The sequence below is a fragment of the Echiichthys vipera genome (assembly GCF_963691815.1).
Source record: "Echiichthys vipera genome assembly, chromosome: 4".
Taxonomy (NCBI): domain Eukaryota; kingdom Metazoa; phylum Chordata; class Actinopteri; order Perciformes; family Trachinidae; genus Echiichthys; species Echiichthys vipera.
The window spans coordinates 8,750,361-9,038,718 of NC_139829.1; the positions used below are offsets into that span (position 1 = coordinate 8,750,361).

General features: G+C 40.1%; 9 protein-coding genes across 16 annotated transcripts in view; 5 read left to right on the plus strand and 4 right to left on the minus strand.

Annotated features, from left to right (window-relative positions):
* Nucleotides 1–27,791, minus strand: part of kank1a (KN motif and ankyrin repeat domains 1a) — a 64,891-nt gene extending 37,100 nt beyond the window's left edge. Inside the window, exon 1 of one of the 4 annotated variants that reach the window (XM_083912579.1) lies at nucleotides 27,596–27,791. The gene's annotated coding sequence lies outside the window, so the exon portion shown is untranslated. Of the gene's footprint in view, nucleotides 1–19,200; nucleotides 19,300–27,595 lie in introns of those variants that run through there. The other 3 variants (XM_083912582.1, XM_083912585.1, XM_083912580.1) reach the window with 3 other exon arrangements.
* A 3,302-nt stretch (nucleotides 27,792–31,093) lies between these two features.
* fbp1a (fructose-1,6-bisphosphatase 1a) lies at nucleotides 31,094–38,945 on the plus strand. 2 transcript variants are annotated; one of them, XM_083912286.1, is made up of 7 exons: nucleotides 31,094–31,377; nucleotides 32,868–33,030; nucleotides 34,121–34,213; nucleotides 34,325–34,465; nucleotides 34,554–34,691; nucleotides 34,821–34,940; nucleotides 38,311–38,945. In XM_083912286.1, exons 1-7 carry the CDS (start codon nucleotides 31,205–31,207, stop codon nucleotides 38,503–38,505), a joined length of 1,023 nt encoding a protein of 340 aa, XP_083768412.1. In that variant the 5' UTR covers nucleotides 31,094–31,204; the 3' UTR covers nucleotides 38,506–38,945. The 2 variants fall into 2 exon arrangements, with proteins under 2 accessions (XP_083768412.1, XP_083768413.1); XM_083912287.1 differs by lacking the exon at nucleotides 31,094–31,377 and adding an exon at nucleotides 32,586–32,691.
* Nucleotides 38,946–41,245: 2,300 nt separating this feature from the next.
* fbp2 (fructose-1,6-bisphosphatase 2) lies at nucleotides 41,246–53,410 on the plus strand. Its single transcript, XM_083912288.1, has 7 exons — nucleotides 41,246–41,524; nucleotides 43,002–43,164; nucleotides 43,529–43,621; nucleotides 44,882–45,022; nucleotides 46,312–46,449; nucleotides 50,227–50,346; nucleotides 52,626–53,410. Exons 1-7 carry the CDS (start codon nucleotides 41,352–41,354, stop codon nucleotides 52,809–52,811), a joined length of 1,014 nt encoding a protein of 337 aa, XP_083768414.1. The 5' UTR covers nucleotides 41,246–41,351; the 3' UTR covers nucleotides 52,812–53,410.
* A 2,398-nt stretch (nucleotides 53,411–55,808) lies between these two features.
* On the minus strand, nucleotides 55,809–61,311 carry ctsla (cathepsin La). The gene is made up of 8 exons (XM_083912289.1): nucleotides 61,194–61,311; nucleotides 60,140–60,274; nucleotides 59,909–60,031; nucleotides 59,260–59,412; nucleotides 57,822–58,046; nucleotides 57,162–57,330; nucleotides 56,946–57,063; nucleotides 55,809–56,249 (listed from the first exon to the last, which is right to left on the minus strand). Exons 2-8 carry the CDS (start codon nucleotides 60,260–60,262, stop codon nucleotides 56,150–56,152), a joined length of 1,011 nt encoding a protein of 336 aa, XP_083768415.1. The 5' UTR covers nucleotides 60,263–60,274; nucleotides 61,194–61,311; the 3' UTR covers nucleotides 55,809–56,149.
* Nucleotides 61,312–67,070: 5,759 nt separating this feature from the next.
* dapk1 (death-associated protein kinase 1) lies at nucleotides 67,071–154,144 on the minus strand. Of its 2 annotated transcripts, none has more exons than XM_083912294.1 (26): nucleotides 154,036–154,144; nucleotides 153,373–153,549; nucleotides 121,989–122,210; nucleotides 115,499–115,637; nucleotides 111,718–111,847; nucleotides 109,774–109,822; nucleotides 109,596–109,622; nucleotides 105,137–105,289; nucleotides 100,502–100,547; nucleotides 100,271–100,360; nucleotides 98,182–98,274; nucleotides 94,837–94,956; nucleotides 93,872–93,970; nucleotides 92,649–92,747; nucleotides 91,602–91,700; nucleotides 91,306–91,503; nucleotides 90,758–90,955; nucleotides 88,242–88,340; nucleotides 83,104–83,181; nucleotides 79,414–79,630; nucleotides 74,776–74,961; nucleotides 74,463–74,660; nucleotides 73,563–73,701; nucleotides 73,038–73,158; nucleotides 72,434–72,622; nucleotides 67,071–71,441 (listed from the first exon to the last, which is right to left on the minus strand). In XM_083912294.1, exons 2-26 carry the CDS (start codon nucleotides 153,477–153,479, stop codon nucleotides 70,146–70,148), a joined length of 4,392 nt encoding a protein of 1,463 aa, XP_083768420.1. In that variant the 5' UTR covers nucleotides 153,480–153,549; nucleotides 154,036–154,144; the 3' UTR covers nucleotides 67,071–70,145. The 2 variants fall into 2 exon arrangements, with proteins under 2 accessions (XP_083768420.1, XP_083768419.1); XM_083912293.1 differs by having other exon boundaries at nucleotides 153,373–153,590; nucleotides 154,036–154,103.
* Nucleotides 154,145–158,507: 4,363 nt separating this feature from the next.
* On the minus strand, nucleotides 158,508–201,374 carry LOC310946242 (phospholipid-transporting ATPase ID-like). 3 transcript variants are annotated; one of them, XM_083912668.1, is made up of 28 exons: nucleotides 201,256–201,374; nucleotides 187,927–188,010; nucleotides 187,662–187,720; nucleotides 185,949–186,062; nucleotides 184,840–184,938; nucleotides 179,908–179,969; nucleotides 176,946–177,018; nucleotides 175,480–175,550; nucleotides 175,289–175,371; nucleotides 173,354–173,512; nucleotides 173,076–173,164; nucleotides 172,426–172,619; nucleotides 172,145–172,353; nucleotides 171,031–171,074; nucleotides 170,471–170,636; nucleotides 170,127–170,315; nucleotides 169,916–170,031; nucleotides 168,944–169,108; nucleotides 168,492–168,603; nucleotides 168,131–168,236; nucleotides 167,901–168,036; nucleotides 166,583–166,766; nucleotides 165,700–165,923; nucleotides 165,473–165,556; nucleotides 165,110–165,355; nucleotides 164,879–165,017; nucleotides 163,631–163,761; nucleotides 158,508–163,336 (listed from the first exon to the last, which is right to left on the minus strand). In XM_083912668.1, exons 2-28 carry the CDS (start codon nucleotides 187,967–187,969, stop codon nucleotides 163,007–163,009), a joined length of 3,627 nt encoding a protein of 1,208 aa, XP_083768794.1. In that variant the 5' UTR covers nucleotides 187,970–188,010; nucleotides 201,256–201,374; the 3' UTR covers nucleotides 158,508–163,006. The 3 variants fall into 3 exon arrangements, with proteins under 3 accessions (XP_083768794.1, XP_083768793.1, XP_083768795.1); XM_083912667.1 differs by having other exon boundaries at nucleotides 176,946–177,036; XM_083912669.1 differs by lacking the exons at nucleotides 158,508–163,336; nucleotides 163,631–163,761; nucleotides 164,879–165,017 and having other exon boundaries at nucleotides 165,276–165,355; nucleotides 165,460–165,556; nucleotides 176,946–177,036.
* Nucleotides 201,375–214,195: 12,821 nt separating this feature from the next.
* LOC310945972 (nuclear factor 7, brain-like) lies at nucleotides 214,196–215,614 on the plus strand (the record flags this gene model as incomplete). The annotated part of the gene is made up of 1 exon (XM_083912238.1): nucleotides 214,196–215,614. The coding sequence occupies one exon, from the start codon at nucleotides 214,196–214,198 to the stop codon at nucleotides 215,612–215,614; it is 1,419 nt and encodes a 472-aa protein (XP_083768364.1).
* A 6,472-nt stretch (nucleotides 215,615–222,086) lies between these two features.
* LOC310946493 (metal transporter CNNM4) lies at nucleotides 222,087–270,504 on the plus strand (the record flags this gene model as incomplete). The annotated part of the gene is made up of 7 exons (XM_083912969.1): nucleotides 222,087–223,503; nucleotides 242,225–242,368; nucleotides 242,575–242,709; nucleotides 247,446–247,615; nucleotides 260,809–260,905; nucleotides 269,684–269,862; nucleotides 270,205–270,504. The coding sequence occupies 7 exons, from the start codon at nucleotides 222,087–222,089 to the stop codon at nucleotides 270,460–270,462; spliced, it is 2,400 nt and encodes a 799-aa protein (XP_083769095.1). The 3' UTR covers nucleotides 270,463–270,504.
* Nucleotides 270,505–285,599: 15,095 nt separating this feature from the next.
* On the plus strand, nucleotides 285,600–287,524 carry LOC310945904 (interleukin-1 beta-like; the record flags this gene model as incomplete). The annotated part of the gene is made up of 4 exons (XM_083912165.1): nucleotides 285,600–285,819; nucleotides 286,335–286,502; nucleotides 287,014–287,147; nucleotides 287,258–287,524. 4 exons carry the CDS (start codon nucleotides 285,600–285,602, stop codon nucleotides 287,522–287,524), a joined length of 789 nt encoding a protein of 262 aa, XP_083768291.1.
* Between the last annotated feature and the right edge of the window lie 834 nt (nucleotides 287,525–288,358).

The window sequence follows — 288,358 nt, forward strand, 5'->3', positions numbered from 1 at the left end:
TGTTGTACTGAAGCAGGGCTTGATAGTAACAGTTGCAAGGTTGCCATTGGCAACCAACCACCGGAGGGACAATAAAATGCGAATTAATATTTAATATTTGTTGTATCAGGGATATTTAAATATTGCTGTTACAGTCAGAACACTGTGCATGATAATGGTGCAGGTGTGTTTGTGCGTTTACTCACTGGTATGTGTTTCAGAGACAAAGTTTTAAGATTTGAGATACGTTGTTTCTAGCGACCGACCTCTTTGGTGGTAAGATGTAACTGCAGGCGAGCCCCTGGGACTTCATCTCCCAGAGTTCCTTTGGAAACCGAACAGTGTCGACTGTATGATGTCAGTAGCTCGGCAGCTCTCACCTGCAGCAATGCGGCGTTGATGCCTTCACACGCTCAACATTGATAGGAGGCCCGAAGACAGAACGGGAACGTCATAAAACACGTCTGGAACTTTGCTGCGTATTTGATTTTAGCGCAGGAAAGTCTCCAGAGATACTCAGATTGTATTTCTCTGCAAAGAGGAAGGTACAAGCTCTTTCGTCAGTGGGTCATATGATCAATCACCATTGTCTTAACTCACTCTTTGATAGACATTAACATCCATGCAAATGAATTCAACTGACAAAGTACAAAATGAACCTGAACGAAAAACCAAAAGGAAATTTGTTTTCTTTTAGGTCACATTTTTATTATTTTGGCTCACATAACTGCAAAGTATCTAAGTTACTCAAAATATAAAAAGGTGACTAAAAAATGACAAACCGTTTCTGTTGGCAACCAAAAACTGATGCCAACCTGGCAACAACTTGTAAAAGTTAGTGTTGTTTTAGGGCGCGCTCACACTATCCTCCCGGACCGAGACCCGGACTTTAGGGTACTTGTCCCCCCTCCCTCTCCCCCCCCGCGCCCCAGCCCCGTTTGTACTCACACTACCTGGGCCTCGGCCAATGCTTCTTGCTGTCCATACGCCTTCAAGCCGTAACACGTCACACGCATTGATCGCGTGTGTGTGGCTTTGTTTACAAATCTTTCCATAGACCTCTGAGTTTTTGTGCGTCTTGTCGACTGTTTTTGAATATTTTCATCCAACCAAATCTGCAGTAAACACAACGTGAACCTTTCACCACCATTGTTGTTGTTGTTAAATGTCAGCGCATGGTCCGTCCTTCTATTTACATGTCCGAACAGGCGGACATAACGCTACTGCCGCAGGGCTCGTGCTCGTACACGTGCGCACGCTCGTGCTCGTACATGTGCAAACGGCTCCGCTAAAGCCCACCTTTTTCAAGCGGGCCGTGGCGGCCCAGCTGGCCCCAGTTGAGCGCGGAGCGGGTGCGCTCACACTACTTAAAGGTACTAGACTTTAGCTGAAAAACCGGTTTTGGCCGCGGCCAAAAGGATAGTGTGATCACGCCCTTAGACAACCTAAATCTGCAGCAACTGAAAGAGATGCACATCAAAAGTTCAAATCTTGTAATCAAAATGTTTAAAACAAGCACTGTACCTTTACAAAAACAGCTTCAGCAAGCCAGTGTGTTCAAAAACGTAAAAAAAAAAACATACTAACTAATAAATGAACAGTGAATATTGGCCCAAATGTGTTTCATCACGAGTACCAACCACTGACAGAGCAGTCGTCCGTAGAGTGAGAGGATGAGTCAACCTTCAGTCAGTCCTGTTGCTGTATAATCACACATCAAGCTATTTCTGATGCCATCACTTTCAACTGCAGCCTATTCTTCCTCTGGTGCAGCCGCAGCCGTTGTACACGAGGATAAACACAGCATTCAACAACCATCATGAAAATCAAACACACGCTCTCACCCTGTCATTATTTTCATTCCTCTGTCTGACCATTTCTAACCTCATTAACGGACTTTCAGAAAACTCGTCAAGTGTGTAAATATGCTTGAAAACGGATCTTTGTTGTTTTAAGATACGAACAAACTTCAGAAACAGAACATCAAGAGTGTAAAATGACTTCTGGAACGAGGATTTAAAATTACAGAGCAACAGTTTGGACCATCTGTAAGACACATGCAGAGACATTCAAATCCAGCTGAGTCTACAACCTCCTGCATGTTTTACTCGTACTGTAAATTTCTGAAATGTGGGATATAAAAGTATTAACATCAAAGTCTGAGAAAAGGCAAAAATCAAACGTTTCTTCCAGAGGAGAGCAGGTGTACTTAACAAAACAGCATAAAAGACAACAACTCTGGCGTCTTTAAAGTGCTGTGATGACCAGAAAACGCTGGGGGGAAAAAAAGAAATATCCAGATCCTCCTACTCTCAAGACAACTCTATCATTGGTGTATGTTATAGGTTGTGACAGACTGTATAATAAAGATGGACGTAGCTTCCAGGTCTGAAAAGTGAAGCCAATGGTGAAGTTTCTTTCCGGCAGGGGGCAAAAATAAGTCAGTTTGTACAGAAGTCAATGAGAAAATGAGTCTACTTCTCACTTGATTCATTACCTCGGTAAACGTTTTCCTAATGAGCTTATGGTCACAATCATTAGTTTTAAGTCTTCTTCCATATAGAATGATGTTCATTTAGTAGATGATGGTCCCATTTAGAGAAAAATAGACGATAAAGTCGCCATGCTAACAACCAGATAGAGCTCTAGTAATGCACATACACTTCACTGTGTACATTAAACAGCCGTGACTTTGTTTCTGGGTGTTGTCTGTAGTCTCAGGACTTTGACCATCTCACCATATTAAGTACAAACACCATCATGTGCAGCAGTTCTATTATTAGGAGAATATTCCACACTTGTGTATCCAAACCTCCAAAATCAAACGAACAATGAACTCTGCCATCAGCAAACCACATTTTTTTACAGGAACACAGCATTGTAGAATAGACTGGACCGTCTTGGACCCCAAAAGACTACTTTAAAGGCCGTTACATCATGACTTGCGGTTCAGGTGTCTGAAATTGCTGCTGCTCTATTTTAGGAATGTGCTTAATCTGGCTTAACCGTTTATCTCGACAGCTGCTCTCCAGAGGTTGCAGTGTCGCCCTCATGAGGGTTTGGTGCACGACCATCAACGCAAAAACAAACATCTGCAGGTTTACGCGTGAACAACTGAAACTTGGCACATATTTTTTGAAGATGTGGTTATGATTACTCTGACAGGATTTATTACTGCCTTTGTGGAGTAAACTGCACCTGAGATTTATCACTCTGAGATTTCACTATTAACTGCCTTCAGCTAAAAAAGACAATCGGCCACGTCTGGGTACTTTATTTCTGCCAAGTTCCAAACAGTTTGTGGCTTTTATTGGTTTGATTATGATTTTAGCCTTCAGCTTGTTTGAGGTAATGACACTTAATTTGTTTGCAAAGAAAAGGACGTTGCAATTTATCTGCCCAAGTAATCATTTGTGGAAAATATGTATCAAAATCAGCCTGTTGCAGGATTTTACTGAGGAAGGATTTCATACTGATCTTTCATTGAGGTAATGATCTTCAACTTTCACTGCTCCTTAAATACCTGACTATAAAAAGGAAAAGGACAGGTTTACCCTTTACTCCAGAGACTGTGTGGTGTATCATTAATCAGCCTATTCAGCTCTCTGCAGCATGACGTTGCCCTGAGCAGCGATTCAGGACTTCATTCTCTCTGTTCAGGACATGCAACCTTTCCTCTTAAAGAAAAACAGTAATGCCTTCTTTCACATCACTGCCCCCTGGAGGAAACAGAAATTAAAAACTTCAAACTGCATTCCTCCACGGTGGCAACAGTAGAAAAGTGGGAAAATAAGATAATAGTTATAAAATTATCCAATTCAACTTTAAGTCTGGGTCTATTTGAGGACTGTGCAGAGCAAATTGCTTAATATTTTACAATGTATTTTATGTGCATTTAAAAATATTTACATTTTTCTCTCTTTAGAGCTGCAACAATTACAAACCATTTTGATAATCGTTTAGTGTCATTTTTTAAGAAAACAAAAAGTCAAAACATTCTGATTCAAGCTTCATTGTGAATATTTTCTGGTTTCTTTCCTTCTTTAGGACCGTAAACTGAATATCTTTGAGTTGTGGACAAAACAAGACATTTAAGAACGTCCTCTTTGGACTTTGGGAAACACTGATTGACATTTTTGACCATTTTCTTGACATTTTATAGACAGAGCGATTATCGTGAAAATAATCAACAGACATTGATAATAAAAATAATCATTACTTGCAGCCCTATAATTGATTAATCCGTTTCCATTTCTCCATGAAGATCCCAAGGTTACAACTTCAAATTTCTTCTTTGTTCCCACCAACAGGTCTAAAATCCACAGAAAATCCATTTATGATTATAGAAAATACTGAATAAAGCAACACAACTCACATTTGAGACATGACTTATGCAAAAAAACTTTTGTCTGAATGCTATGTAAGGCTTTTGAGCTTCTGCTCTCTGCGTAAAGCTTTGTGTTTTGTGCACCTTCACAGAACTTAAAACCCTTAAAAAAGGTCCCAACAAAAGGCACGCTGTAATTTGGGCATCCTCATCAAGACAGTTGAGTTTATGTCCCTCCCTCACTGACTAAGACTCTTGTTCACTGGCATCAGATCAGACAGTGGTCGTACTGAGCAGCTTTCATCCTCCTCCCCCTCAGTTACAGTTCAGTCTAGTTTGGACTCTGTGCTGTTACACCCCCCCATCCCCAATCTCTCTTTATCGTCCCACTCCGTGGTTCAGTTCTGTCACCCTCCCCCCAAAACATGACCTCTGCCCGGCCTGCACTTGACCAAAGGACAGGCAGGAGCCTCTTATTTGTTTAGCTCTTGAGAGGAGTCACTAAGGCGGAGGAGGGTGGAGCCGTGAGACGTGAACAACATCCGCAACTCACCACCCCCCATGCAGGGGACCCTCCCCAGTGGGGCATCATGACACTCAAGCTGTCTGTGCAGGTACACCATTTGTCCTCCTGCACATTTGTCTGTCCATCTCTTTTAGTCCAGACTACATTTGAAACGTTTTAAAAGACTAAACTGGATCAAACATCATTGTGCACACTCAGAGGCCACATTATTAGGTACAATCTCACACCTGTCCTGCCGTTAAATCTACTTTTAAGAGGTGTTAATGTTTTAGCATTGAGGTCACATTTAGTGATGGTGTTTGACTGAATTATATATTCAGAGATGCTTTTAATATTCTGCTTCCCTCATTATAGTGACTATTTGGCCCTATGCTGATGCTCTTGTTGAGGTGTTAGTAATTGTGAAAATAACTAAAACTATCTTTTGTTTTTATTCATTGTGTCATTCATACTCTTTGAGTTACGTGCGTGCATGTGGTAAGAACTGTTTATCTCTCTGACGTTAAACAAACACGCTCAAACTACATAACTTTGTCTTTTAACACTTAATTTCCTGACGTGACCCATCACCATCAAGTCACTGCCCCCTTGTGACATAATTTGCCAATAGACAAAGTGTCCAGATTAAGCTTTCAAAAAAAGAAACCAAAAAACACCCAATTGGCTCCAACATTCGTGTTTGTAAACAGGGATGATAGAAATATAATGTAAAGCAACTTAAAGTGCATCGAACCATGAAGATGATACCCAAAAAGCATAAATAGTACATGGAAATCATCAAATGGGCATTATTATTAGTATTATATGAATATTATTGTTTTATGGACAAAAGGTGCCATCTTTATTACTGTCAAGAAAAACTGAACATTATAGATTTGGTAAATGGAGGTGTAATGGATTTTGCTGCTACAAAAGCTTGTACTAGTGTACCTAATAATAATATATAAAGTAGCTACTGAGTGTGTTATTTTGTGTGAGCCTCATTAAAATTCAATATTCCGATTTGTGTAGAATTACTTGAATGTTCAGCATGAAAAAAAGCAGTATTTAAGTAAAGAGATATTTATATCAAAATATAAAGTACCAAAAGTAAAAGTACTGATTATGCAGAATAACCCCTGACAGAACAGTATACTGCATATATTGTATATATTGAATGAGTATTAAAAAAAGAAGTAATCTAATTCTGAGGGCATGACAAGAAAACGCTTCCACTTTATCTTCGTCTCAAAAACACGACAGCTTTGCTTCAAACTAAGTCTCCAGACTGAACTCCAGATGAAGTCTCCAAAAGCTTTCACTTCTGTTTGTCAGCCTCCTTTAAAAAAAAGGGGGGGGGGCATTTTAAGTGCTCCAATGTTTGCTTTTGTGCAAAGTGAGCCCACAACGGCTGACCTTTTGGGAGATGGACAAACGGGACGCACCGCTGCCCTTCTCCTCTGACAGCAGCCAGACAATCGGCAACAAGCTAATTAAACTGATGACAGCATGAAGGAGGGAAACAGAGGCTCTTTCATTATACTTTAACAACCAAACTAAAGCTGAAGCCATAAAAAAAACAAAAAAAACAACTCTTGACACTATTTATTAAAAGTACTGGTTGATAGAGCAAAAGAGGCTGCTCCATCCTTAAATGTGGTGTTTGATGACAGCTGCGTGTGTGTGTGTGTGTGTGTGTAACACCAGCAGCCTGTTGCTCGAACACATAACTATGTCAGGAATGTTTTTAGAGCCGGATAAACCTCGTCTGTGTTGATTTGATTGGACTTTTTTTTTTGTTCAGCCCACCATAAACACTTGAGCCGGTGGACCAATTATAGTGTTAATGAGTCGCGGGCCACGCTGCGCAGAATTACTGCCGGAGGGGAGGCTGCGTGGTGGTGGTGGGAGGGTTACACTGATGTATAGAGAAGCTGCTCAGGGTCCCGTAATGATCAAAAGCTGCATAGACGTGATGGAAGGAGGAGGGGGAACCATTTAAATGGGGGACACGTTCTTTTGCAGCAGGTTGTCACGCAAGCATGCGACCTGAAATCCTGCCACTAATTATGTGTCAGTGTGAAATCAGGTGGGGGCTTACTCCAAACTTTAGGTGATTGAAAATTCTCCTACTTCTGAAGCTAAATAAAGCCTTTAATGAGGCCCTATTATGCTAGTTTTCAGGGTCATATTTGTATTTTTCCGGTCAGCTACAATAGGTTTACATGCTTCAATCTTTAAAAAATACATAATTTCTCATATTATCCATTGCTGCAGCACCCATGCAGAACCTCTGGGTGGCAGGCTCTGTGAGCTTCAGCCCCTCCCTCCCGAAAAGCCCAGTGGGCTCCGATTGGTCGGCTGGTCTGCTCTGCTGTGATTGGTCGACTAACGGGAAATGTTATGCCCCTTATGATATACGCAATCAGTTACCTAAGCAGCTGAAAACACCGTCTATATGGAAGCTAGCCACGTCCATGCTAATGTTAGTTTTAACAGGTTAGCTTCCAAAACAAAAAAAAGCATAAAAGTGGCTGAACTCACAGCTAACAGTTTGAGCATGTGTGTAGCAGCATGACCAATAGGGAAGTCGGGATTCTTCTACGCAGACAAATCACCGAAATTCGAAGAAATCTCTAATAGCAACCAACAACCTAGCGTTCAGAGCTGAGCACAGCCAACCCAGACGGTCGACAGGGCTCACGCCTAAATGCAAGTACTCCTTATATTGGACGCTTTGGTATTATTTAACATGACTATAAAACATTATAACATTTATAGGTCCGAAAAAACGGAAAAGCATAATAGGGCCACTTTAAAAATCCCTTTGGATCAGCTGGAAAATGCATCGTTGCAAAGGGTTGTTTTTCTGACACCAAGAGACTCTTTAGAGATATGTGGTTCTCCCAGGACGGGCTGTAACCCACCAGTAAACAGAGCAGAAGTACAGGTTGCTAACCCGAAACAAACAACTCCCCTGTCATCCAACTGCATTTACGAGAGAAGAATGCACAGAGGTCTTCAGGAATTAATAGGCCAAGTTATGGTCGTTTCATAAGACTGTGAGGTTGGGGTCCGCCTCCGCCAGGGGTGTGTTGTTTTGCTTGTGATTTTCATGGACAGGATATCGAGGCGTAGTCGTGACGGGGAGGGGCTGCAGTTCGGTGGGCTGAGGATCTCGTCTCTGCTTTTTGCAGATGATGTGGTCCTGATGGCATCGTCGGTCAGTGACCTTCAGCACTCACTGGATCGGTTCGCAGCCGAGTGTGAAACGGCGGGGATGAGGATCAGCACCTCTAAATCTGAGGCCATGGCTCTCAGCAGGAAACCGGTGGACTGCTTACTCCAGGTAGGGAATGAGTACTTACCCCAAGTGAAGAAGTTCAAGTACCTCGGGATCTTGTTCACGAGTGAGGGGACGATGGAGTGTGAGTTTGGCCGGAGAATCGGAGCAGCAGGGGCGGTATTGCAGTCGCTTTATAAAAGAGAGATGAGCCGGTCAATCTTCGTTCCTACCCTCACCTTTGGTCATGAAAGCTGGTTCATGACCAAAAGAACGAGGTCGTGGGTGCAAGCGGCCAAAATGGGTTTTCTCAGGAGGGGGCCTGGAGTCTCCCTTAGAGATAGGGTGAGAAGTTCAGCCATCCGTGAGGACCTCGGAGTAGAGCCGCTGCTCCTTTGCATTGAAAGGAGCCAGTTGAGGTGGTTCGGGCATCTAGTAAGGATGGCCCCCTGGGCGCCTTCCTCAGGAGGTGTTCCAGGCATGTCTAGCTGGGAGGAGGCCTCGGGGAAGACCCAGGACCAGGTGGAGAGATTATATCTCCACACAGGCCTGGGAAAGCCTCTGGATCCCCCAGTTAGAGATGGTTAATGTGGTCCGGGAAAGGGATGTTTGGGGTCCCCTGCTAGAGCTGCTGCCCCCGCGACCCGACCCCGGATAAGCGGTTGAAGATGAGATGAGACTGAGTAAAATTAGCTGATCATAATAATCATTTTACTAAAGTAAGCTTGAATGTAGGCCTTGTGGTGGAGTATTTTCCCAGTGAATGAATATGATGAACGAACACTTGATAGTGTTTCTCTTTGGAAAAGAGAAGAAAGAAATTACACAGGCTACAGAGATAAAGACTCATCAGGGTCAACAGGGCTCCACCCCCAAACACACACACACTTAACTTTTCTGGATGTTGTGGTTTTCACACCCTTTTCACCAGCTCACACATATCTATAAGAAACATGACGACTATTGTCTCTTATCATGGTTGATACATTTAGCTATGGAGCAACAGTATATCAAGAACTCTGTGATGCTCACAAAGGGATTTTCGCTTTTTACATCATGATGAAAGGTTACATAAAATTATATAATTGATGATTTTAAACACAGAACCATGTTTTACTGAGCTCTCTTAAAATCAATGAATGGAGGGCTCCCTCAGCTTTAAAACTTCTCTATTATTAATATTCTCCTCCTCCTTATTTATGTTCTCTCTTGACCCCTAAAGTAAAAACCAAAAGATGAAGTGTCAGGCTCCATAGTTTGAGATTGTATGCTATCTTTGGTTAAAGTGCCTTTAATGCATTCGCACCCTCGTCCTGGTATAGATCACATTAAACTGGATCACCTCCAAGTATGGAAGATTTTAAAACTATGATCAAGGACTGTTTGACTATTGAACGCACACGTCCCCGCAGCTGGTGATTATAATGTAATGATGTGATTGTAATGCAATGTTTGTTTTTTTTTGTTTTCAAGTGTGTACTTTCTTTGTACTTGCTGTGCTGCTCTCTTGATCCCCTTGCAGAAGAATTTCTGAATCTCAATGGGTTTTATTCCTGGTTAAATAAATACATAAATAAATAAATATATATTAGAGTTCAAACTGGTCAACACCACCAAGACTGTACCACATTCTGGTGTTGCTGGTCCCTTTATCATTAAAACATTATGACTTTATTTGCTACTGTAACTTTTATCTTAAAAGCTCAGGAGAAAAAACATCAACATTTAAATGTGATGTAAAGTATATTCACGTCCGTCTGTTAAGCACCTCGTCCCCAGCTGGCCCCGACGCTGCTTGGCTTTTGTGATCCTCTGCGTGTGCTTTCAGCTGGCTCATTGTTTATCGACGGTAAGGTCAGCGCCGCACTGGTTAATGTGGCAGTGACATCAGTGGTTAGGCCTGATTAACTGGCCTCAATGTCGTTTATCATCAGGGACATCATGCATACTAATCTGGGGGACTCGCTGTTATCCCCGCTGGGACGTCTTGTGATGCTAAAGCAACCAAACTGTAGCAGTAAAGGGTTTATTTGGCCTTGAGTGCAAAAAGCATCTATAAGATGACACCAACAGATATTTTAGCAACAAATTCTGCAAGTAAATGAGGTGACTGAAGCTCTTAAATCCTACTCTTCATTCACTCTCAACTTCCCCTCTCTAAAAAGCTTTTCACTGAGATGGATCTCATCCAGAGGTAGCACCCCCAAAAGAGACGAGCTTAAGGACCGACTTGAGCATGTGAAAAGAAAGGAAAGAAGACCAGGGAGGGAGAGAGGGAGGGAGTTATAGAGTGAGGACTAATCCCATTAGGATGGCAGCTAAATGATTTGATCCACTGAGAGAAGGGGACATAAAAAAGTGGTGTGTGCATGTGTGTGTGTAAGATGACAGTAGCGATGAGGGACAAACCTCCAAAAGGAAACCCCTTTCTCTCTCCATCCTCATTGAAGGCGCCCCACACACACCACTTCATTCCCAAATTTGAAAGTCTAATTTATTCCCACGGGGGGAAGCTACAAGGAAATATTAGAACAAAGAGAGGGAAGAGTGGGATACTAGCTGGTGGCACGCACAAATTCAGCCACTAAACCAGGACAACACGGATAACTACAACTTTCTTTCCACAAGAAAGTCTCATTATCGGCCTTTGGAGCCAACATTTCAGATTAAAAACCCAATTTTGAAGAGGACTGTTGGCATGTCTGGTGCTGCAACCTGTTAAATCTGTCGGCATGTACATGTACAAGAGAATACATTTGCAGACACGAATGCTAATAAGACTATAAAAAAGGTTTTTGACCCCTTACTTTGAGAAATAAACATTTTGAAACCCGTTTATAAATCAACATAATTGCTTAAAGTCCAATGCCGTATCAGCACACAAACAGCCTAAATTAAACAGTCTAAAACTGGCAAAAAAAAAAAAAAAAGAATCTGGAGATGAATCTGAACAGACATCTTCCAGCTTCTGGTACTTGATAGTTTTTGATATTTCATGCTGCTTCAGTCCATACAAGGAAAAAGTATATACCCAGCCCTTTACATACAGCGTATATGGAAAAACACTGCATCCCGTCACGAGCAAAACAAACAATCTTCGAGGAGGTTTGAAAACCCTGACAGACGTCATTCTCCAAGAAAGACAACAAAAGAAACTCCCCCCGTGTGCTTAGGGTAAAACTTCAACGGCTTCAGGAAGTCGTTTAAGACAACATATGGGTGCTTGGCTCAGAGAGAGCAGCGGTGCAGGTGAAGACTGACGACAGAAACACTGGGGAAAAGAGTTCCACATGCGTTTCTAGGTTTCCGTACAAAAGTTCCCTGCAATATTTTATAGTCGACGTCATGCAGATATGAACATATGGAATAAAACATTAGGGAAAACGGGACTCGAAGGCACGTCACCCATTTCAACAGCCAGTTAGCTTGTAGCAAAGTCTGTCAGTCAGTTACAAACTGTCAGAAATGGCAGAGTTTTGGACGGAGGCTCAAAGAGCGCCAGTGAGAAAAAGACAAGACGAGCTAAAGAATATATAAGGAGAGGGCAGTGAATCGGAGAAAAAAAATATTTTTGCCGTTCCATCACGACTAGAAATGCAGCTGTAGCAAGTTTCTCACGAGCACTCAATGTGTTTTCGGCTTAAATGCTTAAATCAATTCTTACCTTTCTGGCATTTTTACACTTTTTTTAAATCTTTAATGTTTAATCTTAAAATGCTCCTTATAAGCAAATGGCACACTAAAATGTAAAAGGAAATCCACCAGGTGTTGAAACTCATCAATATTAAATTCCCTTATATTTCTGATAAAAGTCTGACCAATCGTTTTATTCAGTCCGAATAAAATTATTTGCAGAGTTTCCTGTCCGTCTGTGAGAGAGAGCACGGAACGGTGAAGAACTGATGCGTCAAGAGGCGAGACGCTTGTCAACATGGGCTCTGCTTTCCAGCAATGGTGGAGGCTAACGCAGCAGCATCAGGAGCTAAAAAGAGACGAGATGGTGGCAGTTTCTGCTGGACAGGTACTTTTAGTTTGACTGATCCTAGAACGCAGCATTTCATGTGATAACGCAGCATCAAAATAAGATCAGTTACTACAGTTCCGTAATACTCTGTTATTTGAGCAAGGAAGATTAGCGGGTGTGCGTCATGCCAGAAAGGGTAAGAATAGATTTAATTGAGAAAAATAATCAGCAGATTCATTGACAAACAAAAGAATTCATTGCATTTGCTTTTGTATATTTTTTACTTCAGTTACACCAGCAACGATGCAGATTTGTTCACAAAACTTTTACACAACATGAGAGGCACTGCTCCAGTATCTTGGGTGAGAGTCGTGCGTTTGAAAAAATAAAAACAGTGAGGATTCCCAGCCGTCGTCGAGCAGAGGAAGCTGTATTAACTGTGGGACTAACTAATGACTTCCGTGTCATCCTTTTCATTATCGTGGTCTCAGCTCGCGGTCATGGGGTCAGAGGCTACGAAAACAGTAGCATGCCTTCATACGTATAATGCACCACATTGTATTGTGTTGGCAGTGAAGGGGTGAGGCGGGTGAGGAGGGGAGGGTGTCTTCCCAGTGGGAGTCATCCTGCCTGACAATAGCAGGAACATTCCTGTGGAAACAGTGTGGCATTATGGCTGCTGGGAGGATCCCCACTTCCACCAAAACTAAGGGATTAACTCCCAGGGTATTCTGGGAATTTTCACTGTCACCTTTGGGAATGATTCAGAGGAGGGGGCAACATTTTCTTTCAGTGCTGTCAAAACATGTCAGCATCACTTTAATTGCTCATAAAAACGTTTTTTCCAAGATTTTATCAACAGCTCTAAACAGGGACCAAATATTCCCAAACTTTAAAGTACAGTGTTTCAACCTCAGGGCGTTTTTTACACCTATAATTTGTTTGCATTGTTTTCCAATTCAGAGGCTAAAATAATCCAACTGTTGCATTTGTCCTTTGGTTTGTTTCTGCGTCAAACTTAAACCCGCCTCAAAACCAACGCTGATTCGATGTTCAATTGGCAAACGGCTTCAAATTTCCTCCGTAGCACGTTACCAGACTGTTCTGCGAGTAAAATACACTCGCGAGATCAGGATGGTCTCACGAGGTTAACATTCAACAGCCGTCCAAAGTTGTAAACAAATGCAAGAGAAAATCTTTTTTTGGTTAGACATCTTTCGCCCATGTCCCCTTTTCTTTTCTTGCCAAAAAAAGCAAACAAAACACTATTTTACAGCATTACTGCTTCAAGTCAACGACTCATTCAGTCTGTAACTTCGCTAGCGTTAGGCTGTCAGTCAACCGCTGTCTGCTGTAAACATGTGAAAGTTTGTCATGCATCAACACAAGTTTTCTTCTTTACATTTTACGATGGGTGGAGGCCACCGTGTGAGTGTGAGTCATATTTACGAGTTGGCTGCATTTACACTGCTAAAAACAAGCGGCTCCAGGGATCGATTGGAAGCCAAACCACCCCTCTTTGGAAATCTCAGCGAACTTGTTTTTTTCCCGCATCCGAGTGCGATTGCTGTGTTCATACATGCCCAAACAAAAATGTCTGAGAACTCCCAAAGAAACCGTGTATTACTTCTCTACAACACCTCTCTACGAGTTGAGCATTTATTTTGTGAAATGAAAACATAATAAAAATTGAAAATGACTGTGTAAACAAAGCAAGACCGGTGACTGATGCACCCGGATGAGTGCCAAAGAGGTTCATCACAACGCTGTTCTTTTGTCACATTACTTAAACTAATGGTAGTAAAGGTTTATCGGACTTAAGCCACTGCCATGAGGATTTAAGCAAGTGTAGTTTTAAGTGACTTAGGTGTTTGGCTGCAATACAAAACATCTATCAATTAGATCTAGAAATGTGTCACAATCCTTGGAGACTCTTTGCTGGGAACTAAAAAAAACAGACAAATACAACAGGTAGTAGTGAGCAGTATATTATGGTTCATACAGGTAGGGGTCTGGTGGTAAAAGATGCATAAAAAGCAACAAGAACATTCCCTGTTTGAGTCTGAAATTTGTTTAAATTGGTGTTTACGTATTATCTTTATGTAATTACAATCTTTTTTTTAATGTCCAATATTCTGCAAACTAAGCTGCTGGTTTCTGAACATGCTGCACATCCTTCAATTTAACGTCATTTATCCGTGAAGGACATTCTAATTTATTTGTAAGATTTGAGGGTTGAAGGTATTTTAGCAATATATAGTAAAACTCAGTAATGTTCTGACTGTGGGTACTATAACCTTGCTTTTCATGTGAGGACTCATATCAAACAATTTATAAAAATGTATTTGAGATCATCCTGATGACTCTTGCTACAAAAATTATGGATGTATTCTAACATCACTAACCGTCTCTAATAAACAGACGGACAAACTGGCCAGAAGGCGCCATCCAGGAATAAATATTGACTCGAGTGGTGACCCGTGCTCTGCTATTATTTCAGTGACGCTGGAGGGCAGGAACAATCAGCATTTGCCGGTGGAGAGCTTTGGTGGCAGATGTCACTGAATATGCAAAACAGGTAGACGAGAGAGGAAGGGAGGGTAGCTGCATCAACAATGAACAACAGATAAAAATGATCAAACATCATTAATCTGTGGTCAAAACCCGGCATGGGGAACATTATGTCACCACATTATGCCTGTTTTTGTTGAAAGTGTTCTAATAAAATGAGATCATTGGGGAAAAAAGTGAGCCTCAACACTCAGCAAGTCCAAAAATATTGAATTAATTCATTAATTATGCAGGGTTTTCATTTTCAGACCAGTCCGGCGGAGACACCACCACATCAGATACACTCCACTTGATATGGTTTCAAATATCAAACCATCTTTGGCTGAACACACACAGTGTAGTATAAAGTCCTGTTTACAGAGAGCACATTTTAAAAAAAAGACAACTGTGTCTTAGTTTACTGTTGGAATAAATATTAATAAGTCAGTATTTTTTCCACCCCTGCTATCCAGCTAGCTCTTGTTAGCTTAGCAACCCGAGAGAAAGGACACAACTTAGCGTGTTAGCTAGGTAACATCTTTCTAGCTTAATAACTAAAAAAACAAAATAAAGAGGCTACTTATTTTATTCACGCAATCATCTGTTTGTATTTAATCTAACAGCAGCTAGTTGGCTAATTCATAATAAGGTGCTTTGCCATTGTTGTTGCTGTTGCACAAGCTAACAGGAGCTAGCTGGCTGAGTTTGGTAGCAGTTACCAAGACTTAGTGAGCACTTGTTAATTGTTTAGAGGATTGTTTATAAACAATTGTCATTAAAAACACTCAATAATTTTGCTGTTTATGTCAACGTTACTAAATATTATTAATTAATTAATAATTAAAATGGACTAGAGACAGGGTCCATATACCCGCTATATAAATAAGTTGCTGGGTAGATGATCTGTTCATATACCTGTACATTTCTGCATTTATTATCATTTATTTTATTATGTCTTTGTTTTAAATTATGGCATAAATTTTCTTTTTTGGGCTGCATATGTTCCACCTGTTGCAGCATGAAAACAAAATCATACTGCTGCCTTGTGTCCTGACGAATCAAATGTTGAACCCATCTGAGCTGTTAAAAAAGTGACAACCTCAAATTTGAATAAACAAAACAGGCTGACTTTACACAGCCTTTTCAACCCGTGCAATGGGATAATACATTGCTTTCTGGTGTCACATTATTTAGCAGAATTAATTAAGACTTTCCAGGAAATAAAGCATAGTTCTCTCTCTCTCTCAATAAAAAGTGATAATCAAACATGACGTTTTAAAAACAAGATAAGAGGTATATGCACCCATAAATATAAAACAAAACACATGTTTTATCAAAGCAGTGATACCACTGCTTTGATAAAACATTTACAACACTGTTGTGTCAACAAAGCGGTATCCTGATCAGTGATTTCCTCACAAAAAGACAAGAGTGTTACATCTAATTATAAAACCTCATAAAAACACACAAGATCAAAACTATCCATCTATTAAAGGCATCTCTCAATAAACCCTGCCCTATTGGTTTTGTAGCATGCAGGATTTATATTTGACAATGATTAGGCATCTAGTTGGACTTTTGTTAGGCATGAGTCCTTCTTTAGTCAGCAAGTGGAGATTGTAGTATGGAACAGAAGAGACTTGACCTAATTTTCCAGTTTTCTGTTAAACACACAAGACTGATGACTGGGAAAAGCATCTCACGTCCGGCTGCGTTCTGAACGAGCGAATGAACGCAGCCCGTGGCCTTCGATCACAGACGCCTGGCAGAGAAGGAGACCTTGTCCTCAACACTCCTCCGAGGGGGGAACATGGGAGGGATAGGTCGAGGAACCTGTGGACGGCGTCGCCATGGTGATCTGACCCTCATTTTGTGGAAACTGAAACCTGAGAGGTTTTGCAGGGCGAACATTGTCAAGCAAGACTAAAAAGTCACACAGCCAAAACACTGTGGGACATCTTTCACTTCACTAACGGCACATTTTCTGTAGTTGTGCAAGTGAAGTGAACACATAAAAAAGTATAAAAAAAAACAAAAACAAAGTAGCAGATCATCACACATTCTCTCTATCATCTATGTGTTGATTACAGAGCACACACAAGTATTTTCTCACCATAATTAACGTGAGATGTTGAAACGCGGCCTCCCGCAAACGCAGCCTCATATTAAAAATGCTCCCCCATGTGGTGTGTGCTGACAGCAGGCCTTCATGTGCACAGAAGCTTTAACCACAGCAGATAAAGATCAATGGTGTCACCCGGGAGGCAATCTCCACTGTAAACAAAGCCCCACTGACCGCAAGAGGAAATAATTTACTGCTGGAGTTTAACAGTTTACTGAGAAAACGCCCGACTTCTTCTCTCAGGAAGATGTTTAAAAATACCTTTAACTGGAAAACAGCTGACTGGAGTATTTGTTACATAACCAGTGGAAATGAGACATTTACTCTAATTATAGGAAAGATTATCCAACCGCCTCACGCCTTCATTTCAAATTTAAAGAATGCGAAAACTTCAAAAAGGAAGCTCAACAGCTGTGTATTTGTGTATTTTACAGTGAACTACAATCCTCCTCATGAAACTACATGCAGTTTAAAAACCAGATTATATTTGAGTTAAGGGCATACTTCTTAAACACCATGTAAACACCGTACCCCGGAGTTCTCATACCCCGGTTAACAGACATAGATAACTCATCCAGTACCCCGCATGTAAACAGCCTCCCTGGAGTAAAAGGTGTTTCGTGTCTGCGCATACTCCGTCGGTCAAGTTAATCCCATCATTTTCCCATTAAACCCCGCTCATGTAAACAGGGGGAACTTCAATAATCTGATTATTCCCTTAATCGGGGTAAGACCATTTTTGGGTTAATGCTGAAACGCACTAATTGATGTCTTGACTGCCACCTGTGTCGAAACCGCTTAAAAGAATTTTAGCTAATTACGTCTTAGACTTTCTTCCCCCATTTGGCAGATTGCAATCACAGTAAATCTGTACGAACGTGGCCACTGCATAATCCAGCCCACAAAGAGAGGGACATCAGCCACTGCTTGTTGGCATAGTCGCTGTGAGAATTTTAGCAGGCTGACGTTAGCATTTAGCCCAAAGCAGAACCCCTAGCATTGCTGTTGACTCAGTCATGTCTTCCTACGCATGTGCAGAAAACATGGTCTTAATAAATGGAGGCTGAGACACATCTCGGTTTGACATGTGCAATATAATTGGAGCTGCAATGTCGGAGGGTAACAGAAGATGGAACTAGAAATAAAAAGGGATGGTTTCCACTGAGGTGCTCTTTGGGTTCGCTAGAATGGATAGCAGGCAATATACAAGTCTATACAAGTATAGTATACAAGTTTACCGCAATATAAAATATTCGCTGACGCTACATCTCTTTTTACCCGCCTTGCTTCGTGGTCAACTGGTCATTTGAGGTGCGTCACAGTGCTACTTTAAACAAGAGGATGAGAAGCGAGGCATTTACCGGTTCGAGCTATTGAAAGTCAGCTTGGTGCATCAGGACTCCTTGGTTCACTACATCTGTGATAAACAGGTCACTAGCCTTTAGGTCATTTCACCTTTAGTTTGGTTAATTTGGTTCCGGGCCAAGTGAAAATAAAATGTTTTGTGTTCACACGGACCATAAACCTAGAGGAGTAAACATCAAGTCATATGGAATGGTGTCAGTAGCTTTTTCAGTCCAAACTGCAATTTTCAACCAGTCGTTATGTATACTAATCAACAGTGGGAAAGAGAAAAAGGAATCTTGGGGTTTGTGATAATTGAAGTTTAGCTTGATCAGGATTTGATGATGCCATCATAAACTCCTGTAGTTGGTCCACTTTGCTTTCATGCCACAAACCAACAGCGGCCCAAGGTGAGTCATGGTACGACTGTTTTGTCAATATCAGAACTCAACTGACAGCTTTCACATCAGTCTAAACACACCAGAGATAGCAGAACCACAACAAACAGGTGTCAGGTATGACAGCACTGCCAAAACAATTAATATAAGTCAGTGTCTTGTTAAAAAAGGCCACAAAATATTCATTTTTGCACAGTCACAGAGGTGGAGCCTCAGACAGCCATAAAGTCAAAGTGACAGGATCTTCACTGGGAATGTGTTGAGCAGCAGCTGTAGACACAACAGACACCCCTCAACCCCCCCAAACTCTACCTAGACCCTCAAACTAGTTCACCACCATCACACAACTATCAACCATGCAGCTCATCAGTAAACCCCCCCCCCCAACATACTGGACAATGAGATCAATACTAATGGCTACTTTGATGAAAAGGCTATTATGAGTAAAATTCTACAACTGCAGAAATAAAAACCTTGAATACATGCAAGTTCATAGTGGTTAATCTTATGAAAGAAGTAATTTAGACGCAATAAATGTGTTTTTTTCCTGCATGGAGATAAGAATTCAAAGCTACATTCAGTGGCAGCACAGAGCACGCACATTATGATTAAGTCAAAAGGGAAAAATATTCAGACAACCTGCTCAAGTTGGCAATATGCAGCTCTAAATATAAAGAAATCTACAGAAAAAAACAGATGTATAACCAACAATAGGCTTTTTCACTCACCCCCTTCACGTCTTAAAAGTCTCAAAGTTATTGAGTGAGTGCATTTCCTCTCAGCTGCCACTCACACAGACAGCAGCTCCCAGTACAACCAGAGATGAAACATCCCAGAGTGAAATGAGGGATTAACATGGAGACGTCACCCGACGCTGTCTCACATGGCAGAGCACCAGCCAATCACAACACGGCCGCTCGGACACCAAACACACACATTCACGCACATGCATTGTAACCTGACAATACCAGCCAGTGAGGGAGACTGTAACACGAGCAGCCTGCTGACCAGTGGGCCGAGACTCTGGGGTTCTCTCAGCCGTAAACAGTGGCATCCCTGGCAGGAGACAAATTCAACGGCTCTCTCTGTGGTGTGTAGATAATGGAAGTACGGGGGAAATGAGGGGGCGTTTCCAATAGCCCCTGGGTAAAAAGAGTGCTCAAGGCAAGCTTTTTCTTTTACGCCTTACAATACCTCTCATTAAAGTGATACTCCACCCAATAATGTATCTTTTGAGAATGAAACATGACACCTTCAAGGCTCACCTGTAGTTTCAGGCGGGCCAGAATTGACTACCCAAGCATGTGTGACGAGTGAGAGTATGAAGTTAGCAGTAACGTTACAGTTTATCTGTCGATGAATAACTCCTCAACATTCAAGCAAAGTTTTCTTGTCTTGAATGCTACAGTGCTGATTAAAGTGAAGGGGGTTTGCCCCGGAGGCTCCTCAAGGTGGAGCAGCTATTTTTATGTACTTTGGCCTCCTTTTTTAATTTTACGAAGAAATGGCAGTCTAGAGGTTTTCACTAAATGTGTGATGCATTATCTCATGAATAAAATAGGGAAGTTTTGGTAAACAACCCAGGGTAATAAGCGTTCTTGATAAGGGTAATATGTACAGCCTCAAATGTGCATGGACACTTTGAAATATCATCTCAAGATATCTGAATGAAAACGGTTTCATGGGTACCCACAAGTCTCCCCTTTACAGAATTACCCATTTATGCTTATCCCACATAGTTTGGGGCAAAACCATGCAGTCTTTACTCATACAGTACGAATGTGTTGTTCTGGCCTAATCTACAAGGGTGTATTTGAACAGTCCTGCATTGATGCATAACAGTATAGCTGCAAAAACCTACGTGACATAATAGAGCATGAGAATGGCCATCATATACTTCCGTTATAACCTCATAAGCCCTTAAACGTTAGATATTTGAATAAGTTCCTTTCAAGACTAGAACAACTTGACAGTGCTGAGCTGCATCTGTCCCCCTAAAAAGATAAAATGGGTCTATGTCTCTAAGAGCCAATATATTTGCTACCCTTAAAAGTCGTATGTGGCCACAGCATTTGAAACGGACTAGAACCGCCCCTGCCTTCTGAACTGAATCAGATTTCCTTCTTGTGGAATGCGTCAACTTGACAGACAGAGTCTGTGCATGTCTGCATAGCTGAGGGATTATCACAGTATCAAAACTAGCTCTGGATTCCCTTTGCACCTGCCTTGTCCTGCTTAACGTACAAGAAACAGTCAGGATTGTTCACTCCTCCCTTTTTTCAGATGACTTGCCTTTCATTCACAGGTAGTTCAGAAGATGTAATGACAAGCCAAGGGTGAGCTGCTTCTACTCAACTGACACTTCCTTCTGACAGGAAGTTTTCTAAATAGAAATTGCTGATCTCTATCATTTCTGCATCACTTCAGATCCACTGAGGAACAAAGACTGTTGGTTTAATCTCTGCCCAATGATTGATGATACCTTCAGCAAAGCAGTAACTCCCATCACCTGCTGCAGCTGATCCCCCATTTCTGCAATTTCTCAATTCACGTAAACGCATCAAAGACTATTAAAAACTGATGAAAAAGTGCCATACGGTGTGGCTGCATGTTAAATCTCCAACACAGTGGGGACAATTATCTACACTTGCTGCATTCATCGTAATGAGATGCAATGGTATGGATTTTATGTTGAAAACAAAATTTAAAAAAAGGTTGTACGACAGCTTTCAATGGGGTCTGTTTATGCACAAATCACTGAGTAAAACCACAAAACGAGCAGAAATCTTAACAGCAACATACTGCAAGTTCCTGGTAGTAAGAAAACAAATGTGGGTTATTGGCTCATCTCTTATGTATTAATATCTGCATCTATGCTTGCTGATATTAGTTTAATCATGGCTTTTACGGGCAGCAATTTCTGTATGTTTTATACCTTTTCTTTTCTGATTCAAGTCTATCCAGTGAAGCCATACGACGCAATTTCTCCCGACAATAAAACTGCTTTAAAAGTTAGTTTTTTTCCCCCCCGTTATGACTGTCAAACTAATCATAAAAGAAAGTTCTATGGCATTCATTCTCTGCATGTATAACCTGAGCTAGGACATAAAACCATTATAGAAATCATATCACATTCATACTGTTAGTATTATACAGCTGGTATCAGATCGGTCCCCCGTATCAGCTGATACTTGAATTAAGGAATTGCTATTGGGAAGGACAGAACTGTCCTTAACAGTTCTTTAACTTTTGGTTTATTGTACAAACTGAAAAACATCCCGCCTCGGCTCCAAACTTGTTTTGTTACAACTCGTAAATCACTAAATTTGAGGGGTAACTTCCAAAAATATTAATCAAAACAGAGTTTCTGAGCTGATTATGATCTTAGAACTTATATTGTTTGGACTTTAAGCCCGTTTTCTCTTCTCCATGCCCCTTGTAAGCAGGTGAAGTTGCACCAGAAACCACCCAATAATTTACACTATATAGCCTCCCAAGTGAAAATCATGTGCATCTTTTCTTGAAGCATGGGTGAGGCAGTGAAAGATAATTGAGAGGTTTGGGGTTCCTGGCCTCACCGCATTCAGGTTTTTTTTTCCCACTGTCACTCCTACCATTGTGGTTGAATATCAAAACAATAATTTACAGCATGCCTCGTCAAGCACTGCTTCTTTTTCTCTGCGGGGCATTTCTCAGTGTGTAATTAATTTAATTCACATGATCATCAACCCATTAGCTTTAGTAGAGAGATCATGAAAGAGCACTATGTTGGGTCCATTACAGGCAAGGCTGTCCACCCTCCTTCATATAGGAAATCTGCACGACAAACATATTAAACTCAGTAGGTATTAATAAAGGTATCAGGTATGCAAAAGTCAGGAAAATGCCTCAAGAGCATAGAAATCCAGGGGGGGGGGGGGCGGTCCTCATTTAAACTAAATTAATTTGCAAATGGCAATTATCCAAGCGATCATCTTTGACACAAAGAGCACATGATGCCTGAGAGGAGGCATGAATGAAAGCAAAGGGATTAACATACCAGGAAACAAAACATCTTTGTGAAACACACTTCAAGGTTTAGCCTGGGTTAATCCCAGCCACACAGAGAAATACCTTCACTCATTCATGTTTACCGCGACTATTTTCCTCCCGACAGAACTCTCACACAAACAAGTTGAAGCGTGCAGGACTGAAACCATCTAACAATTCTCCAAATGGTTAAAAGAACGGCTGGATCCTCTCATACATGAAAGCTTATCCAGGTCACAGGGAGGGTACATTTGCAGAATATCGTGATATTTAATGCAACAGTTTGTGAGCTTCCACACGCGGCCGTTTCTTCTCCTGTAACGCCTCAGTGACGGTAAGTGGTGCACCAGCCGAAATGAAAGTGTGCAAGACTTTCAATTAACTCGGTCCAAAACCTCAGCAGATGCCACAGAGCAGGACTTCAGCTCCAAAAAGGCCTTAAAAAAGGGACAAGAGGTTATCAAGTCTACCATGAGCAACAGGGCTGGGTACTGCTCATGATTTACTGAATCCATTCAATTCAAATAAATATTAATTCAACTGAGGATAATTCAGTTATTAAGCCAATTTTGCTCGATTATGAAAGAGATTGCCACAGATGTGATGCTGTTAAATTGCATAAAGAACCCTTTAACCTGGTGCATTGGTAAAAAAAAAAAATAACACACACACACACACACACACACACACACACACACACACACTCTTTTGAACAACTGAACAACAAGCCTTGATCGGCAAATCTGTTAGAAAAGCCCTGTAGCTTAGCAGAAACAGCTAGCCAACAGCTAGCCTGGCTTTGTCAAATGGTAACAAAATCCACCTAACAGCAACTTTCAAGCTCACCATTTAACATTTGCACCATTTGTTTGAAACGGGGGGAAAAAACATGTATTGTAAAAATGCTAAATCGACATTTGACGGGGTTATGTGCCAGATGATTTCTTCACCAGGACCTTCAAGTTGTGGAAGTCTCTGCTTGTTGTCCTGATGGAGATGTATTACTCAAGAAATAAATGACCAAACAATGCTGGTCGTGAACCACCAGGTTCAGACTTCTTTGTGTGAGCGTCACTTAAATGTTTCTATATTCTCCTCCTATAGAATATTTGTGATCAGTGCGTATGAAAAAGCTAAACCCAGCCAACACAAAAGTCTCCCAATCTCTCCCTGACTCTATTAAGCCTCTCAACACCAGCAACCAGCGATTTAAAGCGATTTTCAAGCAGCTCTGCCAGAGCTTTGATCACTCCGATAATGACTTCCTCGCAAATTTGCAAACAATGCGGGGTTGTGGCCTGGCAGATGCCCCAGACCCCTGCAAATCTTTTAGGAGGATTCCCTAAAGTTCGGCTTTTCTTTTTAGTTTTGTATCAGTCCTCCGTGAAAAATCTGCTGTGCCAACCTTGTTGTTTTAGATTTTACAGGTTCATGCCTACTTACATGTTATCTAATCTTATCTCACTAAAAAGATATAGCTTTCTTCAAACATGTATTTTTTTTGCAAGTTCTCAGTGAGGTTTAGTTTTCGCAGGGGCACTCTAATTGTTTCGTTTCAGTGGATCTACTATTCAAAGTAGGTTTGATCTTGTAATAACAGGGCATTCCCTGAGGCTCATGTAGGTCTTCATCCCACACTTAAGACCTGAACAGCTGTAAAAACTCCCTTCACCTCCAGTAAAACACTGACACCAGTAAGAGTGGAGTACAGAAAATATATATTTTTTAAATCATCTTTTCAAGTTAAAGCAGACAAAAAAAACTATGCATTTGAAGCGCCGACTCATGCAAGAGAAGCACAAATGGGTCAGAAGCATGCACAGATGTTCAACCAAAAACTAAAATTACAAGTCAGCAGCAGCACCCGCTCTGCATAAAATTACAGAGAAAACAGCACCACAGGCAGCAATTCCACGAAAACTGTCCAGCTGCAAGAAAAGCAGGGCCCAGATTTGACGTGCAACCGGCTCAGACGGCGCAGTGGAGTGGAAGTCATTTTCTCTAAACAAACACAGGAGGGACGGAGGGGGGTCATGATCACAGGGAGGTGGAGGCTCGGGATGGGGGGGGGTGACACATCTGAGCGGAGGAGACCCAGCTTTGATCATGTGGACAGAACGGTCGTCTCACTGAGGTGCTAATTGAGAGACCTCTGCCATATGTCCACAATAGCTGACTCACCGACCCCGATGATGATGTGGACCCAGAGTGCCGCTAAGCCCGCTGTACCATCCGACGCCAGGCTGTGCTTCCACCCGATCTGCTTATGTGTTAGCGGCAGACCAGTGAGAGGCTGCGGAATGCTCCGGGTGTTGCTGGAGGACGTGCACAATGTAAAGATTTAACACTAAGCTTGTTACAGTGCAAACAAGCTCAGAAATGTCAGTGAAATAAGCAAGAGGCACGTGAGACGCCTATACAATGCAATCTATGTGTTGCATTTATGCTGACAAATAGTGAGCAGTTCATCTAAACACAGCCTTTATAAAAAATATTATACAGTTAAAGTAACAGAATGTCTGCGTGTCAAACAAACATTACTTTAAAAAGTAAAAAGGCTTATTTAAAATCATATCGTGTGCAGATTAGGGTTAAACAAAGATATTTTCCATGTGTTGTTTTAAAGTTCTTGAGTCTGCAGAATGTGCAGACAGATATCCAGACAGACAACATCGCCCTGCAGACATACTGTCGTGTATACGGTGTAGCATGGTGGCAGCACAAAACAACACCGAGCTGCTGGTTGCAAACTTTTTGGCTCTACTTCTGCTGAAAAGAAACAAAAAGTTCCAGCCCAGATTTAAGTTCACCACAGTAGAAGGTTAATGAACATCCAGTGTAAGCTTAAAATAAGGCAGTATTTTGTCCTCGGAAGAGATGATGTTCGCTTCTTATAAAAAAAACTGTGATATTTATGGTCCTTCCTACAATGAAATGTACTGTGTTACACCAAGAGGGATTTCTGATATTTTGATCACCTGTGAAAATGTGTCTCTCCACATGTGTCCAGTGCCATTTTGTGAAAATCTGTTTACCTACACGACATACCAAGGTCAAGAGAAAGGGTGTTTAGATCTTACTAGTGATAGAAATACCCTTTAAATCTTGTGGTTGATTAATGCTATTTTCAGAAAACCTGCATTGACTCATGCCTGCGTTGACGAGGCTGATAAAGAAAAGCATGTGCAGACACAAGCCGTGAAGCTGCTAAACTAGCTTCCCCAGACCCCACTACTGCTCGGGACCAGTGAAACATGTCAGATTTGTCATTTGGGACATTTGTGGGACAGTGAGCAAGTGTGAAGCCTTTGACAAAAGTGTTTTTGAAAACAGCGACGACTGCGTTTTCAAATAAGGCTGCAGCTAACGATCATTTTCATTATCAATCATTTTCTGGATTAACAGATTAGTCCGAAAACTGTGAAAAAATGTCTTGTTTTGTCCACAGCTCGAAGGCATTCAGTGTCACTGTCATAGACTGTCAAAGAAACCAGAACATATTCACATTTATGAAGCTGGAATCAGGAAATGTATATTTTCTTTTAATAGTTGACAACTAATTAATCTTTTTTCAAAACTATGCGTCAATTTCAGTCATGTTGTGTCTTGTTTGTTATTATAATTGTTCTAGTTTATCTGATGCAAAAAAACAGAAATTATATCAGCATATATCACCTGCTCTCTAAATATCGGCCACTGAAAAATCCGTCAGTCGACCACTAGGCTACATCTTTAATCATTATTTTGTAATCAGTGTTGGTTTGACGAGGGTGGCAGCACTTTAAGTTCAACGTTTTCATGACTAAATGAATCAAACTTTAATCTATGGGCATAAATAAACTGTTTTAAAAGAAAATTTAAAAGTTTAGCATCTGTACAACATCATTTAAAGGATTTCTTATTAAAATAAAAAGTATATTTTCCCTAATCGACTGTGCAAAAGATCGCAGAGTTCCCCAAAAGCCCACAGCAGGATGGTACTTCTACGTCTGAAGGAATGCTTTGTTTGGTCGATGAAAGCGCTGTTCGTTATCTGATTTTTTTTTTTATTATACCCAAGTGTAGAAAAATGGATTCAGCAATATATGCCAAAAGTGCCACACTGGAAGCCGAAGAATTTCATTAAACCGATGTCACAAGTTCATATTCTTCCCCTTGAAATATCAATTCAGTGCTTTATCTCTAAGAAAAAAAGAAAAGCGGGGACGCAGAAGATGAAGAGCCCTCTGTTTGACCCCGGCTCTTGACAAGCACAATAGGGACCACCACTGCCCAGGTCTATCTCTCTGCTATTCTTTTCTTTCTATAAAATGCTTCAGCAGAGCTCTCATCAAACTCTCTCTCTGTAGGAAAATAGGTAGTGGCGTGCCAAATCAGAAAAAGACAGGAGGAGCTCTACTGTGAGGTCGGGAGACTGGATGAAGCCCGACCCCACAGTTGGACAGTGGCTTTGGACAGCTCGTGAAGGAGGCACAATAGAAGAAATTATTCTTTTTGGAGGCTTAAAGGTGAGGGTGTTTGGGGCCTGCAACTGTGTGGTGCAACCTGATTTAAGCTGCTAAATGCAAGGCAAAGATGAGTCAGTATGGGTCATATAATGGTGAGGGATTACTAAAAACCATGGGTCAGTGTGTGAAAAGCATAATCCTTCCCAACAGGTGCTAACATGTTACATCTTTAAGGAGGAAAAACACGCACATGTCCCTGCACTTGGAGCTCAAAGTCCAACCCCAGATACATGCAGCATATGGGAGGAACTCCCAACACTTCCATGACACCTGTCTGGCGGGAATAACCTTTGTTTGGCCGTGGGAAGGAAAACACACACACACCAGATTACCACAACGAGCAGGTCCAACAAACACCATATGACTTTAACCATAATCTGCTTAACGAGCAGCACTTCATGGGATTGTCTGGTCTGGTCGCTGCAGGAGGACCACCTGACCCAGAACACGCACACGCTGAACAAAGTTATCAAAGAAAACCCGTGCGTACGCTTTTACGCGCACACAAATATCACCAAACGCTTCAGTACTTTAAAGGTAAGGGAGCTATCAGGAGCTCCATGCGACTGCAAAGCGTTTGACTCACCCGACGCTCCGGAGTAAGCTGTTTCTGGACTTGAACGCACCTTCTCCTCTCGTGTTCGCTGGACTTCTCGGAGGGTAAATGGTCCGGTTGGAGGTAAGTACCTAAATGCCCCACTTCTACAAGGTTCTATGCTTCAGTTCAACCCCGTGGCACGCCGCACCGCACGTCCCGTCCGCACCACCTCCAGCAGCCTCTTTGTACTTGTCCGCCTCTGCAGCAAGTTGTTCAGCCCGCGGTCATGCGCAGTCGGTGCCCGGATGAACCCGTCCGCCCAGCGCTGCTATGACGGTGAGTGTGAGTGTAACAGGTGTGGCTTACCTGCTGACAGGGCCGCCTGGTGTCACCAAAAGGCGTTGGACAGGGCCCCCTACTTTTTCACTGTCCCGGCTACAGAGGGTTGAGTGTTCACTGTCGCCTCCCTGGTGAAGAGCAGACTGAGGAACTATGCAGGAGCATGACTGAAGTCTCAATAAATAACTACAAACAGGAAGAAAAAAAAAATGAATGCATGAATAAATTAATAAATAAATGCATGAATGAATGTAAAGATTAATCAATGAAAGAATAAATAAATACAGGAATAAATAAATTTATACATAAAAAAATAATAAATGCATGAATTAATGTAAAATTAACCAGAAAAAGAATAAATAAATACAGGAATAAATATATATATACATAAAAATAATAAATAAATGCATGAATTAATGTAAAATTAACCAGAAAAATAATAAATAAATAAATACAGGAATATATATATATATATATATATATATATATATATATATATATATATATATATATATATATATATATATATATATATATATACATAAAAATAATAAATAAATGCACGAATTCATGTCAAATTATTCAGTAAAGGAATAAATAAATAAATACAGGACAAAAAAAATAAATAAATGCATGAATCATTGTAAAGATTTACAGATAAAAGAATAAATCAATAAAGGATTAGATACATAAATGCATAATAAATTAATAAATAAATGCATGGATGAATGTAAGGAATAATGAATAAAAGAAAAAATAAATACAGGGATAGATAAATAAATGCATAAGTAAATTAATGAATAAATGCATGAATTCATGTAAAAAATGCAGAAATGTATGAATGAATGTATGAATTATAAATACAATAATAAATAATTGCATTAATGCATTTGTAAATACATAAATAAAAGCATAAATCCATGAATCCATGTTTAAATAAATACAATAATAATGAACACATGAATAAATTAATAAATAAATGCACAGATTAATAAATGCTTTACATTTATTTATATATTTTTTTTCCACCTACATTTATTTATTTCTTTATTTCTGTGTCCATATGTTAATGAGATAGGAGGTCCCATTTATTCATCCATTCATTTCAGAATATATTTATTCATGTATTGTTTATTTCTGTATTTATTTATTCATTCACATATGTATTTATTTATACATTTATCTATTGAGACTTAAGTCACAATAACTTTAGCATTTATTGAAATGTACAGGTGTTTAGGTAGTAAGTCTTTCTTTGTGTTAAGTGACAGTTAACACACCTACGTATCTTCCTCATCTTAATTGGGGCAGATCTTGTGCATTTTTTGATTTTGTCGCTTATTTTAATAGCTAATGTCTGAAATATTTATACAGCATGAATGTAATGCTATAAAGTGATTATTTAGAAGATTAATGATAATATCTTTACAGTGTTTGGGACAGAGCAGAGTCGGTGGCCTGACCTGGAGCGCCCTCCTGTGTGTTAAATTCAACCAGCCTGTGTGTGTGTTCGCTCATGTGTTTGTAGAGTATCAAAGGTTTATAGCCTATTTGTGGTTTCACTTCACTTCAAGCTGAAGTGAACAGTAAGAAAGTACATTTACACAAGAACTGCTCTTAAGTTTTGAAGTTTACCTGAATAGACCTATTTCCATGTTATGGTACTTAACATCACTAATTATAGTCTATAATATAATATGATTCTAAAATTGGAGCACTCTGCATAAAGAGCACGTTTACTTTTGGTACTTTAAGTATATTTTGATGATTATACTTTTGCTTAAAAGTTTTTGAATGCATGGCTTTTACTTGTAACAGTGAGCCTATTTCTACTTCCACCACTGACTACAAGCTAAGATTTAATGCTAAAATATGGACTGAGTTTTCATTTACACTTTCTTTGGAATCAAATAACATTAATTACGCAAATATTGGTTGAGACTGCCCTATGCATCCTCATGCTCTCCTCTTTACTTTTGAGCTTTTAAGCTGATTTAATTCAGATTAAATTCTGTAAGGTTTGATTGATGGATGTGTATTTAAGAGGATGGATTCAAAGGTATATGGAGACCCATTATAATAAAACCTTACCTAACCTTCCCAAACTGACACAAAATTGGAAACTTTTGGCCAAAACATCATTGTATTCTGCAGCATGAAGTTTTCACCTTTCACTGCAACCATGGAAACCAGCCCCACACCAATAAAGTACACAAAAGTATATGGACATATCATATACCATATCAATATTATGATATTAGATAGACAATGGAGCTTTATTGATACAGCACATTTCAAACACAGAGGCAAGTGCTTTACATAGGCAAAGAAAAGCATCAGAATGACATTTATAAACAATAAGCAATGAAATCACTTAAGACAGAATAAAATAAGATTTCATATGAATGTGTAAATAAGTAGCCTATAAATAAATGGCCTGTACCAGAAATACAGTTAGAGTGCAATAAGTTGTAAGTAAGTTAACCAAAATGTGCAGGAGAGAAACAAATCTAGATAAATGGATAAATAGATAGATAGATCGATAGATAGATAGATAGAAAGATAGATAGAGAGATAAATATATATATATATTTTAGTTAATAGATTAATAGATAGATGGATGATAGATGAATAGATGATGGATTAATATATAGATAGATAGATAGATAGATAGAAAGATAGATAGAGAGATAAATATATATATATATTTTAGTTAATAGATTAATAGATAGATGGATGATAGATGAATAGATGATGGATTAATATATAGATAGATAGATGGATGGATGGATGCTAGATTAATAGATAAATGGATGGATGGATGGATGATAGATAGATAGATGGAAATCCAAAGGCAAGAAGAATGTGAATGCACACAAAAGTAAAAGTTATGAAACACAGACACACACACACACACACACACACACACACACACACACACACACACACACACACACACACACACACACACACACACACACACACACACACACACACACACACACACACACACACACACAACCTGCTGAAGAGTGCACTACTCTTCTTGCGCAACAGCAGTTTGAACCCAGTCATGCAGCACAGCGTCCATTATCCTGGTCCCAAGCCTCTGTGGGTGACATTATCCTTTCATCGGTCGGTTTGTACAGAGCGGGTAGTGTTTGCAGCGGGGCCACACCTCTCCTGCTGCTCCGGATTGGCCCTCGGTGTATTCACTCCCTCCTCCACTGCAGTTCCGCGTTGTGCAGAGCCTTTAAGTCCTGCAGCATTTCCTCCCAACCTCTACTCTCAGGCTGCAGGAGACCATCTGCCACCACCATGTCCGACCAAGGAGGCTTCGACACCAACGTGGTCACCGTGACCCGGTTCGTTATGGAGCAGGGAAGGAAGGTGAAAGGCAGCACCGGGGAGCTGACAACGCTGCTGAACTCGCTGTGCACGGCGGTGAAGGCCATCTCCAGCGCTGTGCGTAAAGCTGGGATCGCCCACCTGTGAGTGAACAACATAGTTTGGTTCTAATAAAGTAACACGGGTCGCACAGTTCTTTCAGGTCCATGCATCCACGTTGGCACGTAGAGCAGGAGATCCAGGTCCTGTGCGCCAATCAGGAAGCGCACATCTGAACGCACCACGCCCACTTTCATAATGTTGTCTACAACTCTAGGTTGGTAGTTTGGCATTCAGATAGTGTCTTCGGTCATGACTAAGCTCTTCACTATGTTCTACTTTGACCAAGGATAGATTGGCTGTCAGACAGTACACCTAGTCATAGTTAAAACCTGCACTATGTTCAAATGTTCAAAAATGGTGTGAAATTGTTTGTTGATATATTGATGCCTTTTTTGAGTGAGTAGCTCCTGTGTGAGTATCACTGAGTGTGTGTGTGAGTGGGTAACTACGTGAGTGAGAGCTTTTGTGTGTTTGTAACCGTGTGTATGTGTAACTGTGTGTGAGTGAGTACCAGAGAGAGAGCATTTTTACCATTTTTGTAAAAGTGATGTCATTATTGAAAAAATGTTGCCAAATTGTGTTTTACATCTTGCACATTGTTAATAAACTGCAAATTATATTTTTCTATTATTATTTATTATATATATATATATATATATATATATATATATATATATATATATATATATATATATATATATATATATATATATATATATTATTCTGCTCGACACTCGTCTGATTTCCTTCTCTTGTCTTTTTGTTTGTGTTCTAAATGTGTTTTAACATTTTGTATTTGTGCATAATAAATCATAACTAGAGCTGCAATGATAAGTTGACTAAATGATTAGTTTGATTAACTAACAAGAAAAATAATCTATTAAACTATTCTGATAATTGATTCGTCGTTAAAAGTATTTTTTTAAAGGCAAAAGTGGCAAAAAAATGAGTTTTCAGCATCTAAAATATGGAGATTTCCTGCTTTACGCGGTTTTCTATAATTACACTGAATATATTTTGATTTTATACCATTTTTTTAATCATCACCTTGGATTTTGAGAAACTGTGAACTACATTTATCACTATTTTTGACGTTTTATAGACCAAACGGTTAATCAAGAGAATAAATGGCAGGTTAATTGATAATAAAATAATCGTTAGGTGCAGCACTATTCATTACTGTGTCCTGTGTTGGTCCACTGAGACCCTAAATATTTACATGAATATACATTTTACAATGGTTTTTTTTTGTATTGTTTACATGAGCTGATCCTGGTTCAGGCTTCACTTCAGTGGTTCATGCAGAGCTTTACTCAATCACCTCTGCCGTTTAGAAACGCAGTGTCATGCAACAGGTGCAGGTTTTTATTTATTTTACTTCCTTCCTCTTAATGGGAAACCGTCGCTATTGTGATATTATTCCAGTCAAACGTATCTCAGAACAAAGCAGTAGAGCCGTTTTTAAATAACCTTTTGTCAGTTAACGAAGAGAGGAATAAAAAAAACATTTCTATCTTTTATGTCTCCTCAGTTACGGCATAGCTGGCAGCACCAATGTGACAGGAGACCAGGTGAAGAAGCTGGACATTCTGTCCAATGATCTGGTCATCAACATGATAAAGTCGTCTTTTACCTCCTGTGTGCTGGTGTCTGAGGAGAACGAGAACGCCATCATAATAGAGCCAGAGATGAGGGTAAGGGGGTCTGTACGAGGCAAAGACAGAATTGATATTGAAACAAAACTCTGCTGCGCCTGAAGCTGTGTGAGTGAGGAAAATCAAATATTACAACATTTGACCTCCTATCAATATTACAATGATATTCTAGGGTTGATTAATGGCTTTAACAAAATATTTACTCAATGACATTCTTGATAGATAATCACCAGATATAGTGACTAAGTGAGAAAAGACAAATAATAAACCAGCTACTACAGTCTGGTTAGTTCAGAAAATGACATCACTTTACTGTAACGCAGCCTCTAAAACCAGGAAAAGACAACACGTATGTCATATTATGGTTTCCAATACCGAACATGATGTCTAGTCTTGTGAGGCGAACGTTTGTCTTTCCTTTGGAAAAGCTGCTCTCGTTCATTTTGGATCTCATCTCTGGAAGGATCCGTCGTCAGACTAAAACAGGATCATCCAGTTTTTTCTGGGGTTTTTCAGATATTTTCTTTGTGGGATCTTAACTCATATAACTGGTTCAGTAGAAAAAAAAGGCTTGGGTGTCAGTTCCTGTCAAAATAAGTGTCTAGTGAAAGTACTGACATAAGTAATAGTTAAACCCCTTATTTAATTTTCACAGGGTTAAAGTTTCCTGTGTGGTTTCTAGATGGTAACCCAAGATTAGCAGAAGTCTCTTGGTTACAGATAGTAAATGGGGTCGGGAAGCGAGTTTTGGGACAGTTTTTGCAAATGCAGAGTTCCAGTCTACATCGACCAAAGGGCTATGGAGCTGGTTATCCATGAGTGGGTAACTGCTCTGTTTAGATCATGCACAAGCTGAAGGACACATGCACACACTATGTCAAATTGGCTTCAACACACTCAAACAATGGACTCACACTATTCCATTAATCTAATGCACCGACAAAAAGCAGGGAAGAAGGCCCCTAGCTAGTAAATATGGATGTAAACATGCATCATTTAAAAATATGAACAATTTATTCACTGAGCAGGTTTGTTTGTTTGGCCTCGGGGATGCACACACAACACTGAATGTAAACATTCTGTAACTTGTGTTTGTTGACAAGAGAAATCCTCCTTCCTTCTCTTCCAGGGCAAATACATTGTGTGCTTTGATCCTTTGGATGGCTCTTCCAACATCGACTGTCTCGTCTCCATTGGAACCATCTTTGCCATCTACAAAAAGGTACTACTCGTCTAATTTTAAGTTTTTTTTTGTTATAGATAATAAAGTCACCTACACATTGCTGGAATGCTGGAAAGGAACGATGACAATAGTTTATACCGTTTCCCTTAGACCACAGATGATGAGCCCTGTGAGAAGGACGCCCTGCATCCCGGCAGGACCCTTGTGGCGGCGGGCTACGCCCTCTACGGCAGTGCCACCATGATGGTGATCTCCACCGGCAACGGAGTCAACGGTTTCATGCTCGACCCGGTTAGTAATCTCTTGAAATAAATCTTGAGAATTCTTTTATTTTTTGCCTAGGTTGTTGAGATCATTTTCTCTCCTTTTTGCTCATCAGGCAATCGGTGAATTTATCCTGGTTGATCGGGACGTGAAGATAAAGAAGCGAGGAAAGATTTACAGCGTGAATGAAGGCTACGCAAAGTACTTTGACCCTGCTGTCACAGAGTATCTGCAGAGGAAGAAGTTCCCTGAGGTAACACTGATGTTGGGATATGTGCAGACTGACTGATTTCTATCTGCAGTCTTTGTATTTTTCAAATGTTGATCTTGCCCAGTGCAGGTTTAAGTAGCGTACAAATGCAACATGTTTTAATCCCTGTAGGATGGCAGTGAGCCCTACGGTGCCCGTTACATTGGCTCCATGGTGGCAGACGTCCACAGAACGCTGATGTATGGAGGCATCTTTTTATACCCAGGGAATGTGAAGAGCCCCCAAGGAAAGGTAAGGTCTCATTGCTGCTTTCTGCTGCTCCATCAAATATCAAACACATTTAAAAACATTTTAAAGACCTAATACAAGATCTCAAATCTGTCAAAACAAAGTGAATGGTACTTATCAACTAAATGCAATAATATAAGTATTTATGGATATTGTAAAGGCCATTGGTTCCTACTGAAGACGAACATTTGTAATAAAAGGTGATAGATATGCAGTTGTGTTTCTTTAAAAAGAGTAAATAACTTCTCATAACTCCTGGGGACTGTAGTTTTTAGCAAATTTTACACAATCTGGAATATATAGGGTGTGTGTTGTAATAATAAACTGGATTATTTGATTACTTTTCAATCAAAATAAACCAAATGTTCATCATGATGAAGAAACATGTCACTCTGTGCAACAGTGTGGTTCACTGATGGCAGAGAGGAACAAGATACAGCAGGCTTTGGATGCAGAAATTATACTTTTTGGATCATTTTAGGGCTGTCCTCGATTTAAAAGAAATCCTTCATCGACTAACACTCGACAATCAATTAGTTGATTTCATTATCAGATCTGTAAAACTGATCATCACAAAAATCATGCAAAGAGCACCATTTTAAATCTTGTTTAGCAGAAATGTGCTCCTTAGTTTCTTGAAAATAGTAGTAATAGTAGTTGTTTAGTCCCCAAGAACCAGTAATATTGTCTTTCTTCACCAGGAATTTTCAGGGGAGATTTCCATCCAAAAAGTGTTCAGTATCACTTGTAACATGAGACCAAACTGGAGAAAGTGTCACAATGACATTTCTTCACCCTCCACATCCTTCCAGTAGTTGCGAGACTGAGCCGAACATGATGTTGTCACAATTAAAAAGGGTTGAAAGCAAATGACTTTTAAACGCACACGAGAAGAGATGGAGAAAGAATATAATGAAACTTTTCAAAATGCAGAGAAATCAAGAATGAAACCCCCAACCGTAATGGCTACTAAAGTGATTTTGTGTTACCAGTTTTCAACGCTTGGTGGCCTAATTTAGTCATCCAATGCATTACCATAAGTGATTTTCAAACAGGGAAGTGCTTTCCCAGTCAACAAACCAAGGTAAAGATCCAGGCACTCAAGTTTTAAGATACATAAATTAGGTACATTTTTGAAAAGTCATGCAATATTATAGGCTACTTATTTTACTCAGGACTAACATTCAGTTACAGGTAAAAAGTTGCATTATAAACGCAAATGAAAGTATTTTAAGAAAATCAAGGTAGAAAATCAGAAGTCTTAAAGCTAAAGCTGCAGCAAAAAAGGGAACTTGAAGCAGGGTGGGAGGTCTCCATCGACCCCCTCTCTGTCTTGAGCCAATAGGAACGCTCTCTCTCTCAGCAGTGACCTGTGATTGGCCAAAGTCTCCTGTCACAGGCGAGATTTTCTTAAGTCTGAAAACAGAGCCAAGAGGAGCTGGAGAAGTTTAGTTTTCTCTCAGAACACTTGAATAACAATATGATAAAAGATTATTATGGATTTTTTGCCTAACATCTAACATTTATGTGAAGGTTGTTTCACAGTAATCAACAGTATAATGGTTTTCTCTCTCGTTCTCTCTTTGACCTAAGGATAGGTTAGCTTTTTTTCAAGTCTGTCTTAAAGCAGTGATTGGTGTCCATTTGAACGTTGAAACAGGTTCTTGTTGATGTAATCATTCCTCATTAGGGAGAGCTCTCTCGATGGTGAAATCATTACAACAAGAAACACCTGTTTCATTGGTCTTGTCTTGGAAAACTGGGATTCCATTCCTTTGTGTTGTTGGGCAAATAATCTATAATAATCTTTCACCATATAGTAATTTAAGGCAAGGCGTCTTTATTTATATAGCACATTTCATACCTAGGCAACTCAATGTGCTTTACATAAAGACAAAACTTTTTTTTTAAAAACAGCATAAAAAAAAACACAGTTAAAAGCAGGAGCAAAGAAGAATGAAAAAGTAACAGAAAAGAAATAATAATGATGAAAAAAGGTTTAAAGGGATTAAAAAGAGCTCAGCTATAAGCACATGAAAAGAGAAATGTTTTTAACATGGATTTCAAAGTGCTCACAGTTGGGGCTGATTTCAGATCTGCTGGTGGTTTGTTCCAGTTGTGTGCAGCATCACAGCTAAACGCTGCTTCACCAAGTCTAGTTTAAACCCTGTGCTCCACTATCTGACCTGAGTCTGTAGATCTCAGAGCTCCACTGGGCTTATACGCTACTTACATGTCATTCATGTATTCTGGACCAAAACCATTTAGTGATTTGTAAACCAGTAGCAGAACTTTCAAATCTATTCTGTAGCTGACTGGGAGCCAGTATAAGGTCTTAAGAACTGGGGTGATGTGATCTGGTCTCTATGTTCTGGTTAAAACTCGAGGAGCAGCTGTTTGATACTTTTTTGGGGAAGTCCATTCAGAAGACCGTTACAGTAGTTCAGTCTATTGGAGATGAAATCATGAATCAGCTTCTCTGATCAGTTTGGGACATAAAACCCGTAACTCTGGAGATGTTCTTAAGTTGATAAAAGGCTGATTGGTTTGATTTGGCTGTTGAAGGTCAGATCTGAGTTTATCAGCATGCCAAGGTTTCAGACTTGGTCTTTAGTTTCTAAAGACAGTGACTCAAGGTGTTAACTGACAGCAACCCTCTTCTCTTTATTACCAATAACAATGATCTCAGTTTTTTCTTGATTTAACTGAAGGAAATATTGGTTCATCCAATTTTTGACTTACTATAAACAGTGACATAATGACTCTATTGGACTGCAGTCATCTGAATACAGTGTGAGATATATCATCATCTGCATAACTATGATAGTTGACATTAGAATTATGCAGAATTTGACCCAAAGGCAGGAAGCATATATACTGTAAGTGGAACTGAAGGGGTCCAAGAACTGACCCCTGAGGAACTCCACATGTCATAGCCACTCTATTGCTTAGGCGGCAAGGTTGAATGAAAGTCATCTGGTGAGAGTCAGGTTAGACTTCTGCAGCTCCTCTTGGCTGTTTTGCTTTGGAAAATCAATCTGTGACGGAAGACTTTGGCCAATAACAGGTCATTTCAAAGAGAAAGAGTGAAGAAGGGAGAAGGAGAGCGGCAGGAACTCACTCTGCTTCAACCTTTTGCATTTTACATACTGCAGCTTTAACTTTTAGTAAATTTAATACTGTCGTGTTTGGCTATGAGTTATTAGATAGAACTATAATAGTATACTAGTACAGGAGAGAGAGAAAGTTGACAAAGTAGGGAAATGTTAAACCCTCCAGAACCTTGTAAAGTAATAATAAAAATGAAATTATAATATCCCTTTGAGAGTTTGACATTAGGACCAGACACTAAACTCACCATCTTCCTTTAAAGCTGCGGCTGCTGTACGAAGGCAACCCCATGGCCTTCATCATGGAGCAGGCGGGCGGCATGGCCTCCACCGGCTTTGAGCCCCTTCTAGACATCCAGCCTCAGAGCATCCATCAGCGGGTTCCAGTGGCTATGGGCTCCACCGAGGACGTCCTGGAGTACATCGCCATCTGCCAGAAACATGCCAAGAAGAAGTGAGACTGCACAGACTCTCACAACCATCATTGTTTGGGGGAAAAACCTTGTTTCTCTTAACTGGGAGCCTGCCTCTTTTTGAGCTTGTCAGGGGATTTTCTCAGGTAAATAATCAGATTTGGAGTTACAAGGTTTTTAAATGCCATACCAGCAATGTTCATGTTCTGCTGACGGATAATAGAAAGAAGGCGGTTTGGTGGACACATGAAAACTGAATTACGCACACGCTCCACAAAAACTACCAAAGACCAAACGTGCCAAAGGAAACACAAATGCACTTGACTTTTCCTCCTGTTTACCTCCAGTTGTGCCTTTTTTTATTAGAATGATCATGCCTCACTGTAGTCGTGTGAAGGACCAAATGCAAACCTCTATGCAATAAAACATGAGGCCTCTTTATTATGTGAACAATAACCGTTTTGTTTGAAGTTTCAATAAATCCAAATGAGTCAAAGAAGAGAATCTTTTTCACTAATGTGTAGTTTGTCTATTCATTGAGACTTGTATTTTATTCAACCATGGATGTATTAAGAGGACTGGATAAAGTGTTCGAGGTGGAGCTTCGTTCATTCTTAAGAAAGCTGCTCAGTGGCGCATGACGCCAAAACAAGTTCAACTGCATCTAAAAATACCCGGATGATCGGCACTACTTTCTCACTGTGTTGCTCATAGAGCAGGTGCACTATAGACTTCTGCCAACAGAGATGGCCACTTCCGGTTTATTACTTACTTTAATGGGGATTCAATTATGTAATGGTCAACTCTTCTAGACTTAAATGTTATGGAACCAATTGGATCAAATTCTGATATTTAACTGATTATTGTACAAGTCATTTTTGCGGGGGTTGTGATGATCGAAAACATTCTTTTGCCATGTAAGTCAATGAGAAAAAATATTTGTGGGGTCCGTTTGGCACAATGTCAAATTGGCTTCAAATCCGGTGCACTTCCTGGGGACCTGGATTCAAACAAGACTATGGAAGGAGGCATGGACACCAATCAAAGATGGTGGCGCTTTGGGGGTATGACACGTCCAGTAAAATCTGGTCTGCAATTGCCATGACGCTCAATAGGTGGCGCGCTATCACAGAAATGGAAGAAGAAACAGCCCAGGCGCACCCAAGGCTATGGGAGGAGGTATGGACACCAATCAAAGATGGCGGTGCTTTGGCGGTATGCAGCTTGCGCAGTGGAACTGGAGCTGCGCTGTTGGAGGGTTCCAGCAGATGGCCCTACTATTAGACTGATGGTTTCCGCTCAGGTGTTGTTTGGTTGCGCTTTGGCCATTTCTTCTTCTCTTTCTATAGTTTGCCACTTATAGAGCTCCATGGCAATTGCAGGCCAGATTTTACTGCGTATGTGTCATACCCCAAAAGCACCGCCATCTTTGATTGGTGACTTAGCCTCTTTGTACTAGTCTTGGGCGCACCCAAACAACACCTGAGCAGAAACCATCACTTTAATTGTTGCGCCGTCTGCTGGAACCCTCCAACAGCACAGCTCCAGCTTCACTGCACATGCGTCATACCCTCAAAGCACCGCCATCTTTGATTGGTGTCCATGCCTCCTTCCATAGCCCTGGATTCAACAAGCCATTCAGAGTTGTCTCCCCTTCCTACGTCACATGCAGGCTCATTAGAATATACCAATCAGAGCAGACTGGGCTATTTGGGGAGGGGGAACTCAATGAGACAGGCGCTAAAACAGAGTGTTTCAGACAGAGGATGAATACAGGTACATTCAGACAGACAGGATGAGGAAAATAATTTGTTTTTGAACATTAAAGCATGAAATCATGTTCTATTAGAAACCTCAAATATAAGTATGAACCTCCTTTTAATTCCTTTTATTTTGGGGCCAAAATCAATTAAATATTTGGTGTCTGCATTATACTGTTTTATCCTAGTTAAAATAGCCATTATTGAAGGAAAACATCAATATAACAAGCTCACTCATTCAAAACGTTTGTACTGTCGTGCTTAAATGAACAGCTTTAACACATTGCGTTTTTGCGAAACTGAAAAGTTGGAATATAAACTGTCTACTTAAAAAGTTAAGGGATACTTTATCCAGAGGAGACGACCTTTAACATAAAGGTCAGTGGAAGCTCACAGAGCCCGAATGACATTTAAAGCTCACTTGAGCTGTTGTGCTAAAACCAAGCAACTGTTTCTGCTCTCTTGATATTAAAGTCACATCTCTTTCTGCCTCTGTCTTTAACCAGTGTCTTGTAGCTCCGACAACAAAAAATACTGACTCTATACTACCTTTAAGCTTAGAGGTAGGAGGTGAAATAAATCATGTTGAATAAATAGATTACAGGGTCATTTGTTCATGCTCAGTGGTGAGGGTGCAGCTCATTTAAAGCAACATTTAGTTGTTTAGGATGTCTTAAACGAAATAACCAAATGTTTTATTTTGAAAAGCTTCATTGTTCACCACATGAACTTGAATATAGAGAGTTGTTCCTCCTGTCACAGCACCAGATCCCAGGTTCATGTGCAAACAGAAAAATACTGACAGTTTACCCAAAAGACTCAAATTATTTTTAAGTTACTGTTGTCTAATATGTTTTTTATTTGTACTAAACGAATAACAGGGCTTGTCTTGAGCAGGATTTAACTGTGCCAGTCTCTAGAGCTGACACCTGACACCCCCCTCACCCTTCTGCAAATACACATACACACACACACACAAGCTTCCACTCCGCTGCCCTCACAAATAGCTCCTCGTTGGCTTGCCGTCATGGCCCTGGGTATGAAAAGGACGTGGCTGGTAACGACGTGGCTCACTCGCCGCCTGTCCTCCGCCCGATCTGCTGCTGCCCACCGGAAGGACCAGAGGCCAACATGTCGGACCAGTCAGGGTTTGACACAGACGTATGGACGCTGACCCGATTCGTCATCGAGACCGGCCGCCAGGCGAAGGGGGCGACTGGGGAGCTGACCCAGCTCATTAACGCCACACTGACCGCCATCAAAGCCATTTCTTCTGCTGTGCGAAAAGCAGGCCTGGTCCACCTGTAAGTACTGAGGTACCATTACATATGTGATATATAGGCCTATCTATGATTAATGTGCAGATCTGATCTTCTTATAAAATATAACAATGTGATGAGACCTTACTGACCTTTGTAAGACTTGTCACTTGCATCTTTCCACGGAGAGGTCAGAGGTCACACTCAGCTGCAGAACAGCTGGAAGGAGTTCAGTGTCTCGCTGAAGGCAGCTGTTTGACATTTTGCTTCACTGCTGCAGTAGATTTAGGAGCCAAGAGCAATTCACAAGGGCTGAGGCTGTCCTGGAAAGCCTGCAAACAGTTGAACACAATGGAGAATAAGAAGAAAGTCAAATGTCCTGTAAAAGTATTTCAGCATTTTTCTTTTCCAAACAGACTTCATCTCAAAGTGCTGAGTGATGTTCAGGATCATATTAACTTTCAAATGTTAACGTTTAATATAAGTTAAAGTGTTTTGAACAGGGTGTTGTGTTGTGGAAACTTGCTGTGTAAACTACTGTTTTAGACCTGCAAAGGAGGATTGATTTTCAGGAAAACTGCCACTTTATCAGAGTTAAACTACTTTAAAGTATTTTTTTCCAAGGCTAAATTATGTGATATTGGACTGGTGCATAGACTTGTGTACTCACAGATACGGATCCAGCATTTAGGCAATATCGAAGGCATTTCCAATAGTGGTATCATTATCGAACTCTAGCCAAAATACATTGCTGCAGATGCTGTGCACCAAAGTAAGGAAGGTGCAATATACTTTTGCTGGCTCTTTTTTTTTTTTTTTTAAACAGAACCTAAAATAAATTAAAAGTACAGAGAGAAGATAGCTGAGCTGAGATTTGCCAAAAAAAAATGTCCATTAATAAAGTACATAAGAGTTGATTTAATAGATAAGTTATACACACAGACTGCACGTCTTTTAAAGAAGACTACAGCAGAGAGGAGGAACATATGATGGTGTGGTGCAATCCCCGTCTGTCACAGCAGCTAGATCATCACTGTCCTGTCCTGGGAAATGATGAAGAGGGAACTCTGGGCTGTGGCCCGATTTCAACACTCAAAAATCCTGTATTTAAAATCTTACATATCTTAAGTAAAAGTAGGAATCAGCGAAATGTACCGGTGTAGGAAAAGTATTCATTGTACAGTAGACTGCACCCTGTCAGTGGGATGTTTCTAGATGAATATTCCTGCAGCATTAGTGTGTATGTTGCATTTCCTGCTGTAGATGTTTAAGGCTGTGCTCGTTTCTGTGACGATGCATTTTCAAGCTGATCTACAGCTGAAGAAGTAGGAGAATCCTTTCAACACATAAAGCAACACCTCACCCTTCAGTTTATCAGAAAAAAAAAATCACCAGATTTGAAATGTTTTCACTGGACAGAAGGCTATGACAAACTGACAAAGTAGAGGAGTAAAGTACTGCTTAGTTGCTTTCCACAACTGTGTGAGACAAATGTTATCTGCTGATTGGTTGGTCCACACAGGCAGGGCTTGGCGGGCTCCGTGAACGTGACGGGGGACGATGTGAAGAAGCTGGACGTGCTGTCTAACGAAATGGTCATCAACATGCTGCAGGCCTCCTACAGCACCTGCTGCATGGTGTCTGAGGAGAATAAGGAGCTCATCATCACCCCCAAAGATAAGAGGGTTAGTGGTGGACGCCATAGTGAGCGTGTATAAATGAAATGTAAACACCAATACCAGCGAGACATTAGTCGTCTGCATGGTGATGGACAGACTAGGTTTAGTTTAGTTCACAAGTTGAATTCAGAATTACATTTTCTTAAACTTTTGTGAGATTCCCAATTTTCCATCCACTACTGCGCACTGCACATCACATCATCTCTATGTAATATCTGATTATTATTTTTAATTTAAATAAAAGGCATGAGATAAAAGTTTGGACAGTCTCACAAAAAACTTTTTTTTAAAAATCACTTTTATTATTATTTTTTTGAGAGTATGTATTTGACCATTTTGGATGAAATCTTAATATGTTGTCGTGTCACAGGGAAAGTATGTGGTCTGTTTTGACCCTCTGGACGGCTCCAGTAACATCGACTGCCTGGCTTCTATCGGCACCATATTTGCCATCTACAAACGGGTGAGTCTGAAGGGTGAATATAAAATATATTATCATTATATATATATATAGAGAATATATTATATTTTACTGTATTTGACCTTATTTGTTTTTTTATCTTGTTTATTTTTCATCACTCTTTGCTTTCTCTAACTGGAGCTGCTTTAACATGTGAATTTCCTCACTGTGGGATTGATAGGTGTTCATATTTACCCTTTTCAGTAACAATGTTTAAAAAGAAAAGATTTTCAGGGTTGGCTGTATTCCTCACTGCGTCCCATTTCTTAAATGATGCAACCAGGGATTAAAGTTCATGAGGCTCGTTCCAGACACATTAAATATCAGATATATTTTTATGTATAAGTATACAAGATCCCTGCAGCAAAACTCTTTTAAATATAACTTTCAAATGTTGTCTGTAAACTGATTATGGTTGATTGTAAATATTTGCCCATCTGACTGTATGTATTATTTCATGAGATTTCTTTGCATTTTATTTTACTACAATTTAGCAGTTTATTGAGTAAAAGGGGAATAAATGCCTTAAAAAGCAGAATATATTAAGAACATTAAACAAATAAAGACAAGCTTATGTTTTTCAAATAATTACAGCACATCAATCATATTTTAAGAAATGTGAGCCCATAAGTGTCAGAATTGTTTATACTGTATGATATAGATGGATATATAGAGATTAGAAAGTGGAAATGTGCTGTTAAAAGGTGCAGTAACACTCTGCAGACATAAGGGAGCGCCACTGTCCAGCTAATCCAGTTTCTGCTTGATGAACTCAATGCTGAGGGAGTTTACAGTCTGAGATGACCTGGCAACCAGAGAAACCAAGATCAAATAAATGTCTAAAATGCAATTATGATAATGAAAATCTTGTTTGATTACTGCACCTTGAAAAACTCACTGTAAATACTGTCCAGCTTTACAAAAATATAACACATATATAAAATATAACTCAAGAGTTCACGCAGATATAATCTGGATTATTTTAAAAATCAATCCTGTTAATCATATATCTTTTTGTGTGACCTGTTTATACATCAAGATTTGAATGGAGCGTTTATTATGCTATTTAATTTAGAATAGTAACATCAGTGATATCAGATAGTTCTTGTTTGTATGACATGTGGCCTCATTGTCTCCCTCACTGTTGTTGTAAATACTAGTAGACACTCCTTAAATCAGACACTCTTTGTACCAACTAATGTCTGCAGGATACCACAGTTCCTTTTTTCTACTTTGTTGATTGTTTGTTGTCGGGTTGTTCAGGTATCAGAAGGGGAGCCCACAGAGAAAGACGCCCTGCAGCCGGGACGCAACATCGTGTGTGCAGGTTACACCCTGTACGGCAGCGCCACCCTGGTGGCCCTCAGCACCGGAGCCGGCCTCAACTTCTTCATGTTGGACCCTGTGAGTACTTCACACTCACTTCTACTAAATGACAGTCCACCGCTATCTCCTGTCCATAATCTGCTTTGAGTCTATTGCCATCACTGTTTACGTTTATATGCCGTTATTGCCTCATTTATGCTTTTATTTGAGAAAACACACAATATCTTGTCAATCATTCCAGTTTTCTGCTCGTCTCCACGATGCAATCATGGCTGGAGGGGGACTGTAAACACATGAATCCTTTTTTATTTGGCACAAAGGGTTTGCCGGCTAGACTAGCCTCCGAAATCCAGCATAGGTATAAATCATGTCATGAAGTACAAAAAAAAAAAGGAACGAGTATGCAGGATTTTTTTCTATTTTTGTGTGTATTCAGGGGTGTTTCCTTTTTACAACATCTGACTTGAGTTCATAGCTCATTTTTCCTCCTTTTGTATATACTTATCACCTTTTTATCATTATTTTGAGTCAGGAAAACCTGTTTAACGCCATACACATACACATACACATACACAGAAGGACTTACCCAGGTCATATTGTGCATCTTATTCCAGATTCAGATTTACCAATCAGGTCCAAACAGTACTCAGCAGACCGATCAGGTATTTGCATTTGGAAAGCAGCTTTAGTTATTATAGGATGAACAGGTTCAATGCATATTTGTAAGTAAATCTTGTTGTTATACATCCAGAAAGCTAAGAAAACAAGGGTGTTGTGCTCTTTTCAAGCATGCAATTTACCAACTACAAGAGATCTTCAAACCTAAAGAGAATACTGTTGCACTCTCCAGCTTCAAGTTTCACTTCACAATTAAATTAGTTTATTTGCTTTATAAAAAAACTTAACAGCCCAGTAATTTGTTGAGTGTGGCAGGGGATTCTTCTGTCTGCTGTATCACACACACAAACACGCACACACACACACACACACACACACACACACACACTCACACTTAGGGAGGGAAAGAGACATGTTAGACAAACAAAACACACAGCCATAACATCTTACATATTACATTGTTCTTTTATAATACAGAATATGTATTTTGCAGACTTCTCTCTAGTATTTGAATTTACTTTATTTTCTTTAAGTATTTTTAGGTTGTTTTGAAATATTTTCTTTCCCTGCAAACACAGAAAAACAACACACAAAGACACAATATACTATATATAATGTGTTTTTAAACCTCTCTTTGCCTCAAAGGTAAAATGTAATACCAGTCCAACTATAGGGAATTAAATTTAAATGTAACGTCTTATGAAATAAACTGACTTGTTTCAATAAATCCTGTGGGTTACGTTCCACAGGCTATCAGCGAGTTCATCCTGACTGAGAGGAACGTGACAATGAAGAAGAAGGGGAAGATCTACAGTCTTAACGAAGGCTACGCCAAGTACTTCCACCCCTCCATTAACGAGTACATCAAGCACAAGAAGTACCCAGAGGTGAGAGCCAAAACAAACAGCACCGTGCAGAGAAACACAACACAGACATTTGAGCATTGATCAGTTCTACTTTGTGCTTGTGGTTTTGAATCTTGAATCTTAAACTGAAGCTGCACAATAGAGACAAGCATCTATTCTGCAGACACACACAGCTGCACCTATGCTCCATCCTGAGGAAGGATTTCAAACACCGGCAGCCTCTCACACTCATCATGTGAATCCTGACGAAGCATTTTTTTCAGCTAGAACAACTTTACATGAGGACTTCTGGTTGGCAGCAAACAAAAAAGCTGTTTTTCAAAAGGCTATCAGCAGACTGGTACACTTCAATAGGAAAAAATACTTTTTCAGTCTTCATTTTTTGCTTAAAATAACAAATTTACCTTTAAACTCAACTCAAACAGCTTCTTTTATTGTGAAAAAATATATAGATGTTAAATATTTAGCATTCTAAGTTAAAGTCAAGTTAGAAACAGGTTGTCAGATGGTAGGGCAGCTCAAATATACATTTTTAGTCAATTTAAGGAAATAAAAGGGGGGAATTTAAGGTTAAAATCTTGAGTTCAACAGGTTAAAGTAAAGAGGCGTCATGCAGCCAGGTACCACAGGCAGAGAGGGTGAAGAGTAACTATGCTGACCCCACAACCACGTGATCGACCAGTGGAGCGTGACAGTTTGGTTCAGACAGGAGGACCAAGCTCGGTCAGCTGAGCTGCAGGATGGCGACACAGTTTACTGCAGGAAACGTGTGTTCCTCAGGAAACTTCTCATCTGGAAACTACGTGCACACTCAGCACTTCTGCAACAGCACGGTCACGAACACCATCGCAGAGATCGTTTGGTCATCGGTGATGAGTTTGCGGATATGTTGCACTTTTATGGATGAAAAATCCGCTTGGAGGTCCGCATATTTGCAAAATATTACATTTTTACCATTGACACAGACCCAACCAACATGGCAGCACATTCCCCTCAATATCTAGAGTAGAGCATGTGCATCTGTCCACGCCGTTGAAACTGGAAAGTAGCAGACTCTTATTTTAAAGAGCCGCTAGAACACGACTCAGACACACAAGAATGTAAAGTAGGTAAAGTAAAAGGTAATCTCAAACGCAACAGTTTAAATCTGCCATAAAAAAGAAAGAAGAAGGCAATGTTGAAAAAGATTTAAATAAAGCTGCAAATTATAATGAGATTAATAACTAAAAGGCCGAATAAAGGCCATTCTAGTTATGGGGGCAACATCTTTTAATAACATGACATGATTTTAAGAATTATGTCATAATAGAATAGGTTGCTTTGAGTCACATTATCAGATATTTACATTTTAAATTGTCACCTGTGTGGTCCTTTACATAAATAAAAACATTTCTGCCAAATTTCTCTCTCTCTCTCTCTCTCTCTCTCTCTCTCTCTCTCTCTCTCTCTCTTCCATTTCCTGTCACCCTTCAGCTGTTTTTGTATTGTAGTATTTTAAGCATGAAAACAGAAAATGTCAGTTATGATACAGTGTATCTTCTACTAATATCTTCTACCAGTCGTCATCACAACCATCGTGAGGCAGCACAATGCTGCACGATGCAGCAGTAAGCCTGTGTTACTGTGTGTGTGCGTGCGTGCGTGTGTGTGCATGTGTGTGCGTGTGTGTGCGTGTGTGTGTTTGTGTGTGTGTGTGTGTGTGTGTGTGCGTGTGTGCGTGCGTGCGTGCGTGTGTGTGTGTGTATGTGTGTGTGTGTGTGTGCGTGTGTGTGTGTGTACGAAGTGTGAAGTTTAAATGTGGTTTAAAGATGATTTTCCCTTTATTTAAAAAACATCTCAGCTTGAGTATTACTCCTCTAAACCAGGTGTGCTTTAAGATGAGAACTTGGCACTTTTTGATACTAAACTTTCGAAATCACAGGTTACAAATGCAGAATGGTGTCTGGAACATCAGGGACATATATTAACTACTACCTTTATTGGAATTTCCCTTTTTTTCCATAACTTCCTAAACCATCAGATTATATTGTCAGTCTGGGTTGGATTTTCATTTTTAAAAAGTCAAATGATGTGTTCAATTTGGAGCCAAAAGCAGAAGATTTTAACACTGATGTTCGTCTCAAGACTGACTGAAATATCTGGGTGTCTTCTCTGTCAACTCTGATAAACTTTTAGGACATGTGTAGTATATGTTTAAAGATGATTTTTACACACAGCTTCCCACACTCTCTTGCTACTCCATCTAATCTCTTTTACAGTTTCTTTTCCTTTATTCGAGGAAGTTTCATGCTGACTGAACTGTTGCCAGCTGGATGTGTTTGAGTGTTGCGTAGCGTGGGAGGGTCTGTTTTTGGTAAAATACTATGCACACACACACACACACACACACACACCCTCATGATGACTGGGATGTGAGTCAGCGAGCACATGACTCTGCATCACACTGTGCCGGTCTGAACACGAGGCTCTTTCCACTCTGATTTCAGACGAGTTGCTGTTTCTAAGAGTGTTGCGTTGAGCATTGAAGTGTGGGATGAAACATAGTGAAATGAACTAAAGAAGCTCTTTAAATGATTAAATATCTGCACTTAAAAACTTGTTTCTGTAGGTTTGTGTAACACAGGGAGTCCCTTCCTCTGGCCGGATTAATGTTGCAGCTGCAGCAGACGAACTTTGACCCGTCGGTTGTTTAGTTTTTCTTCAACGCCTCGTGATCTCTGACCAAAGCAAATCTGCAACTTTCACATGACCTGTTTATTCATCACCCTTTTATAGTTATACTGTATTATAATTATACAGGAAAACAAACGATGTGTTAAAACTACTATATTAATCACTCTGAACACCAGAAACACCAGTTTTCTTTCATAAACAAAACTCAATTTCCTCTCATAGAAAGTAATACATGAGGCTTTCAAACATTTAGAAAATAAGATTTTAAAAAAATAATTGTACGTTTGATCTTAAATAGTGCAAATAATTGAGTTCTTCTTTATCGACAGAGAAAGAAAAGCTTTTGCATTTCTTAAAAAGTGAAAAGTAATGCGCTTAAGAATATATGATTGTAAAATAAAATAATTCAAAAGAGATCAACACATCCAGGGATGCTTTGTGGATGTCTGTTTCAGTGTGTGCAGGCTCACAAATAAATGAAGAACGTCTGCTTTTATGGAAATTACAAAAGCAAATAGAGAGCAAGTTATCTAAGTGGTTACAACACAAGACAGTGTTATGTAACCTCTATGTTTAGAGGTGACTGTCTGCTGACCCTGATTGAAGCCGTTTATGTAAATGTTTTTGATTTAGGCATACAATCCATTATTTTGCCACATTCTGTGCATGTTTTGATATTTTTTCCACCGTGAACACTTGTCAGCACAGGAAATCCAATGTAACTGACATGAAAACAAGCGGCTCTTCTCTGGGAAAGACAAATTGTTCAGGCCTAGGGCATGGAAAAGTAGGGCTGGACCCAAATATTCGACTGTAGATATTCTGTTTTAAAATTTCTTGTTGTTTCTTGTTTTTACAAAAAAGGATTGTTTTCAATTAAACCAAAAGACACGTGTTGCAGCACAGTGTTTGCATTTCTTTAGTGTGTTTTGTCACATACGCTCCTCTCCTCACACCGGGGGTGGCTGAACCAGGCAGGGCAGTTGCTAACTTCTTACTCTGCTACCAATATTCTGTTTCAACAATGCTAGGCTGAAATTCACCATGGAGACTCCTTTATTAATTCCAACTGTTGGTAAAAATTCTTCACTCCATGCACTGATATTGTACTTTTCCTTCCTGCAGGATGGCAGCGCTCCCTACGGCGCTCGTTACGTGGGCTCTATGGTCTCAGATATTCACCGTACCATCGCCTACGGAGGGATCTTCATGTACCCCGCCAACGAGAAGAGTCCCAAGGGAAAGGTAACCACTGACCTCCACGGTGTGTATTTTGCTGTTTGTGCCAAGCCCCTACCCCGTAGAGCCCTTAAGTATCTCTGGATGACAGTATTTCTACTTTTCAATATAAAGCCTGTGCTGTAACGTTAATATAGTGGAGGTATTAAAATACTTATTTCCAAATTACACGGCACAAGTCCATGTTGGACCCTTGGGTTTCCAGCAAGACACCTGCCCAGTGTGAAGTAGATGGGATGACAGACAGACAAACTGCTCTCCAATTACAGTATTGTGAGGTGCAGGGAAGTGAGAATGACATAGAGCTTTGAAGTTTCTCTCCCACACATGTAGCAGAGCGCAGGAGGTTGTTCCTGTCCGACGTATTCCCGACTACTGAAATACTTTTACAAGACGCTGATATACTTTGGTTTAGGCGAGGGGTGGCGTCTGGGTAGAACAGCAGGGGTGAATCTCTTACCGAGCACAGCAGCCGAATTTGCATGCGTTCACAAGTCACGAGAAGTGTTGCGTTTGTGTTCCGGCCTCGTCCTCCGGCCAATCAGTGTCCTGTGAGGAGCTACCAGCAGTCGAAGGGGTTGGGCAGGAGTGAAGGGTGATGACAACAAGAGAAAAGGTCGCTCGTAAAAAACAACAATGGCGGTTAGCTTGGATGCTGCTGATCAGTTTTATCAGAACTGGAGAGTTTTTCTTTACTGAGAGAAGAGAACGGCACTGAAGGCTTTTCTCGATGGAAAAGTGTTTTTTCCCTCTTCTCCTCATTGATGTCGACAAGAGTTTGATAGAGAGACAGCCTTTTCCATCCGACAAGTCAGGTTAAAGTCAAAAGTCAAAGTCAAAGTCAGTTTTATAGAGAGGAATCGAAAATATGTTTCTCTCATACCCACGGTGCAATACAGTGTGTATATATATATACTGTATATATATATATACAATAAATAAATAATGACTAAATTCTAAAGTTTGAGTCTTTAAAGTTGCAGGAGTCTAAGTGGAACGGTTGACGTTTACCCACATGTGGCATGTTATGGGTGGGCTTTAGAGAAATACTGCGGGGCACTTCACAGAGCCAATCACAGTATCACGACTCAGATTTTGAGTCTTTTTTTGTTTCACCATCAGCCCAATAATGGATCTGCTATTAATTTAAAAAGTACCAACTTCGAGTCCAGATTGCCACTGATAGTAAACCTCCAGGCGCTGGTTCCTGGCACCTCACTGACAGTGTCTCCCTCAAGTAAAGTGGATGTTGCAGTTCTGTAATCTGAGGCTGGTGTTTTTCTCGTCCTGTGATAAATAAAGCTCAGAGGCTGGTCGTAAAGATAAACAACAACCTCCTGCCCTTTTTTATTTCAGGCAGCTTGTCACCGTGGCCCATTTATCCTGAACATACTGTATTTATTTTCTAACAATATCTTATTATTCATGTGCTCAAATTACAAAACATTCAAATCACAAAACATTCAAATAAGACTCTGACTTTAATAACAGCACACGGTTACTCTTTGACCTCAAAGCACTTGAAAACATTACAGCACACAGAATGCTCATGATGACCCAGATCTGGAAATGACTGACTTTTAACTTTGTGTTACATTCTGGATATACAGGTAAGGTAAGACCATTTATCTATATAGCACATTTGAAACATGCAGTTTAAAGGGCTTTAGGCTTCTGTTTCCTCTGGAGTCAGATAAAATCTAATGACTGCAACACAAATTAAAAAAAAAATACTCTTTGTGCTGTTGCAAAGTCATTAAAGAGGAAAGCTTATTCCCTCCACATTGATCCCGTTTAATTTGTGAATTTTGTCTCGCTGTGTTTTCTGTTTTAATACCTATGTTGTTGATTTATTTCTTTTTTTTGTAAACCATTTTATGTTTAGTTTATTTAGTTGATAAAAATGACAGTGTGCAGACATGAGTTATTTGTTTAAAAATAAAAAGATGCTTGCACCAGCACCACCTATATACAGAAATATAGTTATTGTACACCACACCTATTATCCATATTATCCATATTTCACCCCCCCACCTATATATACAAATATTCACAGGCCATACCACCTTTCTACAGTTGGTGCTGACAGAATAAGCCATGTTTTTTTAGTTCACGGGAAGAACTATGACACTTTGTTTTTCCATGTTGTCAGGGCGTCTTTTCCGTTATCTAATGGATACATATGAAAAGGCTGACTGGGCGAAACTCCTAGAGACAGACTTTGAGGTTCTGTTATTAAAGGTGCTATATAAATACAGTTTATAATTATTTTTTTCTGACCATAGCTGCGGTTGTTGTATGAGTGCAACCCCATCGCTTTCCTCATCGAGCAGGCGGGAGGCCTCGCCACCACCGGCACTCAGAGGCTGCTGGACGTTCAGCCCGAAGCGCTCCACCAGCGGGTGCCGTTCGTGGCCGGCTCCACTGATGACGTCAATGAGTACCTGGCCTTTGTCAAGAAGTACCAGTGAAGCTGTGAGACCAGTGTTTCCCCCACTGTGCCCCCCCCCCCCCCCAACGGCACCCCTGCCCCCCTTGAAAAACAAATTAATTTTAATCTAATTGTATTTTCAGAACAGTGTCAGATCACAACAGGAGTCATTTCAGTTCCTATAGAACAGCTCTGTCCTTTCAGTAAAGAAATTAAACAGCCTTATGTTATTTATCTTATTTACACAACAGCATGTTTATTCTGTCTCTACATGGTCGTGTGTTAACAATTCTCAGAACTCTGTCAGCGTTGAAGATTCAATTGTTTAAAGATCGCTTGTTAAATAGTTTGGGAAGAGGCGCCACTCCTAACGCGGGGGAAAAACGAAACTGAAACTTATCAGATATCCTTTATTATTTAGTTTGAGAAGATGATTCACTACTACAAAAAAACAACTAAAACAGAATTAAACAAAATTAAATTGTTTCTTTATTTTGTTGTGTTTGAAACCGAAAAGTGATTTTTGATTTAACTTTGGACTGTTTCTGTTGGGGAACATTATTTGGACCTTTTTGACAATTATTTAAAAGACATTTTCTGTGAGTGTAGCTCATTGTGTAATACACTGATTTAAACTGAGTTTGCATTGTGGCTCTGATTATTGTTGTATAATTGTGATCCTTCTGTCTGGTGATTTAAACGCCTTTTAGCACTGATTCATTTATCCATGTGGGAATTGACCTTCAATACAAACCTGACCATTAAATTGTCTGATTAAACACTGAGTGGCACGATAAGAAAAACACATGAAAACTATGATTCCTTTAAGGTTTTTGTCACTCTCTGCAACAAGTGTTACAGAGATCAGAAGCTAAATATCATAAATGTATGCGTTGTCAAATCTCTTGATCACAGATCGTAGAACACCACTTAAATATTATGACATCTGTGATCGGTAAATTATTGTGCCACACAGAAAAGAAAGGGAAAATCTTAGTCAACAATATCACGACAGATGTTTTGTGATGATCAGCGTGTCCTCTGCAGCTTCTCATACTGCAGCTTGTCCTCGCATCTCAACATTTAAAAGCAATTAAACAGACATTTAAAAAAAAAATGATGATTTGGTATCATTATTAACAATACTAAAACACACCAAGTTCAAGTGTATTTGCCGTTTCCACATGCAAAGTTTTCTGCCGTTTTCTGTTGTGCTAACACAAAAATACACATAAACAGTATACACAACAACAAATAACACAAAAAAACTGTGGACATGACCTCAGTGTGTCTAATGTAAGCTACATGACTGGACTTTAACATGGATATTGTTTCTGTAAATGTCCTCTTTCACAACTTAATGACCTTTCATTCACCTCCGTAGTTTTGGAGCAGTGGTAGAAAACTTTAAACTTTGAAACATAAAACCAAAACTATCTGCACGGCTGGACAAGTGAGACAATATGTTACTGTAATGAGATGAACTGACCCTTTAATCACTCTGAAATCTCTCTCCTGTCCCTTTATTTTAGGTTGCGCAACACATTCCTCCAACTGCTGCTGGTGCTGTTTGTTCTGCATATCAGCCTGGACTGAACACAGTTGGGGTAAATAAGTTACTTTGATAAAGGCCAGTCAGCAGTTCCCCTTGATCTGAAATAATGTGTTAAAAGAGACCATGTGAAAGACCCGCATTCAGAATTACCTACTATGCAGAATGGCCCATTTCAAAATGATATCACTGGTTTATAATTATTGATGCATTAATGTGAAACAGTGGAGCTAATTTGGATGACTTTATATACTGCTGGCTAGTAAAACATTTGATAATATATTGTAATTAAAAGTGATTCTTGTTTTATTCACCGTAATCTGTAAAATACTGGAAGTAATTAAGTATATGTAGACCAAAATGACAACATTTCCCTCTGAAACAAGTAAGATATCTATCTATCTGATAGATTACATCTACATTTTATAGATTATCATTTGTTTATAAAACCCTTCCAATCATTTAGTTTATTTTAGTTATTTAAGTAAAAGGAACCACCAGTTGCGGATGTTTTTAACACTTCATTCCTTTAGATCTCATGTAAAGTGACCACTTCCCTCTGGAGAAAACGGTTTCTTTATGAATCCGTCCCGTTGTTAAAGAGTCAATAATCCTATAAATTCCCAGTGCCAGACGTCAGGGAGCTCAGCTGCTTTTACGTGAAATCACGAGACTCAAGTCTTTGCTTTGTCGGATTAACAGCTAGAGCATCATTTAGTGCTCTGTATAACAGAATGAAACATAAAGATAATTGTGATCAACTATTAATCTTTAACAGCTGAACATATTGAGAAGTAACACCGATCCCTAAATTTGTCAGTGAGGTTTGAGAAATAAGCTGAATCTAAATCAAATATTTAATCAATGCCCCGCTATCTGTGTCTTTAAAAGAAACAAGATCAATACATTACTTAATGTATGTTAAGCCCTTGTCACAACCATAAACACTTACAAACGCTTTGTATATATAGTAAGTTTATTCAGGGCTCCTACACCTTTTCCAAAGACAAATTCAAGCATTTCAAGGTGCATTTTCAAACTTTTCCAGCACCTTACAGTGGTAGTAAAATGCATATTTTTACAGTTTATACAATATACTGATTATTGCACTTCAAATTATTATCAACCAAAATAATGTACTATCATACCTGTACTTTTTTCTACAGAAAGGTATGAAATTAAAACATTGTGTCACCTGTTTGCAAGTAGACTTTGAGTCCTATAATATATATTTTTAAAGAAGTGAATTGAAATCCAAGCACTTTTTAAACCTTGAAACATTAAAATTTAAACATTCAAACCCTGTTATTGCATTTTTTTTTTACTTAAAAAGTTTTTGGCCTTTTAATGTGTTTTTACTTCCAAGAAAGAAAATATATAAACTGAAACGTTTATGTACTCAGAAACCCCCTCTGCTTCTTCTGTTAGAAACACATTAAACAGATGAACCTTGACCAATCTTTAAAAAGAGTCCAAACACCAAACTAGTGTTTCACAACTTTAATTGATCACAGTAAAAGTAGAAAACGGAAAAATCATTTACAATGACCGCGGCAAGTGTTAATGTATCACTTACTAAAAGTAGCATACACATATGTACAAAGAATAAAACACTACACTAAAAATCTTTTCAGACAGAATAAAGTGGCATAAAACCAGCCAAAGACAAAAATGGCACCATTTCCCTAAAAACAGTGTTTCTCCCCTTCATAACATCACAGAATCTCCTGCAGATGTCGTCGCCCTGACTGAAGCCCCGCCGGCCGCCTCCAGCCAAACTATTGCAATAAAAAAACACGATGGAGCTGCTGGAGCTGTGCAAAACGTTAGACGAGAGGATAACTGGCTGCTGTCGCAATCCCACAGTGGTTCTTTCTGTCTCTGGCCATGTAGATGTAGCCTTTTTCTCCCCACTTTTCACTCCAGCTGCAAGAAGAGGGACAAAAAAAAGTCAGGAAATGAGTTTCATAGGCTTGATTTGCTTCTTTTGTTACTTAATTCTAATCTGCAGGGTGAAGAGACTTTAAATGAAAAGCCTAGAGAAGCCCCGTTTCACATTACATTTGTGGAATTACTTCTTCTGTAACAATTTATCTGTACTGAACCCGTTTGGAGCTTTTAACAGTGTAAAATTCAAGCACTTTTCAAGCTTGAGTCTTTCATCATCACATCTGGGAAATATTCAAGTTTTTTTTTACATGAGTGATAGTGAAGATGAAACACCAGAATATGTTATGAAAATATGAAAAACAAGCATTCCTAACTGCACTTTATTCAAAATCTGAGCACTTTTAAAACCTTGAAAACGTATTGAAAGTGTTTTCCAGCACCCGTAAGAACCCGGTATAATCTTTTCTATAAATAGCAAAGTTCTCAAACCAAGTAGGATGTCAAAGTCATGTTACGATGCATTTTGCACGCAAGACTTTTATTGGGTGAATTTAATACATTTAAATGTAAAAAAACATTTATTTTAAGCAGCTTCAGGACTTGACACCTTAAACAACAACAAGAGCTGAGATATCTGCTCCTCGTTCACTTTCTTTTTCAGGCCGTACTTTACTTCAACACTCAGCAGACTGTGATATTCTGTACTGTGAAGATAAAATATTTTCCACTGACCTGTTCTTCACAGTCCAGTATTTCTTGCCATCCTCATCTGCTCCGTCGATGCCATAACCCACCACCAGCACGCCGTGGTCCAGCTCCTCGCTGCTGCATTCCTTCTCATAGTAGATTCCTGTAATACGACCCCACCAGAAAAAAAAGCAGTCAGATACAAATAAACTCTTACAAACGCATGAGAGATACCTGAAATAAAAGGTGTCTTTGACTGACCTGACTGGTAAAACTGGAAAGACTCGTGACCGGCGTCAATGGCGACTGAAATGGGTCCCACGGCGGCCAGAGCCTTCTTGAGACGGCGCTCGTCACCGCTGGGGAGGTCGACGAATCCGGTGTCGTTGGCAGCGTTTTGCGAGGCGTCGTAGTGACAGGGCTGATCGTCCTGGGGGGAGACAAGAAGAAGAAAAAGAAGAGGGTAAGCAGGACGTTATACTGCCGACACAGAACTCCTGAATCTGAAATATTCTGATTAAGACACAATGAGATCAATAAAAAGGTGATAGATTTGGGTCAGCTGTTAAAGATTCTTTCACAGCAATTAAAACAGGTGTTTTCAACTGCTCTTTTCTACATTTTAACACAGCTTGAAAGATGAGCTGCTACGATGAATCACTCAAGTTGATTCATAAAGAGTTAATTTACTATTAATCGTTTTTTAAATTATCAACTTAAAGTTACTTTTAAGCACAAATGCAAAACATCTGATGACGAAGACGAACTTTTGACATAACAAACCCTGGATTTAAGATGATAAAAGCACCTTCTTTAACTGGATTCAAGACCATTTACAGCCTTTAAAATGTGATTTTCTAGACATTTTAAAGGATGTGTCCACTTGACTTCCCCCTCTCCTTCTTCCCATGAGAAACGTACCGTCCCCAGGTAAGGATAAGAGTCCTCAGAGTCCAGGCCCTGGTTGTCCTTGATGTACTGGAAGGCCTGGTCCATCAGACCACCGTTGCAGCCCTCATTGCCCTCGGGTCTGGAGCAGTCCACCAGGTTCTGCTCACTCAGGGACACCAGTTTGCCGGTCTTCCTGAAGTGCTGACCCTCCAGAGCTCCTGTGGTGCTGAATGCCCAGCAAGAACCACACTGACCCTGAGAGAGAGAGAGAGGGTGGAGGTTCGTGTTCAGATAGTTAGTTCTTTATTTCTAACCTCTCCATATAAGTGCATTGTTGTTTTAATGTTTATTTCTTACTGTCATCTTTTTTATCCTTATACAGTGTGCTTTTCTATCTTTTTAATCCCTTTATCAGTAAGTTTATGTCTGTATGTCTGTTGTTTAAGTGTTGTTTTTCAGTCATTTAAATCGTGTTGTTATGGCATTCTGCATCTTTTATTGCACTTTATCAACCCCGCCTCTGGAAAGCACTTTTTCTTCTATAAATAATAATAATAATATTAATACTATAAATAAATTACATTGGAAGGTGCACTCCAGCCCTGTGACCTAATGTATGTGATAGTGATTGCTCCACCGTGACCTAAAAGTGAGCCGGTTAGACTGGTTTCGGCTTACAGTGTGTTAATGTATACCAACGAGGGGGGTGGAGAGAACAGACTGTACACTGAGGGAGGAGTGTGTGCGTGTGAGGAGAGATAACAAAAACAACAACCTGCAAGTGGCCATTTTATCTTTCTGTTCAAGCAAACCATTTACTTCCATGGACACAGACTGTCCTTGTTGGTTCAAATAAGCTGCAAAATATCAACTGTTTAAAGTCGTACATGATCATATGTCTCCAACAGCTGATCTTAGGTCACGCCTTTGTTTCAACACGTAGCTATTAAAAAGGAGCTTGTGGTAATATGCACAGCATTTACAACACCAGAGTGCCCTTGACTGCAATTACAACTGACCATGCTTGTGTTTTACTTTAATTAAAGTCCATTTTTGTGATGATACACACTCCAAAACTATGACATTTCCCACTAATGGGTTGTTTTTCTAGTTTAGTTATTTACAAGTGCTCATACAAAATACCATAAGTGCATGAATTTGAGTTTATTGGACATTTATGAATACTTATGATGAATGTTCCTGGTGAACAGTGTGCTATCATCAACTAACAAGACTTAACTTGAGTTATTTTTGTCCAAAACAATAATAAATTAAAAATATCCAATTGTCTTCACCTGGATAGAACAGCTGCTTCGACAACACCCTACACTGTGACAGCAAAATATCTTCTACATTTTTCCTTATGGCTCCTGCCAAGAATTAAAGAAAAATTCAACCACACCGTGATAAGGATCCAGGTGTGGTCCTCTGAGAGCCCCAGAGGCTACACAAGACAAATGGTTGTTACCTGGTCCTTAACAGGTGTGACGTAGCCGTTATCCCTCCAGTCCACAGCACGAGGGGCCTCCAGGAAGTTGGGCTCCAGGAACAGGGACCCCTTAAACTTCCTCTGTGCTTTGCGCTGGTAGCCATTCATGACCTGCCTGAACTCCTCGTGAGTCTGCGGAGAGACAAAAGTTAAGAGTAAATGACACAATTAAGAAGAATTAAGATGAAGACGAAAGGCAGCTTTGGTTTATGATTGTAAATAGGTTACGTGTGAGTTTTAAGCTGCAGACTTTAATGGGTTCTGAGTTAATCTAACTTGTATACAATTCAGTGTGACGGTATCTTACATTTTTAGCACTTATTTACACCTTTATCTTAACTTTAAGTGTTTTTATCCTGTCATCCTCCAGTTGTATGTGTAGCACTCTGTTATGTGCTATTTATATCATTGCCCCATGTTATGTTTATCGTGGTATGACCATGTATCACACCAGATTTAATTTGTTTTTACTTGCGTTATTCCTCTTTTCCTTGATTTGTGTATATCTAAGTGTTTTACATGTACATGTTTTATGAAGGAATAAACATGAATTTAGTGCTTCATCCATCCTCAAACTGAGGGCACGTGTAAAAACAATTCTGTTTGTGTGTTGAAACTGTGGTCTTACCATGTCTCCAAAGTGGTTCATGCCCAGGCGGTAGGAATGTGTGCCCATGGAGTGCTCCAGGTTGTGCAGCTCGATCTTCTTCAGGTTCTTCTCCCACACCATTCTCCGCCAGCCCTCCTCCTTCTGAAAAAAGAAGCAAACCAACCAAAAAAACATTCAGACTTTTCTTTCTCATCATCATTTGCAGACTGGAGCTTGCTGTGTGAAGAAAAAAATATATATACATCTCACCTCGTGATATGTTTTACTGTGCCAGTCCTTCCAGTGGTTCCAGTGCTCATCCAGCTGTGGGTCCAGGCTGGGGGCTGAGAGGCTTGCGGTAAGACACACTGCCAGCACGGCTAGAGGCAGCATGGTTGCTTCCTACTGGAAAACAAACAAGTTAGGACTGGATATCCCCAGAAACAGGTCAATCATTAAAGGAGGAGTGAAGCCCTAACCCCCAGGCAAACCCCATTACAAAAGACATGATTTCTTAGGCAAAGCGTGGAGTCATCCGTTCAGTAGAACAGTCTGTTCGCTCCCATGATCCGTGCAGAAATAGGATCCGCATTAAAGCTGCAATACACATTCCCGACGGTACAGTCAGTTACCGACGGCTTGCAATGCAAAACATCGACACCAATAACGTCAAATAAGAAATATAAGACAGAATAATCGCGTTAACTGTTCACTGTTGATCGTATGCAATAAAAAATGTTTGTTCGAGGTCTGTTTTCCTGCAAGTTGGAGAGCGGAAACTTCGCCAGACCCCAACAATAAACGGAGCCTGTTGTTGTTTTTGCTCAGTCACGGGACCTGCTGCACAGAGAGCCGAAAACCGGCCCGGACATCGGAACTACAACCAGGAAAACGAAAAGAAAACCAAAACTTTAACCGCAGCTGTCAGATAACGGCCCTTTACCAACTGATACCAATCCTAATGAATGGGTGTTGATTTAAGCCGCATGAAAGAGAGCAGCAATGGCTGCTTTAAGGCTATAGCAGGAGAGGCAGGCTAAGACAAAGGCAGCCGAATGAAACACGATAGCAAATGCGAGCGGTTACCGATGAAAATGTACATATTTCGTACTCAAAGATACATTAACGTGACGTATTAGCTAAAATAGACATATCTTTAAATGGGCACTGGGATTGTTTTTTTTTCTTCTGTGCTCATCACGAAACAAACCCGAAGAAACACCCGTGTTTATCAATAACGTTGCTTTATAACGTACATTTAAACGTCAGGTTTGAATATTGTTTACCTAAAAAGCTTGTAAAAACGTTTTAATGTAAAACTTACTGTATATTCTTCACAGTTCAAGACGACAATGAAGGAGAAAAATAAGGTTTGGATGAGGGACACAAAGTTTATAAAGGCCTGACTGGCAGCTGCATAACATCCCACCGAGCTCTCTGATTGGTCCGCTCCTTGTTTATGACCACCGGCGCCCCGCCCCCATGTGACGTCACCGCGGGCGCACGTGATTCCCTTCCTCTGGAATGGTGGCGAAAAGGAGGCCAGTGCTTTTTTTGGTTTCTTTGCAGGGTTGTTGCAGCTAAAATTTATTAAAAAAAACTTTTAATGAACCCAGGGTAGTTTTTTATAAGTCATTCACCTTAAAGACCCTCTAATCGATGTTCACAGTGACCCATAATGCTCAGGATTAAAAGATAGGTCAAGTGAAGACCTGTTACTTGATCAAATCAGCCTTCAGATGACAAGGCAAAAAAAGCAAGCTTTAAATACCCTCCTAAAATCCCTCATGAGAGTGTCACTGGATGGTATTTGTCGAAGTCTGACTTAATATTTTAAACATTATTTGACGGGTTTGTTTCCATTGTACCAGCCATTAAGCGGCCAACATTTCGGGGTTGCCAGGGTTGTCTGTTGTTGGGTATAGCCACTGGGTGAAATGGAGTTTTCCAATCCTGCAGCTGCTTTTTTGTCCCAGCAGCTGAGTGACTGGAGACGGGCAAAAACCAGAGTCAATAAAGGCCAAGCATTCACTTCATGGAATGAGAGAAAGGAGTTCAACAGAATTAAAACACACACCCACATTCTCCATATTCCACCTTTAAGTAATCAGGATAGTATCGGCTCTCTGCAGTACTTTGGTTTCTATAATCAGAGTATAGCTGAGAGTGGAAACCTGGTTTTCACAGCTAGATCCCTCCTGCACAAAGTAAGCTTCTTGGCCATGAAGATGCATTAGCGATCGACAGATATGGATTCTTTTAGGGCCGATGTTTTTTTTTTCATCGACCTTAGCCGATGACCGATACAGACTGCCGATTTCTTTGAGCCGACGTTTGGAGCTGATACTACTTTTGCTTCCTCAATTTACACCATAAAAATGACACAATGATGATAACAAATGTTACGAGTCTCAATTAAAAAAAAAGGAACATTTATCGAACTGCAAAAAAGGCGTCTCCAGCAACACAGAGCTGCCTGTGGACACCTGTCTGTCAATAATGGCGGGAAAAAACTATCCGCAAATGCAGCAGCCAGCATCGGCCGATACCAATACACCTAAAAAACGCAAATATCAAGTTCCAGAGTGTCCGCAAACTGTATGGTTCCATTCCATTTAATTTTAACCCGGTTTTACCTGGGGCATTGAGAGATGGCATTACTAGAGACTGGTATAGCAGAGGTATATGCACTTTCGGACACCTATATGAGCGCAATAATCTGAGATCCTTTGAGCAACTGAGGGTTTCATTCGGGCTCCCCTCTGCACATTTCTTCAAATACTTGCAAGTCCAGAATTTTATTAGAGTACAGCAAGGTGGGAAACTTCAGCCCTTAGAGGATCCTGAGATAGACAGTATGATGCGAGACAAGCATAACTCTAAAGGCTTTTTATCCTATGCTCACAGCAGACTAATGAGCCTGTCAGAAAATACAGCTATTAATGCAAAACTTAAGTGGGAAACAGACACCGATTCTGCCTTCGAGGACACTGAATGGAAGAGGATCTGTAGTAGCTCTCAATCATTCTCTTATAACAGTCAACACAAACTATTACAGTTTAATATGGTTTGTTTGACTCCTCATCGTCTCCATATGATAAGCAGTAACTACTCTGGGATTTAATGCCCTGGAATACTGTAATTAGTTTGGAAAGCTTCCAAAAACAAAGTGTTCAGATATATATATACAATATATATTGTAGATGTATCGGTCTATCACTAAGATGCATGCAGCATTTCTCATATGTATGTACAGTATGTTCATGACAAAGACTTCAGACAGTGAAAATATTATAAACCCCTTAGTGAATCTCTGGAAAATGCTTGGCGACATAGTAATGGCCACTAGCCATTACAGTTGCTGAACTGTGTTAGAGTCTGAGAAGAATGGACCAAGATTAAACCAGAGCGGTGTGAGAAACTAGAGACGTCCTGTGACTTAGAATATTAACTTCCCCGGCTGCTAAACTCCATACAAAAAGACATGAAATGCTAAAGAGTGATATATTGTGCCATAATGTGACTCAGTGTGATTCATCCACTTAATGTTTGTATAAATGCATCACGTGTTTTTGTTACACACAGAATGCATGATGTTCCAAAAATGTTTCCGTGCCATCATCATACTTTACAATAAGCTGACTATATTTCCCTGCATTTGCAGAAATCAGAAATCACAGCGCGTCCTCAGCTCATGTGTGACTGACTGCATCATGTTGCTCAAGCAGAGCAACACATGACTGAGCACTTCCTGTGGGAGTATGCAAGGTCAGTTGCATGTTTTTTGTTTTTTTAACTGCAGGTGGACTTCCCAGATGTAGAAGTAGGCTATTCATATAATGAAGACAACAATGCATTGAGTCATTTTCAAATGGTGTCATATAACTATTTTTTATTTATTTATTTAAGAATTAAGCTGTTGACTGTTATTGGACATGATGTTCATTTAGCTTTTTATTTATTATTCATTTTCTTAGTGTTCATTTCAAATTAGTTGACCATATAATATAATGTGAAATATATTTTTTGTTTACGAAAGCAGCCTTCATATTGTCATATTGGGGCAAAATCTACGTGAAAAAAAGGTCTCTTTTTATATTTATTTCATTTGTTTCTCTGTAAAGCACTTTGGGCCGCATTGTTATAAAAGGTGCTGTATAAAAATAATAATTATTATTATCTTATTATCTAACTCTGAGCAAGAGAACACATATGTCCCATAATGTTCAACCATTCCTTTAAATGTCTTTACACACACACACACACACACACACACACACACACACACACACACACACACACACACACACACACACACACACACACACACACACACACACACACACACACACACACACACACACACACACACACACACACACACACACACACACACACACACACACACACACACACACACACACACAGATACAGTAACACTATCTAAATGCCTGTGATAACATGTGTGTGTGGTCAAACGGCGTGCTGTTGTCTGTAATCTGTAACTTGATGAGTATTAAGCTGGTCTTTGTTGTAACAGGCCGCCGGTGAACTCTGTGATCCGTTAACGTTTCATTTAAACATTCCTCAGATTAAGGAGGGTTATCAGCCGCTGGCCTGGTCTTCACATCCAGACACAGACTGATGAACACGTCTGCAGACCGGGGTCACTATCACTCTGACATGTTGTTGTTGTTCACATACCAACCTCGTCTGAGCGGTTAGTCAACATTATTGATCTAGAAGGAGTTTGCTTTGGCAATGCAACAGAGCTAAAGGTCTATCAATAAGGAAGTGTATGGTTACCTGGGAATACCTCGCTGTGTTTACAATAAACTTCAACCCTATACTGACAAGAATGAAACTCAACCTGTTGGTCTAAAGACTAAAAATAGTAGCATCAGCTGCTGCATCGTGATGTGACAGAAGTTTAATCACAGGTACAAAAGTACTTATGGTGTGTAATCTGCATTTACTTTACATGTGCTTATTGTTATTAGCTTACATGTACCAATGTGGCTACACAACATATATATATATATATATATATATATTATTTTTTATCATGATCAGAATCAGGTTTTTGCCAAGTGGGTTTAAAATAAATTAATAACTACTGCAACAGTCAAGAACAGAAATAGAGAATAGAAAGAATACAGTAAAAATATGTACAATATAACTGTTTTCAAATGGGATTGAATAGAATTCAGTGTTTTATTCCTATATTTTAACTTCTGCACTGTTTTATGTCTTAGATTCTAATTTTTCCCAGTTCACATTTTGTTTATTTTCCCCCAGTTTACTTGTTTATTTATTTTCAATTACTGGGCACCTGTTAGCACAAATATATATTAATTTATCAGAATCAGAAACAAGAATTTGCCTTGGTGTTTGGTGCATACAATAAAAAGGAAATAAGATCATTTTTATTCCAACTGGTTAGAAACCACATTAAATGTCAAATTAACTACGGATCACTCTGAAGGAGTTTGTAGTTTTTTCAGATCATATTTGAATGGTGATTAAAAAAAAAACAGTCAATCAGTTTAAAATTTTGCAAAGCAAGCATGACAAATCCAGGGGCACATGCTTTGAAACGTCACACCGTCTGCTCATTTATCTCTCTGTACAAATATTTTTGAATGGCAGTCAGCAGTGAAGTCGAGGCGAGTTGAGACAAACCCTGAGTCATGTGAGTGTGAGTGCATGGGTGGAGGTCCCTGCAGCTCCACAATGAACCCAGAGATGTGTGAGTAACAGGCAGGAATCTGGTGGAGGAACAAACAAAGCAAACACCCAAAAGACACCAGTCGGCCCCCGATTCAGAAGAAAACAGAAGAAATAATGTGATTTCAATCTATTATTGAGCCCCAGAATGACATTTACTTAAATAAGAAATATACACATGTTCCTGTTCATGCCCCCCCCCCAAAAAACAACAACAAACAAAACAAAAACAAACTGCACTGAGTACAAGAGGAATTATCTGACCTCATCGGCTCTTGTTTACAGAAGTAATGAAGTAACGAAAAGGACACCAATTGATTTGTACAACGTCATCTGGTTTTTGACTGAGCAACATTATTGATCCAGGAGGTGTGTGATTGGGTAATAACACTAAAACTCTCTAGCAGTGAGTATTCACAGAAGGTGCAAAATTACATCGCATTTATTTATTTTACCTATTCACTCAGAAGCTGTGTTGTCTTGAGGTCGTTAGTTTTCTTGTGTCTTTTTATTGCACTGATCAGGAGCGGAGCTGAATGATGTGGGATTTTAGAGGGAAAACGTCACCGATTATCAATATGGTTGGCAGTAGTGTTTTGTTTTTTATAGCTGGAATGAAAATAGACCTTTTCTATGGGGGCTGTCCACTGATTCTGCACCAATATGACCCTGCAAAAGTACTCAGAAGGCTGCTTTCTTAAACTTATAGCGTTATTTAAGAGGTACTGCACACTTAAACCTGTTTTTGAGCTGTAAACTAAATTGTACAATTTGACTGTGATGAAACATCAATGCTGGTGTTAATATTGATATTTCTTACCAAATTTATTTAAAAAAAAATCAGCATTTTATTATTCATTTTATGCTCAGACCTGGAGGGGAAGTTACACTCAAAATAATAGTATAAATGATTATAAATTATACATACAATGAAATCTGAGAAAATAAAAATAGCTGAATAAACATCGTGTTCAGCATTTATGGAGGGCTGAACCTAACAAAATAACAAATAAATAAATAAATGTCATTACATGTACCTAAAAAATATATTTAAAACAAATGTGGGGGACTAATTATTTGATAAAATGTGACAGAACTTGATATTCAAGTTGCTTGATTATTAATTTACCTTTGTATTTATTTCCATATTTATTTACTTTCCTATTTCAGTTCCAACTTTATTTTTTTTGGATTCCTTTTTAGATATATCTTTTTATTCATTCTGAATATATTTTTACATTTTTTTAATTGATTTACTCATTTATTTATGCATGTATTCTTTTCTTTAAATGTCTTTATGCATTTCTTGTTTATTATGCAAATAAGGGGGCCTGTGGCGTGGGGTCAACCTTTATATGCCTAATATAAAAGGCTTTCAACTGCTGTAGAGTCAACAAATGTTTTAACCTTCACTTGTTCTGCAAAGCTCTGATCGTATGTCTTGATTTAGGACAGAGACGAGGATGTTAGGTAAAGAATTTATTATAAAATGTATTACACTATAAAGTGTCAGAAGTACTAAGAACATGGCATTCCAAGACATGCTGAAAGAACGCAACATAAATATCAACATAAAGACAATGTGTGCAATGTGTTGGTTAGAGCGAAGTCTCCGAGTGGGAAATATATCGAATTCATCTTCCCCCATCAAACAGAAACGTACAGAAAAATGTGTTTTTGAGGACACTTTTAAATCCACTTGTTTCAGTCAAAAAAAAAAGAAAGACACCAAACGTAGACAAAAGTTGATAATATAGTAATTCCCAGGTTTTACAAAAACATAATATTCACTTCCCTTTCTGAAACATCACTGCTCAGCTTGTATACTGTACAAGGCAATAATAAGAGGAATGAGCGGGTGTGTTTTAGGCACACCACATTGGCAACAAGAGCTTCAATAAAACAGGAAATTAAATTCATGTTTCTGAACAGTTTGGGAAATTTAAATTCCATGTCATCTTTGATTTGTTGTTTTTTTAATATTCTTAGGAGATGTGTAGTACATTCATCTTGCCTCGTTGAAACTGGAATCAACCGTATTTGGGACAAAAAAGAAAGGTGGGCAGAAAAGGGAGGATGGAGTCGAAGAAACAGGTCTCGAGTATTTACATCACAGCTGGAAGTTCAGACCGAGAACAAGAGCTGTGTGAGAAGTACAGTCTTTTAAATAGTATTGAAAGTTTTATCTCTGCGAACAGATGGTAACACTGGGGAAGTAAAGCAGACAGGAAATACTCTAATCTGGCACATCTCTCTTTTTTTCTCTATCAAACTGTGACACTGTGTCCTGAAAAAGGCTAACAAAGTTTCTTAGGAATGAAAGACTCTTTTTCCAAACATCAACAAGCATTTTTCTGGTTGCAAAGATTAGCAAACACCAGGACATTTATGTCTTCAGCAGCCTTTTGGCCCTCTTTCACGCCCTCTTTTCCTGCTGAGCGAGCCGGGCCGCAGCTTCATGATACAAAAGGATAAAGTGAAAGTTAGACGTGAAGCCGCGCGCGGCCGACCAACACTGACAGCGATACCGAGAGAAGCTCAAATTTAGCCCAACAGAAGCGGCGTTTAATGCCGTGTACAAATCTGACACTGTGGACGGCTCGTCACTAATGCACAAAACCTGCTGAGGAAGCATTAAAAAAGGGGCAGTGTCAGGTGTGTTTACTTGATATAATAAATTACATTTCAGCTTAATAGAAAATGTCCAAAATGAACTTTTCTTTACGTTTGCTTTTTATAATTTCGGTGGCACTTTCTATTCAAAGTAAAGGAAGCTCAGCCCATCTCTACCCTGTTTGCCTTGATGATTCTGAACATCTCTAGGTTTGCGTGACCCTTTTTGTGCTGGACGAATCAACATCCTTCATTAAGACACTGTCTCTCTTCTTTTTCTGCTGGAAATGGCTAAAGGTCCCTTTGTGTGAATTCAAAATAGACTTTGAAGTGAAAACAATTATAGTAACACTTTATTTTACAGGTCCTGATACGTAACTGTACACTCTACGGGAAGTTCCTGGAGAGTATAATCTTGTAATTTAGTACTGTAATAATTATGGGAAAATGCAGACTCAAGCTAGCATCATCTAGTATCACATTACCATACTACATACAAATCCAAAACACGTTTTCCAATGTAAAAGTGGAAAAAAAGTAACAAAAAGTCAGTATGCAGACCGAAAATAAAACTTGATTTCTGACCTTCATACAGGTTCGTGTGATATCTTACAAAAAGTCTGCAAAAGTTTTTGTGTAATCCTGCAAATGTCCAACAACACCAGTAATCAGTGCACCTGTGCAAACCCTAACACATCTACTTGGATGCTTTGGATTAAAATAAGTCTGATTGTTACATAACTTATGTACGTGGAGTTAGCTAAGTATGTAAACAAACACTGACTAATGCAGCCTTAATTTCAAACATCACAAATCTGTTGATATTTACTCTGGTTTAAATTGATGTCGTCTGGTTTTTCAAGTCAATAACAACAACAACAAACAAATCTTGTAACATTGTCTCACTAAACCGCATGACACAGTTCTGTCCAGGACACTTCTTAGGGAATTATGGGGCCTGTAAAATAAAGTGCCACCAAAGATTTATCAACAATGAGCCACAAATGCATCAGTTAACAATTGACTGTTTCCCCTATAGAGCGTCATGACTCTAATAAGATGTTTCATCTCCTGAAGCGACTCCCAAACACTCAACAGAAAACAGCTGATTTTAACTTTCTCTTTGTTTTTGCCAGTAAAATTGAATTTCCAGAGAAAAGCTTGCAACATGAGCTGAGCTTTTGTTTTTCTTTCTTAACTAACGTGAAACCTACAAATGCCTTTTCCATTTGAAGACCTGATTGATCTATTTTTCTTATTAGTGTCAACAAGGCACCAGTTCTTCAAATGTTTGCAAAGAACGACTGTTTTTTTCTTCATAATAACAAGACTATTTGTGCTTTAGGGAGGTAGAAGGCCACAAAGGCACTCTGAAAAATGCTGTTAATTTATTCAAGACTAAGCTCAATGGCACGAATGTCACATCAAGTAAAACAGAAGCAAGAAGGGAGATAATATGTGTAACCGTGATGGATGGAGTAGGTGAAGATGGCAGGTCCTCAGTTTTCACTATGATATGAAAAAGGTCCAAACATGAGGCTGCCATCTGTTTAATCACTACTTCATGTAGAAATAGCTTTTAAAAACGCAGCTTTTCTGTTGTTTTAGCTGTAAGATAAGTGAGACTGAAGTGTGCAGTGGAGGAGGAGAGATTTTAAAAAGCAGCACAACAAGATCAAGAACAGAATCAAAGCACAGGATTCCTCTTTGGAGCTCAGGACAATCAGCTCTTTCACAACATTCATCGTGGAGGGAAAGATCAGCTGTACAGGTGTGGAGAGCGCAAACAACATGTGCTTCGTACGCCAACTTAATGGAGTGATTAAGGAGCGAGCAGCTCAGCGATTGCACTTCATGTTCATTCACACACACACACAAGTCCTGTTTTGGGTGGATATGTCAGACTATCTGACGTTTGGCGAGGACAGAAAGTCGTTCAGCGGGAGATGACAGAGCTGATGGAGTTGTACGATGTGCCGCCGTTGCAGGTTGGGGGGTAGCCGTTGGCGGCCCCCACCAGTGCTTCCATGTTGACCCTGAAAACAGGAGAGGCTTTGAGCAGGAAGTCGGCGGCGTCTCTGCGTCCGAGCTCCCGCAGTTTGGCCATCAGCACGCCGACTGTGCTTTCAGCTCGCCCGCTCCACTCCCGCAGCAGCGCCGCTGTTGGGCTGGGTTGCAGCGCGGCCTGCTGGGAGTCTGGGTCCGAGTCCAGCTCTGGGGTGCCGTTTGAAGTCCCGTTGCTGTGTTTAGCAACCAAGTCTGTGAGGCCGAGGTTCATGGCCAACAGGCACCAGTCTTTCCCCAGGGCGTCAGGAGGGTCCAACATGCGGCAGAGCTTCCTACGAGCCAATAATGGGACTTCTGAAATGTGGATGTCTGTTCCCAGGGTCCCCTGCTGGTAAACCTCAGCGCAGCCGAATGACAGGATGCTGCTGAAGCTCTCTCGGTAGCCCCCCATGGTGTTCGTGAGCGAGTTTTCCCGCTGGACTTGGGCCCGGTAGAAATCTTTGGGTTGGTAGATCATGATGGGGGCGTGGTGTTCCCGCAGCTGCTGAGGGCTCAGGTAGTATTTGGCTGTGAGCAGTCCGGGGAGCGTGGAGGTCAGCAGGTTCTCTGTTATACCACAGACGGTGTCCAACAGGGTGTAGCACTTGGCCCGCTCTGAGTCGTGCCCCCGCACCTGAATCTCCACCCCCTGGCCGTGGTTGACCAGCAGGATCATGGCCTCCACTCCTCCCTGGCTCACCTTGGCCCCGTTGGTCCACAGGTGGATATCTCCATCAAAATCCTCCCCGCCCTCCTCCTCGGGCTTCTGCTGGTGGCTCCAGCGACACAGGTTCACCTGCAGTTTGTGAAACAGGCCACAGGGGAAGGGGGTCAGATGCTCCGCGGGGACTAGTCGTACCCCACCGTAGAGCATCGTCTCCTCTTCCTCTTCTTCGGTCCAGGATCGGTGGAGGCCGTTTGTCTTGATGAGGGCAGGAACATCCACCATGGCGGGGTTGGTGGCGTCGCGGGCACACACGTCCATGGCGTCCAGGATCTGCAGCAGCTCGTCCACGTCGCTCTCGGGAGCCAGTGCCTGAACCTCCTCCAGCCTGTAGCGCCCCCTGTAGTGGTGGATGGCCTTGGGCGTCTCCACAGAGAGCAGCTTGCCGAGGACGTTGCTGCAGAGCCAACGAGGCTCCAGCAGGACGACATCCTGTACTGTCTCACTCTGCATGATGTTGATCTGTGGATGGACAGAGGAGATGGTGGAAAAAGATAAAGATGGAGAGAGAAATCAGAAAAGGAAAATATAAATCAGAGGGAAAAGAGTTAAATGTGAAACAAATTGATATAAAAGAAAATAGTAAGATAGGACATCCAGTGTGCTTAAAAACACAAATACATAAAGAAAGACTTTTAAGACTCAGGATGGGTCCTCTTTGAGCTGAATCTTTCTGGTAAATAAACTGAGAAACAACATGTTCCTGCTGCAGAGTACTTCTGAGAAATTGTTTACAGATGAAAACAAAGGGTTGGTTTAATTTATTCATGAAAAAACAGAGCACCCTGGTGGTCGTCCGGAAAACTGACAGTTGGTTGCTGAAGACCAGATTTAATGAGCAGCGTGCATTCACACGGACTCCGGCAAAACACTGCAGGGTTGTGCAGTGGTGAGGGAGTCACATTCTTTAACTAACTAACATTTTCTGTCAGATCGTTGTGATGATCTTGATATTTCCGACCGCTCTTGAAGGCAGCTTCATTTCAAGGAGAGAGAAAGACAATAGACGGATCGACTGAGCTTTGTTGTGGAGCTTGTTGCAGAAAGCAATCAGCTGGTACACAAACTCAATGGCTGCTTGTGGTTGTTTTTTTTAAACCCTCTAAGTTTTTAAAAAAATGCTCTTGTCTCAGTGATAAAGGCAGGGTGTTTACTGCTTCCTGAATGGGAGTCTTACATAACCTCAAATTGCACCAACAAGTGTAATCGCTTAATATAAAAAGTTGAGTCGCAACTTTTTCAGGATGGACCGCCTTATCTAGCTTGGATACCTGTTAAGATAGTCATAATAAAAACCTTTGTTTAATCTCTCTCTCTCATGTGTGAGCTCCAAAAAGTTTGGAACGGTGTTCACCTTGTACGTGTTGTTCCTGCCCTTCCTAAAATCACAATCTCATTCTCCTGCAGCTACACTCGGTCTGGTTTGAGGCGGATAAAAAAAACAAGACACGCACCTCCCCCATACTGTGGAGCTGCAGGGCGAGTGTGCGGAGGTGATCCTGGCTGACCAGAGGGTTGATGTGCTCCTGGACGTCGCTCACGAACTGCTGCCATGACGTCAGCTGGTTGGGTCCGCTAAGCTTCCTCCAGGACGGCAGCGTGGTCAGCAAACGCTCCGACAGCAGTGTCATGGGACTGCACCTCTGCAGCCATGGAGGAGGGGGAGAGGGCAGTTAATGCGTAAATTCAATCATTATCATTTCTTAAGATGGAAGGATCATACTCCAGATTCAGTCGCTTGAATTCAGTATCTTTCATAAAAGAATACTCAGATGTAGAAATCGTGAAACAAATACTTTTATATGATTATTTCAGAAACAAGTAAGCAAAAAACAGGGTGGGAAAGTGTGAGGCTTCTTCAGGCTGACTATGTATTTGAAAAAAACAAGATTATTAAGGAAACTGAGTTACGTTCAACCACATAAATATAGTATATTCATAGAAATACTGTCTGCTCTTTGAGGACGATTAGGTCAAGAAGGGTAAAGACTTAGGAAAAGAGGTAGGTGTGTGTGTGTGTGTGTGTGTGTGTGTGTGTGTGTGTGTGTGTTTGCTCACAGAGATGATGTTGGCACGAAGTTCCTGCAGGTGACTCCTGAGCAGCTTCACGTCTTTGGAGTTTGAGGCTCCAGCGTCCATCACAAACAATTTGTCACTGATCAGCAGGTCGACCCCAAACCTGAAAACAAATCATAAAAAAACAACAGTTTAAAAAAATTTCATTTTCAATCTCTCTCAGTGGTTAGGCCACTTGCCCCATGTAAGGAGGCTGAAGGTCCTCGAGGCAGCGGCTGCGGATTACTCTGACTTGTGGCCCTTTGCTGCATGTCTCCCCCTCTCTCTCTCTCACCCTATTTCCTGTCTGTCCTATTTAATAAAGGCTTGGAAAACTGCCAAGAATAAAAAAAACCCAGTAACTTTGATTTCTTTAAAGGAGCACTGAGGTACACGAAGGAGCATCCCTTTACAAAAACACTTTATCTGTTTTAAGCCTGTTTGTTACAGAACTGCTTGCCTGCTTTGCCGAAATAAAACAAACAACAACAATAATTTCCCTCCCCCTCCTGTGGTTTGAGTCCTTACCTGTTCCGGACTTCCTTGAGCAGCGCCTTCTCCTTGTCGTAGGTGAACTCTCCAGAGAAAGCTCTGGGGACGTCAGCGAGGTCGGCGTGCGTCGCCACGAGGACGACCACGAGAGGCTGCTGGATCCGACCTCCGAAAGCTGGAGGAAGACAGACAGAAAAACACAAAGTTCAGTCTGTTTTTACTCTGAATGTATTTACACAACAACGTGACAACCGTCAGCAGAATCAGCAGCCATCAAAACAAAACGTTTGAACCAATCTCAGAGGAAAATACTGTAGTTTTTACTTTGCAGATTAAAAATACAAAATACAATCAATAATATGGTATCTTGCCTAATACTACATATACTATACAAAGCAATACTTCAACATACAGACCGGTGGAGCCGAGGATCGAACCGCCGATCTTCCGATTAGTGGATTTGCTAATTAAGTAAAAGACCTGAATACATCTTTTCACACTAATAATAACAATGAGCAAGTCTCAATGACTTTTTAGATATTGTTTGGTGGACGATTGCAAAGTGCATGATTAAATTGAGAATGACAAAGGCCATGATCTTTACTCACGGTCTTTGATAACGTCAAAAATTGTAGCCTGAAGATTGCTGTCACGTGAAAACCTCCAAATTATTCAAAATGTATATTTCACAAACCCCAAAAAACAACTTTTTTCAAGCTTAACGTTCATTTCTGACTTGAATACAAAAGGTATTTTGTTTCTATTTAATTTAAGACCTGTTCTACCCCGAATGCATTACATAACTTTATGTCTGTACGTAAATCGGGTAATAACATAGGATGAATGTGATATATTATATAACTTGATCGTCAATTGATCCACTAACACAGTCATGGTTAAAAATATGACTTGTCGCCCCCCCCTCACTGTCCTCACCGATGTTGTCCTGTGGCAGGTGGAGGGCTTTCAGCAGGTTCAGCCAGTAGGTGATGTGTCCCAGCTGGGTCTCGTACGGTTCCTCCAGGCTGAACAGGACCAGGTGGATCGCTGTGGCGTCGTTGGCTGCAAAGTAGTCGTAGGAGCAGTAATAAACCGGGTTCCCCGAGAACTCCCACACGCTGAAATCCCCCACGCCTGCAGAGAGGGAATAAAACGACAAAAGCAGCATGTTAATATTAAGTAGTTGTTAATAAGTATTTACAGTACGATGTTCATGTTTTGGAAAGATATAAGCGTCTTTGGTCGTCACCGTGGATGTTGCCGTGCTGGATGTCAATGGCCTTCGTGGCCTGTTCGTCGGCTGTGGACAGAGCGTTGCTGACGGGGGAGAAGACCTCCAGGACGCCTTTGGTCAGGCTGGGCTCAAACATCATGCTGCGACTCCGCACGCTCACATTCTCACAGCCCGGGTACAGGTTGGAAATACTCACCGACACTAAACACAGAAGACACACTGTTAGTCTGCCGCAGGCTCAGAGTTAGAGAATGTGATTGAATATATTTAGAGGATTTCGGCCTTTTAGAAAAACAGATTTTGCGTCAGTAGCAGGGGATTTGATGCATCACACATTTCAACATAGATTCAATGCATCTTTTTTTTTTTTTTAACCAAATCCTACAAACATGTGACTAAATGTTACTTAAAGTTGTCATTATTTTACAGGTTTTAGCATGTGTAATCAATTTAGTTTCTAAATGCTCTTTTGGAGGTATTTAATAAGGTCAAAAATACAAATTCTATTTAAACTCTGTAAAAAAACAACAACTGCTAAACAAAAAGTGAGAAGAATGTTGTTTGTGTCCTACAGAAGAAACTTCACAGATGATTAGACCACTAGTTTATAACACAGAATGGTTCTAATTACAACGTGAGAAGAATGTTGATTCGATATGTAAGCAAATAACACGGAAGAGAAAATGTCTTCACAAACCTCAATTGTACTTGTGTGTGCACAGAACAAACTCAGACTCTCCCAGTGAGCATTTCAGCATCCAGTCCCATTTTCCATCCAAAGGTTGCACTCTTGCAAACACAAGGTGGTGCCAATTCATCATAAATAAAATCCCCTTTTGCAGACATGACATTTGGATTCCCTTCACACTCTGAAGGACCACACCTACACTTTGTTTTCCACGGTCTTGAGTCAAAAAAAGCGTATTTTTTCACTGCAGTTTTGGGTTCGTTTAGTTCCACGCTGCCTCACTTTGACGTGAGTGTGCCGTTTTTGGAACCTGACGCTACACGGAGTCGGTAATTTTGTCAGAGAAAAGCTCTGAAGAACTGCTGCAGATGGATTTCGACATCAGGCTGTTTTTCTTTTTGCAGCCAGTTGTTGTTCTCAGTCCTAAAGAATCAGCCAAACAAAAAGCTAAATGAGAACACATGCTTGATGTGAATGCACCCTGTGACGATATATGTGACGATATTCAGATGATTGTTGTTTCAACAGTGAGCACAACAATACTGCACTGCATAACGGGGGCCGGTTCTATGAAGGACACTAAGAAAAGAGGGGCTTAAAGTCCAAAACCTGCCTTGGATGAGCCAAACAAATCAGTTCAATAAAGGTTGATTTGAGCTGAAGCGAATAGAATAGTTTGAGGTCAAATCCTCAAGAAAAGAGGTTGAACATGGATTAAATCAGGGCACCGTAGATATCGTAGCTTGTACAGTTCTTACAATTGCGAAACCTTGATGTTATGCAACCTCAGTCATAGCAAAATTGGCTAATCAGAAGCCAATGACGGTATAAAACAGAGCAGGGAATAAAATGTGAAGAGTGAGAGTCGACACGCAAGCACGCACGCACGCACGCAAGCCCACGATTTTCAGGCAGCTTTCTTTTTAAACAGCTGCTGTAGGTTTGGACTGTCTGTCTGTCTGTCTCTCTTTATGACTTACACTACTGTATGTGTCAAACAAGAAATGGGCGATTCATTTATTAGAACCTCAAGCTGCATTTACAACCTCTCAATACTATCAGGCGCTGAGTTTTGTGGAAGACAACAGCATCATAAAGTTACAGATATTGACACCAGATATAATACGCATTCAACGTGCCACACTTCGACTTTAAAAGAGAATAAAACCGAAGCTTTTTCCAAAAAGGAATCTAAAAACCAGACAAATGGACATCATGACTGCCACTCGTTCCTTCTCAGCTCTGCTTCTTTGTGTTTCACTGTTGACTGACTGGACCCTAGTCACATATCGTGCAGACACAATACAGAGTCAATAAAGGCTGTTACTGAATTCAGCTAAAACTGAAAGAAGAAGAAAAAGCTCTTTCAAACCCTCCGCAGCTCTGACAGAGGCTGCAGATTTCTAGACAGTATAGAGGATGGGATCGGTTACACTACACGGCTCCCGTAACTGACCATTATCTGAGCGAGCATCACGTCTGTCTGGGAGGTAATGGCTCTGAGTGCCGCAAAATAGAGCGGTTAAAGGAAACACAATGGCGTGTGTGCATGTGTATGTATGTATGTGTGTGTGTGTGTGTGTGTGTGTGTGTGTGTGTGTGTGTGTGTGTGTGTGTATGTGTGTGTGTGTGTGTGAGATGGAGTGCAAAACACAGAGATTGGAGACAAACTGTGTATTTTGTACACTACGCTGAACGTGTCAGGGAGTCTCAGCACAGACCTGTCTCTGTGTGCACGACCGACCCTTTACACAAGCGTCCTTCTGAATACCAATAAAGAAAGATCAAGTGTTTCTACTTAATAAGTTTGCCATTATTGGAGAAATGGGGTTGATAAATGGGTCGTCTGCCGAGAGGTGAGGAGCCGGTTAGTGTTTGAGTTGGTTGCTTTTCATTTTTTAAAATCTCCTGTAAACCAGTCTTTTTGTTTCTATACAGAAAACTAGAATTACTGCCTTGCGGTTGTATCCATCAACCAGTCGAGTCGTAGTTTACATCCAAACTGTCCAGACTTACAGAGTATATGCAGTGAAGAATTTCATGGAATTTAATAAAAATGTATTAAGTGTATTTTTTGGTTAAGTGTGAAAGCCCCACAGACATCTTGAACCCGGTTCATCAGCACAGTTTCGAGATCAGTGTCACCAATTCAGTACCCGACCAAATGTCATCCCTTCATAATTTGATCCTGTTAGATTGTGTGAAATACTATCATAATTACCAAAGGAGTTCTTGACTTATAGACAAAAATGCATTTTGTGAGATCACAATGACCTTGACCTTTGACCTACTAAGTCAAATCAGTTCATTTGAAGACATTCACTCGGCTCCCTGAGATATGACGTTCACAAGAATGGGACGGACGGACGGTCAACCCGAAAACATAAAGCTCAGACTTTTCTGACGTGCTGGATCTAAAGACTATAAAACTCGATGAAAAAAAAAGCATCTGCAAACTCGAATCTGTACAAAAACCTTTAGGTCAAATCTCTACTTCTTTTTGTTTGTATAGAAATAAAACATCCTGGTTGAAGTGGATATTTTCTATGTTTCACTTTCAGCCCTTTCATCTCCATGTCTCAGGGTCAGAACCGTGGAAGTGGGGAGGTGTGTTATTGTATTCATGTCATCCACGCTTCTATCTTTACTCTCACAATAAGCAGAAACTCTCAGGAAAAATACTACACATGTCGACATCAATCTTATACTAAACTGGAGGGTAAACAGCACATTAAAAATACACATTTTGCATTTCTGCAGATTCTCTGAAATGAACATCATCATCGCCACCTGCAGCAGCAGCAGCATGTCAACATTTTTCCAGGTGAATTCTGCTGAAAATTGTCTTTGGTGGATAAATTCGCAAGACCAGTCAAAAAGAATAAAGTCCTTTCATTCATTTGACTTCTTTCTTACTTAAAGGTTCTCTGTCAGCAAAACCCTTGTTATTAACATACATCAATAAAAACGCGTAAAACGTTACACACGGGACCTTTAGAGGATGATTCCAGTTACTTTCATCTTATTTTTGTAGCTTTGGTCGTCGTTTCTATCGAAACTTTTTACATTTTAGCACTGAACTTTGTGAGTTAAATGCACGGACTGTATAAAAAAATGGACGTAACCTCTACTTGATCCAATCGCCCTCGCCTATGGGAGTCGTGGGGGGAGGGATATACGGCCGTCTGGCTGACGTTTACCTCCGTCACTCAAGAGGCTACGCCCCTTATTATTCATAGACTTTAACCTCCAATAAAATAAAAACTCACCTGGTACAAAAAAGATTAACCCCCCTCAGTGTTGTCATGGAGATATGACCTAAACATACAGACTAGAATGTTTTTTTGTCCCAGGCCTTAAACAGGTTTAATTATCTGGTGAAAAACGGCCTGTTTAACATGGGGGTCAATGAGAAACTGCTCTATTATGAAACCTGCCCCTAGTGGACACTCGGAGAACTGAACTAGGACAAGTCCCAGCCTGGTCAGATGCGTACATGAACTGATGAAGCCTCTTGGATGAGAGGTGAAACGTCTTCCTAGACAAATAACCAAGTCCAGTTGCTTTTGACTGAAATTGCTTTGGGGATAACGATGACCTGGACAAATGAGAACATTCACAGGCTCGGAGAACTGACATTTTTGGCACTTCCTTATTGGATCAACCAGGAAGTCACTGTGGTGGGGGGTTTGATTAAATGTTAAAAATATCCAACAGACCCAATGGACAAACTTAATAAAAAACAAATTGTTGTTTGACTGGAATTATTCTTTTCCTGCTTCAAAATCTCTTTAAAAACCTCTTGCATGTCATGATGAATGATGAATGTTTCTATGCACAGAATAGAAAGGCTAATAAATTATTCTGGCCTGTGCTGGAGGAATAAATCATTCCGGTCCTCGGCAGGGGAAAGCTTAATCTTGTGAGGGATTATCTCAGCTTCAGCGGAGCCGTCTGTTTCCTACCGGCAGGTTTGGTGTTGACGGGTGAGTTGGGGTGGCGGTTTGTGTTGGTCATCCGTGTCCTCTTCCTCCTGAAGAAGCTGCGCAGGATGCCACATTTCAGGGACTCCAGCAGCGTGCTCTTTCCGGCGCCGGAGTGGCCGAAAAGCTTCAGCTTGATCCTGGGCTGGACTGTCTGAGTGGGCCGCAGCTGCTGGATGTAGCTCAGCTTGTGGTTGTCCTGAAGAAACAACAAAACTACTGTATGACAAGGACTACCATGCGTTTTCATTTCAAGGAGCCCTAAAAACCAGACGACAGACTTCAATTTGTCAGATATTGTTCCACATACTGTATATTATTTTTTTATTTTAGAAAGGTTCAAACATCACCAGATATAACATGCATGTCCCCCCCCCCCCCTCTTTCTTTCTTGGGTGGGTCTGTTCTCCTAAAAATGTGTTTTGGTGTAGAGCTGAGCGATACAACAATATATAGATATATGTTATCAAAATGATATAAAAAAACTCTGATTTATATTTTTCTTTATCGTTTCTATTGCAGTGTCGCAAAATCAGCGGCTGAACTGCGTTACAGTTTGTACGAAGCTTTACATTCGGATCCTTTCTCATCAAGTATTAAATTCACACAGGGGTCCACAACACAGGCTTTACTGTGAGGTTTTTTCATATAGCTTTTTTATTGAATTACCAGAAAAATGTATATATCATGATATATAGTTGTTTTATTTATTTATTTATTTATTTATTACAAAACCTCACAGATAAATATATGGAACAATGCAATTCTCACATGTACCCCCAATTGTATAACTGTATGTGTGTGTGTGCTTTCTGAAATGTGTATGCGTTCTATATATTTCTATGTGACTGTGAAAAAGAATTTCCCTTAGGGTACAACTAATAAACTAACTAACAAACTTAATTTTGGTGTATCTTTACTGTCTTTGTACATTATCATCTGTTAATTTCATTGTTATTATCCATCTGTCTTTTTTACTTTAAAAGCATCCTTACCTTTATCTTACCTTGTAGATGTGTATGTGCTTTGTCTGTCAGAGCACTTTGGAAACTTTTTTTTAATACTGTTTTTAAAAGGTGCTATATAAATAAAGTTATTATTATTTGTAAACTGCATACTTTACTACGGCGGTTCTGACGTCATTTTATGTGCGCCTGTTTGGACATAGAAAAAAAGAAGGACCATGCGCGGACATCTAACAACAACAACGGCGGCGAAAGGTTCACGTTGGTGTGATGCGGAGGTGGAGTGTTTACTGCAGATTGGTCGGATAAAAATTTTCAAAAACACTTGGACAAGACGCGGCGAAAACTCTGGGGTCTATGGAAAGATTTTGTGATGTGTTACGGCGTGATGATGTATGGACAGCAAGAAGCATTCGCCGAGGCCCAGGTAGTGTGAGTACAAACTGGCCTGGAGGAGGGGACAAGTACCCTAAAGCACGGGGCACGCGACGGATGCACAGTGTTAGTTAGCCCTCAGATCCACCCATTGATATAACCAAGTGTATCTATGTAAAGCCATAAAGAACGCTGTACACTCAGATACATAAACAACCAAAGGCATTCTCTGTTATTCTGCCAACAGATAACGTTTGTTAACATGAAAGAAACTTTTTTAACCACTAACAGATGAGTCATGAATCACAAGTGGCTTCAAATACTGAGAGGTTTTTTTGCGTGGAATATGAAAGGGGCTCCCTACTCCCACCTGGGTCATGTAAACACATTCAATGAATAAAAGTTTCTAATTTCAATAAGTGTGATTCACATCTGAGCGGAACACAACTTTGTATTTAAAGTTTTTTTCCTCTCCGGGTTCTCGGGAAGTCAAAAACTGGCATCGGGGTGCTAAAGAGTCTTAAATTAGCCCAGCATATGCAGAGGATGAGTGTTTTCACAGTTGCTGCTGTCATGTTTTCACGCTCTGCACAGAATCTCAGCAGGTTTTCTGGAAGAAATAGATTTAGAGGAGAAGTTGGTAACATTTAGCTTTGGGTGTTTTGGTGGATGTGACTCGAGTCAAGACTGGGAGCTGAAGTCGCCGAACAAACAGCTTAGACATGCTCAATGTCACATAACAAGAAGGTTTGAGTCCTCTAAGAAGACATTTTCAGGTTCATACTCGTGTTTCTGCTAGAATATGCTTTAATGTTAAAAAAAAACATTTTTTTTCTCATATTGTCTGTCTGAATATACCTGTCAGGGCTCAACACTAACTTGGCAACCGAGCAGCAGCTTTAGGTTGCAGAAAATGAACGTATGTTTGCCATTTTTTGTCTCCTTATATTTTGAGTAATTAAAGAAATTTTTACTTTTCTGGCATGTTTCACAATCCCACCCTCTTCCCCCTGCATGAGCTCTGACGCTCCCTCCTCCACCGACACGTGCGGTGAGAGAGAAATGCTGCGTTCCAGTGCCATGAGAAGCTTTGGATCTCCAACCTGGCAAAGTGCACTGTAATGCATGTCAAAGTGGAACCTCCCACTAACTAATTTGAGGGAAATCGACTTACCCCGAATTCGCTAGGAGGAGGTTCCACTTTGACAAGAATTCCTTTGCCTAGTTGGAGGTTCGAAACTTCGGACTTCCCATGACACTTGAATGAAGCATGAGCAGCGCAAGTGAAACGGAGCGACGGATGACCGGCAGAAAGGGGAGTCTTAAGTGTCAGTCCGTGGGTCCACCCTTAGTTCGTCCAGCCTTAAGGATGCCTTCACAAATGTCCTTTTTGTTTTTCTGTTCAAGTTCATCTGGTTCTTTTTCAGTTGAATAAATTTGCACAATTAATATGTGATGTTGACGGGTAAGCCAAACATTCCCTACCACAGTCAAATACTTAATTTGCTTTGCCTTCTTTAAAACATATGCATGTGTGAATAAATGCGCCGACACAGCTGCAGCGTTGTCTGGTTCCAGTTCTAATTGTAACAAATATTCAAAACATATTTCTTTTGGGGTGCGTGTTTTGCTGTCACAATATGTTTTAAGCAGCTGTCTCTTTAAGGCCTCCTCCTGAAAAAGCGCATTGACTGAAACGGCACTGTAGCTCCACTTTCTACCTGTATATAGTGTAGTTGTGACATCACAACCGAACAGGAAGTCCCTTCAGCTTGTATTCAGCACAGTTTCTGAATAGAGACTGTGTGCATTTCTCTGTCGATTGAGAGTTTTATACATTATATTTTTTTTATATATTAAGTATTTATACAGCAGCTCGCCCTGCTTTATAATAAAAAAGCCAAGGAAATCTCACTTTTTTTTTTTTACTAAAGTAGAAAAGTTTTAGTAAAGCTTTAAAGCGCATTTCTAAAATGGTCTGTAAGGAATTCAAAGTTTTGTCAAAAACTGTACCTTCAAACTAAAAAACAGATAAGCAGTATTGAATTATTTTATTTTTTTATTAAAGATAAAAACCTTTTAGAGACTGAATAACTGTATAATCTAATCTACCTCTAATCTCTATGTGTTGAGCAAAGCGCTGCTACAAAATGTCTAAAGATGCTCACATCTAACACCTTCCCTTGCTGTTGCAGACGTCTCTCTCCACACCTCTGCACTGAAATAAACTCAAAGTGCGATGAGCAGTTCTGCTTCAAGTCTTGCCTTTCCCCTTTAATGACATTTAAAAAATAAAACCTTCATTGATAGGCTTAGGTGTGTCAGCTTTTACCTTTTTAAGCTTTCCCAACAAAGAAACGATGAGTTCATGTTGATCGGCATGGGCCAAATCCTCTGCTGTCTTTCCATCCTGAGAGAGAAAAAAAGAAAGGGATAAATAAATATATGCATGAGAAATCTCTAATCCATTACATGTTGTTTGTTGTGCATGTACGTTCACGATTTCTAATACACATTTCTGTTGACACTTCATTTAGGACGCCCAATATCTCTCGCTCAGTGGAAACAGGGAAACACACTGCTACTGGAATATTCTGTCAATAACAATAGAGACATCTTACTGTCCTGTACTGTATGTTTTCTCTTCATTCAAACTTCTGAGTTTTCTGAGGCCAAAAGTTCTTGGTTCATGGTTCAGGCAGCATGTGAGATTCACAAAAGATACCGATCAATTATTCTGCCAGAGATTTAAAAGACAAACAAAAGATCCGGCTGACTCTTTAGTCTTGTTAGAGTCGTTGTTGCAGAAGAGGAGCATTTATTTCCCGTGCTACCTGGATATTTTCTACGGAATAATCCACTACAGTAACATTACTGAACTGACTGTTAATCAGGGTTTGAAATAAATTATAGAGGAGCTACAAGGAGACATGAGCTTCTCAGAAAGCCTTTGAGAAACTTAGGGAGAGATCTAAAATATTGTTAAAGCTGCAGTCGGCCAGTCAGCAGATTGAGGGCACACCTCAGTCTCCTTCTCGTGCTAGTCAGTGCATGTGCACCACATATCTGTGAACGCGCCCGCATCATCAGTGTTGATGAAGTGGATGTGGTATATGCTACACGGAGGTAGGCTGGCTAACTTACGCATAGACAGCAATTGCTAACGTCATTTCGTATATGTCGAGCTTGATGCCTGGGATATTATAACATGAGAGTGTGTGTGTGTGTGTGTGTGTGTGGGGGGGGATCTGTGGCGTGTGCATGACCTGTGACTGACAGTTAGCTCTCACACAGACAACAGGCTCTATGTGCACGTAGAGGTGCAGTTTTTTTTTCTTAAACCGGATGATTTATGTAGTTCTATCGGAGCACAGTGACGGTTTCAGTGAATATGATCAAAAACATCTTGCCGAAATCAGCTTTGATTTTGGTTCCACTGTTTGTTTTCTCTGTAAAAATGTTTGTCTTCCTGTGTACTTTAAGTTGTAGTCCGTAAGATTTTCATCTTTTTATTTGTCTGTCAAGTTCCTATCTATCAAAGAGTGAGTTAAACGATGATGATTGATCATATGACCCACCAATGAAAGCACTTGTATTTGCTGCTTGCCGCGCTAAATTCAAATACGCCACACACTGAGTGACACTTTTTACGTCATTCCCATTCTCTCTTCGGACCTCCTATCAGTGTGGAGCATGTGAAGGCATCACACCAGATTGCGCAGGTGAGAGCTGATTACAACTTATATATGCTTGATACTGTGTACCACAGAGCACTGAGACTTATCCCAAATCTCAAAGACCTTACTCACTACTGTTATTATGATCTGGTTGGATGGTCTGCCTTGTTGTCTGTAGACTCAACTATTGGCATATTCTTATTTATAAGGCTGTTCTAGGACTGCTTCTTTGTTAGGGAACCTATTTTCTTCCAACTGTCCCTAAAATCCGTACTGAACTTGGAAAAAAAGGGCGTTGAAATATGCTCCTCTGATTGGAACTAGTTAGAAAAATGTGCACCCTCTTTTTATTCCCTCCGCCCGGCTCTATAGCTGCCCTACTTTGTTCCCTCTCACTCCATTTTCCTTTCAAACACACTGAAAGAGAAACACCACAGTCCCGATGAATTTCATGTCTCTTTGAATAACGCAGCCATCTGTCACTGTCCGGCTGTCTGCGGTTCCACAGGGAAAGACTGCATCGACAGCCTGAAACGCCCACAGCGCGCTTCCTACTTCTGCAGAGCGTTAATGACTTTTAACTGGGTTTGTTATGAAAGACACTGATTACTCTTTTATCTAGAAAATCAATAAAGTGTCCTCACTAAAGGCCTTTTCTAGCTTCATTCTCTTCTTTATTTTAGCAGTTCTCTGATAAAATTCACATCATATTTAGAGCTGCAACGATGACAACTATTAAATTAATGGATTTATTTGAGCTATTTAGTTTTTATTGTTTTTTTTAACTTTAACAAACTTCACCATCAACAGGAAAAATAATAATAAAAGAAAAGAAAAGAAAAACCCAGCCCAAACCAAAATAAGCTGCAGCATATGTCAAGTACATTGAAAGCAAAAAGCAAAAAAAATATATATATATACTACACTGGTTCTCAAACTGTGGTGCTTGTAACACTGGTGGTACTCAGGCTCTCTTTGGTGATACTCGAAAGAATCTCCAAAATAAAAAAAAAACTATTAAAATACTACAACATTTCGAAAGAAAATACTTAAATTTTTAGCATTTCCTGTAATATTTTAGTTTTTAATATCAGCCCTGCTACGTAGTCATGTTCATGAGTCACAAGCTAATCTGTGATGGCAAGAGAGTGATTAGTTTAAAAACACTGCAATCGTGGCTCCAACGGGGCAGGATTAGGAAGAATCAGGAGGAGAATATTTAGAGCAGATCTTCTGAAACTGAAGTTATGGCTGAAGACAATAAATCATCTTCTGATTAGGAAAAAACCTTCCTGCCCGTAGCTGAATAGTGTCGGGCTGCGCGGCTGTATTTTAACACTGGTCTTAGTGGTGGTACTTGAGAGAGCCTGATATTTTCTGAGGTGGTGCGTCACGTACAAAGTTGGAGAAGCACTGATCTACTATATATACCCTTGTACAGGAATATGGCAGGGAATATATCAATAAATAGTACATAAATACAAAACAATCAGCCATTGCCTTTCCAGGTAAGCAGGTCAGAGTGTCTCTAGATATGAATGCAAAGGTTTCCAGAGTCTCTGAAATGTGTCCGATTCATCAATTATCAACAGAGATTTGGAAGAAGACAACGTAAACTGTTTACCTGTAACCTAAAATGTCTGGATGCACATCACATCCAAACCAGTCATGGTAAACAATAACATTATTCTTAAGAGAATTTATCTGATCTATATTGATTTGTAGGAGTCATTTTCTTAACATCAAAATTCTCTGATTCAAGCTTTTTGAATGTGGATATTTTCTGGTTTCTTTGCTCCTCTGTGACAGTAAACTGAATCTCTTTGAGTTGTGGACAAAAACAAGACATTTTAGGACGTCATCTTGGGCTTTGGGAAACATTGATCAACATTTTCTGACATTTCTTAGACCAAACAACCAATCAATTAACCAAGAAAATAACCAAAAATGAAAATAATTGTTAGTTGTAGACGTAATGATATTGATGTAGAGCGCAACAACAAAAGAACCTTTACGTTTTCTGGATCGGTTTAATGTCAGAAATGTTAGTGAAGTGCAGCTCAAACTAAAAGTTGACCACTTGTTTGTGTGATTAACATGTGAGTAATTTACTCACAGGACTCGCTCTTACAGATGGCCGAGTGTTACCACTATTACTATGGCTGCTTGGCAACTGTCAGATGATGTCAACGGCTGGTGTTATATTGGCTACAAAATGACTATTATGATGGGAGAGGAATTTTATCTCTGCTTTAGATTAAATACCTATCTTCTAGCTGACAATACTGGGCCACAAATTACACTTTCTGTATCCAATGACATCTTAAAACAAATGATAGAAATCGAAAGGCTCCGAGCCATGAGCTTATCTCTATCCTCCATCCTCCGCTGACCGCAGGCCACTGGACGATGAATTATACATCTCAACATGCGCTTTTGCCAGATTAAACATGCATAGCACATCAGCTGTCATACAATATTAACAGCTAGAGAATGCAGAGAGAGAAAAAGAAACCTCAGTGTGGGACATCTGGCAGTGCAGCCTTATTTTTTAAATGTTTGTTACATCTAATATTTGATTGTCTGAAGCAGATAAAAACACATTTACTCACCAGATAAGAGTAAAAGAACCACGATGAAGTGACAAAGAAATCTAATGCACTTTGGTATTTTCCTATCACATGAATCTCAAAGCTTGATTGGTAAAACTGGGAGAAATTTATGACCAAAAAATACTTAAGATTACACCTATTTCAGATCATAACTAGTAACTTTGGTTTCTTTTTTCCTAGAAAAAGTTATAGGGGGATACAAATGATCTCACACTGTATTTTCTGCAGTTTTCGGTCTGCCACAAAATGTATCCCCACACTAAAACAGAAAGATGATGTCTGCCCATCAAGTGTTTAAGTTTACTAATATTTCAGATCATAACTAGTAATATTGGGAAATATTGAGAAGTTTCTTATTCCATAGCATAAATGAACTGGTCAACTGTTTTCCAGGTTTCCCAGGATGCGCGGCACAGTCACGTCACTCTCTGAGTACTTCACTATAGCTAACTCAGCTTTGAGATCCCAAAGTTTCCAAAGATAGTGAATATTCTTGGCTGATTTACAAATTGAACAGAATGAAGAACAAAACTTTAGTGAAGCTCTAAAACAATGGACACCTTGGGTTTGAATATTTCAAATACATGGGCCACTGCTGCACTGTGACGAATAAACATTTTCTAAAGATTCTTAAAGAGGAAATTGAAGCCGAGTATCAGGGTTCAAAAGGTTAAATCAATTTAGACGATAAAGGGGCTTCAAAGCCACAGGGACAGATATTGTGGAAGAGAACGGTTGTGCATCTCAGTATCAGGAGGCCACTGCTAATAATGAAATCCTGCTGATTAAAGCCAGTTTGAGTTAAAAGGCTGCCATCAGCTTCTCTACGTTTATTAAGTGGGAGCAGTGATAAGTGAGTAGTGACGTGTTCTGCAGCTCAAGTAGGAATTGGACAACTAGGGAACAAATACAGACAGAGGTGTTTTCTGTTTGTATACTGCATGAGCTGTGTCATGCCTGTCATGTACTATACAATCTATCATGGTGGCAAGCCCTCTCTCTGTGCTGAGTAGCAGTGTTCATGTGTTGATATACACCACTCTGTACAGTATAATTCATCAAAATGCCAAAACGCTTTGTTTTCACAGTCACCTGCAGTCCCGGGGGTAAATTCTCCTCCTAATGCATTGTGACTTATGTTTAGCTGCTGTTGCTGTGAAGGGAAGGGAAGGGTGACTCACATTGGTGACGGCGTCAGTGTTGGCTCCAGCCAGGCAGAGGTGACGGACGACCTCAAGGCTCCCGTTGTTCGCAGCCAGGTGGAGGGGAGTCCTGCCATACTGGAGAAAGAGAGAAAAGTGTTTATGGTCTTGAATCTACAGCCTAACAGCCAAACTTGGAACTGACAGAGGTGACATTGCAGAAATAACAGGAAACAGATCCTGCAGCATCAGACACGGCTGGGAGAAAAATGTCTGGTTTTATAATCCAATATGGATGAAAAAGCCCAAGTTAAGGGCCATCTACAAGAACTATAACCATAACGATAACAATATGAGCATCCACACTGGTGAATGATAACACTTCTGCATTGTGGCTTAGTCAAAGTTAAATAAAGTTGAACGGCTGCTTTAATTTGTTGTTCATGTGGACTTTAATAGAAGTCCTGTGCTGAGGTTTGTTTTCATTAAAACGCATAATTTCTTTCTCTTGCAACTCTGCACCCACAAGGCCGTGCTGCAGTTGGTTGTCTGGTTACAAGGAGTCTCCCTGCTGCTCCTGCTGTGGCTACCCTGCCTCTGTTTGACTCGTACAAAGGTGCTCCGCTGGGGTTAAGAACAATAAACGTATAAACCCCAAATACACAATCCTATAAAAGTTTCCTGTACCAGAAGACAAAAGAAAAACTTTGGAAAATATCAATACCCACAACAGAATAAGCTTGTTTGTAATCAGAGTTTTAATCAATTCCCTTCTGTCACTACTTGAAAAAACAAGGATGCATTCATCCCAATTTATTCTGTTGTAAACAAAAACAGGAGACATTTTTTAACTCCACCCTGCTCATTTTTCTCCACAGTGCCTCTCTCCTGCTGAGAGTGAAGACAAATCCAGGCACAGACTCGGCAAAGTGCGATATGCCGCTTTAGATGAGCTTAAAAAAAACAAGCAGAAACGGAAAATAATGAATAAATCAAAGCAGTGCTGTCTGCTCCCGATGCACATCACTTCCCTCAACTATTCTGGGAAATAAATGTTTCCGTATGCGAGGAAAAAGCTGAGGGGGCTACCAGTGTCGGTGAAAAGCAAGCCCATCGCAGAATACATTAAAATGGATGGCGCCAAAATAGAACGTGAAAAGGCAGAAAACATGTGTGGGAAGTCGTGCCTGGCACAGAGGCGAAGCAGATCTTCCCCAAATATAAACCACATCCATGAAATCCCTTAGAGGACCAGTTAACCCCAATAAGGAAAAAGCTGCTTAGTTAGCAGCTTTGAGTTCTGAATTTCAGCTACAACCACAACAAACAGACCTACATTAAATATTTTTTACAGGAAATATAACCAGCTAAATGCCAGATCATTACCCCAGTGAAGATTAGATTGGATCACACAGAAAAAAAATCCTCCTGCTGCATTTATTTACACTTACAGAAATCCCTTTAATCCTTATAATATGTTTGCTTTCTATGTTTATTTATCCCTCTGTTTGGCCTGGGATCAGTTCTAGTTTAGCCTGCGTCTGCGACAGCAGCCTCCACTCTTTTGGGAAAGCTTTCAATCAGATGTTGGAACTTGGATGCAGGGAGAGCCTCAGGGACGTCCAACACTGATGTTGAGCGATACGGTTTTGCTAACGGTCGGCGATCCAGTTTATCCCAAAGGTTCTAGGTGGGGTTGAGATCAGGGCCAAACCATATTCTTGTTCTGGGCAGGGGCCGAGTTGAAACAGGAAAGGGCACACTGTTGTCTCAAATCTCAGCCATAACATCTTCCTTATTTGTGTCCCGCCGAGTAACATCAGATGCTCTCTGTCCACGCTGAAAGAGTTTAAAATGCGCTGAATGTTTGGAACAAGCTGTGAAATATGCTCCTGCAAAACTGCTTAATTTCCCTTGCACCAGCAGATAAGGAGTTGGCGCCATCACTTATGCCACATACCGTCTCCCAAACACTTTGCATTACCTCAGAGACGTCTCTGGTGTTATCTTATCTGGCCCTGTTTGGCTTCAAGATCATATTTATTATTATTATTTTTTGGAGGTATCCTATCAATAACTCCTCCTTTCAGCTTCACAAATCAGCAGTTCCTCGTCCACTGTGGCTATTTCAACGCGAGCGAAATAAATAAATGGAAAGTCGGCGTCCAAGAGCTCAAAATGCACGGTGCATCACGCTGCTGCTCGGTCACGTCACGTGCAGTTGGGACACGATGTAACCATGAAAATAGTGCAGAATGGACATCCAACACAGCGGACATGTAGTGTAGTCTGGTCTGGTTTCCTATAAGGCCTTTTTAAATGGTTCTTAATGCTCTTGTATTTTATGGTAAAATCAAGTGCCCAAGTGTCCTTGAGCAAGACTCTAACCCCAAATGCTTTTTTATAAGATCTCACTTATCTTCAGTGATAGGAAGTCATACAGATTGATCATACAGATGGATCTCAAAACCTGTCTACACATCACTAGAGTTCAGGCGACCTGACCCTGAAACCCTGATATTAGTCCAGTATCTAGGGCGTGGTTTTGGTCTCACCTTGTTTGGGATGTCGAGGCTGGCCTTGGCGCTGCAGATCGCCATGACGACGGGCAGGTTTCCGTCCTTGCAGGCGATGTGCAGCGGCGTGTTGCCATGGCGATCCTGCTGGTCCAGGTGGCAGTGGTGTCTGAGAAGGCAGTGGACTACTTCGACCTGACACCTCCTAACGGCCAGGTGGAGGGCCGTGTGACCGTCCTAAAGACAGACAGACAGACAGACACCTGTCATAAGGTGACCACACTGGGTTATGTAATGTGGAATTATTTTTATTATCCATCAATCTATGTTGGGATGTTAATATGTTGGACTAGAGGCGTCCAAGAATCTGAAAAACAACAGGAATAGGGCAAAAATGTTTAATACATGTGTGTTTAGATTTGGTCAACTCATCTCTCTTTCTAATACAAAAACAGCACTAATAAAAGTGCAAATGTCTTTGCGTTGTCATTATAAAACTGTGTGTTGCACTGAAAAGTTAAGTACGAGAGTAAGACATAAAAATGAATCTCGGTGGCACTGAGATGAAGTGTTCAGGTTGTGATCACCTTGTCAGTCGCCTTGAGATCTGCCCCGTGCTCCACCAGGCACTCCACGATGTCAGCGAAGCCCCGAGCAGATGCAGTCAGCAGCGGACTCTCGCCCTCCCGGTTCTTTGCGTCCACGTGGCAGCCTGCGTGGCAGAGTGCTCGAGCAACTGGCGAGTATCCGTGCCAAGCGGCGCAATGCAGCGGGGTCTCCTGCTCCTGGAGATGGAAACGTAGAATGCAAAAGAATAAAAAGTGTTTAAAAGAAAAAAACGACACAAGGTAATTTTGCCAAGTGACTGGGTGCCTGGTCTTACCCTGTCAGCCAGGTCGGGGTTGGCCCGGATGCTGCACAGGTAGCTCACCACGTCCACGTTTCCGTAGCGAGCCGCCACGTGAAGCGCAGTCTCCCCAGACTGGAGGAACGCAACAAAGGATTAACATGGACAAATCATCCACAGTTCAAATATACGCATAAACATATAAGTGGATGTTTTCCAGCCGAGGATTTGATGATTTTCCTGTTAGTGATGCCTTTTCCTCTGAGTCAGCCACTCAAAAAAAAAAAACACATCCACATATTTTAACGTCCTGTGTACGCGGACATCAGACTCGTAAGAAATCGATCCGTCGGCTTTAACTTCAGGGGTGCCAGTGAGAGGAGAAGCTGCTTTTGTGAAACGACACCTTAGACGCTGTGTTCACTTTAAACAGGATCTAACTGAAAAAACTTTACAGGTTGATTTAATTAGAGGAATTACATAACAGCACAGAAGACAGAAGAGATTCACCTTGTTAAAAGAAGGCGTTGAGAGGTCTTGCCCTTTCTCATAACACAATTACTTGGACGCCTCAGCTTGTGATTACAGAGTTATGGTGTAATAAAGTAAGATGAAACTTTAATACGTCAGTGTCTTTCGGGATTTTTGTCTGCCCGAGCCGAGCTCTGTGATCCAGGCTACACCCGCATCAAAAGCAAACACACACAACCCATCTTTCTCAGCAAGACCTGTTTCTATAGCAACAGCAAATAAGCTGATAAAATGCCAGAGTAACTGGTTTTCTCCCCAGGTGCTTACTGTGGTGAGTGTGAGCGTATGAATTGTGTGTGTGTGTGTGTGTGTGTGTGTGTGTGTGTGTGTGTGTGTGTGTCGGTGTGCGTGTGTGTCGGTGCTTTTTGGAAAATCAACGTAATGCTTCTCAAGAGGTTTGATGGGTAGGAGTGTGTGAGTAATTGCTGAGAGATAATAAGAGTGTGTTGAGTAGTAGTAGGCGTGTGTGTGTTTGTGTTTGTGTGTGTGTGTGTGTGTGTGTGTGTATTTGTGTGTGTGTGTGTGTGTGTGTGTGTGTGTGTCTTGATTCACCTTATCTTGGACATCCAGAGGGCATTTCTTTTCATGGAGGAATTTCAGGGTCTCGACGTGGCCGTGTCTCGCTGCGTAGTAGATAGCGTTGGCTCCGCTCTGAAGGTTTCAGGAGAGAAGAAGATTCCAGGATTTATCCCTGACCTTTTACTGCATAAGTCAAGCTTACCGGGAATGTGTCTGCAGCCCGATGATACGAGCATGTCCTCCTGAAATACTGCACAGCGTGTTTTTCTGACAGAGCTGGAACTCTTTTAGGATGTGCGAGCATCCTGCCGTCCCACTTAAACTACCGTATTTCCTCAGATAGTAACCGGGGCCTTTATTTGAAGCAGGCTTGTATTAGAGGCAGGCCTTTATTTCTAATTCCCTCTGTTTGATATGAAGTATAATGGGTCATATTTTAGTTCAGAGCCTCTATTTGATCTGCTCTCTGTTAACGTCACTGCATTACACTGTTAACACAAATTCCTATATCCTTTTCAAATGAAAAACTATTTAGAAGACTTCACAATTATGTTGTTTAATTTATTATATAAACAATAATAAAACAAAAGTGTTGTTTGTTCTATTATTATTTTTTTAATATAATTTATTTACATCATTATTTATTTAAATCATTATTTATTATTGAATTGTCTTTTTAAATCTAATCGAGCTGGTTTTTTAATCTGGTTTTTATTTCAATCTGTTTTACTGCTATTACCGTTATTATAGCTTTTAAATCTCACTCACTCACTCATCTTCGACCGCTTAATTTCTATTGTCTCGTGCACTGGTCTCAAATTGTTTTTTTCTGTTGTTTTTAGGGTCTACACAGTTTTGATATCAGCCCTTTGAACCGCACTTACCTGTGAGAGAGTTACTAACAATGTTTGATTGATAAGCTCATAAAAACCTAAGATTTCTTAAGCCAAAACAGTGACAGTAATTTGAAAAGTTCAATTCATGCAAATAGTTTTCCACATTTGTTTTGCAAAACAGTTTGTATTTTACATCATGTGAAGCTGTTCTGTATTTAAAACAAATAGATGCAGCATACGCTCCCCTCCACAGGCCTACAGTGCAGTGAGTTCATGTATTTATAGAGAAGATGGCCCCCGGCATAATCCAAATAATCGTCTGACACAATCTTCTGCTCTGACACCTTAATGCATGTCACTTAAACACCACAGCTGGTTGTCGGAGCCGCACTGACTTGACCAAACATGATGAGTGTTTACCTTGTCATGGGCCTGGATGTCTGCACCTTTCCTCATCAGCACCTCGATGATCTGAATGTTGCCACAGCCGGCTGCAATAAGGAGGGGTGGAGTCCCGTGCTGCAATGAGCAAACGCACACATTGTATTTTTTTGTAGTTTTCAGTGACCATATCTAAATCTGACAGCCTGTAATTACATAAAGAGTTTAAGAAAATAGGCTGATTTTCTCCCACAGGTTCTTAAAACATCTTTTGTGTGTGCACGGTAGAAGAAAATGGAGAGATGACCTTTTCTAAATCAGTTCCCTAAGTTAAACGTAGAGCAATGTTAAGGTCTCTGTCACTACCTGGACACTCCTCCTCCTCCTCTTCTCCACATTGCTGTTTTTTCATTCTCCCTCACTCCTCGTCCTTCCCATTTCTCTCTTCTCCGCTACACTTCACTGAGTTTAATAACATTACCCCCCCCCATCACCCATTAGCTGTCAACAAACAGTGTGATGAACAACGAAGATGAAGAAGTTATAAAGTCTTGATATGAGACCGTTCCATCATTAAATGTACGCAGCTGGGGGTCTTTTTTTTAACTCAGCATCATGTGATGTATCTTGATCCGTGCCTGTGGCACACTCAGTCCCCCAGTTGACGTTTTGATGATACAAATTAACTCGTTGCTGCAGGTTATATAACATTTGGCAGCATATATGGAGTTCTATGTTGTTGTTGGGTTGTAAACATTTCAAGATTATTGTGTTACTGAAGGGAGACAGGTGAAAGAGCCAGGTGGCGGGTTAAGCACTCATTACAAGTGTTCATCATTAAAATTCTTACTCTTTAAGATGACTAGTTTTTTGTGGCCTATTTCAGCCCTGTCCGACTTGCTCTTGGTACAACACATGGACACCCAGACAAGTGCTTCGAAGACCAATGAGCTATAAATAAAAGACAAGTTTAAAGAGTAGAACAGTAGGGCTGTGTCGATCACCTTGTTGGGCTGGTTGACGTCGTAACTGTTCAAGGAGCCGAGCAGGTGCTGCAGACCGGGCACGTTGTCGTCATTAATGGCGTGGATGATGGCCTTCATCACGAAAGAGTCTTCTTCATCCTAGACAGGTGGGAAAGATAGTTACTCTCCTACTGTTTCACAGGAAGATGATCTAATCTTGCGAACGTTAATCCTGTGAATTCTTTCTATCCCATGCTCAACCCCTTAAGTCTCTCTTTCATCTTTTTCTCTCTGCATGAATACACACAGAAACAAACAGCCTTTCCTTTGCAATCTGCAGTTCAGGTTCAAAATAGATGAAGACTTTTTTTCTGCACGACATGTGACCCAATAACCTTCGGTCGCACAGCACTAGGAATCAGCTTTGACGCTCGGCTGCACAAAGAGACGAGGAGGAGAAAGGCAGGGAGGTGAGGGGGACGGAGGAGAGGCTGATGTGGCGTTTGCTCTGCCAAGCTCGATACTCCGGCTACATTCCTCAAGATAACCTCCTTGCTGGGGGAGCCATGACCGAACCACCTCAGAGGAGCTGCAAACACAACGCAAACACGTACGAGCAGCAAAGCGCCTGCTGGGGATTCTCCGTCAACACAGTTGTTTGGGATTTTTACCTCCTGAAAACTGTAATTCATCACACAGGATGGAGAGTTTTTAATTATCTACATTATTTCTTTTTTGCAAGAGTAGGCCTCCACCTATGAGAATAGAAAGATCAGGTCTTATGAAAGTTCAGCCAGTGACTGGCAATGGGAATGAGTAATGCTCTTCTGTCTCTCAAAAAGTTATTTCTGAGATGTTCTTGTAAAGGTGACTAAACCTTGTTATACGCTTGTTACCTTGGCAAGCTTCTTAACCCAGTCATCCATTTCTCTGTGAGTTTCTCTCCCTTTGAATTTGTGTTGCAAAAATTAGCTCATTAATTGATTAGTCGCTTGACAGTAAAGTGTGATAAGTGATACATCGTATACGTCATTAATCAAGCACAAATTGTTTCAATTCTCCTAAATTTACCTTAATTTCAGCCTGAATTCGTTGAGCCACATTTGAGGTACTGATGAGAATTATGTCTCTTTGATTAAAGCCAGATCTCACGGCTCTGTTCCTTTCTGGGAGCCGTTAAAAACAGCGGCTCATCGTTCTGTTTAAAGGGGCGGGGGTTACTATTCTATCTGCAAAAAATGGAATCATGCATGCATGCCTGTCACACATGTCAAATAAAAGTGTCACTAAGAGCGTGTTCGGTGTGTTTTCAACAGTTTCGTAACATTAGGCCGTGCATCCTGCAGCCCACAACCGCGGAAGGAGAAGGAAGTGCCACAAACCGTTTGTGCAAGCATGAACCTGGCACTGCGGTTTTAGAGCAGGCAGTGAAGTATGGGCACAACGATACAAAGAACGGCTCTCAAGTACGACCCGTTTCCCTTCGTTCACACCAAAGAGCCGTTCAAAAGAAGCGTTTCGTTCAAAAAAAGCGTTTCGTTCAAAAGAAGCCCTACACCACTACTTTGAATCTGAATTAGATTCATGTTATATTTTCTTCAGCTCTGTGGCCGATTCACCAGAATGACGACATGAAAAATGCAATTGGTGCAGCAGTAGCTCAGTCTGTAGGGATGTAGTTTGGGGACCGGAGGGTTCAAATCAAGCTGGAGCGGTGCCTTTGAGCAGAATCTCAAAATCCCAATTTCTCAGAGTGGTTGAGTATGGTATCGACATCTCTCCACAACACTAATGAATATATGTGTGTATTTTTCCCTCTTCAATATGAAACATGAGATTGACTCCGTTCACCGACATTTAGACTCATTTCCTCCACAAACACCATACCTGTGTCCCATACGTAAACATGCAGGGGCCCTGTAGGACATGAAAATGAATCTGCTATTGGTGAGCAACTATCTTTTGTGAAATGCTTCACTACTCACTGTTTCTCCACGGCAACAGTGAAAAGGCTCACTCAACATTCAGAGCATTCATTTAGAAGCAAAAAACTATTTTCCAATGTAAAGATAAAGTGGAGTAATGTTTTCCTGAGCAGAGAAAGTTGTTTCATACATTTCTACTTCACATATTGTGGTGAGAGCCATGTGGAGGCAATCCCAGCTCACTTCTGTTCCAGGATTTTGAGCAGACCTCCTTTAAGATCCTCCAAACCAAAACAACTTTCATTTACAGTTTGGATGAAAACACATGGCTTCTCAGAAACAAAGTTTAAACGGACAGCCACAACACAAAACTACAGCGTCATTAAATGATCCTGATGAGTCCAGTGTTTCCATGGTGAGGAACATTGAGGTTCAAACTTGATAATTACTTCTTACTCTGCACCAGCACACTTTACAGACTAAACTATGAATCAATAAAAGTGTCTCAGCCCTCACACCAACTCCTTCCCTGAAGTGTGCACTTATTCCCACTCTCTAAGAGCACAAACAACTTCTTAGTTGAACATTTACAGAGGGGCCACCGCACTAAGACCCGCCTCTGAGTCCAGTCTTTAAGAATAGCACTTAACCGTGCGTGTAGTGTTGCTGCAGTTCTGTTTGTGGACTATAGGGGGCGCTAAGTTCTACCTGTCAGCTCACCTGCGACACGGGGAAGTTGCTGCGTAATCCTCTGATGAGAAAACAAGCCTGGCCTGGGCCTGCTGGTAATGCTTTGTAAATGATTAAGCCTCTCGCTGAGGCTGCAGTGTTTACATCTCACAGGCTTGTCAGTATCAATGCTAGGACACACACTTATCACAAAACCCTTTCTTATGTGTCTAACACATTTGTTTAAGTAAACTCAAACAAACTGACTTGTACATTTACAGGAGTTTCATTCTCACATTCCTCTCAGCTCAACCCGTAGGTTTTAAGGTCACACACTGTGAAATTCCAACAATCCCACAAACACCTGACCTGTGGGGGGAAACGAGGAACAGATCAATTACATGTGGGAGCTCGAGATTCTCACAGAGATTGTTGAGTTAGAAAATACCAGAGCTGTAACTGAGAGCTCTGCGTTCCAATAAGATGCACTTCAATAAAAGCAATCTGAAACTAATTAAGCTGCCAGTCTCCTGTCAATTAGGTTTATTTGGTGTGCATTAAAGAGGGCAGCAGTTAAAAGGAATGATTCTCTTGTTGTAGATGTTTAACTCAAGTGCAATGTAAAGCCTTGCTGGTGTTAATAGCTGCAAATCCAATACCTTAATGGATTTGGATCAAGATCTTTGCTGCCTGGCTTGTGTCTTTTAATGTCTTTCTTGTACTCATTCAGACATTTATGGCTGCCAGTCAAAAGCAAAACGCAAGAATCTCCAGGTCTCCAAAGACTTACCAACGTGTCGTCACTGCGCGCCACACTTATGTTACTTCTGGACAGGAAGGAGCGGGAGAGGCGGTTGCATAAGGAGATAAGTCGGACGGATTGCTGGGGACAAAAAGGAGAAGAATGTGTGATTTCATGAGCAGAAGAAGTTAATGCTAAGACGTGTTCAGGGGACCATGAACTGGCAGACAGGTGTAGACAAGAAGCATATTTCTGCTTCAGTTACTTCACTCAGTAATTCACTATTTCATAACCCATTAACTTTCATACTTAGGTGACTTGAGTGCAGACTTTTTCCTGCTGTGCATTGGTCAGTTAGATGTTGAGATGTACAGTACAGTTACAACCAGGGCTCTGGTACTCGAGTCCACTCTTTTTAAAGTCTTGCACTTGGGTCAGATATTGAGAACTGGTTAGGGATGGGAGCTAGTGATCGATTCCTTGTTTCAAATTAATTGAATGGTGAACAACTGCACTCAAGTTTTTTTGTGTGCACGCGTGTGTGACCCGAGACACAAACATCTTCGATTTTTGGAACTGGCTCCTCGCCTCACCATCTGAGAGAAGTTGTGTGACCTACATGACGAGGTTACTGTGCAAGGCCCAGATGATATGGAGGGGGAAGCAGTGACATTTGGGGCTGCAGCGACATTAGCGCAGAGGCACTTGTTTCATTGAGCCATGCATTGGTCCTCAGAAAAATCCTCTGGAGTGGTGGAAGTCCAACAGGCACCGGTACAAGAAACTGAGCGTTGTGTCAAAGCAGCAGCTGCTGATCCCTGCCACCTCTGTGCCAGCGGAGCGCCTGTTCTCCACAGTGGGACTGATCATTAACAGAATGGGAACTCAAATTTAATTACGTTTTTGTAAGATGTGGTTGTGAAAAATAAATCCTTAAAGGCTAACTGTGACTGTTTTGATTGATAATAATCATTACGTGTTGTGTAGGCTGTATTGTTGTGCAGATGCGCTGCATTCTAAAAATAGATTTGGAAAGACGAGTACTCAATGCAATTGATGCGATCCCTTGATCTTGGAATTTAAGTGTAATTTCGGCACAAAATCATCCCATAGTCTTTTTCAGCACTTACATACATCAAATAAGCCATCGAGACAGTTTTTTTCCTGTATGAACTATTAACGGAGAAATCCTGGGAGAGTCACTTACAGCCTGACGTGGCTAACACTGATTAGCTCGGGGCAGAACGGTGTCAAAGCACTTTGTAAATGTTTGTTTTTAAAGGTGTTTATAAATAGTTATTATTATTATTATTATTATGTAAGAAAGGGGTACATAACAGAGGCCAATCTGTAAACGGCAAACAATATCCAACACCATGAAGGTACATTACTGTATGTTAAAAAGTTCAAAATCTATACATGAGGTAAAGTGTCTTCCTTCTTTTTCTTCTATTTGTTTTACATAAAGACGATCTATGATGCATTTCCTGATGGCATTACCTTAAAGCAGTCACAGAGGACATGTCTTCTATGGCTGTTTGAAGACTTGTTTTGTGATAAGAATGAGAAATATCTGCACTTTCTTAATCATTTTTTAAAAGCTTCTTCTCCTTTTGATCAATGGGTGGATACATTAGCTTTTATTCTTGATTTGGATTTAAAAAGAACAGAATTTGGTCTTAATTACAGCTGGATTTTATTTGCAATCTTGACTACATTTTGTACTAAAAAACGGTGAGATATTCTATAAACCTGACACTTCTCATGTGGAAATAAACTCAAAAGTCAAATCAAGGTCACTGAAAAGCCAGAAAGCCTCCGGTTTCTGTGCCAGACTCGAGCCGCGAAGACAGAGACGCAGCGTGACAGCACCGCCAAACCGTCACAGATAAAACAACCCCTGCATTTCTCGCAGGCTAGACGCGACGCTGGGTCAGCCGTGACATACCGAAACAGACAAGGAGACGACCGCAGAAGCAGCACTGGCATTAAATCGGATGGTTATGGTGAGTCTGCAGCAAGTGTGGCAACTTTTTGGCAAGAATAATGAGTAACTGAGAACATTTCGATGTCTCTCCTGAAGCCCGAGAGCGTGTGATTAAAAAATTAGAGACAGCGTGACAGAAAAAGCACTTACTTTCCATTTTCTTCGAGCTGCAAACTTCTTGAACTTCTCCATGTTGACGGCCGACTCCTTTCTGCTCAGTGCTTGTTGAGTGTCTTTGGGCTAAATTCATCAACACAGAAAATATGTGGGTGACAATATTCTTGGCCAGATAGATTTAGCTCAGTCAACATCCATCTCATAGACCCGAGCCATTTGAAATATCAGAACACATGATTACAAATGTTTTAAATCAGTATCAACCTTGATCCACGGGTGCTGCAGGCTGTCCTGAATCGTCATTCTCTTTCTGTGGAAAGATAAATAGAAACGTATAAAACATGACTGTGTCTTTAGATGTTTTGCTGTTGCTGAGCTGATAGTTAATGATCTCATTCAGTGTTTTTAGTGTGACATGGCGTTTAACACTGACAGAGGTTCAGCTTCTCCCCCACGTGTGGGACAAAAAGACACAAAAACAGTTTTATCCCTGCAGCCTTCACACTGAGGAATAAGTCAGAGCTAGATTTTGCACAGGTGATTATTTATTGCGGATTTTATTTATATACTCAGTGCTGTATTCATTTCTTTTACGTTTTAACTGTATTTTTCAGTTTTATCTATTTAGTTATTTTATTGTACCCATTATGTTTGAACAACCTAAATGATTTTTACCGATTTATTTGGTTTCATTTTTATTCTATTTTTACTTTTAGTTCTTTCACATTTTAACATAATATGGTTTAAGATACTCCTGGACCTGTAAAAACGTTTTAATTTGCCACTTAATTTCCATTGTTTTAAGTTGGATGACGTGTGATGTGTGTATGTGACTCTACTGCAAACAAAATCTACCTCTGGGTACTAATGAAGTAACTTGAACTTGAACATAAAGACTATGTAACAGCAGCATACAATAAACTATGCCTGAAAAGGAAAAGGAAGAAGTTCACACTTCAATCCTACCATCATTTTTATCAGTTTACTTATTTACTTACTTATATATATATATATAGAATCTATATAATTTATCTACTATATGTACAATTTGTCAATCCAACTGTACAAGTATATTTCATATACATATGTATTAATAACATATAAGGTATAAAAATACAACATATACAATAATATCATTCATATAACATCATTTATAGGCCTAAATATGGGTTAGTAGAGTAGAGTAGAGTATGAGTCAAAATGAACTGGAATTGGATTTGTTTTATCTCACACATGGAGGATGACATATTCATCTCTTTAAAGTTATTATTTTAAGAGCACCAGTAGTTGTAGCACTCCTGTTTATACTCATATATATATATATATATAAATGTTTTATTTTAGTCCTTATCCTGACTTGGACTTTTTTATGTTTATGTTTCTGTTTTTTTTAAATTTATATTTGTGTGATCTTCCTTTTCTTCTTATTCAGATTTCATTGCCGTTGTTGGAGGGAGCATGAGACTAAAGATTTTCATTGCCAACGACTGCTTCCCTCTAATTAGTTGTGCACATGATGAATGAAAACCTTAAAAATCCTCATAATCCTTCCTTCAAGAATGATCAATGTCAACCATTTTCTTTTCTTTTCTTTTAGTACTGCGAGTTAAACCCCAACAGGAACGAACTGTGGTGAATCTCAGGCTGCGGTCTGACCGACATGAGCACTGCGTGAAAAAACGCAGCCCCCTCATTCACTGTAAAGAGGCCAAAGGGTCGACAACGCAGGGGAAAAAGGAGAGCATTGCACCATGCATCATCTGGCAAATCTGGTGTTTCAGTGACTGCATATCCTGGATTGTGTAAACAACGATCCCCCATTAACACAGCCAGGTTTTAAAACTGAATATGGTCACATCACTACTGGGAAAATCTGTAGAATAGAGCTCAAATGATTGGTTACTATTTTGACAATAGATGAATCATTTAGGTCATTTTGTTTCAGTCTCTAAAATGAGTTGATTTGCTGCTTTTCTCTGTTTTTTTTAAATCATTATTAACCGAACATCTTTGGGTTTCAGACAGTTGGTCTTGACTGCAATATACACTAGATTCTGTACTACATCTCACAATTGTTTATTAAACACTAAATATGACATAATAATGAACGATGATAGATAGCACGATAGCCGGTTGCTCAGCCTCGCCCTGGCAGGTGTCTGTGTGACGTAGTGGGACAGGTGTGTTCTGGGTAGTGTAAATAAAACTGTTGTGCGGCAATCAGTCTGAGACTACAGTGTGAACGTGATGGTGACACAGTCCATACTCCAGCCGAGCGCTAGCAAAACAAAATGCCTTTTATGCCTGTGAATCTGTCCCACTGTGAAGTAATAAAGCCTTAGTTCACCGCTGTTTAGTGCTTCGGCTCTGTTAACCCGGACCACCAGGCGCAAGTTACCACGAGCCAAGTAATTAAGATGAGACCAGCTCGCTCCCAACAACAGTTTGGAGCGTGGAAGCTGTAAAGGAAACATGCCCCATGTTCAGGTGCATCACACGATACAGGAGGCATACTAGATTTTAAAAACGTTAGTTTTTTTTTTTTTTTTTTTAAATGCGTTCTGCAGAGAAGGGAGACTGGTGTTGGTCACGGTTTGGAATGAAAGGGAGAAAACAGGACAGAGTAACACAGCGAATATCGCTCATCATTGATTTGAATATATAAATATATATATTTTATACATATATAAATATATATTTTTGGGAAGACGTTAGTTAAGGCGGCAGGTGTGCGTTGCATCCGCGGCCGCCTAAGCTGTAAAGTGCTGCAGGAAACCCTGAGCTGCAGCCCTAATGAAGCCTCACTACTTTAGAATAAATGTGACAATGTCAAATAAAGGAAAACTATTGGATGCTATATGGTTATTTAATTACTGGATAATAATGAAATTTGTTATCATTGGAGCCCATCCACCATTTCCATATTGACCTTTGTTGATCTAAAAACATCTCATATCCTTTTTGAAACTCCTCATACTTCTCTTAAACATTACGTCAAACAAGGTACTGAGACATCTGAGTACACAGGGAACAATTTACAAGACCATCAATTCACACTTCCTGAAGGATATGTGCATCCTGACAGAGAGGATATTTTAGTTGGAGAAGATGTTTTTTATGACATAAAGTCAGCACTCCATCCACACACAGATTACGACCAGTTAACATTACTAATAGACTGATCTCTACATCCGTTATCACTCTAATATAGGGGGGAAACAAACGCTCTGGCTTGTTTTTATTTCTTTAAACCAATCACAATCAATTCTGGCATCAGAATGAAGTTGCGCAACCTCTGCAAAATACCATCAGGTGTTGTTTTGTTAAAAACATTTGCCAAGGGGAGGTGAGCCCTGGCATTAAAATGGCTAAATCCCCATATAAGATATATTTCATACATATTCTTTGTATATTTTTAACACAATTGACCGAAAGAACTAAGCACGCCTGTCTTATTGCACAATGCGAATCTTTGTCAAAAGGTGCCATTTTCAGCGTGTAAGTTGCAGCTAAGAGGTTAATGTTTTGTTTTCCCGTGACGAAGGGGATTTTGAAAACGGTTACACACAGATAGCGACTGAATGGTGAGAATGGCGTGTGAAATTTGCGACCAAAGGCACGCTTATACCCATAGTCTACATCCTGGTGAGTCACAGCGCTAACAGACTAACGCTCTGAATGTCAATAATCTATTATCATCTGACTTTCAATAAAAAGGATGAGAGAGTCTTTTAGGGAAATGGTGTGGTTGAAAATGCAGACACTTTAGTCCCTCACTGCCACATCCCTTATACCTGCTGTAGACAACAAGACATTGTTTTGCAAAAGCACATAAAAGTTATATAACTGGTGCGGTCCAGTAAACACACACACACCACTTCCTCCTGTTGACGTCTGCTCGAGACCACATCCCTGTTTCTAACTGGATTCTTTCCACATTTTCAGAGAGAAAATCACTGTTTATTGAGTGTTTTTTTCTGCTGCTGTCCAGCATCATGGTGAACATTATTAATGCGTGTCTTCTTCAAGGGAATCTCTTCATCAATCTTCCTGCCAGCTGAGCCGATCCATGTCTGCTCTCGATGTAGATCAATTAAAAGCTTTTCCATTTTGATGCACTCTGGTCGGGAGATTTCTAAAAGCAGTTTCTCCTCTTTTTCACCACGGTCTGTTTAAAAGCAGCCTGTGCCTCTTTTTTTCCCACTTTATCTTGTCTAAATTAAATTATCTCCACCCCCCCATTGTTCTGAAGACACAGGGGAGAGAATAAGAGATCTGGAGGCGTTCACTTGTTGCTAGAGCAACACAGAGAGACGTTTGCAGTTTAAGGAGACAACTTCATTTTTATTGGTAATATCTGCAGTGGGATAATATTGAGTTTACCTTCTAGACTTTAAAACAATTAGACCATAATTTAGAATGATGTATTTTGAAGTAAATTATCAGTCCATATACAGAGTATGGGTGTCGAACATGAGGCCCAGGTGCCAGAACCAGCCCGCCAAAATGTTCGATGCAGCCCTCTTGGATGTAAAACTGAAAAATATGTTTTCTTTGTATATTTGCCGAAAGTGTCACTATATGTGACTCCCAGAGCCAAGGAGCGCTGTGACCAAGTCGAGCTAAAACCAAGTCCTGCACAAACTTTCTCATTTTATAGCTACACAGAAACTAAAATGTGTTTCAGCAAATATGAAGAAGCAGAAAGTTTCTTTGACGTAGGCTACTGTTCATGCAGGGGAATGGGGATAAGTGTGACATTGTTGACACTGAACTTGTTTAGGGAAATTGGAAACTGTTAATATATCCCCCTCTAACAGCACCTTAGAGAGAGCACATACATGGCAGCATCAAAATGCACGTCTTAAATATCAGGCCTAGGGATCATACAGTACGTACTTGGGGTCTTTGACGAGGAGCCTTGCTATGAAGTCTTTGGCCAGGATGCTGGTGTTGCTGAAGAACTCCTCGTCGAACGTGTAGTCGACGGCCGACACGTTGGCCAGAGTCTCCTGCTTGTTGTCACCCAGGAAGGGAGACGCACCGCTCAGGCTGCACAGATGAGATGGTGAGAGAGAGAGAGAGAGAGAGAGAGAGAGAGAGAGAGAGAGAGAGAGAGAGAGAGAGAGAGAGAGAGAGAGAGAGAGAGAGAGAGAGAGAGAGAGAGAGAGAGAGAGAGAGAGAGAGAGAGAGAGAGAGAGAGAGAGAGAGAGAGAGAGAGAGAGAGAGAGAGAGATACGCAGACGGTCAAACACCTGTTTTTGTGACTGCAGGTTTGAATCATCTCAACAACTTCCGGGCCTCCTATCTGATCTACTTTAACAACAGCAGCTCTCGGTCATCATCTAACTTGTCTCAGTGAGTCTCTGTAATCAAAAGGAATACTAACTGACCCCCCGCTGATGAGCTCCGGCCCTCGAAACCGAAACCTTACTGCTCGTCGATGTGGGGAAAGTGATTACGAAGCAGCGTAGCAACTAATGGTGACTCAGTCAAGCCTCGCCATCAAACTCAAGTATTTGGCGTGTGCAAACAACCCCTGGGAAAGCCAGCTTTAACGGCTCTCAGTTACAGTAAATATATGGGGATTTAAAAATAAGCAGATGTAGATAGAGAACAGGACAAAAGCATGTTTAACAGACAAACCAAGACACAGTACAGCACACACACACACACACACACACACATACGGCTGAGCAGCCATGCATGTAGTTAGAGCTCAGGCAGTAAAACCAAACACCGGCCTTCCCTTTTTTCCACTGAAACCTCTCCAGCTCGTCAGCACCAGCCGCTAATTAACACACCATCTGGGAGAGACATGGAGGTGGTGCGGGGTCAAGCTCAAGTTGAGTGGAAATGTATGAATTTATCGACGGTATAAAGGTGCAGCTGCTCAGAACAAACATGTAAGTAAGGCAATTCTTCGCCGAGCCAGGCAGCAAAATCAGCAGGAAAGTGTAAAGTCAGGATTCTGTGGCTACGTTTAGTGCACCAAAGTGTTTCCCAAATGAGACTCAAAATTGCACTGTGAACAGTTTTTATGCTGAAATAAAGAGAGACGGTCTTAACCACCCAAATTAGGCCTCCAGAAGAGCCAAAAAAAAGCTTTCAGGTTACATTATCTCAGACAAATTAAGTCTTTCAAACTCTTAAAAAAGGAAACCGTAGTATCTTTTGCCACTTTGGAGTTCTCTAATGGAGCTTTTTGTGCAGCTTTTATTACAGTGCGACAGCCAGTCCATCGCTCATGTAGAATACTCCCATTAAGAGTTGGAGATGCTCCCAAAAATGGTTTATTGAATCCTTCCCAGCCCCCCCCCCCCCTCTCCACGCTGTTTATAACAATAGAAGACAAGCAGTGAGTGCATCTCACTGTTGCTCAGCTGCGATAATAGGCAGGGAACGATGTATTTTCTACCTTGCCAGGCAGCGCTGTGACAGCTGTGTGGGTGGACAGCATGAACAAAGATCCTGTGTGTGCAGCATGTATGTGTGCACTGATGCATATGTGATCATGTAATGTAGAGTCAAAATGACGCACCACTTTAAAAGTACATATTATTCTTTTAAAATGAAGCATGTGATGTTTGCAGCTGCTTATTATGTAATAATGAGATAACACTGGTGTTGGCATTTACCTTGACTTTATTTACTTCGCAGTATTTTGGGGAGGGCTCTCGACATGTTTGTGTGGGCAAATGCACCTAACGTGCCGTTCTGTGCACACTAAGTGTTTGTGCTTCTTGTAGGTGCCTCTCTGAAGGATAAAAGGTGTGTGGGAGCTCAGGAAACATCGTAGCTGGCTATAAAGGTAGGAGGACAGCATCATGGAGAGCCAACAGCAGTTGATCTACGGGTCGCTGAGAGCATGAACTTCCCTCTCCCCGTTGAATTAAACTGTGCCGACACGTCTGCATGTCGCTGCTTCAAGAACACTCACAAGTTCAATGAAAGCCCTCGGCTGTAGAGGATGAAGTTCTCGTACATGTAAGTGTTGGTTGTTTTAAAGATCAATTGCTTAACTGAATCAAAAGCAAATCTGCCATACAGGTGCAATATTTTACAAGCGGCCGAAATGGTTTTTTTCAGGAGGGTGGCTGGAGTCTCCCTTAGAGATAGGGTGAGAAGTTCAGCCATCCGTGAGGAACTCGGAGTAGAGCCGCTGCTCCTTTGCATTGAAAGGAGCCAGTTGAGGTGGTTCGGGCATCTAGTAAGGATGCCCCCTGGGCGCCTCCCTAGGGAGGTGTTCCAGGCACATCCAGCTGGGAGGAGGCCTCGTTAAGACCCAGGACTAGGTGGAGAGATTATATCTCCACACTGGCCTGGGAACGCCTCGGGATCCCCCAGTTAGAGCTGGTTAATGTGGCCCGGGAAAGGGAAGTTTGGGGTCCCCTGCTAGAGCTGCTGCCCCCGCGACCCAACCCCAGATAAGCGGAGGAAGATGAGATGAGATGAGATGAGATGAGGTGCAATGTTTTAAAAAGACTTATTATGACTATATATAATATGTAATCAGGACTCATGCCCTATCTCGCAAAAACAGACAGAGCACAATTACAGCCCACCCAAACCAGACCAGAGGGGAAAACAATCCATTGCTCTACATGTATAGGCCAGCAAACAACAGAAAAATGCCTAAAAGCAGCTGTGTGGTGGGATGCACAACAAGGTAAAAAACCCAGGACTAGGTTTTTATAAAAACTTTAAGAAGGCAAAAGTAGACGCAGGCAATAAGACGTGAGGTAGAATGGGGAAACATGTGTAACAGGGCTGGGCTAAATTCTTCTCTCCCGATAGAGATCATTTCATATCTTGAACACGATATATCACAGTATGGCATGTTTTCTGGTAATTCAATAAATAAATATATGAAATAAACACACAAAGGGTAACGCATATTTCTGTATACTCCTGTGTAGGGCTGCCCCAAAATAATTGACCAAAAAAACATTAGCAGAACAAAATTTCATTGGTCAATTGGTCACAGGAGAAAAACAAACATTTGAAGCTGTTTCTTGTCAAAACTAAGTGAAAATCTTTGACTGAAGGCTGGAGAGCTTTTAATTTGAAGGGCCAGGCACTCACTGTGGGTGTTTTTTTGTTTTTTTTTAACACGGAAGGTCCCTTGGCTGTACATTGCAGTTAGACAGTTAATAATTAATATCCAATCATGTTGGGAAAGATGTCTTAAATATGGGATTTATTTGAAAAGAATGCAAACTTTACAAGAAAAACTTTGCCTCACTCGCCAACAACGACCATGACCTACCACCTTAAACATGTAAGTAACGTTAGCCTAGCTACCTGCAGGTGGTCCGACAGTCTCCTTGCTGGCTCTTTCTGACACATTCAGAATTAGAATCTATATATACAGTATATATATTGTATACATGCGTCAATTAGTCGACTTGTCGCTCCAAATGACGACCCCTGGTCGACCAAGAAAATCCTTGGTCGGGGGCAGCCCTACTCCTTGAAATAAATTTGTAAATGAATTACAAATGAAAAGTATTTTCTCACTTTATTAAGAACTTTATTGAAGTCAAGCGAAATGATATCCACCTGCAAACTGACTATGTTCACATGCATGCTAAACTGTGTAGCACTTGCATGATTGTTGCAATGTTTTGGTGGTACCTTCATGGTTGAATGCACTTATTGTAAGTGGCTTTGGATAAAACTGTCATCTTAATGAATCAAAACGTAAGATATAAAACCAAAACTGGCTAACATGACCTCTCTGGCAGACAAAGGGTGCTAAAATAACCCTCATAAATTTCATGTTTTTATCCAGCTACAGGCGCTTTGTAAGGATTTCAGCCCTTGGTTGCATATTTTGACGGTGACTGACTTCCCCTCCATTGTTGCGTTTGCGTTGCGCTCCGTCTCTGACAAATGATTTGTTTATCCATAATGTTAACGGGTTCTTTCTTGTCCCACTAAAGTTTCACGGAAATCGTGCAGGTAGTTTGTCCGTAATCCCGCTTACGGACATACAAACCAAGACAGAAACTGAATCTAAAACATGACCTACTTGGTCGAATGAAATGTATGCAGTTTTAATATGTTCGACAGTCCTTGCTGCAGGCCATTACATTATTCACGACAAACAGCGCTTTGACCGCGAGTTGCCTGGCGACCTCCACGACAGAGAGGTCAAAGAGCAGCCAGTGACCTCTTTACGTCTCCACGAACATTCTGACTGTCATGTTTGGGGAGTGACGGCGCCCCGCGCTCTGCAAGGACATGCAGACAGAAAAGGAGAAGGTGGCCCCTTTTGTGTTTTTACGATTCATATGTACACGTTTTACATTTCACACAATTATCCATCATCACTGCTGACATCTCAGATACTTACAGGATGTAGGTTATCACACCAACACTCCTGAGGACAGGCAGGGAGAAAGAAAGAAAGAAAGAAAGAGAAAAAAATCATGCAAAACATACGTTTACTTAACAGCAGATGTTCTTGTAAAATCACAATTTCAAACAGCATATGTACAGAATGCTAATTTTAGATGTTTTTGTTTACTCACCACATGTCCGCCTCCAGGCCCAGAGGTTCATAGTTGACTACTTCTGGAGCTGTGAGGTGAATACACAAAAGAGAACGTTATTATTATTATTATTATTCAGGTCAACACGCAGCAAACATTCAGCTTTCATGCTTTCATTTTCTGATTATTTCCCACAGTGATTCGTTTACTTATTTTCTTCTCTCAGTGCCTTCTTGATCGGTTTTGTTTGAGCGAGTTATAACCTTCTGTCTGTTTCTTTAGGAGGTGCTATTTTGTGAGCCACTGTATTTACTTTTTATTTTTTTTAAATCACACCTGCTAGAACTTTGATTCTCTCCTGTCGCAGATCTGTGAACACTGAAAATAAACATGAATCAGCGCATTCATTTCTAACCAAATTAAAGCAAAACAGGTTTGATTTGAAACAGGAACCACGAAGGACGCAGCCCCTGTAACTGCTCCTCTCTATACTTTAAGTTAATATTAATTTTGTCATTCTAATTATTATTCTCTTTCTTCTTTTATGAGCTGATTTTTTGGCTTTTTATGACTTTATCTGAAAGTAAAGCTGAAGGTTAATCGGAAATAAGTGTGAGAGAGAAAGAGAGGGGACAAGCAGCAAAGAGTGGCGAGTCACAGTCGAACCTGGGGTTTTCTCGGGGACTTAACTTCTGTATATGGGGCGCCCACTGTTCCAGGTGAGCTACTGAGCACACCCCCTCCAGGTGATATTCATGCATCAGTGTTTATAAGTGTTGAACTTCATAATGCATTGGCTTTATTTGTTCACATTTTAGCACATTAGCACCATTAAAGTTTTTGACTAAAAGTTTTTAACTAATTTATGAAAAGCTCCAAACAACGCAGAACAAAACAACATTGGAAATTCAAATGCAAACCTGCCCATTTGCAATATTGGAAATTGAATTTAAATGTGTTTTAACGGTACACACACTGGCATCACTCTACTTTACATTTTGGTAAGAAACTATTATTTTGAATGCATTACAGACAAGACACACATCCCTTTTAGTGACTTTTTTTTATCCGGATCTTTTTGTGGTCTTAATTTGAAATGCAACGACATTTTCACTTTCTACTCATTCTTTTAATGAGCTACATCAAATGAGAAGCTGTAAAATAAAATGAATCATAATTGATTTGAACTGTAGCTAAGGGACTGCGGCCAAATGAATGTTACAGTTAAAGGAAAAACTGCACTCAGTTCACCGGTCGAGTCATGTACTCACAATATTCATGATTGTCATGATAATGGAAATTCAACATTTATTGTCCAAAATCTCCACTTGGGAGAAGCCAAAGACAAATATCCACTGAGGAGGACAATAAAGTCTCATCTAATCTAAGACTCATATTTCATATTTTTCATGAATTCATAATGCATCAATTTCTGTACCTCATGAATTAGAGAGCAGCAAGGCCTGTTTTACAGCATCAGCTATCCAACTCATAATCTTGGCTTCCTGCCCCCTGATCTTTATTTAGACCATCTGACTGCTGCCACGCTGCTGAACTGCTCGGGTTTTTGGCCTGAATGTTGCTGGTAGAGGACACCGGCAACGGGGCAGAGGGAGACTGGGAGTGTTGGCGGCCGCCCTGAGCAAAAAAGGGGGAAGTTGAGGGGTGATGGGACGGAGCCACTGATGAGTCTATTAGTGTGCATTTGTGTTGGCAAGAAGGAGCCGTTCTGATAATCTCCAGTCTATTATCAGGTCTCTCTCACTGTCACTATGGCACAGTTGGCACCTACTCTCACAACATGCAACCCCTTGGGACAAAGCCAGGAAAACAGGGCAGTGTATGTGTGTGTGTCTGTGTGTGTTTGAGTGTGTGGGTGTGTGTATAGTAAAGAAAGGAAGGAGGGTGTATTTGTGCCAACTCATCAGAGCTGAAACCATAAAAAAAGAAAGGATCACGATGATTCTTCACCGGGACACTGACCTACAAATTCTGGAGTGCCAAAAATGTTTTTAAAATCGTTGCCAAAATCCATCTTGTGGGCCAGGCCAAAGTCGATGAGCTTGATGCGCGGGTGAGGCACTGAGCGGCTCAGCAGCATGATGTTCTCCGGCTAGAAGAAAAGAAAAAGAGAGACAGTTTAAAAAAAGCGGGGGAGACGGGGAGAACAAACAAGAGGCATGGAGAGGTGTAGTCTGGACAAAACACTTTCTTTTTAAGCTCTTATTAGCATGTGCACAGTGAGCTCAATGAGAAACAGTTATGATGAAAATGAAAGGACACAAACTAAGTGTAAACGAGGGCGCGAGCAGCAGAGTCAGACACAAAAAAAACAGGAACAAGCTGTCAGGAAGGAGGCTCATCAGCCATGGAAATCCCATGCAAAGCACGAGTAAAAAACCTCTCGAGGAAGTGGGAGAAGGGAAAGGACGGCAGAGAGAGAGAAGCCAAACAACATAAGCCGGACATTCCTGAGAGGCATAATGCTTCTTTTTAGACGGAGCCATCTTCTCTCCAAACGTCGACTTTATGAGCCGAACATGAGGATTTGGTCCGGGGAGGAGCGAGAACAGATTGGCTGTGGGCAGCAGGAGGAGGAAATGCATTCTCCAGCCCAGCTCTTTGGTTTTCTGCTCTGTAAACCATGATGTTAATAATCAAGGAGAATAATATCAAACTGTTTAAGTTCTCCGTCTGCATTGTGTGAATCTGAACACCTTAAATCTAATTCAATATTTAAGTTGCCAGTATTGTCGGGATATTGAGATTTTTGCACACAAAACATAAGAGTAGTTTATAAAACTATGATGCTTTGCTACCAATTGAATTACTAAACAGTTTGTACAAGTACAGCTCAAATGATTTGCAAATAATCACAACTGACAGAAAATCAATTGGCAACTATATTGATAAATGTTTGATTTTATTAAGGTTTTATTGCTAAATTAATGACTCTTTCTTTTGATTCAAAATTTTAAAAGTAATAGTTAAAACAATGAATTCAAACAATGAATAAAATAATGAAAAAAATAAAAATAGTGAATTCAAATTAAATTCAAATTAACAATCGTTTGTTATTTTTAATGCAAAAAAAAACATTTCATGGTTCCAGTTTCATTAAAATGAAGATTTGCTGCATTTCTCTTTATATTTGAATTAATCCAGAAAAATCCCAAATTATGATTTTACATTCATGCATGATGCTTAATAGTAATCTGATGAGGTTTCTGCATTGACTACTTTTAAAATGGTCCTGATTATAATTACATACTTGTAACAAAGTACTTCTACAGTGTCTTTTCTACTTCACCTAGAGCAAAGTGGGATTTCCAGTGAAGCCAAAACACGTTTCCCAACACAATGCAAATCACAAGGATTAGAGTGTTAATCTGAGCATTAGTGAACAATGATACAGTAGAAGAATCAAAGCTTGGTGGTTGTTTTTTTTCACAAGCTGGGTCTTTTCAAGTATTTTCCATTAAAACAACAGCTGGACTTAAATCATTTTCAGTTCAAATTGAATATAAAAGATGACTCAGACGTCAAGTACATCGATTGGCAACATCACCATCTCTGCAGGATCGATTTGATTCAGAAAAGAAGATCTGTGTAATTGCAGTTTAAAGGGAGACCCTGAATGTGTACTACTGCTGCCATGGTACAGTAAGGCTGCACAATACCCACATAAAAAAGACACATATGTGAATAAAACTGACAAAATGTCTTTTGAATGGTGTCAAACACAAGACAATGGGTTATTAAGATACACAGAACCTCCATTCTTTAAAGTGGAATACCGAGGAAAGTCATTAAACAAAACAAATGAAATCTTAATCAGAGCCACAGCTTCAGACGCTGAGTAACAGATGATGATGATGATGATGATGATGATGATGATGATGATATCTGGAGCGGAGGCTGCAGCGGTTGGTAAAAGCTCTGGCATTGATCATAAGTGGCACCAAGGTCATTATTTTCTGCAGACCTGGAGGCCGGATGACCTGAACTAAGTGATGTATGATTTATGAAGATTGTTCTGTAAGCAGAGGAGAGGAGTCGGCCTGAACTGTTATTTCTGAAGACGCCATATGTGCAGCCGTAGGTGGGCAAACGATCAATGATATTGATTAAGCACAAGGAACTTCCACAACAACACGTGCTTGTACGGCGCGTCATGCCATGAGCACACCATGACCTTTTTCCCTTCGGGAGTTTAAAACTACGCACACCACATTATCAACAGCAGCTAATTCAGAAATGAGACAAAACAGATGAGTCATAATTAGCCTCAGATGCACTGGCTCGAAAAACCTGGAAACAAAGAGAAACTGATAGAAAAGGAGAGGTTTAAAAGAGCTGATGCAAATACAGAATCTCCTGTGAGATGGCGTTTTTTTGGAAAAAGGATGTGAACAACTCTTCACTGTGACCTCTGATAAGATGAAAACATTATGTTTTTGTTCTTCTTCTAAAAGGAAATCTCCAACTGTGTTAAACTAAACAGAACATGACCTTCAACGGGTCGCCGTCATCATCTTCTGCGTCCAAAGTGTTTTCATGGGAATCTCACAATCATCAAGAAGAGTGGATCTCTTCTGCTCTAAAACAAATCTGAACAATTCTGTTTTTTCCTTTTGAGGACTTTACCGAGAACACTAATCACTCGAAAAAGTCTCATTTGCATTTGTTGAACTGCCGGAAACAAAAGATCTCCTGAGTACAAACGCTTGGGTTTAGTGTGTGTTGCTGTGTCCCAACTATAAGGAACATAATACATACTCATTGTCCCAATATATAGTTTTTGCAGTTAGTATGCAAGAAGTCAAAGTACTTTTTCAGTTTTGTACTAACAGAAAGCGAAGCAACAGATTAAGCTGTAGCCCCGACGTCGGGAATGAAACTTTACAAAGAGAAAGCAGAACAATTTTCAAAAGATTTGGTTTTCTGAGAACGTTATACGGCTTTTTTTTTTTTTATTCATAGTGGGGTTCAGGGTAAAAGCACAAGTGTATATATTAAAAATGGCTGTTTCAGTTTCAGGGTACTGGTATTGTGCATGCTGCCATCACTGCCACACCTGAAAGGAACAGAGGCGGTGTAATGTACTTAGTTACAACTGTGGTTTTAATAATATGTCCAAATTTCTGCTGTAAAAAAGGCAGATTGTGCACTGCATTTCAGGACAAAAGTGTCTCTAACACGGCTTTAGCTAACTTAATCTGCTGACTATTTCTTGATAAATCATTCCGAAATCTGCAGATATAGGAAAATGTCCCTTATAATTTCACAGTGTTCAAGGTGGTATCTTCAAATTCCTTGTTTACCATCAATCAAAACCAAAATAGTGCGCTTACCATCAAATCCTCACATTTGAGAAGCTGCAACTACAGAAAGTTTGGAGCTTCTACTTCAAAAAAGAGCCTTGCATTGCCAGACCTATCTACACAGCGCTGTAACACAGTATATAGATATTTGAGATATAAATAGATATAAATATCACAGACTGAGTTGTTGTGTTGAATTGACATAGTTTCATATCGACCACAGGCCTCTGAATCAAACTCAGAAGGTTAACACATCTCCACCCTAAATTTTTGCAGTTTTTCATTCATTTCACTGCTGTAAACTGTAAACCGTTCTGTTTGAGTCTGTGTAGTTATGATTTACAACCCTAGAACCTGCTTTGCATTAGTGTGTAGTGTTGAATTGCGACACAGATACGTGCAGAGACTATGAAGCTGTCTGTCTTTAGCTGCTGCAGTACCTTAAGGTCAAAGTGAGCGATCTGCTTGGCGTGCAGGTAGAAGACTCCGTCCAGGATCTGCTTGAGGAACTGAGTGGCTTCCTCCTCGCTCAGCGACTCCTTCTCTGCGAGGAAGTCGAAGAGCTCACCGCCGGCCACGCTTGACGAGGAGAGAGAGAGAGAGAAAGAAAGAAAGGAAGAAAGAAGGAGAGAATTAAAATGGGTGATCTCTCAAGATCACAGCCAGCTACAAATCCCTGCTTATCAGAGCTGAGCTGATGTAATCTCATCATCCTGGTGCATTAGAGCCTGACCAATTTACACATCCTGAGTCCACTGTTCTCAAAAACGTCCCAGAGTCGTATTGAAATCGCTCCGTTAAAAACAACAAAGTGGAGGATGTGAAAAAAGGTGTTTGAATTAACTTTGTTTTCATGCAAAATAAAGTTTTTTTTCACCATTATGTTGCGTTAAAATGCGTAAAAAGACCTTGCAGGGCTGATAATTGTATATTCATTAATGATGTAAAAACAATAAATGAGTTTCCAATGTGATCCCAATTCTGGGACTTAATAGCATTCTGATCCACAACGTTGAATGAACAATACTGAGCCTGGTCTGAACAGTTTAGGGCAAAAGATTCTCAGCATTTCATGATACATAACCGACGCGGTTCGGTTTTCTGATAGAATTGAACCTGTTTTTATCAGCACTTGCTAATCACCAGCAACACACTACCCTTCATTTTCATTAAAACTTTGCTCATTTAATAAAGGCCTTGTGGGATTGAACTGTTATCATTAAATAGTTGGTAATAAAAGTAGAGAGCAGAGGATTTATCACGGTCACAACATGATAACACGATGGAAAGCCTGCAGCGAGAGGAAGTGTGACAGAAAAGAAGAAGAGCGAGGAAGAGTGCAGATAACTGTAATTACAGCCATGCTTCCCTTCAGTCGTCAAGCTTTCACTTAACAGTATAAACACTGTCATGCAATATACGCAAGGATGGAAGTGATGGTTAAAAAGGAAAATTACTTTCATTTCAGCGGCCACTTCTCCATGTAACACTTTACGTTTAGTTTTACTCCTTGTAATTTTTTCTCTTTCTCTCTCTCTCTCTTTCTCACCCTCTCCCTCCAGGGAGGAAACAACAACAGCTGCACAGCTGAGACCTGCACCCTCTCCTCCCACCAAACACCAACTCTATACGTTGGATGTGTACGTCTGTACTTAACAGGGTACGAACTATCAGAGGCTTCAAGAAGGGTTTGTGCCTGAACACGTCCAGTCTGCCTCTTTTCATACCTGGGTTGGTCAACGTTTAACGTCAAAGGACAGTCGCTGTCACGGCTGTATTTACCCAGGGTGCAGCAGGAGGAGGAGAGGATGTGGAGGACAAAGGGACACAACATGAAGCTAAATATTTTTAGCATCCAACATGTAATTTGTTGTTTTACCTGCCCAGGGGTGGAAAAGCTAGCATGTCAGCCTACCAGTGCGGAAAGTTAATTCTACATAGAAACAGGAGCAGTCTTGTGTCATTTAAGTGCAACCGCATTAAAACAATTCACTTATCAAAAGATAAAACAGGCATTTAACTCAAGACTGTATCACCTTTTATTAAATTGACCACTAAAGAGATCCTCCCTGCATTTGACACTTGTAAGTTGTAGAGTCAGATACCAGTCACAATTCTCAGTCAAGTCAAGCACAAAAAAACAAGATAACGAAAGTCACCGTGGACTTTTGTGTGAACCGTCAGCAGCCGAGGAGCATTAATGCTATAAGCTTAAAGCATTAACACAGAGTCATCTCCTGCCTGCGCATTCAACTCAAATAGGATCACTTAGGAAAAAAAGAGAAAGACGACGTCATTTTCTATTCTGGGGTGATTGTTTTTTGTCATAAAATGCATCTAATTTTGCTCTGATGATGAACGATGATATTGAATTCAAAAATAAAACAAATTTTATTTTATTGACTGAATAACAAACTTTTTTGTAATACATTTAAGTTTTTATTCACTTCTCTATTTAAAGTTCTAGCATATGAACATTTACGAATATGAGACGGTGGTAATAAAAGGTATTTTTAGTAGATTTTCTTTTTCTCACGTGGATTTCTTTCTGTATTTTCTTAAGAAATTGCAATATATTCATTAGTAATATATAATAATAAAAATCCATGTAAAATGTAAGGTTAAAATTCTCTGAAATATAAAAAAAATGATCCATAAGATCTTTAAATGTGCAATGGTATCACGCCAAAGTTGGTTTATCTACAGTAAGTGATAACATCAATCACGGCTTACATTTACCCACAATGCACCTAACACTATTATCATAAATACCTGAACCTTAAACAATATTATTTTATATATTTTGCACTGATACTGGCATCATTTCATTATAGTCTGTACAGTTTGTTTCTTTTTGCACTCTTTTTTTTGCTGTATGTCAATTTAATAAGTCTTCAAACTATACTTCCTGGTTCATATTTCATCTTCTACTCTCATAGCAACGCGCCCACACAAACACAGCCTGACTTACAAAACAATACAAAACTCGTCATATGAGTTCCTCAGGGAGCAAATGATTGTCACAGCATCTTTCTGACATGAGGAAGTTTGGGGATCTGTGGACTAAATCACCATGACAGACCGGTCAGGACACACACAAGAGAACAGAGGCTATGATTTTACATAACAAATCATTTAAACTTCCTTTAACTACGTCACAGAACCTTGTTTTTGTCTTGTGCCACACTTACTAACAGCTCAGGGAGTGTCGAGAAAAGGGAGTTCTGTAAAAGGTTAATCACACACAACCCTTCCTTAACTTAAATTTAACTTGACACCATTAAACAACGCCGTGCTGAAGTGAGCGACATCATCAGTGAGAGCAACGCTTGAATGTGTGTGATACAGTATGTGTTGTGGAGGTGTTGAAGACAAACAGACAGACAGGATGGATGGATGCCAGCTGGAAGAGAGGGAGAGCTAGTGGGTTGTTTTTATACAGATGAATGATGAACTTACAGAGAGAGAGAGAGAGAGAGCCCTAACAACAGCAGTAATAACCAAGAACACCCCTTACATAGACTGGGCATGATTGTGCAGCTGAATAGGCTGTGATTCATTGTCGCCCTCCATTTGAGAGATCGGCGGTTATTACATGGAAATGTGGTTCATGGGAGCGTGTTTTGTTTGTTTGTGCATTAGTGCAATCAGGAGCAGGGATCATGTTGATGTAAAAGAGCACTTGTGTGTTTTGGGGAATGAGGAAACATGAGAAACAATTCTACGAATGTTTGAGAGAAAGAAAATCCACACTGAGTTCATCAAGGTTCAACACAGCCGTTTATCAAGAAGCTGATTGTTTTCAAGATTCAAGAACTTTAGTTGCCATTTGTGCTTGCATAGGAACTCATGTGCGGTTGTTCAGAGAGTCAAGTTAAAAAGACACACAGAAAGACATATACTTCTCTAGAGAAACCTTGTATTAAAGGGGAAAGTGTGAGCATTGTAATTTGCACAATCCTTATATAGAAGTATCAATCGTAGTGTAAATAGCCCAGATAGTGATGAACAGAGTCATTCTGCACTAATGACATTAAATGAAGGTTGTTTCTGTGATCATTTTCATTCTGATTTTAAAAAGAAATTCTCTGTTGAAGAGTTTAATAAAGCCTTAAAAATACTGTGATATTAATTTATCTGAAAAATATATTCAACAGTGATGGAGCACTGTACCAAAGCAAAACACCAGAATCTGACTCACGGTCTACGCCAGAGCAGCATGTTTGCTCGTGGGAACGCCAGATTCAAACTGTCCTCCAGCTTTACCTTGAACCTTGAATACTCATTTAAACAGCATGTAACAACGCATTATGTAATAATCTGCCGCATTTTGTAATAAACAGCCTGAATGTAATATGTAATCATATTTTTACACCTTTTAAATAATGTGGTAGTTATGACAAAATGTGGGGATTGCATTTTCAGGAAAATGTAATAATATGGCACATAATGTAGCAACCTAACACAATTATGTCTTAATTCATTTTCTTAATCTAATTGTACCATTTACTTTATTCATGAATCCTATAGAAGAAAACAGTGTTTAAATCTTCCCTTCTGACACAATGAACACTGTTCTTTCACAAAATAAAGGGTTTTGTTGAAGTGCCTTGGTTCTTTAGGAACAATAAACAATAAATCATGAAGTAATACTTTGTTTTCCAATTTCGATCCCCACTGTGTGTGTGTATTTCTATATAGATATATAGATATATACAGTACATATGATATTATTTATAGCCACAGTGACCTGCTCTACCACCTTACTATACTGAGCTGGAACAGAGCCATGGACTTATTAATAATTACACACACGCTTTACTGCAGGCCTTGACTGGTTTGGTGCTTTGTTATTCCTTCCTTGGTATTCAATCGTATGTGATCACCGAACAGGAATGTAGCCCGGCAACTGCAGCCCTCAACATGACGCTCATTACTGCGGACTGCTGTAAGGTGACCTAATAATTGAGTCGTGCTCTATTCTGCTTATTCATGCTTATTTGTTCTGAATAAGTGTTTCAGCTGGATAATTGTGATGAACGATCCAACAGTGTTTGGAGTTCCACCTAAACCTGGTCATACTGGTCCAACTGGTGCTTTAGTGAGGTTTGTGCCACACGACACCACGACACAGCTTCAGGCCAGTTTACCACTGATCTACCTTGAACACTGGATACTGTGAGGACTTGTACTCCAATTACAAAACAAAACAACCATGTGGAATGACACAAAAATTTTAAAGGGGCAGTCCAGTGTCTTCACACATATAGTCCAGTTAACTCTTCATTGGTGCAGCTCAGTGTGTGAAAACAGATGAACATACTTTTAAGGCTCTAAAGGAAGCTTTCCAAAGTTTGGAAAAATAACCCTTTTGATGGCGTCTCTGCTTGGGGCATGACGTTTGGAGTCTCTTTAGCGTCCGCGCTGTATCGTATTTCCCAGTTAAAGAGGATATTTCAGCGGTGTGCAGCCACAAGAGGGGTTTAAATCAAATCCTTTGTGAATTACTTTAATCAACTGTATGGTTAGTTATAGGTCCTGTAAGCTTTATTTTATTGAGAACGCTACTTTTATTTATGTTCACCTCAGCTTTCTGCTAAATCTTCGCACTTTTAACGTCCGCACTGTTTTGATTATTGTCTATGTTTTTATTCTCTTTGTCTTTCTGTAATGCATTTGAATTCATGACATGTTGTGCTGTGAAGCACTTTGAGTCTGCCTTGTGTATGAAAAGTGCTATACAAATAAAGCTGCCTTGCCTTGCCTTATTTTAAAATACTATCCGGAAGTAGATCTGGCTACAAAGCTGTCTACTTTCACACCAACACAGGTTTTCACAAAGATGAACAGCCGCCAGACGCTGTTTGTGATGATAAGCACCTACAGTAGCTGGAGCGGGAACAAGGTATTTTTTGTTGTGTTATGTATGACGAGGATGTATATTTCGACTTTAGTTATTATTTTAATTAAATTTTTGTTTACCTTAATTGTTGCAAAGATAGCCTAACTGTCAATTATCCTAACTGTATGTGGTTAATGTTTAACTATGGTAATGTTTGTGTGTGTTTTGTGTGTGTTTTAACAGTATATTTAAATTAAGGGTTCATTCTTTTTTTTTTTTATTCTGTTACAACAGTTTTACGGTGTTTGAATGGAGAAGGATGGATATGTTTACGTTTTGGGAAAGGATGGGAGGCTGTACATAAAAAAAGGCTTTGTAACAACAGCAGTACGCTTTAATCGTCTCAGCTGGGGTTCGCTTCATCCTTCACATTTGATTAGCTGCCTAAAAAGTGGGCATGCTTAAGAGTTTAGTGTCATACAGAGTTACAGAGAGCGGTCGCCACGGCGAGTAAAAGTCAGCATGTACGTACAAATATCAGCCACGTTGTTTTAGAAAGAAAACGTTGGTTACGTACTGTAGCCCCAGATTCTATGAATATAATGTTAGGTGATTTTGCGATATCCAAACACACATGGCTAGACGCCCTAGTTTTTTTACCTTTAGTATGTCCTGTAGCTGCCCTAACAAAGCACGTGCTGTTACATGCTGAATGCATACAATTGGAACATACTAGTTCTTCATAACATTGAGCATTGACCCTTGACCCTCTTGCTTATATACAATACATAAAGTTTATGGGTCAGAATAGCCAGAAACGCATGCTTGCTTGCATGCAGCAAAATCTGACCGGATACCGTCAAACCTCCTGGGTTTTTTTTGGCTATGTGTAAGGACATTATAAATCTTTTTTTCTGGCAAACTAAATAATATGGTAGTATGGGCACTGGAACACAGAAATAGCTTTTTTTTCCCTGCATTATATTTTAAGAACCTTATGCAACCATTTTGTTAAGGTTTTCATGTAATAACTTAAAAACAGAAATCCATGTTGTGATGAGTACAGAAGAATAAATAAGGCCACTCACAGCTCCAGGATCAGGATGACCTCTGCCTTGTTTTCAAAGACCTCGTGGAGCGTGATGATGTTGGGGTGCTGGATCTCCTTCAGGATGTTCACCTCGCGCTCGATGTCGTCCCTCGTCACCCCCCGTCGACTCGACTTGCTGCGCCGCTTCTTGATGGATTTGGCGGCGTACTCCACACCCGTGCTCCTGTGCCGACATCTCCTGACCACAGCGAACTGGCCGCTGGAGAGGAGAGGAGAGGGGATTGCGTGAGGCGTCGGTTGCTTGTCAGAAGGTGTCGTTACCTTTCGACAGAGCCAGGCTAGCTGTTTCCACTTGTTTCTAGTCTTTATGCTAAGCTAAGCTAACTGGCTGTTGGCTACAGATACATACATGGACAATAAGACAGATGTGTAAGAGAAACAGAAAGAGGTGAGCTAATCAATCAGCTGTAGGGACACTCTAGTGCTAGGGAAGTGTTAAATTCCCACAGGGTTCACCATTGTTCACTAATACAATAAAAAAAAAGAAGCATTTGGCCGCATCTGCATCAGTTAAAATGTGGTAAACACAGACATCTGAGCCAGAAGGAGTGGGTGGGATAATAAGGCAATAAAAGAGTTGATCAGAAACAGCTTTAATTAATAACTGAAATAGCAACGAAAGCTGAATAAAGACACAAGTGTGTATTCAGATACAAATCAGGGCGACATCGCATCCACCTGTGGAGGTTTTTCAGAGACTTACTGCAACAAAACCCAATTATTCTGTTATATACTATGATGATTCACCTTGTTTTTTTGTTTTTTTTTACTCTTTTGATCCTCAAAACGGTCTCTAATTTACAGAAGAAAAAGGGAGTCAAGTGAGAGCGAATCACTATCATTAGTGGAAAACGAGAGTATTTGTGCGGCCCTACGGAGAACAAAAGAAAACACCTGCCCTCACCCTCTGCAAATAAGCAGTTTGACAACAGTGTGGAAATTATACCGAGGCAGCACATCAACCCATGTCATACTCCTACACACATTCAACTAGTTAGAAGAAGACCTTTACTGCAAATATTCACTACAATTTAGTTGTATTAAACAATTCAATCTTCGAATATTATGCTTTTGAACAGTAAGAAAAAGCTGGGTACAATATAATAAGATATTTATTTCATACTTTTACGATTAAATAATGTATTGGGAGCAGACGTACCTGCAATTCCATGTGCACTTATGAATAAAATGAATACAAAATGACACTTTAACAGATTTTTATGTGTAGATTATTTGCCAATCAACACCAATAAATGGCCATATCCACATAATTCATACTTTTCCAGACATTCAGAGGCTAAACAATTAAAGTTTTAAAATACTTTTTGGTATTTAAAAAAAAAAAAAAACACCCAACTTAGCTAGCTCCACTTTGCTTTTAATTACATTCATATTTATTGGTTTTCTTCCTCTTCTGTGATAATAAACTGAATATTTTAAGGTTTAGACCATGGGTGTCAAACTGATCCAGTAAAGGGCCGTGTGGCTGCAGGTTTTCATTCCAACCAAGCAAGAACACACCTGCAGCCACACGGCCTTTTACTGGATCAGTTTGACACCCATGCTTTAGACCATTGAACAAAACAAGCAGTAATGAAGATGTTACCTTGGCCTTTTGGAAATGGAGAGGGAGCGTTTTGCACTAATTTCTTTTAAGCCCCATCATTATGATAAATATGTTACCCTCAGGATATAAACGGTTTCCTCATTTTGTAGTCTAATTTTGACCAATGATTTGATCATTTCTAAAGTGCACACGTGTTGACTCTGTCACCTTCAAAGCTGTTGTTCCCCTGCAGGGTCCTTCAGTGTTTACAGTGTTAACAGGCTGAAAAGGTCCAAGTTGTGTGTACGAGTACAACCTCAGGTGCTCTTTCACTGTCTAGGCAATCCAAGGATGTATGAAGAACACAGGAGCTGTTATGGAACTTCCACCGTCACGTTCCACCATGCAGCGTTGTTACTAAACACCGCTGTCTGACTAGATAACGCCGACTTCACTGTCACTTGATCTAAAACGCTGCCAGAATAAAAACACTCGGGGAAGCGAGGACAGTTGGCTGAGGGCTGTTGACGCCTCTGCCGATTGTGCCTCCTTCACGGCCCTGGCAATCATGAAGCACGTAGTGTACCAAACACCCACAGAGGGAGGAAGAGAACGAGGGAGTAAGCAGGGTGAGAGAAAACGAGTGTCACATTCTGTCTCTTTTTTAAAAAAAATTTTTTAATTTCCACAGAGATTTTCTCATAGATTTGAAGCTTTATGGCAAAAGCTTCCTCCATTTTGGAAAAAACAAAAAGGACAAAATAAAGAGAAATCCCTGCGCTGTCATCTGACTCCCACAGTCCTGCCAAGATATATGTTCCCACTCTAATCCTCTCTCCTCAGTGTGTCTCCCAATATATTTTGAGTAAATGTAGCATCCAGACTTCTGCCAGCTACAGAGGAGCTTTAAAGGAACATAGAAATGAGGCCTTTGGGAGTATCAGTAACAAGAACGTCACCTGCTCTGACCCATGACTGTTATGCGTCCCTTGGGTTGATCAGTGGTGAAAAAACTTTCACACTAACACTTTCGGCTGTGTGTGAATGTCTGCTGCTTACAAAGGTGCTGCAACAATACGTGCGTTTACATGTGCAGCAGTACCTGGAGTACGGTCTTACTCTGGTTAAGTGAATAACAGGATTATGTCAGTTCTCCCCGTTTACATGAGTGGGGAAGAATGAAAGGGTAACTCTACGCATGGAGAACATGGACGACTTTAGGACAGAATTACAACAGATATGGTCTTTTTGGTAGTAACGTTAGTTGCTGTGGTGAAGGTTTAAAAGGTAAAGCTTGTGTTGTTGCTGTGTTTGGCGCTATTGCTTCCTGATCTCTTCCGTTGCTGGGTCAAAAACCACTGCATTGGAGTAGGGAGGGGCAGCTGTATCCCACGGCACATGCGCAGACGCGTTTCCAGATTTTAACCTGGTTAAGGTGTTTACCTGCACAAATACTCAACCCGATTATAATCTGTTTTTTAAACTGCATGTAAACGTACTGAATTAGTCGATAAATCTTTGAAGTCACCTTTCAAGCATAACTGCCATACATTTATTGGTTACAGCTTCTTAAATGTGCTGATTTGCGTCTTTACTTTGTTTATGTGATCATTAAACAAATGTCTTGTAATTTGAAATTGTAGGTCAGACAAACCTATTTGATTTAATGAATTTCAAAGGCCTTTTTTTTGTTTTTTACTATTTACATTTTACAGACCAAACGTAAAGTAAAGGGATGTTGTGTTGGTGGTGCTTCTCATTCAGCAGAGAAGGCTTGATTGGCAACTGTTTTGTTAATAAAGCAAGCAGTTGTTAAAGTCATTTTTTCAAGCAGAAATGTCACCAAAAAAAATCCCTGTTACAGCTTCTGAAATGTGAGGATTTGTTGCGTTTCTTTGTCCTATGTCTTAGTAAATTAATCTTTAGGTTTTCGATTGCTGGTCAGACTAAAAAAGCAATTTGAAGATTTGGGTTCTTGGAAATTCAATATTTTTGGACTTTTAGACTAGACGATTGACAGATTAATCTAGAAAAAATTCTGCAGATTACTTAGGGCTGGGCAATATATCAACATTATATAGATATTGTGATATGGTACAACATGGTATTAGATTTTGGATATCGTAATATAACAATAATAGTATTGTTATATAACGTTGTCTTTTCCTTGTTTTAAAGGCTACATTACAGTAATGAGTGGAATAATATCCTTTTTACCAGACCATAGCTATTGTTCTAGTATTTGTCTTCACCCAGTTAATTATTATATCCACAAATCTCATTGTGTAAATATTTTGTGAAAGCACCAGTAGTCACTTCTACAATACAGTTGAAATATCGTAACAAGGTCTTTTTTCAAAAATATTGTAATATTTAATGTTCTCCATATCGCCCCTCCAAAGATTAATCACTAAAGAAAACAATCACTGATTTACCATAAACGCTACCAACTAACTATCAATTTTTCTGTGTTTTTATTATAATACATGTCTGAATTCAGTACTTGTGGCATTGTCCGTCACTGACACATGCACAACGTCTTATTTTCAATCTACATTACTATGTGAAAACAGTGTTTGCATCTGCTTTGACAGCAGTAGATTAGAGAGAAAAACCCTCTGGATATATTGCAGTCCTATTATAATCATCAACATTAAATTTGAAGGGAAGTAATCCGAAGGTTTGAAAATTGTTTGACTCGCTAAAAGGCAATAATGTCTCTTTAAGGCAGTGACTTGTCCCGCAACGGAGCCAGAGACACGAAGCAGACAATGTGAAGAGGAAGAGTGAGAGCTGAGGATGAGGGCTTTCTCATGTTAATGACACTTCCACCCCCATCTGGTCTGGCTTCAGTCCACCCTATTGTGCTTCCCACCTGTCAGTCAGACCTCCTTCGTGAAGATAGAAGGGGCCGAAACATCCACAGACGTTGTTGTTCACACTGTGTATATGTAATATAATACATGTGCATACAGATGACTCCACAATCTGAACCCCCTGTTACACACACGCCTGACAGGATGAAGCCACAATAAGACAATGAGTGTCTTAGTCTGCACGCGATCATACCTCAAAGGACGATCAAGTTAGCTACAAATGAGCAGCTGTAAAGTTCAAATTCAGACAGCTTAGGTGATTAGAAGCATGCAGCTAATGGTAATGTGTGTATATCTAGACGAATGGACGTGCAGGTAAACAGAGATGGTATATTTTTTGAGCTGAAATGAAAATTGACCTTTTCTATGTGGATTTTGCACCGACATGACGACTCTAAGGTGCTCAGAAGGCTGCTTTCCTTAACAAATTCCTTTATTTAAGGATATTTAACATTATTATGCATTACGTACATATGAATACAATGTAGTATTTAATAGTCGAGCAATTCTCAATGAACACAGAGAAAATAAAGAATAAAACTAAAATAAATAGCTAAATAGTGCTGTATGTTCAGTAGAAGTCATTTGTTTAACATTTAAATGAAAAAATAAATAGCTTTGACACCATTTCAAAATCAATCCAGGCATCGTTTTCTGCATTATATGTTCTGTAAAAAAGGTTTTCATGTCGGAAAACATACAAACCGATAGACAGCGTTATGTCTGTGAAAAAACAAAGTACGGTAAACTGGAAGTTCAACAGCTAAACATGTAACTTCATGTGCCGACCACTGAAACTGGAAAAGTAGTTGAGAAAACGAAAAGTGTTGGCATTAAGGAAATCTGAGATGCCAACAGTAACAAACCAGAATCCCCAACAAAAACACAGCAGCTCACTCAGAACATCCTTCAACCCGTTCAGCTATCAAACTTTCCGCTGCTGAAAAGTTCACGCAGAGGAAAAGTGTAATCTGTGAAGCCGTGGGACTTGGTGAAAAAAAGGAAAACACAACTGACTTCCTGTTCTTGATTATACACCATCTGTGCAGTTTGAAGACATCCTGTCACACCTTTTCTGTGCAACACTCTTGAATAAAGATAACGCTGTTATTGGCACTGGTCATGTACACTATGTGCCATGATGCATCTGGATAGAACGGATCTTAAAGAACGGCAAAAGCAATCTCTTGTGTGAGAAATGTAATACTGTTGGTCTCTAATATTCAGTGCACTGACAAGTCCTGTGCACAAAAAAATTAGTCATTGCAGACACTTGAAAATATTCAGTTTGATATTTTGTAAGTGCTCTTATGCTGTCTGACAATTAAATAGGCAAGTGAGGCCTTGGACATACAATGTCAAGCAAAATTCACCCACATTCACATAATAGTGACAATACACTGAAAGGTTCACTGTTGAAAGCAACTATATCTCGCTATTAGTAAAGAGTTGGGTGAATGTTCGACCCTCTTTTGTTCAACGAATCCAGTGGACACAGATGTGTCCTAAATCTCCTGAACTTATGTTATTGCAGTAATAGAAATAGAAATCTCAACACACCAAAAGGGGGAAACAAACAACAACAAACAATTCTACACTTGTAACGTTACATGACTTTATCACCTGGACTAATATGTTAACGCACCTGTTAGGTTGAACATGCTCTGACAAAGACCACAGCAAAGCATAACAGGAAGGATGTACTATAGTTACTTCATCTTGTTGTCAGTTTACCAAGGCTGGAAGGGGACTTTCTGATGGTGTGATTAATAATAGAATAATGGATGTGTGATGAGGTTTTTATCAATATGTGACAGCACTAATGTGCTGATATTTATAATGCACTTTCTTGTCTTTACGGAGATACACAGCGAGACAGGGCAAGGAAACTCAAATCAAGTTGCAATGCGGTAAGTAATGCACAGATTGAAAACTGAGTAATGGCAACATCTTAGCACAAGAACTCATCAAAATGTGCATTTCTGCAACTATTACCATGATTACAACTGCAGATAATTTGTTGGCAAATGCTATCAGCACAGTAGAGAATTAGAGGAAATATGAAAAATTTACTGGTTCAACCTTTTCAGAGGAAATGAGCAAGCCAGCGTTGTGCCAGAGCGCACTGCCATAATGCACCGTTGACCGTTTTTATCGCCCTTAAACAGCCTGAAAACGACACCAGGCTGCTAAAGTATTCCCACACAGACTTCTACACACATCAGACTGCTTGGTTATATTGTTTGTTAGTGTTTACACTTCATAAATTAGCACCTAGCGGACCTCCTTTGCTCAGAACACAGTGAATTTCTGCTTGTTTGTGCCGTTTTTAAGCCTAACATGGTTGAAACAGAGCAGCTTGTATTAACATTTATGGGAATTGTTGGCATGTTATTATTTAGTTTACAAACATCTTGCAGTATTATTTTGGACACATGGTGGTGGTCATTAAGAGCAGAGGGGTTGTGTAAGTAGGGGCAGAGGTGACAGGAAAGGGCAGGCACAGGTAGAGGGAGCATCAACAGTTCTTCAGAAACACACGATGACTGCAGAATGGACAAAACACCTGCACCTCTACGCTCGACTACTACAATGAACTACACACTTAACATTATATAACTTCTGAACAGTCTGTTTTTATCACACCTGTGTAATAATGGCAACTGGACAATGGGACACAAAAGTAGATGAATTGCCATTATACAGCTAATATTGGTAGCTACAGCAAAGAGTTAGCAGACTGCTGAGTCGCTCCTGCAGCTCCTTGCTGTGCACCCCGCCCCAGGTGAGGAGAGCAGAGAAACACACCTGTCAATGACAGCAAAACACAGTAAAGACTTGCACTGAGCAGAAATGGAAACACCGTGCTGCAACAAGTGTCCTTCGGTTTAATTAATTAAACACTTTTAAAAATAAAGAACAAATATCTAAATCCCAAAATTGAAAAACAAACTCCTACCCATCAAACGAATATCTGAATAGTGGAATATTCAAGTACAGCTCTACAAAGAAGATGGCAAAGTTTCCACCCATTTAAGCACATAAACTACATTAACAGGTAACGATAAGAGAGCTAAAAAGTGCATCAGGTAAAAAACTACATGTTTAGCCTGTGGGAATCGAACTCCACACTTGTGTTATTTCCAAAGGTCTCCCGCAGTACGCACATAAAGAGAGGGAAAAGTGAGCCCACCCTTTGTTAACAACACCAGCTGCACACACATACAAACAAGGGGAAAATGGCAGCGGTACAACTGAGCTCTCTTCCCCTTGGTGAGGTAGTGGAGCCAACGGTGCCTTGAAAATCAAACACCCTTTCCCTGGTAGGGTTTCTCTTTCTGACAGCTGAGATTTAGCTCTTAGAAATTTAGCTTAGAGCAAAGTTAACGGGAGTTAATGTGGTGGACTGCGCCCGTAGAAGACCCCCTTATGTTCACCTGCTAGCAGAGGCTAGCTGGGAAATCCCTCCCATCCTCCAGGGATGTTGGGGGAGACCACTGACTCGCAGGAATGCTGCTGAGCAATCGCAAAGATGGGCTAGAAATAATGAGCAGGCAGAAATGAAAACGCCTTCCTTGGGATCACAGAGGCAGCAAGGCTGTTTTTCAAGAGCAGCTCTCCCCCTCAATCCTGTACAAGCGCAAACCCCCAGATAGACTGCAGGATCAAATTGCTCCGTTCCCTTTGTTGTGCTTAAAGCACAGACAAGGCTTCCTACTTTTGGCCTACTTGTTTCTCTAAGGCAACTGGAGGGGAGGGGATGATAGGAAAGGAGCTGGTTGGGAAAGAAGAGGAGAGGTTTGTTTGTGTCTATGAGAGCCTTGCATTACCTAACAGTGCTGGTGTTTATCAGTGGAAAGATACTGCAGCGGTTAAAAGACTAATAGCTTCATACTTAACCCTTGATATAGCAGGTCTGCATGAGTGACAGATCAGTACTCCACATTCACCAACTGATATCTCAGGTTTACTATATACAGTCCTGCCTGTTGAATATACACACAGGGAAGCACAGTTGCATATACAAAGTACAAAGTAACTGATGCTGCCTCTTAAAACAGACCTGCTCTGAGTCAATTTACATGCAAAGGGCCACACAGAAGCCAGACTCGGTTCAGCCGCTGCAAACACAGCAAATTAGATTTTACGTCTGCTAAAGTGCCGCTTCAAAGCCACAGCTGTGGAGCGGCCTGGATCATACAGCACTGATGTATGAAAACACATTTAAAAGACTTGTGTTCGAGTAACTTATTACAAGTCACTTTGGACGACAACAGCTGCCCAATGAATGCAATATAATGAAATGAAATGATAGGTGGAATAAATTATTAAAATAAGCCATTTTTCAAGAACAAATGCCAAAGTTTTCCTGCTTTTCTTTTGTTGTAGTAAACACGTGATGTTATTATAATGTGTATAATCCAGTGTTTGGATGAATTAATGGAGAAAACAATAGCAATATACTTTGAATCAATACAGAATAAAATGTTGAAGTTGTACTCTAAGATTTTCATCTTGAAAACGCATATATTTGCTGCTTTGCCAAGAAATACGATCTGAGTGTCTGTGGAGACTTTCCCGCACTTAATTCAAATGCTCCACACAGTAATCTTTTTATGTTGTTCTCTTCTGACTTTCTATCAATGTGGAGCGTGTGAAGGCATCAAGCCACAGTGCTGACGTCATAGAGTCAACACTGTTCAGTTTCAGAAGGAAGTCTGGGAGATGAAGTCCCAGAGGCCTGCAGTTATAGCTTAGCACCGAAGAGGCCTCTAGAAACAATGCATCTCAAATCTTACGAATTACAACTTTGAGCCCAGTCTTGATTTAATGTAATGTAACAAAAAATATTCCTGTAACAACAATACAGCAATGTACTTATGCAACATTTCAATCCTCATAAAACAAGTTTTCCTCACTTTCCTCCAATTAAAAAGGTGGTCCAGAGTCAGTATGTGGGAAGTTTAAGACCGCTTCGGTACCGCAACGTCAATTTCCGGGGGTCCCCCTCTGTAAATGATGTCTCACACTTTTACCTCTCCCCTTCTGCTGTTGTACTCCAATGGAGATAAGTGCCCCGAGTTTTGGCCTCTGTCAAACTACGTTTAAGTTTACCTACTAGCTGAAACATCTGCAGTATGCTGTGTCTTTTACTTGTGTAGGAGCACAAAAGTAGACAAGTGACGGAGGATTTTGTTGTTTGCCTTCTTGTCAGAATACAGAGTTGTGACAGTGCAGTAGAGTTCTATGTGCACTCAGTAAGAAGACTTGACCACTGGACACTAGTGAGCTGTCAAATGAGTGCCTGAATGACTGGCAGAAGTTAGTTAGAGGTTGTGCTCTGACTGGGAGTCTGGCCTTGTTTAAAATGAGGGGGTGTTGGGATGAACAATGCTCAGCGGTAATGAACATCAGAAAGACCTTGTAAACAAAACCAAAAAAAAAATCAGGGGAAGAGGGCAGGGTGAGGAATAAATTTGATGCTAACAAGCACACAACACAAAGTGTGGCCAGAGTGTATGGTGCAGTGAATAAAACCGCGTGGACAGAAGCAGCAGCTGTGCATGTTTTCTACATTACTACCTCTTTATTTTTTCTGTGTTAGCCCTCATGGGAAATACAGACACACACAGAAGCAGAAGCAACTCGTTTACAGTGTGCTGCTGGTGGATAGACAAGATAAAGAAAATAATATGGAGGTACAGATCAAGTTTTTTTTCCATTAGGGTCAGATCATCTCTACCTACCACAGCTGCAATGATTAGTTGTCCCCTATTAAAGAAAAATGTCCAAAGTCAGCTTTTCAAATGTGAATATTTCTGGTTTCTTTCCTCCTCTATGACAGTAAACTGAATATCTTTGGTTTGTGAAGACAATACATAAAAGGACGTAAGCTTGTGTTTGAGGGAATAGTGAAAAACATTTTTCAGCATTTTAGAGACCGAACAACTATTCAAATAACCCACAAAATGAACAACAGATTAATAGCTAATGAAAATAATCATTAGTTGCTGCCCTATTACCAACCAAGGATGCAATGAAGGAATGGTGACTTTAAATAGATATTTGGCTGATTTAAATCCATGACACAGAACTGGATTATAATCGGTAGTGTCCCTTTAATGCACAACAAAACTAGAATTACCGATTATTCAAGATTGGCGTCACCAATGCATTACTCTATTCCAGACTTATTGCGTTGCATAATTTTGTCATAATAGAGCAGGAATTCTTGAGTTATGGACAAAAATGCATTTTATCGGATCACAGAGACTTTTGACCTCCAAAATCTAAACAGTTTCATTGAACGTTTTTTCCACATTTGAAGAGATATCGCGGTCACAAGAACGGGAAACGTAATGCCTTAGGCCGCGGCTGTCACTGACACAGAGGCATAAAAAAGGGACACAAACACTGTTCAACGCCAAGATTCATAACCAAAACAATTAATTGTGCAGCACTCTAATAAACAGTTCATCACAGATACGTATGATTAGGAAAATGAACATCATTGGAGTTTCTCATGCTCATAATATCAAGCTTCCAGGCAACACAAACAATAACAACCGACGCAACTGGCCTTGTTGCATCGATTTCTTTTCTGTTTAAGTTTAAGGAACGTTCACCCTAAGGTTATAAATAACTGATTGATCATCATTATCTTTACAGTGGCCTATCATTTTCTTTTGCACTCAAGTCCTGAGGGAGCATTTGCTGACAAAAGGAAACACTGATTAAGACACCTCAAGTAGATAATAGATAATTAAAAGGTCTAAAACTGTTTGGTCAGAATCACTCAGCACTCTGTGGCACAACGTGGGTCCAGACATTGAGACTTATTAATTAATTCTGCAGTCCAGAAAAAATATTAATGCCAGTAAATGTAAATATTATTCATGCAGTGGTAACCAAACCAAGAAAAAAGGTGATATACAGCTTCCTGTTGATGTTGTTGCTTCTTATTTTTCGACACATTATTTATTTATTTTAAGCTTCACAAGGAGACACGTGGTTGTGTTGAGAAGGCAGCTTCCTCACTGAGAACGAGGTGACAACAAGCTCAAGTCTTCAACGCAGGGTGTCTGGCACAGCTTGGGCTGACAGCAGCTGAAGATGACACACACACACGCACACGCACACGCACACGCACACGCACACGCACACACACACACTTCCCTGCTGGAGAGTTGTTTCAGCACATTCTCCAGCTGGCTTTAGGTCGGGCCACTTGATGTCTTTATGCATCTGCAATCCTGATACTAAAATGCAGGAAATAAATGTGGAGCACTACTTTTAAAGGAGAAAGAATCACAACAGTCGCTTCTCCGCCACGTCACATCTATAAAACCTGTTGCTGTGGATGACATCATGTTCATCCCTTCTTTGCCCACAGTGATTGACTGAGAGGGAATGACAGAAACACTTCAATGGGGAAGTGAATGAACTGCAGAACTATGTGTGGTCTGGATAGGACCTTTATCATCTGGAGCAAAATCCTCCTGACCAGCTGACTTAGATTGTCTGCGCTGCACAGCTGCATTTTATTCCCGTGGTCAAACAGCAGAGAGTTGTACCATCTTTAATCTGCGGTGATATTGGTGGTTTTTATTGGTTGTTGATGAAATGGCATCCCTGACCAACTCTACCACGTTCATAATGCCATCTCCATTGAGGCAATGCCGTTTTAAAAGCTCACTATCATTTAATCTCTCCAAAATGTTGACTGCAGCAGCCGTGTTAGCTCCTTCCTGTGACTCAGGGGTACTCCAGAGTAGTGATAGGCTGATATTATGGGCAGATGTTTGCCCACAGTATCGGCCGATGTGGGCTGCTGTGTTTGCCGATGGTTTTTTCCTGGCACTATTTACAGACAGGCGTCCACAGGCAACTCCGTGTTGCTGTAGACGGCCTTTTAAGTTGATTAAACGTTCCCTTTTTAAAATTGAGACTCGTGATCTTTGTTATCATGATCTTGTGTATTTTTTGTTTTTTTTACTGTTAATTGAGAGAGCAAAAGTAGTATCGGCTCAAGAAAATCTGCAGTCCACATCGGTCACCGGCTAAAGTTGATAAAAATTAAAAAAACGTATCGGACCTAAAAAATTGATATCCCTACTCCAGAGGACTCGTACGTTTTTATAGATTTAGGAGCTACTGTTAGCACTAAAATGCTTTGTGAATTCCACTTATCTTAAAAAAATTAGAAGTCCTAAAATTAGGAGAGAAACGCTCCTTTTTTTTAAGAGTTACTCCTAAATCAGCAAGTTAGGACCTACTCTGAGCCTTAAGATGTTTTGAGAATACGACCCCTGGTGTTTTATCATAAGAAGCATTTGTCTCCCAGCCAGACTGAGCAGGACCAAGTCTTCTCTAAGACCAAGCTTATGCGTGTCTGGACAGCATTTACAGCAGTATAATCTAATAAGTGATTCTTATCGAAAGGAAAGGTATGAAACTAACCCTTCTAATCTTTTCCCTCAATCCCGCATAATCCATCTATACATGAAATCCTCTTAACCGCAGCCTACACTCGTGGGAGTATAATGCATGTACAGTATATCATGACATTTAAACCACCATCCCCAAAAACACATCCCTCACAGTGTGCAATGATAAAATAACAGCTCTACTGGCAACAGATGGTCTTTGCCATACACACTGTTTCTGTGAGATAATGATCTTAAACACATACATCCTTTTTGTTGCACCATCTTCAACATCTGAGCTTTCAGTAGCTTCCCCGTACAGTTAGAGAAGCTGCAGAACCGGAACAATTACAAACAAATATTTCCTTCATATTTTCTTCTTTACCATCTTTAATGGTAAAAAACAGAGAAAATCATCAAATGTGTCACATTATTTAAGCTGGAAGCAGAAAACGTTTAGCATTTTTGCAGAATGAATAAAGACGAGATACAAACTACTAAATACAATACAATAAGGGCCCAAGCTTAACTCGCATAAAATGTAGTTATCAGGTCAGAATTTTATAGGTCCTCATCTCTGATTCGGCTTTCAAAGATAAGAAGCACCGTCTTTGTGCAATAGTGGCCTGTACTACACGATGCATCGCCTCTCTTCCAGGACTGTGAGCCAGCTATTGATTGGCTTTGTCTCTACTACTGTGAAATAGGAGAGGGTGCTGCTGAAAAGCCGAAAAGTGTTAAGTACAATAGCAGGCAGGCTCGCAGAGACACACACAAAGCTTCTCTGTCAAATCTGATACTGATGCACACGGACTGATGGAGGATGACACACAAAGTGGGAACACAATGAGTATGATCTCACCTACGGTTTGGTTTTCTTTGGTGTGAACCACAGAGGAATGTTGCTTTGAGGTATTTTTGTTCATTTAGGTTGATGCTGCTCAGTGACAAACAAAACAAATCACATAATATGAACTCATATGACACTCTTTAAAGCTTTGGCTACGTATACAATAACATGCCATCAACCTAGGGGAGTATGGTATAAACGGTAAAGATTGTATGAATCTGGCTACGGTATGGATTTTGACTCTACCATGTAACCGGTAGAGAAGCTCTGACGTAACCACACATGCATGTCTATAAGCCTCTGTGAAAAAGAAATTCATGGCCGTAGTGGCAGATGTTGACTGCTGTCCTCTCTCGCATCACAGCGCAACGGTCTCAGTGCTTCAAATACCGGCGCGCTGGGAGACTTGTTCATGCGTACAGCAACAACGCTCTGCGCACTCCTGCTACGCTCCTCTTCACATGCTTCTGCATCCTCTTCACATGCTTCTGCATCCTCTTCACATGCTTCTGCATCCTCTCAGCGACTGTTGTTCTTGCAATATTTTCAGTCTGGTTAAATCCATGCTTAAATCACCACCACAATGTCTCTTTCTACTTTGACAAAACAAACATATTATATATTGACCAAATATTTGAAACACAAGAATGACTTTATTAGTGTATCCTCAAACTGTTACCGATAATCTCAGCAAATAGCTAATCTTCACTGCTGCCTCACATGGTGTCCTCAAAAGGATTTGATGTGATTAAATACAGGTCTGTGTCTGTCCATTCGATAAAAGTGAGGTGCTGTAATCTACCATGAGTCTCCATCATCCCTGTCAGCTTTGTGACAAAGCAGCTTTCATGCATCCCGATGATTGGCTGATGGGCTCTGTCATCACCATGTCAGCTTGGCAGAGAGCGGTAGTGTGTAGCAGGCTTCTTCATACAGGTTTTCTTTTAAAAATTTGGTTAAAATTGTAATTTTATTATAATATTACTCAACGGTTTATGTTAAACCCCCAGAGTGCCTGGAGAGTGGAATAAACGTCTCTTTCAACTACCTGTGCCGCATTTATTCCACTTCTTTCAGGCTGAAGAGCTCCAATGTGCCCACACACACACTAAGTGTAAGTCCTCCAACAACAGCAGGCAAATCAATGTGTTCAAAAGAAAACTAGCGACCTCACTACTGCTTACTGGAAATAACGGTTTGATTAGATGAAGGACAAACTGTAAACGTTGGTGTTTTAACGTGAATGTATACACCTGTAACAAATGGAGACCTACAAGTAAAACAGTTAATTCAAGTAAACAGAAATGTATAATTGTACTCCCCTTTAATTGGCACTTGGAGACCGAGGCCAGCCAGTTCATTAGTTTGTTGACTTTTCTCTGTGCAGGAAGTACCCTGGACTTGATTAAAGTTGCAGTCTGCAACATTTGTTTGATCATATTCACTGAAACCAACACTATGCTCCGATGAAAAAAAAAAATCATCCGATTTTAAAACCGACAGCGCCCATGTCATCCTGTCCACTCAGCGCAGAGCTGACTCTCAGACACAGTTCGTGCACACGCCACAGATCCCCCCTCGCGCTTGTTACAATATCACAGGCACACGCCTCAAACTAGGCATACGCTAAATGACGTTGCTATCTATGAGTTAGTTAGCCAGCCTACCTCCATGTTGCGTGTTTTCCACATAGACTGGTACTCCATGCCGTTTATTGATGAGAAAAGACACAGGCGCATTCACAGGAATCTGGTGCACGCGCACTGACGAGCACTCGATTTGAGAGAGCGGAGGAGCTCGTGGTAGAGGCGTGAGAGTTGTAAACCTTTGAAATCAACTCGAACTCCTCGAGACTTACCGTCTGCAGCTTTAAATGTTTCCGTACTTATAGGAGAAGCAAAACAGTGAAACTCATCCCTCCAAATGGTGAATGGTGTAATGGTTTTATGGATTTGGTAATGTACTTGAGGTTTTAAACGGGACTGCCAAGTGTTTTTGGATGACAGTCCAAAGAAAACAGGCATTCCGATAAACCTTGGATGTGCTGTGCAATGATGCATTTCTTCTTTTAAACCAGAGATAAATATTTAATGGGGGGATAAAAATCGGTTGTGCTGCATGTGTTGCTGCCAAATTGCCTGGCACTTACAGCAGGAGAGTAAAAAAACAAGAGGCAAAGTGAGAGTGAGAAAGAGAGCTGTGGAAGTGAGAAATGGCTCATCTTAAACGTGCGTCACATTTTTACCAGTTAGCCTTTTCAACTTTCTGGTCACTTCCTTGTTTTAAGTTGAATTCCTAAACAACCACAATGATTAAACAATATACACCTGTGAGAATTGGGGCCAAGAAAGAACCCGCCAACATTTTGTTTCCGTGTGAGATGTCCGATCTCTACATGTAGAGTTTCTGCTTCTTTAGTTAATTAAATTGTCTTTGGCTCATTGGGGCTGAATAAAGCCCCAGGGCAGTGCACGCCACCTTTTTGTCTAGTCAGCGCCACATAAGAGTACTCGTCCAGAACGGGAGACAAAACAGCTCCAAGCTCTTCCTCCACATTTGACTTGGGGTGTATATGTGTGCAAAAGCAAAAACATGTAGTTAACACAACAAATAATCAATTTGTTGATTGACAGAACATTAATCTGCAACGATCATTATAGTCTGTGTAACTGATATTTTGTGCTGTTCGTCGGATAAAACAAGCACTTTGAGGACGTAAACTTGGGTTTTTAGAAAATTCTAAACAATTTTCACTATTTTCACTGCACATTGTAAAAATTCAGAAAAACTGGGGCGCACTAGCAACCAAATAACCACAACTTCCCTGTTTCCATGCCAGCTGAAAGCTCTGTTGTGTGTCACACCCCTTATTTCCTGTTTGCCTCTTCAATAACTTATTTTTCTGAAATAGGCCACACACACACACACACACACACACACACACACACACACACACACACACACACACACACACACACACACACACACACACACACACACACACACACACACACACACACACACACACACACACACACACACACACACACACACACACACACACACACACACACACACACACACACACACACACACACACACACACACACACACACACACACACACACACACACACACACACACACACACACACACACACACACACACACACACACACACACACACACACACACACACACACACACACACACACACACACACACTTTTCCTGACTGAGAATCACCATATTTTTACTGACATTCTTCGGGATAATTACTGACATGGCTCATTCGGAGAGGACTAAAACCCCTGGTAAAAATGACCTTACCCCACGTCCCAACATTAAACTAATCCCGTCTATATAGGGACCTTTAAAGCGACTCAACACTGATGGAAAAGACTGTTTTCCATCAGTTTCATGCATCTTTCACATCAATTTTGGTTAGTTTCTCTTCTCTTACAGGTCCAGACAGGAACATCAAACTAACAAATGACAGAGAAGCCAGAAGGACGTTGCCCTTTGCAGCAGAGGAGCAACCACAGGCTCGGAGGGCTCTCTGCTGTCCGATATGATTCAGTGTGAAAACTCCCGAGCTTTTCATTAGCATGGAGCGCAAGTGTGGGATGCGGTTCGGAGTGCTCCCTGCCCACTCAGCTGAAGTGTGGGACACAAACTGCGCCGGCAGAAAAACATTATGCAACCACCGTGTCATTGTGTACAGCGGAAGGGTAACCACGGCAACAGGATTCAGAGCACTGAGCAGAGGAACCAGGCGCTGGTTGGAGGAAGGAAGAGAGTGGTAGATAATCCCGGGTGGGCTTACACAGCGTGTGTGAGAGTGTTTGTGTTTTGTTTTTGTCTGACACGAAATATACAGTAAATAATGTCATGAAAACTGTCACCACTAGTTCTGGTTGGTATGGTAAAACTAAGTTTGATATACACTGGGAAAACTCAGCAACAAACAACAATGTATTCCTACAATATTAAAAAATGACAAGCGTTGATAGTGGGATGGCCGTGACTAATCGATTCATTGCTGTCATGTAGCATCTCAAGGGGTTAATGAGGGATTTGTTATTGTTTTTCTTTATTAAACACATGGGAGTCAGCTGGTTGGTGGGAAATCTAGTTGTTTTTCATATAGCATATTTTATATTATTCATATTTTATCTGTTATTATGGCTTTATAATCAAAATCCTGATGCAGAAAATGTTTAGGATTTTCACTTTCACAGTGCTGAGCTCTATTACACTGCTGGTAAGCGTGGCAACATTATTTATCCTTTATGTTACATTACAATGACAACAACAACAACAACAAAGGTCAGAGGTGTCAGTAAAATGATCAGCAAAAAACAACAAAATCTCTGTGGTCAAGACCTCCAACACAGCTGGGACTTTCTATCTTTCTACAGGTGTACAGACGGGTTTTTTCTTCCCACTCAGTGTTGTTTTACGGTCTAATGTAAACTCAGGAGTGATGAGTCACAGTCGCAGCTTAAAAAACTATAAGCAACAGCACTGACAGATTGATTACTGACAGAAAGCTAAATAAGAGGCAGTGAGTGTTTGCCCTTGTCTAGTCGCCACAGTGAAAAGCTATTCTACATGTCAGAGGAATGTCATTCACCTCCCCCGCTCCAAGGTTTTAAGGCCGCTTCAAACAATGGAGACATTGTGCTTAAGAGGTAAAGAGAAGGGACAGGTTTTCTTTTACCATCTTCAGAGTTGTTATGATCTACAGCCACCATGGTTCCCAAACATTTTCACTGTCAAGAGCTCCTGAAACAGGTCCCTCAAGCCCCAAAACACACAGTCTTCCCAGTGTAGCGATATAAAGATAATCATCTTGGTTCCCTCTAATGATCTCTGCGTTAATGTGAGAAAGATTAGTCTGGAAATGTAATAAACAATGGTCATAAGTGTGCCACCTCCTCTGACGGTGCTTCTGGAGATCAGTTAATCATGCAGAGATAATTAGGAAAACCTGATAAAAAAAAATATTCAGTGTGAAATAATGGGGTGAGTTGATGAACTATGAAGTCCTCAATTATCCTTCATGCTGATTCTTAGGCGTACAGCAGTTAATGATGCAGGCAGATATTCTGGAAATCTGACCATTTCCGTGGCAAAAATGGCCGTTGTCACTAGATGTGTATCAAAGTCCACATTTCTTTCCTTGTAGGATTGATCCTTCCAGACAGAGTGAGGCACACATCACTGCAGATTTCACACACTGCTGACAGTGAAGCCACTGAGTAAAATCATGTAGTCACTGACCGGCCAACGTCCAGGCCAATACCATTCTAGTTTGGCCACTTCATTGTCAATTTTGCAATGCCAGACATACGGAGGAATCGGAATTACGATTCTCTCAGACCCGCAGTGCAATATGTAGAAAGGATTAAAAAAAAAAAAGTAATACATACAAAAAATAAATTAATTGCAAAAGTAAGGCAAAACCAAACGTTTTAGAAAACTATAGAAATTTAAAATGTGCAATGGTTGTCTGTCTCTGTATGTCTCTATGTGCCCTGTGATAGACTGGGACAAGCGGTTGAAGATGAATGAATGAATGAATGAATGAATGAATATAAAGGACATAAAGTGCAGACTAAATATTACAGCGTAGATTAATCTAATAATATATAATTTACTTATTATATAATATTTATATAATTTACATCATATTGTTTGACAATTTCCAAAACTAGTGCCCATATGATACCTCCAAAATGATTGTCTTTTTGATACCCTACCTGACAGACCCGCATTGCTTTTCTTTGTACAACATTGCAGTCGTAGTATACTACTAACCCTGTAAGGATGTGATTGCTATCATTGTGTACGGCCCGGTTCAAGGTTGTAAAAAAAGGGTCAAATACATGGAGATAATGATTACCACTCTAGTCATAATTTGAAAAAGAACACTAACAAACTACTTTAAAGCTTTTTTTTTTTTCAGGGATAAATTATGTGGTATTGAATCGTTGCATAGCCTCAGGTACTCCTCAACAGTGATACCAGTATTTTAGGCATTTCCAATCCTGGTATCGCTTTTGGAACAACTCTTGTCTAAAAACAAGCAGCTATATCTAAATAAAAACAAGTAAAGTACTCTACAGTTATGCCAGCAGCTCTTGATACGCTAAATGATAACAGCATGCTTAAAAGTCACTGCGAACATGCAGATGTTTAGCAGGTAAAATACTTACTTTGTTCATCATTTTTGTTTAGCTTTTTACTGATAAACACTAAACACAAAGTACAGTTGAGGCCGTCATCGGTTTTGCATTTATAATGGTCATAAACAAAAAGGAATTGGGCAAATAAATAAAAGAAAACGTCTAATGATGCAAAAGGAAATAATGCCAGAGAAAACCAAGGTTATTACATCAAATGTCATGGCAATCCATTCAGACGGACACAGCTGCTACCGAGACTAAAACCAACAAAAGTATCTGAAGAAAATACAAGTAACAAGATTATAAATTTAAAATTTAAAATTTGATATTTGTTACGGAGCATTTCCCTCAGAACAGGTAGAAGCTTTTGTGCACCTGCCTTTTGTAGATACTAATGTGATCAGTGAGCTTCACAGACGGATTAGGAAAGACAGAGACACATACAGAAACAAGCCTGATATCAGGCTGTGCATACAAATGGAGGGAAGTGCAAGACCGTTGTTCTGACAACCAAGGAGATGGTGGCAGAAGGTGAGGAGGGGGGGCTTCTGGTGCTTCAGCTGGTCCATCTATCGTCTCCTGTTGTATTTTGTGCTCCCTCTTTAAAAACGGGGCCCCTAATACTTCTGGTGAAACTGACATTCAACGGGTTTCAAGGTGGTTAACTCTGTCATGACTCAGGGAAAAGTCGGCAGGCTCACAGACTGGTTTTGTAGGTTTAGCAGAGACTGTGTTGACCCTGTTGTTACGGGACAATCTATAAAATGACAAGGAGGCAGGAGATGACATTCAAACACTAAAGGATGACTGTGCATTATGATTCGTGGTAATGACGGCAAGGTTAACAGAGTTTCATTTTCCTAAACTCCGGGCTGACCTTGTTGAAATTCATTAAAACTGAGGCGAGTTTTGAAAGCCCTTGCCCTTTCTTTTGATTATCTCAAAGCAGGAGCACATCACAGACAACACAAAAGGCTGCTCTTCAAGGAAAGGACCTTCAAGGAAACCAAACACAACAGACTGTGTGTTTGGCAAGTATGAATATTGCCAAGGCAACTCAGAACAACAACAGCGATCCACCTACAAACAAGCAACAGAAAAAGTTTGGCACGACAGGAGCAGAAAATTCGGTTTCATATTTTTTCCAATATCCCTGCATTTATGTGTGTGTCTATATGAGGCGTAATATAATTTAATGTCAAATCCCGTGCGAGGTGAGTCTATACTGTACAGAGTGGGAGAAAGAGACAAAAGTGAGCAGCCCTATCAAATCTATGACATTTTATCAGAAGTTGGGCAGAAGCTACAGCTGAATGAGAGAGTCGCAATTTGAGTCCAACACAATACTCATAGGTAAACTGTCAACAAAACTGGAAACAAAACTGGAACCTGTACCAGGCAGACAGGGAAGTCCACAATCTAAGTTTATCACCTGAATGAGCAGCAAGGCTCTTGCAGAAACACTTCGGTAACTAACCGTAACACTACCATGTCTCAAAGTCGTATATTTTGCCTAAGATTGTAATTCAAATCCCAATGTGAATGTGTTTTTTTTTCGAGGCTAGAACCTGATGCTGTTGTTTACATGAGCTAATGTCTAAAAATGTAGTTCCTTGAAACAATCCGACAGACACCAGAGTCAGTCGTTCAGTCTGCACGGCTCCATCCAGGCGGAGCTTGAGCCAGCTTTAGTTAATAGATCGATACTTACAACATTCATATGTTAAGCCTGCAGAGTATTTTTCAACAATGATCTTCAATCCTTCTGGGGGCTTAGGGTATTTTGCTCATGGTGCTTCAAATCATATTGGGTGCAAGTAAACCACCGCAAAAAAAACAAACAAGGTGGCTGGGGACACACACACGATTCTTTTATATTTCAAAACAGCTCGGCTCCAGCCCCCCGCGACCCCGACAGGGACAAGCGGTTGAAGATGAATAAATTAATGAATATGTTGGCGCGCGGCTGCAGCAAGACGCACTGCAGAGCCAAAGTCATCTCCTCGGTTAGTGGCTACCCTCGATAAATTGAATTAAATCCAACAAGGTATCAGATGATTAACATCTTGGTATGGTTCTAGGTGACAAAGGTTATCCTCTAACAGAATACCTAATAACCCTGCTGACAAACCCCGCTACAGAGCAAGAGCGCAGGTGTTGTGCCGTATTCAGCACCCCTGCCGTGAAATGCACCCCCTCGCATTATAGGTGCTATACTGGTCCAGAAGGCTGTTGTTTGGACCTATAGGAGTAGTTTATATACAGCTAATCCACAACGGTCAGAACATTGGTTACTTACAGTCTTTAAACTATTTTAAAGAGTTTAAAGTCACAAACTTGGATAATAGCGAACACAAAACAACACCTTGTTGTATGTTCTGTGGAAATATACTGCAGCCATAATTACAAAATGAATGAAATGGATCTTTTGAGCAAGTTGAATGAATTTGACTCAGCGTTTCCTAAATATAATCCCAGTTTTTCTTGCAATTCATAGGTTCAAAAGTGTGTGCTTTTAATTGGGTTACCTGTAAATAAACTACTCCTATAGGTGGAAACAACAGCCTTCTGATCCAGAATATCACCTATAATGCGAGGGGGTGCATTTCACGGCAGGGGTGCCGAGTACGGCACAACACCTGTCCAACAGTGCGCACAGGCGCACTCGGGTCACAGCTGAGCGCTGCTTCGGGTTGACTGCCTCCGTTATTCTTTTCCATACAGCGTTTTTATGGGCCCCTTTTATTCCACTCTTAAGACTGCCAAAAAGCACATCTTTATTTTGCTCCATCTCGGATGTCGAGATGCCGATCGCTGTGTCGGAAAAGTTTCTTTTCTTACAAGTGTTTCGTCTCTCCATGTTTGACCTCAGTGGGCGAGGCCTCCGAACCAGGAATATTTAAGGGCGTAACATGTTAATGACGATCGAATTCAGCCGACGATCGAATTCAGCCCACTCATTCGTACGCTGAGATTGGTCAGTTACGAATGTTTCATAAATCACACGTGGGTCCTGCGATACGACCAATTCTGCGCTCAGATCTGCGCCCGTTTTCACGGAAGATTGATAAATAAGGCCCAGTGTGGCAAAATTCATGCACTTTAAAGTTGCATGTGAGGAAAAAGTGTGGGTGTTCCTTTCTTGTTTATACGGTTGTTAATAATGAGAACAAATATATGGAAAACAAAACATGAAAGGGGGACAGCACAGGGACGTGTTGTTGTATTACAGCTGCCTCATGTGTGGACTACCTGCACATACTCGCTGACAGGTGAATTTGTCTGTCGGACTACCACTGTTTACAGATGACCACCACTTTGACATTTTGGATTTTGCCATCCCATAACAAACCCAGATCTCTCTCACACACACACACACACACACACACACGCTAATACATAACCAGGCTGCTACAGTATAACCACACAAATATCAGACTGCTCGGTTATAAAGCGATTCAGTCAGACATGTCTCCGTTCCCGCTGAGATGGACGACACAGTCCTGCAGCATTTCAATAAATTAGCTGCTTCCTCTGCTCAACAGCAATGAATTTCAGCCTGCATGCGTGTTTTTTTTTTTAAGACAAATATTGTTGAAACAGAGCAGCTAATGTTGGTAGCAAAGCAACAAGCTCGCAGACTGTTGAGTCACAGCTCCCGTGCTGTGCACCGAGCCCCAGCGTGAGGAGAGGAGAGGGAAAAAAAGGAAAAAGCGACTGTAAATGACAGCAAAACACACACTGGGATGAGATGGGAACACTGTGTTGCAACATCGGTTTAATCAAAGGCATTCTTTTTTGAGGATTTTGTTTTTACAATTTTAAAAATTAAGAGAATATCCGAATCTCAAAATTTTAAACAGAGTACCAACCCATCAAACGTAATAGTTGAATATTCTCGTCCAACCCTCCTAACTCCCCGGAAACTTTTTACATACTGTATATTCAACACAAACCAGCTGTTGCTGCTTTATGTAGTAACACAAAAAAACATCACCTTCTCCTTTTGCTTTTTCGGAGCAAGACAGAAACAGAAAAATGCATTCTGTATTTGTAATAATTAATCAGACATTACTTTAAGTTATTAAATCAGCTTTAATAGTGCCATATCACTGAAGCCGCTTCATGTATGCAAGCACATATCGTCTGACATCAAGTGCTGCATCTTCCCATTGAAATGTGTTCGACTTCAGTGGGCGAGCATATGTGAGGATAAGAGAATAGAAAGAAAAAAACACTGACATCTTTTTTGAAGGTAATATAATATGTTATATTCAAGCAGAATAAGATTTCTCACTTTTTTCTGATCTGACCATTCTGGGATTAAAAGGCTCCATGTAAACATGCAGCAGGTATTAGTAAAGGGAGGATGAAAGACATAAAAGATGAAAAGTTCTCTCCTTCCTCGACAATTTTAGCCCCTCAATTTTAACGCTTGACCGCCTGCAGATCTCTCCTAATTGACCACAAAAGACCCCCCCCCCCATACACACACACACACACGACATTCACCCGCTAACACAGTTGGCCGGGATCCAATTATCCTCCATTGACTGCAGAGATTAATTGAAAATAACTCATTACGCTCCTCAAGGACATTCCGAGTGTGTCAGATTTCAATTTGACTCAGAAGCTGACCACAAATCTGACCGAGTCCCACTGCAACGATCACGAGGCTTAAGTCATCGGGGCAGAGATGGGCACGCTGGCAGACAGAGGGCAAGATGAGGAAGAAAGTCTCAGTTTATATCTGAACCCTGCAGGAATACTGTCCGCCACCCTTGCACCAACATCTACATCTCCGCTTATTTTCACAGAAAACCAACCGTACACTGTTTTTAGCTCTCTGCTTATTTTAATTTCTATATATGTCATCATCATGCCTCTCTGACACATACACATGTCACTACTGCTGCATAATGTTGGCAATACAGACTGAAGCTTAGTGTGCTTTTGCACTCAGTGTTGTAGATAAGTGTGTCAGACTAAATTACTAAAATGTAAATTCATACAGGAAGGTAGCAACCAAACACTGGAGCAGATATTTTGCCAACGTCTTCAGTACAAACAGCCTGGACATGCAGACCCACATCCATCCAGACGTAGGGTCAGGCAGCAAGCAACAGACCTTCCCATCTGAAGAGGCCGCACAAATGCATGCATTTCAAAATACCACTGCACGCAATTGGATAGCACTTTGACAGACTACAACCAATCAGAGCGATGAACAAGGAGACATATCTAGGGGACCAATCAGTTAAAGTGTACACTATATTGAGAATATTTTCACCACTTTATCTCGCCGTCAGAGAGCCCTTTCTTTTGGCACTGCATTTTCTCAACGTATTCCTACCCATAAGCACAACTGCATCACTCTGCAGCTGTTTGAGTCAGACTTTCTGCGGCTTGTGGAATAAACAAATACAAGAAAATAAAAGTGAGGTGTCTAAAATACATTTCGCTGCTGCCCCCGTCCACAGCAGTACATTGTTTAGCTTCCGAGTCAGTACTCCCACCTTTTTCTGTAAACTGGCGGCGAGCTGATTGTCATCTACTGTAGGTAACACACTGACTGCGGCTACGTACCTCATATAACCCCACTTCAAAATATCCGAACTATCCCTTTAAGTCGCTATTGTCTTTCACCAGTTAGCTTTAAGCAAAATAGGCATCGACTTAAAAAGGATGGTGACAACACTTACAGATTATAACTGTCAAACTCAACAGCAGGTCAAAACAGGAACGATTATGACATGAGTCATTCACATTGTGTCAACACATTGTGTAAATTTCCTCTTTTTCAAGTGTATATCATTGTAAAAGGACCACAAATCAAAGCTGTTATAAAACATACAGAAGATTGTATGAATACATGATAGAATAACATAAACTAATAGACTAATGCACTGAGAGCCAAATCCTTGGGACTCAGAAAAAGAGGCAGCACTGCATTTATGCGTCAGCACTGCCGCTCCCTGGGGTCGAGGGGGTTGGGTTAGGGTGGGTGGGTGAGTGGCAGGCCTCATCAGGGGCACTCCTGCTACCCAGACTGCCCCTCCACCCAATAATGCAATCCAGGGTAGGAGGATAGATGTAGGTCAGTAGTCTGCATGGAGTGCGTGCATTGCATTAGAGGATGTCGTAGTTTGCTGTAGTGAATATTCTGCAGATTTATTTTTAATACTCTGCATGGAGATTAGCAGTTTCTTGAGGGAAAAAGAAATTCTATGTTTTATCACCATTTTATACAGTAGCCCATGTGGATGTCTTGCATATAATCCAATTCTGTATTCATCGAAATGTGTGTTTGGGGTAGTTTTTGCTGAGGAATAACCCAGATGCAATCCGAGTTTAATGCTTATTATGTTCATTTGCATTGCAGAGTCCCTGCTGAAATACACACACACACACACACACACACACACACACACACACACACACACACACACACACACACACACACACACACACACACACACACACACACACACACACACACACACACACACACACACACACACACACACACACACACACACACACACACACACACACACACACACACACACACACACACACACACACACACACACACACAAAAGGAAGGCCCGTTGGTGGAGAGCCACACATCTGTCAGATTAATGCAGACTAATGACAGAGGCAGAGCTCTCCAAAAATATGCAAAGTGTAAAAATGCCCTGAGGATGAGATGAAAAGCACAAACCAAATATATTCCACAGTCAGCGAATGTCTAAGTTCATGTGTCTCTCTCCAAGTGAGCCACAAAGCAGCTGAGTCAGTGGGTCTCCAAACAAATGACAACATGGAAACTGAAGAAAACAGAGCAAAAAAAAACCTCAACTCACATGACCCTGCAGACTTGGACGCTCTGATCTGTTTTGCTGAAGATGAACCCATCTGAGGTAATCCAACGCTACTGTCAGACCAAAATAAAGGTTTGCTGATATTCTAGACTGATTCTGGCCTCGTATGAAAGATCAGATATCAGCCAGACTGCATCGTCTACTGCTGACGTGATGATGGGGGTTTCTCTTCTGTTGACGGCAACGAAAAAAAATAGTCTTGATTGTAAAAAGAGGGTGCCATGTCCCGGGTTTTAGAGAGTCACCTGAGAGCTGCTCTGCCACATTAGAACTTAGAGTTCTGTAATTATCGCCACTACAGCTGTCTGCTTTGGCATAAAATTGGTTATATATATATATATATATTATTTTCATTATCAGAGTTTTTCTTAATATATTAATTGTTTAGTCCATAAAATGTCATAAAATAGTAAAGGAAATAGTGCTAATTGTGATAATTCAATTTGATCATTAGCTGTCTTTCAATGATTGTATTGTGATGAAATCATACATAGGGATATCGTGATACACACGTACGCCAACTGAATTGATGACAAGAACATTCAAATTTCTCCGGAAATCTGATGTGAAAATGTTCGAGGGAATATAATTTGAAGGTTGTGGTTTTGTTACATCACACTGTTTATGTGCATGCATTTAAACAGTTAGTGTATAGCTGGTTAAGTTAATTTTGCGCTAAAGTTCTTCTAAAGAAAATGAGAGTATTTTTTAACTCATGTATTTAAAAAAAACACAGGAGTACACAAAAATAGGCTTTACCATGTGGTTCTTTTTTAAATTACCAGAAAACATGCTAGATCTGAAATAAAGAAAATTCATCCCAAGATCTCAGGGTGACATCTCCAAAACCCCACAGATGTTTGATTTGCAGCCATAGAACATATAGAGAAGCAGCAAATCTGCATCTTCTATCATTTAGCTTTCGCACAATGTATTAAACTGTACAAAAAATATTAGGTAAGCGAGCCAGTGCATACCCTTCAATGTGCCGCTCTTCCTCAACTGTAGGCTGAAGAGGCCCTAAGCCGCAGTAGAGTGTGTGTTTTTATCCCTGCAATTTGACAGCCGGGCAACACACCACCACTATGAAACCCTTAAACGCTCTAATGATGCTTCTCCCTTCACTTAACCATCATTTTGAGGGGGTAGGTCCTTTTTAGATGCCACTGACCGTGAGGTCTTCAATAACTCCCCGCTGATCTTGGGGCCTAAAGTGAGAATGTTCTGTGAGGCAATTAGAGCTCAACTGAGCACAGATAGTGTCAGCTTGGCTTATTAGGGAAAAGGTAAGTTGGGAGGAGAACAGCAGCCGTGGCCATTTCTGATCAGGAGCCCTTTAAAAACACAGCTTGGATTACTAACTAATACTTTGGACGCAGTTCAAAAGGGAGAATTTGACCACTGGTGCATTTGCCTGGGATTATCACACTCTCTTTAATGCGGCTCTGCAGGTAACAACTTGATGCTTCGCCCGCAGGTGTGACAGCCAACCTGCTGTGACTCCAGCAATTCCCTGAAGGACGGTTTGTTTTTGCACTTTTAATACATCCAGTTCTCTGTGGTGCCTTTTGGCAACACATCTGGCGAGTAATCCCACATCGAGTTTGGATGAATCCATCATTCTGTATGTTGAAGACTTTAGCCTTAGCAGATGATTCCAGAGGATAGAAATTCACTTTTGACAGGGTCAGACTGCACATTTCACCCTACAATAATCTCCTTTTGCTGGATTTTTTGGCCGGATTTTTGCAGCTGCATGCTTCTTTCACCCTCCTCCTCAGTCTACTGACATTCTGCTTGCATACTCACTGTAGCTACTGTAGATAGTAGAGTACAACTGAAGCTTAGACGCTTGGCTTCACCAGAACCTCGGTGCTATCATGCATGCACGCCAAAGCAGGCAGTGTCAGTGTCACAGGAAGGATAAAGTCCCTGCTTGGGTAATTTTCTCATTTCACAAAAACCAAATGAGCCTCGTTCCAGTTGAAGCCGGAGTCAGGAGCCTGGAGTACGGTCACATCAAAAGCCCCTGTGTCTTTACAGTTCAGGTCATGCTGCTGTTATCTAGCAAATGAACATAGATCAACTGGTTTATCCAAAAGTTATTCCTCGTCACAGTTTTATCCTTAACGTATAAAATGGCCAGAGTCAGATTCAGCAAACTTTCTGAACTGCACAAAATTACCATCGGTTTCTCATTTCAACTAGATGAATGTGACCCGTTCACGAGTAGGTTTTGATCATCAGCAAACAAACATGGCCAATCGTTCCTGTGTTGTTAGTGGAAACTTTCATGAATTAAAATGTCGCCCAACGGATGAATTATAGGAACTGGATACAGCGCTGGGGCTCAACCTTGCAGCCTATTCTTTTTCCCATAGGTCATCACTGTAATAGAGATGTCTGTAAAACTGTTCACAGGACACCTCAAACTGCAAACAAGATCGATTAGGACTCTTTTTAATCCATGGAACTCTTGTATATATATATATATATATATATATACAGTATATATATATAGAAAGTAAAACTTTCCTCAAGCCCAGAAAAGCAATTTAAAAACCCCAATGTAGAGTCTTTTTTTGATGTGTGTGCACCAGGTGAGTGACAATCAGTTCTACTAATAGATCCATGAGTTAACCCTGAGAACAGAAGACATTTCGCAATGTCAATTAACAATTAAACAAAACACGAATACAGGTTTCAACTTCATGTCACCAGAGCGTGGCTGTACTGTACTGTGAGAACACTAAAGAAAGGATTGTCAAGATATGACGTCAGATGGGAAAGAAATGCGTCTATCTAAACGTAAGAGAACATTTAAGAGCTAATTGTAGCTGTAGACAAGGTGCGCCCTTTTTTGAACCAATGCAAAACATGCTTTCCACAGACAGATAGCTCATTTCTGTTCACGAGTCGACATTGATGTAGTTTCAAAAGTAGGCCGATATAATATCAACTGAGGTGTAGTTGTATCTGTAGAGCTTTAACCAGGTTATCAAAAAGTAGGCTAAATGTATGTTTTCCACAGTATGCATGTAGCCTCCGAGTCATACATAATTCTCCTGTCTCTTAAAGAAATTCAGTCTTTTGCAATACTCCATTAAAGCACACTCACGCATGGGTGTCCCTTGAATAGCACACTGTTTACCATGTTTCAACATTCCAAGTGTTGAAACATGCATGATTATCACAGGATAATGGTGGACAGCCCCATTTAAAATCTACTCTCTCGTAATCGCACTACAACAGAGATTGGATCCTGGTGTTGGAGCGAGAACCAAATGAGACTATCACGCAGCCATCTCTTACCTCCAGTCCGAAACTCAATGCCATTACACCCCCCCCCCCCCCACCACCACCAATCCTCTCTATTACCAGGGAGCATAGTGAAGCAGCTACTTCAGCTCTCCCCCCACAGTGTTGGAAGGTGAGCGCTAATAGAGAGGAAGCAGTGTTGCCAGACAGGTCCAGGGAGAGAGAGAGAGAGAGAGAGAGAGAGGGAGAAGGAAACAATCGGGTGATTATTACCAAACATGGAGTACATGTGTCACTTCGATAACCACAAACTCACAGAGATCCGGTCCCATGTTTCTGATAAGTCATTTGAGAAGCTGTCCTAACAGAAATAAACAAGACAGCAGTTTGACACTGTGGTTTCTTGTTTATCAGGACCAGCAGCACCCTCGCTATTCAGCTTTAATGTGACCACGCTGCTGTGTCATTTAAGCAACTTTTCAGATTAAAAAAAAACCCACCAGTCTTTATCCCCATATGTCAATCTTTCACCTTTGACCATACACAGTCTGGATGAAAGGAAAGCAGGATGTGCCGTGATGTAAATCCAACTCCCTGGAAACATGTACAATGATACCGTCTGGTTACCTCTTGCAATAAATCTCCAGGAAGGGGCGGCTAAAGGAACAGATGCTAACCCTCTTCATCACTGACAATGATGCATTATGAGCTGCATTAATCAGACAGTGGGGGGATGCATGTCCTGGGGACAGGTCACAGGGGAAGCATGCATGTATGATTGAGTGAGAGCATGCATTGGTATTAGAGCTGCAATCGATAAGTTGTCAATTATTAAATGGATCACCAACTACTATTGGGTTTGGGTCATTTATAAAGGGGAAAAAGTAAAAATTCTCTGATTTCAGCTTCTAAAAACGTGAATATTTTGTTTTTTCTTTCCTCCTATGTGACAGTAAACTGAATATATTTGAGCTGTGGACAAAACAGGACATTTGAGGACGTCATCTTGGGCTTTGGGAAACACTGATGGCACATTTTTCACCATCTTATCTCCCAACCAAGTGAAAATGACTCATTAGTTGCAGCCACAATGACCATAATGATCCATCTGTATGCAGAGTTGTGGTGGGTGCAGCGTGGCATGAAAACACATTTATATAAAAACACTGAACGCTTAATATGAATCACATACATTTAGAGATGAAAAGAAGGTATTTCCCCACCCTCACCACCACCACCACCACCCTTCTCACACCTCTGCCATGAAAAAAGGGGAAGTTCATACGCATGAGGAATAAGAATTTAGACCTCAAATAGAGAAACACAACTTACCTCCCCAGCTCGTCTCCGATTTCGTAAAATTCCTCAACATTTTCTTGGTTGAAAACAGTCATGTTGTCCAGCAGGCACTTCCTCCCTTTCCCACCGACCGCAGGCATGTCCTCCGAAAAAACGGCACTTCACAGCGGCACCATCCCCTCCACCGGCGGCAGCGGCAGCCTCCCCAGTCTGGGCAGGGTTACAGCCAAACAATCCCCCTCATGTTAGAGCTGCCGCACACAAAACAACACAAAACATCAACACAAGGGGAGGGAATACTACACACTAAAAGCCTTCGACCATGCACGCTGACCGGGAGAAAAGGAAGGTGGGCGTTGAGCCAACAAAAGGAAACCAAAGTGACGGGAGCAATGAACCTGCGCCTCCGGGTGACGTCACGACTCCTGCAGCTGATCTTTCCTACTATCTTTTTTTTTTGTGTGTGATTAATTTCTGCATTTTCTGTAAAGTCACACATCTTCTTTGAATCATGACCCTTGTGGATGTTTAGCCCAGTTTAACTGTGTCTTGTTTCTTTTTTTTGAAACACCCCTAAACATCCAATTAAAAGCCGAACAGATGAGCTTTTTCCCCGCATTAACACCGTGACTCGCCCCGCATGAATCCCGATAACTGAGTCCGCATTGCATTCATTTAACTGGGATAGGATCTTACGGTGTTGCCGATGTGTCCCCCGTAGAGTGCATGCGTTTAGTGGGAGCCCGTGACTCCGGGTTGTGCTCACGGAAGACAAAAAAAATGCGAGCTGGGAACGGGAGAAATCAACGTTAACAATGTGAGAGGCAGTCTCGGTCCGAGTGCTGCCTTCAAGGTCTGTGGGGAAATTGGAATCGGGAACACACGCCGGAGCGACTCGAGTTCTGTGGTTTCTAAGCAACGCCAAACAATCGTAAATTAAAAGGAAATACAGAGATTACTTGTGTGCTGCCGTGTTATGAATATATTATAACTTCAAGAAGAATCTGGGGTTTTGTTTGCCTCCGGAAATTGGAGCAAACCTGGTCTTTTTCGACGATGAAGTTCCAATTTCTTCATGCAGCAAATGCAGCATCGCTGTATGTCAGTGGAGGAGCTGCTTCTGTCCACAGGAGGGCAGCAAAGCTTTCCCTTTGAATTCATTCACAGTTCCGCAGCTCATTTGTGCTGAACATTAAACATCAACGTTCGCTTTTTTAATCTGGGAAATAACATATCCACAAATAGGACCTCATTGTGTTTGTGCCATTTTATACTTTGCTATTTTGTATTTTATATTTTGTGCTTTTTTATTTTATATTGTATTTATATTTTATGTTTTATATTTTATGTTTTATATTTTGTATTTTGTATTTTGTATTTATATTTTATGTTTTATATTTTATATTTTGTATTTATATTTTATGTTTTATATTTTATATTTTGTATTTTGTATTTCCCCTTTATGTTTTATATTTTATGTTTTATATTTTGTATTTATATTTTATGTTTTATATTTTGTATTTATATTTTATGTTTTATATTTTATATTTGTAATTATATTTTATGTTTTTTTATTTTGTAATTTATATTTTATGTTTTATATTTTAAGTTTTAAATTTTGTATTTATATTTTTATGTTTTATATTTTGTATTTTGTATTTTGTATTTTATATTTTATATTTAATATTTTGTATTTATATTTTATGTTTTGTATTTTGTAATTTATATTTATATTTTATGTTTTATATTTTGTATTTATATTTTATGTTTTGTATTTTGTAATTTATATTTATATTTTATGTTTTATATTTCATATTTTGTATTTATATTTTATGTTTTGTATTTTGTAATTTATATTTATATTTTATGTTTTATATTTCATATTTTGTATTTATATTTTATGTTTTGTATTTTGTAATTTATATTTATATTTTATGTTTTATATTTCATATTTTGTATTTATATTTTATGTTTTGTATTTTGTATTCTATATTTATATTTTATTTTTTATATTTTGTATTTTGTAATTTATATTTGTATTTTATATTTCATATTTTGTATTTATATTTTATGTTTTATATTTCATATTTTGTATTTATATTTTATGTTTTATATTTTGTAATTTATATTTATATTTTATGTTTTATATTTTGTAATTTTGTATTTATATTGCCAAAACTTGAACACTGCTGTATTTTGTTGTCCAAAAACAATGACAATATAAATATGTTCAAAGCAAAACTGTCAAATTTCTTCACTTTTATAAAAAATGTCACATAATACTGCATGTAACATTAATAGTAAAACAAATAAATTATTGCCTTATAACATAAAATTATCACTTGACCAACTGGTAAATTGTTCATTTTGTTGTCATGTTTTTTTTTTTTATTGTTGTCTTTTGTCTTCTGACTGTTAGGGCCATATTTAGCACTGATATATTTTATGCTTCTCTGAAATGTAAAAAAAAAAAAAGGTGTAAAAAAAAGTATAGTTCATTCAAAGCAAGTCAAGTGAAAACACACATTTTTACCAAGTTTGAACGCCCAGCTCATTAAATATATGATGTTTTCCATCCCATGACCCAAAATCAAAGAATCACACAAACATTTATTACATATTTATATTGTTTATTTTGGATTTTTATTGTGCATCCTTTAGTTCATTAGCATAGTTTTGATATAATGATATCATTTCTATGAATAATCAAAAGTAAGAAACATATCACAATGACTTTTTTTGCCCAAAAAAGGTTGTTTCTTTAATTTATGACATGTCCCTTATAGTGGACATCGTGTAAATCTCTTACACAAAAAGTACATTACAAAACATAACATTATATTTCTAAATTCACTCTTAAGAAAGTGTGTGCGTACAAGATGTGTCTGACTCTTACTCAATAAATATGACAATAATATCTACTTTGTGGTTTTTTCATGATGTTTATGAGACTTTGTATATTGAGTATGTTTATGTGCACTGTTCATTTAATTTCCATTTCTTTACCATGTTTGAAATAAACTAAATGTCGGACTCTTCCTCAATCATTTTTAAACAAAACATTTTTACCTCTCTCAGTCCCACTGGCCCCCACAAAGGAGTTCAAATTTATATTCCAAAGACTTAAAGTGAACATGCACCTCTAAAATCTTTATATAATATACTAAAGACCCTCATAGATAATAAAACATCTCTATGAAGAACAGAGACAACATACCTCTTTAAATATTATCACTCATCTCCTTTAGTGCATTAAACCCTGAATAGAAAAGACACATCATGTGCAGGTTTTACTTTCTTGCTCTGAAACAACCCCAATCCTCTTCCTCCCCCCGATGATCTCAGGGTGTGAGAATAAATGATCCATCCATTTATCCATCGGGCCTTTTTTCTAAGCTGCTTATCCCCTTCAGGGCTGCTGCGGGGGGCTGGAGCCCATATCCCAGCATGCATTGGGGGAAAGAGGCAGGTTGCACCCCCGTGAATTTACTGAGAAACAAACCTTACAAATTAGAGCAGGAGGCCCCTGCCTAACCTTTCGCTCTCTGAGACTCTTATGACCTTGATTTGTATTGTACATGCTCAGTCAAGGTGAAGCGTGAAACGGTGTTAACGTCGCGTCAGATCTGGCCTGCTGCCTTTCTTTTGGCACACTGTAAAGATCTGTAGAGCTGCAGATGTAGTTATTATTTTCATCACTCATTAATCGGATCTTTACTGAACAGTATTGATATATTTTTTATCAATAAAGTGTTGTTTTTTACCCAGGTTTTGAAAGATCTGGAGAAAACTGCATTTTCTCACTATATGCACCTTGGGCATAATGTGAGAAAAGATCTAAAATGCTAAATTTATGAACATTTATATCCGCTGATGAATTTAAAGACATCATAAATGTGGTGATGGAGGCTTGTGGCTGTTTTTCTTGAGAGGCCACAGTGTAAAATTTCTTTTTTTTATTTTATTTTGTATATAATGGTGTATTTTAAAGGTTGCTAGCTACAGGCCAGGTCACATCCTGGAAAAATAAAGCCAGAAAAAAAGAATTCTCAGCCGACTTAAATCAAAAACATGACTGACTAGTTGACAAACTGACTAGGGGACAGCCCTAATAACATCAGCATAAGCATTGTAATTATGAACATGAGTGCATGCTGATTTCAGCATTTAGCTAAAACATGTGACTAAGTGCAGAGCATGGCTTTATAATCTTAAAAAAAAATGTTTTTGTTAATGATGATAAGATAATTTAGATACAGAATAAGCAGTATGAAAGCTGCAGCGCCAAAATATTCAACTTCATTTCAATTTGTCAGTAAAACTCTTGATGAGGTGAAGATAAAGACGACCTGTTGCCCTGCGCTGATGTTTCTGCTACAGAACTGAGAACACGCGTTTCAAGAAATTAAACTCTATATGTCCTTTTTGTGAATTTATGCACAATTGTACATGCAACATATCGCTTTATTGCATCAATTTGTATGGTCTGACAACATGGCGCTACCCATTTGCACCAAATCTACTTTAATTTTAATCTTCTCTAAGGTCACAAATGTGCTCTTTCAGCCCTCAGATGGATTTATAATGATACATGGTGCTCATTTTCATAAACGTCATAAACACGCTTTATGCACCAGATGACCAGCACAGTGCACTCTGATAAATCCTATTTCCTGCACATATTACTGTAAATAATAACAAGAATGTGAACAGTTTGAGCCTTAATGCATCTCCACGCTTGTTGTGTTCCAGCACAATGAGATTCTTTCAGTATTACTCAATAACATTTGGAAACATGAGACTGTGTTTTAAAGGGTTATTCCACCATCTGCTGGTGATGAGCTGCACTTATCTGACTTGTTCTGGTTTTATTAGACAAAGATTACGCTTCACAAATTCACATCATAGTATTTCCTCTTCCGGCCTTTATTTACAGATTTTACGTTGCCTTGAAAAATCAAATAACTCTCTACATTCATATTAAATTATCTAGTACAGAAGTAAACACTGTAGATATCCCCGATTAACTTCTCTGATAATTGATTTCACCTGATACTACCAAACCTTGGAGACAACACAATTAAATATGTTGTTTTTACAGAGTTTTAAACTTGGAAAAGAAATGGAGAATTACACATCTTATCCCGAATTTCTTTAAAAAGTACAACTTACAACATTTTGATCTTTTAGATCTTTTTATTGTTGTAAAAACTTTAAGTACAAAATGATACAAAATGGTTATCATGAAGAGCAGAGCTACAAATCACAAGATAATTGTGTCATGTTTGAGAAATAGTTATCAAAATCTTAAGGCTGGCGATATAATGAGAGTAATATACTGTTTTCATTGAGGCTACAATTTATTTAAGAAAGTACCCCAGAAAAACTGGGAAAAAACATGAATAGACTGTATACCAAATGATTGCATGGACTGATTCTGCATTAATACAGCAGACAAAGCTCTGCTGAATGTGATTTAGGCGCTTGTTTCACCAAATTTGCAAATTTCAAAATGAAACCTGCGATTTCGACAAAATGTGAAGCCGTCGCCACCTGCTTTTTGTGAAACGGACCCCAGTAACATGTAACAGAAAACTGTGTTGCCAGGACACTCCTCAAAACACTGAAAACATACAACAAAACTGGATTAAAACAAAATTATTCCAATTTAGGGTTTTACAAACATTCAGTACATGTTTCTTTAGAGTAGAGAGGTTTTCAGTGGTGCAAACCAGCTTCACCACACTGACCTCCAGCATCAGATTCTGTTTGATGAGCAACTATTTTACTTACGGCTCACAAAAGCCTTTAAACAACTCTTTGGATCACCACCAGGGTTAGTGGGCTACTACATTCAGGGGCAACAAGGGCCTGAAGCACAAACACCACAGCTGCTTCATCAACTTTGTAGCGTCAATTTAATGGTTTAAATTCCACTGACGAGTGAATAAAACCAGCAATTATATCCGTGGATATCATGAGAGATGGAAAAGAAAATATACGGGCAGATATCAAAAGATTAAAATGCCGTTATTATGAATTATGAAAGCACCCAATAATAAATTAAAGGTCCTATGGACAATCTTTAGGCCGAGACAACAAACATTTTAAAAATCACCTGATTGTATAAAATAATGTTTGCTTTACATAAAAACATATATATTTTTTAACATCCTTATCTTCCATCAAACATTCTTGTCGCTGTTGTTTCTGAGTTGCATAAAAGAGGAATTCATATTAAGGCAGTTTCTGTGTTTCCTTTTAAGTTCATATTTAGACAGAGAAAGATGTTGGAAACCAGTCAGACAACATCTAAGATACACTTCTTGTTAAAATTAGAAATATGGCTACGGCTAACTACTGTACGATGTCGATTGTCAGACATGCAGCAGCAAGACTGTCGCTAAAGCAAACACGTGATTGTGAAATCGGTTAGGATTCATGCTGCATGATTAAAAGTTCATGGGGATTGTCTAATCAGCGTACTCAAATGTGTCCTGTGTGATCTGTTGAGTGCAGATGTGTAAACGCACCAAAAAAAACTACACTGTACATGATGAACTAGGAACCAGGAACAGTTCACTGTAGAGTGTGTGTACAGTTACAATGAACCTCTCAAACACAGGTAGATGTGGTTGATTTTCCTCGGACGTGTTTAAATCCATATTCAAGATTGGTTACTACACGTAGACCACCTCTCTTGCTGTTTGATGAGCTGAAAATGTTGAAATGAAGCTTAATCGGGTCCAATTTGGTCACTCAAGCTGCATTTAAAGGGGACTTTTATCAGGTTCATACATGCATTTTGTGATTCTACTAGAACATGTTTACGTGCTTTAATGTTCATATGGGGCAATAAGGCAGCAATTTTTACCGTTAGAAATCACAAATAACAACCAGGCCCCCACCACAGCGACTTCCTGGTTGATCCAATAAGGAAATGCCCAAAACTGCACTTTGCCAAGTGTCCACTAGGGCAGGTTTCAGAATAGAACAATTGGTCATTGACCCCCATGTCGTTTTCACAGCATAATTGAACCTATTAAAGGTCTGGTACAAAAAAACTGTTTGTATGTTAAGGTAATATTTCCATGACAACACTGAGAGAGGTGAATTTTTTTTTGTACCAGGCTAGTTTTTTAATTTTTTTTATTGGAGGTTAAAGTTTATGAATAATTAAGGGCGCAGTCACTTCTCCTCAGAGGTATACGTCAGCCAGACAGATGACAGACGTCCCCCCCCTCAAAACATCACATCAATACCCTTTATTGGTAGGAGTAAATGAGGCGGAGTCAGAAAGGATGGAGACTCCTGTAGGCGAAGACGATTGGATTAAGTTGAGAGAACGGACCTCGACGGAGAGGCTACGTCCATTCATCTATGGAAACAACACAACCGGACATGTTGTAGCAGGCGTGTGCTCTTATTTAGGAAATAATGAACAACGCAGGCCACAAATATTACAGCTTTCTGTGACGCTTGCATGTAGCTACATGTAGTAAATAACAGCGCGTTCCTTTTAGAAGTGTGCTAAGCTCCACTTTGTGGGAGCAGAAGACCTATTTAGAAAATCTGAGAAGGCATGATGTCAGATCGCTGAGAAAACACAAAAAAACTGTGGGAAAGACGGCAGTCTGTATCCTGAGCAGATCTGCTCATGGGGGTCAGACTGGTTACCCATAAACACGTTTATCTCATTATTTGAGACCTTGGTCATGTTTCGCATGAACAACCGACATTACAACAAGATATAAATGACAGAAAATAAGGAAAAGCATAATAGGTTCACTTTAAGACACATTCTGGTCTTTAAACTGGATGAGACATGATCTGGTTCTGGTCCAATACAATACAGTACAGTATGGACTTGAACAGGGTCTTTGACTCTCAGTCGCTACATTTGAAAAATAACTCAAAATGTAAACCCAAGACCTAAACACTGAGACACGTTTTAAGAATTTCATGCTCACAAAAAGCTGCACTGTAGAAGTAAAAGATTTATTGGGACCACTTTGTAATTAGACATTCTTTATGAAATGTTTGTAAGTTGCAAGTAATGACTTTAAATTAAAAACAAAAACTTTTGGATTGCCAGGTTGTGAAAAATCCCTTTTCTTGGTTTTCTTCAACAGCCAAGACATGCAAAGAAATTGCTGGTAAGTGTGTGTGTGTGTGTGTGTGTGTGTGTGTGTGTGTGTATGTGTATGTGTGTGTAACTGCCCAGAGTGAAGCCAGCCTCATGTCCAGTGCATGCTGGGATAGGCTCCTTAGCAACCCTTCACACGATAAGTGGCTATAGATGATGTATGGATGGATAATGTATATCCTCCTTCAGCAGAACTTTCTCTGTTGTTTAACCTGTGCTTTTATTTTGTTTATCTTACAGGAAGACTAATCCATCGGACAGTTTGACCAGACCAATTATTACAATTACAATTATTTATTCATGTAACCTTATTTTAAATTTTGGCACCACTTCCTCTTTTGAGATGACACATTTGAATGAAATTACTATAATTAACAATTTTAATGTTATTAGGAGCAGTCCACTTAACACGACTGATCGCCATTATTGATGGAGTTGCAAGACCGCAATTATATTTGTAAAATAATGACCATCATTACTAAAAAAAATAGAGTTGTGGGTTTCTCACTTCAAAATAACGCAGCACGATGCATTGATTTTCTGAAAAGACAAAAAGTTGCACACATTTTCACAACCTGGCAGTCCAAACATGATAAAAATGGCTTATTTCTTATCTGTAGAGCAACAATACATTATTTTCTAACAAGTACTACATTTATTCCAACTTTTAAACCCTTAAAGTGTGTCTGATTGCACAGTGATACTGAAGATTGTAATTCAAATGTCCCTGCGTTTTGACTTTTGAATCAAAAATAGGATCTGCTACACAGATAAGATTTTTCTTTTCCTAAATTCAAGAAAAATGTCCAACAAAAGCTGAACGATGCTAAAATCCTGCCGCAAAAAAAAAACGTTTTTTCTTGTCGGAACTTCTCTGGGTTACACTGAGAAGACGAACACTTGTTGGAAGCAATTTACGACACATTGTGACTAACAGCTTTCAAGATAGGAAAATAAAATGCTTTAAAAAAAAGACACCTAAAAGTACAAAATTAAGAAAAATATTCTTATGCAAAATGGCTTTGCTGGCTGTATCCTCTGTACAAAGCCCTGCTGTGCATCTGGACTCCCAGAGTTCAGGAAAACTGGGTCGTCTGTAAACATGATGACACTTTGTCCTTGTCGTAAGGCCAAAATATTTCCGCTCTGTAGTCGTTCCTATCTGAAAGTGAATCACCCTGTTACTGTTTCTACTGTCGGAGAGATTTCATCTGCATGAGGCATGTTTGACATGAACACTCACAATCTACAGAAAGTGATCTGTCAGAAGCGGCGACACATTTTTGCTGTATTCCCTTTTGATAAAAACTGCCACAAAATAAAACGCTTGGAGCAAAAGTCGTGCGCTTCTCAAACTTCCTCTTGGGTGACCCTGCAGACGGAGTAGGATAAAATATCTTTGACAAGAAGTTCTCGGGAAAGCCCAAGCAAGTTTTTCATGGAAACAAATGCACAAATGGGAGCTTTAAAACAGTTGTTCATTCTCCCATTTCTTTCATGTTGCAGTCAAGCAGCCGTCTGTCAGAGGACAGGATCTCTGATAGTCCTGTACATCTGCAGCGACGTCGGCTCCACATCCGGGGCCTTGGCGTTCTGGGGGCGTCCCGTCGGGCTATATCCAGCAGATCGTCCCATGGGACTGAAGCCAGTGGTGGTGCGACCGATGTGGGTGAAACCTGAAGATCGCGACACAGCGGGACGCCGCAGGAACCGTCCCGAAGTCACCAGGTCCCCGTAGCCCTGCGCGTGCGAAAAGGCGTAGCCTGAGCGGCGGGAGCTGGTGCGGCGCATGCGGGTCCGTCTGGGCGGAGGGGGAGGTGTTGCTTTGGCCTGTCTCACCTTGATCATCACCTGAACGTTTGGGCAGAAAGGGAGTTAGAATTTTGGACAGAAGCACACTTATCTAGGCACATGCTGATCCGGTTTTGTGATATATTTGCTCAGTTGCGACAAGAAGCCAGTTCGATTTTGATTATTTGGACATGAGAAATAATGATATCCTTTGAAAGCGAAAGTCACGCTGATAGAGAGGAGAAGCCTCGGGAGGATTTCTTGAAACTCCCCAAAAAATCTAAAAAGGGAAGTTGTGAGTTTTTATGTTTAACTAGTGCAGCTGTATCTTAGTAGGTGCAGTTCCAGCTGTACCTTGTCATTGATGGTGGGGCAGAGCTGAATAAACAGGAAGCGGTAGGTGACCACTGGAAGGACACATAGGATGGAGGTGAGCAGGATCGTCAGCCAAATGTTGGGCTGGTTCAGAGAGTTTCGGGCTGTTCCTGGACACACACACACACACACACACACACACACACACACACACACACACACACACACACACACACACACACACACACACACACACACACACACACACACACACACACACACACACACACACACACACACACACACACACACACACACACACACACACACACACACACACACACACACACACACACACACGGTTTGTATTTGTAAGCTTTTCTATATATTCAGTGATGAATGAGATTCTCAGTCTTCATACCCAAAACTCACTTATTCAATGTTTCTTCTGGATCTCTAATTAGCTTTCTGAACTCTTCCTAATGTCAACACTACATGGTTCAAGGCCGTGGAGACAGTATATTGAAGGGATTGGTGCACACACAACAATGATCCAAGAAAGTTTTGTTATTTGGTGCAGTTGTAAACCAGATGTTTTGCCTGTACAAACAAACCCAACTCAATTCAGACTCTGCATTTGGAAGTATAATTTAACTCATTTGAATGATTAGACTGCTTCCACCTTTACTGTATGCCTTGTATAAAGAATGAACAAAGCTTTTGTTCGTAGCAGACCAGCTCGCTAACCAACACAAAGGTGGAACACAGTATGTATTAAGACTTCTACAGATAATCTGCTTGGAACAATAATGTCTGTCTGATGTGTTTGTCTGCAAAAAACAGAATCATTTACACATTAAAATCCTTAAAAAAGGCATTTACTACTTCAATCTCATAAAAAAATTCCAGATTCTATAATTATGCAAGTTTTGTTCATTTCTAAAAATGTCCGATCCCAGTGTTTGTGAACTGGCAGCTTCAACATTCTACATCACAGTTTTATAACTTTGCACAAAATGGACCAGGATTGACTTTCAAACTAGTTGTGATGTCACAAATCCTGCTCATAGGCCTGCCCCCTTGAAATAAGATTTTTCAGTGGATAAATGTGAAAACATCGTTCTCGTGTCATACGTCATTCTGTACAGTGAAGCTCAAACATCCAACGTTAGGAACAAGAACAAAAAAATTTTGAATGGAGGAGGACTTTAAAGTCAACACACTGAACCTTAGTGCACCGGCCCAATGCTGCACCTGTTTGGTGAGTTGACGAGTTTCACCACCCACCTATGAAAGGGAAGGCTGACGGCAACATGAGAAACATGCCGTTACTGTACATGGTGAACGTGACAGCGAAGTACATGGCCAGACTTCCCGACACAAAGAAAGTGTTCACCGCCGTCCAGTAAGACATCTCCAATCCCAACTACAGACGCAAGGAGAAAGCATTCGTTTTATTCTAAGCCTGACAAACACAAAAGACATGATTATCCAAAAGAAAAAGCTTCCTCCTCGCACCTGAATGGTGACGGCAAAGAGCAGACACGTCTGGGTGAGGAGGGCGAAGGATTGGTAGTCGGCAACGTCCTTCCCATCGTCCCTCACGGTGTCGTGTATGGCGGCGTAGGGGATGAAGAAGAGCACCAAGGAGCTGTAGCAGCTGTGGAGGGCACACTTGAAGAAGGCCTTCTTGCTAAAGTACAGGTTGAGCTGACCGGGAACGTAGAGCTGAGGATGCTGGAAACTCCACACGTCGTTCACATCCTGGTGAGCAGGGAGAGACACAGATATGAAGTCTGTGTTCAGCTTAAACACCTGCGGCTCTATTCTTTGTGTCAAACGTGATCATAAAAAGTTTACATACACACATCAAATAGCTACCTGATCAAACAGACTCATCCCCAGGACAGGTAGTGCTGTGTACACCAGATTGTACAGTGTTATGAACCACTCGTCATACACCGTCTGAAAAGCAAAGTCAAAATAATCCTTTCATAACAGCAACCTTAATTCTCAAATAGCCATTTGCATCTTTCTGTCCTCTAACTGTCATTCCCCCTTCACTGTGCTTTATTTTCCATATTCTCCGCCTTCCTTCAGTCTCTCACCTGCGCAGAGAAGCCGCAGAAGAAGGCGAACCAGAAGTGGACGAAAGTGAAGGTGAAGTTCTTGTAGAAGAAGTAGCGCAGGAACTTGCACATGCGCAGGTAGGACCAGCGGCCGTGCACCAGCAGGAGGCGCTGCAGGAAGCGGAACTGGGCGAAAGAGTAGTCGCTGGACAGCACGGCCTGCATGCCCTCCTGGCCTGAGATGCCCACGCCTATATGAGCCGCTGGGAGGACAAAGAGAAGAAGGATGAAACAGTGTTTCAATAGCGTGTGTATATTTACTTTTTGTGAAGTCACTTTATTCTGGTTTCCGAACATATTAAAGCTGCATTAAACACTTTTTGGCCACTAGGGGACAGAGATACACCAAAACTATCTGAAAGACAGCATTTGTATGTCAAACTATTATAGGTAACATGCTAGCAGCAGACACAGAGCAGTCTGTCATAAAGTTGGAGGATTGTTTCTGTCCTATTGATTAGATCTGCAGATATTTTTTTCCTAAAAAAGCGTGGAAATGTTTCAAACTGTCTTCAGACTGCTTGCTTGTTATATTAACTTTATCCAAAGTTTAACAGAATAAAAGTAGCAAATCCTCACATTTAGGAAGCCGGAAAGCAAATGTTTGCCACTTTTGTTGTCTAAAACAGTTAATCGATTATCAAAATAGCTGCCAAATACCTTAATACTAATCAACTAATCAATAAATCAATTCATCAATTTATCTATTATAAACTGGAGTTGCATCGTGCAGTCTGTGAGAACTTGTATCTGCAATCTTTAGCTTCAACATATATTTTGTGTGTTATAAACACAAATTTCCTATGTAGAACCAAAAAATCCTCTTTCATCCATAAAGCTGCCCTGTTGCCCCCGCCGATACCTTTGATCATGCTGACGTCGTTGGCTCCGTCTCCTATGGCCAGTGTCACCGCCTGCTTGTACTTCTTGACCAGCTCGACCACCTGAGCCTTCTGCAGCGGAGTGACTCTGCAGCAGATCACTGCTTTACACATGCATGCCGTCCTCAGGAACTCCAGCTCCATGCTGCGCTCCAGGGCATATGCCTGAGGGCACATGGGAGGAAATAGGAAAGTGATGAAAGGCAGGAATTATACAAGTTCTGAAAGTATTTAATGTACAGTGTCAGCAACTGCAGATGTCCACATAGCTAAAATACTGATAGGAGGTCATTAAAAAGATATGAGCCTGGAAGCTGCCAGTTCAGGTATTCAGTTAACAAATTAGGCAACAATGGAGCATTATCTTAAGGTTGAATTGACAATGGTTGAGTTACTTTTGCACACTTGATGATCAACAAACACCAAACGTTGTTGCTGTATTTCCTTTCAAGCAATCAAATATGTCAGGAAAAAAAATATCTTTCCACTTTGCTAAAATATCTTCATAAAAATATGCCTGATTTTTCACACAAAATAAAGGGAAGTTTCTAAATGGATCTTTAAAGTCCTACTCCGACACATTCACTCCAGACAAGTATGTAAAAAAATGTTCTGCTATAATTAACCTTTTGTTAAATGTTGTAGAAGGGGCTGAAAGAACATCTACTCTGTCTTCCTCATTGAGAAATTGTGCATCTGGCCTCAGATGGACGGACACAGAGCACGATCTGCCTGAACATGGAGCTAATGTTGGCGATTCTGAACCCGGTGTCAGTCAGAACCAGAATCAGATGAGGAATATGTTGTGCACTAAAAGTGTCGTTAGCATCTTAGCTTGTAACTGTCAGTGGCTGGTTTACTGTCTGTACTGACAGTCCACTCTGAGCTGAAAGGCTTCAGGTTTCTTTGCTGGCGTTCCCCCCATCGAACAGGGTTTCCTTTATTAAACAGCGATTGGTTTATGGATTAGTGACGCTCCAGCTTAAGCTGCCTGGGATATGTTTGAATTTCAGAATTGCAGATAAGTGCACAGACATCTCCTCCTCCTTCAGGAGAGGAATGTGAAAGCAGCTGTCTAGTGACACACTTTGCTCAGATTCATGTCACTATAGTCAATGTCAGACATTGTAGAGGACAGAAAAACTTTTTTGAGTGGATGGGGACTTTAACTTTGAACTTTTTTAAATTTATGCAATATGAAACTATCACTTTTTCGCTGTCAGTTTAATTCATAAGCAACACAAGTCACAGAGGACAGTTACAGCATGCGTTGTAATTTGGTAACTGCTCATGGCCTACCAGGCTGTTTCCGTTGACGACCAGGCCGTACTCTCCATTCACCACCTCGTCTGTGATCACTTTCACACCTTTACCCACAGTCATTTCAGGCAGAAACGCTGAGTCCTCCACTGGTTTCATGGAGGTCCGTGCATTTCTGAAGAAAAAATAAAAATGAAAAAGGAATGGATGCATTGAAACGTTTCTTAAGCAGCTCGGTTTCTCATGTTGAGCCTAAACTTCCCACTGACCTCAGCTCCTGTCTGACATCCTCAGGTGAGTTGGCCGAGATGACGAAGACCTCGTTCATCTCCTCCCGCAGTAAGTTGCACGAGTAGCCAATGTTTTCTGCTGTTTCTAAACCACATCGGTAAGTAGTAAATAACAACACACATGAATTGTAGAACAAAAAGAAAAGTCATCTAAATATTACACAAAGGAAAGATATTTGAGGATGATTCTGCATGATGTTTGTGGTGTGATTCCTACAGGGATGTATCTCTCCTGGTTCAATACAGCTTAAATAACTATTTACTATTGCACATGACAAAACCTCAGAACAAAACAGTTATGTTATATATGTTAAATAATATTATATTTCAAGTTATGAACCTTGCTTGTCACCAGTCAAAACCCAGATTTTGATGTCGGCTTTGGACAGCTGCTCGATGGTCTGAGGCACTCCGTCTTGTAACTTGTCTTCTATGGCTGTTGCTCCAAGCAGCTGCACACACAGTCACACACGCACGCGCACACACACACACACACACACACACACACACACACACACACACACACACACACACACACACACACACACACACACACACACACACACACACACACACACACACACACACACACACACACACACACACACACACACACACACACACACACGCACACGCACGCACGCGCACACGCACATTCATGCGCACACGCACGCACGCGCATACACACACACACACACACATATTTAGATACACAGTCAACAACACCATACAAATGAAGAGAAGTCCAGTCACTGTACAGTTTGAGCTTTACTGAAATGTTATTTTTCCTACCAGGAGATCCTTCTCTATCTCCTCGTAAAGCTCGTCCAGTTTGCCCTCTCGGTCGTCCAGCTCGGTGCTGGCCTCATGGTGGCGCTGTTTCCACTCGTTGAAATACTCCTCATCCAGATCCTTATAGGCAAGCGCCAGAGTCCTCAGGCCCTCCCCTGCAAACTCCTGCAGAAGGGCATGCACATACTTCAATGGATGAACACTACACACACATGACACACATCCTGGAAGAACCAACAGACATGAGCTGATAATATCTGAAGACATAAACAGAAGTCAAACTGTGAAGTGTGAATGTTTGCAACCGAGGCAATAAACTCCCAGACGAGAGAAGACAAACTTTTTATCAGTTGTGTATCGCTTTTATGACGTGAACTAAACAAGAACAGAAATAAATGAAGAGGACATAAATAGAAGAATAAATCAAATGAAGACAATGTGAAAATTCAGACGAGATGGAGAGAGATAAAGCTTATTCCTCTGTAACCTTAGGTGTGTGCACCGTATTTCCTAAGATAGTGACCGTGACCTTTATTTACCCCGATATATTCGATCATCTTTGGATCTGTTTAAGTTACTGCATGAAGCTGTTAATATAAACTCAACACTTTCTGTATTGGTTACAAATGCCTTGTTACCTCAGTTATTGCCACTTCAATCTTATTTGTATAAACTTGAAAGTTCTTTTTCTATGGATCATCATTTTTTTTGTCATATTGCCTCAATCATTTGGGGAAAGTTATTATCATTATTATTATGAAGATCAAGCACACTGAGTCAATTATTTATGCTTCCAGGGCAGGTTTTTGGATGACTCATCTTTGAACATTACAGGCTGGATGCAGCACATGAGAACGGACTTTGCTTCCATAAACACACTTGACACGAGACAAAACAACCAACACACAGACATGCAGCGACAAACATCCAGCCAAAAAAGCCGCCATGAGAATCCTCAGAGATGTCACTGACATTGAGGTGCTCTGTAGTGACGTCCATCAGCTTGCTGCAGGACTGATGCAGCCTCTCGTAGATGATTGTGTCGGCTCCTTTACAGTAGAGGCACAGCTTCCCCTCCGGACTCCGAACTGTACACACAAGGAAAAAGGTGGTGACTTCAATGAGGAATTACACTCATTAGGAGCTTTTATTGCAAACAAGCTGTTGTCAGAGGAGTATATACCTATGACCGACATCCTCTTGCGGACGTTGTTGAAATCTAGGATGGCCAGGAGTTCATAGCTGCGCTGCTGTCCCATTTCCACGATGGAAACACTGTCTGGTGTACGTGAGCGGAAGACAAAGCCAAAGTTTCTGGCTGCTGTGACCAGTGCTCCCTCATCTGGAGACTGGGCCTGGTAGAAAAGTTCACCTGAAGGAACAACAGGGTCTTTATTTGTCAGTGGAGGAGCTCGTCATTACCAATCACTGTTTTGCTTTGGAAAACAATATTTGCATGAATCTATAAAAAGACTGAGGCTGTGTTTTACTCTCTCACTCATACCGCTTCACCAAACACTTCCTCACCTTCTTTCTTCTCCTCGGCCATGACGGTGTGGCAGAGGGCCAGCAGTCTGAAGAAAGCGTGGACCTCTGGGTTCTCCAGCTTCACCGCCTCCACCAGGGCGTGGTCGTGGAACACGAAGCGGGGGTCAGCCAGCACGTTGAAGGAGAAGTCCACTGGTTCTGTATGCTGTTTAGACAGAGACAGAGAGAGACAAGATAACAGTTGGTAACCAATCTTCAGTTCATTTATTGATAAGTGCCTATTATTTTGTGGTTAGCATCTGTAGTATTGAATAAATTCATTGGATATAAAGTAACTCTGTGGTTCAGGAGGTAGAGCAGGTCATCCACTAATCAGTGGTTTAAGTGAATTTGATCCCTGGTTCCTCCAGTTCGCATTTCAAATTGTCCATCGGTTTGTGAAAGGGTGAATGAGGCATGTCTTAAAAAGATGCCTTGTAAATGCCACGTAAGCATAAGTAAGTCCATTTACCTGTTGTAAACACTCATGAAAACACACGAACAAATGACCTAATTTGTCATTTAGATATGAGGATAGCTGAATTTAAAGTCCGACTCACCTCAGTGATTTCCAGTCTTTGACCGGTGTAGTCGTACACATCCCCTGAAAAGAAGAGAAAGAAAGAACATTAGCAAAAACACAAATGAACCGCAAGAAACACACAATGAGAAATGAATGACTCACTGCTTCTTATTGTGAGGATAAACCACACACACACACACACACACACACACACACACACACACACACACACACACACACACACACACACACACACACACACACACACACACACACACACACACACACACACACACACACACACACACACACACACACACACACACACACACACACACACACACACACACACACACACACACACACACAATCTAAAGGTGACTTTTCTGTTCGTGCCCCTCAGGTGTTGAATGACCGGCCAAAGGACACACTGACTTAGTTTAAAAATTCACCATTTTAGACAACATTTTTTAAATTGATTTTTACTGATCCTTTGTAATCTTTTGTTGTATTTTATCATATTATTTTATTTATCGTTTACTTGTCTTTTTAAGTTGTAAAAATAACTTTGTCAGTTGTTTTGAAAAGCTCTTTACTGTAGCATTATTATCATTATATGCCTTAAAATTTAAATTATACCATTTTATAATATTTGATTTCATCTCCTGTGTAAAGCCTTTGTTGTTGTTATTGGATGTTCACTGCAGCAGTCCAGTAACTTGTAGCTCTGCCAATATTGTTCTGTTTAAAAAAAGGATGAAGACTATAAGTCACTGCAGTGTTCTGTCAGGATAAAGCAAAGAAGTATGCTAGCCTCTAGGCTCATTCATACAGTTTAAACAGTGAGGTGAAAGTTAGAAGCAAGCAGTCTGATGTAGGGGTCTGCAGCAGCCTGGTGTTGTACTCAGGCGATTTAATGAAGGTAGACACAGTGGGCGTCGTGCGTAATGCCACTGCTCTCTGGTACGACGCTGGCATTTCATTATCTGCTTCCATCATGTGATTTGCATGGATTGAAACTTTCTGTAGCCTTCATGTAAATATTTAAAAAGTCTCTTCTGTTGCTGATGCGTGTGAGGTTCATGGAGCCAGAAACTAACGCAATTATAGAAAATAGTTTCAGAGCGACGGGTAAATGTCTTGAATCTTACCGTACGATTTGCCGTTGATGGAGCACTTGTTGAAGGTCATGATATTCTGGGTGAGTGTCCCCGTTTTGTCACTGAAAACGTACTTGATCTGGCCAAGCTCCTCGTTCAGCGTGGTGGTGCGAGCCTCGGCAGGGGTGTCGCTCCGTCCGTAGTACATCTTCCTGTCCCAGTCGATGTAGAAGCTGTTCCCTAGCCGAATGATCTCCACACTGCCGAAGGATGGAAGTAAGAACCCAGAAGTTCTGTGTCTAATTGAATAAATCCCACACACACGTTGTTACCTAACATAGAGCGAGATGGGCACTACGGTGTTGAGGATGATGACGTAGGACCAGAATGTGAGGAAGGCAGAGAAGGCGGCATCATTGCCATCTTGTCTGGGCAGGAAGACCGTGAACTTTGAGCCTTCGTTCAGCTCCCAGAAGCAGTTTCCTATTGCCAGGATGGTGCACATGAAGGCCAGGAAACCAAAAATCTGCATGGAAAGTTTTTGGAAAGAAATTCAAAGGGTGGTCTTTCAAAAGGACCGGACATCTGAACTCACTATCGCTTTCCAGATTTGATCCCGGATAAGGTGTATACATGCACGAATACTCCAGTTACTGAAGGACTTATCTAGGTCTGTTAAGCGGGGTATGAAAACTTTGGGGTAAGGTGTTTACATGACTTTTGAGAAACAGGGTAATTGCTTTAACCCGAATATAATCTGTGTCACAGCCTGCTCTCTCCTCATCCCAATAACTTCACCTCCCAGTACACCCAATACAATATGTTTTTGTGGTGTGATGTGGACATTACCTTTGATGTTCACTTACTAATAGTTTCACAACACTGATTTTTAGAGCTGAAAATGAACTGCTACTGTAAATTATCAACACCTCTAATTACTAAATAATGAACTGTCCTGCGACCAGATCATTTGAGGACTCACACAAAGGACTAAGTCATTCATCAGTCGGTCTATGCTGGTCCTCTTGAACGTGCTCTTCCCACAGTTTTGCATCAGCTTCGTCTCTGGACCTGCAAAAAAAGGGAACAGAAACAAAGAAGACGTTAAATGATCCCACATCCTTCTTCTTAGTTTTGAAGTGAAATGAGAGTCAAATAAGACTTTGCCCTTTAGATTTGTTTTTCATATCTCTCGTAATATAGTTCAGTTCCATGATAGTTCCCTATTATAATACGTGGCCATGAGAAATTCTTCCCCACCTCCAAACAGCACCAGTCCAAAGCACCACTCGGTGTTCCTCAGGGTGCAGCCTCGCAGCAGGATCTTCTCGTTGTCCAGCGGGTATTTCTGACCAGCGAAGGTTAGCGTTCCTGTGAAGCGGTCGAGGCGGTTGTTGGGTGGTTCACAGCGTACATCGCCTTAAGGGGGGAGGTGAAAGAGCAGGTTTGAGGTTGTGCTCAGAATGATATGAACTATTAAGAGCCGAGAAGTAGAAAACTGATGCCTGTGTGTCTTTGAGTCTCTGTGTTGCAACCCGTTCCCAGGACAGATCAGGTGATGGTTATAGTCCCAATAGGCATTCACAAGGATTTCCACATTTCCAAGACATTTCATGAGTTTTTCTTAAGAAGATATAGACTTGTTGCAAGTTCGCAGATTGACTGACACATGGCAGCCAAAATGAAAAGAGACTGTTGGGCGTGGAGTCTTTGAAGTCTCATACAGTGCAGTTTATCCTGCCAACAAGTTGAATTTCAACAACTAATGATTATTTTCCTAAGCGATTAATCTGCTAAATACTTTCCTAATTAATTGTTTGGTCTATAAAATGCCCATCCAAGTTCCTCAAATTCCAAAGGAGAAGTCTTTAAATGTCTTGTTCTGTCAGTCCGAAACACATAAATATTCAGTTTTATGATATAAAAACCTGTTTTTTTCCTCCATATGTGAGGCAGAGAACAGATTTTTTGTGATTTTTGCACAAAAAACATACTTTGACGATTAATCAATTATCAAAACAGTTGGCAATGATTTTTTAATGTTTAATCGAATAGTTGACTAATCGTTCAGACTGTCCTCATTCGCTGTGTGCACATAGAACTTGAAAAGGAATTCACTGTAATTTGTGTGTAATATCAACGTATTTATCACAGACTCTAGAAAGTGCGTCTGAAGCAAAGAAGGAACTCGGGTGACGTAGTATAAGGGCGCTAAGGTAAGAGCCGGTGGAAGGGTCCCAAAATACAGGACTTTTTGCAGCTACTACAAGTTTTTTATAGGTCGTAAGTAGAATCTCACTGCTACTTCATTGAGAGAGTGAATGAAATCTACATCATCAAATTAACATTTAAATATTTTTTTTGTTTATCTTGGCATGCTTTACTTTGTATATATGCTCTCTTTGCTGTTTTGCTTCAACATGCAAGCAGTTGAACACAATACTATTTAAGACATCGCAGCTTCACCAGGTAACAGAGGAGGCCTTTTACCAAAAACCAGTAGCCTTGCTAAAGCGACGACTTGGTCTGGGAATCACCCATTCATTTTTCCGTATTTGAGCCGTGGTTTACAATTGCCCAGAGCCATTAATTGGGTGCTACGAGTATCTGTATGTAGTTCATAGCCAATCGTATCAATTATACCAGATGATGTTTGTAGAGCAACAGAAATACAAGGAGGGAGAAGACGATGGGTCATTGATTCATGTGTACACGATGGCGTTGAGCGACTATTGCAGTTTTTGCAAGACAAACATGAGAGAAGAAGGTAGCGTAATATACGGACACTCAGCAGACATGTTTTATCGAAAGAACACAGAGATGCGATCCGTAGATGTAAACAAACAACAAGCTACAGTGTGTCGCATAGACGTCTCGCCGTCCCGCCGCCCCTTTCTGTTCTGTGATTGGTTCCCTCACTGAGGGAACGGATCTATGGAATCCAGGCTGCCAAGCAGGGCAAAATGAAAACGCATGCAAGGCAGCATGGGTATACCCAGGCTAAGAAACCAGGATACTGTTATCCAAACTTCTGAACACACTTTGTTAGTACAGAACATGGCGACCTGAAGTGGTGAGAAATCAAGACACAGCTGCACACAGGTGATCAGGAACATGGATACTGTGCGTGCTTTTATACTCTGCATGCTTGGGAATTTTAAAAAAAACCATCTGGCTCTTCTGCAGGAGTCTTACCGTTGAAGTCTGCCAGTTTTTCGCTGTCTTCTCCCAGGTCTCCTGTCACAGGCAGGGCCTGTCTCACCTTTAGGTTAGTCTCTCTAAAGAAAAGAATGCAGAGTGAGGAAAGAGATAAAGCAGTACTAAAATGAGAGACCCTTTGATGCATTATTTGTACAAGATCACATAAAAAAAGAATAGAGACTAACCCATCCAGCTCTGCTGTCTCGATGTACACCAAGTTGAGTGGTTCGCTGCTGGAGAGCAACAGGAGGTCGGCCTGAAATTACGGAAGGATTCATCAGTGAAATATGTTGTTTGGGTTTTCTGACAAACAAAACATCAATTTTCACATTAATCACACTATTGGAACAATGTCCAACATATCTAGGCTGCATTAATCAGTGTGATCTGTTAACAGTGATTTAATAACACAGATTTACAGAAATATCCAAGGCTACACAGGAGGGGATTACTGTAACTTAACACCAGTCAAAACAGACTTTGCTGTCACTGACAACTTTGTGAGTTTCATGCATTTCAAAGGTCTCCATCAGGCAAACGTGCTGCTTCACTTTCTTTACATACTAAAAATGCAAAAGACTTCCCCACTACATAAAAACATGTTTTTAAAAGAGCCAGACTGATATCTTTGTTGGCTGATATTGGCCTATCAAACATATATATATATACATATATATATATATATATATATATATATATATATATATATATATATATATATATATATATATATATATGTATATATATATATATATATATATATATATATATATATATGTATATGTATATGTATATGTACATATATATATATATGTATATATATATATATATATATATATATATATATATGTATATGTATATGTACATATATATACACATATATATATATATATACATATATATATATATATATATATATATATATATATATTTATATATATACATATATATATATATATTGGTTTTGGTGTATATGTTTTCCAATATGAAAACTTTGTTTACAGAACATATGAGGCTGAACATGATTGATGATTTCTATTTCATTTCTAAAATTGTATGTACAATGTATAATAATGTTATATATTCTTTTATAAATGTATTTTTGTTTAAGAAAGCAACATTTTGAGTACCTTTGCAGAGTCACAGCTGTGCAAAATCCACATAGAAAAGATCGATTTTCATTCAAAAAATATCTCCCTCTCAAATCAGCACAACCTCCGTGTAAATAGAAACAGAATGTGATGATTTGCAAAACATTGAAACCCCATATTTAGTTGAAAATAACACAAATATATTTCATTAAATGCCATTTTGAATTTGAAGCTTAACTTGCAAGAGGTTAGTAACATGATTGGGTATAAAGAAGAGCAAAAGTCTGTCTGAAGTAATGACGGGAACTGATGGTCTCCTCAGGTCATGATAAAAACTGTTACATTTTTCTGTTTCAGCAAATCAAATGTTGTCGTGCCATTTTTTTTTTAAATCTATGGGGGGTTTCAATGATTTGCAAATCATGTATTTATTTATATTTTACCCAGATTGTTTCTTTTTTTTGTGTGTGTGTGTGTGTGTGTGTGTGTGTGTGTGTGTGTGTGTGTGTGTGTGTGTGTGGGGGGGGGGGGTTGTATATATTTCCACCATTTCTACTCACAGTGACAAACTGGTTGTTTTCCAGCTTGATGATGTCTCCCACCTGGACGTCCATCCATTTCTCGCTCCGCAGCCTGAGAACAGGAAACAGGCTGCTAAGTATGATGTTTGGACTTTGGACAGTAGAGTTCAGAGAAAAGCTTTTCTCTTCCCCAGTCAGAATACAAACTGTCCATAAATAAGCACTGAACACCAAGGTCAACCTTAGATTAGTTCCCTTTCCTCCACTGCAGTTTCCTGTATTATCTGCTTGGCTGCAGCACAGATATTTGATGCTTTTCAGTTTTTTTTTCATTTCATGCCTCAGTTTGTGCTGAAACTTCAAATTCGAGAATAAGACAATGTTTACTTTAACCTCTCTCTGGTTTTGGATGTTTGCAATAAACATGAGCTTATGGGTATTTTATCAATATGACAAATGAATGAATATTTTTTTCTCCATTACATCATCGACTTTAATATGAGGCGTTTAACTTCATGATTTTTTTTACACAGAAAGAATTACGCTTAACAAGTACTGAATGCTCAGTTTAACATTAGTACTCAGTAGATTTTAAATTAGCCCCCTTTATGTCTCAGTAGATTTTTGCTCAAGTTATTTCAATTTTCCCGAGTTAAAATTTCATATCTGTAACATATTTTGGGGCTTTTTTCCCACAATTGTATTGAAAAATGTTGGGTTTTTGACAGTTGGTGAGCCAAATAAGTAACTTCATAGACACTTTCAGGATCAGTTACATTTTTGTCATTTGTTTTCACCTCTTATAGGATATTTGATTAATAGAGTGAAAAGTATTTCGTATCAAATATAAGAAAAAATGCCCCACCTTAACTCTTCTGCAATTATTTTTTACTCTGTCACACCAAAGCCTGCATCCATCATCATCAATAATATTCACATTCAGTCTTTGCTGGGAATACAAGCAGCTTTATCATAAGTCATATTTAAAATTTTAGATGAAAACAAAATCTCTTGTAATGAATATAACTCCACATCGTGGGAAACAATGTTTGAACTCCAAATCATCTTACATATATAACATAACAAAAGTAGTCATAAAGTCAACAGGAAGAAAACAGACACTTTTTCCTGTGAAGCCATAAACAGTGGGCAGCAACAAGAGCAAACCCAGAAGGAAAAACAGGCATCACACATCCATGCAAATATTTTTATCCAGTGCACCAAACCTATCTAAATATATACAGATGGTGCATTGAGTGTAAACGTTGGGATCTTACTGTACACACTTATATCTCACTTACATCTGGTTTCAACTTCTCTCCCTTTTAAAATCACCTCAGACTGGGCTGACTATCTGATTATGGAGGACACTGAGGTGATGGGCTTGGTATTTTTTCTACTGATTTGGGGATTTTAACAACCTGAGGACGAGTTTACATTCTACAAATATAACATTACACTCATTTAGCAGATGCTTTTTATCCAAAGTGAATCCCAATAAGTGCATTCAATCAACCACGTTAGTACAACCCCAAAAATAGCAAGAATCCTGCAAGCGTGCGACTTCAGCGAATATTCTTTAAGTGCTACAATTAGAAACAATAAGGGATGGAGAGAGTCTATTATTCTCATTTTCTATGTTCCTCTAATGTAATGAGGGAGTAGGAAGCTGTTTGGCAGTAGCAGTAGCAGTGTAGTGGACGGTATGCAGCATATGGTTTGATCATGTCCTATTAAAAACAAAGCATAAAATACATTTAAATGAAATTTAAAAAAGTATTTATCTAGCAACATTTAAAATAGCCATTAAACATTCACTTAAATAGATAAGCATATAACTTTAATAATAAAGAGATCAAATAAGACAAGCCCACTGGATATTTTTAACCTTTCTTGTATATTTTTAGTGTATATTCCTGTATTTTGAACCATCTTTGTGTTCCTCGTGTGCCACAAAACCTCAACTCTGGTACAGCCATCAGGAAGCAGCTGCAGGATGGTGGGGAGTGCATGTTTTGTATCCTGTTGACCTGAGGTCTGCTTTTTGAAATATGTGAGGTATGCTTGATTTGTATGCGGGACCTGACAGGCATATGGGCTTTATTCAATCCAGAAGGCCTTTACACACTGGGGGCATGCTGAATAAGGAGCATGAAAATGCCAGTATACATGCAAGTATTCATACCAGTGATGTGCCTGGCCTGTTGGATCAACTCCACAGTTATGCAGTATTGTGAATGGTAAGATTGGAAGTGTGGATCTGACATGCACTGCCTTTGTCAGGGTTTAAAGGAGTACAGTTTGCTGTCATGAATGGGACTACTGTGCTTCTGAGTTGTATTATAACAAAAAAAAACCTTGCCTTATTGCAGCATAGTATTCACGTTCTGTGTAAAAGTACCAAGCGTCAACTCTGGGTCTGAGAAATTAAGCCAACGCAGAAGTCCAAAAAACCTGCAGCTCATCAAAAAAGAGCAAATCCCCATAGAGCTCCCTGTAAAGAAATAACTTTACAGCAGAAAAATTGGTTTCGGTCTCTATAGCTAATTTCACTATTCCTGTCAACTGTATGGGGGAAGAGTCACGATGGGTCAACGAAGAGTCACGATGCTGCCAAGGTGGCGATGGTTGGAGCCACCGGGAGCCACCCACTTTGAGTTTCATTTTGGCTCTTCAGAAACCTATGGGTGACGCCATGGAGACTACGTCCGTTATTAATACAGTCTACGGAAAGTACTCGTGATAAAAACTATAGAGTGTAAAGGCCCTTAGAGCTGAAACAAGCAAATACTATGACTTTATGGATATTTTTGGAACTTCCATGTTATAAAACTATAGGAAACCCAACAAGGTTCACTGAGGAACACCCACCTGTGCAGAACAGTTAAAAAGGACCCTGATGGGGCCTCTATAAATACACCAAAAACAACATGTAGCTACTTGAAACTTTGGCTATATTTGCACAGGTATATTTCCAATGACTCATATGAACAAAACTTACTTTCGGTCAATAAGGACCTGAACTTTTCTGTTGTTGACCTGATTGTCGCTCCTGTGGCGATTCTGGAAAAAAAGACACACAATGAAACACCACTGAGTCATAAAAGGTCACAAGTCACAACATTATACCACTGAATTACTGATTAGTTCTGACGGAAACTCCCATGAAACTTATCAGTCAAGAACTATCATGTTGTGTTGTAATGTTTGTGGGAGGAAATATGATGTTTAAGGAACCCAAATTTGACCTTTGACCTTTTCTGAAACCTCTATTTTCCTTCTAACCACTCAAGAGTCAGTGCATTCATTTGGTTTCCATTACCTGTAATTACCAACACAACTTTTAAATGAGGGTGTGTGCTTCATCATCACTCTTTTCCTAAGCAATTTTAATGCTATACCCCTAACAGAAAAGTCTACTGCTTCATCCTAATACTGCCCTACAAGGCAATAGTGCAGTAACGAAAATATTTCAAGCACAAAAAGGCTTAAAAGTTTGTTTACTGTCCCAACAAATGAATAGTTGGCACATTAACAATGGAATATGGTTTACTACCGTAATTTCCGGACTATAAGCCGCTACTTTTTTCCCTCGTTCTGGTCCCTGCGGCTTATTCAACGGTGCGGCTTTTCTACGGCTTACGGTAACCAGGGGCGCGCACTACCGAGGATGCGCGAGACCGAGGCAGACATCTGGCGCCAGGTAACGAGAGCAAAACAAAGAGTTTGCGCGAAGGAAGTGTTCATACAAACACCCTCAACATGGAAAACAAACGGAGAAGTGCATATGATGCTGCTTTTAAGTTAAAGGCAATCGATCTGGCTGTCAAAGAAGGAAATAGAGCTGCTGCACGTACCCTTGACATCAATGAATGGCTGGTTATTTTGATAACGTAAACGGCCGCGGGACTGCACTTTTACTGCCGTGTTACAGGCGAGCACTTTGTATTACTTTGCACCGTTGTATTATTTGTACTCTGCACGAATGCTGTTCGCCATGTCAAAGATGTGAAAGTTTGATTGAATGATTGAAAGATTTATTATTAATAAATGGGACGCTTTGCGTTCCCAAACAGTCATCTCTGTCCCGACAATCCCCTCCGTGGTAGCAGGAACCCCTATATACTACGGTAATTACACATCAAAACGCCTGCGGCTTATAGTCGGGTGCGGCTTTTATATGGAGCAATCTGTATTTTACCCTAAATTTAGCTGGTTCGGCTTATAGTCAGGTGCGCTTTATAGTCCGGAAATTACGGTAGTTTGCCATTTAATCACTTTTAAATCCTAACCTCCGTACTTTATGGCCAAAAATTGTGCAGAAAGCATGTTTTTAGTGATTGTGTAGTGACTGCATTAGGTGTTTTAGGGTAGCATAGTGTAATTACTGCTTAATATACTATTTTTAAATAATTGAAATTTTAAAAAGTCAGATATTACAAAGAGTAGTGTGTTGCACAAAAGTTGTTGTTCCCAATAAGCAGAAAGCGCAGTTGGAAATCTCTGAACTTTTCAGAAAAGCGCTAGGGTCGTCACTTTCGTTCCTGAAACAAGACAAGACAGACAAAGACAGAAAAGCCCCTTTGTGGAAGCAGAACTTTTGAACACTGATGTTGTTTGTTAGTAAATGCTGTGCTTTTATGTTGCATCACTGTATGTGTTGCAAGCTTGTTGTTAGCTTTGTAGTCAACCCTCTTAATGTAGCATTGAACTAGCTACCTAGCCAATGTTACCTGCAGATTAGAATCCCCAGCGCCTTTATGACAGAAAAAAACTCTATGTGGACACAAACCCTAGTCAGATTTCTGGCTTTGTCAAACAGCAATGGATGTGAAACAAAAAAAAACAAACAGATGTTAAATACATATAAAAAGGAAGTTAAAATACAGTAGGACTAACTTCCTGTGTCAAACCCAGTTGGGTGTTTGTCCAGGGTTTAGGCTCTACTTTCTGGCAGGTCAAACATTTTCTGTTTTCACTTTTGACATTATTTTTAACTGATTTTTAGGAAATCTGATTGACTGAAAGGCTTCAAGTAAAGGAACAACCAATTAACATGGTGGATAGTATGTATCAGGGAGTGCCGAGATTTATTACAATCTCTGGATCTCTAACTCACCATTTTGTTTTACACTCAAAAGTGAATTGACCTGCCTTATGTAAACACCGCCTTGGTATCTTCTTATTCACAAAGCACTTCTTAGTCCTTTCCTATTTATGTTCTCTTTTCAATTTACATCATGGAATGGTCACAAAACATCCTAAAGTCAAAACTGAACTTTCTACAGACTGATCCCAAGCTTTAAAACCAAGCTCCCACCACAGCAACTTCCTGGTTGATCCAAAGAGGAAATGCCAAAAACTGCAGTTCTCCGCGTGTCTACTAGGAGTTGTTTGCACAATAGAGGAATTTCTCAAAAACACCCATGTTATACAGGCCGTTTTCACAGCATAATTAAACATATTTAAGACCTGATAAAAACAACAACAATCTAGTCTGTGTGTTTAGGTCATATCTCCATGAAAACACTGAGGGGGTGATTTTTTTTGTAGCAGGCTAGTTTTTATTTTATTGGAGGTTAAAGTTTATGAATAATTAGGGGCGTGGTCTCTTGAGTGACATTTAGCCTCTGGCCCTCACTTCTCCTCAGAGGTAAACGTCAGCCAGATGGACGTATCTCTCTCCCCCCAACGTCACATACATGCCCTTTTTTGGTCAGAGGAAATGAGGCTGAGTCTAAGTCCAACAAGAGGACTCCCATAGTTGAGTACGATTGGATCAAGTTGAGAGAACGGGCCTTGACGGAGATGCTACGTCCATTTTTTTTACAGTCTATGGGACAAATTGCTTAAATGAAGGCTAAATCCCTTAAAACTAAAAATGCGATGCATAAGTGTACCAGTTGTGACTACTTCCACTAAAGACAGATGTTTGGTTTCTGAAAAAGTAAAAAGTAATGTACAAAGGAAAAGGAGAAGCCACAAAATAAACACCTTTGTGTAGTATTAATGAATCTTTCCTCATTTTTCTTATCGTCTTGTGGCTCCTAATAGTTATCTATCCACCACTTAATTACATGATAATTGTGTCTGATTGATGTTCTAATGGAAATTTAGGCTTGATCCAAATCAAATATAACAATTATATTGTAAGGATAAAATAAATTAATTTGTACAATTTAAGAGATGCAAAAAACTCTACTAAATTCCCATATTACTACAGTTTAGGAGGAAGAAGCTTATATATAAAAAAAATTTCCTTTCACAGTAGTTTTTCCAACACTGGCGACTGTTATTTCAGCGTTTGTTTTGCAAGGTCATTCACCTCGCCATACATGGTCAGCCTGGAGCTGCTGTGTACCTGCTAAGATCAACTCAAGCCTGAACAACAGTGTGACTTCACTAAAAGGAACAGATGGGTACCCGGCAACGAGGACCGCTCAACAAAAAGACTCTTGTTCGCTTCCTTCTGCTAATGTTTAACCCATGACTTATATCCTCCTGGTGATTTGGCATCAGGGTATTGGGTGACCCACACACATGGCTGAAACAAAAAGTAAATTTCCTTTCAGTGTTAGAGGTACATTTTCGTTCTGTTTTGGTTCCCAATGATAGAAAGAAACAAAACAGTTTGTTAATCATTAACAATAAAAAGTCGACTTCCTGATGAGGTAGAGGTCATATGGGGGTATGAACTTTTGTTATTGTGACATCATTTTTAAGGAGGACTACATGACAACATTTTCACAAATCTGTGAAAAAATCATAATACCTCAAAGAGCCTCCTTTTGTTGTGTACTGATGTTCAAATTTTAGGTTTCTATTTGCCAAGGTTGCCAGGTTAAAATGTGCTTGGATCAAAACCTGATCAAACAAAGACAACGTCGCCGGGACAACCTTAACTTGAGGTTGGGGCAGACTGATAAATGTTTGCATGAGATCATGAGTGTTAAGTCTTTTGTACGACTGCAGATGTTAGTGAAAGAGTTTTGTTCCCACAGTTAGAGAGAGATAAAGGGTTATTATCAGCTACATGAGATAACATGAAATAAAACACAGTACTGCGTCTGTTTGAAAAAGAAATGCACCGATACAGGACATGCAACAAGAATGTATTTAAAAACTATGTATCACAACGGAAATTTGATGGAAATTCCTCCCTGATTAGTTGTCAAATATGTTATTACATTACATGACAATTAGATGACGCTTTTGTGTACGTACAGCTTACAGCTTTACTTACCCACTATACAGGACAATACCTAATGACTAAATAGGTCAAATGAGTCAGTTTCTTATTTTTTAAGCATTTTCTGATTGTTTCCCTTCATGGTTTCAGTCTTGGAAGCTAACAACAACTGATTAAAGTTAGATTAAGCCCACGCTCAGCTCATGGTTAAAATAAACCAGTCTTGACTGTTGGTTAAGAGGCAGAATCTAAACCAAAGTCTTAAGCATTGTTAGCACAGTCCTCCACCCTGAGACATTTTGGGTATGTCTAACAACATTACTTTACATCTACCTTTGCCACTGAAAGAGTACAGTCTTTATTCCCATGACCTGAAAAAGATCTTTGTCAGGAAATTGTAAACATACTGTACGTCCTTTTAAGCCAGCGGTTCCCGAACAGAGGGTTTTTTTTTTCTTCCTGACTCAGAGACATGCTCCTCAAACTCCATACAACCTCTACTGTGTAACAGGAACAATTTAGGAATCACCATTTAAAGCCAACCAAACCAACTATTACATTTTTCAGGCAATAATAGTCTCTACTCAGATTTTTAAAGGACCGTACAATTCCACACACTTCCCATTAATAAACTTTCTACATTTTAGGATAATTGCACTTGGAAGAGTTCTGGGTTCATCTTCTTAAATCAAAAGTGGTAAAATCTGTTAAAGGTGAAATGGTACACAAAACACATTTGCTTACGATATCGTCAGTCGCATCCTTAGCAGCGGTGACTGTCAGCACGAGGACCAGAGGCACGACTGTGGTGAACCAGGACAGAGAGGAGATCTGAGGAATTACCTGAAGAGCACACAAACACACAGACAACTATCTTTAGTTCACCTTAGTTTAGCTTCATTTTTGCATATAATAGCTAGAGAAAACTGAAGAAACATGGGGAATCCAAACTGTGTGGCGACAGAAGGGACATGTGCATTTCCAGGTTGTTTCCAGTTGTTTTTATTAAATGTACAATAACGATCTAACAGGATTGCATTAGCCATGGTCAGGAGTTCTCAACCCTGAAAAGTTCTGATGTATAAATAGGCGACACGGACATTTCTGTTAGACAAAAAACATATGAAACTGTTCAATATTATCCATTTAAAACTTCTGCTGTGCTCCAGTTCCTACAGCAGAGAAGTCAAAGTAGACGAGCTCTGTGGTGCAACATCATGACTGTTTTGCAAACGATGAGGCAATATCCTGTACTGGATATTACACTTCCTTAATCTCAACCCACTTGATTCATCCATTTCCTGTTTAGTGAACACTCAGCTTCACTGTGAGAACGAGTGATTGTGGATTGTGAAGTGTTGGATTGCAAAGGTGTGTGACAGAGATTTTTTCACAATGCAACTCGTCAACCATCTTTGATGTTAGGAATCATTTCACTTTGATCTAAAAGGTAGCCTGTGTGGTTTTCCTATATATTATAATATTTTTTTTACATTTAGTCTCCCAATAAATACCATTCCTCAGGGATTTAGTGTGTCGCTAAGGTTTAACATACATGTGAGCTCAACGCAACTTTGAATTATCAATATATCAGTGTTTTTACAGCAATTTATGTTGCATTTTCACCACTTTAATCTCAACTTTCATTTGATGTTACTTTATTCTTCTACTCCACTACATTTCTATTTATTTTGATAGCTTAAGTTACTTTGTAGATTCAAATTAATGAAACAGATATAAACCAACTAATACATGATGATGTAGTGTTATAGATTAAGATATCCAGCAGTATACAGTTGTTAAATTAGCTCCATCTTCATCCAACAGCTTCAACATTAAAGTGTTTTCCTCACCTGGAGCACCAGCAGAAACAGGAAGTAGGCGTTAGCGATCCTCTGGAACTGCTCAAACAGGTTAAGAGGAAGGAAGGTGAAGAGGTTGTACTTGGAGGTCTTGATGGCGTTCGTCTGTTAGAAGTGTAAAAGGAGGGAGAAATGAGAGAAAGATAAGATTTAGTATTAAATCGATTGAGGGTTGATGTTAAGATACACATGTTGTAGAAAATATATAAGTGTTCTTTGGATTGAATATATTACAGGAACACACACATTACATTTGTGTGGTTAACATGCTGAATATGTTTTGTCTATGAAAGTTTCTCACAGAAAAAAGCATATTCAGCAAAGGTCAAACAACCATCAAAACAGGAAACAAAAAAATCATGTACAACATACTATATGACTTGTCCTTGCTGCCATTATTGTAAAAGTTAAATTCTCATAATACATTTTACAGTTAAATTAGTTATTTTCTTTGTTTTCTCAAGGTAGGAGACCCATTCAATGTATGGATTCATTCATTAGTAAGGGAAGCTGTATTTTGAAGTTGTTATACATAAGAACTCAAGATTTTTTTTAAAAATAACTCTTTGAATCAATCTCCTTTATTTGGTGTTCAATGTAAAATATTTAGCAGAAATTACCTTTTCAAGCAGACCAGGTCAAAAATGTGTTTCCTTTTCTTTCAGCATTAAAATAGCAAAAGTTATAGGCTACGTACATTACATAAAACATTTTCTGATAGCACTACAAACAAACCAAACACAATAACAGGGTTGCTGTGGATTTAAACTGGCCACAAACAAAAAAACGGCAGTGGAAAAATACACATACTGGTACTCTACATGTCCAGTCAGTTGCGTGCAGCTTGTGTCAATCTATAAACCTTCATTATGGAAATCTGGCTCTGTGCGTCCGGGATGATAAGACAGAAGCATGGTGTGTAATCACATTCATAGCTTAAACAAATGTTTGCCAACGTTTGTGGTCTTTTGGATATTCAAAAGGGCAAAAACATCACGTAACAGACTGACAACCCTATTGAATGTGCAACCATCACCTCATAAAAACATTTACTTACAACGCTTGAATTGTTACAACCCAAAAGGGTGTTACTGTATATGGTCCTCCCCCAAGAACAAGAACAAAATCAGATGAGAGAGGAGTTTTTTTTCCACAGAAGAACATTTTAACATGTATGTAATGTTGTTTGTTGGGAGTCCATTCTTTAAAGGCACTCCATCTTTTACTGGTGGCGTTTGTACAGTAAAGCTATTGTTCTGTAAAGCACTTTGTAACGGTGTTTTGAGAAGCGCTACACAAATAAGTTTGTTATTATCATTATTTACATTTTCCCTTTCTGAATAGAATAATCCTCCATACAGATGTTGCACACACTGAAGGGTTTCCAACACAACTCACTATGTTGAAAACAAATTATCCTTGTACTGAATTTTCTTTAAAACTTTATGTCTTAGTGACCTTGACTAAAGCAACACAGAGATCAAATTGAGGAGAGTGAGTTGACCCAGAAGCAACTGGACTCTGGCGGACATCCAGTCTCCTGATAACGACCAGACACTCAAGCAGCAAGACACACCCCAAAAAGGAGAGATTTTCTTGTAAATATTTGTCCTGACTTATATGTGGTTAGTAACTGTTTTGTCCATAAAGGTAATTGGGCTGCATCCAGAGGACAATAGAATTGATGAAAAACTTAAGACTTACTGCATATTTAAAGGAGATGTTGTACTCGCGGTCGTTGGCGCGGAGTTTCCTCTCCAGCTCTGATTTGAAAAGACAAAGAAATGAATCACTAAATAAATGAAAAGAAATAGCATCATAATTTTGCTGCACTGGGATGACAACTGGGCAACTAGATCTGTTTTTTTGTAAGACAATCGATCACCGAAGGGACTTTTTTAGTCTAAAAGGTCAAGAATAAGAATGTGAACCTTAATGACGAGTAAAAATCCATCCGGTTGCGTCTTACCTTTCTCTTTCTGCCTGACACAGTCCACCCCAAAGAACGACATCTTGTCTTCTCCTTTTCCTGCTATCTATCCATCATAGCGCTCTGTGAGGAAGAGGAGACAGCTGTTACTTTATAATACAAACATCATGACCAGGAAAAAACATACACACACACACAGAAACACACACACACAGACACACACACACACACCAGACTGTTTGCGTCAAACATCGACTTTTCACTGCAAACTGCAGAGTTTGAACATCATTGCAGTTAAAGTGAAAATGAGTCAGAGCCTGCCAGCTGCCATTTGGATGTTTTCCGTAATGTGCCCTATGAAGTAATCCTTCCCAGGCCGTATGGCTTTTTAAACTAAGGTTAAAGCAGGTTTTAGGTTCCCAGTATGGCTGTTTTTTAAAAATACATTTTATTTCTTACTGGAAAAGTAGACAAAATACAGAAGGTGTAAGCATCTAAAAGTTGGACATTTTGCAGGAAGCTAGTGTGCTCCATTGTAAGAACCATCTTTTCTTCATTTTTATTAAAGCATAGGCAAGATGACATGAGGGACAAATACATCCCACCATGTGGATTACAAATACAGACAGTGGACATTAAGTACATATAACAACAGATAACAGAATAAACAGAATATGATGTGAAGTTACAATATGTGTATAGGTGATATATGAGTGTAAAGTATGTTTATGTGTGTGTGTGTGTGTGTGTGTGTGTGTGTGTGTGTGTGTGTGTCTGTGTATGTGCGTGTCTGCATGTGTATTGCTTTGTCTAGATATTGCAATGAGAGGTGAGGAAAGGGCCAGGGCATCCAGTGGTAAGCAGCGGGTCTATATATATACACACACACACACACACACACACACACACACACACACACACACACACACACACACACACACACACACACACACACACACACACACACACACACACACACACACACACACACACACACACACACACACACACACACACACACACACACACACACACACACACAATTCATAGCCTTTATTAGATTGTACCTTGGGCTGCACCTGCAACTGTAACAACCATCTTAATGAGATCAGTTTCTGCATAGAAATGTTCTCTTCCTCATTTAACACATTTTATTGAACAAACATCAAAAACATCTGAACTGGACAGTAGGAGCACACAGGAGAATTTTTGGTACCTGCAACACATGAGTAGGGATGGAAATCAAGAACCGGTTCCAATTGAGAACCAGTAAGAAATTGCTGCATTTTTTTGTTGGTTTTATTGTTTTAAGGTGGTTTATCTTGCTGTTTTATTCACTTTATTGCTTTATCTGAGATTAGATGCATTATGTGTCTTTTGTATTCTCTAGTTGCTATGGATTGGTGTCTGAAGCACTGACTGGACTTAATGCAAGAAGAATTGGTCCAAAGTGCGCCATTATAGTTTCATTTCATAACATTAGCGCCACCTTAAAACCTAAATAGAAAAAGAAAGCTGCTCAAACAGTCTCTCATCTACATTGTGTTCAGACGCAGAGATAATAAAACAGTTGCGTTGACATTGAAAACCTGTTCTACACACAAAAAAATTGAAAGGAATTAACTAAGAATCAGACCAATAACGAGTGCATATGCAGGGAATATGCAGAACAAACAGCCAGAAAGAGTTTTTTAAAATCGTAAAGAAGAAAACATTGTTTCACAGTCCAGCTTTGAGCTCTGTGTCTGTTTACGTTCGCTCCTCCTACATGAGTAAATATCTGCCTTACCTTCCCCCCTTTCGAATCCCAAAGTTCTTACTTCAGGTTTGCATCAGCCCTCCAGCCTCTTAATGGTTTTCCCATGTAGGGCAGAGTGACTCAGAGGGAGGCTCCCCTCTCGGGCCAGACATCCACTCGTTCAGCTATCTGCTCCTTCTGACAGTAAGAGTTCAAAATCAAGAGCCATGTCTGGTCCCTGTGGTGCGTCTCAGCCGAAAAGTGGCTGTTGGTATGTCTTTGTTATTGTAGTGGTTTCTTTTCTTTCAGCCATGACACACAAAGCCAACAATCATTAGTAGTTACCAGTGGTTGTAGCAGTGTGCCCCGTACTATGGCTTGTTATGAGCGCCCCAAAATCCAATAATAACTGTTTCAAGCCAGTGGTCACCAATCTGGGGTCAAGACCCCAACGAGGGGTTAGAGACTTTACTGTAAATAGTGAAAAGGAACTAAAGTACTGTACTTAAGTTTTGACATTGCATTGCACTGCATTAATCTGCCACCTGTAGTTACTCGGATTAAGATTTTACATCCAAAACTGATTAAAATTTGTAAAAATAGAACATTTGAATATTCATTTCAGAGGGAAATATTGTACTTTTACTACACTACATTTATCTGCCGACTGTAATTAAGATCTAACCTATAAAAGTTATTACTATTTCAATAAATATGATGATAGATGCTCGTTAGATTTAACTACAGTATGTAATGTATGTATTTGTGTAGCTACAATTATATACAATAATTAAAAAAGCAATAATAAAGCAGCAAAAATAAAATATTTAAATATGTATTCCTACCTGGCGAAAATATACAAGATAACCCCTGGAAACTGTACCCAGTGTTAATGAAGTACACTTACTCAACATACTTAAAGCAAAACTTAAACATACCTGTCTTTACATGTTCTGCTACTTAACACATCTACTCAACTTATATAACAATAACAATAAGAAAGATATGTCATAATTTAAAAAAAAAAATGTTGCAAAAAGGATTTTGTGACAATAATAAAAAGTTGAAAATATGAGAAAATGAGAATGATTAATTAGGTGTTTTAGTCTATTGTGTTTGTTTGTACAAAAACAGGAAAGAAATTTAGAAAAACCACAAACTGTTTAACAGAAAATAACTAATCCAAATATGAGTGAGGGAAAAAGTGTGTGTGAGTGTGTGTGTGTGCGCGCGTGTGTGTGTGTGTGTGTGTGTGTGTGTGTGTGTGTGTGTGTGTGTGTGTGTGTGTGTGTGTGTGTGTGTGTGTGTGTGTGTGTGTGTGTGTGTGTGTGTGTGTGTGTGTGTGTGTGGGTGTGGGTGTGGGTGTGGGTGTGTTGAGGATTCCCGGACAGGAAACAGTGGATTTTGAGCGTTGGTCGCCAAGGTGACGTCAATGCTGTAGCTATAAATATCTACCACATGTGTTCCTTGAAGAATGTGTGTTTTAAGAGGAATGCCAAGGCTCTGGAAAACACACACACACACACACACACACACACACACATTGCATTATTGTTTTTATGTGTGTGTGTATCTGTGTCCACATGTTCACACAAGCATATTAACGCATACTGTATATAGTGAGGGCACACAAGCACAAAAACACACACCTGTAGCCGCCCACCGCATATCCACTCTTTGATTACCATAAACCCCCGATCCAAAACAGACAGTCCACCTATTCATTCACTCTTAATGAACCAGTTTATTCCACAGCCAAACACAGAGTCATGATGGGACTCGACACTGAGAGGCGTGTCCAGCCTGGTTAACAGGGAAAAAGTGGCATTTAAACTCACTGCAGTCAAACATCAGGAAGATTTAACAAGGCCTTAAATTTGAATGTCAAATGGTGAGGACTGGTAGACTGTGGACTCAGGAGTTTCTTGTGTTGGTTTTGGCAGATAATCGGACTTTCCAAGCTTTACTACAGCGCTGACACACCGCAAAGACAAAAGTGGTTCCAGTGAATTAGTTACGGAGATGCTGGGAAGACTAGACTCAAGTAAAGTGTTGACTTTTTAAAGGTCCCATGTTGTATTGTATACTTTTTTTTTTATTGTAAAAAAGGTTGAGGTGCTATAAATACTGTGAAATTATCAAATGCTCCATCCACAGCCCGTTTTCAGAAACTTTGTCATCAAGACTTCTGTTCACTTTTGAAGTCACAACTATACCATATATATACATATATATATATATATATATATATATATATATAGGTAGAAAGTGCTTTAACAGTGCTGTTACGGTGATGGAGGGATTCGGGGAAGTTAGGATCACCCTGGTTCCCATTGGGATTTTTCCATTGGATTTTGTATAATGGCAGAAAATAAACTCTAGAGTTCATGATACTTAAACGTTTTGTTCACTTAGTAACACCACTTTTATGATTTTTGAAACACAAATGCAATCACCAGAAGTAAGAAGCAATGACCCCCATCACTACTTCCCATTGCTTGGACCACGCACACATTTTCGCAACACGTGACGAGTTGCAGTTGAACTCGGAAGACGGAATTTACAAATTTCCATTCTTCGCCGCGCCCGGCATCAACAGCAGTCAAAGCTGTAGGACTACGCTGTTTGTTTCCACTTTCTGTCCTCTTTTTATCTAATTACATAATCATACATGCAGTACTGTCCATCTTTCATTTGTGGGCATGATGCTACAATGTTTGCAAGCACAAAATACAGCATAATGCAGTGGTATCAGCTGGTGTGCTATGCTATGCTGGCTAACCTGGCTAACCCGTAAATGAAACCCACCATCCGCCTTTATTTTGATTTCAGCTACACACCTGTAAAGTTTTGTGACTGTATTTTTGGAGTGTAGCTACATCTACACTTCATCCAGATATGCTACTAGTGGTGTTTAAATAGGTCAGAAGGTTAAAAAAAAATCTCACATTTAGCTTTAAAGCAGTGGGAAAAGATAGGTAGGTCTAGGGGATGTTGAATCAGAACATGTCGTGGTTTAACTTAAACCACCTTTACCAATGACACCCACTGATGCTTTGGAAATAACCCACTTCACTCGCACGCACGCACGCACGCGCACGCGCACGCGCACGCACACACGCACACACACACACACACACGCGCGCGCGCGCGCGCACACTAACGCACACTAACGCACACTAACGCACACACGCACGCACGCACGCGTGGACAGTTGACTATTGGGTTACTCCAGCCAAGTGGGGACTTCTGTTTCTGGTCATCTTAAAATAACAAAAATAGAAGATTTACTTTCAAGATCTTTAACCATTATATAACTGCAAATGTGTTTTTGATTTTTTTTAAGAAATACCCAAGATGGGGCTTCATGAGTGTTGTCTACCTATCAGAGGAGACGTTAATGTCTGCACACGTTCTTTCAGCAAATGACTCTTATTTTTTTCAAAAAGTTAACTTTAATTTTATCAATATATAAAATTCAAATATTTCTCTGTGGTAGCCTACAAATATTACGGAAATAATCATGGGCACTTTAATTGAGGATAAATATTTACCTACAAATCAGTCGTAATTTGAATGTAACTAACTGCAGGCATTAATATCAGTATTGGCAACAAAATTGATTTAGTACAGTACATCTTAAAGATTAGAAAACCTGTGCAGTAATTACATTTTTCTCATACATAGGGTACTTTGAAAACACTTAAATTAATGCTATTCCAGGCAAACAAAGGTGGGTAACATTATCCCAGTGTCACAGCCACCTGTGACTGGCTCAAAGGGTCAGAGGTCATACTGATGAATGGGTGTCCTGTCCGATTACCGATCTCTGGTTTCTCAAACTGAACAGTGCTCTGTTATCAAAACTGACCGTTTGTCTGCAGCTGAAAGAAACAACCTCTTCCTCTGAGTGCGCAGACGGAGTGCTGTGTATCCAAATGGCCGAGGAGCCCTTTTGTGTTTGTATAGTTTACAAAAAAACATGATAGTTCTACTGCTTTCAACAACAACAGCTGACATGAAAGTAACCATCATTATTACCCAGGTTCTATCTCCCTTGAAACATGCCCACCATAAAAAATACTTTATTCCAACTCGACCCATGTCCAAACCACTGCTCTTATCACCAATGACACCAGTAAAATGACTAAAACAGTAAAACAGACACCTCCCCAAGAAAGATAGAAGAACAGAAAGAAACAGTCCTCACAGTCATGTACTGTTTGACTTAAAAAAAAGACCGCAAATACTTGAAGCAACTGGGGGAAGATTGGAGTTGTTGCGTAATAGTTTCCATAGATCAGCGAAACACACGATGACCTACAGTATCAGATAAGCCAATGAGCACAGCTGCTATATGTTCAGCATGTTTCCTCTTTCTCTCTGTGTTTTGTCTAACAGCAAACAGAGCTCTGGTTGAATGAGGTCTGGTTTTAAGGAGGTGGAGAGGAAGGTGTTTCCAAGACCAGATGAGATGAGGCGAGACCCCAGCGAGGGGCTCTTCATGGCTTCTTGTGCTCTCAGAATAAACAAAGACTTTTAAACTTTAAAGGCTTTTCAGCTACAAACATTAAGGGCATGGATTGAACAGCCATACTGCATTCCTTTATTTTGAATCTCTTTGCAGTTTGGTGTCTCTTTGTTTCTTGTCCCTTTTTCTCTCGAATGTTGTGTCTTTTTGTCTGAGTTAAGTCGTTTTGCATTTTTTTGTGGCTGTCCTTCGTCTCTTTGTGGTCATATTATGGCTTTTTATCATCCTTTGGCTTTTCTCTGTAGCCATTTTGTGTCCCGTTGCAGTAATTGTGCATCTCCTTGTAGTTGATTTGCGTTTCTTTGTGGTTTTTTTGTATCTCTTTTTGGTCGTTTTGTGTCTCTTCGTAGTTGTTTTGCACCTCTTTGTGGTCGTTTTGTGTCTCTTTGTGGTCAATCAGGGCAGACCTACTTTTAACTAAGCTTTGTGACTTTTCAACAACTGTTTCAAACAGAGGGTCTGGGCCAAATATCCTGTTTTGACTCTTTGCAGTTCAATAATCCATCCATGATTGAAAGAGTCTCTTAATAAATGATCCACAAACTCTTAACAGTGCTTTCTTGAAATGTACAAAAACTTGTAGATATATTGTGTGGAGAAAATGTAAGTGTGTGTTTTCTTCTAATCTTCTAAATACTAAAATTCAAAGTCCTTTTTAGAGCACTCAGCATTCCAACATACACCAGCCTCTGTTTTCTGTTGCATCTCTAGCAACAGGTACTTGTCTTATCAGGCTTCTAGCTAATAATAGCTGGCAGCTTTCAGAGCAACTTAATAAGATTTCAAAATATTGTTCTGTTTTCTGATGCTTTATAGAACAAACCATTAATCAATTAATCTAGAAAAATAATCTGAACTTTAATCATTAATAAAGTGGTTTGTAGTTGCAGCCCTGGACTTCAGCTTCATTGTTATTGTGTCAATCTTTCAAGAATTTCCTGCTTCTCTCTGTGGATTACACAGAACATCCTGCATTGTGACTGCATACTTCAGATCACTGACCAATGCAATAATACCACAAACGAAGGCTGGGGAGGAAATTTCACAATAGCACAGAATCAAAACTTGATCAAAGTTTTCTTGGAATATTTCGATTTTTTTATCTTTTTTTACAAGCAAATCCTTCTCATGTACAAAGAAAACTGCACATCTTAGTTTTGCACTTCAAAGTGGGCGTTTGAAATCTGTTGCAGTGACACAACAATTGCAGGAAGTGGCAGCAATAGCGAGCTCTTACTAATTGCCCTCAAACAGCAACCTCTGTGGGAAATAGCGCTCGTACAGTGTGCCAATAAAAACAGAGCTGTGAGCCAATTCAGAGGGATTAGGAGACTATTAGACCAACAAGCAACTTTCATGCAGCTGTATGTTCACAGAAACATGTATTCCTGAAAAGTGGCAGACGCAGGCTGTATGAGGGTCAGGGGTGAAAATATACATGAAAAGGGCACCAGCTGCATGCAGCGGGCACCACTAGCATGTAGCCAATATGGCTCTACATTGTCTTCTCAATTTTAAGGTCACTCTAGAGGGCAGGTCATGTTTTATCTTCCAGAACGACATCCAAATGGGCAAGTTTTTCAAACATGGGGGAACCAAGATTACAAATTATTCTAATTTAACTAACTTTATTTAGATAAATGTATTCTAAAACTGCTTTACATATGGCTGCAACTTACAATTGATTTTTGTTATTGATTAAAAATTTTAATTGGTCTTGTTTTGCACAACCATCATTCAAAAACCCAAAGATATTTACTTCAGCATCATAGGAGACAAAGAAAAACAGGAAATATTAACATTAGAGAAATTAGAGGAACCGGACAAGCATTTTAATGCAATTTTTAAAAAATACGAGTCAAAATTTGAAGGCAACTTAAGTGTTTTAAGTGCTTAAATAACAGGGTTCTGTAGAGATTTAAAGCAACAACAGAAACTATTTTTGGACTGCTGATAGTTAGCAAAAGCCTACATGTATTGTTTTTTATTGATAAAAAAGATGTATCTAGGTCAGACAGTAAGTGCAGAAATGAGTAAGCCTGTGAATATTCTCAGAAATGAGTGAAACTTTCACTCTGCAGAGGGCTCCCACCGTTCAACCACATCTCAACTGAAACCCACACCCTCATCCCCTGAATTCAGAGTCATTTGTCTTTGGTGGAGGTCTGTGCAGTTGAGGATGTTAGAGAAAACCAGAAAGAAAAAAACAGTTCCAGCACTCCTACACATTGTTTTACACAGAAGACGTAACAGCACTTTAACAGCAGCTTCAGTAATTCATCTTTAACTACACCGGATACATTCAAGAACAGTAAAGAGTGTAGGTCATATCCCCCACATATAAGTCAATGGAAGGAAGCGATTAGATGCAAATTAAATTAAAAACATGCATTCACGCAAGTTGACAATGTCTCAACATCTGTTTCGTAAACATACAAGAATGTGAGGAAAAAAGAGAGAGAGACTGTAGGGAAATAACAGTCAGAGCCGGAGTTTCTGAAGAGCGAGGAGTTCAATCAGATGCTGAGCTATAAACACAAATACACAGACACAGCCAATGCAACCGTGATAGCCTATATTAGCTTGCAGTACCATACAGTAGGTTCATTGAAGTTGAGTTGGTCAACTATTATGCAAATGGTACAAGATTAAAATCTGCTTTCCTTTCTGAACACTTGGGTTGGGACTGAAGCTGTGTCTGGAAATCAAGCCAAGATAAACATTCAGAAAATGTTCTCTGAGAAATCAGAGAACAGAAAAGAAAGAAGAAATACAATAAAATAGCTAGAACATGGAAAACACTGGTATGTTCTGTGAACACCATGAGACAGATTATGTTCTGCTTCATTGCACAAAAATATAAACACACTTAAACAACATGCTTAAACATCGCCAGTGCCAGAGCGGGCCCCGAGCCTGGAGCTTTGCAGCAGGACATTATTGCAGTGACCAAGAAGTCATGTGTATATAGTGTGAGATGTTTTTACCTTAATTAAGTTTTTATATCAAACATGTGCGAAACGAAATGATACTGATCTTCATCAAGGCAGACAGCCGCCCACCATATACTCTGTTCTATTGCTCCTGCATGTTTAAAGGCAGGTTTTCGGTGCGACAGTGCACAAAATTGCTGCAGTGTGCTCTTCTGTTGCTCATGGGGGAATTGTCGGGTCTCTGTAAATCATACATAAATCATAGGGTGTGATCTAGACCTATGGGAAGTGTCCTGGATTAACATTTGTTATGATTTGACACTAGAAAATGATTTGATTTGAAATGGGGGGGTTAAATGTTGACTTGAAATTGCCCGTAGGTGTGAATGTGAGCATGAATGACCCCGACTGGAGAAAAAGCGGTGACAGGTAATGGATGGATGGAGTGAAATTAATCATCCTCTTTGTGATTATATGCTAGATAAACCTAGTAACCCTACGCCCCTAAAAAGCCATAATTCATCACTAACTGATACAGTAACTAATAATGTCATATATGATAATGTATCCGTCACAGGGCAAAGTACTTTCAATTCGATTCTTATGTACTTTTGAATGCATAACTGTTGCTTATAATGGAGGTTTTCTTTTTTACTTTTTCACTTTTACTTGAAGGTTTTGCGTACTTCTTCCACCCGGACCCAGTCAACTGATAACAGAATCAGCTTCGATCTAACCGACAACTAGGTTGAATAAACAAACGGAGGCTAACACACTGACTGTGGATTCTGTGGTTACTGATTAATGACAGTTTTCTCATTAAATCTGAGTGAATGAGAAAGTTTACTGTGATCGCTCACTCATTCTTCTCCAATTAATGTTTGAAATAAAAAAGAAGCAACATTCTACTACTTTGAGAGGCTTTTCTGCCTCTGATGACATTAAAAACTGAACTGATTTGTCAACGCCCACACTGGTGATGAACATTAATAAAGCAAGAATGGAAAAGTGAGATGCAGTTATGACACACGGACACAATACAGTGTTGAGCCCCGAGCGCTGCACCAAAAGACCCGAACAATCAACCTCTGAATAATTCACCTGACCTCTCAGACCACAGAGCTGCTCCCCCTCTCATCTTACCTGATAAAACCCCGACATTTTGATTGACCTTTTAAGCTTAATCATCTCCTCCAGCTACCATAAAGACTCAGACGCAGCAGCATATCAATCTACGACAAAAGAACTTCAAGCTGCGACTTAAAGTTGGATTTTGACTCGTTAAATTCATTTGTGCACCACTGGAAGTTATTGTTTGGGATCAGATTCAAGGATTTACCTGACATGACCCCTCCTGTTAGTGTCAGTGTTCAGTTGAAGCTGCTTAGGTTCAGTCACCAAACTGCTGCAGTTTGTTTTGCCTGTAATACATGTTCCTCTTTCTTCAACTTGCACACACACTTTGACCACATTCATTCCTCATTTTGCAAACTGTTGCTTTTGTAAAATACTTCTCCTTGGTAAGTTGTAATCTCATTTATGTTTGTCATCATCATTTACCTCTGCAAAGATGGATTTCCGCTTGGTTTTTCTGTTTTCTGTTCTGTCAGCAGGATTGAGGAAAAACAAATGGCCCGATTTTCATGAAACTTGGTGGAAGGGTGCAGCAGAGAACAGGTAAGAACCAATGACATTTTGGAGCGGATCCGAATCAGGGGATTCATGTGGTGTCGGAATAATCCCAAAATATAGTCCCCGACTGGAAAGATTCACGGTGGATTTACATTAGGAGATGCCTTGGCGGAGGTCTCACTAGCTTGAGATTTTTCCCTATTTGATTTTTGTTATGTTGGCTGTTCTGTCAGATTGTTTATGAGCAGGCCATCCTGTTGTTTCCCGTTTGAAATGCTGAGCAGTGAGCGTGTTTATCCAATAAGTTGCATTCCACAATAGGGTACGTCACCAACTTGGGCAGGCTGACCTCAATCACTGTTCAAACTATAGATTAATGCTCTGTATATTCCACAGATGTATTACTGGTTAAATTAGTTCCAGTGCAAAGAAGGAAATCAGGTGATGTAATATAAGAGTGCGAAACTTTGAATAGTGCATTGGTTGGTGGTGGATGGGACCCAAAACACAGGACTTTCACCGGTGGGGCCGGTATTCTCAACATTTCTTTCTAATCCTAACCCAGTCGCTTTGATCGGCCTTTGAGACCAAATGCGGTTTTCCAACCTTCTAGCGGGTCTATTTTTTTGTTACCAGCACAACAATACTGCAGCACAAAGATTCACCACATGTCCTGTTCTAAGAAGCATGCAGTAGCCCTGATAATAAAAAGAAGAAGATGAGCAGCACGGAGCCTTTTTTCTTCCATACCGGCCCGATTCCATGTTTGGGCCAAAGATGCCAAAAAAATAGTCAGTGCTGGCTGCCCTGTTTCTATTGGCTGTGTGGGTATTCGTCACAAAACGTAGGGGTTAAACTTCAACTTTGGGTGCAGCAGCAGCCACTGGAAATGATGGGTTTCAGAGCATAGAGGTTATCTTGAAGCATTTGGTCTGAGAGGCCCATCACCTTAACCGTCCCCTTTTGTGTAACTGTTACAGTCCATTTCCGGGTCGATGCTTCATGGCATTCAATAGAATATTTCAGGAAGATATCGTCTGAATCTGTTCCCATCCTATATCCTAAGATATCATACAAATGTTTGCGCTTAACTTTTAAGAAGGTGTGAATATAAAGCTGAGAACAGATAGGTTCCCTTTTCTCTATAAATGACGCAGCATAAATGACAGTATTAAGATATCTAACGTATGACAACAGGTGTGAACAGCACCTCGGTCTCTGTAAAGACACTTGGATGTAAGAACATTGTCAACAGTCACATGATGTCATCACATCACTCAAATAAAATGCGGATTTTATAAAGTCACATAAAACAGAAGTTCATACAAATGTATTTGAGATGTTTGGGGTCTTTGTTATGCCTCTGTGTTTACAGTTGTGCAAAGCAAAGTATATTTTCTGCTGTCATTTTTTCTTTTTTTTGACTACATTACTTTGCAGATAGAGAATATTTTGATAGAAAATATAACCAACCTCTAAATGATGATGTATTTGTATGGATAAAGCTGTATAAAGATCCACATTTGGCCCCACAGCTGCAACATTAGTGTGCTTACATGAATCATAATTTATATCCATTAATATGTATTTATTTGGAAATGGACCATTCTGCATAACAAATAATTTTACCTTTGTTACTTGAAGTATATTTTGATGGTAATACTTTTGTAATTATACTTAACTTACAATTTTAATGTAGGACTTTTACTTAGCAGAGTATTTCTTCTAATAGTATTGTTACTTTTACTTAAATAAAAGATAAGAATAATCTCCTTTAAGTCATAGCTGATAAGTTAACATCAAACTACTTTCCTGTCTGGCCCTGAATATATAATGATCTGCATCACATATACAGAATATGAATAAGTGCTTCCACACCTTCAGCTGTACAATGCTGTAGAAATGAGTCACCACTGATAAACAGCAGTTTATTGTGATATATAGGCACATCGTTTTCATATCGTCACTACACTCCCAAAAACGAAGCTGCTGTCATCTTCAGCTATAACAAACTACAGACTGCAATCTTCATATCTGAGACAAAACTTAACATAAAATAAAGTTATGACAGCAGAACAGTCCTGCACAAAATGGCAAATTACACTTTGGTCACATAAAAGTCTATGTTTGTGTAAAGATGGAGTTTTGGAGAGCTTTACGCGAACATCAGCTCAGCAGCTGTTTGTTATTGTTATTGTGTGTGTGTGTGTGTGTGTGGGGGGGGGGGGGGTGTAAGTGAAGCAGAGGGTCCCTTCCCGCACATAACTCACTCTTTCATTCTTTCCGTTACTTTTCTAAGTTGAGGACTTCCCGGAGGACAGCAGAGACAAACCAGAGAGAGAGGAGACAGCGCTGCCCCATTCACTACAACTTCCTGCTCGCCTGTTTGCCTTTCTCTCTTCCTCCTCCATCTCTTCCCTTTCTCCCCCACCCCCGTCAAAAAGAAAGTCCATCTCAGCTTATCAACCACCTTCTCCTTCACCTTAACGCCTTTAAGGTCAGAATGATAAACAAAGGCGAGCGCGTCTTCTTACCGTGCGTCCTGGCTTCGTGCGGCGCGTCCTGCGGCTGAGCTGCGCGTCTGACAAGAGACGAGAAAACTTCCCAACTACGCGGAGAAACGAGGGGTAATGTTTTTTCTCCTGGCTTCCCACCACCCTCTTCTCTGCTCCCCCTCCTTCTCTCATGCTCTCCCCTCCTCTATTTTTCTCCACTCCTCCCTCCCTCCTTCTCTCTCTACTCCCCTCCCCTTGATGCTTTCAGTTCAAAATTATGGAGGACTAAACACGAGTCTCAATAAATAAAAGAAATAAATAAATGCATAAATAAAAAAATACAGAAATAAATAGATGAATGCACAATCAAATAATAAATGGGGCCTCCTACCTCATTAACATATGGACATAGAAATACAGAAATAAATAATGTAGGTGAACAAAAATGCAGAAATAAATGTAAAGCATTTATCTATTTATTTAGTTATACATTTATTTATTAATTTATGTATGCATTTATTTTTATTTTTATTTTTTTTATACATTTATTCATGTATCTATTTATTCATTCATTTATTTAAGCATTTATTTATTATTTTATGTCTGTATTTATGGATTATTTATTCCTGTATTTATTAATGCATTCATATATTTATTTGTTAAGACTTAAATCATGTTTAGTCCTCGATAAAAACTCAACTCATGGCATGAAATCGCGATGAAAACATAGGAACCTACATTGACAAAACACATTTAGCAGTAGCATGAATGTAAAGAAGTGATTTCAGGAAGTTTGGAGCGACTGTGACCCCTATTGGCAAACTCATTTATGAAACAAACTTTTACAAGAATTGATGGATGGAAGTTATCGTCTTTAAATATTTGTTTTCCTTAATCCAATAGATTGTGTTCTGTGATATCTGTGTTAATGGTTTTGTGTGAAAAAATTGTGCAGAAACCAATAAAAAAAAATGTGAACACATTTGCAAGAGAAGTGATCAAGGACATATTCAGAGCCAACAGGCCCCTTGGCACAGATATGTAAGAGGCCCCCCACTCTGTCTACATAGGAACAAAACACCCAAATTCAAAGAGTCGACTTTTAGTTGTGTTTTTTTTCTTTGTGCATTTTTTTGTTGTTGTTTTGTATGTCTTTGTGATTGTTTTGCACCTCTGTGATTGTTTTGCATCTATTTTTAGTCATTTTGCATCTTTTTGTGACTGTTTTGCATCTACTTTTAATCATTACACATCCTTTTATCCGTTTTGTTTGAATTGTTTTTTCAACATTTTAAGTTTCTGTTGTCATTTTTGTCTCTGGTATAATTCCAATTCCATTTTTCATTATTTTGCTTGTCTTTGTTCTTGTTTTTTGTCTCTATGTGGTCGTTTTGTGTAAAAAAAAAAACATTCAGATCAGGATCTCTTTCACAAGGGTGACCTGGCCCTGAAGGCAGCAGCACAGGTCATAGCAGAATTACATGATAAAGTGACAGTTTACAAACAATAAGTCAAAAGAGAACAACGATTTACAATGTGCAAAATGATTAACAGATAAAGTTCAGAATCTAGACCATGGAATACAAATCAGAAACACAGGCACTGTCCAATTGTCTCGCATATTTTTTCTTTTAGAATTGAGCCGAAAGCTTCAAGCGAAATGCGATCCACCATTTTCAAGTCATTTTGGAGAAAGTTCCCTGCGGTGGGAGCAGCAATACTAAATGCTCTTTTACCGAGCTCAGTTCGGACACGAGGAACAGACAGTGTAAAGACATCCCAGGAATGTAGGGCATAGTGGCTTCTGGTTCTTCGAAGATATGAACATAAGTAAGAAGGCACCAAACCAAGAAGAGCTTTATAAATAAGCTTTAGCCAGTGTATATGCCTATGCACCTTCAAAGATGGCCAATCTGAATTAGTGAACAGGTCACAATGATGAGTTAAGCATCTACAACCAGTCAAAAATCTCAAGCACAGTGATACACTTTGTCCAATGACTGTAAACATCTGGCCGAGGCGCCCATATACAATATATCTCCATAATCCAACAGAGGAAGAAAGGTTAATGAAACAAGAAGTTTTCTTGCTCTGAGAGAAAAGCAGGATTTATTCCTGTAATAAAATCCCAACTTCACCTTCAGTATAGAGACCAAATTTACAATGTGAGATTTAAAAGATAGATCACACTCAAGACTAGATCCCAAGTACTTGTAGCTTGTGACAAGCTTGATAACATTTCCCTGAGAAGTTAAAATCAGTGGGACATTTGTTGTTTCTCCACTTAAATGAGAAAACAACATGAGCTTTGTTTTATCAGTCTTAATGACCAGCCTTAATTCCCTCAGCATTGAAAGCTGACTGCAGAAACTCAAAAGCTTGTGTAACAGATGCTGAGCAACAATAGATAATAGTGTCATCAGCATAAAATTGATAAAAGCTAAAGATATTGTTACTCTGGATGATGTTGTGTAAGGAAGGAATCTATTTTTGATCAGGATATGTCCTTCGATTCTCACATAAAACTAACATGCATGAATGCACATTTTCACCTGCGTAATATTGCGAAAATTAGGAACATTGTGTCTCAGAAAGATGCAGAAAAACTAGTCCATGCATTTGTTACTTCTAGGCTGGACTACTGCAACTCCTTATTATCATGCTGCTCCAATAAGTCTGTTAAGAGTCTCCAGTTGGTCCAAAATGCTGCAGCTCGCGTATTAACTAAAACAAACCAAAGATAACATATTTCTCCTGTATTAGCTTCTTTGCACTCTTGAATAGAATTTAAAATCCTTCTCTTTACCTACAAAGCCCTTATTGGTCAGGCTCCATCGTATCTTAAAGAGCTCATAGTACCGTATTACCCAACTAGATCGCTGCGCTCTGAGAATGCAGGGCTACTTGTCGTTTCTAGAGTCTCCAAAAGTAGAATGGGAGATAGAGCCTTCAGCTACCAAGCTCCTCTCCTGTGGAACCAACTCCCAAGTGTTGTTCGGGAGGCAGACACTGTCCCCATATTTAAGAGTAAACTTAAAACTTTCCTTTTTGATAAGGGTCTACAGTCCCTTAGCTATGTTGTTATTTTTAAGCTGATTTTGTTCTGCTTAATGATGCTGCTATAGGCCTAGTCTGCTGGGGGATAAAACCTTTCCAGATACTCTGAACTTCTCTCCTCTCCATCTGTATCATTCATGTCTCATCAATGCATGTTACTAATTCACTTCTTCCCCGGAGTTGTTTGTGCTTTGTCGTCTCGCAGGTCTCTGCTGATCGTGGTGGTGCCTGCTGCCGTGGTCCTGCATGACGCTTCCTGCTACTATTATAATCTATCACCTTAGCTGTGCTTGTTTCTACTATTCTTCTGTATTAACTGCCATAACATATAAGTCATATTCACATTACTATAGATATTATTATAGTTACTGGAAGTGTGTCTGTCTCTGTCATTGTGTCTGTCTTTGTCTCTCTCTGTCCATCAATCCTTTTTTTCTCTCTTTCTCTCTCATTTTCTTCCTCCCAACCGGTGCAGACAGATGTCGGTCCTCCACAGAGCTGGGTCTGTCCGAAATTCCTGCCTGTAATAGGGAAGGTTTTCGATGCCACCGTACTCTACGGGGAATTGTTGGGTCTATGTAAATAAACCCAAAAAATAAATAAGTCATAGAGTGTGGTCTATACCTAGTCTGTAAAGTGTCCTGAGATAACTTTTGTTATGATTTGGCACTGTAAATAAAATTTAATTGAATTGAATTGAAATGAATTGAATTGAATTGAATTGCGACAAAACAGCACCCACTCCAAGGTCCGAAGCGTCCACCTCCACAATGAACTGGCAAGAGGGATCGGGCTGGACTAACACTGGGGCAGAGGAGAAGCATTTTTTTTCAGGGCCTAAAAAGCATTCTCAGCACAGGGAGACCACACAAAGTGAGTAGTGGGAGAAGTTAATCTGGTCATAGGGGAAACAACCTGACTGTAGTTGCGGATGAAACAACGATAGAAATTAGTGAACCCCAGAAAACATTGTAGTTGCTATCTGGAAGAAGGCGTCGGCCACTCCGTCACTGCTTGAACCTTAGCCGGATCCGTCTTCACCTGTCCGCTCTCCACGATGTAGCCCAGGAAAGACACTGAAGATACATGGAACTCGCACTTCTCCGCTTTGACAAAAAGTCAGTTCTCTTGTAGGCACTGTAATACCTGACGGACATGGTTAACATGCTCAGACACGTCCTTGGAAAAAATTAGAATGTCATCCAGGTAGACAAAAACAGAGCGGTTCAACAGGTCACGAAGAACATACCAATGCCTGGTACATAGCAGGGGGCATAGTTAAACGAAACGGCATAACTAGGTATTCATAGAGGCCTAGTGGTGTGTTGAATGCAGTCTTCCATTCATCTCCCTCCTTAATTCTCACCAGATGGTAAGCATTGCGGAGGTCCAGTTTGGAGAAGACAGTGGCGCCATGCAGTGGTTCGAATGCGGAATTGAGCAAGGTCAATGGGTACTTGTTCTTCGCAGTAATGTTATTGAGACCACGGAAATCAATGCATGGCCGTAATGATTTGTCCTTCTTAGCAACAAAGAAAAAACCCGCTCCAAAGGGAGATGAAGGACGAATAATCCCTGACTTGAGGGAGTCATTGATACGTCTCCATAGCCTCTCATTCAGGTCCCGACAGATTATAGAGATGACTGGTAGGGAAGGTCTACTTGCTAAATACCTTGGCGAGGTCATGGTAGACAGGCGGCACAGAGGACAGATCTGGAGGTAAAGGCAACGAGGGTCCGGGGTCACTGAGGTAGTTAGAAGGGGCTGAACGAAGACACGAAGAGTGACAACCGCTGCTCCAGCTGACAACCCTACCTGCTACCCAGTCAATGACAGGATTGTGATCATTGAGCCAAGGGAGACCAAGAACAACGGGGGCATTAGCAGATGGCATGATGTGAAAAGATATAGTTTCAATGTGATTACCCGCTAGCGACAGGGTCATGGGAATCGTCTCGGCTGAGATCTGAGCCAATTCATCACCACTGAGACCAACGGAGTCTCCAGGGAAATAGTCGAGAACTGATTAGTACGTACCAACTCGGTGTCGATAATATTCTGAGTCGATAAGAGCTTGAAGGGGGAAATCTCTGCCATCACAGCTCAAAACAATGTCCTAATTGATTATTTTATGGGGAATGGCTGGAACAACGGATCGACTCACCAGAACCCCGTCTGCGACTGGTGAGTCGATCCGTTGTTCCAACCATGGGCGTTTAAACAAAGTTGGAAAGAGCCGAGGACTGGTTGACACTGGGGTTAGCTAAAACGCTCGGACGACTAGTAACAGGGTCAAGAGGAACTTTGAGTGAGAACGGAGAAATGGAGGGTGATGAACATTGCTCACGGCGTCTCTCACGGAGACGGTTGTCAATTTCTATTGCTAGACTGATTAGCTCCTGTAAGCAATTGGTCTCTGACCTACCCACGAAACAGTCCTTAACCTCCTCATTTAACCCTTTGAAAAATATGCTCTGTAAAGCCCTATCGTCCCACCTCAACTCTGCTGCTAGGGTGCGAAAATCTACCAAACAATCCGCTGCACTGGTGGAGCCCTGGCGCAGGTTGAGCAGCTGGTTGCTGGTGTCACAGTTAGAAACCCGGTGATCAAACACGGAGAGAATCTCACTTGAGAAGTGCTGAAAGGTGGAATACTGGGTGAGAGGGTTGTTCAAAAATGCTGCTCCCCAATTCCTGGCCCTGCCTGTAAGCAACCCTAACACATAGGCTATCTTGGAGCTATCGCTATCATGGGTGAGTGGTTGTTGACCAAAAACTAAGGAGCATTGGAACAGAAAAATCTTACACTCTCCTAACTTCCCATCATATCGCTCCGGAGCAGGGACAAATGGTTCACGGGGACAAACGGTTCACGGGGCAGGAGATTGCTCACAGGTGTAGCGGGTGAGTCAGCAAGAGCAGAGGGGGCAACGAGAGGCCTAGCCTGTTAACCTTCGACACGAGAAACACAGGTGGCAAAGTTGCTAAGATTCTTAAGGATACCTTGAAGAATCTGAGAATGTTGACCGGGCAGAACTCCCTGGGCGGACACAGTCTGACGGACGGAAAAACCCTGAGGGTCAGCTTCAGTGTCTGCGGGGCCCATGTTATGGCCAGATCGTTCTGTCATGAACGGTTCTGAGAACAACACAGAGAACAGGGACCCAAATGCAGACACTGAAACAGAGTCAGGTTTAAATGAGTATTTAATGAATTAGGTAAGTAGAAAGGTGTCCTGGTAGCGGGGGGAAAGGAGTGAGGTCCAGGTGAGGTAAAGCTCTCCAGAGCGAGTCCAGTGACGGGGAAGAAACAAACAAACACGATATGATCACGGGAAAAACACGAACGGGTGGTAGGCAAGCAGAATGGGATGCAGACAGGGAAACAGGATCACAGGTAGCTAAAACAAAAAGAAACAAAGAACACCGAAAACATGCATGAATGAACGAAATACAATACCACGTAGATGATGAGACGATCTGGCACCGGACGTGTCCAACATCTGGCTTCTTATACTGTTGGGGAGGTGATTAGTGGAATGGAGTACAGCTGGTCCAGAACCATGTCATCGTCTCCACACAGACAAACACGGAGAGGGGAGACACATACAGGGAAACACAGACAGAGGGAGACAAACACAAGCACAAAAGGGAAAGGGAGGGCTGCCAGAACTGGGATCCTGACACCGCATCCAAAACTCCATACACAAACAAAGTCTGAGACTTGAAAATGGAACCAGATGAAACCATGGTATCCTACGAAGTGACTTCCTTGTTTACCTGTATTCCAACCATGGAGGCTTTGGCCACAGTAAGAGAGCAGCTCACATAGGACAACTCCTTACACAACCGAACAAATCTCAAACCAGACCACATTTGCCAACTTCTGGATTTGAGCCTGAAAACCACATATTTCCAGTTTAATGGCACTTTTTACAGACAAAAACACGGCAGTGCCATGGGTCCACCAGTATCCTCTTTTGTGGAAAATCTATACATGGAGAAGGTAGAGGACAAGGCTTTTAACTCCTTCAAAGAAATAACACAGAGCCATTGGTTCAGATATGTGGATGACACATGGGTAAAAATCCAATTCAAAGAGGTGCAAACTTTGTAAACAGAAAACCCACTCATACAGACCAATATCTACTGTTTGACTCTACCGCCACCCTCCCACCCCGACGGCTGCTTCGAGAAAGAAAACCAAAGTAATTGAGAAAGAAAGGAGAAAACAAGAGAAACAACATAGTCATTCCGTATGTGGCTGGGGTATCAGAGAAACTCAGGAGGCTCTTCAACAAACACTGCATCCCTATGTATTTCAAACCCAGTACTAGTCCAGACTAGTACATCCCAAGGACAGAACACCACACACCCACAAAAGCAATCTGGTTTACGCTGTTCAATGCAATGAGGGATGCAAAGATCTCTACAGTGTAGAAACAAAACAACCACTGCATAAAGGCATGGTCCAACGTAGGAGAGCAACTCCTCAGGCCTGGACTCTGCTGTCCACTTACATCTCAAGGAGAAAGCGCACTCCTTTGATGACAACAATTTCCACATCCGAGACAGAGAGGACAGATGGTTTGAAAGAGGAGTAAAAGAAGCCATCTACACAAAAATAGAGAAACCATCGCTAAACAGAAAAGGAGGTCTGAGACACCACTTATTTCCAATTTACAATGCTGCCCATTCATCCCTTTCCAGGAGATTCAACAATCTAACCTCGAAGATTAACTGTTCACAAATGGCCTCCTGTGACTCCAACGGCTGTCGTTATCACCCAGTAGAGCACTAACGAAGTTTTAAACCAACATCCCAACAACGACTGTCACTGTAATGACGGTTGTTGACATTTGGAGCACAAAGGGTTCAAGTGACATCATCGGCCTTGTGAGAGGTTAAATACCTGGATCTCCACACCAGTTAGTTGGACCAATCCAGCCTGGTCAGATGCGTACATGAACTGATGAAGCCTCTTGGATGAGAGGTGAAACATCTTGCTAGACATAAAACCAAGCCCGGTTGCTTTTGACTGAAATTGCTTTGCCGATCATGGAATAAACAGCACACAGAGATGAACACAATAACCAACTTTCTGGGTGTTTCTGCTTTCTCAGCGATACACACACAGGCCTACACCAGTAGGTTAATATAATGAAGCCACAGTTTTATGGCCTATATTTGTATTTAATTTTATTTATATTTATATATAGCTTGAAATGTGCAGAGAACAGAAAAAAACCTGAAATAAAGATTTTTCATATGTAAAAAACAAACTGTTATCTGTTACCCAGCCTTAACCCCAAAACATCCTTCATCACAAGAGCCATACAATAGTGGAATAAAAGATACATTTGAGATGCTAACAGGGAGTTGGGGCCATTTGTTGTGATTAAAATATTAAAATGTGCCATAACATGTAACTCAGGTAGGCCTAAGTTATGTCCCAATCTAATATGTCAGAAGAGGAACCATGAAAAAGAAAGTGAACAGTATAGCATTTGACTTCACTTTAATCAACATCAACATTGATGAGTAATGTCTAATAGTTATATTGACTAACTGAATTCTACTGTTAATTTAATTGCTATTCTGTCCCATTGAATGCTATTTTATCTATAATTCAATGCTCTTGAGGACCCCAAGAAGCCACATCAAAAGTTTAAAACATCTGGCCTGGAGAATAATTGGAAGAGAGGTAGCCTAAGGAGCATGTATTTATCAACTCTCATATTGTTTAGCTTTTAGACAAAATAGTTTTTTTTTTAAATTAATTAACTGAATCAAAAACGTGCTATGTATTGTATTGTATTATTGTATTATTCATTTATTTCAGACTTGTAATCCAAAGATGAGAAAAAAAAAAAACAAAAACAAAAAAAAACACATTGAGAAGAGAAAAAAGAAGAATTAACAATTTACACATACAGTCTGAAAAGGGGATGGAAGGAAGCAACGCTTATAAATTTCCAACCCCTCACCCAGCACCACCCAACCCAAAATAACATATTATAACAATACAATATATTGTAGTGGCACAAACAGACATACATGACAAACAAAACAGACATATAGACAGACAAACAGACAGACAGGCCCAAACTTTTCCTGCTTCTACACCCCCTCTTCCCTCCAGAACATATAGGCAACAGAGCAAGTGCCAGCCAGGCAATTAGCAGATAGACAGGCATTCAGACAGACAGGTGTTTAGACAAACAGACGGACCCTCAGACTGAGAGACAGGCAGGCATCTATACAGACAGGTAGGCAGAGCGATAGACAGACGCCTAGACGGACAATGGGTGTGTCCGTGTGTGCGCCCGCCGCGTGTGTGTGCGTGAATGCGCACCCGTGTGTGTGTGTGTGTGTGTGTGTGTGTGCGTGCCTGCGTGGCTGTGGAGCCCCAGCTTGAGGAGTGCGCAAAAAACCCCCCCGAAAAAACGGCATCAGTCCGGCAAATCCTTCATGTACTCACACATCATATTTCTTTTGAATATTTTTTTAAACTGAATGAGATTTCCCCAACTTTTCGCTTCCTCTGCCAGTTTGTTCCACACAATGACTCCCCTCACCGAGACACACATAGATTTAAGGGCTGTCCTTACATGTGGTTGGTACAACTGATTACATCCTCTCAAATTATATGTGTGATGAGCATCTCTATCTCTAAATAGGTTTTGAATGTTACCCGGCAGCATATTTTTTGATGCCCTGTACATAATTTGCGCAGTTTTACAATTCACCAAGTCAGCTAATTTTAAGTTAAATGACTTAAGGAAAAGTGGATGGGTGTGGTCATTGTATTTGACTTTGTGAATAATTCGAATGGCTCGTTTTTGAAGAGTGACGAGCGGTAGCAAGTTTGTCTTGTAGCAATTTCCCCACACTTCCAAACAATAATTTAAATATGACATTATGAAGGAGTGATAAAGAATAAATAAAGCATTTTGATTGAGTAACAGGCTACATCGCTTCATCACACCAACACATTTTGCCACTTTTGAACGCAGGTGACTTATGTGAGGTTTCCAAGAGAGCTTTTCATCAATTACAACACCCAAGAACACATTCTGTTGCACTCTATCAATAATAGTGCCGTTAATAGTTACTTGTACTGGCATATCTTTTTTCCGATATCCAAAAAGCATAAGTTTTGTCTTTTTTAAATTCAATGATAATTTATTTATATTAAACCAATTGTTTAACTTATGAAGTTCTTGAGTGATGTTAGTCAACAGTGTCTTGAAATTCTCACCGGAGCAAACAATATTTGTATCGTCAGCAAAAAGTATAAATTTCATAATTGTGGATATGCTACAAATATCATTGATGTACATTAAAAACAGAGTTGGTCCTAAAATGGAACCTTGAGGCACCCCGCACAATACAGTTCTATAAGTAGATTTTTGTTGATCAACCTGTACAAATTGCTGTCTGTCTTGCAAATAGCTCTGTAGCCAGTTTTGTGGTGTCCCTCTAATGCCATATTTTCCCAGTTTATTCAGCAAAATACTGTGGTCAATTGTATCGAAAGCTTTTTGCAAATCGATGAAGATTCCAATTATAAATTTCTTTTTTTCAATGCAATTTGTTATTTCTTCCACTAGTTCAATCAGGGCAAGCGATGTTGAACGACCCTGTCTAAAGCCATATTGACTGTTGGAAAGCAAGTTATTTTTTTCAATGAAATTTTGTAGTCTAGAATTAAATAATTTTTCCAATATTTTTGAAAACTGAGGCAAAAGGGATACTGGACGGTAGTTTGTAAAACTGTGCTTATCTCCTGATTTGAATAAAGGGATGACTTTTGCTGTTTTCATTTTGGAGGGAAATTGTCCACACTGAAATGACAAGTTGCAAATGTGTGTAAATGGTCTGACAATGACTTCTGCTACGTTCCTAATTGTTTTCATGTCTATGCCATTGATGTCCTGTGATGTTTTGTTATTGCATTTCCTTATTGTCTCCAAGACCTCCTTCTCATCTGTCGGGGTGAGAAACAGTGACTTGGAATTTGTTTCTATTAGGTTACCCATTGGTTCATTATCAGTTGGAATTTTTCCTGCAAGTTCAGGTCCAATATTCACAAAAAAACTATTAAATCGCTCCACAATTTCCTCCTTATCACTGATAACTTTGCCATCTTCCACAAAGTACTCTGGATAACAAGGACTATTAGAGCTGCCTCCAATTATACCATTCAGTGTCTTCCACATATCTCGGATATTGTTTCTTTTACTATTAAGTAATTTAGTGTAATAATCTTTTTTACTTTCTCTTAAGATGCTTGTTAATTTATTTTTATATTTTTTATATTTAATTTCAGCCTCAATAGTCCTGTACTTAAGAAATTGTTTATGTAAGTAATTTTTCTTTTTGCATGCGTTTAACAGTCCTTTTGTTATCCATGGAGTATTTAGGTGCTTTTTCTTTCTGGATTTTCTGATTGGACAATGTTTATCATAGAGAGTAATAAATATTTCCAAGAAGGAGTTGTAAGCTCTATTTACATCTGGCTCATCATAAATAGATTCCCAATTGTAAGACGCTAAGTCATCCTTTAGATCTCGTAAAGATTGCTCGGTTTTGATCCGACAGTAACTAACACCATTTTCTTTTATCAGTTTACAGTTCACGTCATACACCATAAAGACAGGAAGGTGATCACTGATATCGTTTAACAACAAACCACTCACAATTTTATTATCCAAAATATTGGTAAATATATTATCAATTAATGTAGCACTATGTGCCGTTATTCTGGATGGTTTTGTGATTAATGGATACAGATTCATGCTAAACACTGCATCAGTGAACTCCTCCGTACCCTTATGTTTTTGTGCATTTATTAGGTCAATATTATAGTCTCCGCATAATATAATGTCATGTTTGATGTTAATCGAAAATAACCTTTCCATCCAGTCTTTAAATATCTTTATATTGGAACCCGGCGCTCTGTAAATACAGCTTACCAGCATATTCCTCCTTTTTTGTCTGTTTGGCCAACGTCTAAAATGGACCCTGTCAAAAAAAGTATAAAATCAATCAGCAAAAAAGGCATTTACGTTCATTTTAAAATCGAATAAATAAATGCAAAAATAACTAAATAAAGATTAAACAGATGAATAGATAGATGAATGAATACATACATTAATCCATGAAAACATGTATAAATAAATAAATAAATAGAATAATGACTAAATGCATAACTACACGGATGAATAAGTATATTAATAAAAAATATATATCCATATATATGGACACACACACACACACACATATATGTATATATATATATATATATATATATATATGTGTGTGTGTGTGTGTATATATTTGTATATATCTATATATATATCTATATTTGATGGATAAAAACATTACTGACCCCCAAGGAAATTCAAGTTTTAGCTGTTCCAAATATTACACTCAATTAGCAAGAAGGAAATTAAAACTAATAATAAATAAATGCTTTACTTTTATTTCAATATTTTTCTTCACCTACATTTATTTATTTTTATATTCTGTGTCAATATGTGAATAAGGTATTATTCATTGAGACTTAAGTCATGTTTAGTCCTCCCTACTATTTATTTTTTAAATAAAACTGCTTCAGTCATTTTATATATATTTTTATTTTTATTTAGTGAAACAAAAAATGGGAAGTGTGTTTTTTATTTTAGTTTATCATTTCATGTTTGAAACAACTGCCTATTCAAGGAAGTTTCATTGTTCTTAGAAAAGAAAATCAAGTCTGAAAACATCCTGACATCATCTGCTGGTGACCAAATAACATGGCAGCGTTTCCTGTTAATTATTCACAGGTGACACTCGTTTGTAGTCTCTGAGTCAATAAGTGGAGGAGACATCAACTTGGTGAGTCTCGTTTTGAAAGACGCTTTAGAGACAAAGACAAATGGCTGAGAAAACTGATCTTTTTGAAAGTTTCCTGAACTGCCCTGTGTGTTTGGAGACTTTCAGAGATCCTGTGTCTCTGAGCTGCAACCACAGCTTCTGTTCACTCTGCCTGAAAACATTCTGGGAACAAGCTAAAACCAAAAAATGTCCTGTTTGTAGAAGAAAATCATCAAAAGATCTGCTTGTGAACTTTACACTTAGGAAACTAGCTGACTCTTTTGCTGAGAGATGGAAATCTGGATCATCTGAATCAGAAAAAGAAGAGAAGAAGGTGGAGATGTGTAAACATCAAGCAGAGCCTCAGTTATTCTGTAAGGATGAAGACAGAACTGTGTGTCCTGTCTGTGAGTTTTCTCTCCACCACGGTCACAAAGTGGTTCCTGTAGAAGAAGCAATCCTCGACCTGAAGGACCAGCTGAAATGTGACTTAAAGTCTCTACAGGACAAAAGGAACAAACACAAACAAATGGAGGAAACTTACAATAAAGTGATTCAACACTCCCAGAAGCAGATGTTGTCCACAGAGCGGCAGATCAGAGCAGAGTTCAACAAGCTCCAACAGTTCCTGAAAGAGGAAGAGGAGTCCAGACTGGCAGCTCTGAGGGAGGAAGAGGAGGAGAAGGGGAAGACTATCAGCAGAGAGATGAAGATGATTCAGAAGCAGATCTCCTCCCTGTCAGACAGTATCTCTGCTGTTGAAGAAGACCTGCAGAAACACAACGTGGCATTCCTCAGCAGTTATAAAGCCACTCAGACCAGAACCAGAGTCCAGTGCTCACTGTCGGATCCACAGCTGGGCTCAGGAGCACTGATCGATGTGGCCAAACACCTGGGCAACCTGTCCTTCAGAGTCTGGGAGAAGATGAAGGAGAAGGTCCACTTCACTCCTGTCATTCTGGACCCAAACACTGCAAACCAAGGTCTTCATCTGTCTAATGATCTGACCAGTGTGAGACAAGGCGACTCATGGCAGCAGCTTCCTGACATTCCAGAGAGATTCACTAAGTATGCAAATGTCCTGGGCTCTGAGGGCTTCAGCTCAGGGAAACACAGCTGGGAGGTGGAGGTGGGAGACCATCGTAACTGGCTGATAGGTTTGGTTAAAGAGTCAGTTCACAGGAAGGGAGAGATATTTGCTTTACCAGAATGTGGAATCTGGTGTTTATCACATTACAGTGGAAAATACATTGACGTTTTCGGTGAGACCGTTACAGAGAAGAAGAATCTCCAGAGGATCGGAGTCCAGCTGGACTATGACAGGGGGGAGGTGTCCTTCTACGACCCTGAAGACATGACTCACATCTGCACTCACAGAGACACTTTCACTGAGAAACTCTTCCCATGGTTCAGTATTGGAGAGGCTGGTGATGCTAAAACTGCTCATATCAAAGTCAGTCAAACTGATTTCTCTGTGTGATGTTCAGGAACGTTGGTGTTAGTCAAGACTTCACTGTTTGTCCATCTCATTGGAAAAATCAAGACAAACAGCTGTAGATATACTCAAACCGCTTTACATCATCAGGTGATGAACTTTCATTCAGGTACAAATGAACACTCACCTTTAAATTCAGTTATGTGATGATTTAACTTATCTGCATTTATTTCATTAAGTTATACAGTTTTGATTTAAATGTGATCACTTTTTGATATTTTGGGTCATGGTGGTTTATTTCCATTTTTGTATCTGTTGTATTACTTTAATTCTTTCAGGGCTTCTTCACGCTGTGACACTAGTTGTAATGTGAACATGTTCAATAACATTAATGATAAATGTCTAGTTTGTGTTCAAAATAAAGTAAATTCCAGCAGACTGACTTTGCAGAGTGATGTTTCTGATATTTAGGCGCTACACTTTGATGGTGAGCATTTTAATTAATGATGAATCAGCCTCACGTATGAATCAAATATCAGTTATTTAAACATGATCCATGAAAATACAAAATAAAAAAGCTTAATAGTACGAATAAGATTTTATAAACTCAAGACATTTTTTGGTAACAAATACACCAAACCAAAAGGAAAATAGCAATTAAAACACTATTAGTGGTGGAAATTAACTATTAACTCAAAGTCTGAACTTAGATACGAGTTTGAGGTATTTGGCATGTTACTTTAAATACTACATTTAACTGACAATTTTCAGAATAAGATTTTACACACACAACCCGTTTCTATTCATGATGCATTTGTTTGGATTAATCCATCCCAGTAGTTCAAAATAATGCATCAAATGAAAAACAATAATATGAAATATTTAAAGTCACAAAATCCACCCAAAGCAGCAGTTTGGCTATTTTTTTATTATGTGTTTCACAGTGGTCTGTCAGGCTGCACTATCTTCGATTTAACCACAAGATGGAGCTCTGTTCTCAGGACAGACATTTACATAGTGAAGTTTCAAAAGAAAATGAGGACATAGTTCATCTTTTAATGTCTTAATTTAAAGTTATCTGTTTTACCCTACTCAGGATTCCTTCAGCGCCGTCCTCCCTTTTGTCCAGAGGTCAGATTCAGCCACAGAAGGGAGCAGGAGGGTGTTCAGTGTTCATGGAAAAGAAGCCTGTGAATGTTCTCAATTGTCCAGGTCATCGTTATCCCAAAAGCAATTTCAGTCAAAAGCAAGTGGACTTGGTTATTTGTCTAGGAAGACGTTTCACCTTCCATCCAAGAGGCTTCATCAGTTCATGTACGCATCTGACCAGACTGGGACTGGTCCATCTGGTGTGGAGATCCAGGTATTTAACCTCTCACAAGGCCGATGATGTCACTGGAACCCTTTGTGCTCCAAGCCCCATACAGGTACAAATGAACACTCATCTTTAAATTCAGTTATGTGATGATTTAACTTTCATCTGCATTTATTTCATTAAGTTATACAGTTTTGATTTAAATGTGATCAGTTTTTTTAATTTTGGGTCGTGGTGGTTTATTTCCATTTTTGTATCTGTTGTATTGCTTTAATTCTTTCAGGGCTTCTTCACACTGTAACACTTGTTGTAATGTGAACATGTTCAATAACATTAATAATGAATGTCTAGTTTGTGTTCAAATAAAGTAAATTCCAGCAGACGGACTTTGCAGAGTGATGTTTCTGATATTTAGGTGCTACACTTTGATGGTGAGCATTTTGAATAAATGATGAATCATCCTCACTTATGAATCAAATATCAATAATTTACACATGATCCACGAAAACACAAAATAAAAAAGCTTAATAGCACGAATAAGATTTTACAAACTCGAATTAGACATTTTTTGGTAACAAATACACAAAAACCAAAAGGAAAATAGCAATTAAAACACTATTAGTGATGGAAATTAACTATTATCTCAAAGTCTGAACTTAGATACGAGTTTGAGGTATTTGGCATGTTACTTTAAATACTACGTTTATCTGACAGCTAATTTTCAGATTAAGATTTTAAACACAAAACCTGTTTCTATTTATGATGCATTTGTGTGGATTAATCTACCCAAGTAGTTCAAATTAATGTATCAATGAAAAACAATAATAAGAAATATATAAAGTAACATAATCCACCCAAAGCAGCAATTTGGCTGTTGTTTTTTACTGTGTTTCACAGTGGTCTGTCAGGCTGCACTGTCCGTGATTTAACCACAAGATGGAGCTCTGTTCTCAGGAAAACAGCCTGAAGGTCCACCAAGAGGCAGGATGGAAGATGGACAAATTAGGACGGTTAACATGGAACCGACCGGCTAGCAACGACTAACGAGCAAAGGATCCTGAGAAGCTGCAGCTGGGTGGTCAAACGTGACAACTTACAGAGGCCTGCGGATACACCAAGGGAAAGCTAAATGTAGAAGGAAGGACCAAAGGCAAACTTGCACTGCGCAAGCAGGTCAGACAAGGAGAAGTCAAAGCAAGGTTGAGCACCACAGTGCTACTGATTTCACCATTATTACGGACCGTCAAAGGGAGGTGGAGCAGCTGTACCAGCAGCAGGCCCAAAGTCAACAACAGGTGCACAGCCCGGAGCGGGATTGTCATGCAGAGATACCCAGGAGCAGCAACCCCACAAGACAAGCAAAGGAGAGACCAACCAGACAAGCCAAAGTCAAATGGCCAGAATCCATCGAAAAAGCCACCTGGGAAAGCTTCGACCAGGAGTTGCACACCATCCTTGAGAATTCGCTACAAGGCAGCACAATCACCAAGCCAAGGTTTGGGGAGGTAATTCAAAGGAAGAACATCCCTAGGGAGGTGGGAAGACATGAGCAAGAGAATCACAAGCTGCTTAGGGGGTCCTGACGGAAAGCAGATGAGCACAAAAAGAAAGGTCTGGGACCAGATCAGAAGCAGACTTGCAACCCTGATAAGGGCAGAGCGGATCTGGAAGCGAAGAGGTAAGAGAGAGAAGGAGCGAGCAAGTTTCTGCCGGGATCCATTCAGATATGCCCGAAGCCTGTTTGAAGAGAAGGAGAGTGGGAGGCTGGAAGCCACCGAACAGGAGCTTGAGGAACACATCAAGAACTAGCTAACCGACCAAGAAAAGAACATCCCACTTGGGTCGCCAGGGCATGTACCCTGCCTGCTGTGCCAGCCGACGAATTTGACACAACGAAGTCAAGCTAGTGGTAGACAGTGCAAGGTCTGCCTCTGCTCCAGGTCCCAATGGCAGGCCCTACAAGATTTCTAAGAACTGCCCCATGGTACTGAAGCTACTCTGGAGGCAGATGAGAATAGCATGAAAGGCCCAAAACATCCCCTCAGAATGGAGCTGAGCAGTAACAGCCTTCATCCCAAAAGAACAAAATTCCTGCAACATCAACAAGTTTAGAGGCACATGGAAGGGAAAATGTAATTTTCTGTGTTGGCAAAGCGTTTAACCAACTACAATGAGCAACTGCTACATTGATACCAGTTTCTAGAAGGCAGGCGTCCCAGGGTTCCCGGGTTGTGTGGAACACACAACTGTGATCTGGGAGCAGATTCAGACAGCAAAGCAGGAAAAACAAGACCTCCACGTAATTTGGCTAGATTTTGAGAATGCCTATGGCTCCGTTTCCCATCAGCTAATCACCTTCGCTCTGGAATTCTTTCACATACCACCAAGTATGTGGAACCTCATTTCCAATTACTTCAGCAATTTTACTGTCTGCTACACAACACAAGATGCATCAACAAGCTGGCACCACCTAGAGCAAGGCATCACACTGGGCTGTTCAATCTTTTCCATCCTCTTCACAGCAGCCTTTGAAATCATCCTCATCGGGGGGAGACAGATGGTCCGAGGAGTAAGAGGACAGTTAGGCCAAAGACTGCTAGCTCTGCGGAGCTACATGGATGATGTAACCACCCTTCTACAAACAGCAGCCTGTACCAACTGGCTAATGAAGAGGTTTAAGAACTCCAGTTGGGCAATGATGAGGATAAAACCCTCCAAGTCCCGGAGTCTGTCCATACGTAAAGGAGACAGAAATGATCACATCTCTTTCACAGTGAACAGTGAGAAGCTCCTAACACTGAAGAACAACCCGTCCGAAGCCTTGGGAAACTGTATACAGCTGACTTGTCAGATAAGCATATGGCTAATACAGTGATGTCACAACTCACCGAAGGTCTAACATGGATCAACAAGAGCCATCTTCCGGGTAAATTCAAAATCTGTTGCTACCAATTCACCCTATTCAGGCGGCTAAGGTGGCTTCTCTAGATGTGTGAGATCACCACCTCCACTGTTGAGAAGATTGACTCAAAACCCAACAGCTACTTCAGGAAATGGCTGGGCCTACCCTGGGGCCTCATCAATGCCGGTCTGTTTGGGAGGAATGTACTTCAACTGCCATTGAAATCAATCCTGTTGGGCTACAGACAGGAGAAGGCTAGGCTCGTCCTAGAGCTGAGAGACTCGCAGGACCCATCTGTGCAGAACACCAAAGCCCCAGTCTGAACAGGTCACAAGTGGACGGCAGCGCAGTTGACAAGGCTATCAGCAGGAACCACCAAGAGATTGTCGGCACGACACAGTCAGGGAGAACTGGCCTAGGGTGGGGGACTGCCCCTAAGATGTGGTCAAAAGGAAGGAGAGGAAATGATTTCTGAGGTGGTCAGAACAGAGGAGGAAGAGCTATCTGATCAAAGCTCTTAGCCAAAGCTAACAAGGACGCTGGACGGCCTGGGAAGGAGTAATAAGAAGGACCGTAGGATGGGCTGACATGTGGAAAATCCCCAAAGTCATTCGTTTCCTCATAAGGTCCACCTACGACACCCTCCCAAGCACCAGCAACCTCTGTCTGTGGTATGGCTCAGAGGAGAGCTGCCAACTCTGCAATGCCCCAAGTTCGAGCCTGCAACATATCCTGTCAAGCTGCAAAATAGCACTGACCCAGGGTCGGTACAGGTGGCGCCATGAAAAAGCTGGCGGAGATCCTAGAGGTACATAGGGCTGAAGCAGCCAAAGAGCGCCTGTCACCAACATCAAGGCCGCTGATCTACTTTGTCAGAGAGGGAGGAGGGGCCTCCAACATCACACAGCCACAGAGATCAGCCCTGTCAGGCAGTTGCGAGTGGAACCTGAGAGTGGACCTTGATTGGCAGGGCAGGTTTCCAACAGAGATCATCACAACTAACATTCAACCGGACATCATTCTCTGGACTGCCGCAGTTCGGGCAGTAATCTTGGCTGAGCTCACTGTACTGTGGGAAGAGGAATGGAAGCAGCAAGTAGAAATGCTTAGCAGGCAGTCACTTGCCTGTGCTACCACCTACATAGTGAAGTTTCAAAAGAAAATGAGGACATAGTTCTTCATCTTTTGATCTCTTTTAAATTAAAGTTCTTCTCTGTTTTATCAAAAATAATACAGGGGTTGTGCACTTCTCAAACGTGACTACTCAGGATTCCTTCAGCACCGTCCTCCCTTTTGTCCAAAGGTCAGATTCAGCCACAGAATGGAGCAGGAGGGTGTTCAGTGTTCAGTGTTCATGGAAAAGACAGCATACACAGAGATGAACAGAAATAAATAGATAAATAAATAATAAATACATATACGCATGAATACATGTATAAATAAATAAATAGAATAAAATAATAAATAAATGCATAAATACATGGATGAATAAATGCATTCATAAATTAATAAAATAACAGCTGGATAGATAGATAGATAGATAAATAGATAGATAGATGAAGACGTTTATTATTATTATTGATCCCCAAGGAAATTCAAGTTTCAGCTGTTCCAAATATTACACACAAGTTGCAAGCAGTTAATTTACAAAAATAATAAATAAATGCTTTACTTTTATCTCTACATTTTTTTCACCTAGACTGTATTTCCATGTCCATATGTTAATGAGGTAGGAGGTCGAATTTATTCATGCATTTATTTATTCATTTATTTAAGTATTTATTTTCAAATTAATTTATATATTTCTTTACATGTATTTATTCCTGTATGTGTTTATGTATTTATTGAGACTTAAGGTTAGTGCTCCGTACTATTTATTTTCATTTATCTATTTTAATAATTTTTACATTTATTTATGCTTTATTTATTCATTTATGCACTTAAGTAATGTTAAGTCCTTCATACCATTTATTTGCATTTATTTATTTATTGCTGTATTCATTTATATATCTATAAGCTTAGTCCTCCATACTATTTATTTTCCTTTTATATATTTATTTCTGAATTAATTTATACATTTTTTTTATTTATTTAGTCCTCCATACATAAAGTCCACCTTAATAGCAAAAAATAAATAAAAATAAATATCAGTCGACCTTAAAAATGAAGCCTGAGGGGGCGCGGTCCAGTGACGCATCTCCCGCTGATTGGCTGCACGTAAATGAGGGGAGGGGGAAGCGGGCTCGTGGAAACGAGTAGGTGACGTCAGTTCCCCCTCATTCGCAGAGAGCGAAACAAACATGGCGATAGACTCGAGCGGACGGAGGTTTACGCTCACTTTACTCATCTTTTCTTGTGTTTTTGCGGGCGGGCAGAGTCAGGAGGCGGCGGCGGAGTGGAGAGTCGCCCCGCGGATACTCGGCATGAGGCTGGAGAAGAGCGACACGCCGGCCGGGACCACCGAGACAGGGGTTATCCAGGTGACCGAGGGCAGCGACACCCTCTTCAGGTTCTACGGGCTCCACTTGCTCCCGAACAGCACGTCGCTCATTAAGTTCACGGAGCTTTACTCCAGCGATAAAGAAGACGATGCTTTCGGCGCAGTCATGACCCCCTTCCCCAACAGGACTTGTCCCGAACTCACGAAGGATATAGAAGTAAAAGGGTCCATGGTGGTGACCAACCAGAACACCTCCGGGGTGTGTAGCCTCCGGATCAAGCAGCTCCGCAAGAGCGAGGCGGTGAAGGTGTTCGGCTTGTGCGTCCGCGACACCCAGGCGAAGGAGGAGACGTGGTACCTGTTGGATGAAAAAGACGGCAGAGTGCGCGTGGTGGAGGTGGCGAAATCCTTACTACCCATCTGGCTGCAGGTGATCCTCATCACCTTCCTACTGGTGCTGTCCGGCATGTTCAGTGGACTCAACCTGGGTCTGATGGCGCTGGACCCGATGGAGCTGCGCATCGTGCAGAGCTGCGGCACCGAGAAGGAGAAGAAATACGCGCGGAAGATCGAGCCCATACGCAGGAAGGGCAACTACCTGCTGTGCTCGCTGCTCCTCGGAAACGTCCTGGTCAACACCACCCTCACCATCCTCCTGGACGACCTCACCAAGTCCGGGATCGGTGCCGTGGTCGCATCCACGGTCGGGATCGTTATTTTCGGTGAGATCGTCCCGCAGGCGCTGTGCTCCCGACATGGCCTGGCGGTCGGGGCGAACACCATCATGGTCACCAAGTTGTTCATGCTGCTAACTTTCCCTCTGTCGTGGCCCATCAGCAAGCTCCTGGACTGCGTCCTCGGGCAGGAGATCGGCACCGTGTACAACCGGGAGAAGCTGGTGGAGATGCTGAAGGTCACCGAGCCGTACAACGACCTGGTGAAAGAGGAGCTCAACATGATCCAAGGCGCGCTGGAGCTCAGGACCAAGACTGTGGAGGACGTCATGACGCCGATCGGTAACTGCTTCATGATCCACAGCGACACCGTGCTGGACTTCAACACCATGTCCGAGATCATGGAGAGCGGATACACGAGGATACCTGTGTACGAGCACGAGCGGTCCAACATCGTGGACATCCTGTACGTGAAGGACCTGGCCTTCGTGGACCCGGACGACTGCACCACGCTCAAGACCATCACCAAGTTCTACAACCATCCGGTCCACTTTGTCTTCCACGACACCAAGCTGGACTCCATGCTGGAGGAGTTCAAGAAAGGTTTGTGGGAAAATCTTGTGATGTTGGGATGCTGATAAAGTCAAATAATTCATTTTGTGGTTTCCCCAAAACAAGCAGTGGTGGAAGAAGTACTCAGAGCTTTTATTTAAGTAAAAGTAGTAATACCTCACTGTAGAAATACTCTGTGAGAGGTCAAAGTCCTGCATTCAAACTGTCACTGAAGTTAAAAAAAAGTATAGCATCAAAATATACTTTAAGTGCAGAAAGTAAAAGTACTCACAATGCAGAATGGCCTGTTTCAGAATAATATATTATTGAATTATAATAGATTAATGTAAATGTTGTGGCTAATTTTAATTACTTTATATTCTACTGTGTAGCTTAATCTATAACAACATATCCTATTTTATTTATTGATAATATTCTGAATTAATATTCTTAATCTCTGAAGTATCTTAAGTTGCAAAATCAATGTAATGGAGTCAAAAGTTCCCCTATATATAATATTTCCCCTGAAATGTAGTGAAGTACAAGTAAAAAAACAGTTTAAAATGGAATTTCTCAAGTAAAATACAAAGTACCTCAAAATTGTTCTTAGGTACAGTACTTGAGTAAATGTACTTTCCGCCACTGAGCAGAAAAACTGCAGTGTAAAATCAGTACAAGTACAAAAGTTTTAGCATCCAAATATAATGAAAGCACAAAAAGTTAAAGTACTCCATTTCAGAATAATGTTTATCAATGTTTGCGTATTTGTAATGTAATTTGTCCATCAATAATTATGATTAGCTCCACCTTTATCAGCTATAATATTACTCTATATCCTACTGATTAACTTATTAGAATATGTCATAATTCATTAGTTGATTAAGCTAAGTAAATGTAAATAAAGTACAGTATTTGGCTCTAAAATGTTGTGGAGCTGGGACTGGACAATAATTTGATATGATTATTTAAAGTCTTTCATTGGACTTGTATCACAATGAAATCATCTAGATAGCGATAGAGAGATACATAACTATGTCATCTAAATGTATAATAACAAGCACATATTGACTCAAAATTCTAAGAAAATCTGACGTGCAACATTTTGAGTTTATATTTTTACGCTAAACTTCTGAATAAAATGAGAAACTACGTATTAAATTCAGGCAAAATCAGGCATTACCACATGGTTATTTCATATAGACTGTTTATTTATTAAATTAACAAAAAACACACTTTATTGTGATATATATCTTTATGCACAAGTGCCTCCAAATTGTACTGTTAATGTACTAACTGATCATTATTGAGTAATGAAGTGATATCGGGATAAAATATTTGCCAATTTCTCAAAGAGGTTGCTAATGGCAACCTGGCAACTGTTACAGTAGAGACCGAGAAGAGAAGTTCATTCATTAAAAGAGAGTCTGTCTGAAGATGGTGGTGAGCTGGTGGTGTTTTCTCTTAATGCAGGTGGGACTTCTAAATCAAGGTGACACCTTAATAGTAATAATAATAATATTTCTTCCAATCCAAACAATGTAAACAAGGTTGTTTTTCATGCCACCACATTTTAGAGAGAAGTATTTGCCATTCCTCCACTCCAGTACATTTACCTGACAGCCTTAATTACTTTTCACATTGAGATTTCTGCACCAAAAACATGTGAAAATGAAAAAGATCACCAGAAACAACTAGTTGATTAATCAATTTATAGAATATTAACTGTTATACGCAACTATTTTTTGATAACATTTTAGTCGTTTTTCTTAGAAACAAAGCCAAATATTTTATGGTTCCAGCATTTCCAACGATTTCCTTTTCATTATTTTAACAATTTTGAATTTATTTTCATTCATTTTTAAGCTTTGGGGCTGTTGGTTGGACAAAACAAATGTTGTGAAATACAGTGTTGTGTGTTAAAGCTGTGTTTCTGACTGTAAAGATGACTCAGCTTGAGAAGTGGCGTTGAGGCTTTTGTGATTGGGGATATCAGAAACACTTCCCTGTTATACTTCTTGTTTTGCTGCTTTTGCTCTTTCAAAACACACATGTGCACACTCCCTCTCTCAGGAGGATGTACACACACGCACTGATGCCAACCCCCGCAGGGATATGTTTTTCCTTTCTCAGGCATCTGGCCTCAAGGTCACAGGCAGTTGACACACTTGCTGTGTCTATATCTCAGTACAGTGAGGAATGAGTGATCTGTGTGTCTTTGTAGTAGCATCAATATCTGACTGTAAGACGCAGCAATAAAGGTAAAACATCACTGAACTTTGTCGGCTGCATCGGCTTCGCGTTCACATCATGTTCTTGCTAAATGCATCTTTAATTCACATAGATTGACTTTGGAGTGGCTGTAGTGGTGGTGCATGGCGCTGTGTGACATTTGGCCAAGGAACGGCTCTGCGGCTCATCTTTAGTAGGCTTGGCTGGCGAGGTGGGAGGGTTTGGCAAAGAACTGCAGTGCCCACACACACACACACACACACACACACACACACACACACACACACACACACACACACACACACACACACACACACACACACACACACACACACACACACACACACACACACACACACACACACACACACACACACACACACACACACACACACACACACACACACACACGCTGGCTGCACAGAGTGTTGAAAACAATCTACATCGGCTCAAAGCTCAGCAGAGAGATTTGGTGCAGGTAGTTATGAAAATACAGCCAGACACACGCACGCAGGCACATATACAACATAACATTTTATTTGAACATTAGTTAAAGAATATTATCAGCATGATTATTTGCTGATTTCTCTGATGTCATATTTGAAGTAATCTCAGTTGAATTCAGACGTAACTTAGTCCAGTCTTAGTTGCATTAATATCTACAGTATTGTAGACACATTACCACCTTAATGGGAATAAGAGACTAAGGGTTGTTGCAGCATTTTGCAAAGCTTTGGGCAATGCAACCGCTTGATGACATATGGCCATCCTTCAAGCTGTTCTGTCATATGAATCCTGAACAGCTTGAAACAAGCTTTTTCTAAATTTGCACCAAGAGGGCCAATGGCGTGACAGAAAAACGGTGCGAAAGGCTGAATATTGTGTGGGAAAAAGTCGTGAAATGCCATGACAGTGTGTGGTAGCATAAGAAACAATGAGTTTAGCCAGACTTGGAGCCAGTACCATATAGTTCACGTGGAGGGCTGTTAATGTAAAAAAAAAAGTCTGCAGGTAAATAATATAGGAGCTGTCATTTCCTTCTTAAGCTTAAGTGTACTGAAGATTTTGAGCTCTGTAAGATGTACTTGAAGGGATACTTTACCCATTTAAATTCAGGTGTGTGTCATAGCAATGTGGGCAGTGAACACAGAGTATTGATCTGAGCGAGATGATGTGAAAAGACACATTACACATTTTTTTGGCAGATCCTCGGTGCTCCTTTTCAGCAGGGACTTATTCCACTGAGACAGGCCAATTAAGAGTTTCTAAATATATTTTGACGATTATTATAATAATAATGTATTGAGGTTTCTTGAAATGCGTTGAATTCATTCATCTAAAAACAAGGCCTTAATTGTTATTATAATGTCTTTCAACGTTTATGTTAAAACATTAAAACATTGAAAATGGGATTTCTCGATTTCTTTCTTGATGTAATTCGGCTCAAATCTTGAAATACTTGGTAACATTTAGTTTTTCAAAAATATTTTAGGGAAAGCCTCTTGCCGTATCATCACGCAAATCTCGATGGTGGAACTAACAAAACAGTCATGTGGTTGCTGCTGGGATGAGCAGAGCAGATGCACACTTTTTTATTTTTGTTTATGGTGAAATTAGTCTTAAATTATATCCCAGATGGCATTAAAAAGTATTTAAAAGTCTTAGCCACAAGCCCTGTATTGTGAATCGCACAAGATTCGTGACATGATATTTTCATATTGTACAAAAAAAAAAAAGGCTTTTCGAAGTGGTTGACAATTTATTTACTGAATTACCATGAAACCTGTTCTATCGTTCTCAAGATATGGAATTACCTTTATCAGGATAGAAGGTTTTGGTCATATTGCCCAGCAAGCCCGAGCAAGGTTATGAAACCGCCGTGAGTGTTTCATCTTGAAGTCTTAGCTATTGAGAAATCCTCTGATACACAAAGGATCTGATCATTTCAATTGTTTTTATTCAAAATTATTCTTAGCAACTGTAATCAAATGGGCAAAGTCAAGAACATCCATCCTTTCCAAAGAAGTTGCAAAACATTTTATGTTTGTTTAGTTTCTTTTTACACACCAACCCCCATGCTGTGGCTGTGTTGGCGCGGTAACCTACAGGCTCTGACCCGACTCCCCGCTTACATTCTCAAGTTCCTCTCACTTGCCAGCTTTGCATCAGTTTCCACGGTGATGGCATCCAGCAGCGTCCGTGTGTACGTGCACAGGTTTCTTTATGTTGTGCTCTTTATAATCAAAATAGGCTCTCTCACTGCAAGGTTTTAAACTTTTCAAGTTCAGTTTGGTAATGAGGAAAATCATCAATGCTTTATATTCTGACATTTCTTCATTGTGTGTGTGTGTGCGTGTGCGTGTGCGTGTGCGTGTGTGTGTGACCTTTTTAGACAAGATGAAATTTTAATGTCACTGACAGAAATAGTGAGGGCAGACATCAGAGAAAATGTGAAAATATGTAAGAAAAAGAAGCTTTATTTATGTAATAACACAATGCTTCTCAAATACGTGAACTTTGGAGAACTGCAGGATCTTTCTAAGATGTGGAAATTAAAAAATATCACTCATGCATTATTCCTAAAATAATTGTATGATAATAAGTACAATAAAAAGCAATAACAACTTATAACAACAATATAAATGTCACATTTAATGCCACATTTTAATGTTAATGCCCGACTCTGCGTCGTCCATTAACAACTGATAATTGGACACCTCAGGCATTTACACGCTTACACCATAGCCACTTACTAAATAGAATAATAATTAGACCACTAATTTATATTTTCATGCCTTTTTGCAGTAAAATTACAATGAACAACTGGTTTCCCTTCGCTTCAACTGGCCACCGATACAAAAAGTGATGCTACCCTTAGTAACAGCATAGCAACAGAGCGTAACAACCAAACTAAACGCTGACAGGATAATAAACACCGTAAAGGTAGCAGACACCAAACATTGAACATGTTTATCAGGTTATTTGAGCCGTAGCCTATTGCCAGCTATGACTTTAAGTTTAGCCAGAGGGCATTAAGGCCTAGTTCATCCACGTAATTATGTTTGTTATTTTTATTATTTATTTATTTTTAAACAAAAAAGTTATTAACTGCCATTTTTGCAGACAAAGGAAGGACAAAGACAGCACTGTATGTTTACAATAGAAGTAAGTTGTTCTTGTCATGTTGTTCAGATGGGCTAAATATTTTGTTGCAATCAATGGTAACTGGAAGATTTGTCACGTGTTGCTATGGTTACTAATTAGATTGCATTCCTTTTCTAAACTGTGCAAACAGTTTTAATTTAGGCGTTTATGTGGGAGTTCCATCTACCTGTGGAATGTTCTCCAGCCAATCAGAATAGAGTATTCACAAAGACTATAAACTTTCTTAAAGGTTGAATATGGAGAATGAGCAGAACACCGCCATCTAGTGTCTCAAGATCGTAGTCGCAACAACAGAAAATAATTCCACCACTCCGGTTGCCAGGTTGGTCAGACCCGGCCCAGTAGCCTACAGGAGACCGGAGCCTGTTTGAACCCGTCCCCTCCGGCAAATCACACCATAAAAACAAGTATTGCAGAGAAGTTTGACTGACAGTTACCGTTAGCCGTTGCGGCTAAGTAACCATGAGAGTTAGCTTACTGATCAAGGAGAAACGTAGCCATTTGGGTGTGTGTTTTAATGCTGTTGAACTCCTTTATCTCAGTCCATGGAGTGAATGCTTGGCCTGTATTGACTCTCCGGTCACTCAGCTGCTAGGACAAATAAGCAGCTGCAGGATTGGCAAACTCCATTTCACCCAGTGCCAGCCTACAGTAGCTGCACCCAACAACAGACAACCCTGGCAACCCAGTCATTGTCAATCCCGTCAAAAAATTAAAAATATCAATTCAGACTAAATATATATTTTTTTATGGAAAAGCAATACTTTCATTCTGTACCCCTCAAAATTCCCCTGTGGGTGTATTATTATTATTTTTTTAAATATAGCTATTAATGAAGATTCTACATATTCAAGCTTTAATATAGTTTTTTAGTTTTTGACCAAAATGCCTTTTCGTAGTCAACGGGTGCGTGGGTGATAGAAAATAGAGTGACACAATGAAGAGCATATTTGAGATTTACTTCAATCACAAATAAAATACAGGCAGCACCCATTTGTGTCTGATGTACTCGTCATTACTCGCAGGGAGGTTTAACTTCATGCACTCTGGACATCAGGCATAATTTAGAGAACACACAAACACAAGTGAACCATGAATTCACTGGAGGCACATCACGCTCTGTCAACAGACGGTCACATGTTGTGCCCTCAAGCCATTTGTTATATTAGCTTACATTTTGGTCTCAGGGAAAGTAATGCCAGTATAGGATCCAGGGAAAATAAACATGTATGGCATGTTTGATGTAGTTTTTAGTTTTCTTCTAACTGACAGTGATAATGAAGGAGGCACAGCCCAAACACAGCACCTGTAGCAATAAAATGCACTAAACACTCAATTTTCAACAGTAAATTTATCATTTTCTAAAATCAGAAACATGTAAAATAACATTGATTTAAACAAAGAGCTGAAACAATGAATTCTTTGATGAATAGAACATTTTAAACATTTTTTAAAGCCCCAAAACGCCCCAAATTCACAGATACAAGCTTCTAAAATGATAACACTTTCTAGGTTTTCTAAAAATATTAAAGCTTGTATGTGGCGGTTTTGGACTCTGCTTTCAGTTGGGGATTTGGGAACCTGTGACGGACATTTTTAACAAACAAAATCAAAAGTAATCTACGAATATATCAATAATGAAATGATTTAATCTATGAAACTGAGTTTCTCTGCAAAATATCATGCAAAAGCATCACTTAAAATCTTGTTTACCAGAGACGCACTGATACGTTTCTAATTCATTCAGCATGGAAAAAAGCATAAAAAATGACTGAATGAAAGAAATCTTAGTTGCTGAGATCCAAACAACCGATTAGACGACTAAACGACTAAGAGGGGGCTGCTCTAGAAAGTCTTGAGAAACTAGGATTCATTAAATGGGATGTGAGTCAGTATGCAGGTCTAATAGACTAAACAGAACATTCCTATTGAACCGAAAACACTCAGGAAATGAAGGGACGTCTTTATTGTCTGCAGTTTATCAGTCACTAAGGCACTTATCTGGCCACCCCGCCCTGCCTTTAGGACCCCTTTATGTGTGCTATGTTAATGACAGTTTGTCTGTTAGGGAGTTGGGTATAAAAAAACCTCTCAGCGAGTGTCAGTGAAGTTCAAAGTGATGTGGTTCGCTTTAAAGGACTTCCACTACCCCTCTTTCAGATTTAGCCACTGGCAACCGCCTTTTTAAAGACGCTCACAAGGTTCAAACTTTGCGCCTCATTGACTGACATGTATAGATACGTTTATCTTGTACAACAAAATGTTAAAATCTCTTAAGCTACTGTTAGCCACAGACCTTTCTTTAATGCATCTAAACAAAACTCCATTAAAAACAATCCACAGATTTTGAGACGAGGGAACCAGGAGTACAAAATGCTAACCCACTTTTTAGGACTCATTCCTGCAACACTCTATATCATTTAGATTAGTCAAAACAAACCAGGACCAAAACTGCTTTTTTTTTACCACACTGTAAATACGTTTTTTCTGCTGTAATGTTGCATATTTACAATTGTAAGATTTCCAGCTATTTAATTGTCTTTTGAGTTTCTATCTATCAAAGAGTGAGTTAAAACACTGATTGATCATATGACCCACTAATAAATATTATATTAAAAATTTAAAGAATTGTCAACACACATAGTGAACGTGAACATGACAAGATGGAGGCTCTGACAGAACAGACTCACCTGCAGTAACATCTCACCGCCAAAGAGGCCGCTAGAAACAACATATCTCAAATCTTATGGAGTACAACTTTAAAGACTTCCGCAGTGGTTTCATTTTTTAGTCAGAGGTTGAGCTAGAGAGAGGATGCATCGCTCTGTTAGTGTTATGGGAACTAACAAACCTTACATTGGTGATTGTACATTGGTGTCTTGTTGTGACAGAGCTCCTTCCCTCACAAATGGACACCTGATCTGCTGCTGGAGACGATTGTCGTTTTGTGATACATTCGCATGTTGTTTAAATAACACATTCTGACAGCAGTGTAGTGCTTTTGTTTTTTTTTATTACCGGAGCATCAATAACACACAGGCATTGTTAAAATGTTGCACCTTTTGAAGGTTGTAAGTTTGCTTTATGACTTTGAGTATTTAAATCATGTTGAGTCCTTCTGATCCGTTGTATAAATATGAAAACACAATAGGTGATTGAAGTTTAACTCATCATTGTAAAGATTTGACCTTTTTAGCTTTTTCAAAATGAAACAAATGTGTTTAAATGAACACTACCAGCGCGGAGAGCTTTCATTCATTCTTTTACTGCTTTTTGACAGCTACTGGACATTTTAAGGTTTTCTTTCATGTTACTTACTGACTCAATTGAGACACCTGAGATGTCAAAATTATAACAAACTTATTTGTTTTCATTGTCTTTCTTGAAAAACATACATTTTAATAATGGTCGGATTTTGACGTGCTCAAAATAAGTCTCTGTGTCAACCAGATTATTCAAAGTGCAACTATTCTGTTTTTCTCACTTGGACGTCTTCACAAATAGCACTTCACCTGCGTATTTAGAGGGTTGTGCAGTTGGTGTTGTAATCTTTGTACCCACACACACATTTAAACACACCTCTGCTCCCAGTTATAATGTGACTGAGCTTGTGACACTCCCAACGTGTAAACACATACATTTCCTATACAACACCTTCATTCACTCTCACCCCCCCTTCATCCGAGCGCTAATCTAATCAACTTCTAATCACAACGTTTGACCCAAACCTTACTCTTCAAGAAGCCAGAAATATTTACTCTGCCTCTTCTTAATTGTGAAACACATTGAGTTTTATAAGTTAAAGATTGCCCAATGTCAGCCTGATAAGGTTGTCACAGGGTAGACCTGAATCTCCACTCCTCCTTTTATGGTGTGATGGGTGTGTCCCTCTCTTTCTCTCTCACTCTTCCCTCCATCTCTACCTCCAACAAACCAGTTTTTCTCTGCCCATCTGTCCTTGTTCCCCTGTTTTGTCCGTCTTGGAAGAGCAGTTTGAGTCACGCTTGACAGTGATTTGAATGTGATAAAATACTCATAGTTTTAATTTCTCCAAAAACAACAACAACAGTGTAGCAGAAAGCAAACAGTTAGCTTAGGTTATGTAACAACTACTCACGAGCGTTGGAGGTGTGCCAGGTAAAGTGAAAACACACAGTGAAGACTCGCACAACGAGAATCTTCCGGATATACTGAATGTCCCGTAAACATTGTTAAATCCCTCCTCAATAATTCCCTAAAAGCTGTTTATGAACAACATTAGAAGCAGGAGAAACAGGCCTCGCAGTTGTGGCGTTTGGACTTTTGAACACTTATCCACTCCCCATATCTGCATATATCATGCTCTGATGGTATCACCCTGCCCATTTCTCCACAGAATCATTGTTTTCTCTGTCACTTCGGATATTTTCTAATCAATGTGTGAACCCGTATAAGCGCCTTCTAGTCCTTCCTGTTTAAAATGTTTGATCAGAAACTGTGAAGTGTGTGGTACAAAGTCAGATCTGAACACTAAAAGGTGTTTCTTAGCAGTGTGCCGTGAAGATTCGGTGCAGGAGTTAAAAAAAATCAGCAAATTTCCTGTAACTATGTACACTGGTTGTGAGATACCTGCGTTGTCATGTTTTTTTGTTTTTTTTAATTGTAAGTCGACTGAGACCATGCCGGTCAGAGACAATCTCCCCTGCAGTGAGGGCTGTCACTGTGAAGAAACTTACCCGGTGGGGTTCCAGGGTGGCTCAAAAGCCTGGTATGCCGTATTATAGAATCTAACTTAACATTATGGTATGATGCATGTATTGCCAAAATAACCAAAGTTCACAAGTGCGAGTTGGGCACGGGAATTTTTTGCCAACAGCCTCTGAGGTTAGCAGATTGAAGGAAGCAGTCTCACTCTGCTTCAAATTCTGCGTTTTTTTCCTATCACTTAACTGGCCAGACAGATCTTAGAGGCGTGCGTGCGTGCGTGCGTGCGTGCGTGCGTGCGTGCGTGCGTGCGTGTGTGTGTGTGTGTGTGTCAACAGACATTTGACTTACTATTTTTAAGAGACAACCCCTCAGGTGTTCTGCTGAGTCACAGAGATTAAACACAGAGACACACGCACACATTCACTCATACTTGCATCAGCTGTCTTCCTTGTCTCTGGTGCTCTGCTTTCATTAATGGAAGATAAAACTTGAATGACTGATTTGGGTCTCATTTTCACTATAAAAACACATCACAATCTCAAAGACGGAAGGATCATTCTTTTATCTCTTCAACAGGCTCTTTGCCAGCAAAGAAAAAATATATTATTATATCGTCTGCTGCTATTTTTAGGCTATTAAGTGCATTTTTGTTCTGCTAGAAGCACTCATTTCTCATCTATTGTCACACCGTCTTCCTAAGCAGATGGCATATGCACAATTGCAGTTTCATTCTTGACTTTGGGAATTATTAGGTATACTGTACTGTAAATGTTACATGATAATGCACCGCAATAATGTGTATACTTGCAGCCCTGGATGCATCGGTGGTGTGGGAAGTGTGGACCTTTACTCATCAAGACTCATGCAATCAGCAGCTGGAAATCAGTAGCAGACAGTTTTCTCTCTGATTCTCTTCTTATCAGCCGCCTTCTGCTTCTCTGTCTTTTCCTGCCGCGTCGTCGCAGCTAGCTTGAAGTGCTGACAGTGCAGCCGCAGTCCTCTCAACTTTAGTGTGTGTGTGTGTGTGTGTGTGTGTGTGTGTGTGTGTGTGTGTGTGTGTGTGTGTGTGTGTGTGTGTGTGTGTGTGTGTGTGTGTGTGTGTGTGTGTGTGTGTGTGTGTGTGTGTGTGTGTGTGTGTGTGTGTGTGTGTGTGTGTGTGTGTGTGTGTGTGTGTGTGTGTGTGTGTGTGTGTGTGTGTGTGTGTGTGTGTGTGTGTGTGTCATGCCAACACACACACACGAGGCTGTGTGTGCCTTAATGATATCAGTCAGCATGAATAAAGAGCAGCTCAGTCAGCACAATGGACTTCATGTCCCAAGCACATGCAGTTGTCTGTTGCTACACATCATATTACATAACGCCTAATTTAAACGTTGTTAAACTGTTTTTGGAAAAGCAGATCAGACTGGAGGCGTTTTAGTGTCAGATTTTGTTGGTTTCATTTGGGCCATAAATCAAAACGATACTTTATATGTTTTTACTGGCCTCAATATAAACAAATATTCTGCAAAAACCTGCAGTGTATTTAAATGTTTTTACAACAAAGACAATGATCAGAAAATAAGAAAAAGTATAAATTTGCATCTAACAATAATTGTCATCGTTTTAAATGAGTATATCTTGATTTATCGTTTTTTTTCTACGAAATATCAGACAGTTGTGAGAAATACCCATCAACTGTTCCCAAGTTGACATATAATAAAACTAGAGGTGCAAAGATTGGTCAATTAATTCATTAATCAATTAATACTGCTGAGCTAAAGGCTGCAGCTTCTCTTTCTTTGACTGAACACACAGTGTCTGAATAATTAATTAATCGTCAGTTGCTGAAAGAAAAAATATATGTAATAATAATCGCCAACTCTTTTAATAATTAACTGATTAATCATAAAAGTTGTTTCAAGTGTCTTTTCCATTGTGAGGATTTGCTGCAGAACTGAATATATTCAGGTTGTAGGTCGGACAAAACGAGCCGATTTGAATGAGGAAGTCAGGAATAACTTCCCCGGAGTTGTAAAATCCTGACTCAAAGGTGAATAAACTGCAGTGCACTGTGTTGGTGTATGATAAACTTTTAAACCCGGTTTTATATTTAATCTCCTCACTGATCCTCGTCGACAACACACCGGTGCTCAAACTTAACATGTCACCGCCCCTGATGTGGCCGAAAGTGGTGATCAAGTCGACATGAGGCGCAAGGAAGTACTTTCATTTCTGAAACCGTTGATCTGCAACGCAAAATATCACTAGATCTGTCCTCACGGGGCTTCAGTTTTAGCTGGAAAAACAGGTTGGAAGAGCTTGACCTGTCCCGCGCAACAAGCCCTTTTGTGTGTGAGTGTGTGAGTGTGTGTGTGTATATTTGCATTTGCAGCCATGCATTTTCGTTTCATCCCCAGACAGCAAGCATGTTTTGCAGTCGGCTGATATGTGGCGGGGCAGTTGGGTTTTTGTGCGTGGGCGGTATGCGTGTGGCATTCCTTTCCCATACAGACTCATCGTTCTCCCCCTCGCCCTTTTGTCGCCGATGTTTCATGTCAACAAACAGGCCAGCTCACAGGCTGGTGCCGGAAGCGCCTGAGAGGGCAGAGAAACAGGCTGGAAGGTCACCCGACTTATCTGTTTGTGTTAAATTTAGGATGAAATGAAATCAAGAAAACAAATCTTCAGGGTACCGTAACAGACTCAACGCGGAGCTCTGCCTGAACTAAAACCATGACACCACCATGAAAACTGACACCTGAAATGTTGAGCGTTACGTGTGGAAAGGTGTTGTTCATCTCCTTGTTTATGTTACCACTGTGCGCTCAGTCAAAGAAAGAGAAGCTGCAGCCTGAAGCTCTGCGGCGTTTATTGTCTGTGACAAAGGTCAGCGTGTTTCGCGGTTCCTGTTTTGTAAAATTTCTTCTTGTCTTGTCGCACATAGTTTTTTTGTGTCCTATTGTGGAGAAAATATGTGGTTGATTTTCTTTTTTTAAAGCACAAAATGTCTGCAGAAAAATCATAAACCTACAGTACAACTTTCACAAATAGATGAAGCAGTTTGACAACTTTTTGCTTTAGCTAAATAAAGACGCACACAGTTATCTGACAAATCAGTTATCAGTCAGGTTAACTGACAATGAAAATAGTTCTGAGTTGCAGCCGTAGATATATTTTAGGGGGAGAATGGGGTTGTTGTAGCAGTCACATAGTCACATAAATCCATAAACACTTGAGCTAAGGACACTTGATGAGGTAAATACAAAAGAAACTACAATAAAAACTGAAACTTAACAATAGACGAGCATCATACTCTGTTTGAAATGTCCCTTATTTTTATCATTAAAATACTTTACCAAAGTTATAGTTGGGCAAAATTGAAAAATTGTTCGATATATAAAGTTCATTGTAACTTTGTGACTTTGTTTTGACTTTCAAAACCACGTCAAATGGAAATCCAAGTCAGATTTTTAATCGTGCATACATATAAAAAGTCCTTGTGAGTGACGTCAGAGGGGACTGGTCCAAACATTTTACAAAGTCAAGCAGCACCGACAACAATCACTGTCAGCTCAGCTCACAGCCCCTAGAAAAGGATGAGTGATGGAGGAGGGGGATTTTCCTGCAAAAAATCCACTCCGGTCAAGGCGGCTGTTTGTATTTCTGTGTGAGCCTGAGGTGAGCGTGCTGCACATCTCACACGTCGCAACAGCAGCTACACACACAGAAGCTGTGTGACTGTTGGTCTTTTAAATTGTAGACTCAGCTGACAAAGGTCAGACACTGAAGCAGCCTGTACTTGGCTGAACTTCTCTCTCTCTCTCGCTCCCTGTCTCTCTGTCTCTCTCTGTGTGTGTGTGTGTGTGTGTGTGTGTGTGTGTGTGTGTGTGTGTGTGTGTGTGTGTGTGTGTGTGTGTGTGTGTGTGTGTGTGTGTGTGTGTGTGTGTGTGTGTGTGTGTGTGTGTGTGTGTGTGTGTGTGTGTGTGTGTGTGTGTGTGTGTGTGTGTGTGTGTGTGTGTGTGTGTGTGTGTGTGTGTGTGTGTGTGTGTGTGTGTGTGTGTGTGTGTGTGTGTGTGTGTGTGTGTGTGTGTGTGTGTGTGTGTGTGTGTGTGTGTGTGTGTGTGTGTGTGTGTGTGTGTGTGTGTGTGTGTGTTCTGATGGAGTCAATAGACTCTCAAAGGACTCTCCAGTAACTGGGGGTAAGTATGTCCCCCGGGGTCCTACTTCCTCTGAAATATTGACTCAGCACCACAGGGAGAGGTCTCACACACACAGTGCCTTTTCCATGACATGATGTCTCTATTTTTGTTGCTACAGTGATCTTCTGTGGAATGAGCAACGAACAGTTAATGAATGTACGCAGAGGCTTTCTTACAGCGGGACATTGTTGACATTAAAGGAGTTTCAGGCTGATTTAAACCCTGATTCACCCCTTCAGATGATCTGGTTCAGGAGCTTGGACCGATGTTGGGCGACTCACAGATCAAATTTTAAACCTCCAGAACTGTTCGCAGCCTCATCTGTGCCGCCCTGATAATTTCAATACATGTTTCATATTTAAAATCTTTATGATTACGTCTGTACTTTCACTGTAACCAATTAGAGAGAGAGAATGAGAGTCCCGGAGCAGCTGATGTTGTTACCAAGATACACGAAACATTATAGCTCTTGTTGCTAACGAGTAGGACATTAAAAACTAATCTCCCCACCAGTTCTTTCTGAAGAACAGACTACCCATGTTGACCGTGTCTCCCAGACATTTTTCCATCCAGACTCGTTCAGTCTTCTGCTTTTCTCTTGTGTCAAACTGTTATTCACACATCAGCAAGTCGTCGCCCCTCGTCAGTCTCCGTGTTGTTTACATCTGCTTCCCCTCGTGAGATCACATGCATTGATCCCTCTGGCATGATAATCTTTAATCTTCACCCAGGCAACGTCACTACTTAAAATAATATCACTCCTCCCTTATGTGATGTACTTTCTGATGGAACAGGATATTTTGTTGTACGATGACACATCAGGAGATGAATGTAATCAAAACGCTGGAAAAAAGTGGGCAAATACCTGACATTTGTTACAGAGAAACATTTCAACACACAGAGACAGAGACTCCATTCTCTGCTCAGAACACCATTACTCCACTATATCTTTACATAGCTGCTAGTTTTTTGCTGCTATATTATTGCTCTGAATGCCAAGAACAGTGCCTTTAAAGAGCGGTTTTTCAGCTAAAGTCTAGTACCTTTAAGTAGTGTGAGCGCACCCGCTCCGCGCTCAACTGGGGCCAGCTGGGCCGCCACGGCCCGCTTGAAATAGGTGGGCTTTAGCGGAGCCGTTTGCACATGTACGAGCACGAGCGTGCGCACGCGCACGAGCCCTACGGCAGTAGCGTTATGTCCGCCTGTTCGGACATAGAAAAAAGAAGGACGGACCATGCGCGGACATTTAACAACAACAACGGTGGCGGTGAAAGGTTCATGTTGGTGTGATGCGGAGGTGGAGTGTTTACTGCAGATTTGGTCGGATGAAAATATTCAAAAACAGTCGACAAGACGCACAAAAACTCCGAGGTCTATGGAAAGATTTGTAAACAAAGCCACACACGCGATCAATGCGTGTGACGTGTTACGGCGTGATGGCGTGTGGACAGCAAGAAGCATTCTCCGAGGCCCTGGTAGTGTGAGTACAAACGGGGCTGGGGCGCGGGGGGCAGAGGGAGGGGGGACAAGTACCCTAAAGTCCGGGTCGTGGTCCGGGAGGATAGTGTGAGCGCGCCCTTAGTGACTGGGGGGTATTTGCCTTGCCTTGTGTCAAATCGCACGATGCTGAAATGTATTCTCATCACCAAGTTTGTTTGATTTATTACAAAAGATGATATTTTATTTAATGCTTTGAAACGCAGACCTGAAGTGGATTACAACATTAGGCAACAGAAGGTAACGGTTAGGTTAGGAGGACTTGGTTTGGATTAGAGAAAAGGTTGCGTGGGTGTTTCACCTGATTTCCTTCTTTGTTCAGGACATAATTTATACTGTAATGAATATGTGCATTTCACACGGATTACAGTGCATTTCGGTATGTTTTTACGTAAATGTACCAACCGTGAATGATGACGGCCTGAAACTCAAGGGGATTGCACCCTCAAGATCATTACTGAAGATGCACTGTTTTCCAGGAAGTTCAAGACCTTCCAGACCTAAATATGCAGAACATCATCCGCACAAACATCTCACGCCGTGACATCACTGACTCTCACAGTGAAGCCGGCCTTGTGGGAAACGGATTCCTCAGAGTCCCTCTGTGCTATTCACGTAGTAAAAACCAAGCAAGGTCGGAGCTGAGAATGTGTTGCGTGTGTCATCGTGTCCCAGCAGCGCCCACTCTGCCAGGACACGCGGGCAAACAGGCATCAAGGACACACAACAAAGACAAAACACTTGTAGCCTTGTGGTCTCCTTTTTTATTGCTGTTGTTCATATGAGCTTGTTGTAAATCCCATTGATCTTCTTACCTCTTTTTGGAAACAATCACTCAATGGATCTTTTTTTAAATGGTTTTTCGTGCTCTCTACCTCTTCTTTTATGCGTCATTACGACTCAATAGCTTGTGGTTTTGGGGAGGATATTAAGTCTGTGTGGTGCAACAGATGCTTTTTTTAGATGCTGTTTTGACTGACAGTGAAGACCGCTCCTCCTATATTTAGTGATCAAAGCGTTCTCGTTGAAACCAGTTGTCATGCATGTGTATTATTCCCATACGTTTGTCTGCGTGGAGGGGGAGGAAATTATCCAGATATCCTCTGAGTGCTTCACTTTGGCGGCATCATTAATAATTCATAGCATCGGCGGGATCGTCTCTGCGCTTGTTTGGACACGAGTCTGCAGCCAGCCAGCGTCCATCTGCACTTTGAACAGTTTGTCATGAGTTCAGCTGCAGGGTGTGTCTTTGTGTGTGTGTGTGTGTGTGTGTGTGTGTCTCTTTGTGTTTGTAGGTGTGTGTGTGTGTTGTTCAGTAACGCTCGTGGCCAAAGTCCAGACCCAACCCCAACTGTAACGACCCGTACACATTAACAGGCTATTTGAGGTGCAAGCACAGGGGTTAATGTTCGAACGGAGCTGCTGTCAGATGGCAATCTGTCATGATGTGGTTGTTTGTAATAACGCAGGGGCTCTGCCAGGTTTGTATGTTGGGCGTGCCTCAATCACATCAGCTTCATGTCATGTGAGGCTATGACATATCTCGTCTCTGTGGTTGCAAAGAGACGGTAATAAATGGTATTTTGACGACCATCAGGGATTCCTTAATAGGGTTGCAACATTCCAGGAATTTAAAAGTTGGAAACTTTCCATGGGAATTATTGGGAATTTTCAAATTAACAGGAATAAACCTGGAATTTAAGAAAGTTAAAGGCTGGTTATTTTACTACAGTTGAAAACAGGGAAACAGTGCGGTCGGGGGGATGAATAATATTTTACTCAATATTCATGTTTGCGTTGTTCAATGACATAATTGATTCCTCAATAAAAAAAATCAAAACTTGATAAAGTTCTACTTACAAATAATTGTATTATTTTGCATGGATGTCTGCCTATTACATAACATAATGTTTATATCTGTGTTTGGATATAATACAGTTCATTTAAATTACCCCAAAATTTCCATTTAATTTCAAATAATTCCCAAAGTTAACATGGAAAGTTTCCAATTTGGGCTATTTCCCATATTTGTAAAGTGTCTAGAAATTTATCGGACATGTTCCGCCCCTCATTTGCAACCCACTTCCTAAAATAGGAGTGCTGAAAGATTGTGAACAGACCGAGCATCATGTTGTAGGCTGTTTTATTCAGAAGAAGAATAAATCTGAGACATTGGGGCTCATTGTGCTGCAACAACTTCTGATAACTCTGTAAATGACCCGCGTAAACATCATGAATGAAATGGAAATCAGTCATTAACTAGTTCCTAACCTTTTCCAGTAGTTTAAGCCTTGTCCGGCAATGCTAATGGTGGAGCTGAGGTTACCACCTCTTGGGAAGCTACGTGGTAATTACGGTTCAGTGCGTCAGCAAAGGTTATTCACACAAAAGTATATTGAACGACAATGTACGTAGTGAACAAGTAGTGCATGGCGTGCAATTTTGGACGCAACCGGAAAAACAATTTAACAATTTGGAGGTACTTGAGTGTTTGCCTTTTATGCAGCTTTATACTTTTACTCCGCTATTCCTCAAAGGCAAATAATGTACTCTTTTACTCCACTACATTTGTCTGACAGATTAAGTTACTTTTCAAATTCCTTTCATGTCCAGTGAAAACCATGTATCTCCAGATGTGTTTATGTTGAATATTTGTGACATCCAGAAACGTTATAGATAAAACAGAAAGGATGTGTATTTTTGGTTATGTGATGTGTATTCTGGTGAATTAAATACCTAAAAATCTAATTTTTATTCAATAGGACAACGTTTTCATCCAACTAAATCAGTTCTGCTCATACTTTGGTTTTGGCTTCACCCTTTGGAGGAAGTGGAGTTGATTTATATTGTCCTGATGCTGATATTTCTCTTCTCTGATTGTTGTTACAAATGGTTGTAAAGTTGTTACAAATTGCAAACCTTTTGGTCCCATTCTTGCAACCCTGGTTCTTTGATTAATGTATTAATTAATCAGATAACAATCCCACTAATGATTCTCTTTGTTCCACTTTTAGGAAAGTCTCACCTGGCCATCGTTCAGAAGGTGAACAATGAGGGGGAGGGAGATCCCTTCTACGAGGTGTTGGGGTTGGTCACCCTCGAAGACGTCATCGAGGAGATAATTAAATCAGAGATTCTGGATGAATCGGACCAATACAGTGAGTTTGTTTTTTGTTTGTCGGGTGTTTCTTTACGGTCATAGCTGGCTGTTTTCATTACTCTACCATTCAAAAGTGCAATGCTGTTTAGCTGCAGTAAAAGCATTTTACAGCACAGCCGTACTCTGCTAGTTTAATACACTTTTGAGCTTTTAACAGCTTGTTTTATTAATAACTTTCTCTGCTGTGTGTGTGTCACTTCTCAGCTGATAACCGCAACAGGAAAAAAGTGGCGCCCAATAAGAATAAGAGAGACTTCTCCGCCTTCAAACACGAGAGTGAATCAAAAGTGAAGTGTTCTCCTCAGCTGCTGCTGGCCGCCCATCGCTTCCTGGCTACAGGTGGGGAAACGGACTGACACGATCACACACACACACACAAACTGTCACTCATCACAGAGTTACAGGCAGTACATCATTTAGAACTTGTAAACAGACTGTACATTTGAACATATGCAGTCATTCGCTCAAACATTGTAATTCAGTACAAATTAGAGGTACTCAGTCAATCAAACTTTATTTGTATAGCACCTTTTATGTAGTTAGTGCAGTTCAAAGTGTTTTTCAGATGACTGACGAGCCGATAATAAGACAGAACTTGGGTCTGAAACTCAAAACTAACATGTAGTCTAGTAGCTGAAACAGTAGCTCATGTGAGATGTTTTAGTTGACGTATAAGATATTAGTAATGGATTCCTGGTGAAATATAACAGTATGCAAACACAGAACACAACATCAGCATAAACATCCCACAATGCAATGCGGAAGTAACGACAACGTTCATACCAGACAAACAGACCGAGACCAGGGCAGCTCTATAACATTAAAGCGCCCGAGTACCTAGTTAATTAACTTATTTTTAATATGTAGAAATGACAAATTAAGTGTTAAAGCGTCACACCGGTGTTTTCAGTTATTCTGGCTGCTTGGGTTGAAGGTGGGCGGGGCTTTGATGAGAATTTATGAGGTCATAAATGTCCGTCTACCACTAAGAATGATAAAGGTGTACTTTGTTCCGCCTTAACAAGTGAGAAAATGCTAACAGGAGACTCTGAAAGATGTCAATCAATCACAATAGACACACCCACACAGTCCTGAGAAAAGGGTCTAATCAACCGGATTAACTGAAAACACCTGTGTGGGTGTTCAGACGCTTTAACACTTCATTCGTCATTTCTACGTATTAAAACTCAGGTAATTAACTAGTTCCTTACCTTTTTCCAGTAGTTTAAGCATTGCCCGACGATGCCGTTAGAGCTGAGGTTACAACAGTTACAAGTCTCACAATCAGAAAGGAAGCTCTCGGGGCAAGTGAAAAATGTATTCACACAAAAGTAAGTTGAACGATAGTGTGCGTAGTGAGTAAGCAGTGCATGGTTTGCAATTTCGGACGCAACCCGCGAGTGTAGGCCGTAAAACAAAAAAAAACAGAAAAGACAACAACAATTTTGAGGTACATTACTTGAGTTTTGCCATTTTATGCAGATTTATACTTCTACTCCATTACATCTCAGAGGCAAATAATGTACTTTTTTACTCTACTTTATTAGGTGAAAAAGTTATTTCTCCCATAAATTCTTTTCAGGAACATATTTTAGTGTACTGCTTAAGTTTGCGACCGAGTTGAGCCAAAATCAAGTCCCGCCAAACAGTCGACCGGTCCGACAAACTTTCTTATTCTACGGATAAAAGTACACGGAAATAATTTTCTAACAAACTTTATGTGAGAAATATGCAACACAATAACAAAATATTGATTCAGGATTGATCAGCACTGCTTAGTGTCAGTTTCATCGCTGCGCCGGAGACTCCTCTGCTCTGATTGGTTGATGGTCAGGTGCAGTGGATCGAGCAGATGACATTAGGAGCAGACAGAGAGGTAGAGTGACATGAATTTCACAGATCGACTGCCTATTTGTGCTGCCAGAATAAACAGTTTCATCAAATATTTAAAAAAAACATCCAAAAATAATTTTGGATCAGCTGGGAATGATGATCTTCAACAGAGTTTGTACAGGTGCTTGAAATCCTTGAAAATGCAAATTACCCCAATTTTAGTTGGTCCTAACAATGTCTCTCCATCTCTTCCAACGTGATTAAAAAAAGTAAAATAATTTACAGTATGTATGCATATATTTGTAGAAATATGTAATTTACCCAACTGTCAGGTGCTGGAAAAGCTCGAAAATGGACCTTTAAAGTGCTTGAATTTGACCTTGGAAAAGGTGTATGACCCCTATCTTGTAGAATATGATGCATTTCTGTAGCTTAAACTACCTTACAGTATGTAAAGGAGTTAAAATGAGCACAACCTTAAACATTTAAAGCAGGAAAATGCAACATACACATTAATGCAGCAGGAATATTTGTCCACAATCATCGAAGAATAATAAAAAAAACACTGATTGTAAACATTTTACTACACAATCAGTACTTGATACTGATACGTATTTTTACTTTAGTACGTTTTTGAAGGCAGGACTTTTACTTGTTGTGCAGTATTTTCCCAGTGTGGTATTAGTGCTATAGTAAAGAATCTGAATACTTGTTCCAGCACTGAACATATGTCTTCAATATGTAGCCACAAAGTGAATGTCCTCGGGATGTCAGGACGTGATGGATTCTGTCATCTTGCCAGGTTTAAATGTGTTTATTTACTCTGAAGGTCTATTTAAGATCCAAGCAGTATGCCTGCCTGTGCTGACCACCACGAGAAGACTGGACCTTTGCCAGCTGGATGTGATGCCTCGCTGCTGTTACAAATCACTTGAGAAAGTGCTGCAATCTGTCTGGTTAGCGAGCGTTAGTGGATGAGCTCTGCCAGAAGCAGTTTAGCACTAGCCGCCGCTGCTAGCATGACGTAGCACTTCCTCGTCTCACAGACACTGTGGTGTCGGAGGAGCAGGCCAGAGTCTTAATTCCCCTGCAGGCATAACGTCAGTGTCTGCTGACTTTTCTTTTCTTTCTCAGGATGACGGTTTCATTTTCCTTTCTCTGGCTCATTACACAAGAATGGGATCTTTCATTTTTCTGTTTTCAGGTCCAGGAAGTTACAGCTTCCCTGTGTCTTTTCCTTTTCTTTTTTTTATTCATCAGTGAACATTAGCCAGCTTTTTTTTAAGTTTTGTTCTGTTTCCATTTATATTTGGTATAGGGTATCTGGAGTATCATTAATCTTTGAGAGACTTGTTCCAGTCAGGAAATATCAGGGAATTTTATGTTTTAGTTTTTAAGTTTTTTGTTTTTTTAATTTTATGTTAAGTTTTCATTTAAGGACTTTTGTGCTTGGTTTTCTAAGTTTTTGGAGCTGGAACAAAAGATATAGAAGATATAAAAATGTGTGCCTTAAAAATCATTGAAACGTCATGGAACATTTCATCCGAGTCACAGACGAAGCTCACAGTCCTTTTTTTCCTTTCTTTAAATGAGTAAACCTATTGAACTTGTTGACTTAATATATACAGAATGAATGAATGACTGAATGTAAAGCAGAATGAAAGGAGCTTGTTTGCCTTTTCTAGATGATGAATTCCAACATCGGTCGTGTGTGCCTCACCTCTCACTGTGTGTTGCCTGGGGTTTTGTTTGCAGGGTGGACTGTTTCTTTGTTCTCAGTTTGGGTGGGGTCGAAGGCAGTTATGGTAGAGCTCTGATTGCAACAGCTTGGTAATTGCGACAGTTTAGAAATGCATGTAAATCAAATCCATTTGACCAGTTGGTGCTTTTTTAAGGGACGATGCTCATTAATCAGCATCACTGTAAATGTTAGAAGTCTGTTTGTCATCTGTTTGTCAGTTGTATTGGTGCTGATTTAAAATAAAAAGATTTTTTTAGTGCTGAAACCAGGGTGCAAAATTAACTTTTTTGCAGTAAATTTTTGAATTTGATCAGCCACTCAATAGATTACCATTCTTCTTTTGGCTGGTATGTTGCATATTTTGCAGCATATGGCCAGTGGATGGTGTTCACATTGAACCCTTGCTACAACTAATGATTATTTTCACATTTTTTGTTGTCTATGAAAAAATAAACAGTAGATTTGTCTATGTAATATTAATAAACAGTGCTCATTACGATTTCGCACACAAAGGTGACATCTTCAGTTATGTTTTTAAGCCAACCAATCGTCCAAAATCCGAGGCTTGAGGCGTTATCTTTTCAGGTCGACCATCCCTCTGTCCCGTTTTTCTGAGAATGATATCTCAGGAACCACTGGGGGGATTTTCTTCAAATTTGGCACCGATGTGATTCTGTATCTTTGTCTGTGAAAAATTAGGCTTTTTATTGATTCATGCTGCAATTATTGTGCTCATCTTTATATGATGGATAACTTTTAAACACTGTTGATGAGGACTCGATCGTTTGCAGGCAGCCTGGATTGCTCTGTTTTTGATTTAATGCTCATACATTTATGTGTCTTATTTGTGCTGATAAACTATAAAATGTTGTACATCACTGTTCCTTGCTTTTGTTTGCATTGTACCATATGATGTGCTCACATAAAGCATGTAGGCCTACATGCAAGCAGAGCCTCTCTGTTGAGGCACGTTCACAGACTGAGCAAGCCAGAATATTATTCAATATTCCAGTACTTTGTAGTACTTTCTAAATAAGCCTGACAAAGACTTGTTCCTCATTTGGAAGCTTTTATTGATAGGAAGTAATTTAATGTCCATTTATGTCACTTAAAACACAGGATCTGCTTTTTAATTTTACTTGATCACTTGATCTTCCCTCAAATTAATTCTGTTTGTCAAAGGATAATGTATTCCCTAATGTGTTATGCTCCTTTTGTTAAGTAGAGGATCTCCTGTAATCACATGTGCTTTGTGCACCAGTTTATGTCATTGTTAGTCTTGTTGGACCACAGACAAAGGCATGAATGACTGATTTAATAGGCACTTGCATCAGTGATCTTAGCACAGTTGTTTAGAGTAAGAAGACACTTGACACTGTCTGTGCTGACAATCATGTCATCTTTAGATTTTTTTAATACTGATATAAACATCCAGGCATTTAATAAGGTCCTTTTTTCTGTTGTGGGGCAGTAAAAAAGTCTTCCTCCTTTCTTTCTGCAGAGGTGAGCCTGTTCAGCCCGTCTCAGATCTCAGACAAGGTGCTGCTGAGAATCCTGCGCCACCCCGACGTGATCCAGGAGATCAAGTTCAATGACGGGGACAAGCGCTCGCCCCTTCACTACGTCTACCAGAGGGGCAAACCCGTCGACTACTTCGTTCTCATCCTGCAGGTACACAGTGAATTAGGGGTAGTGAAGCAGGATGGGGGTCAGAGGCTGCTTGTTGCTGAAGGCAAGTTCAGCTCACACTGTTGTCTGATCTTCAAATGCAGATTTTTTTTGGGGGGGCTTTTTTAAAACAGACTTGTAGAATTGAAACACCCTCCCACACACTCATGTACACTCCAACACATGTGCAAAGTAGAAGAATATCTAGTTTTTACATAAGCCATTTGTCTCATATGAACAATATCTGACGAATCAGGTGCTCAGAGCTGCCCTTTCACGCATGCAAGGGATGGTGGAGCGTGCAGGAGGCAGGACATGAAAGGGATTACACCACAGGCTTAATTTGGTCATACACAGCTGAGTTTCTTTTCGTTCCCTGAATATGTCTGGCGATGTTGGCGTTGGCCCCTACACACTGAAGTTCCAAAATCTTGTTGTGTCTCCAATGAGACATATTTCTTGGCGTCTTCATGTAAATCACCCTTCTTCTTCTTCACCCTGCATGAGAGAAACAACATCAACACGCCCACTCGCTTGCTGTGAATTCTCACACATGGGCTCAAATGGACATCACACAGACTTTGCACCAGTAAAGTCCATTTAATGTCTGATCCAACTGATTTGGACATTTGTATTCTCACATAGAGCTCCTCCAAGTAATGTCTTGATAATTTTAAGGTTTGCATTGCATGTGTGAAAATAGTTACCGTCTCTGTTTTTAGAGAGAGATTTAACTTTTGTTTTGTCTACAGGGTGCAAATATCAACATCCTTGGATGTTAAATGCACACCTCATTTGAGTTTCAGAGTTCATTCTTGACTTTGGGAAGTAGTGGCTGTAAAAAGCATTCTGAACACAGGGTCGATTTAGTATCTCTGGAGCTATCGATCACATCACATGATCTTCAGTTTGCCCAGTTGTCATGGGAATGTACTGTAGATATACAAATATGCATCGTTACTAACCTTTGAAAAACGTATCATCCATGTGAGCTGCATAGTTAAATGTGGTATTGTATGGGGGAGGTCTAATAAAAAAAAGGGATTGCAAGAAAAGGAGGAAAAGTTGCAAAGAAAAGAGGACGCATGATTCCCAAAATATTGTTACAAAAGAAACATAGCAGCAGTTTATCAGGCTCTAGTGTGGACATGCTATTACGTAATCCTCAAAATTCAATCCTGAAAATCAAGTTTGAGTAATAACCTAGCCCGCCATCAGAATACTGTTGAAAGACCAGTTACATGCATACAACAGCCCTCTGACTCACCGTCATATTCTCGTTGCTTCAGCCTGCAGCTCGGATTATGGGACTGACTCTTCCTCTTTCTTTCTTTGACCCTTATTTCCACCTCCCCCTCTTCTTCTCTACACCTGTCAACTCATCCCCTCACCAAGTGCATCTGGAGCTTAGCGCCATAGATCGGCCTGCCTTGTACTTAAACTCTAGCGCTGCAGTTTGTGGCAGAACGCCAACACCACCAGGGGTCCTGAAACTGTTGACAGAGCAAAGTGTGTTGGTGTTTAAAGCATTCAAAATGAAGTTGAGTCAAAATTATCTTCCAAGAGGTGCTGTTAACTGCTGATGTTAACGTTTTGGAGTTTTGAGTTTATCTAGCTTTAACGTGTTTGTAGGTCCTTCATGGAAGATGCAAAATTACCTGTTGTGGATAAAGTACGATATGCTCCTGCTCACATACTCTTTGTAGAGCAATCGGTCATGATATCTAGTTCACCATTAATATTAACTTTAACTTTATTTGAACCCAACTTCCTCTAAAAATTTACGAGCGATTAGGTGAGCGATTAACAATGAAGACATTAAAATACATACAGAAGGTTACTCAAAGAAAGAAGTGGTCATGTGCTCGACCTAAAAAAAAGATTCCCAAACTGCTGCATTTGTTTCTAGTTTATTGGTGATCTTTCACTCTGTTATGAGAAATTATAGAGGGGATTTCACACTTTTACTTAAGTTATGGACAAATTAATCCATCAAAAAAATCTGCAGGTTAACGTTACTCGCAGCTCTAGTCAGTACTTTACCTCCTGTTTTCAGTCCCATGTGACACATGCACCCTTTTACGTTAACATATACTGCATGTGTGAGTGAGTAAAGGCAGGAGGGGGTTGAAAAGGGCAGAAGAGAAAGAACCAGTGAGGTTTTAGACAGCTGTAACCTTGGAAAGACAGACATACAGACATCCAGACGGGCAGACGGACAGACAGGCAGACGGACAGACAGACGGACAGAAAGACAGACACCTGGAGAGATGGACAGACAGACGGACAGAAAGACACCTGGACAGACAGACAAAAAGACACCTGGACAGACAGACGGACAGAAAGACAGACGGACAATTAGACACCCGGACAGAAAGACACCTGGACAGAAACCGGGATGGACGGACAGACAGACACCTGGACGGACGGACGGACGGACAGATGAACAGACAGACAGACAGATGGAAAGATACCCAGACGCTCAGACAGACACCAAAACACCCCCGGACACTCAGACCGACAGACAGACAGACATGGAAGCAAGGCTGCAGTTGTTGGTCCTAAAGGACATGCTCCCGACTAATTGATCCCCATTATAGAAGATGTTTGTGGAGGAAGGAAGGACAACAAACTCGCCTGCTGTCATTCATCTGTCAATACACACACACACACACACACACACACACACACACACACACACACACACACACACACACACACACACACACACACACACACACACACACACACACACACACACACACACACACACACACACACACACACACACACACACACTTCAACTGCAGCACCTCTGCGTCCCTGTGTACACTTAAACACAGTAAACACACAAAACTCACAAAGCACGTCTCCTTTATCTGCTCCGTGTGGGAAAAAATGACACTTCATTGTTTTTAATCTCAACTCTTTCACACACATTTATTTCCCACACGTGGGTTATGTCATTGTGCCCAAACAGTCATTAGTAATCCGGGGGGAGATCATTTCGACTCTCTCCCCCTGCTGCTCGCTCTCGGGCTGAGATTTTCACCGTGGGAGGTCGGATATTGCCGAGGATATTGCAGAGACCCCCCACATGTGGAATAATCCGCTGAGACCTTTTTGGGAGAGGGCGGCATTTAGTGTCAGCATGCCAGGGAGGGAATTTTCCACCGGAGCTGAAACATACAGTCAGAGCACAGTGTCTTGATAGTGAGTGTGACTGCAGAAAATCCTCTGGGTTTTACTTTAATTTTAAGGACTAATATCCTGGCTTTACTCAGAACGCTTTGCTGTCTGTCAAATGTGTCAAATGATCTCAAATTGACGTAAAACAAGGTTAAGTTAAAGGTTAATTATGATACAGGCTGTTCCAGGTGTAGATATGTTCTTAACACAGAAGGACTGTTTTCATTAGATCCTGCATTGATGCATATTTTTAGTTTGAGAATTACAGATGCACTGCAGACTGCTCTATAAATGATTAATTTCTAGTTTCTCAGAAGAGTCGAGGATTAGCCTGTGTGTAGAAAACTTGAGAAGGAGTTTGTGTGCCGCTCATATTTGTCCTGTAAACAAAATTATACTCTCAAATTCCAGGAGTGCTTATTTGGAAACAGAGGAAGGGGAGAAACAGACAGAAACAGAATGGTTAGAGGGTGAAGAGGGAGAGAGATTGTTTTAATTGATGTTTTAAAACAATTTATTGATTTTAAAAAGTCTATTTAAGAGCTTGGTGTGGAGGGAGACTTTTCTGCTCTGGGCATAGACACTATAATACAGATGCCAGTGCAGAAGTGCCTCAAACCTGCATTATTTCCAATGTCCAGCTAGGGGCGACACCACTGGCTGCAAAAACTAGTCAGTTTGTATAGAAGTCAATGAGAAAATGACCCTACTTCTCACTTGATTTATTACCTCAGTAAACATTTTCAGAATGAGTTTATGGTTCATTTAGTAAATTATGAACCCATTTAGAGAAAAATAGACGATAAAGCAGGTGATGATTTTGGGCGTGGCTACCATTAGGCTAACTAATTCATATACGCAACACTGTGTCCATTACAATAGATGTGAACTTGTTTTTGGGTGTTGTCTGTGTTGTTTTCTGAGGACTTTGACCCTCTCACAGTGTGGTTTCACTTCATCCCAGTTCATTGTAACATTGTGGATGCGTTCAGCGCGATCAGGGTTCGGTTGCACCTTGCTAACAAAGCTAACGTTAGCTAGCAGCAAAAGGCGCCAGCGACTGAAGCTCCCACTTCAACCGGCAGCATTAGTCCACCGGATGAGTGGCGTTAACTGGTTAAAAAACATGCCAGTTTCTCTCTTTAGTATGTAGCTCAGCTCAGCGCAGCGAAATAGAAATGACAGCGAAACATAGCCTGACGCCACTTAACCCTCCTCCCCAGCGCCGCCCTTTTGTCCAAATATGGTCACATCCAGTTTCCATAAAACAAGATGAAGACCGCCAAAATGCAATTTCCTGGCTTAAAAACGGTAGTCGACAAACCACCGGGTGATGTCACATTAAATACGTTCATCTCTATTATACAGTCTGTGGTTCTGAGTCGAGGTGTTCAGGGTGTGTCTGTAAAAACGAGAGGTGCTTAATAATGCAAAAAGAAGCAAGCAAAATACTTCAGTTAATGGAGGACTCTTAAACAGGAACCATGAATGCTCCCATACAACACTGTTGGAAATGTAACGCTGGCTGCACTTACATATTAGTTTGTAATATTTTTTTGCATTATGTCTGATTTGTGGGAGTCCGGTAGCTTCATGGGAACTAAAGATCTCAGATCCAGATAATTCAATGTCCTCGTTACCCTCCTTTTATAGTATGTGTATGTTTGCGTGCGTTTTCCTGCTGGTGATCCTCACTGTCTGCAGACAGTCTGTTTGTTTATGCCCAGCGTGATTCATTTGTCTATAAAGATGCTCTGTTTTTCTCCCAGAACACGGCTGGTCTACTCAGACACAGTTAGATCACTGTTGTTTCAGCTTCTGGAAACGTATGGGCGAGAGATCAAGCCTGGATCAAATGAGGGAATGATGTTCAGACCAGATATCTAATCAGGAGTGTTGTAGTCGCTTTGTCAACATCTGCAAGAACATGTTTGAATGTTGCGCCAAGTGGCTCAGTCTGGAAGGACTTGGCTTGGGAACTGCAGGGTCACCGGTTGAAGTCCCACGTACGGATCAAGTGTGGAGGTGGACTGGCAGCTTGAGAGGTGTCCCCCAAACTCCACTGAGCGCCTTTCCTTTGATTTCCTGTTTGCATGTGTATTGTGTGAAATAACAGAAGACTTCTGGAGAAAAATACAATCTTATACGTGGACCTTCGCCAGGTGAAATTCAGGTTTATTTATTGCCCACCAGCTTTTTTTTTTAGCATATCTTCTTTTTTTATCCATTAATTGGCATTCAGTCTTCAGTAATAAAATGATGCTAGACTGTTGATTTTGTGACTAATCCCAAAAGTTTCTACACTTATAACAAGATGAAACGGAGAAAGAAGCTGGAGTCAAACAGTTGATCAAATATTACTGATTATTGATTCTGTCTGCGCTCGTCGATCGCTGTTGCTGCATTCCAGGATAAATACATCACCACATATTTGTGAGCAACTCTTCCTGTTGTGGACAAGAGCTGGAAAAATGTCAGTCCTGTGAGGATAAGAAATATTTCTGGACTTAATCATGTTTGACCTCAAACCACGGATGTGTGTGTGTGTGTGTGTGTGTGTGTGTGTGTGTGTGTGTGTGTGTGTGTGTGTGTGTGTGTGTGTGTGTGTGTGTGTGTGTGTGTGTGTGTGTGTGTGTGTGTGTGTGTGTGTGTGTGTGTGTGTGTGTGTGTGTGTGTGTGTGTGTGTGTGTGTGTGTGTGTGTGTGTGTGTGTGTGTGTGTGTGTGTGTGTGTGTGTGTGTGTGTGTGTGTGTGTGTGTGTGTGTGTGTGTGTGTGTGTGTGTGTGTGTGTGTGTGTGTGTGTGTCATTGCACAAACTGTTCACTTTGACACCAACCATTAACAGTCAGCGGTTCATTTTATGACAAACACACGGTCACAAATCACTAAACACTGAATCTGGTAGCACACACTCATACTCTGGAGGTGTATAGTCAGTAAAGCTTTTTTAACACAGGTTACAAAGTGCTTTACATCAACATCAGTACAAAACTAAGAGAACTGTGCATATAAAATACAATACATACAAATGTGTTTGTGTGTGTGGTTTCAGGAGGGGCCCCCTACTGGTTTTGTTATAAGTTATTAACAAACCTGTGACTGTGTTTCCTCACTAGACCTCTGCAGGGGCTTGTCACAGCCACACACACACACACACACACACACACACGAACACACACACACACACACACACACACACACACACACACACACACACACACACACACACACACACACACACACACACACACACACACACACACACACACACACACACACACACACACACACACTAGGTACAATCAGTATAGCGAGGTCAAGTCCCTCCTCTTCCGGTAGACCACAATGGGACCTTATTTTTGTTAACAATATATATTATAAGATAATTAGAACAACAAAATGTTATCACAAAATGCTAGCTTAAAGTGCTTTACATTAAAAACATAAAAAGGTGGCACGCAAGAAGAACAGTGCTTATAGCAATGAAAAATAAAATAATAAATAATAGAAAAAAATCATTTTTTAATCTCTTTTGATTTGTGTCATGAATTACACTTGATGATGTTTGCCAATTTATGTATTAACATAACATGAATATCGTGATACGAGACTAGATATCGACTTAGGTTTTCGGTCTTGTGTTTTCCTGGTTTTAAAAGCTGCTTTACAGTGAAGGGATGTTTACTTTCCAGACTCTTCTAGCTGTTGTATTATTTACCTTTACCCGTGAAAAAATGTGCCTAGTTAATACCACTCAGGGTCACGAAGAGAGCTGTTGTGATAACATCGATACATCAGCGCTTTGATATGTGTCAGTTTGATGGATGGAGACTTGAGCAGGGACACAGAGTTCATGCTCACGTTGTTTTATGAGTCACAATCAAGCGACTTGAACTTTGGACCCACCTACAGCGCAGATCCTCCACGCGTGTCTTTGCAAAAACACACAAACAGGAACTCACTCCTGTTGAACTTAAAGCTGAGATAGAAATGAGTAAGAGACCCTTTTAGGTAGCTTTAAGCTCGTAAAAGTTGTATTCTTACACACTGTTTTAAAGTACAGTGTATATTCTGTGTCTTCTTGTTTCATTTGTTTATTATTTTCATTATCGATTTATCTGCAGATTATAATATGTCGGAAAATAGGGAAAATTGTCCAAGGCTTCAGATGTCTTGTTTTATCAGTCAAAAACTAAAATATACTCATTTCAATGTGTGCCTGAGAACAGCATTTCTTTGCCATTTTCAAATGAAAAAAGACATTTAATTAAATAATCGATTTACAAAATAGTTGCCCCGGGATACACGTTAATATAGGGACCAAGAACCCCCTAAATCTGGTGGCCAAAATGTAAATATATATAAAAACAATACAGAAAAGGCAATTTAACAGAACTTAACAGATCCTTCCTTTACTGCCACCTTAATAAATAAAAAGACAAAAACAATAATTCTGTTAATTCTGATAATTCTTTGTTTGCTCGTAGTAAGAAGCCGAAGCTTTAAGTTTAAAGCCAGTAATTAATTAAACTATTTTTGTTCTTTGTTATACCATATTCATAGCAGAATACCCCCCAAATAATAATGTTGAACAAATGAGTTGACTCCTACAGGGTGTTAAGAAGCATTTAGTTTAATTTAAACCCCTTTTAAACTGTTAATAACTGTTTCTCTTTAAATGCTTCTCATAAAAAGGTTAGTATAACTGCATAAATTGCTTTTTCAGGAAGTTTGTGTGTGTTTTTCTATTCGGAATGAACATTAATCACAAATTAGTGTTGAGCAAGTGTTTCTTAGCCTGCTGTCGTCTACCAGCACTCACTTGTTCATCATCTTACATCATTAAATGTGCGCCCGCTCTTATAATTCACATTTGAAGCAGGTTTGTTGACTGCAGAGGCACAGAGGTGAAATTCTCCTGCACACTCCACAGTTGTTTTCTCATATGAAACATGAGGGGGAAAAAGTGCTAAAAGCCTGTGACCAGAGTTGATTTTCTGTCATACAATATCAGAGGTGACCCACCCATGGCATATTTTGATAAATAAAAGCTTTATGTTTGTGCAGGATGTTGGCAAGCTGTACCACCAGTGCAGATCTGGGAAAACGGGTCTGACCGGAGCACCGGCAGGCTTTACACCTCTCACTCTTGTCCTCCGCCTCCCCCCTGTTTCTATTCTTTCTCTCCTCCCTCCCTCGTGCCTCCCTTTTTAAATTAAACACCAGCCAGGCAGCAGGAGGGACGGCTGCGAATCGCCCAGAGTCAGCCTTGTGCAAACTCGTGAGGCATGTATGAGTTTTTTGTGTATGTGCACGTGCTGCAGGCCAAGTATTCGACCCCGGCCGACGCTCACATACATAAGAGTTGACCATATGTTGACAGGGGATTAGCATCTTTCCAAATCTGCTGATATACCTTAAGTGGAAGAAAGCAGGCGACAGAGCAACAAGCTTTAACCTCCGGATTCAGTGTCAAATAAAGACGTTACGCTGCTGGAAAGCGCACATACTTTAGAGAAACAGAGTATGAAAGAAACATTTGTAGGCCGAGGTACTGGATAGACGTGGTTGGTTATTTTGGTTTATTTTAGAAGACAGAGGAGGTTTGCATGTATTGCATGCTTCCCTTTCAGCAGCAAGTTGTCCTTGAGCAAGGCATTCGACCTCTGATTACTCAGCGCCCAAAGTGCTTAGAAGAAGAAGCCTGTGGCGGCGTTGAGCAGGTGTGAAAGTGTGTTATTGGATGAATTTGGACCGGTGCGTTGCAGCAAAGGCATTCCTGAATATAATAATAATAATAAATAAGTATCTCCACACACATTGGTCTCCTGCAATACCTTTGTGTGTAGCCACTGATGCAGGTCAACACATCAACTTTAGCAAATAGTTTTAGCCTGCCTCTGTTCTTGGAACTGCAGTTTTCTTCAGGAAAAATGTGCCTATGGGAGGATTTCTTCTCCTCTTTGGCTGGCAGTCGTCATCTGCAAGGTTCATTGTATCCCGAGTGTTGGATCCCGAACTCACCACGACTTCAGCCTGTCGGTATTCAAAGGGAACGTAAGCCTATGAAGTCTGCGTGAAATAGCTCCACATTGTTTTGACACAGTTTCAGAAATGCAAACCATTGTTTTTATTAAAACTCTTTTAGCTACTCATCACAACAAACTCTCCAGCGCTTCTCTCTCGCCCACTCATGTGTCACACCACTTTCTTCTGGCAACATGTCACATTACAAGATTTCAGAACGAGACTTCACCATCTCTCCATAATATAGTCATACATTTAAAACAACAAAATGAGTCTGACACTCTCTCACTCACTGACAAAAACAAGCATTTAAGTGGATGTATAGTGGCGATCACTTTGGCCCCGTTTGATTCCGTTGCAGCCTGGTGTGCAGCTGCAGCACTCGCACTTAATGCTGGACCAATTTCAAAAATGCCCTAATAAAATATGGTCCAGGTTGAAAAATGCCTTAATTCCCCTTTAAATTGGAAATATGTTAATAGTCTTATAACACCAAAGTGTGTTCAAGAAACACAAAGGAGAACAGAAAGCAGAAGCCTGAAAGAGAACAAACATGTATGTGAGCAAGTGGACAAAGCCCTAAAGGTATGACAGTGCACAACAAACTCCTTATGGGACTTTTGTTTTTGCTCTGGTAGCAGCATTATACAGTATATATATATATATATATATATATATATATATATATATATTTTAGACAGGCTGCTACAATTAACAAGCTGCTTAATTTGATTTGTCAATTAACTGATGTGCTGATTTTATTCGTTTTTTAAAGATTCTTTTTTAGCAGTTTTTTAAGCCTTTTGATTTTGATAATCAGGCATTTGTTAAGCAAGCAGGTATTGGCTCCAGCTTCTCAAATGTGTGAGTTTGCTCATTGTCTCTGTTTTATATCACCGTAAATTAAATTGATTTGAAGACTTATATATTTCACATATTAAAGCTGCAGTCCGAAAGTCTGGCAGATCTAGTTGACTCGGTCAAATTTTGAATGTTTACAAATCTCACGCCCCTCCCCCACTACCACCGAGCTCCTCCGCTCTCTCCAATCAAGTGCTCGTCAGTGCGCGTGCACCAGATTCCTGTGAACGCGCCTGTGTCTTCTCTCATCGATAAACAGCGTGGGGTACATGCTACATGGAGGTAGGCTGGCTAACTCACTCATAGATAGCAACTGCTTACGTCATTTAGCGTATGCCTAGCTTGAGGCGTGTGCCTGTGATATTGTAACATGCGTGAAGGGGAGGAGGATCTGTGGCGTGTGCACAAACTGTGCCTGAGTCATCTCTGCGCCGAGTGGACAGGATGACTTTGTAAAAAAAACAAACCCCCATTTGTAGAGTTTGTGCTCAACATTCATCGTTAAAAGATTGCAATCTCATTTCTGAAAGACAACGATTGTTGCACACAGACATTCAGGGCTCCACGCAAACACTTGCAGGGTTGCCATTGGAAACCATTTTGAGAAACTGGCAACCAATTTTTGGCTTTTGGTTGCCATCAGTGGCAAACAGCTGAATGTGCACCCCAAAATAAATACTGTTACATTTATAATATTTGTAAGTGATATATAAATATTGGTGTTAAAGTTCGAACCGTAGCCAAACAACGCTGCCCGTGCATTGGTGCCTTTCCTCGCGTGTGCACGGGCATTTGTTTCAGATACAACGCCAAAGACAAAAAGACAAAAATAAATAGTTGTTTATGTGGCGGTATGTTGTTGACCGAGTTGGAATTTGAATGTTGTTTATTGTAAGTCCTGCTTTGTTTCTTTGTAGGGCAAAGAAATGCAAAAGATGAATTTGTTTTGCTTGCAGAAGAAAAAAAACCCAACACTTATCATGATAATCGTGATCTCAATTCTCTTGCAGAGGAGTAACTCGTGTTGGAATTACTAAACTCTGACACTCTGGAATTAAAGATCTCAGTCGCCACTCTTCGCGCCACTCTTCGATACAGCGAGCTCTGTGCGTTCTTTTTTTGTCTCTCTTTTATTTTACCACCTGTTCTGCTTTGTGTGTGGAGGAGGGGAGGAGGAGGGGAGGGTGGGATGATGCAGTGATGGAGGGAAGGAGGGATGACAGTGTGGATTAACTGTGCCGTGTTGTTGCTGCAGTTCACACATTCCAGCAGGCCGATTCAGGCCAACTCACTATATTAACACAGAGGCCTCCTTAACCCCCTTCTGTACCCCCATCTCCCCCTCTCTGACTGTCGTTTCACCTCCCTCTTCTCCTCTTCTGCTTCACACCGTGCATCTGCAGTCACGTCTCTTTTTTTAAACACGTGAAACCCGAGTGTGTGATCGTGGCCAAAGTAAACATGTTTCCTCCCACCAAATGATGCAGAGCCTCTCCGGAGAACAATCACTAATGATTACTGTACGCCATCTTGTTTTTGCCGTGATCATACCGCCCTCTAGAGGCCTAACACGGTAACGCCGTACAAACTGAATGGTCAGGGTTACTAACAAGGCAGTGGCAGTGCTTTTAGCTGCAATGATTAGTCAGAGCATTTATCTGCAGCTATTTTATGTCATCCTTTTAGTCTTTAGTCTTTTTTTAAAGAAAAATTGTCAGGATTTGATGCTTGTGAACTGAATTTATTTGGGGTTTGACATAAACAACAATTAATATGCAGATTAATTGATAATCTCCTATCTCCTCCCTTGTTTCCTCTCCTCACGTGTTCCCTCCTCTCCTCACTTGCTTCCTCCTCTCCTTTTCTCCCTTTTTTCCTACTCTCCTCACTTGTTCCCTCCTCCTCTCCTCTCCTCCCTTGTTTCCTCTCCTCACATGTTCCCTCCTCCTCTCCTCACTTGCTTCCTCCTCTTCTTTTCTCTCTTTTTTCCTACTCTCCTCACTTGTTCCCTCCTCCTCTCCTATCCTCACTTGTCTCCTCCTCTTCTCTCCTCTCCTCACTTGTTTCCTCCTCTCCTCACTTGTTCCCTCCTCCTCTCCTCTCCTCCCTTGTTTCCTCCTCTCCTCCCTTGTTCCCTCCTCCTCTCCTCACTTGTTCCCTCCTCATCTCCTCTCCTCCCTCGTTTCCTACTCTCCTCCCTTGTTCCTCCTCTCCTCCCTTGTTTCCTCCATTCCTTCCTTGTTCCCTCCTCCTCTCCTCTCCTCCCTTCTTTCCTCCTCTCCCTTGTTCCTTCCTCCTCTCCTCACTTGTTTCCTCCTCTCCTTTTCTCCCTTTTTCCTACTCTCCTCCCTTGTTCCCTCCTCCTCTCCTCCCTTGTTTCCTCCATTCCTTCCTTGTTCCCCCCTCCTCTCCTCTCCTCCCTTTTTTCCTCCCCTCCTCACTGGTTCCCTCCTCTTCTCCTATCCTCATTTGTTTCCTCCTCTCCTCACTTGTTTCCTTCTCCTTATCTCCTCTCCTCTCCTCTCCTCTCCTCACTTGTTTCCTCCTCTCCTCACTTGTTCCCTCCTCCTCTCCTCTCCTCCCTTGTTTCCTCCTCTCCTCCCTTGTTTCCTCCTTCTCTCCTCTCCTCCCTTGTTCCCTCCTCCTCTCCTCTCCTCCCTTCTTCCCTCCTCCTCTCCTCTCCTCCCTTGTTCCCCCCTTCTCTCCTCTCCTCCCTTGTTCCTCCTCTCCTCCCTTGTTTCCTACTCTCCTCCCTTGTTCCCTCCTCCTCTCCTCCCTTGTTCCCTCCTCCTCTCCTCTCCTCCCTTGTTCCCTCCTCCTCTCCTCTCCTCCCCTTCTTCAGTGATAATAAAATAGTTTGCAGCAGTTCTGTTGTGATTGATGTGAGGATGTGATGCTGATTACTCAACAGCTTCTGATACAAATAAGATCAACTTTGTAGTAAATATAGAGAATATGAAGTATAATGAAGTATAGGGATTTTACCTCCTGATGTTTCAACACATTTGCTGTAAAATAAACGCAAACATGTAAACGTGTTGAGAGTAAATCCCTCCTGTAATAAATTAATGTTGTCGTTACTGTCGCAGCTGTAATTTCCTCCATGTTTCTTTCTCTCAGGGACGAGTGGAGGTGGAGGCCGGCAACGAGAACATGAAGTTTGAAACTGGACCCTTCTCCTTCTACGGTGTCATGGCGCTCAATGCTCCCACGCTGGGTGAGTCGAAAGCCTCCTCTCATCTCCTCCCTTGTTTTCTCCTCTCCTCCCTTGTTTCTCTCTCTCCTCTCCTCTAATTAATTATGAGTGCAGTATTAATCTACAAAGGTTAAATTAACATTTTCAGTGTAAGTTCTCAGGTTTAAAAGCGTCTGATGCCACCTAGTGGAAACAGACGTCATCAGTGTTTATTTAGTTCAGTTAAAACATTTGTAGTAAACAGATTTTTCTTTTTTTTTTGCTGAACATCAGTAATTCTGTTAATTCTTGGGAATAATTATTCATAATCATTAAAGGACACAAAGCAGTTCACGTACTGTGGATAATTTCTAGGTTATTTTAACCCCATTCACAAAACATAACAATAAAATATCTCTTTCACCAGCATGAAAAACACATTTACACATTCTGCAGCATCACTTCCTTGTTTCTTTTTTAAAAAAAGCGAATATAATATTCTGCCCAAAAGATGTCATCTCTTAGCAGGACATTTTATCACAGTGTATTAAAACATTGTGGCTGTGATTGATAAATCATTGCTGCAGATTAAACATTGATTAACGCTCATAGAGAGACAGTGGAGAAACGCCCGGTTAAACAGCCCCATCTGCTGGTGGGCGTGAAGGTGGTCACTTTTACGCATGTCCTCCCACATTACATCAGCTCACATGAAACAGTGTATGGGCTCTTCGTGTGGAGAGTCAAGTCTGTTTATTTTATTTAGTTGAGACACTACAGGCATTGTTTTGTCATGCACTTGTTATTTTGCATTTGCCTGTTTATTTTTGTGTGAAATGAAAAAATCACAAGAACAAAGTATTTTCTTATGCTTTCAAAAACTTAAAGTACATGATAAACATAACTTCAGGGTTTGTACGGGTGCTTGAAATCCTTGAAAATGCTTGAATTTAATGTTGTGTTTCAAGGTGATGGAAATTTGGATAAAGTGCTTGAAGATGCTTGAAGTTGTAACTGCATTTCTTTCACACCAAAACACTATAGAATATAAATTTTTATATTTTAAGGAGCAAAAAGTTAAATAATTTCACTGCTAGATTTGCTGTTGAGCACTGCATGTAGACCCAAAACAGTGTGCCATCAGCCCCACCTCCCTCTGCCTCTGCCAGCGGGTGTTGGACGTCATCCTGTATTCCAGTTGAAATTAACTGCGATTTTTAAATTCCTTCAGTCTAGAAATAATGCGTTTCCGCTTATTGCTTCTTTGAATTTACAAACACAGAAATTAAATCTTCCTAAAAAAAATTTTAAACAAATCATGTGTGTATTTGTAGAAATATGGAGTTTACTGTGACTGTAGGGTGCTTGAAAAGCTTGAAAATAGACTTTTAAAGGGCTTGAATTTGAGCTTTGAAAAGGTGTACAGACCATGTAACGTGCAAGTATGTAAAGAAATAAAAGAAATACATTTTTTAAGTCATTGTTTTGATTATAAAACCAAAACTGCTTACTTTATTACCTCAGCTACAGTTCAAATAATATCGTTCTTAGAAGTCTGCATTAATAAGCTTTCATTCATTCATTCATCTTCAACCGCTTATCCCGGGGTCGAGGTCGGGGCACACCCTGGACAGGACGTCAGCTTGTTATTGGCAATTGAGATGATGTGATTGTGCGTCACCGTGTCTCGATTCGATAACGATTCAGTTTCATTGAAAGAGGATAAATGATCATATTTAATTATCACCTAGCCCTAATAGATAATGCCTGGTTTGCATATTTAAACTTGACATTTCAGAAAACTTGTAATACAAATAAATAAATGTCTTCACGCAAATAGTGAACTGAGGAAGTTTCATGTTTATATCTATTAGTAATTATTTTCCCCTGTTCCCCTGTAGTGTCTTCAAAGTGTATGAATTTTACACATTGTGAAGGGTCCAATCATTTTCCTCCTCAGCATCTTCATTCGCATCTAACATCTGTTGGATCAAACCCTGCTGTCGTCAGTGTGCAGTATAATCTGTGATGTTCCTGTTTGTCTTTTGTGGTTTTGCACGTCCTCCTCGTCCAGTCCGGATCTGTCTCCCACTACTGTCACTCACTTTCCCTTCCTTCACCCTCCTCCTCCCTCTGTCCCATCGATCACCTCCTCCTCCTCTTTCCTCCTTCCTTCTCTCCTCTCAGTGGCTGCTCCTCGTCCTCGCCACCTCCCCTTTAAGAGGTTTTCTCTGTTCTCTCGGTTGCCAGGTAAACTCCGGCATGTCTGGGTCCATTTAACACCGAGGACGGGCGGGGGGTTTGGGGGGAAGACGGGTGGACGGGTGGGCACGCCTGGCTCTTGAATCACCATTCTTGAAAATGTTTTGTCGCCTTAAAAATCTGTCAAAGGGTAAATATAACGTCTGATAAAGTAGATTTGATCCTCTACGGACACAAAAGAGTTCCAATACGACAGCGACGTTTCTTTTTGGCACATAAGCTCTTTGTTCAACTAAGGCACAACTTCATGAACACCTGGTTTTATTTAGTCACGGCTTTATTTGCACGAGTTTTGCAGCACTGTGCAGTTGAGTAAGATGCAGCGAGGAGGTGGCGAGTCCGTTTATTCTTAGCAGACACATGTAGGTGTAGGTCAGCGTTAAAACACAAATTTAAATTCTCTTTGTCACGAGGAGGCTGTGGTCGAAGGCGCTGTGATGATGATCTACTTTTTGCTGTGGTTTCCTTTTAATTTGTCAACGTTTTGTTGAATTTTGTCATGTAACATGTTGTTGATGGCACAGTAACGTCTATTTTAATGTGATAAGTGCAATAATTAGTATACTATGTATGTAATTTACCGCAGCTGTAAGGTGCTGGTAAAGCTTGGAAAATGCACATCGAAATGCTTGAAAAGTGCTTGAATTTGACTTTGAAAAGGTGTAGGAACACTGCATTAAATACTTTGTCCAGTAGAGAGCGCTCACAAGTTTATTTTTCAGCTTTGAAATGTTGCACGTTTACTCAATTGATTCATTTAAGTTTCTGTATTTAGCTTCTGAAATGTGAACGTCTGCTGGGTATCAGTCTTCCATGATATTAAACAGAATATATTCAATATTAATATTGACTCTGACTTCAAAAAAAGAGTCAAACATCTGTATTTCCCGTGCGGGGAACGGTCTGGGAGAGCTTTATGGAGGCAATTTCAGTTCGCCTTTGTTTAATTGTAGATGTGCACAACAACTTGAGGTCTTTGAAATTTGAGCTATGAATAGTGTTTGTGTAATGAGAAATGGTGCAGGAAGGAGAGTACATTAGGGAAACAGGTGGTTTTTAGAGTGATTAAATGATAAAGAGATTAAGTTAGGATTCTGTGGAGACTCGGGGGTTGGAAAATCAAGGTTGTATTTGAAGACACAGGAACAGAAGAGCTGTAAAGGAGAGGACAGAAGTACAGAGAGGTTAAAAGAGGCCCCGATCGCGTCGTTGCGATGTAAGAAAGTTGATCAAAGAGCTTATCTAACAACGTCAGCACTGTTCTTAAACTGGCGGGGCACTTGGGGACAGAAAATGATCACATGGCACCTCTAAGATAAAATGCAGAAGGATGGGACAACATCATGAGACACCCAGATGAGACTTAAAGCCCCTTGAGGGGTTAAGCTGTCCGCTCTGTGCAGCATCAACCTGATAGCTTCAGATGGTTTCTTCCAAGGGTCTTTTGTTCTCAGGGTCCTTATTGCAAGAGATTGGTGAGTTCTATCTTATCAGTTCAACTGCAAAAAAAAGAGGGAGGATGGATGTTTCAAATGCAGTTTGAAGTGTAAAGCTGTTCAACCACTGTGGAGATATCCGTGTCTAAAGTCTAGGAAAAGTGGTCCATTTGAGAGTGTAGGTGAGTATAAGATCAGTTGTCGACTATTCAATTACTTGATTTAATCGATTGATCTGTAAAACTGAGGAATCATGCAAACGCACTGCTTTAAATGTTTTCCAGAGATGTGTCTATAAACTTCTTGGTAATAAGTCATTCAGCATGAAAAATTACTATTCGACTAAGGAAAACTTAGTCGACTGAGACCTGGGGCCGTATTCACAAAACATCTTAAGGCTCAGAGTAGGTCTTTACTTGCTGATTTAGGAGTAACTCTTAAAAATAAGGGTCGTTTCACTCCTAATTTTAGGACTCACAAAGCATTTTAGTGCTAAAAGTAGCTCCTTAATCTATAAAAAGTAGGATTCCTCAGGAGGACTCCTGAGTCACTCAGAGTAAATGAGAAGGAGCTAACACGGCTGCTGCAGTCAACATTTGGAGAGATTCAATGATAGTGAGCTTTTAAAACGGCATTGCCTCAATGGAGATGGCATTATGAACGTGGTAGAGTTGGTCAGGGATGCCATTACATCAACAACCAATAAAAACCACCAATATCACCGCAGATTAAAGATGGTACAACTCTCTGCTGTTTGACCACGGGAATAAAATGCAGCTGTGCAGCGCAGACGATCTAAGTCATCTGGTCAGGAGGATTTTGCTCCAGATGATAAAGGTCCTATCCAGACCACACATAGTTCTGCAGTTCATTCACTTCCTCATTGAAGTGTTTCTGTCATTTCCTCTCAGCCAATCACTGTGGGCATATAAGGGATGAATATGATGTCATCCATAGCAACAAGGTCGACCCCACCCTCTAGTCTTAGCTGAGGAGTCCCTCCCACTCTGCTCTCAGAGGCTTTGGGACTGGGTTTGAAGGAATGACTCTGAACTAAGATTTTTTTTTAGTGCTCCTTAGGAGAACTCTTAGCGCTAAGATCAAATATTTTGTGAATTTGGCCCCAGATGCCTGTAACTCGACTGATTGGTGATGCGTGGTAACCCTAATCTGCTGTAGGTGGGTCAGGAGAAAACAAACACTGAACATTTGATCAAAGGGAAAAAACATCACTGAGAACAGAAAACTCTTTGAAAGATCTACTTATTGGGCTGGGGGACGTCGGACCCTGGGAAAATAGATGCGCTCCTGTTTATTTGAGGGCAGTAGGAAGGTTTAAGATCACTGTAACTGTAAAATCAGTCAATGAAGGAGAGGACGAGCTTTAGAGACGCAGACTGGGATTGTTGGTTGTTGTTGTTGTCCTATCCCTCATTTTTATGGTGTAGTTTTGGTTTTCAAGCCTTAAAGGGCATTGATTGCTGAGAATGATTGTAGACTTTTAGAGCACCTTTTACTTAATCCCAAATGCCCAGTTCCAAATGTAATCCCACTACTCCTCGAGATAATTGTCTTTTCATTATAAAACGTGGGATTCGGGTCGGAGTGTTATTTGGAATTGGGTCCACTTTCATTTTTAACACTAACACGCTCTGCGAGCACCAAAAAAGAGTCTTGAAGATCCAGTGGGTAACTTTTCTATAAGCTTTAAGACAGAAATGTGGATAAAATATACATCTTTTTCTTTAGATTTTCTCTGAACTCAAACTATAGCTTCCATCAACATTTCAAAATAAAAGCTGGAATATGATCTTTTCATATCACAGGGACGTTTATGTAAATATCTGTTTTGGTTACGTCCGTTTACGACTGAAACTGTGAAAATGGTCAAATCAAGGAGCCATGTGTCAAAGTTTTTAATGTGTACCAGAGACTGTAAATAAAGATGGACAATTTGACGGCTCCCCAAAAGTGAAACCAAAGCATCTGGTTTCACCCCTGGTGGCCAGCTGCGGTATAGGTCACAAGTCCCGCCCTTTCCATGTCGGCGAATGGGACAAGTCAAAGTACACCTCCCATAAATATTTCCTCAAGATGCTTTCTGTTGATGTAGGTCGTTTTTCAACACACTAAAGTTTGCTCAAGTGTATTTTTAAGATAATTTCAGTTGTAATTAGCTATTTGATGCTAAACAGGGTGAAACGTCTTGATTGACAGCTGTGATCCACTCACAACTGACGTGGCTCCACCGTCCGATCACTACCGTGCGGAATCTAGTTGCAAAGTTACACCATAGCGGCGCTTGTATTGTTGATATTTTGGCTTCACTTTTTTATAGACAGATCATTTATTACTTATTTTTCCCCTTGGGGAAATTTTTTCTGAGTGAGTTAGTGAGTGAGACACATAACCATTAATGATAATAATATAAAAACACCACTTGACAAGACACCAACCTCAAATTTCCAGGAGAATACAATGATATTTACATACATTAAATATTAGACAGGCACAATATCAACACAGAATCTCTTGGCTACAGATCGTAAAATGCAGATTGGCCAGTATTGCACATGCCATCAGAATAAATACTTTTCTCTGCACTCTCTGACGTAAACAACAAATTGGACCTCGATTTGATTTATTTATTTCTTTTTTGTATCTTATTAAAGTTTTCACAACATAAACAACTAATGCTAATCCTAAATATTGTAGGAATGGTTAGGCATGGTTTTAGATCTAAATAAAGAAAAGTTGTCAGCTGGATCTTAAGAGTTACTGTCTTGAATATCAACATAATAAATATTGTCCCATGACTAAGTGAAATCTAACCACTAACTAGAGCATTAGCCGTAGATAACCAGCTAGTTTTAATTCCTTGAAAGCTAACGCAGTTGACGTGTCCAGGTAAAACAGTTTCCTATGACTCACTGAGGTCCCCTGCTGGAAGACTCACACCTACTGGTAATAACACACAACTGCTGGTAAAGAGCATGATTTGTGTGTGTGTGTGTGTGTGTGTGTGTGTGTGTGTGTGTGTGTGTGTGTGTGTGTGTGTGTGTGTGTGTGTGTGTGTGTGTGTGTGTGTGTGTGTGTGTGTGTGTGTGTGTGTGTGTGTGTGTGTGTGTGTGTGTGTGTGTGTGTGTGTGTGTGTGTGTGTGTGTGTGTGTGTGTGTGTGTGTGTGTGTGTGTGTGTGTGTGTGTGTGTGTGTGTGTGTGTGTGTGTGTGTGTGTGTGTGTGTGTGTGTGTGTGTGTGTGTGTGTGTGTGTGTGTGTGTGTGTGTGCGCGCATTTGGATGAAACATGCATGCTAAAATCAAAACGCTGTCAGCCGGTTGACACATAGGAATGTTAGTCAGAGTGGTTACAGTGTGTTGGAGCCGAGGTGGAAAATAACTAGCAGGTCTTTTCTATTATTAAGTGTTATTATGATCAAGAAACTGTGACTAAGAGTTCTGCAGTGAAAGAAACCTGCTGGAAGATTTGTCATCTGTTTTGATCGAAAAGGTTTTCAAATGATGTCCTTTTAAAATCCCCAAAGGGAGATAAACAAAGTCGATTTCTTTTTCATATTTCGGCTCTTTAACACCTTAACGCCCAATGTAATTTTAAGGTTTCCGTTGCTAAAAAGCTAAAACATTTATTTACACAACAATAATTCTGCAGTGCCTTGGATCAGTTTAGCTACTGGGTATTCTTTTTAAAAGTGCCAAAAAAGACAAAAGTCTAATCTATTAATACAGATACTGTTATGCTATGTTATATAACATTTTATCGTACTAGCTCAGGTACATGTCCTGCAGATGTTAAAAGGAAAAACATTTGTGTACAGGATGTTGCTTCGTTGGGTCACGGACGAAATAAATTATGCAATCGCGCATTAACCTGAGTAAAATAAGGTTATACATTACAGCTTTATGGAAACACATTACTTTAACTTCTATATGTCTAATTTATAAGCACTATATAAAATTCTAAATATGTTTTATAACAGTATTATATAGTTTTAAGCAGATATAAGGACGTTTTTGGGGTGTTAATCAATGTTAATCATCTCTCACAGCTGTATTTAACTATACTGTCAATAACTATCTGTGTATACACCGGCCTCCACTTATGCCTGCCCACAGGAGGAGACCTGCATCAGTTGTCAACTATTTTGATAATGGAGTAATCAGTTTGAGTCATTTTTACAAGAAAATAGGCCAGATTCCAGCTTCATAAATATTAACATTTTATGGTTTTGTTCCTCCTCTATGACAGTAAACTAAATATCTCTGAGTTTTGGACGGACACAAAGAGATTTGAGGACTGCAGAACAAACAACTAAACGACTAATTGAAAGAAAATATGAATCTACACTAAAAATAATGGTTGCAGCCCTACACAAAAGGAGTTAAATTCTGCTTACAGCTACATTATCGCGTGTTATAATCAATGTATTAAATGTTTATGTACTGCTTATGAATGTGGGAAGGGTTAAAGGAAAGTGTAATTCAGTTTAGTTTATTCTCCTCTTTGTGCATGTTGTTGTTGTTGTCACTCACCGCCAAGGCATTCATACTTCAATATGTTGGCGTTGGATCATCCCCACAAACAACGAGTCACTGCTTGTTGTGCTGTTGGAAAATTTTGTGTGTCACCGCCTTTGTGTGTGTGACGCTTTAGTTGGCTGCAGTGATAGTGAAACAAAGGGTATGTACAGTACAGACGGTCATAAGTTTGTCTGAAATAACTGAACGTTAACTCCTTTTTTTGCCCTTTCTGTCTTTCTCTTGCTCTCACAGAATGAATGCCTTTTAAATGTCATTTTGTGCATTCATCATACCTTGTGTGTCACTAATGAATAAGTCACACTTATCATTATTATTAACCTGCAACTGAAGCCTCACTGCATCTTGTGCTCTCCAGGTTCCTCTGCATCATCATTTTAATTTATGAATGGCTTTGAGACAATAGTGTAAAGTCTACGCCGCAGCTTTCTATAGTGATAAAAAGTGTTTCCTATTTTTATTTACCTATGCAGGGCGGCCCGATAGATCTTTTAGAACCTAATTTTGTCTTTCAGAAGCTGTTAATAACCTTTTTTTGTTTGTGTATGTATGTGTGTGTGTGTGTGCAGAGTTTCGTTCGCCGTCCCACCTCAGCGGGTTGAACCGCACAGCCTCTCTGAGCGGAGCCGACAGGACGGAGTCACTGTCCGTCAGCGGCAGCAACAGCCAGCTCAACAACAGCATCCCCTCGCAGCAGTACACGCCCGACTTCTACGTCCGAGCTCTAACAGACCTGCAGTTTGTCAAGGTCGGTCCAACATTTTAATCTTTCATGGAATTTCAGTTTTTCAAGGACAAAGCACCTAAATCAATGATTTTTAAAGTGTGATGTAGTTATAGTACAAGTTATTAACTTTTATTTCATATTCTGAGTACATTTTAGGACATGTAGCTACATGTAGCAGAGTACGTAATGTAAACACTCTCGTAACGCGCCTGGACAAAATGACCTTATAAAGACAACAGATGGAATAATATATGCTTAATATGAACATCCAACATTGTTACATTGTATATATAACAGAAAACAAGGAAAAGCATAATACGTCCCATTATAGCTTTGACCCCCTCACTCCCCCATGTCCTTCAGATCACGCGGGCCCAGTACCAGAACGGCCTGATGGCGTCCCGTCTGGACAGCACGCCCCAGTCCCCGGAGAGCGGCCACAACACGATCCACCTGGATCAAACCACTCCACCCGCCACCGCCCACACCACCATCACAGACCTGGGGACGGACTCCACCCCTACGGAGAACGGACCAGACGAGACGACGCTTCTTCTCCTCAACGAGCAGAACTCACCGCTCACAGCCAACCACCACAGCCAGCTGGAAAACAGCATCTGAATCTCTCCGTACATGCTCCTCTGCGTCTGCACGCATGCACTACTCCGCTCGAATGTATGCTGAGGAGGAGGGGGGGAGGGGGAGGTGTGTGTGTGTGTGTGTGTGTGTGTGTGTGTGTGTGTGTGTGTGTGTGTGTGTGTGTGTGTGTGTGTGTGTGTGTGTGTGTGTGTGTGTGTGTGTGTGTGTGTGTGTGTGTGTGTGTGTGTGTGTGTGTGTGTGTGTGTGTGTGTGTGTGTGTGTGTGTGTGTGTGTGTGTGTGTGTGTGTGTGTGTGTGTGTGTGATAAAGACATAAAGAGACAAGCCATGTGCGTATTGTTTAAATATGCAAGGATTTAACACACACGTACACGCAGACACTAAACCCAACACTGATGTATGGTAGTTTATCGACATAAAGGAGTATCTGTGTGTGTGTTTGCACATGCTCTTAATGTATATTTAACTGACGACAAAGATCTGAAGGACCTGCTTGTCTGGACAAGAGGCCGAGTCGCAAGTTTCTTCCTCTGTGTGTGTTTTTAAATGTGTGTGTGGTGCTTCCAATTCACTGTCCCTATTTAGAGACTCAGGGAGACTCCGCCCTCCTCCTCCTCCTAACCTCTTTTCCAACATGCATACATGCAAGTGCGGTCCAATCTGCAAAACCAAACCCACCGCCGCATGAGTAGCGCCCTGCGTCCCCCTCCTCACCATCCATACAGCTAGAAGACAAAGACGACCCCAAGCATGTCAGCGGAGTTCAAACAAAGTAATATATGATCCGTAGAAATTTATAGTGAGATATTTATTGATGAATTCTGTGTGAGATGGACACACAGGACTTTTCTTTTTTTCGGGGGAGGGTTTGGGTTGGATTCTATATGAAAATACCTGTATATATACATATGTATACATATACGTATATATATATATATATGATGTTTTTCCTTCTTGTTTCCTGGATAGAAGCAGAAAGTAGCCCAGAGCCTTTTATCCCAGAGTTGTTAAGAGATTTAGACAGCCAGTCTGTATATTAAGACAATCAATATGATTATTATGAATGTGTTGAATTAACTGTTTAGGGTATGTCAACTGTGGCCCTCTCCTCCTCCTGCTCTCTGTGAAATGTTTTTTTTTTTTCTTCCTCCACCCCTGTGCCTCAATTTTTAGTTTCACTGATGACTGATGTGGAAAGGCAGGTCGCGTAGGAATCAGTTTTCACAAAAGGTGGTAGATGGTTGAGAGCACTTTGACTTTGGCGAGTCCTTTTCTACTTTCTACTGTACGTGTGTGTGTGTGCGACCAAAATGGCCCTCACCAGACTTGGTGGGAACAGAAGCCAAAAGAGGGAATCTTGATCACATTCTGACTAGAAAATATTTTAAGAAATCTGAGACTTTATTTATTGAGTTCGATGTGTGTGTGTGCGTGCGTGCGTGCGTGCATGCATGGACATATATTATTGTCAATTAGGGGTGACGAGAAATGTGATTTTTTTTTTTTTGTGCCTCGTGAGATTTTACATGGTAAATGTTGTTTTTGCATTCAGTGGTAATGTTTGGGGTTTTCCTTTTTTGTAAATCAGATCTGGGGGGAAGGCTGTGTCGCCTTATCGTTGTTTGTATTTCTGTAGCCAAATACGCCGCTAAGCCTCCCCCCCGACGTCAGCCAAATTGTGTCTGCGTTAAGGGAAACAATGTTGTACATTTTATGATTATCTCCATGCATGTTTTTCACGGAAATGCACACACTCCAGTTTATATTTTACTGTACCTTCTGAGGAGATTTTAAAGGAAAAATCGTTCCTAAAACTCGTAAATTTTGTGTCTTTTGGCAGATTTTTCTTTGGTTGACCACAGTGGTGTTTAATTTTTTATTGATGTACAACATCAGGCTTTTGTTTTTACAACCAAAGAGAATGGGCTGTGTCCCGGTCTTGTTATTCCTGTGAATGATGTTTGGCGTTCAGAGATTGATTCCCAGCTACATTTACAAGAATGCATCGCAGCCATGTGTTTCGTTGTTTGGCCTATCAAATGTTTAAAACTGTTGTTCCCAAAGTCAATGATGACGTCCTCAAATGTTTTGTTTTATCCACAGCTCAAACATATTCAGTTTTCTGTTGCAGAGGAGGAAAGAAAGCAGAAGCTAATCACATTTAAGAAGCTGGAGTCAGATCATTTTGACTGATAAAATGACTCAAAGTGATCGATTATCAAAATAGTTGCCGATTAATTTTATTCGGGTCAGCTAATCGGTTTATCTCTGCTCCCAGTATCACTACACGTTTTTAGTTTTTTTTCTTCCACTTAATACACATAACTCAAGTTCCCATGTGCTTTCCGAAATGTTGTGACAAAGGGATTCTGGGAAACGTAGGACATCAGGAGTAGGATCAGACGATTCACGCTAAGGGGAAATGGATGCACCCAAAAAGAAACTTTGGATTTCAAACACAGATGATCACAAACTGGAGGTTTTCTGGAGTTTTTGAATGTGGATTTTTCTTTCTTTACTCTTCTACGGCGTCAGATTCACCAAGTTTTTGAAATCACCAAATTCCGCTTCTGTCAATCAACGAAATGGTGTGAAATTCTGTGGGAAGTAAAACTACTGAAGCTCTGTTGTGGTTGTACAGAAATGTGTGGTCATCTCGTCATTTGTTCCCTCTTTTGCTGCAAATATTCATTCTCCGAGGATGATTTCATTTCTGTTTTCAGATGAATTGGAATGACTTTGCTGGTTTTCATGCTAGGGAAAGCCTAAAGTTTTGTGTGTGTGTGTCTGGTTTTTTTTAAAGAGAAGACCAAGAAAATCATCAAATTTCAGGCTGGTGCAGCACATAGAAAATATTTTAAATGATTTCAAAGCCCCATACATGAACATTTTAGCTACAAATTGACACATTAAAAGCATTTGAAGCGGTCAGCCAGGGTCTCGAAGTAGTCAAAGATATAGTTGATGTCATGTGTTTGAGTGTGAGACGACTTTCTGCCAAAGACATGAGCGGTGATAATCGAGTAAGAGTAATTAGACGAGTGGTTTTATGGAGGCTCGAAGGGACTTTGAGCTTGCTTTACATCAACACAGTGTGCCTCACACTGCCTTAAAACACTTCAGTTTGAGTTCAGATACACTGTGGTACTGTCCTATTTATTCTCTAATGTTAATGTTCACAGTTACACTTATCGAGTTTCACAACACTAACATGACAGCAGACTGGATTTTTAGTTACATTATTGGTTGAGTTAAACCTCGGTGGGTGAAGACAAGGCTACAGTTCCCAGCACTGAGTGCCTATTATGGAAATCTGGGCTAAATGTAGATAAGAATAAAAACTATGCCCCTTTTTATGCACTGGTGATTGTGATATTCATGATAGGTATGCCGTTTTATCAGTTAACTATTTTGTGACCTAATCTTTGTTTTTTCGGTGGTTGATGTAAAAGAGTAAAACAAAAAAAACATATACAATTTAAAATAATGAAATTCTTTAGTCAGATTTTGCTCACAGTGTTGTGGGGTAGTTTCATAGTTAATAATTCTGTCTGTTAGTCATTAAAACTGACTTTCGAAGGTCAGAGAGAGGTTATCTACCTACATATAAGCTTGTTATCTAACTAGCTAGCTAGCTAACACATGGAGGCCCTGCAACTTTATTTTCTTACAGAGGATTTCTTTCATTTTGAAAAGCACGACCATGTTTTCTAGGGTTTAATGTCCATATTCATACGTCATAAAGATAAATATGGTACTGGACTGTTAGCAATTACAGCTCCCGTAACAGTTAGCTTGCTAATGGCTATAGCCCCATCCGTAACTTTAGTACGCCACATGTTACTCTGTGATTCTGTCACATCACAAATGAAATGCCCGTTTGTTATGCACTAATGTTTGTCGTATTAGTGATAGTTATACGCTTTTACCAGTTCACTGTTTTGTGACCTAATTCCCTTTGTTTTCTCGGTGGTTAATGTTGGGGTGACCACCTATGGCTAAAGGAATAAAAACAACAAAACCAACGTAAAATTTGAAATAATGGAATTCTTCACAGTCAACTATTGTTCACAGAGTTTTGTGGTTTCTCTGCTGATATATAATAATATATATAATAATTATCTTTTATTCATTTAAACTGATTTTTGAAGGTCAGAGGGTGTTAACCTACATAAATACATAAATATAAGCTAGTTAGCTAAGCTACCTAGCTAACAAACAAAGTCCCTGCGACTTCTTGTAGTATTTATTTATTGGAGTATTTATTTCATTTTGAAAAGCAGCAACATGTTTTGTAGGGCTTAATGTCCACATTCATTTAACTCATGTCCTAAAGATAAATATTGTACTGAACTGTTGTTAGCATTACAGCAGCACTCCGTACGCTACGTTCACATATCGCATACATTTCATCTTAAAATGTGTTTTTGTGACCTTGCAAACCAAACGTTTCCACTAACATTTGGGAGGCTGTGGTTTCTCCTGGGTGGGTACAGTATTGTCTATTGTCTGTGAGCTCATGAAAACACCTTTGAAGATACAACCTGCTGCTTGATAACAGCTATAGAAAAAGGTTTCCCTCCAAATAATAAATATATGTATTCCTCTATCTCCAAAATATTGTACTACTCAGTTCAGTAGGAGATAACCATTTATCTTAGAAAACACCAGAAACCTGTTTAATCTTTTGACCTTTTTTGAGAAAAACCCAGTGATGTTTAACTCAACCAATATTGTTGTCGCCGCTTCTAAGAAATGTTTCTGTTTATATATTGTTTAAAAAGAACTCCACATTGTTCTAAATGTTTTTTAGGGGCTTGATTAGAGGAAGTTATAAAACAGCCCGGACTCTTCTGTAAAAGAAAGCACTTTAGCAAGGAAAGCAGTATTTTCCCCAAAAATTTTGCCAAAGTTGCCGGCTCAGTAGCTTCTGTGGCAATACTGTTACTGACCAGGATTTCATAATCATACGTTCTCTTCGCTGACTCGTTAACATGACACTGCTTTATTAGTTTAATTCAGCCGTCATGTCTGCACAGAAGCACCTCTGAAAGGAACTTGCTAACTCACCGTTCTGTTGCCTTCACTGTCTTTTAATGACTGTACTGGATTATTTCTGTGTGCGTGTCTGTGTCTGTCTCTGTCTGTCTGACTGTGCGTGCGTGCGTGTGTGTGTTCATTCCGGGATAATTTTTGACACACACCCATTTCAAAGAATTGTTTTTGTAGATTTTTATGGCTGACATTCTTGATGAAATGTTTTGTTTTGTGTTCCCCCTTCCTCACCTGTTTTAAATCGTGTGTGTGTGTGTGTGTGTGTGTGTGTGTGTGTGTGTGTGTGTGTGTGTGTGTGTGTGTGTGTGTGTGTGTGTGTGTGTGTGTGTGTGTGTGTGTGTGTGTGTGTGTGTGTGTGTGTGTGTGTGTGTGTGTGTGTGTGTGTGTGTGTGTGTGTGTGTATGTGTGTGTGTGTGTGTGTGTGTGTGTGTGAGAATTTCTGTGAATCCTTTTCTTTTTTTTACTTCAGAACACCGTCAGTAATTGTGGTTATCTTCTTTTTTTTACATTTTTCTTGAGTTTAATTTGGGAACAGAGCGAATGGAGCGACAGGCGTTTTGGGGGTAAAAATAAATGATTGTCCTTCATTCTCTCTGGCATGCTGTAAGTTAAAAAACAAAAACAAACAAGGTGTAAATACGGTTTTATAATTTCTGTCTTAATGAGTTTTGAAGATGAAGAAAGTTATTAATAAACAGGAGATATATTTCTCTATGGATCTTTGTGATTGATTTGAATTCCTCTGATTTAAAGTTGAAAGAAACTCCATTGTAATTGAACTTATTGTATTATTTATTGATGTTATATTGTTTGACTTGTTTTATAACCTTTTACTGCCTTTTGTTCGTTTCAGGCCTCCATGAGTTTTGCCGTCGTTATTGATTAGCTCAATATAATATTTAAACGTCCCGTATTATGCCAATTTTGGTTCTTACTAGAACATGTTTACATGCTTTAATGTCCAAAGAATGTATTATTTTTCACCTATTGTGCATCTGAATAGACCTGTATTCACCCTCTGTCTGAAACGCTCTGTTGTAGAATCAGAATTGTGTTTATTGTCACTATACTTAGTACAATGAAATTATGTAGCGCCTGTCTCTTTAAGACCAGCCTCTCAAAAAAAGCCCCAGTCTGCTCTGATTGGTCAGTGTTTTCAGGTCTTCTGCGTCGGTGCTCTTGGCATCTCTGTACGGCTCGTCGTTGCAGCCGGGGACTGACTGTAAAGGAGTGTAGCAGCAACATCAGCAAGCTAGCTGGGTTTCAACCAAATGAATCTGGAATTATGACTGTATTTCTAGACAACTGGCAAAAGAAAATGCAAATGAATGCCCGTTTCCATCCAATTATCAGGAGCTTGTTCATCGAGATAAGCGGTAGGTGGCGGTCACAAACCACTGTACCATTGCCGAAGGAGGATGACCTACTTAAAAGAGCACCAGTTTAAAACGCATTGGTTCCCAAATGTCATATTTTCTTGTCTTTGTGACGTTTGGTGTAGATTCATCGTCTGATTTTTGTGTGGCACACCTTTCGATGCTTTGCTAGCAGTGCAGAACCACACATTTGTATTTAGCCTCGACACGTTAGAACCTCTGCTTTAACAGGTAGTAACTATTAACAAAACATGGTGGAAATATGAAGGTTGTGTTTGTTTCATCTCCCTTGCCCCGTTCTCTCTTTATAATGTGACACATGAAACTAGAATTAGCCTGTGAGAGAGTACGTAACAACAGTCATGCACTCATTTGCAAAGAAGGAGTTCAGGTGACAGTTTGTATAGTGTAGTGTACAACTTTAAATCTGAAAATCTTCTGTGGCCCACTCGAACCTTCAATCAAAACACGGGACTCAGATAAAGTATATATATATATATATATATATATATATATATATATATATATATATATATATATACAGTATATGTTTATAAACAGAACAGTTCTATAGGACGATAAGATACGTTGTGGATCAAAAACAGGTCAGATAAATTAAGGATAATGCATCATTTAAATCCCATTGCTTTGTCTTAGTTCAGCTTTTTGAAATGTAAATATGTAATCATAAATATTTAAGCGTCAATTCCAACTTAATTACAAAATTGAAACTGTATTATTTATTGGCAAATTACCTCTCGCAGCCCCTGCAGTATTCATAAAGCACTTCAAACTGATTTAGGATAATAAAGAAATGACATCTCGCTTTTAACAGTATTTGACCCGTTAAATACTTTATTTTTTAGATGTATATATAACCAGCTAAATATAAGAAGAAGGGTTTTTCCTGTATTTTGTCTTCCTCTTTCCTCTTTGTTGCGTAACATTCTCGGAAGCAATATATATATATATATATATATATATATATATATCTTATCTGAGTGCCAGTAAAACCAGAAAACATTACCTCTTACATCATACCTGCAGTGACGTTAATGCAACATGGTGATGAAAGGTCTGCTCATTGTTTATAGCTGCTGGTGTTACAGGTAGTGAGTGAGAGTCAGTGGGTGTTTTGGGAATTTTGTATGTTGAACCGGTTCTGCAGGATGTTACAGAGTCATGAACAAGTGATACACGAGAAGCAGAAATGTATGGATATCATAGCCATGTGGTATTTAATTACACCGGATCTGATGAAACTACCTGTTGTTTATGAAACTATAGGGCCGGTAACGTGTCGAAACCTGCCGTTGGAGAACACAAGGTTCATTAATTGGACATCTCTCATCACATTTTTCCTATTGTATTAAATGTCACCCATTAAATCCCCACAGGATTTAGGGTGCAGAGAACCACCACGCCCTGTGGTGCTCCTGCTCGGCTCGCCCGCGCTGACGTTTCATCAGGCCAGAGGAGGTTTTCTTGTGGTGTTAACCTTAATTAAACTGTCACATATGACAAAATAGGTGCACAAGGACAGGAATAAGGAGAGAAAAATCAATAGCAAGAGGGAAATTCCACTTAAATATGAATAAAAGCAAAGAAATAAAAACTACACAAGGGAAATTAAAGAAAAAAAGGAGGGGGCGGGGTACACCTGACTAATAAAGTTTTGAATAAAGGTTTCCACGTCTATTTGAAAATGTTTCTTTAGAAGATATCAGTCATGTCAGCAAATGTAGTGGAGATCCACTAAAGTGCAGCAGTGTATTTTCTTTTTGCGTAATGTTAAGACTGTGTGGTATATTTTTAAATGGAACTATGTATCAAAAGTCTCCCTGTTGGGGGGGCGGCCGCTGTCTCAGTGGTTAGAGCAGTCGCCCCATGTAAAGAGGCTGGAGGTCTTTCGACTCCGACCTGCGGCCCTTTGCTGCATGTCTGCTCCTCTCTCTTTCTCACCCCATTTCCTGTCCATCCTAAATAAAGGCTTGAAAATGGCAAACAAAAATAATCTTTAAAAAAAAGTCTCCCTTTTGAAAAGAAATAGTAAGAATATCTACACGTTATGATAACTGACAATTTTCAATAACGGTATGCAATCCTTTTAGTTAAATCAATTCTAAAATGCATCGCCATAAAACATTATCAGTCGTCTTCTCATTGTATCCACTGTTATTACTACTATTCATATCCCTGATCATGTTTACCATCATAATTACTATCATTGTTATATTCTATCCCCGTAGCTGTACTTGTTTGTACTATCTCTGGGAATGTCCATCTGTCTGTCTTTTCTCTCTTTCTTTCTCCTTTTCTTCCTCCCCAACCGGTGCAGACAGATGACCGTCCTCCACAGAGCTGGGTCTGTCTGACGTCTGTTATAGGGAAGGTTTTCGTTGCCACTGTGTGCACAAGATTGCTGGATAATAACCATAATAATAATTATTATTTTTAGTTAAGCTAGTGCGACTTGTTGCTGCTCATGGGGCAATTGTTGGGGTTCTGTAAATCATGAATAAGTTACAAGTCGTCGAGTGTGGTCTTTACCTACTCTATATGTAAAGTGTCCTGAGATCTTTTGATATGAGTTGAAACTGTGAATAAAGTTGAATTGAACTGAATTTTAGATGATGTATACCTTCAAACTTTAGTGCAGGCATGTACAATAATAAATATATAACAGTGCAACCAAAATGAGAGTGCTTAGTTATAGTCATTTTGATTTTGTTATTCGTCATTTTTTAGTTCCAAATATCTTGTCCCTATCGGGGTCGCGGGGGGCTGGAGCCGATCCCAGCTGACATCGGGCGTGTACCTGGACAGGACGCCAGTCTATCACATAGATACAAACCCCGTGTGACCCCAACGACTGTCGTTCAGACTCAATAGAGCACTAACAAAGTCGAAACCAACTGCCCACCAACGACTGTCACTCTAACGACGGGCGTGGGCACTTGGAGCACAAAGGGTGTCAGTGACATCATCGGCCTTGTGAGAGGTTAAATACCTGGATCTCTACACCAGTTAGTTGGACCAGTCCCAGCCTGGTCAGATGCGCTTTCTGTTTAGGTGGAGTCCACAGTATGGTATTCTGAATCCTAAGCATTTATTTGAAGTACAATAACACAACTTGTTGTTTTTAAAATGCAGTGACTCCACTGTGGCATTCCTACATTTGCTCACTTCCTCCAATTTAGTAAAAAAATAAAAGATAACTGTTAATAGGATGTGAAAGCGCTGCTCCAATACTGGAAGAAACTTTGATGCCAACAGGAAAGACAACGTTACTCAGCAGCAATTAAAGGAGCGGACTGATTCACACAGAGGAAGAGCGACAACGTGTCATTGGGAATAAACACACCCTACCTCTAACACGCGCACACACACACACACACACACACACACACACACACATCAAATCTTTCCACCACTTTTCTTCTGATCAGGTTGAACTGGATGATCGGATTTCTTAACAGGACAGTCCTGATTTTCCAACGTTTGCCCCGATATCTCAAACAAGTTTAACAATAAAAACATAAATAAAATAGTCATTGTTTTACATAATTTTTTCACAACGAAGCTGTAGACTCAATATATCTTCCACAAGGCAATGCAGTTTTGTTTCTGTTGAGTAATACATACATATAACTAAAACAATATGTAAAAGAAACAAGGAAGTATAATAAAACAGCTTTTTCAAAATAATAAAATAAAAATAACTGAATAACAGACTACACGCTAAAAATTGAATCCATTAATATGAATTAACAGTCCCAAACCTACTTCAATAACAGTTCAAAAGAACGAAGAAGAGTTTTATGGGAGTTTGTCGCAGCAGATCAGAAAGAGGGTTTGTCCTTAAGCAAGTTAGCTTAGCCTAGCACAAAGACTGGAAACAGGAGGAAACCTGCTGTCCAGGGGTAACAAATTCTGCCTACCTGCACCTCTGAAGCTCGCTGTTTAACATCTTGTATCTTGTTTGTTAAATCCGTGCAGAAATACAAGTGTAAAAACTTCAAGTTGTCATTTTCAGGCTGTTATTTGGCAGACATTTTCTATCGTTAGCTTCCTGTATTCTCCACTGACCATTTGATCCAGCCTGAAATATCTCAGCAATTTTTGGATGAATTAAATGAAATTGGTTGAATACTGATTTATACCTACAAAAAAAACTCACTCTCAGCTGTATTTTGTGCTATTTATGCTAACTATTAGCATGCTAACACACTAAACTAAGATGGTGAACATTGTAGGCTACCTACTGTAAATGCTGTACCTGCTGTAATGTCAGCATGTTGGCATTGTGAGCATGTTGCCATGCTAGCATTAGCATTTAGCTCAAAACACAGCTGTGCTTAAAGGCCCAGAGAATGTACAGGTATACACAGGCTGTATTCCAAAGTGAAGTCTTGATAGAGCACTTCCTTACGAGTCGAGTTCTGTAGAGATGGGTCTGGAGTGCTATTCCTTGAGAATTCTAAGTGTTCTCAACATTGGAACAGCGCTTGGCGGCGGTCTATGATGTGGCGTCCTTAAAAAGGCGGCCATTGAGCATTCTTCTTTCGCATTGGAAAACAGCCACAGATGGACTCCTTGGCGGCTTCCCAAAAGTGAAGCCATTGAACCTTGATCGCCCCCTGGTGGCTGGCTGCAGTGTGGGCCATAAGTCCCTCCCCCTTAATGTTAGCGAATAGGAAACTAAAAAAAAACCATAGTACAACTTATTATTATGCTAATGTATGTTCAATGATTCATTTTTCTGATAAGTTTGGTTTTAATCAGTTATTTGATGTTGGGGTGGTATATGGACAGGACTTCACTACTGCGCAGACTCTCGGCAGTGCCTGAATCCAGAGTAATTTTGGCGACACGTCTCTAATGTGAGAGGAAGTGGAGTGGCCTCCTCCATCTTTTTATACAGTATGTGGCCCAGAAACATCTAACCGACATCAAAGAAGGGCTCACTAAGGCTGTACATTGCATCGCCTCATTGTCACGCAAACATTTGTGTACCACCCAACTGGCACATATGTTCTGTTCCTGCATGAAAGAAAATAACTCTCCATACCAGCAGGCGGCTGTAGTCTGTATTCTTAATTTGAAAAGGGAAACCAGAATTTACTGTGCATAAGCAAACATTAACAAACAATTACAAACCGTTTCTGCTAAAGAGCTCAGAGGCTAAAAGAATAATCTTACCCAATACAGCAAGTTTTTTTCCATCTTGGCTCTCTTGACTGTTTAACTTTCCTCACTTCAGTGTCTCTTCTTGTGCACTGATTCAATTAAGCTGAAATGTCGCTGCAGAGTGACTCCTCTCGCTGACAAGAACCAACTAGTGCCAACGGTGCGGGACACACCGTAAAAGCTAGATCACTAGATGCTCACTGACGACCCGACAGTTGGCCTGGTGTGCCAGGGCCCCACTGAGCCGTTAGCAAGTGAGCATAGCAGTAGACTCTTCTTGTCCTCTTAATCTATTTAAATATATGTATTCAGTGTTGACGCTAGGTTGATTTCCAGGCGAAACCGCTGATTCTCAAACTGTGGTACTTGTCCCACTGGTGATACTCAAGCTCTCTCAGGTGGTACGTGAAGGAATCTCCAAAATAAAATAAAGGAAACATTTATTACTAAATTATTATAATACTAAGAAAAGACCCATGAAATGTAATTTTAAACAAGTTTAGTATTTCCTGTCATATTTTTGTTTCAATATAAGCCTGCTACGTAGTCACGTTCATGAGTTACGAGCTAAACGAGGGAAGATAGTAAGCAGAGGGTAAATGATTAAGAACACTGACATGTCAGTTTCATAAAGTGTGGCTGTGGCTGAAGACAATTAACAATAAATAACCTTCTGATGAGGAAAAAAACCTTCCTGCCCTTAGCTGAATAGTGTCGGCCTACACTGGTGTATTTAACATTGGTCTTTGTGGTGGGACTTGAGAGGGTTTGATATTTCCTGAGGTGGTACGTCACGTACAAAGTTTGAGAACCACTGGAGTAAACTGAGTGTAATTAAATCTGCAATAACTATATAAAAAACAACAACAATAAATATACAGCAGTGAGAAACCAAATTCACTTTCTGAAGTATCTATCTTTTTGGCTACACTTTTAAATATAAAACAGACTTTGACAATTACTTAATTCACTGTAAAGTAATTGTGTTTTTTTTTGTAGTGTCCCGCAGCCTTTCCTCCCCCAGACTGTGTGAATTCACTCAGGTTAAACAGAGGGGGGGCTGTGGATGACGCAGCTCCCCCCCCCCACATCACAGCTCAACGGGGGAAGTGAAGAAATATCAGATGCAGCCGCTGTTATGCAACAATGAGCCTAGTGTCTCTGGCTGGCTGGTGGAATTTTTTTTCTGACAACCCAAGAATCCCAAAACCCCAAAAGACCTGTTCAAAGACCTGAGAAGGTTAGGCAATAGTAGATAAGAAAATTTAATATTTCATATGATGAGTTGTTACGCATTTGCAGAAAGCTATGTGTGTTTTTTGGTATTTCTCAGGGATAAAACAACTTTAACTCAGTTGGTACTAATCAAAATGTATCTAATAAACTAAATTTTTCAAGTTCTTATTGTTATTATTACTATTAATAATAATAATAATAATAATAATAATAATAATAATAATAATAATAATAATAATAATAATAATAATGATGATATTAATATTATTATTGTTATTATTAGACCCTTTACAGTTTGAATACAGGGTCAGCAGAGTGGTGGAGGATGTTGTTTAAAGTGGTGTTAGTGGTGATGTGATTAGTACATTGGTGGTGTTAAAGACAGTTGGATGAGGCTCTGGATAATGGGATGTGGAGCAGGACTCCGGATGGAGACTGCAGGCTGCATGGGTTCCTACTGAAAGGACAACTTACAGCAGCAGAGGGGAGACCAGGTTTGGTTTAAAGTTTGGCAGCAACCATGTGATAGGCTTATGGAGGCCGTGGCAAAATCTGGTTTGGTTTAATCGAGTGAATGCTCACAGACAGCTGATGGAGTAGAAGTGGGAGAGCGGGAGACTAAGATTATGAATGAATGAGAGCGTGACTGAACTTTTGCTAAGCTTCATTTAGCTTAGTTCCTCCACATAAATGCACCCACCTTCCCCTCTAGAGCTCCCTTAAAGTCACACGTTATATCTTCTTTGTGCAAAATGTCTAATGAATGAACATATATATACACATATATATGTGTGTGTGTATATATATTTGCCATTTTACGAGGTGTTGTGTGCTGGATTTCTAAAACTCTTTGGGTTTCCGTTGCTTTCCTGGCAACCACTTGGACTGGGCGATAATTTGGTATGCTTGATTATCGTCGTTCAGTGGAATCGTATATTGAGATATTGAGATACTCAATTACATCGTCTAAATTGATAATAACAAGCACATACTAGTTCTGATGTGAAATATTTTAAAATAGTTTATATTTTTGTATTAAATTCACACAGGACTATACAAAAACAGGCTTTACCGTGTGGTTAATTCATATAGACCACTTATTTATTTATTGAATTACCAGAGAACATGCTATATGATATATGATATATATTGTTTTCGAGATATGAAATGACCTTTAACAGGATAGAAAATTTTGGCCGTAAATAATCCGCCAACTCATAACTCGTGTAACAGGACAAATGAACGAGATACGTTCATAAGTTCATGTTAATTAGTGAATTTTGGTGGAGGATTTCTTTTAATCATTAGTCAAAGGTAAATTAGCTGTTTATATCTGAATATAAATATATATTTATATATATATATACACACAGTATATATACACACACACATATATGTTCAGATATGTGCGTGTTACCATGTGTGCGTGTGCGTGTTACCATGTGTGTAAAGATATAAATGCCAAAAGTCAAGCAAGAATCTGCAAATTTGAGTATACAGTAAGTCACTTTTTTGTACAGCACATTTAAAAACAACAGAAGTTGACCCAAATAAAAAGTGCAATATACAGTAATAAAAGAGACTAATAATATAAAAATGACAAGAATAATAGATTTAAAAAACAGTTAATATCAATTAAGAATTGACACAGACTGGGCTAAGGACATCAGTGGACTGTCTATATAGAACACCTCAAATGTAATGTTATGTGATTTTTAGGATTCCAACAAAAAACTAATGTTATTATCACTGCACAAATGGTGTACACTTCCATGAGTAGTGTTGTCAACATGATCTCAAAGTGTGTGTCACAATCACACACTGTATAGCTACCTGAGTTGCGTGTGTACTGCAGCAGTGTGTAAGTACAGTATTTCAACACAGCAGATTAAGACTATCCCACTTCCTCCTGTGAGGAGGATTATAAAAAGCCTTCAAGTCGGCACAGGCAGGCAGAAAAACACTGACAACAGGACAACTGGGATCTTAACCAAACACACTAAAGGCAACTTCTTATCTACTGAGCTTGACAGGTAAATTGACTTTTTTTCTCATTTTTTCCTTGATTTGTTTAAGTCTCTATTTCATTCTGTGTGACCATTAGTGCCTAATAGTCAAGTGTAGTAAGTCATAAACCACTGCAAAAGACAAAGATGTGCTGTAGCCTCTAAAACACAGAGTAAAAGGCTGCTTAATAACATTTAAGTGTATAAATAAAAAGAGAGAATGCTTTGTAATTCAGTGACACTGGACAATCTCTTTCTCTTTTCCTGCAGATTTGTCTTAATTCCTAAGAAAAAAAGATGGAGTCCGAGATGAAATGCAACGTGAGCGAGCTGTGGAGCTCCAAGATGCCCGTGGGTCTGGACTGTGAGATCTCCCATCATCCGCAGACAATGAAGCGCGTGGTCAACCTCATCATCGCCATGGAGAGGTTTAAGGGCAGCAGCTTAGAGTCCCCGCTGAGCACCGAAGTCAGGGATGAAAACTGGCTCAACTACATGCTGGAGAGCATAGTGGAAGGTAATCACACAGACTTTACTGCTGTGTTTTAACTCTGCGTTACCCACAACGAAAAGTTCCTAAAAAGCTAACTGAATCTATAAATATAAAAACAGAGATGTTGCTTAAAATCAGGAACAGAGACTTGGTGAGAGGCCTTCAGATACAAAGTTTATTATTTTCTGTAACTGGAGACCAACTAACATGATTTAAGCCCCTTCACATTCACCCACACATTTTCCACGTATACGCTTGTTTGATTGACATCTCTCTCATTTTTCTGTTAGTTTTGTAGGACCCTAGTTTTGTCAAACAACCTTTTGAATGATTTTTACGCCTCCATAAGCTAAAATGATCATAATATACAGTTTATCTACAATGGGGTGTTGGTAAACAGCAGTGCATCATTCAGGGAGGTGCTCAGATTTCTGGATTTCAAGACTTACTTGTGTAGAAAAGTCTGTGGCTGTTGTTTCAACTCCTGCTTCATCGTAACGACAACATAACTCATTAGGTGTGCCTCTTTTTTCCCTCAGAGCAAATTGTGTTTGAGTGCCAGTCAGCTCCACCACCTCCGATCAGCAGGACGGAGGAGTACACGTGCAGTGTGACCGACGCGGAGAAGAGGAGCTTAGTTCTGGGCCCAAACAGCATGGAGCTCCACGCCGTGACACTGCAGGGAGGCGCTGACACCTGCAAAAAAGGTGAGAAAATCATTCTTTGGGTCATAAATTTTTCAATCTAGGGGTGGCAGGTTTGTTTAGGTTCATCTTGCAACTGTTGATATTTAAGCTGAAGATGTTTCCTCCAGTACTGCATTCTTTGCACGATGGAAAAACCAAGGAACATACTTTAGGCACTGACTTCTCAGTTTACTGTAAGCCTAAGACCATAAACTTATTATAGTTTTTTTTTAAATATAAAATCTGAATTTGTAAAATAACTAGTAACTGTAGCTGCCAAATAAAGGTAGTGGAGTATAAAGGACAGTGTTTCCCTTTTAAAAGTAGTGGAATAGAAGTATAAGCATCACTGCACTGGTGTGACTGATGATATTGATTACTAATTTTAACCTTAAATGTATATATCATAACAACTCTAACATCAAACCTATTTGATGCCTTCTCATCCTCAGATGTGTGTAGTAAAATGCACAGAAAGTCAAATGTGTTTCAACTTTCATTGAAGTGAACTTGTATCCTCTGTTCTCAACAGTTCACCTGAACATGTCCACCTACCTGCACTCCACACCCATCGTTGAGGGCAGAACTGTGGCTCTGGGCATCAAGTGCACAAATCTCTACCTGTCTTGCCGCAAGGACGGTGCCGAGCCAACCTTACATCTGGAGGTAAAACCCACATAAAGAACTGCCTTGTCATTTAACTTGTCATCATCTGAAAGAGCACTGCACATTTCTTAATGAATTAGCCCTCTGACCTTTATCTTTTCACCCCTCAGGAGGTGGACACTGACACTCTGTCTACAATCAGCCCAGGAAGCGACATGGTTCGCTTTCTCTTCTACAGACAGGTCACCGGGGTGAACATCAGCACCCTCAAGTCCGTCGCCTTCCCTGAGTGGTACATCAGCACAGCAGAGCAAAACAACAAGCCGGTGGAAATGTGCCAAGAGACTGCCACTCGCCACCGGACCTTCAACATCCGGCGTCTGAGTGAAAGCGCACCCTCAGTGGATTGCGAATGTTTTTCTCGGGGTCAAGCTTGACCTTCTTAAGTAGAGAATGTGGCTGTTAAACAGAGTGTATATACTGCACTTTACAACAGCATCACCACTGTCTGCTAAAAAGCCTTCTGCAAGTATTACAGAGCCTCTATTTACTGTATGTACCGAGTACAGAAAGTGAAACGCTTAGTGTATTGACATTAGTCAAGTTTCACCAGAAGATGGCATCATTGTGCTACCTGGAGAGAACCATGCTTATTTATTGTGCTGAATTGACACCCTGTTAATGCTTTTATCTATTAATGTATTTACCTATTTATGCACCATTTTAACATATGTATTTATTTGACAATCTGCTTACTAACAATTATTTAAATCATGTGCAGTGAAATATTTAATAAAAATCTTACAATTTATTTGGATTTGTGTTGTTATGTTATATATGTTTAGAGTTTGCTAAATTACACAACTTGCAGGGATAAAGTACTTATCAATAGACATTAGCTGTAGCCTTCTGTAGTACTCTACTAAGATCACAAATGGCAGCTTAGGCATTTGCCCAGAGACCCGGAAACCAACTTTTATTAACCCCATGGTTTTCTATGTTTTGAGTGAAAGGATGTTATTTGTTTAAACACAACAGTATTCAGGAATGTGCAATATATTATTTATATAACTGCAATTAGTAAACCAAGGTTCAAGGTTGTTTGTCATGTTTTTGTCAACAATTAAAGAAGTATTAGTTGGCATTGAAAAACTTAGCCACACGCCAAATTTGCTCCTGAAATAATTATCAAAAGAAAATTACATGTAAGTAAAAACAATCTGAATATTGTACTTTTCTTGAGTATTTCCATTTTTGGCTTCTTTACTTCT

Coding starts and splice junctions, on each gene's coding strand:
- dapk1 (XM_083912294.1), bottom strand. CDS start 153,479: ATGCCTGCGGTCGGTGGGAAAGGGAGGAAGTGCCTGCTGGACAACATG. Junction 91,504..91,601: donor ACCCCGACCTGGCTGACAGG/GTAAGACCAGGC, acceptor TTCCATCTCCAG/GAGCAGGAGACCCCGCTGCA. Junction 83,182..88,241: donor ACACTGACGCCGTCACCAAT/GTGAGTCACCCT, acceptor TTTCTCTCTCAG/GATGGAAAGACAGCAGAGGA.
- fbp1a (XM_083912286.1), top strand. CDS start 31,205: ATGTCCGACCAAGGAGGCTTCGACACCAACGTGGTCACCGTGACCCGG. Junction 33,031..34,120: donor TAATAGAGCCAGAGATGAGG/GTAAGGGGGTCT, acceptor CTTCTCTTCCAG/GGCAAATACATTGTGTGCTT. Junction 34,941..38,310: donor TGAAGAGCCCCCAAGGAAAG/GTAAGGTCTCAT, acceptor CTTCCTTTAAAG/CTGCGGCTGCTGTACGAAGG.
- ctsla (XM_083912289.1), bottom strand. CDS start 60,262: ATGCTGCCTCTAGCCGTGCTGGCAGTGTGTCTTACCGCAAGCCTCTCA. Junction 60,032..60,139: donor ACAGTAAAACATATCACGAG/GTGAGATGTATA, acceptor TTCTTTTTTCAG/AAGGAGGAGGGCTGGCGGAG. Junction 59,413..59,908: donor TGAACCACTTTGGAGACATG/GTAAGACCACAG, acceptor GTCTCTCCGCAG/ACTCACGAGGAGTTCAGGCA.
- LOC310946242 (XM_083912667.1), bottom strand. CDS start 187,969: ATGTCGTTCTTTGGGGTGGACTGTGTCAGGCAGAAAGAGAAAG. Junction 165,557..165,699: donor TCTGCGGCTTCTCTGCGCAG/GTGAGAGACTGA, acceptor TTTGCTTTTCAG/ACGGTGTATGACGAGTGGTT. Junction 163,762..164,878: donor GTCAGCCTTCCCTTTCATAG/GTGGGTGGTGAA, acceptor GTGTGTGTCCAG/GAACAGCCCGAAACTCTCTG.
- fbp2 (XM_083912288.1), top strand. CDS start 41,352: ATGTCGGACCAGTCAGGGTTTGACACAGACGTATGGACGCTGACCCGA. Junction 41,525..43,001: donor AAAGCAGGCCTGGTCCACCT/GTAAGTACTGAG, acceptor TGGTCCACACAG/GCAGGGCTTGGCGGGCTCCG. Junction 43,165..43,528: donor TCACCCCCAAAGATAAGAGG/GTTAGTGGTGGA, acceptor GTCGTGTCACAG/GGAAAGTATGTGGTCTGTTT.